Source organism: Podarcis erhardii (genome assembly GCF_964252035.2).
Source record: "Podarcis erhardii genome assembly, chromosome: 2".
Classification (NCBI taxonomy): Eukaryota; Metazoa; Chordata; class Lepidosauria; order Squamata; family Lacertidae; genus Podarcis; species Podarcis erhardii.
Genome location: NC_138498.1, coordinates 52,409,620 through 52,674,945, shown reverse-complemented (window position 1 = coordinate 52,674,945; position 265,326 = coordinate 52,409,620). Strand labels below are relative to the sequence as shown.

General features: G+C 42.6%; 2 protein-coding genes across 4 annotated transcripts; both read left to right on the top strand.

The window, feature by feature from the left end:
- The first annotated feature begins 38,468 nt into the window (after positions 1 to 38,468).
- On the top strand, positions 38,469 to 41,823 carry DUSP1 (dual specificity phosphatase 1). The gene is made up of 4 exons (XM_081850607.1): positions 38,469 to 39,184; positions 39,508 to 39,656; positions 39,940 to 40,159; positions 40,715 to 41,823. The coding sequence occupies exons 1-4, from the start codon at positions 38,815 to 38,817 to the stop codon at positions 41,083 to 41,085; spliced, it is 1,110 nt and encodes a 369-aa protein (XP_081706733.1). The 5' UTR covers positions 38,469 to 38,814; the 3' UTR covers positions 41,086 to 41,823.
- Positions 41,824 to 76,728: 34,905 nt separating this feature from the next.
- NEURL1B (neuralized E3 ubiquitin protein ligase 1B) lies at positions 76,729 to 261,780 on the top strand. Of its 3 annotated transcripts, XM_081852120.1 has the most exons (6): positions 208,101 to 208,509; positions 242,770 to 242,808; positions 252,729 to 253,289; positions 256,958 to 257,665; positions 259,276 to 259,401; positions 261,530 to 261,780. In XM_081852120.1, exons 1-6 carry the CDS (start codon positions 208,479 to 208,481, stop codon positions 261,772 to 261,774), a joined length of 1,710 nt encoding a protein of 569 aa, XP_081708246.1. In that variant the 5' UTR covers positions 208,101 to 208,478; the 3' UTR covers positions 261,775 to 261,780. The 3 variants fall into 3 exon arrangements, with proteins under 3 accessions (XP_081708245.1, XP_081708246.1, XP_081708247.1); XM_081852119.1 differs by lacking the exons at positions 208,101 to 208,509; positions 242,770 to 242,808 and adding an exon at positions 76,729 to 76,833; XM_081852121.1 differs by lacking the exon at positions 242,770 to 242,808 and having other exon boundaries at positions 208,102 to 208,509.
- The last annotated feature ends 3,546 nt before the right edge of the window (positions 261,781 to 265,326 follow it).

Sequence of the window (265,326 nt, the reverse complement as noted above, 5' to 3'; positions counted from 1 at the left end):
CAAGAGTTTTTTATCTATCCTGTTGGCCGGATGGTTCACTTCCGCCACCAAATGAAGGTATTCAGACTCAGCTCTAGGGTGTGAAGCAGACTCCCACAGCATCCTCACTTCCTGGTTACTCCCATTCATTCAGATGCAATACCTGCACCACAGAACTTTCCAAGGCAACTGCGCTGAAGCCTGCGATACTTTCCAGATGAGAAATGAACCCTTTCTCTGAGTGCGCTGCCTCCTTTTATAGGTAAGAACAACCTTCCTACCTCTCATCAAGTCCTTGCTGGCAATTCTCCGGCAGCATAAAGTCGCTGCTGGTGGTAGTAAGAAGGAATGAATACACTAGATTCAGTGTTATGAAAAAATACTGTACTGTCCAGTATTACATATTCTGCCATATCAAGCCTGCTCAAAATATAAGACTGCAACAAGATACGTGAAAGCTTGCATGTTTAAATTTTTAAAAACGCTAGGAGAACTCTTCCCATCATTACTGTTGGACCCACTGTGTAATCATCACCCAAGTAGCCTAGGAAATATACCAAGTTCTCTATACGACATCGGTACCAGTGCAGACCAGGGCATAGTAGCATCAGGACTCCCAGGGAAAAGTATATCTGAATGTTGACATTTCCTTTCTTTGTATGATTGTTTCACAATCCAGCCCAACTTACTGCCAAGATGTGAGCCAATCAAAAAACTTTTTCTTTATTTCTCCAAAGCTCTGAAAGGTACATGGTGAAAACAAATTTTGAATGTATAGGCCAAAACAATAAATGTAGAATGTGTAAAACAAGACCAAACAGACTTATTACCCCATTCATAAAAATTATGTCTGCTTCTCTAGCACAGATTAGCTATTGTCTCAAAAACATATCTATTTCTGTCTCAAATAAAAATAAACTGAAATTACTGATCATAACAAGAGCAAGCAGCAAAACTATAATCACCTCATCCATGATCAGAAATTATAATTACAGGCTAACTGAAGGATATGTTTAATCATTCCTACCTATGTTCATCCCGAATCATAAACCTATCAAAAGCATGGTTTCACTAATATTTCTCAAGATAAAAAGGCATTTGCCATATCTGTATCATTTACCATACTACTTCTTCATAAATATTAATACATTGTAAACCAATAAGTCTTACTACTAATCAATAAATTTCTGCCATCTTACAAAAAAGTTCTATAGTCTCTTCCCTCTCAGTGTCTTAGAAAAATGATCAATTTAGCCATGACTGCCATTAATGTCAAAAAGCATTTTCATCAAAGTTCAAAACTACAAAAATTGTCATTTACCAATACTTCTAACACATGGATCTTTGGGATGTTTACTCAGGATTGCACTTGAATTCCTTTATCATTTTATATTGACAAACAGAAACATTTTCAAGGAAATATTGGAAACTAGGAAGAATTTGAGCCATTCATTGGAAGTACTTGGAAAAAGTTAAAATTTACTTCTTACTCAGATAACAGGTGGTATCTACCAGGCTTACTTTGGACATCAACCAACCTCTCTTGGTAGAAAAGACCAACATTTTTCAGTATATAGAAAGAATTGGTATCACCCAAGGTCAGTAGCTCTTGAGATTTAGCAGTAAATGTTGGAACTGACCATGTCTCTAGGCTTGAAACAAGAGAATAATGAAAGAATGAAATATCCAAGTACAACAGAGTGCTGAAATCATAGAGACCAGCAACCGGCACAAATGAGGACAACATTTAGAAACATTTAGAAGAGCTGTGTGGGAGGTGTGTAGGCAGCAATATGCAAGGAAGAAGGAAATGACAGCAACATGTGTAGCTACAAGCAACTTCAGGAACTGCCTTGGGGGTTATTTGTAATCAAATTTATGATTCTGAGGTAAACTAGAATTTTCATAAGAATGGGCAGCAGTTTGGATGACTTCCCAAAGTGGTCTGTTCTGAAAAGGGATGCTTGAGTAGACATGTTTGGCAGGGCTGCCATACATCTGGGATCTCCCAGACATTACTGGGATTTCAAAGGCAGAAGTGATGACCAGGGGAAATTCCGGAAGGCGGTGGTTTGTTCTGGCTCTTTGTCAGGTGAGATCCAGACAAACTTTGGGGTTTGTCTAAAAAAACACCTCAACAACTTTCGGGTAAAAATTGGTACAGATTTTTGAAATATGGCAACCCTAATTTATGGTCCTTGGGTACACTAGAATGTTCATTCTAATTTATGTCAGAACCACAACAAGGCAGCACAAGAGGATATTAAAGTCAAAGGCATTAGCTGATTACACCTTCCCCAAATACACCTTGTCATTTTATTGGGGATGTACTAAACTGGTTTGAGCTAGTTTACAAAAGGTCAAAGTTGAGTTTCCTGGGACAGCTATTTGACACATGATGCAATAGTTCAGACCTCTTGATAAGGTTGACCTCTTTGACAGCAAAATCATGAGCTATCCAGACGAGGCTGAAGCCATCTATCTACTATTAGGGAATTAGGAGCGTTCCATAATGTGCCTTTTCTCAGGCCCTGCTACTCCTGTGCTTAGTACCTGCATTTCAGAGCCCTAGTGAAACAGGAAGAAATGAAACAGTTCCTGTAAGAGCAAGGATGGACAAAAGAACATAGTGCCAATCAATTTTTTTACCTGTGCCTGCAAAGGACTATAGCTGTGGATCAGTAGAAGGTAGATCTCTAGGTGATTTGCAGTAGATTGGCAAGACTTTCTGACTCTCCAATATCTAATAACAACAAGTATAAAGCTCCCCCCAAAGGATATGTATATGCCCTTTGGCATCCTTAGTTCTTAGCTTATGGCCACCCTCCTGAATCACCATTTTCAGGAGCATACCTAGGGGTTGGCTAAGTTTCCCCCACCCAGGGTGCAGGCCCAGGGGAGTGCAAAAATTGCACCTCTGCACTCTGCCTCAGAGTGTCTATAAGCCTGCCTGCCTTTGCACTGGTAGAAGTGTTCACTGGTAGAATGCGAAAGGTGACAAAAAGCTCTCTGTCTTTTTAGTTTCTGGTCCATGTGGGGCACACTGATACATCTTCTTGCAAGGGTCCAAGGGCCAGGGGTGGGGGGCACTGAGAAAGCTCCTTGACAAGGATGCAAGGGAGCCTAGGTACGCCTCTGACCACATTCACCTGTCTCTGGTTGATGGGCCTCAGGGTTCATGTAACTGAATTAAGTAGATCCCACAAGCTTCCAGTCTGTCCACTCCTGATTTAGCCAATGCAGAACCAGGATAGTGTGGTCCTCCTGGTAAGAGACATACTGCTTTGTTCTTTAGCAGCTGGTGTCACAGCAGTGATATAAAACTGTGGTTCCCAGCAGTGGATACAGAACTGTCTGCTCACGTGCCACTTCCCATAACATTTGAAGAAAGTTAATTGTGTGGGTGGGGCTGTGGGGCTGGGCCAGCAATATGGTTACTTCCCATGCTGACACCACCCTGTTCCCTTAAAATAAACTTAGCTTTAAGCATCTTTGGAAATGAAACCGTGCAGTAACGGTCATGATGACTACAACAGTCAGACAGGCTATTTCTTCTTGTTTCCATCCTAAGGAAATTTATTCTTCAGTGCTTGTTAATTTCCCTAATCCGGCCACCAACTGGGGTCATGTGGGTGTCATGAAAGCACCTGTAGCACACGATGTACCTGCCACATGGCAGCTTTCCATGGCAGCAAGCTAAATGTACATAAAACGAAAGGACAGGGCAGAAGATGAGAAAAAAATGCTGTCACTTCCCATTTTCTCTCATTGCCTTGATCTCGGCTCAGTTGCACTGTGTTGCACTATTCTGCTTTCTTATCCAAAATGGTAACAACTCTTGGTTGTTAGCAGCACAGCTATACACAAGGGACTGTGCAGACACACAGTGGAGTGGCACGGGCCTCTGACAATGTATCCCTTGTGGCACCTTGAATGAATTACACTAATCTGTTAGCTGACGCTTGCTAGATTGTCTTGCGTGCGGTTAGACTGCAAAATTCATTACGACGCATGCACTTGAGCAAAGACGTTTAACTGGGGTTATGAAAAGGAGAAGTTGTGGATTGCGGCAGGTTGTATACCGGGAACCAATTGCTCTGGGGTCATTTAAAAGGCTTGTCAAGATCTTCCAGCCCCTTGAACTGCTATAAAGAAGTTCAGCTGAAGAATGGCCCTGCATTACGTGCCACCTTGTAATGACCCCAGCACAAGCAGAGGACCCGGGGCAGCAGTGATGCTGATGAGAAATGAATGCAGCCAAATCCTGGGAGGAATTCACCATGTGTCATCATCAAAAGATACGATTCTAGGCAGAAGCCCCAAATCTTACTTTATCCCAGTACAGGCGAAACTGATCACTCATTCAGGTCTCTGGAGTTACACTAGCATGGCGTGGAAGAGACAAATCACGCTCCAAGACTTTGACCCTTCTAGCTGTCCTTGTTTCTTATATGCATCATCCCAGTGACTCATGTTCCATGCATCTCGCCAGCAGATACAGGGGAGCAGCTAAAACTCTTGTGGCTGACTGAACTTTATAGAACCAAATGGTACGATAAATTCTTGGAAAACTGGGACATATTTAGAATAAATTGCAGAATTAGGGAAGTGGTATGTCAAAAATGCAATTCTGTGGAAGCTTCTTTATCAGTGCAAAGTCTGGTGCCTCTCCACTCCAAACCCCCTTCACTTAGAAGTCGGATTGTTGGATCGTGTTTGTTTTGTTTTGTTTTATGTCTTGAAACTCAATGCACAATACCATAAAACATTTAAAAATACAGTGTGACTTCAGGATACGATAATAAATCTGATCCAGTATCCTAACAGCAGGGAGAGGGAATGCTATAGAATTTGGGGCAACAGCTAATAAAAACCTGTACCTGACCTCACCTGAGGACCCCACTTTCAAGTAAGAGGTCTGTACCAGGGGCTCTCCAACTGATTTTGAATGTATAGGAGGGCTCAGGCAGTTCTTAAGTTTATTTGGACCTAGGCTGTTTAGTGTCTTTGCACTTGGGGCAAAGATAAGCTCATCATGCTGCTAATATGCCCATTCAATTTAAAAATGCTTCCAAAGTAGACTCAGGCTCCTTACAAACTTTGATGTCTTACCTGAGTTATTTAATGTCTTTCAGATGTAAGCTTATTGGGAAGAGTGTGGATACTGAGGTACACTATCAGTTAGGAAAGAAAGTGTTTCTGTGCAGTGGGATAGAAGAGCACCAAATAATGTATAGATCATCATATATCGTGAGTATGTATGTAGGCATGTATAGTATTGTGTACAGTGGTACCTCAGATTACATATGCTTCAGAAGAAGAAGAAGAAGAAGAGTTTGGATTTGATATCCCACTTTATCACTACCCAAAGGAGTCTCAAAGCGGCTAACATTCTCCTTTCCCTTCCTCCCCCACAACAAACACTCTGTGAGTTGAGTGAGGCTGAGAGACTTCAGAGAAGTGTGACTGGCCCAAGGTCACCCAGCAGCTGCATGTGGAGGAGTGGAGACGCGAACCCGGTTCCCCAGATTATGAGTCTATCACTCCTAACCACTACACCACACTGGCTCTCAGGTTACATAAGCTTCAGGTTACAGACTCCACTAACCCAGAAATAGTGCTTCAGGTTAAGAACTTTGCTTCAGGATGAGAACAGAAATCATGCTCCGGTGGCGCGGTGGCAGCAGGAGGCCCCATTAGCTAAAGTGGTGCTTCAGGTTAAGAACAGTTTCAGGTTAAGAATAGACCTCCAGAACAAATTAAGTACTTAACCCGAGGTACCACTGTATTTGCAGACATTAGGAAGTAATGATTGGCAACAGATTCCAGTCCCTGAATACTGTGAATGCCACATATGCAATGCAGCAAAATAAATGTGCAAATGAATCGCCACATGTGATCATGACATCATAAGGCAGAGGGCCTTCTCACTAGTGGCACCCTCCCTGTGGAACGCCCTCCCTTCACATGTCAAGGAAATAAACAACTATCTGACTTTTATAAGATATCTGAAGGCAGCCCTGTTTAGGGACGTTTTTAAGGACTGATGTTTTTATTATGTTTTTAGATATGTTGTAAGCCGCCCAGAGTGGCTGGAGAAACCCAGCCAGATGGGAGGGGTGTAAATATTATTATTATTATTATTATTATTATTATTATTATTATTATTATTATTATTTTGTTATACATATAATATTCTCATCCCACCCACACCCCACAAAATCAGTCTTGGCTGCACCAGACTCCCAAAGGGAGGTCAATTGTGTGATAATCTTACATCAGTATGATATAAAATTGCATCATACTGCAGAGGTGCAGTGATATGACATATTTTCTATGTCATTACATAAAGCAGATGGAGTGTGCAAACCATGATTCTCAGTGCAATTTTGTTCTCAGTGCCTGCTGATGACCTTGTGCCCTCTGCACCACTTCCTGAATACCTCAGAGAAACTTCCAAAATATCTCTTGCTGTAAATCAGAGTTGAATGTCAACATATTGCTGTTGAGTTTCACATGTGCAATCACACACACAAGTATGTAAGTCTACCGGAATCATAACCCAATAAAAACTGTCTGAAACTAAACTGGTCTGGCAGAGTATGGTTATGGGTTTGTGGGGGGCCAGATTCCCCTAAATTGCTGGGTGCCACACCCTCCCCATAATTCCTGGATTTAGCAAAAGTTAGAATTAATCCAGGTTTGATTAAACTTTGCCAACCACAGAAACCCCCAGGATTTAGTTATACTAAGAAGCCAAGCCAGCTCCAGAAAGCCAGCTGGATGGGCCATTAGCAGGGGACAAAAGCCAGTGATGGCCCATCAATGAAATCAATGGACCACCCTGAGACCTGCGGGTATAGAGTGGTATATAAATTTAATTAATAGTAATCATCATCATCGGGTAAGACTGCCAGGCAAGGGGGGAGTGGGGTACCTTTTTTTGCTGGGTGCTGGTGGACAGAGGCAAAGGCCAGGTTTAGGGTTTCAACTTGGAATGACATAGGCTGGGGGCATTGCTATTTTTCTGGGGGTACTCAAGGGTAGACAGTACTGGCACCTTTTTCCCCCCCTAGAAGGAAAGCACTGGTTAAAAATGTGGCATTTACTGTAACAATTTCACACTGAGTACTGGCACCTCTTTCTAGAAGAAAAGCTCTGGCTGTCAGGAGGCCATTGGGGTCGGTTAGCAGCAAGAAGGAGAAGGAGGAGCAGGACTTCTACCAGGCAGCTTCACATTTGTGGTTATTGTAAAGGGCAAGAATACTGAATTCTTTCCCATAAACAGCCTTTTACCCTGTATAAGGTACCAACAAATAACTTTGAGGGTCAAAGTTTGTGAGACTGAAATTGGTACCTTCTTCTGCTACAAGACAAGTGTCTCATTTGCATATACACCGCACATTTAAAACACATTTCAAGCCCATTTCCCCACCAAGGAATCCTGGGAACTGTAGTTTGGTAAGGGTGCTGGGAACTATAGCTCTGTGAGGGGTAAATTACATTTCCCAAAATTACTTGAGGGGTGTGTGTGCTTTAAATGTGTTGTGTGTACACAGCCTTAGTTGACTTCAAGGTGATTAAAAGCACAGATAAGCTATTATTATAGACTCTATGGGCCTCAGCTTGCTGACGAGTGACTTTGTGTCACGTAACGCATGAGTGGCGAAGGGAAGAAAAGTTCAAAGTTAAATGCAAATTGTTTTGTTCAGATAAGAGCTGCCTGGCTCTCTTTGTTCTGAGTAGAACAAACAAAAGCTGGTATTTGTTCTGTATGATCCAAAGTCTACTCATACTACCAGTTTCAAATTCAGCTCCATTGTCCAGTCACCTGAGATCGTCTTATTTCAAATGACTAGCACAAAAGAGAAGGAACCTTTTGATCAAGCTGTGGTTGGGTAACAAATGTGTACACAGCAAAACGTTGGCATGATGCACCTATGAGGCACGCTAGGCATGATGGGAGAGTTCTGTGGGCCGGCCCCACCATGAGGCGAACTGAGACATTTTTCTCAGGTGGAAGAATGGGAGGGATGGCAAAAAGCCTGCACGCCCATCACTGCTGCCACCTGCCTCCTGTCACCCACCTACCCATTCCTTGGCCTCCCACCCCCTGCGAAGTAGAAAGCTGGGTGTGCTTCCTGGGCACGGCGGAGGAAAAGCCCCTGGCCTAATGCCATTTCACCACGACCACAGAAAAGCTGTTTGCAGTTTTAATAGCATGTTGTCAAACTTTAAAGAGCATTTGCTGCCACAGGAAAGCAGCTGCTCCTGTCAAGCTCTGTCAAGCCTTCTCACCCAGTTAAGCCCATGCCTCACTCAGATGAAGGAAGCTGCAACCCAACACAGGCTCCTTCCTCAGAACAAAGGATTGTGGGGTAAGATGGCCACAGAAAGCCTACAGCAGTGCCCATGCTGCTGCTTTGCTGTGGCAACAAGAACTGTCTAAAGTCCAACAGTTTGCTGTTAAACTTTAAACAATATTTGCCAGTGCAGCAAAGCAGCTGGCAAACACCTTTCCAAAACCCTCTGCCCTGGAAGAAAGGCTGCTATGTCTCAATGTAGGGTACTTTCTCAGGCTGGCACTGCCATCACCCTGCCAGAATGGTAAAAACTATACTTAACAGCTTATTTAATAGGTTTTGCTGCAATAGCAAAGCAGAAGTGGTGTGGGCACCTCTGAAGATCTGAGGCCGCCTTGGCTTATCACATTGCCTCACACTCTTTCTTCTAAGGAAGGATGCTGTGGTGGGGACAGTGGGCGGGGAGAGCAGAAAGCGGCAGGTGCACCATGTGCGGGAGAGGAGGAAGCAGAAGTGGAAGAGGAGGAGGAGGAGGAGGGGAAGTGGGTAGCTGGTGATTTGGACTCCCAGTGACTTTTTTATTTTACAAGACACAGCCGGCGAGTCCTGAAAATCCCCCTCCTCCACAAAATGTCTATTTGGCCCAACTGCAAAAAGGCCCTAGCTCACTATGTTGTGACTTATACCACAGTCCTGAACACTGAACTTTAATGGCAACTCCCTTGCTTTCAGTGGAGCATACGTATTTGCACTTAATGCATTTAGAACTCAAATGCCAGGCACATTTGAAAAGAGGGAAAGGGGAGGGGTAATCCCTAAATCATCCTGTGTGTTTCTTGCCATCTGCTGTTTTCTGATATATATTATCCTCCCTCCCCACCCCAATTTATTTTGGCAGATCAAATATGATGTCTTTTCTTTGGAAGAAACCATACAATAAAAACAACTAAAATAGATTTAAAAGAAATACAAAACACACATACACAAAAATAAAGTTAGGAGTGAAAACAGATACAAATAATACAAATAAACACCCAGTGCGGAGACATACAAAAACCTCAGACCCCATGTAGTTGGAAAATCTTATCATCTTCAGTTGTTTCCAGAAAGTACAATCCGCAACTATTGTATCACATCTGAGATGCTGTTTGCATGCAGCTTATTCCCCACTTAAAAAAAGAAAAGAAATAGGATTATTATTTGTTTTTTATTATTTACCGCATGTTTGAAGAATATATCCAAACTACAGCTGTCATGAGTGTCAGTGATGGAATTAATAAAGTGCATTATTAAATATAAAATAAACTGGTGTTATTTTTGTTTTAAAAATACAGCTTTTGTAGTCTCTGAGTATATGTATTTTCATGATGATTATTCAAGGGAAACAAGGACTGAGCCTAGAAAGGGAAATACAGGCAAGCAAGAGGTGATTTCACATTCCTTCCCATCACAAAACTGTGCTGCAAAGTTCTCTCTGCAAGAAACTGTAATGCAGGCATTTGGGCATTCACATGACAATCTATCTCCTGCTCAAGTCTTGCAACTCTAGTGTACAAGCAATGCTGCTCATTTCCTTGCCTTGATGTTCCATAGGCCTAATTAGTAGAGCAGGGCTGGTGGAAAGTCCTCTGTAAATTCCTCCGCTTTGCTATCTCAGCTGTTATGCAAGCCCTAAGGTGAGCTCATGGAGAATACTGCAATATGCTATGTGGAAAGGAAGGGAGAGAAAATACTTCCTCCCAGGCAGCTGCTGCAAGTCACAATCATTTTTTAAGGAGAAAGTATCTCACATTCCTGAGGCTCTTGAAAGACAGTAAGGAATGCAGAGAAGCAAATGTACTTTGTGTACTGAAGTAGTTGCATTGCAAGAGCAACTTCCCCCAGCGCAATGACTAAGAGCAGATTATAGGACGCAATTTGCATGTTTCTCCAACTCTTTCACAAGGGGTTGTACATTTGGTTCTTGTACTTGCACCCACCAGGAAAGGTTGTCTGTTAACAGAACTATGTACATCTAGGCATATTGAAGGGGAGGTGATTTATGTGGTTTCACAGAGGAAAGCATCTTTGGGTGGGTGGGGGTTTTTATTCTGATTTACTGCTCATTGGAGAAGCACACAGCACCTGAAATTTAGGTTAGCACTACTAGAGTGGATGGTAAAGGTAAAGGGCCCCTGGATGTTAAGTCCAGTCAAAGGCGACTACTGTATGGGGTTGTCATCTTGCTTTCAGGCCGAGGGAGCCGGCGTTTGTCCACAGACAACTTTCCAGATCATGTGGTCAGCATGACTAAACCGCTTCTGGCGCAATGGAACACCATGACAGAAACCAGATCGCACGGAAACACCGTTTACCTTTCTGCCATAGCAGTACCTATTTCTCTTCATGCACTGGTGTGCTTTCGAACTGCTAGGTTGGCAGGAGCTGGGACAGAGCAATGGGAGCTCACGCCGTCATGGGGATTTGAACTGCCAACCTTTTGATCAGCAAGCCCAAGAGGCTCAGTGGTTTAGACCACAGCGCCACCCGCGTCCCTGGAGTGGATGCAAGTACTCTGTTACAACAAATCCACTTCTTTTTAAAAAAATGACTTTTCCAGCTAGGAAAGTGATGGGGAAAGTTATTGAAAAGTGTAGGGTGAATGGATAATTAATGTGAAGACATATAAATCATTGTAAAGCACGTCAAAAACTTTTTTTAAACACTCAAGTGGTGTATAATTGCATGAACTAAATAAATAATAAAAGCTGCGTAAGCAAATTGGAATAAATGTTCATTGTTGTCTAACATCCCTGCAAGCAAACCCCAATGAATGCTTGAAAAGGGTCAGACATACCATAGTTTAATCTCCATGTAAACTTTGTGCAAATTAGGATGAATGCTCAATGAACAGGTATATCTGTAGAGGAACTGACATACACAGTCTCCAGTGCAAAAATATGAGATCCAGAATACACACAATGCTAACACTTGCCCTTTATTGCTACTGGATCTTAAATACAGTCACTATTTGGGAAGCAGAAGGAAATTGGTATACTGTATGGATTTTGATGATGATCTAGATTGTGACTGTTTATAGTGTTGTGAGTTTGGGGGATTCAATTGTTGAAGTAGCCAGGCCAGCTTCCTGGTGATTTAATGGGCTCAAGCATGGTTGTACTGTATAACAAATGCAGTGGCTTTGTGCCAGAGGGCAAATGGGTGGGCTCCCCTCCCTTACCTGGTTCGTAGTAGGAAGGACAATGGCCTGAGAGGTGTGTTTGAGGTGGGCTAGAAACAGGAAGAAGCCAGAGAGACAGAGCCATACATGATTTCTGCAGGAATCCAAGGTTGTGACTATAGAAGCAAGATCTTCTGGGACATTAATGCTGTGAGCCCCTCCATTGTAGGCTCAGGTTGTATATATGTGCAAATAAACCATATATTGTAAAGACAGCACAATCTCTGCTGCCCCTTATTCCAAGGAAACTGAACCCTGGGTAGGTGCCTGAAATCCCTGGAATCGCTTGCCACTCTGAGATTGGGGTGGTGTGCAACAATATTTTGAGTAAAAAACATAAAGTGAAAATAATAACTGGGCTTAAAACTGAACTGGCTTGAAATGGGATATTTTCCCACTTCAATTCACGACATTTCACAAATGTCCACAAAGATATCCTGAAAATAAGAAATAGAGCCAAATATCCACAAGGGAAAGCTGTCATTTATTATCATCATCACCCCTTATTTCTTCCAAATTGCTTGTGTTCAGAAAAAAACTGACTTTAAAATGAAATCTTTATGTTAGCACAACATTAAATAGACCAGCTCTATAATATGAAATAACACGGAGGAAATCCCATGCTCTTCTGTGTTTAATAGCAACACAAGGTGTGAAAATGAAGAGGTGACCTTTGATTCCATTCACCTGGTAATGTTTGCAGTGTGAAAGGCATAGCTACAGAGTATAGCTGAAAAGCTGGCAACTCTGTTAGAGCATTGAAAGGAAATGATGGGACGAAGTGACAATTTGAACCATGAAGGTGAAGGATTGTCACTGAACACTTTGCCACATGTGGTAGGTTTTGGCCCTGCTTCCCTGGCTTGTGGTCAATTTTACATCACCAAAAAAGAAGATAAAAGTGGGTAGACATGTGCATAAATTTTGCATAATTTATGTGTAAACATTATTTTTTATGTATAGACACAAATTTAGAAAAAAATACTATACTATAAAAAGAAATAAAATGCATCTCACCAAAGTGGAGAATATACCAAGTTATGACTCATGCGCCCGCTCAGTCTGCTGACCAGATGCTGCTAACTGCTCATTCCTTATCCTTAAACCAGACTTGGACTGAACATCCTTCAAGTACAGGCCACTGTCCTGTGACGGCCCTTGAAAACAGAGGACTGTGTTTTGCAAAATCAGACAAATAGGCACCCTAGGCTGTGCTTTCCTCACCTTGAACACAGAAAGGGCTTTTGGGTGTTTACAGGTTTCAGCCAAAGTAGCTCTGCTCTGCACTTTCCTTCACTTCAGGCATCACGTTTCCTGCTTATAATTTTGCCTTAAACATGGAACAGAGCCTCAATTGATGGTCATGGGTGGCAGCCTGAGCAATGCAAGGCCTGAGGAGGAAATGAAAATATTTTTCTCCAGACTGAGATTTCTCAGAGGGATGAGATTTCCCCACTCCTCAATAATTCTGCTTTTCATGTCAGTGATGTCATCCCCAAATATATTGCCATGTGGGCTGCAGACTCATTTTAATTATTTCCTACCAGAAATTAGAACCTCCCTGAAAATTATGTACACTGCAGAGGCTGTAGCGGATGGGTGAGAAGTTTCAAGGTCAGGGGTTGGAGCTGTAACCAGGGATTTCAGCTCCATCCCTCAATCTGGAAGCCTCATATCCTTCTGCGTAGGCCTGTTGCGGCCTGCTGTTGGAACTCCCCTTGCAGAAAAGGTCAAAAAGTGGAAGAAAATAAAACTAACCAACGTTGTTTCCTTTCGTCATGGGAGGGTGACCTATTAGATAATTTTTAACACATTTAAAGTGTTCAGTCCCATTAGGGATGAAAAGAATGAATGCCAACATTAATTTGGTTACATACTCCTGTGCCCCTGTAAAAATAAATCAAAGGTCAGCCTGCAAATACTCTTATGAATAATCTCTGAGGGCTGAGAGGCTAAAACAGAAAAGTGCGTTAGCTGAGCTATCATTCTCCTTACTTAGCAGAATGCTGGATATAAACTGTACACACAACAAACATCTCGGGCTAGGCAACCGCTTTGTAAGTGGCTATCATTAGACATAGAAGGAGAGGCCCATTCCCAGTACCAGGGTGAGGGTGGGGAAAGGGCTGGCAAGAACAGAGGTGCTTTAAAGGTGGAGAGTGAGGTGCACCTTCCTGATACACCTTGACCAGGCAATTGTTAGGACGCTATCGTGATTGGCATTCCCTTTTTTGATGCTAGGATATACTGACCTATTGGGAAATGGGGAGAGGTTTCCCTTGGAAATTTTTAAAGGTAAAGGTACCCCTGCCCGTACGGGCCAGTCGTGTCCGACTCTAGGGTTGTGCGCCCATCTCACTTAAGAGGCTGGGGGCCAGCGCTGTCCGGAGACACTTCCGGGTCACGTGGCCAGCGTGACGAAGCTGCTCTGGCGAGCCAGCACCAGCGCAGCACACGGAAACGCCGTTACCTTCCTGCTATAAAGCGGTACCTATTTATCTACTTGCACTTAGGGGTGCTTTCAAACTGCTAGGTGGGCAGGAGCTGGGACTGAAAGACGGGAGCTCACGCCGCCGCAGGGATTCGAACCACCGACCATGTGATCGGCAAGTCCTAGGCACTGTGGTTTTACCCACAGCGCTACCCGCGTCCCGTTTGGAAATTTTTACTTGAATGCTAAATAAAAGTATCATCATTATCATTATCATCATTATTATCCTGATCTTCACCCTAAGGTCCCAGAGTGTGTTACAACAGTTTAAACACAATGTTAAAGGTGCCAAAACTCACCCTAGAGCTGAAGTTTTCTGGAGTTGCCTGCCATCCTGCAAATTTTTAAGAACACACAGACCTGTCTACAGAGCTACTTCCCATTTGATGATTAATATTTACTTCCAGCTCTATTTTAAATAATCTTCTGGCATGAAATAAGCCTCCTGTATAAGGCAGCCATGCAACGGATGTCTTCCTGGTTTTGTAGGTGTCTCTGGGGCATCATCCACTTACTTGCAGTCTTTTTGGCCAGTTTTTGAGGTCATAGCTCATGATCCAATACAATCATACAGACATGGAATGAAAGTTTCATTTCACATATTCTTGTACAGCTATGTACAGCTATGCTATCAATTACAACAACATCCTGAAATTACGAGGAAGAGAAGGGCTCTTCCCACCATGTTGTGGTCCTGATGATGTGTAGGCTGAAATCCAGACAATTTTCTAGACATGCTAAACAAATGGCATTTAGAAGTTAGAAAATGCTGTTAAGCAGATCTTTTTTAAAAAAAAGAAGAAGCAAAACAAAAAACTTGTCCAGTTCTTTTTAAAAATACAGCTGAAATATTTTTAGCTTTGGTGGTCTTCAGACCACAAATAGGAACCTTATGCATTTTGGGAAGGGCGGACATTCTTGGTAAATGACATTACTGCAGTGTGTTCCAGCAGTTTTTTCTTGAGAAGTGTGTCTCTTCCCCCCTTCTCAGCCTTTCTTACCCACATCTGCATCAGTAATATCTTTTTGTCAGAAATATTTCTATTCTTTCATTTCCCATAATGAAAGACTGCAAATGTTTTTGATTAGCTTAATATGGAAGCTCTACATTCCACAGCTGTCAAATTAAGCCGGCCAAGTTTCCTGAAGAGAATTGGGCCCACTAATTCCAGTGAAATACACATGGCATCTCAATCCTAAACATTTGTATTCCACCTTTCTCCTCTACATTCTCTTGCTTTTACCTGTTTTTTATTAGTTGCTGGTGTAGCAACTAAAAAATTACCGTATTTTTCGCCCTATAGGACGCACTTTTTCCCCTCCAAAAATGAAAGGGAAATGTGTGTGCGTCCTATGAGGCGAATGCAGGCTTTCACTGAAGCCTGGAGAGTGAGAGGGGTCGGTGTGACTTCGCGCAGCTCTCTCACGGCTTGTGGAGAGCTGCCTGTTCTGTAGGCTGGGGTCGGGGGAAGCTCGGGCTTCCCCCACCCCAGCCCCACACCTGGGGGGGGGGATTTTTTTTCTTTATTTCCCCCAAAAAACTAGGTGCGCCCTATGGGTTGGTGCGCCCTATGGGCCGAAAAATACGGTACCTCATCAATCAGAAACATGCTCACCTTTACTGGTGCACAGGGTTTACTATATTATAGGGTATTTTTGTATTGACAGCTATTGTGATTGTTACTGGCAGGTCTAGCTCCAGGGTTTTTTGGGGGGGGGGAAGGTGCTGAGCAAATTGCCTGTGGTGAGTAGGCCATGGTGCTGATTGGGGGTCATCCAACAAGCCCAGCGTCAGGCCACTTCCACTCTTTAGCTCAGAGTGGTGCAACACACAGTGGCGTAGCAAGGTCAGATGGTACCCAGTGCGAAAAATTTCTTGTCACCCCCCCACACACATTGAAATTATTAAAAGAAGCAAAAAGAAGATCCTTACAGACAGCCCAAGGGTCCTACAGTTCTCTCACCTCTTTCCCAAAGCCTAGTTTGCACTTTCCCAGCTTTGGATTGGAGGTGGGAGGGCTCTAGGATGTGGTTACCAGATGTCCCCGTTTCCCGGGGACAGTCCCCAGATTTACAAATCTGTCCCTGGACAAAATACGTCACTGGAATATCCCCGGATTTCATTTAATGTCCCCGGATTTATATTTTATGTTTTCTAGATTTATTAGTAGGGAATGAATGTTGTGTGATTGGTTCAACCGCACAAGACACATCATACGGGGACTTCTGGTGAGGCATAATGGTGGGCTCCATGGCAGTGAGCAGCTCCTGAAGCCAGCCAGTGCCTACTGCGCTACCAGGCTGCCTCTGGGCTGCTGAGACTGCCGCCACCACCACCAGTGCCAAGGGGGAACCGGGGACGCCCGGCACGTCAACTGGCGGAACCGCTGACACACACACACACACCATGACCCATATCGAGCCAGGAGTGAGAGCGCCCAGCCACCCAGCCGACTGCCCAGTGACACTCTGGAGCCAGGAAAACCCCAGAGCTGATGCAGGGAGAAGGAAGAGAGGAAAAGGAAGAGAGAGAAAGAGGAAGGAGAAAAAAGAGGGGAGCCCCGACCTTGCCGAGCTGCTGCCACCGCTGAGGAGGACATGTAGGAGAGCATTGAGAGGACAAGGACACGTGGCCAAGCCCAGGCCCGACCTGAGCCTACTCCACAGTGGCTAGCACTCCAAGAGAGCAGGCCAGGTCCCAGACGAAGACCATGCGACAAAAGAGACCACAGAAGAGAAGATATTAGTTCTTATTTTATTTCCCCTGATTCTTTGAAAAAAATATGGTAACCTTACTCAAGGACCCTGCCAGAGCCCTGCACCTTCCTGCCAAAGTCCAGCATCTTACTTTCCCAGCTTTGGGAAGGCAATGCAAGGGCTGGGAGGAGGTGTGTGTGTCAAATTTTGGCCTCATTCCCCACCCCCATGCAATAAGGCAGGTTCCATGTCAAAGTACTCTTGTATGAAAAGTTGGGCCACCCTGCTCTAGCTAGATAGGCTGCCATGGAAGTGAAGAGTAGCCAGGAGCTAGCTGGGAAATCTAATGATTGTGTAATGTCGATATAGCACACGAACTATCAAACTACGCCTGGCTGGTAGCTGTGTTTCAAGCATAGGTGTAAACAATGCAGAATATTGGAAATAATGAATTTTCTTTCCAACCAAACTCACAATGTTGGAGGAAAGAATGGATGTGGGGGAGCAATGGGTTGTTGTTTTTTTAAGTCAACAAATATCAGCAGGAGGATAGAAGCAGCAAATATGACTCACCCACTTGGTCCCTCCAAGCAGAGTTAATAACTGGTAGGCTGGAAATGCAGCATAAACTGCTTGGACACAGCTGCTGTTCCTCTTGCGAGCTGGGAAGAGCAAGAAAACTTCCACCCATTTATGACCCTCCCTGATTCATTCTTTAGTCAGACTTCTCCTTTCTTTTACCCTTTTCTCCGCAATCATGGGATAGAAGGGTCCTGATCCAGAGAAATGTAATCATGCTATGATGTGTTAGTAACAGCTAACCTCAACGCCTTTTAATTTCCATGGGATGAACAAACTTTTCTATGGTTTGAGACCAAGAAATACACCTAGATCTGGTTTACCCAATCAAGTTTCTGGGCTGTAATTTCAGAGGCCAATATTATGCTAGGAATATTATCCAGTAGAGAGATTCTCTGATTTTCAGAGCCTCTTTTCTCTATTCTTAAAGCAGTTACTGAACAAAGGGAAAACTGGTTTTTAGCTGCTTAACCTGTGGTATTAATCATAATACAGTTAATTATGCATTACTTATTTTTAAAGATGAATTTTTCCGATGAAAATGAATATTCTATATTTTCAATATATTTATTATTATTTATTGGATTTAGATTTATTAGAAATGAACAAACACAGAAAGGTAACAACGTAAAGTATGCCTTCATACTTTAGGATGGTCACAGTAAAAAGGTAAAGGTAAAGGACCCCTGGATGACTAAATCCAGTCAAAGGCGACAGTGGGGTGTGACGCTCATCTCACTTTTCAGTCCAAGGGAGCCGGCATTTGTCCACAGACAGCTTTCCAGGTCATGTGGCCAGCATGACTAAACCGCTTCTGGCGCAACGGAACACCGTGATGGAAGCCAGAGAGCACAGAAACACCATTTACCTTCCTGCCACAGAAGTACCTATTTATCTACTTGCACTGGTGTGCTTTGGAACTACTACATTGGCAGGAGCGGGGACAGAGCAACAGGAGCTCACCCCATCACGGCCTGATCGTCAAGCCCAAGAGGCTCTGTGCTTTAGACCACAGCTCCACCCACGTCCCCAGTAAAGGTAAAGGTAAAGGGACCCCTGACCATTGTCCAGTTGCGGACGCCTCTGGGGTTGCAGCACTCATCTCGCTTATTGGCCGAGGGAGCCGGCATTTGTCCACAGACATCTTCCTCTTTGTGTGGCCAGCATGACTAAGCTGCTTCTGGCAAACCAGAGCAGCGCACGGAAACACCGTTTACCTTCCCGCCGGAGCGGTACCTATTTATCTACTTGCACTTTGATGTGCTTTCATCCCCAGTATGTTCTCATAAATAACAATTTAAATATAGAGATGTAGAAATCTCTTTATACTATAAACTGTAAGACTAAAATTATGTTCATTTTCCACACACCATATTATATTACTACACACTCCTTTGTTTCCATCTGGTACATGTGCTAATCAGTTTGTACATAATGTTTTAGAACGTGGTCACACCTTCCACCAGGTTCATTTCATAACAAGCAGCATTTTCTTAGCATGGGACTTTTTGGTGTTTGATGCTGGTAATGTGATTGTGATACTCTGATGATTCATACTAAGTTCAGAAAGCTCATGCAATTGGATAGAACAAAGCTTTTGTCTCGTAAACTGCTATCTTTTTTGCCCTTACTCGTCATTTCTAGACAAGGATGACTCATGCACCTCATTTATTTACAGTTTCAGAATCTACTCGGCCCTTTCGTAAATGTTCACTTCTTCCTCTTTATATGTGTGTATGTGTGTATTTTAAAAAATCAACCCAGTGGAAAAGAATTGTCACAAGGCCTGAGATAAGATGATAATAGCAACAAGACAAAAGCAGAATGAGCCACTCAAAATCAAGGGAGAATCCTTTGGAGCACTTCTGAGAACTTTTATACACGTGAGGCTTAAGCCACCTTTGAGTCACTCTCTTGTTCTTTATATGAAGATCAGATTGTTGTTCATATGGGAGAGAATGCAAAAGAGAGGCATGGGGGGGTGGAGGATGAGCATTCTGACTATACACAAATTGATTCAAGCAGAAGCCAAGAAATGCCTTGTGTATGAAAATGGCCAGATATTAGCATCCAGGGTTTTGTGATAAGCATTGTGTGAAAAAGTTGATCCAATATGAGAAATCTATTTAAAATAGTAAGGAGTAAAGGCCTACATGGCTATTGAGATAAAAAAATTTCCCCGAAAATCAGTCTTTTTCTGAGCAGTATTCCTTCATATTTCTGGGAGACAATGCACATTTTTCAGATTAAGAGTAAGGATTTTTACAACCATTATCCTTATGTATAGCTACATGGGATGCATGCGCAATTAATAAGTTGTTGTTCAAGATAACCAGTTTGAACAGTAAGACTTTTGCTTTAGGACAAGAACAGCCAATGTGATACCCTTCAAATGTTGTTGTACCATAACTCATACATACCTGTCTGAGTTGCCCACTGTTTACATTGCCAGGTACAAAGTCAACCTCATTTTGTGTTATTGCATTAAACAGGTGCCAGCTACATCCTGAAAACACTCTGATAATTCAAATATCATTTATTTTAATGAAGCATTTTACACGTGGATCACTATGAGAGTTTGCCTGTAGGATTCTAGTTCTCAATGTGCTATGCCCTGAGGTCTTTTTCCTTAAGGTAAAATACTGGGGTAAAAAGTTTGTTCTAATACTACTAATGATGATGGTAAAGATAATAATAATAACAATAATACAATGCCAGGTGTTGTATCAAGCTCTTTATGTATTTTACTTTTAATAAGCCAAAGTCATGCTCAAAACTCTGGACAGTTGTGAGATCCTGTATAGTTCAAGCCCAGTTATAGGTTCCCTCTTCTCTATACAAAGGGACGGTTTGCATAACTACCTCAAGATTTTTGGGAGAGTAAGATCAATGTGCTGCTGGAAAACAAACTCCTATTCTATTCTTCATTCTGAGATATATAGCCGTATCTTGAACAGATTTTTGGGCATCCTGGACATGCTCAATATCCATAAACATCAGAATCTGGCCCACATTGTCACTGAAATCTGAAGAGAGTCCTCTCAGGCTTCGATCTTGGAATCTCAGGCTTCAATTTTGCTCTCTGGCTTTGTACATCCTCTTGTCTATGCCTGGATAAATTGCTTTGATAGCTTCTCTTAAGAAATCAGGATTTCAATCTACCTTAAAGAAATCAGCCTTCTTTGGAACCTTTTTGCCACAAGTTCATTTTCCAAATGTTCATCTCCTCTGTGTTTCACTTGCGCTTTGACAAACCATTTCCCAATGGGAATGAGTAAGTGATGAAATCACAAGAAAGATCTGGCTGAAAATAATTTGATCAAAGATTGCTCTTTTCTAGAAGGGCTTGGCCAGACACATATTCCAAAATGTACATGGATCCTGGAATAAGCTCCAAACATTGTTTCATCTCCTTCATTATAGGACATGTCAAGTCCAGTTTAGACAGAGGCCAGGTAGCAGGAGAAAGCCTGATTCCAATATGTATTGTCGGGCTTTTATAAAATCAAGGGAGGGCTTATTCACAGATTTCTTTTGGAAGAGAGGTGCCAGGGATATAATAGGAAGCTGCTTTACACCGAGTCAGGCCATTGGCCTATCTAGTTCAATATTGTCTACACTTATTGGCAGTGGTCCTCCAGGGTTTCAAAAGGGGTCTCTCTCAGCCCTACCTGGAGATGCTTTAAAACCAATGGATTTATTGTGCAATAAGTTTTCATGGCCCAGAGTCCAGTTCATTAGATGCATCAGACATTTTCTTCATACATATGCGTGTCAGGGATAGGTAGGGAGAAGAAAAGTCTGGCGTAAAATGTCATGAAATGCAAAAAGCACAGCCTGTGACCACTGAATTGAAATTTAAATGCATGCAAAATAAACACAGTGACCATTCAAATCAGCAGTGTTTGGGGGTAATCAAGTTGGCTATGTTATCACCAAATACTGTTGATGTGACTGGTCACTGTGCTTGTTTTGCATACACTTGAATGTCAGCTGAATGGTCACAGAATGTACTTTTTGTACTTCCTGCTATAACTCAACTAAGGAGAATACTTCTTGTGTCTGATGAACTTTAGTCCATGAGGGCATCTGTCACAATGAACCTGTTTGTCTTTAGGCCAATTTACTTACTTACTTACTTACTTACTAACAGGTTTTTATCCTGCTGACCAATACAGGGTCAGGGTGCTATACAAATATATAATACATTAATTTAAAAATACAGTATCATCACCATATGGAATTAATAAAAATAAGTACAACTGAAAATGGGCAGGAATTAAACAGATCATATATGGGAACTAATTTAGTTTATTCTCTTTCTATATTGTTTCACACATCCCAAGGTATCCCACAGTGATTTACAGTAATAAAATACAAAATACATTTTAAAGTTTAGTAAAACAATACAAACATAACATACTAAAAGAGTTTCAGAAAGAAAGAAGGAAAGAAGGAAAGAACCAGCAAAGGCCTAAGTGGGGACAGAGAGATATTTTGAGGAGGTGCCAAAACATTGAGAGTGCCTGCCTCAATTCAGTAGGAAAATGGTTCCACGTGAGGGGCACCACAATAGAAAATGTCTCTCTTTCTTCATGGCTGTTTAATATGGTAGCGTGAGAAGGGCTTATCCATATGAATGTAACGATTGTGTAGGACAGCAAGGATGAAGGCACTCCGGTAAGTAACCTGGTACAGATAGTTTAAGTTTGCTACTGTTCAAATGTACTGTGTAAAGGTAAAGGTAAAGGTACCCCTGCCCGTACGGGCCAGTCGTGTCCGACTGTAGGGTTGCGCGCTCATCTCGCTCAAGAGGCCATGAGCCGGCGCCGTCCGAAGAAACTTGCGGGTCACGTGGCCAGCGTGACGAAGCTGCAGCTGGCGAGCCAGCACCAGCGCAGCACACGGAAACGCCGTTTACCTTCCCGCTAAAAAGCGGTACCTATTTATCTACTTGCACTTAAGGGTGCTTTCGAACTGCTAGGTGGGCAGGAGCTGAGACCGAACGGTAGGAGCTCACCCCGCTGCGGGGATTCGAACCACCGACCATACGATCAGCAAGTCCTAGGCACTGAGGTTTTACCCACAGCGCCACCCGCGTCCCTGTAAACAGCACCAAATATACTGTGTAAACAGCACCAAAATGATCTGACTGGTAGCATTAAAAATACACAGGGACAGGAGAAGAAAATATTGCTGGTATATCACATGAGCAAAGAGCAATTTCAAAACACATACTTTATGGGAAGGCACTACATTGTTCCAATACAGAGCGCACCCCACTGAATGAGTCAGTCCGTCCATATACGCTGTGATGTACTTCTGGAACTGACACAGTGGGACAAGGTTTGATTTTCCACAGCCTGAGGACTTTCAGATTTAGAACAGTCAAGTATTCTTCCCTTTTTATGACTAATGCTACATTTTTGCTTGCCTCTCATTACGAAACGCAAACATGACCTCACATAGTCATACGAAGGAGTCATGTAGTCTTGCAAACATGTTAACGTACTTTACTTAAAATGAATAAGCACATTTATGTTTAGTGATACTGGGGTATCTTTGCAAATAGACAATGAGAAGGTACTTCCATAGAAATGTGGGTTCCAGAATCTATGGAAAAGTAGATTACATTTCAGTACACAAGTGTTGTTCATAGTTTCTTTGAGGGCATTTCCATAAACAAGTTTAAATCAGATAAAATGTCAAATCTATGTACATAGGCTAGAAGATACTGTATTTCTTTTCCAAATTTTCCTCTCCTGTAAACAGCTTTGAGACATGATACACAAAGCCAGAGACAGGCTCAAATGTGCTTTTTAAGACTAATATTTAAAAGTTCATTTTCTCTGTCAGATGTGCTTAGATCACTAAAAAATAAAATAAAAACAATGGGCGGAATTCAACATAGCACTAAGGAAATCATTCTGTCAGTGCAAGAATTTCTGCCTGAACAAAGGAATAATCTCCTCTTTCCTCCCCTCACACATTGTGAGGTAAACACCTGGAACCCCTGGAATCTCGCATTGCTTGGAGATTTGGGTGGCATGCAACAATATATTCATATTCATAAAGGGGACAATGAGATACAATATATAACAAAGAATTGCATTCAAAAAGAAAAGAAAAACCTTGCTGTATTTCAGGGTTTACTCAGGTTGACCTAAAGTTTTGTGCAAGATGGACAGGAGTTGATAAGGCGTCTAGTCTCAAGGCTAAACTAAATGATAAGAGATCCATTATCAGATCTCCCTATGTATTTTTCTTTAGTTAAAAGTAACCACTGGGGTGGGGGGAGATTGATTTGGATGAGAGCCACAACACTCGACGAAGAAGAAGAAGAAGAAGAAGGAGAAGAGTTTGGATTTGATATCCTGCCTTTCACTCCCTTTAAGGAGTCTCAAAGCGGCTAACATTCTCCTTTCCCTTCCTCCCCCACAACAAACACTCTGTGAGGTGAGTGGGGCTGAGAGACTTCAGAGAAGCGTGACTGGCCCAAGGTCACCCAGCAGCTGCATGTGGAGGAGCGGAAACGCGAACCCGGTTCCCCAGATTACGAGACTACCGCTCAACCACTACACCACACTGGCTCTCGACAAGGAAGTTTAACCCTTTTCCTAACTTTAATCATGTTCCAAAGCTGCGATTAGCTGCCAGTTGTTTAGTCGTGTCCGACTCTTCGTGACCCCATGGACCAGAGCATGCCAGGCCCTCCTGTCTTCCACTGCCTCCTGCAGTTTGGTCAAACTCATGCTGGTAGCTTCGAGAACACTGTCCAACAATCTCATCCTCTGTTGTCCCCTTCTCCTTGTGCCCTCCATCTTTCACAACATCAGGGTCTTTTCCAGGGAGTCTTCTCTTCTCATGAGGTGGCCAAAGTATTGGAGCCTTAGCTTCAGGATTAAAAATGAGTAAACTCTGGATAGCTTTTTCCCCCTCCCCTCACCTTGGGAAAGGAGCAGTGACTGAAGTTGGGGAAAAGCTTATTCTCCATCCTCCAGCATTGTGGTGCTGATCCAGATCACCTCTGCTGCTGGCTTTAAACACATACAGAGAAAAAGAGATTAGGAAACATGTGCACAGATGTTTCACATCTGATTTACCTTGACCCTTGGAAAACCAAACTTCCACCTCAATTTAAATAAAAGTGACATTTCCCTTTTGCCACATGCTCTTGCAGAGAACAGCAATACAAAGGCCATTCTGACATTGTGGTTCCCTGGTCTGTTCTGCTTGCCCCAATTCCTCCTTTCCCCCAAGTGAAGAAGCAGGGTGTGTACACACACACACACACACACACACAGAGAGAGAGAGAGAGAGAGAGAGAGAGAGAGAGTGGTACCTTGGGTTACAAACACCTAAGGTTACAAACACTTTGGGTTACAGACTCCACTAACCCAGAAGTAGTACTTCGGGTTAAGAACTTTACCTCAGGATGAGAACAGAAATCACGTGGCAATGGCATGGCAGCAGCAGGAGGCCCCATTAGCTAAAGTGGTACCTCAGGTTAAGAACGATTTCAGGTTAAGAACGGACATATGAACTTAATTCGTTCCGGAGGTCCGTTCTTAACCTGAAATCGTTCTTAACCTGAGGTACCACTTTAGCTAATGGGGCCTCCTGCTGCTGCCGGTGCGCGATTTCTGTTCCCATCCTGAGGTAAAGTTCTTAACCCTAAGTACTACTTCCAGGTTAGCGGAGTCTGTAACCCAAAGTGTTTGTAACCCAAGGTGTTTGTAACCCGAGGTACCACATTAACAGAGCACATGAGGTAACGTTCAGCAACTGTGCAGTTCATAAACAAGTGTACACAGCAATTAAGCTGTACCAATCAAAATGGATATGGTCTTTCACAGAAACACTTGTGCACGTGTAGAGACAGATTGTATGTGTGTTCAGTGTATTGTGTGTGAACAAGACTATATATACATAATCTGAGCTGATTAACTGCAGTGACATAATATGGAGCATTGATGCTTCCAAACTAATTAATGCAGAATACAAGGGTTCAATTTTGTAGAAGTGGCATTAGAATTAAACACATGTCTAAATTTCATGCTCATATGGAACATTACTTTGGGAAACATATCATGCAATACAGTGGTAAATACGCTACATATTTTATTTTATTTTATTTTATTATTTTGAAAGGAAGTAATGTCCTCTCTGCTTCCATCAAAGTCAAACTCAAACCCAACATTTTGGACCACTCTGGACAGCTGTAGCTACAAGTGTCAAAATAAAATGATAGTTATAAAAAGGAGACTGTTCTAAAAGCCTCTCTCCCACATCTTCATCCTTTCATATCATTAAGGTAGCTTTCACAGCAAATATTATTTTTTTCACTTTACATAAGAGCTGCACCCATGGGGCGTTGTTCAGATGACTCCTGCACCATGGACTTCATCTCATATTTCTGCATGATGTAGACACAACTCTCACGCTACCTGGTTTCAAAGAACCTTACTCATTTTCTATTCAAATTTCCTTCCCATCGGCAAACACCCAACCTTACCACATGGCTTGGGATAGTGGTGTCAAGTAACTGCTACGCAGGAATGCATTATGGTATTTGGCTAGAGACAATGCATACGTGCAGGCTTCAGTAAATAATGGAGCAATAATGAAAGATTCTGGCCTGAGGAAAAGTAAACTGTAAACACCAGGTCTATTGACAGTTTTTGCTGCACAGTGAAATCTCAGAACAGAATCTGGCACCTGTCTTTGAATGGAGACACAACAGGCTTGTATAATAGCTTAAGGGCTGTGTATTATTATTATTATTATTATTATTATTATTATTATTATTATTAAAGCTTTGTGAGCAAATGCCTAAAAACCTCCCGTAACCATATAAAAGCAGATCTTTTGGCACAAGGAAATACCCCAGATTTTAGGCAAGATGGTGAAAATGAGTAGATTCTAAAGACTTCATGATGGCACTGCATGGATAAGGCACAAAAATGGGAGGAGCTTGACAGGGAGCGCCCAAAAATCTATGTTCACTTGGAAATGGCAGCCGGTGCATTTCAATTCTGAATACAAGATTGTACAAATAACATATAAAGCCCTGAACGACTTGGGATTTAAATACTTGAGGGAGCATCTATCTCTGCGTGTTTCTGCCCAGGAACTGAGATCTTGGCAGAAACATGTGGATGGGCCTTTTCTGTGGTGGCACCCTGGCTTTGGAATGTCCCCCTCCCCAAAACATTTCATTGGCACCTACACTACAAGAATCCAGACACCAACACCAAGTAAAAACCTGACTGTTCAGGTCTTGTGGCACTCACATTGCAGTTATCTGATGTTGTTGATATGTGGTTTTATTGTACTTTCCCCTGGAATATGTGTTTAAACTAAGACTTTGTTGCTTTATTTATTTTATTATGCCCCACCCAAGGATCCTAGGATGTAGCCTAAATCAACCTACATAAAGAAAGAAGGAAATGAGATAGTAAGGATCTAGGGTAAGGCATCCAGCATGGAACGAGAGCACCTATATGGTGGCACCGTTTCTGAAAAGCCCATTCCCTGCCCCTGAAGAGCACCTACTCACTGGAACGATCCACTGCTTACAGCTCCTGTTTATGACTCATTATTACCACCCTCATCTTTCTCTAGTCTCCCCAGAGTCACTCACTATGCACAGAAGGAAGGATGTTCCCCACCCCCAGTACAGATCACAAGCAAGCCTTATAATAGCAGCAGTCAGTGAGCTGTGTGAAGTCATCTATTCTGTTGTGAGACAAGCCACCTTTTTGTTCCAATGTGGCCCCTGTGCCTTTCTAAAGATACAGTAAAGTAACATGTTCAGCTGTAAGCTGCGTGGATCAGTGCCACTATGTTGCTTTCTCAAGCACATGAATATCATACTTGGCTACCCAGGCCGAAGAACCTGTGATGCTGTCCGTATTCCACAAATGATGCTGTTCAATAAAGTCATTTTGACTGTTTCAACCCTGCTTCTGCTCTAATGAAGGCTACCTAGTAGGGCTCCTTTTTCAACCTGTTTGTTTTTTAACCCTGTTGTTATCAGAATACGGCAGGATCCCAGGAATCTCATATATCTAATCTGGGACTGGGAAAAATGAAAACCATCGCACAGGCCAGGGGAAGTAGGTGGCTACTTGAGTACATTGGTCCTGCTAACATTCACTGTGATTGGCTATTGCAGTAAACTTCCTCAAGCACAGGTGCGTCTGTCAGTGCTTTCCCCCAGAAGCCCAAGGACGGGATTGAACTTGGGACTTTTTGCCGGCAAAGTCTGCTGAGTTGCAGCTACACTTTGGGACTGAATTGTAAATGTGGAGTCTGAAACCTCTGGAGACCACATCTGCTATCTCTGGCTGTGTTCACACTCCACCTTTAAACCACACTAGAAGCACATTCCAACCCCCTCTTCAAGGAATTCTGGCCACTGTGGTTTGTTAAGGGCTGCTGGGGACTGGTAACTCTGAGGGGTAAACTATAGTGCCCAAAATTCTTTGAGGGAAAGAATGTGCTTTGAATGTGCTTTAAAGGTGAAGTGTGTACACAGCCTCTTAAAGAGGCAAGAAGAGAGGTTCGCCATCAGCTAGTCCTGCCTGGCAGGGGGTTGGACTCGATGGCCCTTGTGGTCTCTTCCAACTCTATGATTCTATGATTCTATGATTCTATTCTAGTCTCCTGGCAAACAATGACAGTCCCATCATCGGTTTTTCTTACGTTTCCTCTTGTGTCTGTGTTCCTGCTGTGTTTTCCTCTGAGAACGTGTGGCTCATCCCGTTCACTGCCTGAGGTGAAATGGGAAGGTGCCACCTCCATGACCCCACTGCTGCCTCCCACCACTACTTTGTTTACCAGGGTTGCATGGCTGCAGCTGTGACTTCCGGCTATGCAATCCTGGCTGTTTCAGTCCGCCTCATGGATGGGCCATCCCTGCCACTGAGCTACTACAAAACTGTTTCCTCTGAGTTTGTTGTTGTAACTTCTATTCAATGTCCAAGTGGCCTTCTTCCCTCTCCCTTTCAAAACACTTGTTCCCCACACAGAGACATTTGGTGCTCAGTCTAATGCACATGGGGAAGATCCTTGACCCTGCAGTGTATGGAGCCCAAATCTTTCTCCAGGCAACCTGTCAATTATGGCTTATGTAAACGGGCTTCCTCTGAGCTACAGGACTATGCTACTAGCTGACATCTGTGATTGGAGTGGTCACTATTCTTTCCATGTGATCCCTGGCTACTTCCCTTGGAAATAGGTGGTTCCTTTGCTATTTGGGCTGCTCCAGATCTGCACACCTGAAGCCCTGAATCTTACGGTTCCTCCAAAACACTTAACATTAGCTATTATGAGGTCATGCTGTAGGCTTTTCATGGCGGACTCCTTGTGCATTGAATTGGGAATTGGGACTGGGGGGGGGGAATGTTGAATGAATTAGGTGACATCATGATGGCAGCATGTGCTGTTGACTGCTGTGTTCAATTCATGGCTGACATGAGACATTGTCTGAAGCAACATTATGACTGATTGGTGACCACTGAGGATTGGCCACAATTGTTGCTATGCTGCCAGAGAGTTGTTGCTCCCCCCCCCCCCCCCCCGCTTGTACTATGCTTTTGATTTAGCTGCTAGGATAGCACAGGAACCCAGCAGCTCACCCTGATATCAATTCCAAAGTAATGGAATTATCCTGTTAAGGAGGGCAATAGCCCTGACAAAACAACAAATTTGAGAGAGAGAGAGAGAGAGAGAGAGAGAGAGAGAGAGAGAGAGAGCTGAAAATATTCCTGTCATTTAACACTATTCCCCTGCCCTGCACCACTAAAAGGGGGGGGGGGCTATAAATTGCCTAAAACAAAAGTGGCATCCATAGCACTGATACCTCAGTTGTTTTCCACATCACACTGTACTCAGCTATCCTTAGACAATGTCTATATATTGGCTATGCATTCCAAAATATTTGTCCAGTATTCATTCCAAAATACTGTAGTTATTTTTCCTGAATTTGGATGGTCACAAGTTGGCAACTCTGATTTTTGGAAAGGAATTTAAAGGAATCTTAACTGAGCTATAAATGATCCAAAGGGGTCTGCAATATACAGTACAATATCCATTTGTTTGTTGGTTGATCGTCACCCTTTCTCTCAATACCACACCCTGTATGCTCTCAGGTACTTGTGGCCTCTCCAAGGATTGCAGAAATATTCCAAAACAAGCAAGTTGAAAGGGACCCCCACCCCCCAAAACCAACCTAGTAAGGACTGAGCATGCTCATTACACCACTGGGAAAAAGGAGTGCTTGTATGTGATGTTCTGCTGGAGGAGGGAATGCCTGACTGGCACTGTCCTATTAGGACATCCGGCCATGTTGCAATATTTGATGCAAGCCCCATTTCTGTAACTAATGTTTAACGTCAAGGCTCTGAACAAAAATAGATTCTGGGCATGTACAGTGGTACCTCGGGTTAAGAACTTAATTCGTTCTGGAGGGCCATTCTTAACCTGAAACTGTTCTTAACCTGAGGTACCACTTTAGCTAATGGGGCCTCCCGCTGCCGCTGTGCGTTTTCTGTTCTCACCCTGAAGCAAAGTTCTTAACCTGAGGTACTATTTCTGGGTTAGCGGAGTCTGTAACCTGAAGCGTTTGTAACCTGAAGTGTCTGTAACCTGAGGTAAAAAGGTAAAGGTAAAGGGACCCCTGACCATTAGGTCCAGTTGTGACCGACTCTGGGGTTGCGCACTCATCTCGCTCTATAGGCCAAGGGTGCCGGCGTTTGTCCACAAACAGCTTCTGGGTCATGTGGCCAGCATGACTAAGCCGCTGGCGAACCAGAGCAGCACACGGAAACACCGTTTACCTTCCTGCTGGAGTGGTACCTATTTATCTACTCGCACTTTGACGGGCTTTCAAACTGCTAGGTTGGCAGGAGCAGGGACCGAACAACGGGAGCTCACCCCGTCGCGGGGATTCGAACCGCCAACCTTCTAATTGGCAAGTCCTAGGCTCTGTGGTTTAACCCACGTCCCGTAACCTGAGGTACCACTGTAATATGTTTTTTTAAAACTTCTCCCCCGCCCCCCATAAAGTAACCTACATTTTCTTCCAGCTTTCCATTTCCTTTCCATTGCAGACTTAGGATGCATGGGGACAGAGGTTACAAGCGGTTACTTCAGATAAATATTCACCTAGGGAAGGTGTAAAGTCCACATAAGTAAGGAGAAGTCAGGCCAGAGGTTATCTGCAAACGTCACTGGTTTGCTAAGCAAATAACTATTGTTGTTGGCCACTGTTCTTTATCAGTTAATGATTATACACGCCTATAAATGACACGATAGCCTTTGAAACCTCTTCCTCCTCTTGAAATAATTATTTAAAAAAATAGTAGAACCTTTCCTCCTCCACTTCCAATCTTCACATTTAAAAAAAGGCCAGACATGTAAGAGAGGCACAGTAAATGCAGCTATGAAATCATCATGAGGTGGTTGGGAAATGAGTCTCCCTCCTGATGAGGAATTACCCTCATGTGGTTCTAATGTCACCATGAACTTGTTAAAAATACACTGCGACAAGAATCATGAAGCCATGGCTTTCCGTCAATATGAAACTCCAAAGACTGTAAGAGTGTGTGTACATATGAACATAATTTGAGCTGTGAACCCACTGAGGAAATGCACACACTCTTTGTGTTATGTTTAGACTTTACAATATTTCCTCCTATATCAGGTTCAGGGGGAAACAGGTTTTTTGTATGTTTACACTGGGTTCCACTAACTGGAACACACACAAACACACACACACACACACACACACACACGTACATAAACATACTGAATTATCATATTATTTACTGGCCAATATGCCTGTCAAATGTATAACAAAGGTGGGGGAAGCAAGACTCAAAATGAAGCGCGCGCGCACACACACACACACACATGATTCTTGATTTATATATATGCCTGTACTTATGCTCTAAAAAAGTATCCACTACTATGCCTCCCACATTGTTCCACTACGTGTGTGTGTGTTAAAAAAAGACTGATTCTTTGAATTACAACAAGTTAACTTTGGATTTCCTGGCTTTTGTAAAGCCAGGAAGGAAGTCCAACCCAAGTGTAAGTTCACTGGAGTTATTTCAATGTGACTTTAACCTTGCAACCCATAGCTTTTTCATACCTTGCCTTCTTTCAGCTTTTTTTTTTTTTTAAAAAAAAAGATCTTTACAAAATGAATCAATATGTAAAGGGTAGTTCCAGACAGAGTTTTATTCTGGCATTGCAAGTTTTTCACACTGTATGCAAGTTTTTCACACTGTCTACACGATATAATTGTCATCAAAATGCCTCTACTTTGCAATGTGTGCATGCTTATTAGCACTTTTGGGGGATGGAGAGTTCATCCTGAGCATAGTTATCAGTTTGTCATGTACCCCCTCTTCTGTCTGCTCCTCACCTGAGCACAACCTGGCCGTTTTCTTTCCAGGAGTGGTCCTAAAGATATGAGTGTGTCTATTTCCCCTGATTGCCGCATGCTAAAGGCACATCAGAAACTCCGGTTTGGATGAGCTCTTCTCTCAATAGCTCAGCATATGTCAGAGATTTTTTTAAAAAATAATAATAATAATACAGAGGTTTTGCACAATACCTAATTATCATAATTTTGGAATGGAGACGTATCAGTCTTGCACGTTAAAAAAACAAACACCCTTGGAGACAACTGCTGTTTCCCTCCCCACCCCCCAAAAAGCACAACCCTCCTTTTTTACCCATTTTGAACCATGATAATGAAGGGCTGGCAACAATTGTTCTTGTCCATTTCTGAATTTGTTTAAAAGGTGTGTATAGGTTAAGAAATACCTATGTACATCTCTAGAACAGGAAAAGGTAGTGGGGGAGCGGGGGGTGGAGAGCAGGGACCAGAAAACTGGGTGAAATTCAACGTTTAGCTAAATGGGGTATGCAATGTAAGTCAGGAAAGAGAGCTATTTGCACAACAGGACTTCTCCCCTTCTCCTCTCCCTGAACCCCCTGCATGCCCCCAAACCAATTCTTGGTGTGTCCCCCAACCCTTCAGAGCCAGTTTAGGGGGTGGGGGTGCATGACGAAGGGGGAAAGCATTCCATTACACAAGTGAATATTTCATGTATTCAACAACTTAGCTGAATCCTGCCCACTGCATGGAAATACTGTGTCGAGGACTGTCCACTGGTGTGGATGGGAAACCACATAATACCAATGAAGAAACTAAGACTAAAAACAGAATGTGTGGATGCTCATGGGTTGTACACACTGAAAAATCAGATCTGAGCAACCTGTTGTCAACATGAGCCAACATATGGGTAACTCCCAAAGTGAATAAATATTATGAGACTGGCTCAACCTTTCTCACATACTTCTCCCTAAACCCATGATGGTGTGATAAATTAGAACAAAAACTCTCTTTTTACCGTATTGGTTTAGTAGAGCCAGCATGAACTCCCCATTTTTTGTGTTATTAGCTTATGTGTTCAATAACACAGAAACAAGGAGTGGTACTACAGTAACCCCACCGCTTATAGTAGCATGTGTGAAAACTTTCCCAGCATCCATAACTCATCAAAAATACATTATTTTAGGGGAAATTGCTTCTCCAAAATGCATATATTAGGCAAAACTGCATATCATTGTTTTATTATACTGTAGATCTATTCAAAGCAACCCATAAACATTAACACTGGAAAAATGAGAAGCTGAGTGAAACCAAAATTAACAGATTTGCCCATCCCTGTGGAGGACAGACAACTGGAGAAAGACACCATGTTTCAAGGGATGATAACTACCATTTGGCCCAAGCTCTGTTTAAGCTCTCATTTCTCTGGTCACAACAGAAGGATGTTGTCTTTCTGCTCTTTCCTGGACAGAGGCACTTCAGAATGCAGGTGGGGATATCACATACTTCAGTGTTCCTCTAAACCAAACACTACATATGAAATACATTTTAAAAAAACAGATACCAGTTGTCTCTCCTGACCTTGACCCTCTCACATGCTGGCATTTTCATTGGGAAGGGCTGCCCCCCATAACAGAATGCTACAACATTTCTGCAGTCTGAAGTGGTAAGGTCCAAGACCAGTTTTGCTACCTCAGCCCTTGTTTATGTAGGCCATTTAGGTGGGCTGAAGAGTGGGTTTCAGTTTGTGCTTATGACAGATCACTCAGGGATCTGCTTTGCCCTGGCTATGCTTCAGTCTGAGCTGTCGCTCTGAATCAAAAATAAGCTGGCAATGTTCCTAAGGGTTATATAAACTGGCCTCCTTTGAGAGATGGCAAGTGGGAGGTTTTCCACAGTGAAGACAATCAGCTATGTGTAGCAACCTCAGGATTTATGCCCACTGTTTCAAATTGGTTTTGGAGTAAATCCTTCATTAGCTGAAGGTTAATAATCCTTGGGATTGGGAACAGTTTTCTCAAAGAGCTCTGTGTAGGCAGAATTAATATGGAGGAACTGCAGAAGCCCATGCTTCCAACAGCCTTCTTGATTAAAAAGCCATTTGTGATACGTGGGAAAGTCAGAGTGTGTCACCCGCTTGAGTTCATAATGAGCAGTTTTGCAAGGACCGTGGTTAATGAGCATGAATTGCCCTCTGAAAATGATTGAATTCTCAGAAATGTCTTCCCTAAAGGTTTGGTCAAACACCCAGTATCATTAGAGTGGTTTAAATCAGGGGTGGGGAACCTTAGGTCCAAATGCAGCCCTCCAAACTTTTCTATCTGGCCCCGGGACTCTTCATAGGCCACACCTCTTCTCTCCAAATCACACCCCTCACTGGCCTGGCTTCACATCTTTCTTGAGTATTTTTGCATGGCTAGAATGTGTCCTTAAACTATGGTAATGCCTCTCACTCGTCTAGATGGAAGACATAAGGGGTGTGTGTGTGTGTGTGTGTGTGTGTGTGTGTGTGTTGAAACTAGCCTACTGTGCAAAAGTAAAATTTAAATTCATTTTTCCACCTGTGTTTGTCTCTAGCCCCACCTACCGCTACCATGCAGCCTCTGGAAGATTGTCCAGAAGGCAATGTGGCCCTCAGACTGGAAAGAGGTTCCTAACACCAAATTTAAACACACAAAATATCTATGCAAGTGAAAGTGACAGGGTTACTGATCAGTTAGGATAATCCTACAGGTATGTTTTCAGTCTTTGTCCTGAATCCCATGATTCCTGGTGTTGTTATAAGAACAACAATAATTAACATATACCGTAAATAGAAATGAAAAAGTGTTAGCCTGCCCATGTTTATTTCTGAGAAAACAAAATCTGGATTGGCATTGAGTCTAGAGTTTTGGCACTGAAACTGCTGAATGAAGACAATTACACAATCAGTTCTAGCAGCCTGCCAATTTGCATGCTTACCAGAGGAGTAAGTTTGCTTGATCTATTCCAAACCATCTGAAGTTTTACAAATAAATTCATAAAACTATCAGCACTGTTGAAATCAGAAAGTGTATTTTTAGTCCTCACATTCTCAACACACATATTTGTGACCAAAGTGTGGCTAAAAGCCCAAAAGTCAAAAGGAAAACTAAAACGGAAAATTATCAACTGCATAGAAGATTCTGGAAGTGTATAGAGATTGGAAAGCAGACATATTGCTGCCTGCTTATATCAGTAATGGTGTGATGAAAATGTTTTCAGTCAAGAGAGAGCAGTCTATTTTTTGTGGTCAGCATGGGTGCGTGGGGGAAGATTCCTCTGTCTGAAGGAGCATTCAGAAGTTGATAAAAGTTCTGGAACATTCTAGAAAAGTGTGGCAATGACACAAGAATCCAAAGCAATTTTTTGAGCATTCTCACAAATTTGGGGGAAAGGCATTGGAACAGAAAGCAATACCTCTAGAGATTAAAAGAAAGAAAGAAAGAAAAGAAACTAAAAGTTGTAAAAGGTGATAATTATATTGTGAAAGAAAACAAAAAGTGAGGAAGCAGAGGAAAGGCAAAAAGAGAGCAAGACTGAGAGAGCTGTGAGAATTCCTTTTATTGAAATTTGCTTGTGATGCAATATAAACAGAATCTTCAGAAATTCTTGAGTGAAGACATAGTCCAATTGGTTAGGACAAGGTGCTCTGTTGAAAGGGCACAAAGGGGGATTTGAAGCACTCCATTGCCAGTTACTTAGCATTCAAGGCTTGTGGGTTTGTGAAAAAAGCAGGGCTATTGTTACTTCCCATTACATTCTGGGAAACACTAATTAGTGAATAAGCATTCCTCACTAGATATGGTTCCTCATTTGAAAGCCCTGAACTGAGTCTAAATTGCATGAATAATCTGGTGGGTATATACCGGTACATATAAGGTAAACTGTTAACCACAGTATTATTAAGTCAGTGTTGGTGCAGATATTGCTCAAAATTATAATTGTTCTTCTGTAAAATATAAAAAATCTGTTCTTGCCAAAAGCCACCAAAAAGCTTTTGTGTCATTTTTACACCAGTTTTGATGCAATTGGCCATTTTAAAAAAAACAGATGCATGAAGCTCCTTCTCATTAGAGCGCTTTTGAAAATATTCAGGTCCACACAGAGAGTGGTACATTGGGGCAATCCAAGAATTCTCCTAAATTATTACATTGGGTATGGATGAAATGGTTGTAATCCTCCTAAGGAAGTAAGCCCCACTGAACACAGCAGAGTATACTTCCAAGTAAACATGGGTAGGATCAAACTCTAGAGCTCATTGAACTGAAGGTGCTTCTAGGTGACCTGCTTATTGAACTTTCATCCTAATTTGTTTAAGAAGTGACCTATCCATCTTGCTTGGAGTTCATGTTTTCTCCACTTTTTCATGGGTGAGGGGACACATTTTGTCTAGATTAACATCCTGTTATGTTATAAGAAACCATCTGTTTTCTATTAGATTTTCATCTTTTGGTGATTTATAAAGCTGCACGCTGTGCCGTAATGCATGGAATCTTGGAGCAAAAGAAATAGAAAGGTTTGGGGCATATAGTATAGACTAGACGACTCCCAAAAAGGAAATAACATATCTCTTCAATTTGGGGTTTTATCGGACTGGATTAATACATTTTTAACTTCATTGTCATTTGTGTGCTGGAAATTTTTATATAGACATTTTGCCTGAAATTTGTTAAGGCCAATGGCTTGCAGAATAAGCCTGATAAAGAGCATGGTAACTAGCCAGTAGGCAGCATAACTCAGTGGTTGCTGAAGGACTGTGTGCATGTGTTTGTTTGTTTGTTGTGTGCACGCAATAGTAGAATTGGGAATAGGAGCACAGCTATTCCAGTCTAACTATATTTCAGCGCTTTGTTTCAGTGTTCATATCCAACATGTTACATAGTGCTTTAAAAAATGCAGAGCTTTCATCAAGATTTCTACTGTATTATATAAGCAATCTCGTTATAAGTGTGCAGCCTTTTTAGAAGGGGTGTGACTCCATGAGGAAGAACCAAGGAAACATTGTGTCCCCATTCCAGACAAATTTAGACTGCAATCCTGTACCTGGGAGTAAGCCTCATTGAACTCAATGGAACTGACTTTTGACTAGACATATATAGAGATTGCATAGTTAGTTGGGCCTAGGTTTCATTTAAATTCATGGGTCACCAGTTAGTCACAATTGACTTGACCCATATATTGCAATGGCTCACCAGCATGGCTTTCTCTGGATCGGAACCCCTGAGAACAATCACAAAATTAGACAGTGACTTTGAGAAGCATTGATTTGGGTTTATACTCTATCTACAGAAGTTGTTAAGAATAAACCCCAGAAGGGTGTAATGAATGAACTCCTCAACTCCTAGATATGCAGATTGGGATGCTGGGCGTGATCCTGCACTTCCTTTTTCCAGATTGCTCCCTTTGGCATTTTTCAAAAGCACTAAATTACTTGTTACGTGTACACATTATGTAATACGTATGTTTGTGTTCTCCAAAAGATGGGTCAGCCCTGTTGAAACAGAAAACAATCCTTTTATCAGCTCAAGCACCAAGCAAAATAGTGTTTATGTTGTCTTCAAAACATAAGCATTCCAAATGGTGTCACTTAGCCATCTGTGCTGTTTTGCTTCGCAGACAGAAACACCCTCCCCAAAGCAACTGCTAGACCAAACTCAGCTAAATGTGATTTTAAAATATGCATCTTTGCAGTTGATTTAAAAGAAGTGAAATGCTTATGGTACCTAATGGAAGTGCTTGATTGTGTTGATGTAGGTAAAACGTTGACATGTCTGCATCAGATCTTTCATAATCAGAGAATGCAGTCTCCTGTCCTTTTCCATAATAGATCAAACACCAAGCTTGCAGTCTTCCCTTTCCCTCATGAAGGACACTGCCAGACTGCCACACTTTTGTTTGACTCTCATCCTGTGCCCAACAAGGGTGCACCTTTATACCCCACCACGCACACACACACACAAATACAGGCACATTGCCGTAAAGAGCACTAGCTAAATTGCTCTCTAACAAATCCCAAAGCTTGTGCTGCTTTTTTTATTGTTCCAGAGGGATGTTTATTGTAGGATGGATGCGTGCTGCTCACGCAAGGGCACTGTGATATCTAAATGGCACCACGAAGCCAGTTTTAAATGGGAAGAAAACAGCAACGACTTGACGGTGGCGTCGTATAACCTCCGCTCAAACGAGGGCGATTGCTCGTCTGGAAGCGACGGGGGAACCTCCGCTGGCCATAACAGAGAAGCTCTGCTAGCGGCTGTGCCCTCTCTGGCAACTAAGAGAGATTTAATTCCTGCCAGCAGAGGGCAATGGCGGGGCCCAGAGAGGTCTATCGACACCCCACACTTCCCCCATATTCCAAGTCTAGATAGCAGCGAAGAATATGAATGAATCTGGAATGTGTCCTGAGCGCGCTTCTGGGTTTGTAAGCCGTTTCCTTTTCTTCCAGCACATCGTGTGCCCTTTCCTCACCGCTGCTGAAGGCCAGGCTCTGGCTGGCAGAAGCCCGGGAGGAGCGAGGCGGCAGCGCGCGCGGCGTTGCATCAGTCGGCTTCCTGCCGGAGCGGGGAGGGCTCTGGGCATGCGGACATTCAAAGTGACTTTGCCGTTCGGGCTGCTCGATGACGCGAGCGCTCGCGGGATGGGAGTGTCTGTCTGGCTCCCCGCCGAAGTGACGTCTTCCCAGGCACCGCGGGTCATGTGACCGGGGCCCATTCACAAAAAAAAGCCGAAGCAGCAAACTACGGCTGGCGCTATATAAGGCGAGGCTGTGCCGCTCGTCCAGCAAGGAAACTGCAACAGACAAGCAACGAGCAGCAGCTGCCCCGCAACGGAGGCTGCCAACACAAGAGAAAGAGCAAAGCCCAAGCGAGCGGCTCTGTCGTCTTTGCCATCTCCACGTTCAACGATCCAGACGTTTTTACTTTTTGGAACCGGGGTGGGAGTTACGGACCCCCGCGAACAAGGAACAAGAGAGGCAGCTTTTGTTTGGCAAAAAGCGCCGCCTCGGTTTGAGACGAGCTCGGCGGGACTAAACAAAGAGGCGCCCGGGGAACGGAGACAAAAGCGGCTGCCCAGCGCCCTTTCGCCCGCCGCGCTGCCTGCCCTGCCCCGAGCGATGGTCAACATGCAAGTGTGCGCCCTGGACTGCGAGACGCTCCGCGAGCTCCTCCAGGATCGCTGCGTGCAGTGCCTGGTGCTGGACTGCCGCTCCTTCTTCTCCTTCAACTCCTCGCACATCGGCGGCTCCTGCAACGTCCGCCTGAGCACCATCGTCCGGCGGAGAGCCAAGGGGGCCATGGGCCTCGAGCACATCCTGCCCAACGAGGAGGCGCGCGCCCGGCTCCAGAAGGGGCTCTACCACGCCGTCGTGCTCCTCGACGAGCGCAGCGCCGACCTGGAGGCGCCCAAGAGGGACAGCACCCTCCTGCTGGCCCTCAACACCCTCTGCCGGGAAGCCCGGGACACCCGCGTCTGCTTCCTCAGGGGTGAGTTAAAAGGCTGCACAGAGAGAGAGAGGGAGGTCGCCTTCCCCAAGGCGCCCTCTACCCTGCCAGTCCACCTCCCCTAGGCTTCAAAAGTCCGTAAGCCAAAGGCCCACCGGGTAAACGGAATTAAGAGCAATAGGTAGTAATAATAACGGATATTGACAAATAGCCTAGGGCAGTTGCATTGTTTTAACAGAGGGGCTTATAGGAGTGGCCACTGGACTGTCAATGGAGTTTTACCTCTCCTTCCTACCCCACCCCCAGCTGCTTAGAGTTTGTTCCTCGGACAGTATTAACCTCTTTTCTTCTTTATTTTCTTCTAGGAGGATACGATGCCTTCTCGTCTGCCTGCCCTGAGTTGTGCACCAAACCATCTGCTCCCAAGGGCCTGACTCTGCCGCTCAGCGCAAACAATGTGCCTGGCAGCGCCGATTCAAACTGCAGCTCCTGTGGGACTCCTCTCTATGATCAGGTCAGTTGGGGAGCATTCATGAATCAAAATTACACATGTTTTTTAAAAAAAATTACACTTGATTTTTAAATTATTTTATTTTAATTACCAGTTGGACTTTTTAAAAAAATGCCTGGAATGGAAAGACACAAATATGTGTATAAAAATATTCCATTTGGAAATACAAGGCATTTAAGGCAAAACGAATGTTTCATTATAACACAACAACTGTATCAAAGTGCAGAGGGAGCCTATTTTTGCCGTGGGATTAACAGACTGTGTTTCTTTGTCTCCTTTATTTTAGGGTGGTCCAGTGGAGATCCTACCGTTCCTGTATCTAGGCAGCGCCTATCATGCTTCCAGGAAAGATATGTTGGATGCTTTGGGGATCACAGCCTTGATCAACGTTTCTGCCAATTGCCCAAACCATTTTGAGGGACACTATCAGTACAAAAGCATCCCTGTGGAGGACAACCACAAAGCTGACATCAGCTGCTGGTTTAATGAAGCAATTGACTTCATAGGTAAATGAGCCCTCTCTCTCTTTCTCTCTCTTCCCCCGCTCCCTACATGCTGAGTTTATAGTATCCCTTGGGTGCCAGCACCTTAGCAGACACTTCCAGCATCTTTTAAATTTGAGATGCAGGGTATTTCCTTGGGGATCAAAATAGCAACTGGCTGAAATAAATCTGTAGCTACGATGGTGCTTGTGCTTCTTTTAGAAGATAGCATTGTGAAATCCCAAAAAGCATACTAGACTTTATAAAGAGTCATTGGATCCACTAGCATGGGTGTTGGAAGGATCAGCTGGTAATCTGAACCAGTCTCATGCTGACAGAATTTTCTAGCAAGCTTTAGTGGCCACAATTGGAATAGGTGATTATAATCAAGTTGAAACAGAACATCCATATTGGTTTATTTGCACACCTTCATTTGTGCATCCAACTCCATTCCCAGCTGTTGACGTATTGCTATAGCTGGTTAGGCAAGATGGCCCCTCAAGCACAGAGAGTGAAAAGCAGCTTTGAAGCTTTGCAGGAAAACTCTTGCTAATGTTGATGTTTTGCTTGCTCCTTCAGACTCTGTTAAAAACGAAGGTGGGCGAGTATTTGTTCACTGTCAGGCTGGCATCTCCCGCTCAGCGACCATCTGCCTTGCTTACCTTATGAGGACCAACCGAGTCAAACTGGATGAAGCTTTTGAGTTTGTGAAGCAGAGGAGAAGCATCATCTCCCCCAACTTCAGCTTCATGGGGCAACTGCTGCAATTTGAGTCCCAGGTCCTTGCTCCAAATTGCTCGGCAGAGGCTGGGAGCCCGGCAATGTCTGCACTGGACAGAGGAACATCCACTACAACGGTCTTTAACTTCCCCGTCTCCATCCCTGTCCACTCTGCTTCCAGTGCACTAAGCTACCTTCAGAGCCCTATCACCACCTCTCCTAGCTGCTGAAAAGCAGGTGCAGGTGGGCCCTGTACACAAAGACTTGATGCCCTTTGCTGTTACCTGAAAAGTGCAATAACTTTGAGGGCAGGTCTGTTAGCTTGCACCAGACTCCTCTCATTGCAGTTACAGAGCAATACAAGATCTACCAGCTCAGAGCAGCATCTCTTGACTCCAGAAAGCCAGGTTCTTTCTGCTAGATCTTGCTGAGATGCATTTTTGACCAATGTTTGGATGCTGCCTACAAAGGAGAAAAAGCATGCAGGACATTTGCTTTCTACTCCTGAAATAATTCCTCTTTTACAGTTTTTCTGTTTGTCAGTCTGTTTCAGTAGCAAATCTGAAAGTGTTCTCATTCCTGGGTGTGCTAGGCTGCAGTCGAACTGTCCCCTTGTACAAGGATGTCCAGATATTTATTTATTTTTTACAGTGTAATTGCTTTGTGTGCGTTCTGCCTTTCAAGTCTGAAGTTTCATTTTCTTTTTGAAAGAAACAAACAAAATACCTCAGTATTTTTTGGGTACTGTAATCCTGTAAATAGATCTTAAGAACTGTATTCTGAAGCACTGACACTGAAAGCACAAAGGAGTGTTTGTGTTTTTGGGTTGCCAACAGTTACATGTTTTGCTGATTTATTTATGATGTGAAATAATATATTTCTTCTTATCAAAAGAAGAACATGGGTTTTGTTATGATTGTGCCTTTTTATACAAACCAAATAAATTATGACATTTCTATTGAAGAAAATATTAATTCTTTTATAGATCCTTCCCCCACTCCCTTTTCATAATATGCTGAAAAATTGCAATGGTAAGTATGTGAAGTCCAGAAAGCAGACATCTCCTCCTTTGTACTAGTCCTGTGCTCCATAGAACTTATTGCAGGGTCTCTAATGGTGCCGTAGAAGAATCCAAGCCCCAATAAAAAGTCATTTGCCAAAATCCAGTAAGCACCACATGTAGGATCTACCCTCTTGTGCTGTACAAATGGCTATTGCAGTCAAGAGAAACATACAAACCCAAGCTATTAGGGTGGGGGGGAATGTGAACCCCCAAACAGATTATTAGCATTCTTTACTATCTGGATCAGCTATTAATTGGCAGAGGAGGAAAGGGGGTATACTGATGATAGGTAAAGGTAAAGGGACCCCTGACCATTTAGGTCCAGTCGTGGCCGACTGGGGTTGCGGCGCTCATCTTGCTTTATTGGCCGAGGGAGCCGGTGTACAGCTTCCGGATCACGTGGCCAGCATGACTAAGCCGCTTCTGGTGAACCAGAGCAGCACATGGAAACGCCGTTTACCTTCCCGCCAGAGCGGTACCTATTTATCTTGCTTTTGAACTGCTAGGTTGGCAGGAGCTGGGACTGAGCAACGGGAGCTCACCCCGTCGTGGGGATTCGAACTGTCAACCTTCTGATCGGCAAGCCCTAGACTCTGTGGTTTAGCCCACAGCACCACCCGCGTCCCAATATTGATGATACCCAGTATCAAAAACAAAAAACCCACCACCATTAGACATGATCTGTGTTACTAACTATTCTAAAAATGATGAAAGTTGGGAAGGGGGCAGAGAGTGGGTAGCCTTGGGTGTTGCTGCTGCCTCGGGACAACTTTGGGTTCGAGCCTACAGCACAGTGTAAGAAAGCATCCAGGCACATCTATGAGGGCATCATAAATGTTAGTGAACTCTGAGCAAATAGCAATGCCATGTACAGTATAGGGAAAAGGGTCCAAAGCTGTTTTGTCCCATCTCTCCCCCCCCCCCCGGCTTTATCTTGAGTGTGTTAGGATAGGTTTGTCATTATCTACTTTCTTGGTCGTTGTTGTTGTTGTTTAGTCGTTTAGTCGTGTCCGACTCTTCGTGACCCCATGGACCAGAGCACGCCAGGCACTTCTGTCTTCCACTGCCTCCCGCAGTTTGGTCAAACTCATGCTGCTAGCTTCGAAAACACTATCCAACCATCTCATCCTCTGTCGTCCCCTTCTCCTTGTGCCCTCCATCTTTCCCAACATCAGGGTCTTTTCCAGGGAGTCTTCTCTTCTCATGAGGTGGCCAAAGTATTGGAGCCCCAGCTTCAGCTTCTTGGTCATTAAGGGTGACTAAACTTGCCAGTGATCAAGTTTAAGCAGTAAGTCCCAAAGATCTATGCAGTTTCCATTGTGAGTGATGCTTAAGGTTGGGCTGCATTGCCTAAGGCTGTGTTAGAGGGTTTTGCATTGAGCTTCATTTTCTCTCAAACTACCGGTAGTTCTAAGGAAAGAGGAAAGAGAAGGGGAAGCTATCATGCATGCTGGGCCATGGAAACGTGGGCCAAACTACTACTAAAACAAAAAATGCTTAAACCGGTTTATTTTATTTGGCCAGGATCAGGGATCTGCGCTGATACCCTGTTTAAATTGCCATGCCCCTAAGGGCACTGTTAACTGCAAACAGTTGCAGAGCTAATGGTATCTGTGCATCTTGCCTCTCTTCTGGGAGCATAGAGCCTGCTTACATGGTGGGGCAGGGAGGAATGTGTGGGGAAGGAGCAATAGGGGCATGAGTGAAAGGCATTGTCTCAGGTGTGGGGAACCTTTGGCCCTCCAGATGTTGCGGAACTACGACTCACATCAGCCCTAGCACGCACGGCCAGTTCAACAACACCTGGAGGACCAGAAGTTCCCAGTACCTGGTCTATCTGGTCTGCTCTTCTTTCCTCCCCAAAATCTCCCATCTCCATGTGAAATGTTCATAAGGTAAGTTAGCATTGTTGCTCCCATTTCACAGGTGAGATTATAAGTGACTGTGAATTATCTTAAGGGCACCAAAGAAGCTCTATAGCTGAGATTTAACAATCCCCATGCCTGCCCTTTCAATGCAAAGCAATGTCATTGAGTGACCAGTGCATACAGGATAATACAATGTGGACTCATACTGGGATCCAGGGCCAGCTCTATGATGAGAAAGAGGAAGGCAGCTGCCTCAGGCAGCAGATGCTGAGGGGTGGGGTGGAGAGAGAGCTGTGAGTGCCATGTGGTTTGCTGCCCTCAAGTACTTTTCACCACTATTGGAGTAAGCTTCAACTACCAATCCAATTGGTTTCTGCATGCACCTGGGGGAAGGGCACCATCTTGTCCTCCGCCTCAGGCAGCAAAATTTCTTGAGCTGGCCCTGCTGGGATCTTCCTAATGCCAGTGGGCAGACAGCAGAAAACACTTTCCTTAGGAATTTGGTATGTAGAACAGTGTGCAGGATTGTAGCCAACATGTCCTTTTCTGGAATAATTATTCACCATGCACCCAAAGAATCCTCTTATGCTGAGTATTTTATAGTCTTGATTGCTTAACTTCAGTTATCCGTCTGTAAAATGGGAGTAAAACTAGTTTTATTGAGACCTATAGCCAATCTGGGATTTGTTCCCATCCACCTTTAAATTCAAGGCTAGCACCCTAGTCTCTGGATGAAATTATCTCTTGCATGCTATCCCTCCTAGGCCTCTGACAAGGTCTGTCATGTGAGACCCACCTTTTCCTCCCTCTTTAGTGCTGTGCTATAAAAGACAGAAAGAAGCATGATCACCCATTTTAGCCCTATGGCTCAAATTCTGCTTTCCTCTGCCTTGCGGGTCATTTGGAGACATGCTTGGACAGGTGCAGCCAGGAGGAGTTTATGTTCCAATGACTTCATCTGACAGCTCGTAATCACTAAATCAAGGTGGTGTATGACCACTGGTTAAATCTTTACTTAGCTACTGTCAGCCTGCTCACCATGCATATCACCCAGACATCTCATTGTGATGTGTGCTAATAGTTCTCTGAATAAATTTCATTTCTTGGAAGATTATGTTGCACATTAGGAAGCTTTGTATGTGAAGCTTTGTATGTAAAGCTTTCCATATGCAGTATTCTGATTTGCTTCATTATTGATTATCCTGCTACAAAACAGCCAAGGAGCAGCAGAATAAACAGGAACCCTTAGCATTCAACATGTGCATAAAGATTTTAATATAAAATTTACAACTTACCTTTTCTAAACCCTCAGATTTAAGATTTGCATTGAAGGCTCTGTTCTCTGGCTTGTTCTGATTGGTGGACAGTTGCCGCAGGGCCTTCTCACTGGTGGTGCCACAGTTCTGGAATTCTTGCTTTATGAAAGCCTGACAAGCTCCCTTCCCATTTTTGAACAGCACTTGAAAACAATGTTATCTTGGAACACATTTTTATGGCTGACTAGACCGTTTTTATTGTATTCTTCTGGTTTTTAATGCTGCTGTGCAGTGCTTTTTTCTATGAAAATAGGTGCCGGTACTCACCATGAAGTTGTTACAGTGTCACACTTTTTAAAGCTCTGTTCTCTAACCACAGCTGCTGAGAAGGCAAATCCTGCTGATTTCAATGGGGCTCACTCCCAGGTAAGAGGGGTTGGAACTGCAGCCTTTATGTGATTTTTAAAAATTGTGTTTTATCGTACGTTTCTTTTAATAGAATCCCCTTTGAAAAACTTGTTTTGAAAATTGTTGTATAAATAAGGAAAAAGAGACGTCCATGTTAGGCTTTACGGTATTGTTCCTTTCGCTGCTCCACCCTTGCCCCTCCTTCCATGTTTCTTATGTAACCACTCTTTTGGCCTGTGGTGCGGGCAGTGCAATGAGATTTCAGCTTTAAACCAAACTCGCTTAGTGGAAAAATACAGCCTTTGGCAAGTGATCCCATCAGTCTGATTTTTAAAAAGAAAAAGAAAAGAAAAGAAAAGAAAAAAGGAAGGGGGAGAAATTCCACCTGTTTATTTGAATTTCCAATGGAATTTCATTCCCCTATGAGCAGCAAGCGTTTGTTTTATGTACTTCACAGACAAATAAGAACTCATTACCTGGCAGCCGGTCAACTTTACAATCTAAGCAGGCACCTGAACGGGGGCAAGCAGTTTAATGTTCTCGAACAAACCCATCCCAGCTAGTTGCAGCTTGTGCTCTGGAGGCAGAAGGCCACGCTGTAATTTTTACAAAGTTCACAGTCATTTGTGATTTATTATAGAGGAAGAAGCCAAGGTTATTTTGAGCAATGTTCTTCCCCTCACCTCATCCTGGCTCTAGATTATGTATCTCTTAGAAACGGTATACAGTGTATACATGCAGGCAAATGCATACCAGTTTGTATATATGTGCATGTGTACACACACACACACACGCACACACACACACACACACACACACAGAGAGAGAGAGAGAGAGAGAGAGAGAGAGAGAGAAGCTTGCTATTACTTCAGTAATTGAACACCCTGTTTTACTTCACTGCATTGGTATCCAGCCTGCTCTCTCTCTAACACACACTTTTTTTTATCAGGGGGCTCAACAACCTCCCAGAGTGAGTGTTCTTAGTGAATGAAACACAAAAGCTTGTGTATATGGGTGTGTGTTGTAACTTTAAAATTATATAAGTCTGTAATTGCAGAGTTGCCTATATCTCCATGGTAACCGCTAGGAGTTTCCCTTTTGTGAGGAAGGCAGCAACATCACTTCCTGTAGCTGATAGAACAGTTTGTCATGAAATGGTAAAAGAAAAAGAAAAAAGAGGCTCATTTAGCTTTGGCAGGAACTTGCTTCAGGATTAGCTGGTTGCTCTGCAAGGCTACAAATATATGCTCACTTAGCAATAAGTGCTGGTGTCATAGAGAGGAGGAGGAGCTAGAAAAGTGCAATTCCAGCATAAATTTGCAAGCAACGGTTGAAGTACACACAAACACATGATAAAGAACACATTATTATTACGCAGGAGTTACAGGACACAAATAGGCACCAATATATAGCACACACAGGATTCACACAGGACTCCCAACTTTGTAAATAAGTGAGGCAATGCTTTTATTTAGCACACTGCATTTTTTAAGAGAACTCTGCGTGTGCATGTTACGTCAGGAGCTGCAACGTACAAATCATCTCTTGGAATCCACCCAGTAAAGTGGCTAAGGTTACCTTACACTGCAGGTAATGGCCGGAAAACAAGATAGCATCCACAGTTGAATTGTTGGCAAGATAGGCTCATTTAGTTAGTAGCTGTTATTGCTTTGGTAGGGTGTAAGTGCCACAGGGCAAGGGGACAAGCAAGCCTCATCAGTGTTTACCTGAGTCTGGGAGTCATTAAGCACAGCTCAAGCTAAGCCAGTCATTCTGGAATGAGACGGACTCCATCGTCTCTCTGTTGGATGTGATAAAAAGGTAAAAGGTAAAGGTACCCCTGTCCGTTCGGGCCAGTCTTGCCAGACTCTAGGGTTGTGCGCTCATCTCACTCTAGAGGCCAGGAGCCAGCGCTGTCCGTAGACACTTCCGGGTCACATGGCCAGCATGACGAAGCTGCATCTGGCGAGCCAGCGCAGCACACAGAACGCTGTTTACCTTCCCACTGGTAAGCGGTCCCTATTTATCTACTTGTACCCGGGGGTGCTTTCGAACTGCTAGGTTGGCAGGCGCTGGGACCGAATGACGGGAGCGCACCCCGCCGCGGGGATTCGAACCGCCGACCATGCGATCAGCAAGTCCTAGGCGCTGAGGGCTGAGGTTTTACCCACAGCGCCACCCGCGTCCCTTGTTGGATGTGATACCAGTGGGCAAATGATCAGTTCTAAGTTTGCAAGAGGCCAGAGCCAATTTAAAGCACACTCACTGCTAAAATGTGACCTATGCCAGCACTTGTGCATTTTGTTCACACATCACTCCTTAGCCTGAGGGGCCAGAGTTCATTGGTAAAGGAAAATGCAGAAGAAGGTCTCAGTTTCAGTCCCTGGCATCTCCACAGTTAAAAGGATCAAGTACAGATCACGGGAAAGCCCTCTGCCAGGCCTAGAGAACCAGCGTCAGTAAGCGTAGACAGGGTTAAGCGGATCAATGGGCTGAGTATGCTTCCAGAAGAGCATTTATTGTGAGGTCAGTGTGGCCCATGCTTGCAAGTATTTGTTTGCACCACCCTCACGCTGTCACTGGCATCTGTCTTGCTTTGTGGTGCATCATGGTTCAGGCTGCACTACAGGGAAGGCAGAGCTCTGGTGAGACGAAGCCCTATAGGGTAGCAGCAGCATCCCAAATGTTAGCTCTGCCTGTACTGAATGTCACTTTTTCAGTCAGAGACTCCCGCAGCAAGGGAATGGGAGAGCCGCTGGTCTCACTGGGGCTTCTGCAGTGGAGTCCTTTGAGTGCAAGGATGGCAGTGTCACCTGAGGAGCACTGGCCCCCGCAGGCTCATCTGGTGGAAATGCTTCTGGATCTGGCCCTGTTTGCCTTTCTCCTTCTGAATTCTCAATCTCATTACTTAAGCTGTTTTATTAGAAAAAGAAAAACAATCCTGTTGCCAAGATCTCATATGAGATATCTGACTGACCTGTTTGCAATATTAATTCCCTGTTAGAAAGCACCCAGATGCGATATAAGGCAGCTTTACATGTCCATACAAAGACTAAGCACCCTGGAAATTTGTTTGAAGAATGGCGTTGATAGAAATTCCCATAAGAAATTAAATGAATAGCGAACTGACTTCCTAATGGGACTTCCCTGATGACGTATCAAGCCTTTAGGCTTGTGTCTATTTCCTGGCAAAGAGGGAACTAAAGTGCTGGGCTTCCCCTCTTGAAAGGCTGCTAGAACTTGTAATCATGGGTACTAATAACCAGATCCCAACAGAGTGCACATACATTTTAGGCCAATTTAAGCTCTGTTGACTAGATTAGGCAATCTTTAGTGTGGCATCCATGGGCACTACAGTACCCACAGAGGCCTCCTGTGTTGCCTGAGAGGCTCTCCATTCCCTGCCCATTCTGAGACCTTTTCAATAATATTTTTCACCAGATGGCTGGGCTCATGGCACTCTCAAGTATCAGCCAAGACTCCAGCCACCTGTTAACTTCATTTGCCCACAGTACCTTTGGGCCACCTTGAGGCCCAGGAGTGTTTGGGGGAAATGTAGGTGGTGGGCAGCTGAAGTCTTGACTGGCACTGCCCTTCACTTTGTGCCCAGCAAAAAAGAAAAAGAAAAGAAAATGACGCTGCTACTTCCTGGTAAGCTGGGCTGAGAGAGAGGTATTAATATTCAGGCTAGAGGTTTGGCTCTTTAGTTCTTCAGAAGGAGACAGAGCCTGGGGCAGAAGTTCAAAATGCCTCAATTTACTACCAAACCATGTTGGAACAAGTTGCTCACTAGAAGCATCCCATGAGGCTCTTACAATCAGCCTGCTGTGCCCAGTGGGCCCCTCCATGGAAACAGAACAGGCCACAGCAGCCATTTTGTGACAGCCCCTGCCCCAGTGGCAGCCATTTTATGGTGGTTCCCATTAAACTTATTCAAAATTCCAAATGTGCCTATGCGCCCAGAAAGCTGGGACCTGGATTTAGTAATGCATTATACTGAGGCAGACCCTTGGTTCTTCTAGCAACTGATGATAATTTAACAGATTTGATGTGATCAGTGCTTTTTATTTTTCCTTTTTAGAAGAAAAGCTGCCAGTAATCACATGAAGTTGTTACAGCAAGTGCCACAGTTTAAACTTTTTTTTGGGGGGGTGCCGATACTGCGTACCCATGAGTACCCCCAGAAAAAAGCACTGGATGTGATGCATGTACAGAAGCTATTGATGAGATGATGCATGTACATAAGCACAGATGGCAATCACTTTAACTATACTGTAAATAGAAAAGTTGTTAATGAACTCATGGCAAACTGTGTTGCATAGTAGCCAGAGGGTTAGGCTAGGGCCTGGGAGATCAGAGACCAAACCCCCATTCAGCTGGCCTACCTCACCGGGTTGTTGTGGTGATAAAAGGGGTTGAGGGAGAAAAGTACTTGGTGTGAGTTCTCCAGCTTTTGGCCTTTGATGGTATGGGTGGTAGTCAACTAAGTTTTAGTCAGGGTAGATCAACTGAAATGAATGTGCATGACTAATTTAGGTTCATGAATTCCAGTTGTTCTACTCTGAGTAAAACCTAGTTGACCACCACTCTATAATTGTATGTCATACCAAATCAGAGAACAAATAGAGCTCCCAGCTGGAAGCACCCTGAGAAATTAGCCTTTTATATTAAAAAACAACCCAAGCAGCTATGAACTGTGGAAGAGAGTTTTGGGAAGTGCATTTGCCGATCTGTGACTTTGAGTAACCAACCAATATACTGATGAAAACAGTGCAGGTGCCATATTGCCTATCCATTCTACCCTCTAATTCCCTTCCTATAGTTTGTGCATTATGGGTAGTGAGCTTTGAGTCAATCAGAATTCAAAGGGCTTGGAAGATTTTCGCAACTGTTGAGCATTTCTCTCTCTCTCTCTCTCTCTCTCTCTCTCTCTGTGTGTGTGTGTGTGTGAGAGAGAGAGAGAGAGAGAGAGAGAGAGAGAGAGAGAGAGACTGGCTTCCTTACTTCCCGAAATACCAATCTACCAGTAGCAGAGGTCCAGTAGTAAAGATGCAGATAGCTACTGCCTGGGAAAAGAATCTCTGAAATATTAGAGACAAGCTGGAATTGTTCTCTGCAGCGAGCTTCTGCAAATCTCCAGCATACAAATGCAGTTCTCTGAATCCTGAGATCGATGACTCATAGTTCTTCCCTAGAAAACAGATGGGAAGCAGATAGTGACGATGTTCATACAATAGTTCATGCACCATCTTACCAATTAGCAAGGGACTAGAGGTGCTTCCTGTCAGGGCTTAATTTGCAAATAGGTCATTGAGATATCACAGAAGGGTAATGGAACACATTTTTAATTTTTTTAACTTTGTCAAATTTTGACTGGAAAAGAGAATTCTAGATTCAATGGGGCGGCAGGCGGGGATATGAGCTGATATTTTGATGCTAACTGCATCATTTGGACACTGCAATAAAATAAAATTAAATTAAACCTTGCATGCTTGAGGAGCTCCAATCCCATAACAAACACTCCTCTAGAAGCACCCTAGGAAGGGAGGAGCAAAGTCTGGAGGTGGGAATAGCTTTTCTGCATTGCTTCCAAGCCTTTTCTACGCCTTTCCGGAGACCACTGGCCACCTCAGCAAAGAAATAAATCCGGTCTCTTCCATCACCTTTTGTGCCTGTGCGTGTCTAATATGTGTCCATGGAGGCCAAAGCAGATGGTCTTTATAACTTCCTTTCATCCCTCTGTTTATAGCTTCTCTTCCAAACTCCAGGGATGGTTGACGTCAGGATTATACATCTGAGTTTGTTGTACTTTCATCCGGGACTAATGCATTCCATAAGCTCTTGGAATGTAAAATGCAATGTGAGCCTTTTTTGTGTGGAGGGTGGTGGCGTGAATAAGGAAGGGCAGGGACGTTTAAGGGAAAGGGAAATAGGTGGTTAGCTGGCAACAGTTAAAGATCCCTACCTCTTTGTCCATGCACTATTGGCCAATTGGAGCAACAGGGAGCATTCTGGTCATTTATGGCATTGTGTGTGTGATGGACCCACTCATTGGGGGACTGTTCCATCCATCTGTTAGAGACATCAGAGCGGATACATGGCACTGTGGGTTACACACTGAGCTATTTTGAGTTGGTCCGGGCTGTATCCCAATTACAGTTTGCTCTATTCCTGGTATGAAATGATCTTCCTGGAGGCTGTGGAAATGTTTTCATGCAGAAGGCAAAGCTTTTTTGTTTCAAGCAGTCTAGAGAGGAAAAGCACCGCAGCAAGATAAGGCTGGAGAAGAGGCACAATAACAGGGGTGGGTGGGGTCCTAATGGGTGTTTAGGGAATTGGCTCATACTTGAAATAGTTTATGCCCTCTGCTTCCTTTAGATCAGGGCCAGGGAATTGGTGGGCCTTCAGAAGGTGTTGGATTCCAACTCCCACCATCCCCAAGCAGCATGGCTTATGGTCAGGGATGGAGATGGAGTTTAACAACATTTGGAGGGCCACAGGTTCCCCACTCCTGAGTTAGGAGAATGCTTACAAGTGAGGAAATGTTGTGTTAGCGTTTGTATTCAGACGTTCCTCTAAAAACAGAAGCTGTTCTATTCAAAGATACCACTTTACCAGTTTTGTACCCTGTGGAGCCTCCTGAGCCATACATTTACTGAAATCTGAGATGGTACAGCTGTACGTATCATCAGGGATTTTACCCTCTCATTTTTAACATGGAGAGTCGTTTGACTAAAAAGACCTCCCTTTAAAAACTTGTAAATTACCAGGCTGGACAAAAGCTTCAGCATTATTTTTGAGGTCATTTACCACCACAGAATCTAAGGGTGCATCCAGACCAGGCATACTGAAAATCTGGGGTTGCAGAGTAATTTTCCCCAGCAGAAAGAGCCTGCTTCTGTTACATTATGAATGCAAAAGCCATGCTAGTTAGATTCAAATGCAGGTTCATTGGACTGAACCTCATCCCTCTTGCCGTGCTTTGAGCATAGGGTCTACTTTTTTAAAAAAGTAAAGTGCTGAAAGTACATTTAATGCATTAAATACACATGTTTTAACTTTTAAAAAAGCATTTTTAAAGTAGCTGAAAAACCACACTGGGGAAGAAAATATGGCCTGACATCACTGGTTCCATCCCCCCATCACAGTGCATAGCTGGGATCTGCTGCAAAGAAACAGAACTATTTTCCCTTGAGCTTAGCCGAGAAGGGATGATGGTATCTATCTGTATGCACCCAACGTACAGTAGGTTGGAAAGTGAGCATGAGTCAGATGAACAACAAGCTCCTGAGAGGAAATTTCACTGGAAGTTCTTATTTTAATAGTGCTTATGACTGCAGTTTAGCAATAATATAGCATTTTTTATATGCAAAGCAGCACTATAATTTTTTCTTGTGTAAATACTTGAAAAAGGGTGCTGCTGTGTGAGTGATTTTCCATTCCACAGGCCTCCACATAGCCTAGGTCAGACATAGGCAAACTCAGCCCTCCAGATGTTTTGGGACTACAATACCCATCATCCCTGACCACTGGTCCTGTTAGCTAGGGATCATGGGAGTGGAACCCCTGAAATCCATGTTCATAGATTCACTTGCTGCTAGGGGAGACAAGATTGTGCTTTTAGGGGGCCCTCGGGCAAGTTCTCAGTAGGGCCTCCCTGCTCCCTGGCAGTGTTACCACTACCCATCCACTTCCCCCTTTTCTTCTGGGCTCAATCCACAGGGCTGCCCAGTGGGATGGGGTGAGATAAGCAGAGGCTGCTACTTTCCCCTCCTCACTCCTGTCTCTTCATTCACCTAGGACCTAACCAGATGTTTGCTAGATATGCAGCATGCAGAAACATATCAATCCCCCCCCTACTTAATTACAGGCACAAAATCCTTATTGGGAAGGCAGCTCATGGGAAGTGGAGACTTATCTCTTTCCTCCCCAGTGTGATCAGAATCACACACACACAAACACTGGCTGCCATAGGCACAGGGGATGTGTGTTCATTCTGATCATGCTTGGGAGGGAGAGATAAGCCTCCCCTTCCCAATTGCTGCCTTCCTGATAAGGAGCGCAATGCCTGTATGTAGTTAAGAAAAAATAAACCTAAGTATGCAGCTTCGTGTGAGTGTCTGGCTTCTCCCTCAGACAGGGCAGGTGAACAGGCAGTGGGGGCAAGGAGAAGGGGTGGCAGGAACAGGGACTCTTGGGGTTACCAACTCTAACATTAGACTGACATGGGGTGGTGGTGGTGAAAGACTGACCTTTGAGCAAGCACAGGATTGCAGTCAAGACCTGCTTGCAGCCCACCACATCCATTCCATTGTTACCTCTTGCGCCATAAGCGCCATGTAAGTACTGTATTGTGGTGGCACGTAATTATAATGCTCACGCAGCAGTATTGCTACACCAGTGCGAAATGGCCATGTGGAGCTGGCGCAATACATGTAGGACAAATGGCAAGATGCCACCTCCAAAATTCCACACACAGAACCCCACCAGGCTGGCGGTTGAATCTTCCTGGCAATGGGACACTGTCCACCACCCCTTGAGGGCAATAGGCTTGGCCCTTAGGCAGAAGAAGCTGGCCAGCTTAGAGGAATCGGGAGAAATAGGGAGCTGCTGCCACTCCCAGCACCTGCTGCCTGAGGCTGCTGCCTTGCTTTGCCTAATAGTAGGGCCAGAGCTGCCACCACACCAGGGTGCTGTTGTATTCCACTGGTGCAAGAGGATTTAGTAGCAATCGTGTCCTCATAGCTCAAGAACAGGATCCCACTATTAAACAATTAATGAAGGGAAACAATGCAGCACAATTCAAATTGTTAGGGCACTTCAAAGACTGATTTATAATTTAAAATGTTTGGGGGGATGGCACCCTTGTTTTAAATTCAACGTATCCCTGAAATAACTTTTAAAAAATGAAAATGAGGAAGTATCTGTGCAGTGGAAATATTTGATTTTTCTAAAGACTTCCGGTCGGCGCCAGCGTCTTAATGGCGGTCTTTGCCTCGAGCTCCGAGGCAGGACTGCTTCACGAGTTCGGGTCTGACCCGCTACGGCGAGCGGGGGACCCCTAAAATCACAGGCGCAGAAGCCTGTGAACAAGGAGATTCGGTGGGCACCTTTGCACCCCCCGGTATCGCAAAGGAGTCTTTTTAAAGGCTGCGGAGCGGCATCGGGAGTGAGTGCGGTGCTGAGGATCGCAACCCAGCTCGTGGAGCGAAGCCGCGTCGCCATTGACGGAGAGCGCCGATTCCTTCCTGAAATTACCGATTGGCAACAAACCTGTGAGTAGGAATTACAAAATATTGAAAACGGACTATTTTTAAGAAGATTTGGCCGAAAACGGGAAAGGCAAAAATTAAGGAAGTCAGCCTCCCGGAACTGCACGATTAACGCAGCAATGAAAAGAACTTGCTGTATTTAAAAGAAACGTCTTGTTTGAACTTTGCTAAACCCCGACATTGAAAGGACCTTCCCCCCACGAAGCGGGAGTAGGGGGGAAGGAAAAATTGGCTCAATTTAAACCGCTAGAAGAAGTAAATTGTGAATGGAAACTCTCCGCTGCCGATACCTTTGATCAGGCTGCCTGAACGGAGAGCGCTTGAAACGAACTGTCAAAAAGAGAGGACTGTGGATACAAAGTAAGAATATATCTGGAACATAATAACGGGACCTTACTTAGTAGATCCAGATTTTTAAATTGCAACAAAGTAAGACTTTGGGTTGGATTTTATCTTCTTTGGGACATTGTATGGCTACTTGCTTCACTGTTTCTTTGTTATTCCTGCTTGGATACAATTTCCCCCTCTAGAGGATTAAAAGAGAGACTGCAGTATTGAAGTAAAGAACTGGGATTTTCCACTTGTAACTTTCCTGTGAGAACGACCTTGAGTTATGAGCACGCCACTCGATGAAATATCAACAAGAAGTAAAACAAAGCAAGCTCAAAAGCAGGCTCAGAAAAGAACCTCTATATCAGGAGCAGTAGCTGGACAAGAGAGAGTAACAACAGCATCAATGGATTCTATGACACAGGCACTGCTCAAAATAAATCAATCTTTGGAAGTACTCACTAAGCAATCTACAGAGAACTCCAAGAAATTGACAGAATTAACAACAAGACTCGACTTGAACACAACGACTATATCGTCTAACACAGAGTCTATAAATCGTTTGATACAAGAAAGCACCGAAACAAGGAAAATAGCTGAATCTGCTAAAATTACTGCCGAGGAAGTCAAGGGAAAATATGTACCTATTGCAAAGAAGGTACATGAACATGATGCAACCTTAGCTCTTATGGAACTGGAGAGGAAAGGTAAAAATCTGAAATTGAGATTGGTACCAGAGGAGGAAGAGGGCAACCTTGGGGAATTTCTCACAGATAAACTTCAGGAATTTTGGACTGATGAACTAGAAGGAGAAGAAGATGAATTTGTAATAACTACAGCCTTCCGGATTGGCAGAAAGCAAGGCAAGAAACCAAGGGATTGCCTAATCACCTTAAGATCCAAGGAAGAAAGAGATAAAATATTGAACCTACATTTCCAGAAGGCACTGATTATTAAGAATTCTCAAATACAGATTTATAAAGATATCCCTAAATATTTTTTGGAGGTGAGGACTCAATTTAAAGATTTAGTGGATTTGCTGAAAAAAAACAATACTCCATTCAGATGGGAGTTCCCACAAGGGTTGTCCTTTAACTTCAAAGGGAAGAAAATTAAAATAAAAACAATTCAAGATAAGGAACACTTTTTGGAGAGAAATTTTGAGGATTTTCAAAAAGGAACTGTGACTGAGGGAGAAATACCAGATATTGCAAATCTATCATTTGGACTGAACCCAGCACCGACCGATCAGGAACAAGAACTTGGAGCGGTTGGTGGAAAAGACACCCAGTAACAAAAATGTCTCTGCAACTCCTGAGTTGGAACTGCAACGGCCTTAACCATCCCCGAAAAAGGACCCAAGTCTTTCATATACTAAAGAAAGAGCAACTAGACATAATATGTTTGCAAGAAACTCATATTGCCAGAATACATAGAAAACTCCTGACAAATAAAAGATTAGGACTAGAATTCATTTCCTCAGATAAAGTTAAGAAAAGAGGAGTCGTGATCTATGTTAAGGAAAAATGGGAACCAAAAATGATCTTTAAAGATGAACAAGGAAGGTTTCTGGCAGTGGAAATTCAAATACAAGGAGAAAAAATCTTGATTGTAGGAATTTATGCACCTAATGAGGGGAAGGCTGAATTCTTCAAGAAGTTGCACGAGACATTAACGGATTTTATGGACCATAAAATAATAATGATGGGCGATATGAATGGAGTCGTCTCCACAAATATGGACAAAGCTCAAAGACAAGTAATCTCTAAGGATGGGAGACTACCAAAGACCTTTTTTGAACTGACTGACACAATGGACTTGATCGACATTTGGAGAACAAGGAACCCTCTGGAAAGAGAGGGGACCTTCTTCTCTGAAGCAAAAATGACATGGACCAGGATTGACCAAATATGGATTTCTAGCAATCTGGCACCAAGGGTTAAAAATACAGAAATCTGCCCAAAAACCTGCTCTGATCATAATGCAGTAAAGATGGAAATGAAATTGACAACAGCTGGAACTTTCAGATGGAGAATGAATGACACCCTTTTTAGAGATGAAGAAATTTTTAAAAAGGCCCAAAAAACCCTGAAAGATTACTTTGAAATAAACCTTGGAACAGATCTGGAAAGAAGAATAATATGGGACGCAAGTAAGGCTGTCATGCGTGGTTTTCTAATTCAACAAAATTCGATAAAAAGGAAACAACAAAATGAGAAGAAAGAAAAAATCTGGAATCAGATGAAAGAAGGAGAGAAGAAACTGAGGTCAAAACCAAAATCCCAGGAGATTTTAAGAGAAATAAAATACTACCAGACCCAATACATGGAATTGATGAACCAAGAAATAGAATGGAAAATAAAACAAATGAGGCAAAAAACTTTTGAATCAGCAGACAAATGTGGGAAATTGCTGTCATGGCAATTGAAAAAGAGGCAAAAGTTGAATACTGTGACGTCCCTTGAAGTAGAGGGGAAATTTATAAATAAACCAAATGAAATCAGTAATTGCTTCCAAAGTTTCTTTAAGAAATTATACGCACAAGGGCCGAAAGATGAACAAGAGATAGAAGAATTTATTAAAAAATATGGACTATCAAAGATCTCGGAAAAAAATAAAAGGACTTTAAATGAAAAAATTACGAACCAGGAAATTGAGGGTGCCATCCAGAATATGCAATTGGGAAAATCACCAGGGCCAGATGGACTGACGGCGAGATACTACAAAGCAATGAAGGAATGGTTAATACAACCATTGAAAGAAGTGTGTAACCAAATTTTGGAGGGGAAAAAGGCTCCCGAATCGTGGAAAGAAGCATTCATCTCACTTATACCGAAGACAGAAACTGAGAAACATCAAGTTAAGAACTACCGCCCTATATCACTCTTAAATGTGGATTATAAAATTTTTGCAGACATTTTAGCAAAAAGATTTAAAAAAGTGTTGGTAGAGGAGATTCAGAAAGATCAAACAGGCTTTCTCCCAGGGAGACATATGTCAGATAATGTAAGGAATATCATAGACATTTTGGAACTATTGGAGACTGATATAAATAGAAAAGCAGTACTGATTTTTGTGGACGCGGAGAAAGCCTTTGACAATATTTCTTGGAGTTTTATGAAGAGGAATCTCCATGGGATGGGGGTAGGCCAAAACTTTGAAAACGGTATAGGTGCAATATATTCAGAGCAAAAAGCTAAATTAATTGTGAATGGTGTAGTTATGGATGAAATCCCAATAGAAAAAGGGACACGACAGGGTTGCCCAATATCCCCTCTATTATTTATATCGGTCCTGGAGGTGTTGTTGAATATGATTAGAAGGGATCAGCTGGTTGAAGGAATACACCTCGGAGCTAAACAATATAAGTTAAGAGCATTTGCAGATGACCTAGTTTTGACATTACAACAGCCAGAAGTCAGTACAAAAAGAGTTGTAGAATTAATTGAAATATTTGGTCAAGTGGCTGGCTTTAAACTAAATAAACAAAAGACAAAGGTACTGGAAAAAAATCTAACGATGGGGGAAAAAGATAGTTTTCAAAGGGAAACTGGTTTGGAGATAACAAAAAAGGTGAAATATCTGGGGGTGAATCTAACATCCAAAAATATGAATCTGTTTAAAGACAATTATGAGAAATGCTGGTTAGAAGTGAAGAAAGATCTTGACACATGGTCTAGATTGAGATTATCCTTGTTAGGCCGAATTGCTGTTATTAAGATGAATGTATTGCCGAGATTGCTGTTTCTGTTTCAGACATTGCAAATTATAGACAAGATGGATTGTTTCAAGAAGTGGCAGAAAGATATATCTAAATTTGTCTGGCAGGGCAAAAAACCCAGAATAAAATTTAAGATTTTAACTGATGCAAAAGAAAGGGGGGGTTTTGCGCTGCCGGACTTAAGACTTTATTATGAAGCAGCAGCTTTTTGCTGGTTGAAGCAATGGCTACTTCTTGAAGACACAGATATTCTAGACTTGGAAGGGTATGATAACAATTTTGGCTGGCATGCATATTTATGGTATGACAAGGTAAAGATCTACAAAGGCTTTAAAAATCATATTGTCAGGAAAGCTTTATATAATGTTTGGAATCGATATAAGGATTTGTTGGAAAATAAAACACCCAGATGGTTGTCACCAATGGAAGCTAGAGCGGTAAAAAAACTTAACATGGATTCTAATTGGCCAAAATATAGTGAAATTATAGAATATGACGGTGAAAAAGTTAAATTACAGAGCTTCGAGAAATTAAAATCCAAAGTTCGAGACTGGTTACATTACTATCAGATAAATGAGACTTTTAAGCAGGACAAGAAACTAGGATTTCAGAAAGAGAGGTCAAAATTGGAAACAGAACTGTTAGAGACCAATACTAAGAATTTGTCTAAAATGTATAACTTGTTGCTGAAATGGAATACACAGGATGAAACAGTTAAATCAGCTATGATTAAATGGGCACAAGACTTAGGTCATGATATTATGTTTGCTGACTGGGAACAGTTATGGACCACAGGCCTTAAATTTACGGCATGTAGTGCCTTGAAAGAAAACATAATGAAAATGATCTATAGATGGTACATGACTCCAGTCAAGCTTGCAAAGATATATCATTTGCCCAGTAACAAATGCTGGAAATGTAATGAATGTGAAGGAACTTTCTATCATCTTTGGTGGACCTGCCCAAGGGTTAAAGCCTACTGGGAAATGATCTATAATGAAATTAAGAAAGTCCTTAAGTGGACATTTGTAAAAAAACCGGGGGCTTTTCTCTTGGGCATGGTCGGCCAATTGGTACCAAAAAAAGATAAGATCTTTTTTATGTATGCAACTACAGCAGCAAGAATACTTCTAGCAAAGTATTGGAAGATGCAAGAATTACCTACTCTGGAAGAATGGCAGACGAAGGTGACTGAATTTATGGGACTGGCAGAGATGACCGGCAGAATCCGTGATCAGAGGAAGGAGACAGTGGAAGAGGACTGGAAAAAATTTAAATTATATCTTAAGAACTGTTGCAAAATTTTGGACTGATAAAATGTCAAGGGTTAAGAAATAGAGAATTATAGTTGGAAATATTTAAGTTAAGAAAATTATGAAGGAAATCAAATTTTGAAAAGGAATGAAGGATTGCTAAAAATTTTGGATACAGGGGTGCAGTGAAGGGGAGGCATGGGGAAGTCATGTATTGTTTGTTAGTTTGTTTAATTTTGTGCTTTTTGTTTTATGAAAATCAATAAAAATTATTTTTAAAAAAATAATAAAAAAAAGATTTTTCTAAAGAATGATTGATAGACGATTTACGTCGCATTCTTACATGTGTTTGGGAAAGAATTAGGTCTTGTGAAACTGCAAGAATTTTTCCATTGGAAGAATTATCAGGGGTTCATTTAGTAATGACGGGCATTAGTTAGCTTTTGCTGGATACAAAATACTTATTTTCCAACCTAATCCTAATCACCTAAGAAATTAATGGATGAGGAGGTTTAGAAGAAGGATTAATCTGGCTCCATGTAGCATTATGGTCTTGTGCTGTTGGGTTTTTTAATTGTTATATAGAATCATAGAAGTGGAGAGTTAGAAGGGACCCTGAGGGTCATCTAGTGTAACCTTTGTTAAGATTTAAAGCAGGCCTGTGGGATTAATTAGGCATAGCACAGGTCCCATTTTAACCTACAAGGCAGTTTCACACAAACCACACCCACCTCCTCCACACCTGACATCATAGGTGACATCAGGAATGGAACAGGTATAGAACTGGAAGCTTAAAAGGAGCTCTTGATTGTTCCTTTGCAAAAAGCATCCCTGACAATACTGATCAGTAGATGGTCGTAGTTGTATCAGCTGGGCTACAGTTACATTGTCTCTGTAAGGGCAGAAACAGTGTCCAAATAGGTGCAATTTATTTTTAAGGTATTGCTTACAAAGCTACTTGGAGATGTGTGAACTGAAAGTGTCATTTTTACTCAATATTATAACATGTATATAGGCTGGTATACAGAGTATCCTACTAATACATCAAAGTCCACAGCTTTCCCATTTATTCTTGGCCCTCCATTACCTCCATGCTTTTCTTGGGTCTACACATGTAAATTCAACACAAAATTATGGCTCTTGCACCTTTAAATGCAGGACAGAGTTGAGAGTTTTTATAGGTGCACCTTCTCATGTTCTAAGGCTATAGTGCTAAGAGAAACTGCCAAAAGCCACACCCACCAAAGGCTCCTTTTGCAATAAACACTTAAAATATATGCCTTGCCCACTATTGGAGCTGTCAGTCCTGCAGACCTGTCATTGCTAAAAGTGATTTACTTGCCTCTGTTGGGACAGAAATTCCCAATAAGTCTTTGCACGCTTAGAACTGCTAAGTGCCGGCTGCTACCAGCAACACAAAACCTTCTGTGACCTTTCACCAAACATCAGTCTAAATTTTGCAGTCACATCTATGCAGAGTTAACGCTCCCCCACTAAGAGACTCCTATATGTGATGATCAGACTTAACCTTTCTTAACTCTCCAGAAATGCCCACTGCAATAGACTTCTCACTTTGTCCTGTTAGCATTCACCCCCCTATGAGAATTAAAGTACAATTCCTGCAGAACCCACACACTGCAAGCTGGGTGGAACCTCTTGAATTCCATTCTCTCCCGACACCCCATACACTTTTTATGGCTCTGCTAACCAGCCAAAGAGATTTGCACACAAAGGGACATCTCCAATTGTTCTGGTATCTATACAGAGGAGTGTATATTTTGAAATTTGATGTTTTTTAATACTTTTGTGGAGCTGGGTCAGAGGTTGGTTTGTTCAAAGCAGCAATCTAAGGGAGAAAAACTAAGTTCAGAGACAATGAAAGGAGGACTAACATGGATCTCTGGGCAAAAAGCAGCAACCTGGACGCCTCTCTGCTCCACATTCAGAAGAAGGACCACTGCCAAGTGTACAGTCACTTGTCAGGAATGAGGAGGCCATGGTTTGTTTACAGCTGCGCTCTGTTGCTTGCCCTGTTGCCTGGTAGAAGCAGTGGTATTTTTGTCCCCTTCTCCAACTGTGTGAACCACTCACGCAGAGTTCAAGCAGGGTCTGGGACACAGGGGGCCCTTTGCTTTCCTCATGTCTAGGGCTCACTCGTTCTCTATAAAAAGCCGCAGCTGTGCTCTTCGCCCAGAGTGGTAGATCGCTAGCAGGGGCTCTCCACGTGGCAGGAACATGTCCAGGGAAGAAAGCCATGCTAGAAAAGCAGCTGCCCATGGAGGGGTCGGAATGTGTGCGTGGAGAGAAGGAATGATGACATAGGATTACTTCGTCCTCATGTGGAAGAAACATCCGGAGCAGTGGCTGCATTAGTCTGTTGCAGCAGAAGCAACAAAAGTGTTTTGTAGCACCTGGCCCTCTGTGGGAAGCTTGTAGTCCTTCAAATGTTATTGTATTCCCACCTCCTTCATCCCCAGCCAGCATAGTCAGTGGTCAGAGGGATGATGGGAGGTGGTCCTCAGCTACATCTGGAAGGCCATAGGTTTCTTACCTCTTGTTCTGTGGCATAAACTTCCATGGACTCTAGTGACTACAGTCTAGCCCATGAAAGCTTATGTGATAATTGATGTATTAGTCTTTAAGGTATCATAGGATGCTTTGTTGCATCTTGCAGATGGACCCTGACTGGAAGCATCTGTAGGAAAGCATGACTGCCACTAAGCTGAAGGGTGTTTACCCCAGGGGTACACCACCACAGTAGACTCAGAAGGGTCAGTAGGATGCATACGTAAGGATCTCAGTGTTTCCATCTGTGGGAACCATTATATAATGCTGCAAGGTTAGGAAACTAAATCTCTTTAGTCAATAATCGGCCTACACTGGCCAACCAGCTACCATTGTTCCATTCATTTCCCTTACCTCCTGCTTATGAAAGGAGGGATTGTTTATATCAGGTCAAAAAAACACGACCCACTCAGATCAAGGGTAAAGGAGGGTGGGAACCTGAAGGGCGGCTTGAGCTTTCCTGCTTGGCCTTCTTGCTTGGAGATGGTGACGTTAGTATCACAGGAAGGAACACAGTGTTCCTGAAAGGAGCTACAGACATTCCACTCATAACTGAACGGAGATCTGGCACATTGCCCCCCCTTCTCATCATTTGAGCCAGTCTCCAGGAGAGTCCCACAGGGAGTTTGGGCTATTATTGAAGCCCCTTCCCACAGCAGAGCTCCAGATCTATATTTCTTTTCACATGGGATGGCAAAAACAAACCCCTCCCGACTGCAGCAGTCTGGTGATCTCATGCACTTGTTGTATTTTTCCAGGGAGCTTCGGCACCAGCGGTGCAGGAATGGCATTGCTGAGCACATGAGCAAACAAAACACTTGGCTGGAGTAAGAACAGTGAAGAACCCCATGTTTCCCCCTTTCTCCCTATGCTGAGGTAGATGAGAACCTAGGAAACTGCCTTATACCAAATCAAATAATTGGTCCACCTAGCTCAATATCTCTGACTGGCAGTGGCTCTTCAGAGTTTCAGACATATGTTTTCGCAGCCCTACCTTGAGACAACTGGGATCTTTTTCCTGCACAGCATGCACTGAGCTACAACCCTCCATCTCTGAATTAACGAAGACACAGACTTGTGAATTAAGGATATAGTTCAGCTTGTACCCTTTGACCCATATGTATTACTTGACTACATGGTTGATGTAGACCAATGGCATAATCAATTCATCGCACAAGCCCCACTGAACCTGCTTCAGTCAATCGGCCACACATTTTCCAGACTCTGCCACTGACTCACTCAATAGCTTCAGGCAAGTCACTTCACCACAGTTATCTTTTAAACAAACAATATATATGCTGTCATTTCCAAGGCCACAGTGAAAGAGACAACGGGCAGAGGCCTCCCATTCATTTCATTCCACATCCACACTCTGAATTGTGGAAGATCTTAAAAACCAACAGGAGCTCATTTGCACAAGGGTAAGCTAACTGAAGCCTGTCATTCATAAAACAAATCCTAGATTCTTTAGAGAAATGCAACACGTATATGTTGGAAAGAAACTGAAAGTGTGGTGAAAATTATTTGCCCCGAGTATCATAGCAACATTGGCAAAAACACACTTCAGACCCAATAATGCTTGCATGAGGGTAAAACAGAAGTGGGTGAAGGAACCTGTATGTCTCCCTTTCAGAGATGCTCTGGGGGTGGGGGAAGATAAGGGAGGGGGGAAAGCTCTCATATTTTTATTACATATCTGATGTCACATATGGTGTCAGTTGTGGAGCAGGTGGGTGTGGTTTGTAGGAAACGGCCTTGTGGGCTGAAATGGAACCTGTGCGGGATCTGATTAGGCTCACAGACCAGAGGTTAGTGAGACCGTATTTGGCCCCAGGTTAGTCAGTGAGCTCTGTGGCTGAGTGGGGTTTTGAACCTCGCCCTCTTCGGTCCCAGGCTAGGAATCTTAGGCAAGCAGCCCATACAGGTCCACCCACAGTGGTGGTGACTGAGGTGAATAGCCAAACAAAACAAAACAAACAATAAAAAACAAACACGCTTCCAGACTGTTAAGACCTTATTATTCCTCCAGTCTTTTAGCACATTTGACTCTTGCCAACTGTGGATCCTTTTATCTAGTTTAATTGTGGCTTTTTAATGTTCTCCAGTTTTAATTATAATGAGATTTTAAGTGCTGTAAAATAAGTTGGGGGCCTTTTTTAGGACTGAAGGGTGATAATGTTTTTCTAAATGCATCATATCCATGTACACACACACACACACACACACACACACACAGAGCCACAGAGAGGCATGGTGTTCCTAAGTACCAGAAGGTAGAAATAAAGGCTTGTTTATTTCCCCAGATTTCTCCAACCTCTGAATTGGGTTGCTGAAGCTGAACCCCATATTCCATCCTTCTGACTTGCGCTATAATATTATAATGCTGCGGGTACCAATAGTTTTATACTGTTATTTTTATATATTGAGCTTTGCATGCTTCTTTGATATCTTTCTTTAATATTTAGTGGGTTAATTTTAAGTGGACAAAAGCCAGGTAGAAATCCTAGAGCGATGAAAGAGTTTCCCCTTCCTCCCCAATGTGTGCCCTTTAAATGTTTTCTGGGAATTTCCCCACCATCTGAAAAAGATTTGGGATGGTGCAGGGCACACACACAGCCAGAGGGGAGAATCCTGTTGTGCTAGCTCAACTATTTCATTGAATACTGCTGCCCTATGTTGAGAAATAAATAAATTGGAAAGAGACAAATAGTGATGCCTGGGATTGCCTAATGCGAGCTCTGAGCCCATATGGTGATATGTGTCTGAGAAATGTGCATCCTCTTCCGATAAGTAGAGCTCCCACATCCTCAGTCTGTTGTTCCACAATCTCCTCCTAAATAACTGCTGGGCTGAACTCCGTGTCTAGATGAAAACACACAGAAAAAATAAGAAGATAGATCTGATCCAGATAGGACAAATTTTGGGGCGCTTTCTCTGTTTCAGAAGAGGCTGAAACTACAAAGCCAGACTAGTTACTCCACCAGATCAGAATCTCTTTTGAGCCTGAATGAGCTACTGTACTTTCCAGTGCTGTGCTCATCGTTGTATTGCTAGGCAGGCAGTTCTTCATATAATAATAGATTGAGGCACACACACAGCTCATTGGCCCAAGTAGGAACCCTGGAATGCTGTGGCCTAATGTAACCACTTCCAGATTTGCACAGCACACGTCAGTGCTTGAAACAAGAAGTGGGTCTCACTTAGTCACCGCCAAACATAGCAACGGCGTTGGCACAGCAGGGTTTTGTGGCAGCGCAAGAACTGGCTTTTCTAGATGTCCCAGGCTTCCTGGTTCGGTAAGGGCAACTGGGAACTGGGAACTTGCCCATGGGAATGGCACGGCAGCTCTGACAAGGAGATTCAAAGTTGCCGGTGGCTGTTTATCGTGGATCTGGGGTGCTCTGCTTGTCTATCCAGATTATTGTGAATGAGCAGAGCAAGGTAAACATGAAGGAGTCTTTGCACCATCCTTGCTGTATCTGACAAACATGCCTATGCTACCACCCAGATTCAGCATAAGATAGAGGTGCCAAAACTCTTGATTTTCAGCCAGGGGGCAGGGGCTGCTGTGTTTTCTAGAAAGCGGTCCAGGGAGCAGGTGTATATTTTCCCACACAACCTGACATCCCTACATATGTTCAGGCCGCGCAATAAAGTTGGCATCAAATATCAGTTTGAGCTTCCACAAGACAGCAACATGTGCTTGGACAAGCATGGGCCTTTACATGCAAAAGCCCAGCAGAGATGTAATATTTGTGTTTGGATTCTCTCTCTTTCAGTCTCAAAGTCACATCATTTGAAAGCAATGCTCTTTTTCTTCAGAGCCAAACTGAAGGGATTTTAAAGGTGGTGTTTTTTTAAAAAAATCACATCTTAGTTATAATTTGGTTATAATTTACGAGGGCTGCCAAAATTGTTTTCTGGGATGGTTCAGGCCCTTGGCCAAGCCTGGTATAGGAGATAGGCTTTATATTTCTGTATTCAAAGTTTCTGTCTGCATACGCTATCTTCTACTAATGCAAGAGTAGGGAATCTGTGGCCCTTCAGATGTTGCTGGACATCCCAACATCCTTAACTGTTGGCTATGCTGGGGCTGATGGAAGTTGGAGTACAACAAAAAACTGGAGGACTGCTGGTTCCCTACCTCTGCTCTAAAAGAAGGGGATGCAGAAAATTTTGGAAAGCATGTAAGACTGCTTTATAAAATAACCCATTTGTAGCTCAAAAAACGTAGGTTTTTCTCAATCTGGAATTGTTAATGTTCCTCCTCAGCATGCTGCTTTCAATCTGGATTGATTCTAGAACCTGCCACCCACAGGAATTGGTGTGATTACTTGATTAACAGCTGAAAATCTTCCACTTGATCAGGTTATTCACACCTTTTCCTCCCTGCAGATGATGCTGGGATAGCTCAGTTGGTAGGGCATGAGACTCTTATTCTCATGGTTGTGGGTTCAAGTTCCACTTTGGGCAAAAGATTCCTGCATTGCAAAAGGTTGGACTAGATGACCCTCAGGACCTTCCAACTCTACAATTCTAAGACCTAGACGAATGAAGAAGGAAGTGATAATTGTGATATGTATACAACTCTCATTGCTCGGGCAACCTATGTCTGTTTTCAAATGTACGCACTGTGAGGACAATTAACTTTTATTTTCATAATGAAACCATTTTCTCAAGGAGCACTTTTCAGGGTCAAAAAATGTGGACTATGTAGGGGAAAAAATGTGGTCTATTGATTCTAGAATAAAATGTATGTGTATGCAACCTAGTTCTCTCCCTGTTCAAAATTTCTACTACTTCATTCTGAGCATTCTGTGGCTTTAAGCCTTAAATTTAGAGTCATGCCAACCATTTGCAAACGTTGCTGGACCCATATTTACAGTCTCCATATTTGTAATAAGTCACTTCCTTGGATCAGAGTTTCCTGAGCTGAAACAGTTTAAATCATCAGGATGGGTTTAGTTTGACCATTACGAGATAAAATTGCTACAGGCTGGGTTCCTTCCGCCTTGAGAGGGAAGTATCTTAGTCTTATAATGATGTATGGTTCCAAGCCTTTATCTGTTCAGCTCTGTTTGCTGTTTTAACTTGGACAGTGGAGCTGAGTTGAAAAAAAGGATCCTATACTGTTCATTGAGCTCTGTTGACAGAAGGGATCGATATATGTTTTTATATCCCTGCACTTATTTCTGTCCCTGGTGCTTCCTTTGATGCATCCCTTTCTCAGACTAATACGTCAGTGATTTTTGTCCTATATCTTCATGTTATCATTATTATATAACCACATAGTGTGTGGCTGGACACTGGACACCTTTGTGGACTACACCAAGCCCTAAACTATTATCCACTGTGTCTTACGTAATTTCAGGGTGCAATGGAAATTGCAGGACAGGCTAGTTCTAGTTAGGTTCAGTTTGGGGCACCCACACAATGAGCCCCACCCTGCTAGGTATAACAAGCAGGTGCCTCCAGGGTGCCAGGAAATAAGTTTGGCAACAAACACATTTGATTCCCATTCAAATTATCATATGAAGGAACAGAGAGCAGAGGAGGCAACTGCATTTCTTCTTGTCAGGGGCTGGAGACCATGCATGGGGCAACACTGTTTAGCTGAAAAAGCTTTTGCCATGCTGCTGTATGATCTTAGAGAAGACAGTGGAGTCTAATGGGCCAGCCTCCCTTTTTAACAATTCACCTACAACAGCTGTAAAGCCTTCTTAAGAAGAGGGTAAGTCCAATAAAATAGCCAAGTGCTTCTGAAATTAATAATAGTAATAATAATAAATTATTTATACCCCACCCATCTAGCTGGTTTCCCCAGCCACTCTGGGCGGCTTACAGCACATAAAATATTGTAAAACATTAGATATAAAAAAATTCCTGATACAGGGTTGCCTTCAAATGTCTTCTAAAAGTCAGATAGTTGTTTATTTCCTTGACATCTGATGGGAGGGCGTTCCACAGGGCAGGTGCCACTACTGAGAAGGCCTTCTGCCTGGTTCCCTGTAATCTCATTTCTCGCAGTGAGAGAACTGACAGAAGGCCTTCGAAGCTGGACCTCAGTGTCCGGGCTGAACAATGGGGGTGGAGACGCTTCTTCAGAACACTGGGCTGAGGCCATTTAGGGCTTTAAAGGTCAGCATCGACACTTTGAATTGTGCTTGGAAACATACTGGGAACAAATGTAGGTCTTTCAGGACTGGTGTTATATGGTCCTGGCAGCCACTCCCCATCACCAGTCTAACTGCTGTATTCTGGATTAGTTGTGGTTTTTGAGTCACCTTCAAAGGTAGCCCCATGTAGAGAGCATTGCAATAGTCCAAGTGGGAGATAACCTGAGCATGCACCAATCTGGCGAGACAGTTTGTGGGCAGGTAGAATCTCAGCCTGTTGAATCAATCCATTAACCTCTGATAGGTGATTTAGAAGGATTGGGTCCAGCATCACTTTTGCTGCACATGAATGCCAGTATCCATACTCAGCAGAGTTACATCTCAACGCAGCTCCTTCCTTGGGGTTGAAGATACACACAGTAGGCAATAAACACTCATGGATGCCATAAAGATTCAGTCAAGTGTAGAGGCTTACTTGACAGGCATAAAAGCATATTAGTAGCAAATATATACTCTACAGACACTCACCACTGCTATGTTCAAGGCATGCATAGAGCCCAACAAGAGTCCAGGATGCTCTTTCTGCTTCTCTCACTGCAAGGTGCAAGCAAGAGACTCACAACAAAGTTACACAGAAGTGTTATCAGTACTTCCTGTCACACTGTGCATGTCCAAAGAACAGTTCCCACTGAAAATATCCTTGTACAGTCATACTTCATGTTATGTTTGCTTCATTATATGTTTTTTCAGGTTGCATCCTGCGGTGACCCGGAAGTACCAGAAAGGGTTACTTCCGGGTTTTACTGCTCACGCATGCACAGAAGTGCTAAATCGTGCTTCGCACATGCGCACGAGACCAAATTGCGCCGTGCACCTGTGCAGATACAGCGCTTCAGGTTGCGGGCTTTTCATGTTGCGAACGGGCCTCCGGAATGGATCCCGTTCGCAACCAGAGGTACCACTGTATAGACAAAACTATCTCAGACTTCTGTTGCTTCTTGAAACCTCTTCTCTGTTCTTCTCTGTTTCTGGAACAAATGATTCTCTCTCACAGAGAGAGAATATCCATCACCGCCTCTCAATTTTACAGAAACAGTAAGAACAATAATTGGTTTTATTCCCTAGTAAGGAGGCGCACAATCACATCTGGGTTGGTCTTTTTCTGCTTCAAAGGCCTTTTATTTATCTCTACCCCTACCCCGCTCACTTCCTATGGGGAGCTCACTCCTGTTAAAATCCACACATAGACCACGTGAACACTCATCTGTGATGAACATAATGTGTTTGCTCCTCTACAGGTACACACCAGTAAACTGTGATTGGTTTCTGCTTCCTAACGCATGCAGGCTATGGGCAGACACCCCAAATATCACACGGGGATTTCTCGCACAAATGTGATACCTGTGGTGGAAATAACTGTGTTTGAAGTGTCCACTGGACGTTTCATACAGCAGCACCTCATATAAGAAATACAGTGGTGGTGGTGGTGGTGGGGAGAGTCAAGCAGTAAATAAGTTGGATACAAGTGTCTCATGCTGCCATCGTCTGGACAAAGTGAGAAACTGCAATCCATGCTGTAGGATGTAGCAGGTTGACAGATGACGATGATCCTGAATCATTGTGTTCCTCCAGATGACCTGTTTATTGAGCACTTATTATGATTTGCACAGAACTTACATGGTGGTTAGATGATGTCCAGCCTTTACTGAACATTCTGATCTGATAGTGGGGAGGTTATAAGATGATGTGCTTTTCACTGCATTTTGCTTTTCTTACCACAAAAAGTCCATTTTTCTTTTTAAAGTGGATTTGCTGTGATAGGTTGACAGAGCCCTTTAATCCACTTTAATTGTGCAAACCAAAATTTCTGGTATGTGTTTGGATCATTTGCATGTATTTAGTGATTCTGTGCAAGAAAAGATGGATCACAGTGACCATTTTATGTGATACAAACTGTGCTCTTCCTCTCTAAGTCACCAGTACGTGTTGTGGTTAGAGTGTCAGACTAGAATATGGGAGCCATGGGTTCAAATCCCCGCTCAGCCATGTAGCTCACTGGGTGACCTTCAGACAAACACTGCTTTGCAGCCTAATTTACTCCTCAGGTTTGTTGTAAGGATAAAAATGGAGAGGGGAGAACTATTTTACATCACACTGGGCTGCTTAGAAAAAAGGTGGGATGTAAATGTAATAAATAAAAGTTTTAAGTATTTTGGTATGGAAACCTAGAAACAAAACTTCAAGTGTGGAGGGTAGAGATGCAGTACAAAATTTGCCACTGGTATCTTTAAAATACTTGGGAGGGGAGACTCAATATTTCCCACTAACCACTTTTCAGAATTCTAAAGGACATGCACTTAATTTTACATATATGTGCAGTTCAGATTTGATGAGAGACCATTGTAATTCCTGAGTTCAAAACAGGAAAAAACCCAGAATTTTCACCAGAGTTAGCTTCTGACGAACAGTAGTTTTCATAATGGAGATCCATAGTTTCTTAAATGGTGAATTGAATTGAGACTAAAAGGGGCAGTAAAAAGCACTTCTCATGCTTTGACTCCCTTGCTATCCTGTTGCTTGAAACTTTTAACCATAAAGACTACTACCCTACTACGTAGTTTGTCTCTAGGCCACCACAAGCCCTTGGAAAATGAGTAATAATGGTGTAGACTGTAGATCAAGGATGGGTAACCTCAGGCCCAGGGGCCAAATGTATCTTAATCTGGCCCTTAGGCTCTCCTAAGACTGCACACCCTCTCTAAGCCACACCCCTCACCCTGTCCCCTCTTCAAGTGCTTCCGTGTGAATGGAAAGTGTCCTTGTAAAAATACCTCTTGCTTGCCTGGAGAGAGAGGTGTGCAGAAGCCTACGACTTTTGTGTGGGTCGAATGCACACCATTGTCACACCCACTCTGCCCACTTTTGTCTCTGGCCCCAACCACCATTGCCATGTGGCCCTGGAAATTTGCCCACAAAGGAATGCACCCCAAAGGCTGAAAAACGTTCCCCACTTCTGCTGTCAAGACGAATCCTGCATGTTGGGAACTGACCTTTGTATAAACAAACTTGTGTGAATATGTGAAACCAACACGCAGAGGCAGTTAAGTGATCTCTGAGTGATTTCCAGCCACATTATGAAAAGTAGGCCCAAAGGTCACATTTGAAATAGTTTTTGGGATCCATTCAACCGAGGTATTCAGAGCTAACTTCCTAGTGTTTTTTAACCCACAGAGAGTCCCTCTTGGATCACTCTTATAGCCAGTTTAATTAAACATTTTGATTGGTGACCTAGCAAAGGAGATGAAGAAGAGTGCTGATGAAACCTGGACGATAACAACCAGCTATGAGGTATTGTTAATGCAGAGAAGAATCAGGAAATTATGTGGGTTGAATTAAATGACCTCATGAGCTGGAGCAATTGAAATGGAATGAAACGCTATAGTACCAAAGCATAAGGTCATCAGGCATTTTAGAACAAACAATAAGCATGTTTGTTCTCTGGCAGGGGCTCATCATTTGGAAGTAAATGAGCAGGAAAGAGATTTTAGGCTATTGGTTGATTGCAATATGGCTATGAGCTGTCAGTGTGGTGCAGCTACACAAATTGTGTAACAAATCCAGATCTTATATGGGTACCCCTAGTACAAGCCATGTGTTTGGGTGCCCAGAATTCTTTGCTGAGGGGGGTATTCTTCAAATATGCTTCAAAAGTATAGTGTGTGATCAGCCAGTGTTTGGTCTTTTTATTTTCAAAGAGATGGCTGAGAAAGATTAGTTTCCTACAAATATATAAAATATATATTGAGGTGTAAGGCAGCTGTTGGTTCCATAACTAAGGGATACAAACTGGACCTTCATAACCTTAGGTTAGAAATGGGAAGGTTTTTAACTATCAAGAGTCATGAAATTCTGGCATGGTCTCCCTGGAACTGCTAGAATGAAGAAGCTTGCTTGATTCAAAACATTTTCTGAAGGACTTGGTATTGGTTCTGCACCCACTGAGATCTCAGCTGATACTGAGATGAGGATGGATTCCTGCCACTCAACCTCTTGGCTTTTCCCTTTCCCTGCCTGCTCCACCCACCCTCTGCTTGGGACAGGATGGTGAGTCGTGCACATAGGATGCTGCTAATGGCATTTCCCCTTGGGAAGATTGGCTCCAGTGCAGCTTCTTACTGAGTACTGTACTGTATTTGGAACCAGGAAGGCACTTAGTTCACAGCAGGTTGATATTAACTCAGGGCAGGGGATAAGAGAATTATCTTCCCTGGGCTTGGCTTGCTTCCATGAATCAACTTTCTATAAGCACCTTTCCATGATGGCGCCCATGCTCTCTGCTAGAGGCATGCTGAATGGAAAGTTGTACCTTGCATTAGAGAGTTGGACTAGATGGCCTTTTAACTCATCCTTCTAAAAAGATCAGTGTTAATGCCATGCCCTTACATACCAGTAAGCCAAGAACCTTGGATCAATAAACCATACTGTGAATGCAGCCTGATCGGTCCTGCTTGGACTTTTAGGAAAATCCCAGCTGACAGCAGGGCTTGATGCAGGGATAAACTGCACTTGGGAGCTCCTCCTGATCAGGAAGTCCCTAAAGCTGCTGATCCCAGTGGGGCTTGATGTCAGTGCTGAATAGTTCATTGGCGCTGACAGCAAACCCTGCACTTGGCCATGATGGGGTGCAATAGGGAGTTCCTGAGTGGGAAGTCCCTAGCACAGCTAATCCCAGAGGGACTTGCCAAGCAACAACCAGGAACACACTTTAAGGCTCCTAATGGTCCTTTTGCAGCTGCATCTCCATACCCGACTTCAGTTGTGGGCATGGCCCATGGAAAATAGCTTAGCAGGTAAATTATGACCTCTGCCTGTCCTAACTTAGCCCATAGGAGGTTCTTCATGCCTATTGTAAAGCAGAGGTGTCTAACCTGTGTTCCTCTAGATGTCACTGGGCTACAACGTCCACCATCTCTGACCATCGGCTATGTTGGTTGGGGCTGATGGGAGTCGAAGGGCCACATGCTTCCCCTACATAACTTGCAATATGCAGTTTTGCTGGCCTCATTCCTCCTTCAAAGTCTGTGGTGAGCTATAGATCTCACTTTGTATCAGGGGTGGGGAATTTTTTTTCAGCCTGAGGGCTATATATTAGCCTTCTGCGGCTATAGTTCATGAGAAAGTATTTCTGGGCAAGTGGAGGCATCAAATTAGTGTGTCACGCATAGTTATTTCCATCACTATGTTTATCCTCTGCAGACAACGTTGGGCCTCTTTTATGAAATCAGGGCCAAGATTGCTTCCCATGTGTCAGTGACTATCGCAGTGTGGGCAGTCGGATGCATGCTCAGGGTTTTCACTGCTTGGTCTGGCTCTTGTTCTCCCTCCCCTTGGGAACAGAAAGGCAGATACTCAGGCAGCTGTGAGAGAACACACTGAGGGTGTGTGATGGTGCTCTTATCTCATTCAGATTCCTTGGTGGTGCTCCAGGAGTTCTGTCTTCAGCCAAGCCTTTGACAACTGCAGGACTGTTGCTGTTTTTTGGGGTGCAAAATTTATGAAGGAAGACTTCTTCTAGTAGCCTCTAATAGCTGCCTTGACTCATTAACCACACTGGCATCCTCTTGGCCCCGGTGTTACCTTTTTCTGACCTGAAGTATAGATTCCTGCTGAGCTTCTATTATTGTTGTTTTGAACAACCCCAAAACGTTCCAGAGACATCTGACCCTCTTCACTTTCACTTTAATATTCATTTTGCAAAGAAACATCAACGTCAGCAGCATTCACAACAAATGGATCAACTGCCTAGGCTGGAAAATCCATGTCCAGCAGATCACGGAAACGAACTTTCATATCATATCATAAAGCTGCTTCAAATGATTCACATACAGAGTTATTTCATCATCTTTCAATTAATCACTAACTGCTGCCAAAGAGGAAAACTGTGTTTTCTCAACATCCTATATTGGTGGCCTACAGCTTGACTTTTCCAAGAAACCCTGTGATAATCTCCTTTGCCTCTGAAAAAATATAACTTTTTTTCTGTTTTCTTTTCTTAGTCACTTCTATGTTTTCTTCACTTCTTACTTTCGTTTGCGGCCCCCTAGTCTCGTGCTGTGGCTCCCTATTTATGCAATTTTCACCTGTGGCCCCCTTGGAATATCCTGGGGGGGTCCAGGGGGCTATAGGGCCCCTGGTTAAGAAACACAGGCTTAAACCCCAGTTGGAGCCTAGGTCTGTCCAGGATTACAGCCATTAAATTTTCCTAGTGTACCAGAAATAAATATAACATTAGTTCCTAATGGAGAAGATAAGAAATACATTAGTAGACAGATAAGTAGCAACCAGATGTCACAATCATGCCATTGCTTTATCAGGCTATTAGTAAGATTCATTTAAATGCTACATACGCTACAGTATCATTTGAGAAGAGGATGAGAGATACATTCTTTTAGCAAACTTTATTTCCCCCTCCTGCGAAAACACATTGTAACCAGTATCCTAGTAAATTAGACAACACTTGGAGTTTCAAAAGCAGTAACATAAATGGCAATGGTTGGAACCTGTTTCCTTGAGTCTAGGCAATGAATTGCTTCCTGGTCATTTTCTCTGCCTATAATGATTGTAAATGTAAGACGCACACATCCATCCCACCCCGCATTACACTGCCAGCACAAAAGAGAGAGACGACCACAGGACGTGTTATATTTATTTTCGAAGGAGAGCGAGAAGAAATGGGGATCCTCTTGCACGGTGGGATTGCTATAGCAGCCACATGTTAATTAATAAAGAAAAGACCATAAATCAGAATGCTCCGATTGCCATTGATAGAAACAAAAGTGACATGACTACAATGTGATAATTCACACGGCCAAAGTAAGACAATATTCGTAGAGAAATTCAATAAATAGGCATTTGTCCGCAAGCATCTGTAGTTTCCTTCATGGATTCCTCATACGAACAGGGTCTGCATGTAAGGGGAGTCTGGTCCGGCCCCTGCAATATTCTTGTGGTGACTGTAGACATATTATTTTGGGAAACCTAGACGTGTAACTTCACACCTAACACACGGACGTCAGGGGTGGAGCCAAGGGGAGCTCCGCGACCTTGTTGCCAACTGAACGGAAGGGAGGGAGAGGGGCCCGACCTTGCGTTTTAAGCTGGTCACGTGCACGCAGCCCCACACCTTAAAGGGCCAAGGCACGCTGAGTTTCGCAGCTTGAGTCTGCCTGCAAGGGGTGGGTCCCACCTGCAAGAACACAGTAGCAGTTTGCAGGAGGCTTCTCCTCCCTCTTTTCGCCCGTGTTGCTAGGAGTCTGGGGCGCTGCTCTTCACCCCATTCCGGCCCGCTGCGGAGGGAGCCCCCCCCGCAGTCAGCCCCAGGGTGCCTTGCAGAAGAGCGCGTGCCTTCGCCCCCACGTCTCCCCCGGGACCAGAGTCGTTCTCCACACGGACCCGGACACTTCTCTGGGAAAGAGCCAGAGGGCGCGCGCGCCAAAGAGGCAGCAAAGAAGCCCGGAGCCCCGTCCCTCGCTGCGTCCCAGTCCTTGCTTTACGTTTTGGTAACGGCGGGGCTCGTGGGCTGAAGAACGAGTACTGTCTATGGCACTGGCCCTTTAAGACTTCGTGTGTGTGTGGGGGGGGGGGAGTGTTTTTTTCTTTTTTCAAAATGAAGGCCCAGGTGTGACGCCAGAGGCCAGTTCCTAGCCCCATTCCTTTTGCCGCCCTGCAACGCTCCAATGGCGAGGCCGGCGCACCGACGAAGCCCGATCCTCCGCCCTCGGCAGAGGCGTCCCTCCGGAGCGCCGTCCGCCAGGCGCCGGGCCCCGGGCCCGCCCATTTGGCAGGTGCTCCGCGCCGCCACCTATTGGCTGGCCCCCTCGCCCACGTGCCGGGTTTGAACGCGCGCTCCGGCGGGAGAAGTTGCAACTGCTGAAGAGCCAAGTCCCGAGGAGCCGCCGGCCAGCCCGCTTGCAGGAGACCCCCAGCCCACCGCTGCCCGCGCCTTCTCCTTTCTTGCACCGCCATGGGCAATACAGAGTCTGTCCCGCTAGAGGTGGCGATGCGCATCTGCCTCAGCAGCAGCAGCAGCAGCAGCAGCAGCTGGATCTCGGGCGCCCCTCCCCTGGGTAAGGGAAGCGAGAGCCAGTCTCGCGCTCAACTTCGTTGTGGCACCGCAAAAACTCGCGCAGTTATTGAAGCTTTTGTGGGTCGCCTATAGAAGCGTGCTATTCCGTGGAGAGGCGTGTGAATGAAACGTTTAGGCAGTTGGCCCGCGTGGCCATGGGGTGCAAGAGAGGGTGCAATCTGTGACAAGCCTGGGCAAAGTTTAAATGTATACCAGGGAAGCGCAGTGGCCATTCACAAAAGCCGTGGGCGGCAATGAGATCGTCAACCAGGCTTGGCTGTGCCAGGTAAAACCAGTAGAGGGCACTATGAATGCAGCGTGCCTTTCCCTTGGGAAGGATAAGGTTAATCCTGTTCCGATGTTAACGTTTGCCTACTAACAAAAGTGGCTTAGATTCAGCAAAGTGGTGAAATCAATGGAACTTACTTCCAAGTAAACATGCTTGTGTTTGGTGTGCGGGAATATTGTGGCTGTATCCTTGCCAATGTGGTTGTAACCTTAGGGTTTCTCTGCTGCTATAGCTATTCATCAGTATGAATATTTAACTTCAAATCTCTATTAGCATGCCACGTTTTCCATGCAGTCATTTTAGCCTGCGTTTTCGCAGAACAACACAACTTGCAAAAAACCATAAGATTCTGGGCATGTTATGTAGATGGCATTTAGTCCTTAGATGGGCCTTATCAGGGTGAGTTTTGTTTCTAAAACCTGCTTTACGATCAAGCTTATTCTCTCAAATATTTAACCCAATGTCCAAAGTGCAATGAGATCAGCACTTCTCCATTCTCACCACCTTCATTGCCATGTATAGAGCTGCATGTTCCAGGTGTTTTGCATACATTATCTTAGTAAAGTGTAGCTTGTTTTCCTTTTTTAAAAAGCAAGGTGAAAATAATACCCCATGGCAGTTATAATTTGCTTGAGCTTTAATAAATAAAAGCCTAAAAGTTGGTTCATAAAACCTGATATCCTGTACTGATTATCTTGTCTAGCACTGCAGTTTTAAACACACTTACTTGTGAGAAAGGTCACTGAGCACAAGGGGCTTCTAATGAATAGCATTATGCTCCAAGTCTGTTATATGAATGCAAGAGAAACACTTTATATGGAAACTTATTGCATGAGTTAGTTAAATAACTCAAGTCCCAGTCTTTCATTCAATTCTTTATGCCTCCTATAGAAAGCTCAAAATACAGCACCTTGACTGTTGGAGACAATTATATGTTGGCTGCCATGAATTTCTGTCTGATAGTTAATAGGAAAGTTAAGACTTACAAAAGTTGTGGGTTCATGCACCTGGCTCATAGTTTCTGCCAGGTCAGACTTACTGGTAGATTGCAGTATAATTCAATAAGACAATTTAGTCAATACCTTTGCAGGTTTTGGTTAATAGTCAGTTTCCGGCACGATGATCCTTTAGTCTCACTGTACTAGTGGGTATTATGCCAGTGAAATGTAATGGTAAGCTTTAGCTAAACCTGTAGCAGAATCAACGACTTTAGAAACAAAAGCTGACATAGCAACAATGACAGACACACCTACACTGTCTTAGGCAACTCCTCCAGTTCCTACCAATATTGTTCATACAGTCACATTCCAACATCAGCCCTGCATGGAAGGTGCTGATCATAGAATCATAGAGCTGGAAGGGAGCCCCCCCCCTCCGGGTCATCTTGATGATAGCCAAGCAAACTCATGACATCACCAAACTCAGTACCCCCACAATTTGTATGCCCAGTGCCCAGTTAGGTAGCCGCAGAGAGACCACAGTACCTTCTAGTGCACAAGCTGTGGTGGTGGTACATGGAGGAGGCCTGTGGGAAAGGGCAATGCAGTGGGAGGAAACTGATGAAGGTCTGAGTCCTACCATGGGGTGATGCACATTCATCCCCCAGAAGGCAAATTCCACATTCTGGATGTTCCGATGGGAATGATTTTGGATGAGAAAGGGATTAATGCAGCAATACAAAGGCCTACTGTTATAGAAAGTAGCAAACCCATAGGCAGGCTATGACTCACTCTCTCTTAAAAAAAACAACAACCAAGAACACTTTTCGTGTTTTTCTAAAGAAGCTCTATCTCATGCCCATTCAGCTAGAATGCCAGTTACCTTTTAAGTTACAGTAGTACTTCGGGTTAACGTTCCGGAGGTCCATTCTTAACCTGAAACTGTTCTTAACCTGAAGCACCACTTTAGCTAATGGGGCCTCGCACCGCCACCGCACGATTTCTGTTCTCATCCTGAAGCAAAGTTCTTAACCCGAAGTACTATTTCTGGGTTAGCGGAGTCTGTAACCTGAAACGTCTGTAACCTGAAGCGTATGTAACCCAAGGTACCACTGTATTTGAAATTTTGACAATTTTCCTGGGTGTCCAATAGAAGCTTAGGCAATGCATAGCCACTCCAGCTGAACAGCTTATCCTTCTCTTAAGAGTTCTTAAAGGCTTATTTCGGATACTTCAGATTTTCTGTGTTAGGGATGGGGAGCTCACGGCTGCATGGGGATTATGGAAATTGCTGTCCAACAACATCTGGAGAAGCACAGGTTCCCCATCCCTCCCCTGGGCCTTTCTTTTGTACAGGGTGAGTCCTTTAAAAGAGGTCCCATGGATACATAGTACACATGTTCCATGGGGCCTCTTAAAAGACTCACCCTGTACAATAGGGCAGGCAGTTCCTGGCCACTGGGCCAGGGTTCCTAAGCCTCTGTGATATTTACCTTCTGTCTCTATAACTTCCCTCTCCACCATTTCTCTCCTGGTCTTGTTTGCCACCTGCACTCCATTTTGAGCTGGTACATCATAAGGAAAGCCATTAGCCAGGACAGGATGGCCGCTGGTATTGGCAGATGCATGGAATTGGTAATTTACTCAAGGCAATATGCCAGCAGAGCATGCTTGACTGCATGATATTGTAATAGACCATTATGTATCTGTGCCTTCCAGGCATCAGCCATTCTGCACAGATGAAAACCCTGTCCATGCCAGTTACATGGTTTGTGCCCATCCATACTGTCTACATTCCTGCTGAAGCGGCTAGACTAGTCATGACCTAGAAAGAGCTCTCCTCTGCATGCCAGCAGGGGGCAGCATCTACTGCAATCTGTTGTGTGCTCTTCCTTCGCCTGCCCCAAGAAACCAACCATTTTCTCATGCACTTTCATTTGCATTCCAAGTTTTTGCAGTGCAGTGGGGAGCCAAGAGTGGCTGTATTTCTATCATTCTTGAGGAACGAAAAGCTTTTGCTTTTGAGCCACCTTATGTTAATTAAACCCCGCTATCCAGCAATGGTAGGTGTCCACCACTAGAGGGCAGCCTGCATTCATAAGTTTAATTGCCTCAACATCTAGCTGTACTGTATTAATTGGTGATTTATTAAGAGCTAGCTGTACAGATTAGCTTTCAAATCTCTCTCCCACCCACAAAATGAAGAAAATGCAACCTAAGCTGCAAAACAACATTCTTGTGATAATGCATTACAGATAGATCACCCAAGTTTATGCACAGCGGCACTGAATAAAAAGCTAACAATGTGATGTGATGTAGCACTGTGGGCCTTCACAAGTAAGTATTTTGATGAGCAGTTGTCTTCATTTTGTAAATGTCAATATGCAACCTGATCCTGTGTTTACTCAGAAGTAAGAGCCCCTCAAAGCTCAGTGAGCTTAATCTAAAGTGAGCGAGCATGGGACTAAAATTGTTTTGGGTGACCCCTATAGCGGATGGCTGCTATGCTGGTGCTAAAATGTTAGCATAACATCGGTGCAGTCCTGTGCTCAAGCACCCAAATATCATCGGAATCAAATATCACAGTGGCATTAGCATCCAGATGAGATGGGCAAACCTTTTGCAAATGAGAGAGCTATGTGGAAAGCACAACAAGAAACTCAGAAGGTTCAGCCCTAGGACCTTCCTGGTGGTTCCATGAGAGAGGGCAGTGTGGCTGGAAAAAGGAGGTCTGGGTCTGAAGGGGGCCATGGGAGCCTGAACTCTCTGAGCACCTTAGGGTGCCTCTGGTAAGAGAGGGGATGGTGTGTAGATGTCCAGTTTTGAGGTGTGGGCTCTCCCCTCCACCTCACTAATGTTTGCCTGTCTTTACCACCTTCATTGCAGCAATGGAATTGACAGTCCTGGTTGGTTTTTTATATCTGGAGTCCTGAGGCAGAGTGTTTGTGTGTATTCTCAGGAGAGAAGGGTCAGCAATACGTATGCCCTTCTCACTTTAGTTGTGAGTCTTTGCTGTTTGTGCAAGGTGCTGTAAGGCTTCCACTGTGGTAGCATCTTACCAATGCAAGGATGCTGCTGCAGTTCTTTAATTTTTTAAATTTTATTTTGCAAAAAATATATTTACTGCCAACCTAAAGGGAAAATATCATGGTGATGAACAGCATAAAGCCAGCAACAAAATTACATTCACGATGCAGACAGAAAATATTTCCCATTGGCCTAGTGGTGTGTTCTGCTGGCCTAGGTGAGCTTACAATCCTTTCCCGCCAGGTGGCCATAAGGCAATGTTAGGATCATGCTGTTAGCTACCTATTTGCCTTTTATTATTTGTTTTTATTTTATTGTTTTGGGTCTGCTGTAAATGTTTTGAAAAAGAAAAGCTAGAACTGCTCTGAAGAAGTTGGAGGTGGGGGAGCTGTTTAGTTGTATGTGCAGAGTCGAATTATATTGACAGTATGGAGACTGGAAGTGCTACACTGCTAAGTTAAGGTTCTGCTTTGAACTCCCAAGTCAGCAGCAAACTCATAGCACTGTATAAAATGTGTACTAGTTACCAAACACATAATATTTCCTGGCTTAGCTGAGCAATTATTTAGAGGTCTAGAAAAAAAGAGATGCTGGCTTTTTGTAGAAGCTGGCAGTAATTAGTGATGCTGATGTCAGTGCTGCCATCACTGTTATGAATGAATGAAAAGGTATTTAACATGCCATGTCTCTCAAAACTCCTTCCCTAATGCTAATTTAATTATCCTTAGTAGAGGAGAAATGTGGGCCAGAGAGGATGGCATTAATAAGAAAACTCTCTTGTGCTAGAGCCACCATGTATTCACTGCCCAGAAAGTTGGAAGGACACCATACAAGTGGGAAACAGTTCTGATCTAGATGAGACCTCTAAGTTACTTTGGGCACTGAAATGGGAGCTCTCATCCTCTTCAAGGACAGTATTACACTGGGCCAGAGAATGGTCTGAAGTCATCTAATACAATTCCACTGCTGAAGCAGAGTGTCTCTGGCCAGTGGTGTAGCATGGGGTGGGGCACAGGGGCACTTGCCCCAGGCGCAAAATTGTTAGGGGTGCAAAATTTCAACACCTGGTGCTGCCTCAATACAGCTGTGCGCTTCCATCACTGGGCTCCACTGAAAATGGCTTCTCTGTGCGAACCAGGAAGTGACCTCTCCAGACAATGGATTGACTCTTTTTTTAATTATCTCTATGACTGAAATCTCCTGGGTGGTGTGGACACCATTAGCCAGTTGGATGTGCATGTGTGTTCTTCCTGTTTCCCTCCCACCCCCCTGGGTGCTGGCAACCCACACTCTGCCACTATCTGTGGCCCTGAGGATTAGCCACGATAGGAGATGACTTGGGAATCATAAGCTACTTGATGAATTATTTAGGACAGAGCTTTTGTTGTGGGACTTACAGCACCCAGTCAGGAGTGTGCGGAGCTGCTGTGTGTGGTGACAGAATTCGTTTGCACTACTTTCCCCTGAAGGCAAGATATATGCCTAAGCTGCAGGCAGATCGCCTTTTGACTTGTGGCATGTGGTGGAGTGGGAGTGAATTTCTCCTGCCAGCATGTTTGCTTTTGGAACGTGTTCCCTTCCTCGGCTCAGCGCAGAAGTTCAGGAAGAGAAATGGGTGTTTGTGTCTACCGTCTATGGTGCTGTCTTACTTTGATGAGAGTCAGAGTGTTCTCTTCAGATTCCTGAGTGGAATGTGTAGGAGGCAGTCTTTGTGAGTCTTTTTTAATAGTTATTCATCTTTTCAAAACTTGAGATTTGCTACACTGAACAGGAAGAAGGAGAAAAAAGTAGAGACTCATATACAGCATAACCTCAAGGGTTTTTTAAAAATCTCTTTGGCTTTAAATAATTTCTCTAAGCAGCCAGAATAATTCAGCACCTTGTTTGCTTTTGTCAGTGGATGTTAAGCACAATACATTCTGCATAAGAAAAGCCCACCTGCTGGGAGTTGCTTGCAGAGAAGTGAGGTTTTTTAAGTCTGGAGCCAGTGTGATCCAGGTAGCGTTAGTCCTAGGAGAAGTCCAAAGGTGTGAAGAATGTCTTCAGTTTTCCCATCAACATCTTTACAGGGTTATTTTGAGGATGAGGTATCAAGGACCAGTTGTTAATCCACACTGATCTTTAGACCTATTTGCAGCACACTGATGGCTTGAAATAAAATGTGCACTTAAATAACATCAAGCTTCTCTTCTGCTTTACAAATGCTTCCACGCTTGCTCTCTGGTAGGCAATTCTTATATGCTGTATGCAAGATGAAAGCAAATGCACAGGGTGGGGAGATGTTGTTGGACTTACATCAGCCCCAGCCAGCAATGGTCAATGGTCAACGGTCAGGGATGATGGGAGTTGTAGTCCAGCAGCTTCTAGAGAGCCACAGTTTTCCCACTCCTTCCATAGAGGATGAATCTAGCAGTAGTTATTGGCTGCTCTACCAAAATGGAAATTCTGTGTTCATATGCAATGTAGTTTTATAGGAATTGAAGGGGCTCAGTTTGAATTATATCTGTGGGTCTTTTCCAGGCCTGGGATGTAATCTCTGTGAGGTTTAGAATATTGTAGAAGAAGCTGCTAAAAAGGTCAGATCAGTTCCTTTGCTCGGCTACTTAGCTGCTCATCAAATCACCCTGTTTTAGCATGGCTCAGAGAGTGGGCCATGTTGCCATAGTGACATCTAAGTGATGGTGCTCTCATAGAAGTGGGTAGCCATTTTCCCACCTAGCCCTCACCTAGCTTGGATGCCTTGTCATCCAAGGAAGGAAAACAGTTGGCTAGGGAGGCTAGCTTTGTGGGTGAGTTTGGGCTGGTACTGGGAGCTGAAAGCCGACAGGGAGGTTTGACTTTCTCTGTGGGCTGAATCCCAAAACTATGGCTTTGTGGGTGGGGAAACTTCCCTGGAAACCTAATGGGGAAACAAATTCTGTTGAAGCCATGGGCGGAGCCAAGGAGGGGTGGGGGAGCTGCACCCACAAATCAATAAAAACCAATACAAATCTGAGGTTCTGGTCCCACTAACAAAAGCCTGTCCCCTAACAAAAATCCTGGCTATGCCCTTGGTTGAAGCATTAATGTTGTGAGCCTTTCCATCATATCCTCAAGTTGTAGATATATGTAGATAAAGCCATTTATCCTAAAGACACCACAGTCTTTATTGGCATTCATGCCAAGGGAACGAAACCCTGATAAGCAACTGAACTCTGAGCATTGGTCTCTCACTGCCTGGATAGTGAGGTGTGTGTACAACAATACATTTCAAGAGCTAAACAGATGGGACACTGAAGATCTGTGAACAGCTTATTTCTGTTGTACTTCAAAGCAGCCATGGGAGGTTCCATTTTCAATCAGAGTAATGTGAATGTTTTAAATGTTCAACCCCACCCCCCTGCTTTCCTGATCTAAATGCTATTGCTGGTAGGGAAGCATTTAGAAAAAACGATTGAGAGTGGGAAGGGAGTTATTATGAGGGAATGAAGGCCTGGAGGGTACTTGATGAAAAGTCGGTGTGTGCGAAATTTAGCAAATAACTTACGTAGGGTATAAAAGCCCACACAATGTTTTTTTCCCCAGGTGGTCAAGAATTATATCTCACTGTTGTCTTTTGACAATCTTGTCAGCTGGAGGAGGCGACAGACCTGGCTGAAGTTCATTGGAAGGAACCTTGACACCAACAACTTAAGGCTATTATATTTGGGGGATATTGCAGTGTGTCAGCAATTACAACATCTGTTTGGTGCTCCAGCAGTTTCATAAAGGGTGACATCCCAGTTGAAACTGTTAACATGTTGAAAAGACATGGGGGCAGGATGGGGTGGAATGTTTTGGCCCTGTGTTGTGCCCAGAATTTGATTTGTTCTGTTCTCCTTTTGCGGGTAGGCTAGGTTTATAAAGCCCATAGGAATTTGCAGTTTCTCAAAATGTCAGCCTCTTTTTTGGGGGGGGGTTTCCCCCTTTTAAATTTAAAAATACGCATGAGATTAGTGACTCCAAATCTCTGTGTGCACTTTGATATTCATATTGCTGTACATAATGCCTCTGTCTAGTGTAGCATGCAGGAACAGGAAACCGTGGGAGGAAGATATTGCTAAGGAAACGGTGCTGGCTTTAAGTGACAGAACAACTGCTAAATATGTTGGGACTATGTAGTATTCCATCACCACCACCACCACCACCCTGGCTCCTAAGTAATTAGTTCCAGGGACAGCAGTGTTTGGGATATACTGAGACGGAGAGCCAGGCATTTTAATAGCATCTACAAAAGTATTACTCATCAAACTGTCTGCAGATCAATTCCATGTTTTTGGTGGGAATAGATGGGTCTTACTCCAAGCCCACCCCTAAATTCATCGTGTGCTATTTGTATTCCAAAAAGCCTTTTCTACTCTTGGTGCGCTCATGTAATTCCGGCGCCTTCCTCTTTTCTTCTTGCAAGCTTTCCCAGTTTGAATGCCACTGTGCTTGATAGTGCTTTCCCGGTGGACACACAGGGCCTATTAAAGTAGTTTGGTAGGAGTTCAATGTTCTTCTTGGGTTGATGGTTATGCCACTCAGTCTAGGATCCAGGAAAGGGAGTTTAGGTTGGCTATTTATAACCAGATGGTGATAACAAATCTGAGGGGGGGGGGTTATTTCCTTGCCCCCCAATATTTATCTGAAAAGTGTGAAGACATGGTGTACTCATGCCATATTAGAGCCAAACACGACACAATGACTGAATCTCCCAGGGTTTTAAAAATTAACCTTAAGCTAGGCACATAAGGGCTCTGGATTTGATTTGGCAGGAGCACTGGCCACACTACTCCACCCCTGTTTTCTTGAGCAAACCACTTCACTTCAAAGCAGCTATTGGACATGTAGTGACACCAGACTCCAACACCACCTGCCCACGTGTTCACCCTGCTTCCACCCTTCTTCTGAAAGCCTAATTACAGTTTGTGCCTAAATGAGGGAAATGCCAGCGAAGAAAAGGTTAGCGCTCTACAACCAGAGGCGTAGCTAGGGCCTGCAGGGCACCGGAATGGAACGGGCCCGGGCCCTGGGATTCTGCCCTACCCCACTCTGCTGGCGCCCTGCCCTGCCCTCTGTGTGCCGCTGTCTACACCTCCAGTGTTGCTGTTCTGGTCAAATCTGGAGCCTGCTCCATCTTCTTTAATATAAACGAGAAAATCCAAAAGTCAAGATCACACATCTCCTACATTCACATATAGTTTGACCATACAGTAGTACCTCGGGTTAAGGACTTAATTTGTTCCGGAGGTCCGTTCTTAACCTGAAACTGTTCTTAACCTGAAGCACCACTTTAGCTAATGGGGCCTCCAGCTGCCGCCGTGCCGCTGGAGCACAATTTCTGTTCTCATCCTGAAGCAAAGTTCTTAACCTGAGGTACTATTTCTGGGTTATTTCCGGAGTCTGTAACCTGAAGCGTATGTAACCCGAGGTACTTCAGGTTACAGACACTTCAGGTTACAGACTCAGCTAACCCAGAAATAGTGCTTCAGGTTAAGAACTTTGCTTCAGGATGAGAACAGAAATCGTGCAGCAACAGCAGGAGGAGGCTCCATTAGCTAAAGTGGTGCTTCAGGTTAAGAACAGTTTCAGGTTAAGAATGGACCTCTGGAACGAATTAGGTCCTTAACCCGAGGTACCACTGTATAGTGTTTTCTTGTTGTAGTTATAAGATATGATGCAAGGTTTTGTTTTGTTTTATTGTAAAAAAAGGAAAAAGCCAGGGGAGGAGCCCCTGAGTGTTAACCTTTTGGCCCTCCTGTGGTTTTGATTGGGCCCTGCCCTCCTTGCGCGTGCTTTTCACAATGGTAGGAACCTTTGGCTTGTCTCAACCTTAAAGTGGCCTGGTATCCTGTAAAAAGGAAAAGAAAGAAAAAGACACCTAGCCTGAGTGTAGAATTGCTACCTTTGAAGCAAGCAAGATAGGTCCAGCTCCTGCGTGTTTCACTAAGAAAATAAGCAGGTGAAGCATTTCCTGGCATAGAGATCAGTGGTGGAGGAAATAAAAAGCTTCACCTGTCCATTTACTTAATGTTGGGCTGCTGTTAAAGGCACAGAAACAGGGCCAATAAAAAGCGAAGGGGCAATCCTAATTAATGGTGAATTGTGATTTAACTGGCTATATGTTCTCAGCAGGCTGTGTGTGCATACCATTGTTGGTGTTCTGCATTATCACTCAAGCATATGGTATTCCCTCCAACCTCCCCCCTGCTATGTGCATTCTCCCAAGCCACAAGGCTCAAATTATTCTGTAAGGCATTTAATTCTTGCATGCTGTGTGTGTGTCACACATGGATTAACACTGGTTAGATTTGTCCTGACCTCCCTTGATTAGGCCCTAGGGGTTTTAGTCAATTGTGATTTAAATAAACTAGCTCTGTTAGTGTTAAGCATGATTAATCCAGCCACTCTTAGAGAGAGCCGTTTTTGAGCATGCATGCTAATTTCTGAAGGTACTTTTTCTTAGAAATTTGTCAGTACTGTATTTCATTCTGTTTACTGTACTTCATATCAATTCAGTTTATAATTTTACTGATAATAATTGAAAACTTACAAAACTCTTGGTGGAAAAGGACATGATATGGGCCACTACTGATATAGAAGAGATTCTGAAGTTTGACTTAAATCAGTCTCTTGTCAAGGCTTGCTGCCTTTGCTTTGGAACTATGGCACCTTCAGATGTAAACTGACGGATGCAACATATAGTACAGGGCCGCCTTTCTCAACCTTGGGTCCCCAGTTGTTATTGGCTTACAGCTCCCATCATCCCTGACCACTGGTTCTGCTAGTTAGGGATGATGGAAATTGTATTCCAACATCTGGGGATCCAAAGTTGAGAGAGGCTGTTATAGGGTGACCGCATGCAAATGAGGAAGTGGCTCTGTATCTTTAATATTTATCCCAAAGGTGAAACTTTGGCAGGTGCCGCTTGCCATGTAGAACCAACAGCAACTGATTTTTTTTCTCTTTATTTTTTAATATTTCATTAGAATGCTAATAATACCAATAAATTCCTTCTTCAAGTGCCTTGGTGTCCTTTGCATTTGGTCATCCTTCACTAATTCCTACTGTTGGCTGTCATGCCTAAAGCTCTAAGCCCTGCTTAAGAAGGCCTGTTTGCTGCTTCTGTCAATTGTGTCGTCTTGCCCCCATATTCTCAGGGACTTACTTTGATCTGAGAACTCTCTCACAGTAACCCCCATCCCCAAACCCACTTTGAAATTCATAATTCCCTCTCCTCTTTCCTATATCTCCATTTGGAACCCATTTATCGTGTCCCTTCTGATTTACCTTTTCCTCCCTTGGGACTGGCTCTGCCATTATGCAGAGTGAGGTGATGGCCTCAGGTGGTCGATGCTAATGGAGCAGTAGCCTCCCTCCTTGGTCGTGCCCCTGTCTTCCTGTGACAGCAGTTGTTGCTCAGCTGCATGTCACTTTCTCTATGTCTTCTCTCATTGCCGCTGTTGAATTTAATCCTCTGCTGGCCCAGCTGACTACAGTACACAGAATTGGGGTAGGGAGGTGGCACCAATTTGTTCTTTGCCTCAGGCAGCAAAATGATTTGGGCTGGCCCTGCACCCCTTCTTTTCTTCCCTGCTGTGTGGAGAGGAGCCCTTGTGCTGCATAGCGTGCTCAAAATACAGTAGTTAGGCTGCTGTTCGGAGCAACCTACTCATGCTCATGCCGTGCTGCCAGACAAAGTTTAAGGTTTCATGTTGACTTATAAAAGCCTTAACAACTTGGCACCTGGATATCTTAAGGAACGTCTTTGCCCATGTCAACTTCCCCAGCTCATAAAATCTTGGGATGAGGCTCTTCTGGTTGTGCTGCTGCCTGCTGGAGAAGAACACCTGACAGTAAGCAGAGAGACTTTTATCTTGCAGTGCCTAGTCTGTGGAACCATTCGCCTCCCCAAAATAAGAAAGGTGCCCACTCTTGAGTTTTTGGTCCTGCCTGAGATTGTATTTAATTTCCCCATGGTTTTTATGGGCTACTGATTAGATTTTCTTAACAGATTGGCCAGTTAGCTGTTACTGTTTCAGATAGTTTATTTATTGTTATGTCTGTTACGTATCTTGTTTTGTTTTCTTAAGTTGCGCTTTGCTGTTGTAAACCACCTTGGGATTTGCACGAAAGGTGGCATAGAAATGTTTCAAACATTTTATTTGGAATGAATGCATAAATAAAGGTGGTCTCGTTCTGAGAAATACTTCCATTTCCAGGAGTTCTTTTGGGGAGAGGTGGGGGCAATATCTTCTCTGTGCCCCATCCTTCTTCCAGAGCACAATTTCCTCTTCAGCACTTCCCATTCACTTTCCTCTCCTTCTGGGCTCAATTGGCACCATTTCTTGGAGTGAGTTAGAGAAGACAACACATACAGAAGTTAACTCCTGTCTCTCCTCCCTGCTTTCTTGCTTATAACAGCAAAGAGGAGGGGGCAGAAGGCCTTGCCAAGGACCCAGTGATGTCAACCCTTGATGCTGGCCCTGCCTTAGGGTTAGACAGTTGGCACTATACCACACATGTTTGGAATTCATATACTTCATGCTTTCCTAAGATGTGCGGTTTTTAGGTTTATTACTTGTGCACTGTTTTGAGAAGTAAAGTGCTTTGTATAAGGAATTGCTTTTACACCGAGTAAATCCTGTGAACATTTTGCCCTACGCTGGTCTATTTTGATCAGCAGAAACTATTCTGGTCCTCACTAAGAACTGCTTGCAACAAAAGCAAGACAACAACACAGCTACCTTTCTGGAAATGGTTTCCAAAACTCTTCTCTTTCCCCTTCCACTTATTTCAATAAACATCCTCTTGCAAATAGGATCTGGAAGTCTTGGCAGGAGGGGCATCTCTCTCTCTTATCCTAGTTTCCGTTAAATGTCTAGATCTTCAATGACCCACATATTTCAGCCATGGGAACAGAACATTGAGCCAAGGAGCATGGGGTGGGGGTGGAATCCGCTGGGTTATGTCTTTGGGGAAAGATGTTCTCAGGCCTGAAAGTATGTAGCTTCAGAGAGTGCCATTGGCTTTTATGTGAAAATTTACTTGCTAGCCAGAATTTTGGTCCCATGGGCATGAGAGGGGGTGGACAGAGGAAGGACTTGAAGCAACAGAAACACTGAAACTGCCAATTTCCATGTTTTTTGCTTCCCTATTCCCTATTCAGAATAATTGCTTTGTTTGCTTGTGATAAGGAAGACCTTCTTGTTATACCCTACAGACTAGTTCTGTGAATTTGGTTGACATTTTTCAGATAAAACGTGCAAACATTTTCTGTGTCCCATGACAGCTTTGATAAGGCTAAGGATCCAGATGCAGCACAGTAATCACATTTTTTCTTTCTTTCTTAACCCTTTGGAACTTTATGAATAAAGCAACTCACAGTTTTTATTGTGGGGAAAGAAAATCAAAGTGTCAGAGCTGTAATCCGGGTGAGTGGAAACCCAGGGTGCCCTTTTCCTCCCTCTATTCACAAATCCCCTAGAGCACTTGTTAATTTGACTTTACCCATCAAAGGGAGTTAGAATGACATGGCTGGCTAGCTTTTTGGCCAAAACATGTGTTTAAAAATAAATACATCAATAATGAAGCTTTTGTCTAAATCATGTGCATTGGAATATTTAACATGACTTTCTTCCATCCCCCCTGGATTTTAAACATGTAAGAAATTTCACTTCCTACCAGATGTATTTGCTGAGTTATGCTGGATAATTTAAGAATTATGATTTGAAATGGACAAAGCTAAATGGACTCTTCAGCTGTTCAGATGTAATAAAATGCAAGCTATATATGAAAGCCACTTTGGGTAGTCAGTACATTGGATTTTTTCAAGCATCCTTGGTATGTTATTAATACCAATGGTATGTTAACAATACCATAAATAACATCATGGGAGAAGAACAATTTCCTTGTCCTTTTCTTAGCAATATAGGCTTTTAGGTTAAATACAGTGGTACCTTGGGTTAAGCACTTAATTCGTTCCGGAGGTCCGTTCTTAACCTGAAACTGTTCTTAACCTGAAGCACCACTTTAGCTAATGGGGCCTCCTCCTGCTGCTGCTGCACGATTTCTGTTCTCATCCTGAAGCAAAGTTCTTAACCTGAGGTACTCTTTCTGGGTTAGCGGAGTCTGTAACCTGAAGTGTCTGTAACCTGAAGCGTCTGTAACCCGAGGTACCACTGTATTTCAATGCAAATTCTCTTTTCTTTCTGTTGGAGAAATACAGTGTAATCCAAAGGCTAGTTGACTTTAATGGAGCAAAGCAAGTTTATCTCTGTTCTGAAAAAGATTACTCACAGTGCTATACAGCACAATTTAACAGTTTAGTGACCCCAGCTGCTTTGTATTTACATATTTAAGTGTACACAAAGAATGCTCCTATTGTGCTGTTTCTGATAAATACCACTAGTAGTACTTATTTATATATAAAACCAACATCTGCAAGCAGACTTAGAAATATGTTTCACTGAGACTGATAACAAAATTATTGAAATCATCAAATCACAGACTCAGAGTTGGAAGGGACCAAGGGGTTCATCTTGTTCAACCCCCTGCAATGCAGGTGTTTTATTTTGTTTTTTTAAAAAGCAGAGCTCTACAACAAAACTAAACTTATGGTTTCTCCTATCACGTCTTCTTTCCTTCTGAAAGTAACATTTTCCCATTCATGAGTCCTTTTTTGAAAAGAGCACACGCACAAACACACATACAGCAAAAAGAGTTCATTTTGGTTTTGAAAGGGTACATCCCAACATCAATTGATAATGAATGGTTTTCTTTGCTTCACTTGCAGATGTTTGTTACTTTTGTATATGTAACCGTGTTCTATGTGAGTGATTTCTAATTATAAGTTTATCATTTGTGCATTGAACTGTTGAAATGCTGGGCTGAATATCATTTTCTGATTAACTAGGGAGCTATTTTTGAAACCACAAGCCTTGTTTCCCCAGATTGTTAAGTAAAATCATACTCTTTCATCCAGTCAGATGTGGTATCCCAAGACCTATAGATATTTTCCCCTTTTGGTGTACCTTTAGTTGGCTCTGAAATGTCCAGGACCCACAAAAAATCAGGGCTTCATTCAGAACTAACATTGTCGCTCCTGGGCAGATCACCCTCTCCCCTCTCAGCCTAACTTCACTCACAGAGTTGTGATGATAAAATGAGATCCTCATTCCTTTAGAATTCTGAATTCTTCATTATGGAATAATTTGCAGTGTTGAACATAAGAGTGGAGGATTTGACAGTAAAGTTAAAAAGGGGTCAGGGTGTCAGCATCTGCACAGCTAGCTCAGTACAGATCCTGCAGAGAAGATAAATTTATCTTAATCCCCATCCTTTACAATTATAGCACTGAGTCGGTTTATGAAATACAGCACAAACCATGCCCATTGTAACTATAGCATAAGCTTAGAGACATAATTTATGGTTAGTGTAGGAAACTTAGATTCCAAAACTATGCACACATAGGGCAGATCCACACCATACATTTAAAGAACATGCATTTTTTAAAGGATATGACCTTCCCTAAAGAATCATGGGAACTGTAGTTTCTGCCTCACAGACCTACAGTTTCCAGCATCCTTAACAAGTTACAGTTTCCAGGATACTTAGGGAGAAGTCATGTGGTTCAAACGTGCATTAGATGTTCTTTAAATGTATGGTGTGGGCCAGCCTTTACTTTGCAGTATCATTGCTTGGAAATAACTGTGTAGAACCGTATTCCTAATGTTCTCATTGTTCTGTTTTACTGAGTTAAACTGTAGTTGTCCTGCATTCTACATAATGTTCTTGATCATGAGCGCAAATTTGCTTGAATGCTTCAAGGCATAATACTTTTTACAAAAATATTTTTTTTAATTGTTTTTTAAAAAAACCTTTAGAGAAGTAAATTAAATTCTAGTCGTAACAAAATGCTTCTTTTGGCAGAAACACCCCTTTTCATTTTCCTTTGCTTCCTCAAACCTCTTATTTGGGGGCCCTTTCTAAATAGTGCCACTTAATTTCAGCTCCAAAGAAAACAGGAGTTTGGAAAGGATGACATTGTGTTGAAGGAAGGGTGCTCTTTTCCAGCTGTCTCGGAAGGAATCTTAAACAATAGAGAGAGGTTTGTAGTCCAAGCTGGAACATTGTCTTCAGTAATCAACTTTTTCACTAATCTCCCACAGCCATCCGGCCTCATGATCTTCCTCTTCTCCCAACCAGACTCATCATTTCCTATTTGTGTAGTGGGTTCATGTGTTTAGTTGTGTCCTCCCCAGCATCTTTCATTGACATGAAATGCCACCAGTAAGCAAATGTTAATTTGTTCCTTCAGCTTTATTTCTTACTCCAGCTTTATACTGGCATCCATTGAATGGCTTGAATAAGACCCCTTGACTTTTGTTAGTTCAGCTCATTTATCTTTAAATTAATCAATTGGGTTAAATTATGATAATTCCTAGACTGGCAGGACCAAAAGTCAGCAGTGTACCTGATTTGCCACACTGTGGGAGGAAACAAACCAGAAACTGGTTGCATTGCTAATCAGTGATCATGGTTTATTTCCTCCAAACCATCAATGATTGAGTAAGACAAGGATGAACTTTGGTTTCCACTCATAGTTTGTTTGGAGATAAACAAACCAAGAGTTGTGGTTTGTCTTCTTTGGCGATCACTTGTAGCTAAGTAAGATTGTCTTCCATAAACACGGTTTCAACAGTGAGTCCGTAAGTGACTGTGGAGGCCAATTCTGGATCCATGTGTCCTTCTACAGTGAGGACATAGGTTTCCGGGCAGGAGTTGATCAAGGTTTGTATACATGTGTAAGCCAGCCTCTGGTTTGTTTCCTTCCAATGTGGCAGAAACTGTAGAGGAGGGAGGGAGGAGTAAAGTGGGCACTAATGACCAGCACACACTAGTACAGTACAGTGGTACCTCTGGTTGCGAACTTAATTCATTCCGGAGGTCCATTCTTAAGCTGAAACTGTTCTTTTCCTGAGGTGCGAGATTTCCTTTTGCTTCCTGGGGCAAAGTTCGCAACCAGGAGTAGCTCCTTCCGGGTTAGCGGAGCTCATAACTTGAAGCATTCGTAACCAGAGGTACCACTGTATGCTGATCATTCACATGAATCCGTGGTTTATTTTTAACATTGCTTTATGTGCAAACACTGTGGTGTTCACATATGTCCCAGAGAAGATGAACTGTGCCTTTTCACTCTTTTTATTTTATTCTGGAGATTAGCAATACTAGACAGGGTGCTGTAGTCGCAGAGCCTTTCTCTGGAGCAGCTCTGTGCATTTTAGATATTTACATGGGCCAATTTAAATAATTTTTTAACCCCTCTGTTTTGTCAGAGGGTTTCAAAGTGTGCTTCACAAGTAATTCCTTTCAGTGTAGTTCCCAGCTCCATAAGATCTCATATAGCTATATTCTTGCCTTTGTCTTTTCTAGCTGATGGAGAGAGAAAATGTTATAAAAGCCTAGTTCTCTCCTTCCCCAATCCCATCCCCACTGGTGGTACATTGAATAATGGTGAGATCAGCCACATTCCTAACCTGTCACATTATAGTCACCCCTTCTTAGATCACAGGAAACAAAATGACAGCACCCCCATGGCAATGGCTTCTGCAGCATTAGTTATGCTCATCCAATATGTGCTGATGATGCTTTTAACTATGTGTTATTTTGGATATACTGTTTATTCCTGGTGTGACATTGCCTCCCTCTTTCTTTAGTGACTAGACAGTGGTGTGCAACACACACCTTTTTTAAAAAAAAAATCGAGTGCATTTATATGGGATGTGTCCATGCTCTAATTTTGAGGCTTGGTAGGTACTAATCCAGAAGTACAGAAAACATCCAGAAAAACTATTGGATAATGAGGCATAGGAGGAATTGTGCACTTGCAATACCCTGGATGGCGCAAACAATACTGGCCTCACCAGTGTGCCTGTCTGCAGTGCACTTGTCTATATGGCTGGGGGAAATCAATGGAGGCTAAGCATGTGGGGGTGCGGGGAGGTCAGGGTTCTAGAAAGAGCTTGTCAGGTCCCCTGAGAAGTTGTGAATGAACTTGTCAGGTTCTTGCAGACACATCTGCCAAGCAGAAATAAAAATAGCATTCTTTGGCAATTATAAAATGTGCCAAATGATTATTATTTTTTTGTCTAGTGAATGCAATTCCCTGCCACTAACTCTAGCAATATAGCTGGATCACACTGTCCTTGTTTGGCAGAGCTAGATGTCTGCAAGCGTCCCACTTTCCTCTTTCAGAGAAAGAGATCAGTTTTGCTTATTTGAATTTTGATGTATTTAAATGCATGCAAAATATTTAAGACCATATTTGAGGTTATTTGGCCTGGTTCAGACACAATGAACTCAAGCCAGTTAAGCCAAAGCTTATTGGCTGGAGAGTAAGCATGTGTCCTCTCCTAACCCCACTTGTGCTCCCAACTTTGGCTATCATAATCCTGCCTTGTCAAAACACTGTTTCCTAATTCTGACATCACAGGACACTTTTTAAAAGCCAGGATATAAGCACCAAAAGCTGGGCATATGAGGGGAGGAGGGAGAATGTGGGCACATAGTTTGTTCTCAGGACAATAAACCACGGTTTATTTGGCCTGAGATCATCACATCCGAACTGGACTTGTGCTAAGGATGCTCAAGGATTATGTTCAGCCTGCATTTTTAAGTAATCCAACCTGATTTGCAATTTCTGGAGTAATATACATACCAGAATGCAAATACTCCACAGTTTTTGTACTTTTCTGAATCTTGAACTATAGTGATCACCTTTTTCAAAAAAGCCAAAATGTTTCTTTTTGGGTTAAATGTATACAAAATGTGTACTTTAGGATAAGAAGCGTGTAAAATGTATATTTTGCTGATTTCATCTGCTCTGTAGCAGCATGCTTAAGTTTCTTTCAGAAGTTTCCATACCAGAATGCACTGGATGTGGCACTTTCAGAAAGATTATCTTTAATATTTTGATGAGGTCAACACAATATGAGATTTTCTTATTAGTCCACAATCCAAACTGCAGAGTAACATAAGGGATATGTTATCATACAAAACCGCTTCACTTTTGTATGAAAAATGCAAGGAATATCTGACCTTGCTGAAAACAACTTTTTATTTCTCTATTAAAAAAACCACATTTATTTTAAATGCCTTTCCTTAGTGTGTTTTTAGATTTTAAATGCCGCTGTCTGAAATCTCTCCCTCTCTTAGGGAAATTGGTGGAATAGTAAACATGTTTCGGAGCAACTTTGTTTCGTGCTGTAATATTGAATGAAACAAAAGTGACTGCCATTGTATAGGGATAAATTACCGTATTTTTCGCTCTATAACACGCACCTGACCATAACACGCACATCGTTTTTAGAGGAAGAAAACAAGGGAAAAAACATTCTGAATGAAACAGTGGATGTTTCATTTTTGTGCTTCATGCTGTGGCCACAGACATGTGATCTGATGGTGAATTTGGGGTGACCCAATGCAAAAATCCTGAGAATCCCTGTGGATCCATGCTTTGTAACCACGTTTTTGGACCATTGCAGCCCCAGGCAACAGTGGGTGCATGATTTTTGTGTGTAGGCTGTAGCCATGGACATGCTATGTGATCTGATGGTGAATTTGGGGTGACCTGATGCAAAGATCCTGAGGATCCATGTGGATCCATGCTTTGTAACCACATTTTAAGTGGGGAGGGAAGGAAAAACACAGAAGGGACAAGGAGCACGAGAGGGGTATGCAGAGAAGCAGCTGGCTAAGAATGCAGGAGAGGGATATAACGGGAGGGAGGAAAGGAAGGCAAAAGTTTTCCCCCACCCACCCACCCACCCACCCACCCAAGCCAGCCAGCTCACTCTCTCTCTCTCCCCCACCTGCATGTTTTCCGGCTGGAGCACGGAGAGGAATTAGAAGGAAGGACTTAGAAGGAAGGATGCTCTGCTTTCCTTCCCCTCTGCTTGCCTGGAGGGGAGGGGCTTTCCCTGCTCTTTGTTCAGTTTGGGCAAACACAGCAACGAAACAGAGGAGAGTGGGCAGTAAGACCCTGAGGCAGAATGCAGGAAAGCAGTCGCTTCCTGTTTTCAGGTTTCCCTTCTCCAAGACGCGATTTAATTTTTGCCTGATTTTTGCCTCCACTCGTGCCAGTCGGCTCCAGGGACCACACATTCGCTCAATAACACGCACAGACATTTCCCCTTCCTTTTTAGGAGAAAAAATCTGCATGTTATAGAGAGAAAAATACGGTATAAGGTTCCATGTGGAACTTTCGTCTCTGACAAGGCCCAGTTTAGTAGAACATTCCTGTGTTATGTGCAAGCCTTACCTGCTAAAGAATGTAACTATTGTCATTTAATTAGTATTTCCCTCTTCCTTGGCTTCATGTTGGAAGAAATAGCCACATTTACAAGCTTATGTAGCTGTCCTCCCTCTTGCTTGCACTGTTACATAGAGGAAATATTTTGGTGAATGTTTATTGCTGAATGTATATCAGAATGAACTTGTGTGGAATTAAGAAACTATTTGAAATAATCTTTTGGCAGTAATAAATATGCACTGTCTTTGGCTGGCCTGGTGCTAGACAATATAATCCAAGCAAGCTAGGACAGTATTTACAACTTGCAAGCCTTGCATATTCAGCCAAAATTTCTTGAGGAGCTGGAGACTTGCCATGTTGGGACTAAATGGCTGTATATATAATAAATTTCTCTGCATTCCAAGTTGTGTCTTCAGGAGGGGCACATGATAGGCATTGCCTATGCACTGTACTTTGTCAACCTTATAATATAATGCTAATATTATACTGGTGCTAACTGTTTTCCACACAATGTACTAGGTGCACTGGTAGATCTATAAAATCTCTCCTGCTGCTCATAAGGTTGTATCAGTCTGGTATGGGAGAGCAGTTAGAGTGAAGAAAGGCTACAGTCTGTTTAGCTGAAGTGTGGTTTGCTTGAGCTTGTGATCACCAATCATGTTGTGAAACAATGGTTTGTTGTTGGCTTATGAACCATGGCTTCTGTTCTTAACTATTGTTTGGTAATATGTCTGAATCCAGCAGCCTTGCTTGACCATGGCCTGTTTTGCCACTTCATTCCAGATGCTTGCTAAGCTACATAGACACAAGGAGAGAGAAGCTGGAAAACTAACAAAGCTTTGGAGAAACAAGGCATCATTCATTTGTATGCCTGTAATTCATAGTTTGCTGAACAAAATATGGTTAAAATGAACCATGACTTAGTGTTGTTTGAGAACTCAGCTTTTGTATGTAGCTAGCACAGTTAGTGTGTAACTTGTTCCTATGCATTTATTTGTTTTGCCATTTTATTGTAGAAGTTAGGAAGCATGAAACTGCTGCTTTATTACTGTTCCTTCCTCATTAGTGAAGTATAGATGTGTCTCTACATCATGGGTACCATAACCAGCATTGGCAATAGGGACTTCTGGCTTTCCTGGCCTATAGCTTTGTGTATGGCATATAATCAGGCCTACACTTTCCCTGTGATTCACTGTTACCTATTATCTGGCTCAGTAGGCTAGAAGGAACAAAGCACATTATTTAATACTTGGCACTTTGCGTGTGACAAATCTAAAAATGTTGGTTGCAGTTATTTGCCGTCATTCTGTTTAGTGCTTCGTTAATTAATTGCACCCTAGAATGTTGGTGGTTGACCCCATTAGTTTTCATGTAGACTAAAGAGTCTGTTTCCATCATACTTCAAATCACAGAAGGCAGAATAAGCAGAGTTGAAAAAATTTCTCAGCACTTTGGAAAAGCATGTGTCAAACAGCAACAGGGCAATAGTTCAGAGTCCTAGATCCAGTCTTGCATCTTGAACTACAAACCACTGTAGGAAACTCTGCCCTCCCTTGCATGTGGCAGTCTAGAGTTCTGACTAAGTAGGTCACCAGTGAAAACCGCTAGGAACTGTTTAAACACTTCCAAACCAGGAACAACTTTGGCCGGGATATGAGGATCTGCTGTTTCACAAACATTTACTGCAAGTGACCGGATACATTTTTGCAGGCTTAGATCATCTGTCTTACATTCACCATGATTTAAGCAAAACTACAAGGGGTGGATGGGGGTGCTTAATCATTGCTTGTTCTTCAGCCATTTCAGTAGCCCTTGGTTTGCTCTCCATCTTGCTTCCAAATGCATAGAGAAACTATCCATTGGATAAACTGGGTTGGATATTACTGCATCTGCCATTGTCCATTGTAGGATGTGGAAAGGTGGTTTGTTTTGCAGAAGGAAAAAAGAATATAGTTGAATAAAAAATGGATAGAGCAGACCTTCTTACTCCTTTTTTAAAAAAGGTTTTTCTTTCTTTCTAAGCTGCCTTTTCAAATTACATATCTTCAGTGTTTTTCTTTGAAGGTTGCTGTCCTAAGCACGCTTTCTGGTAAGCAGGTTTCACAGAACTCTGTGGGAAGTGCTTCCAAGTAAGGCTGCCTAAGGCGGCTGAAAATTTTGAGGCTGCTATTCCATGCTCAGCTATGTGTGCTTATGGGCAACCCATGTAATTACAGGATTGTTGCTTGTACTGCTGCTAGAACAGTTTGGCTTGAACACATAATTTCTTTTGCTGGTGAAACTCTAGCCACAAGGGCAATGTTTATTTGTATATTTTTGACATTCATACCCCTCATTCCTGGGAGAAAATCTAAGTCAAGATAGCTTACAAATTAAAATACACATCACAATAGTAATGCACATGGGTGTTCATATGTCACTGCTGAGAATGGAGAGGTAGAGCCACTTGATCTGCTTGGAGTAATATGGCCATCTAATAACCTTTCTGTCTCATTGTCTGTGGCCATTGGCATATCCCACTCATCCCTGGCCTTTATAAAGTTATGTCTGGGGTGAAGGACCTTGGAGAGCAGCCTAGGAGAGGTCAGTCTGTACCACTTGCCAAACATATGTGTGTGCTTTTTTTTTTTTTTTAAATAATATTTATTAAGATTTTCAGAAATACAGAAAGAAAAGATTAAAATACATTCAAAGCCTTATTTTCATACACCCACTTTCCGGGACTCCCTCTTTCCCCCACCCCTACCATATTCCCCTATCATATTGTTGGCTCCACAAGCTCTCAATTCTAATTAAAACTTAGTTTGTTTAAACCATTAATCGAATTTAAATTTAAATTTGTACAATCCTCATCAATACCCTTACTAACAAAACAAAAGTTCTTTCCCCAGGGCCCACCCCCTTTCCATTCCGCAATTTCCCTTTTTTTTATGATCAAAAACACCCCACACAATAGAAATATAAGAAAATAAGAAGTAAAAAGTGTAGTAAGTAAAAGAAACCCATTTCAGAAGATAGTTGACAAGCCTTTGGATTCTATTTCTCCCCCCCCTCCCGTCCCCGGTTTAGTTTCCCCCTGACCACCAATCCATGTTGTCTGCCTGGAATTTTTAAAGTCCATAAATCACATTTTTCCCCCAACTCCTTGCTGGCTTTTTCTTTTTATAATTATTTTTATAATTATTTTTAAACCATTTAGCATCAAATCTATAATAACGCTCCCCCTATTGTTCTTTCCAAATTGTAGTCCATTTTCCTCTTGTTCCGCTACTAAAACGTTCTAGTTCAGAAATTTAGTAAGTCTGCAGGGGTTATTGTTGTTCAGGAACAAAAACTTGTGTTCAGTCCCTTCCTTTCTTCAATAGAAAATTCTATTGTCTCCTTTAGCTGAACACCCTGTAGACACAATATTGTTTCCGTTTTGCAGCTTTCCCAGAAGATAACCAGTCCTGTGAAATTCCGATGGTATTTTTCCACTTACGACCTTCTTTGTAATGTCCCGAAGCTCCTCTAGGGGGATTATAGTAACTTTGTTTTCTCTAGTCCAAAAGTCCGATTGTTATCCATGTTTTCGCCATTTTGTATCCAAATTTTAACGGGTTATAACAAATTATAACAAAATTTAACCAGCAAAGTCCTCGTATTAAAGTCCTCTTTGAATTTCCGACTTTGACAGCTACTTTGACAGCTGTCAAAGTCTCCTTCGCTTTTCGCCAGGCTCTCTCCTCGATCACCCCGGTTCCCGGGGGGGAGGGTTACGTTTTCCTTCTCCCTCAATTCTTCCTCCAGCACAGTTCTTGTAGTTTCCCATCGTGGAATTCTTAATTTTTATCAGCAATACAATTCTTTTTGGACCTTGGTTTCCCAGTCCTTGTTTTGGAAGGTTTACAATAGGGAGGGGGACTGACTTCCTTTTTGGATCCCCCCCGCTCGTATCAAATCCGAAAAAAAATTCTTGTTTTTCCTTTTAAACCCGGTTTCCAAATTACTCACGGGTTGTTGTTGAAAGTCCGAATTCTCAATGGAAGAAGTCAGCGCTCTCCGCCGGATGGCATGCGGCTTCGCTCGGCAGGGATAGCAGAGGACTCAAAGCACCACGCTTCTCCCCGGCACCCGATCCGTAGCCTTTAAAAAGGCTCCTTCACGAGTCGGGAGGGCGCTAGCGGTGCCAGCCGAGTCTCCATGTCCACGGCCTCCGTGGCCGTGGTTTTTAAGGGTCCCCGCATCGCCGGTGCGGTAGGACCCAGCCCCTGCCGAGCTGGCTCCCTCCGGAGCTCGGAGGGAGTCCGCCATTCGGCGATGGCGCCAACCCGGAAGTCCCATATGTGTGTGCTTTTAGGGTAGCTTGTTCCAATTGAACTAAACAGTGCCTCAAGATGGCATTCTCCAATTATTATTTGTTTAACACACACACACACACACACACACACACACCCCTTCTTGAATTGAATATATTTAACTTATAAAATACATGGGAAGTTGTTGTGCTTTTTTTAAGTTCCAGGGACCTTTGCGTTTGAACTAGAATCCTTGTGGTTCAAGGCTGGAACTTAGCAGGCACTGTATCCCATTAGACTATCAGTTCTGCTTAGAACCTTCTTCATGTCTAGAATGGAAGAGAGGTGTGCAACATTCAGCTTCTGGAAAGCAATATGAATTATCTGCATTGGTTTGACCAGGTTTAAAAACTATGAGTTAGGTCCTCGCTTGGTCAACAGAACCTCCTGCTTACAGCATCCAGCCTTTCCAGGCCCCAGCTCAAGCCTCCAGCTCTAATCATTGGCCTGAAGGACCTTGAATTGAAAATCTTGTCTTTCAAGTCTAGATTCAGGTATAGCCTGGCTCTGACATGAATAAACTTTTTGAAATGCCTTTCTGTGTGACTCTTTGGGGAATAGTTCAAATAGTGCACAAATCTTTGACCTTGGATACAGTGCACAAACCTTTGACCTTGGATACACTCATTGCATGTGTACTCTGGAACAAATGGTTTGTTGTTAGTAGCCTACAGGCCAGTTCCTTTAAATGATTTTATGTACCTTTTCTTTTGGGGGCTTATGGCTCTATGTCCTCTTGGATGAGAGAGATAGTAGCAGTCCCATGATATGGCAGTGGAGGGGAACAGGGTGGAATAGTCATTATTTTATTTGATAATGAATGCTGGAAGTAGTGAGTTGAGTTTATATTTCACTTCACCCTGCTCGGCCAAAGCAGACTCCACTAAGCTAGACTCCAAGAGACAATATTTCCAAATATGCTCTGTTGGTAGGCCACATGTCCATAGCTTAAACCTAGGAGGGATGTTCTAGCTAATATGAACTACGATCATTTACTTTCACTGGCGGATTTCTTCATCAAGTATATGATGTTTCATTTCCTTGCACCAAACATACTGGAAAATCAACCTCCCCAGATCTCAAGCTCCACGCCAGGCTTCCTCAACCTCGGCCCCCCAGATTTTTTTGGCCTACAACTCCCATGATCCCTAGCTAGCAGGTCCAGTGGTCAGGGATGATGAGAATGGTAGTCTCAAAACATCTGGAGGGCCGAGGTTGAGGAAGCCTCTCCACGCTGTCCTCCAGCACCACCTTCTTTTTTTAAAAAATAATTTTTTATTAATTTCCCAAAATTTACTCAATATTACCACAGTTTTGCCAATTATACAGATTCCAATTAATCTCAGTTGCTCATCTGGGAAAAGGGGATCTAAAACATCAATCCCAGGAGCCGTATGCTGATAGAATCAGAATTAGTGCTACAGGTGGTTTCTTTCCATTCAGTGTATGGGTAGATGGTTGTGCATCAGACAGAAAGGCTTTTGATCTGAGTTGGAAGAAGTCTCAAATTAACAGCTGGAAGTAGAGACCTTTAGTAACACGACACAGCTTGCGAACCTTTCTCCCAGGCTGCTGGTATCCTTTTAAGCTGGAAGGCTGCTTGCTGCATAGCTTCATGACATTTGCAGCTATTCAAGCTCTGCTAGGTTTTCATCTGATGAATGTCACATTTAGCAGTGGCTCTTCATGATTCAGGAAGCTCAAGAATTAAAGAGGCAGTTTCTCAGTGCTTTATGCTAAAATGTAATGCTCCCTACCTATTCCAAACATTATTAATTGCATATTGAACATTTTGTTAAAATGTGTTGAACTTTCATTTAAAATGATTAAATGTTTTGTGGTCCTTTATATTAGTCATCTTCCTGGGAGCATTTCCCCAGTTATTGTAACCGGTAAAGAATTGATGTTGAGACAATGACTTGCGCATGGTGCTTCCAAATAATAATGAATAAAGAAGGCATGACAAATGGCCTGAATGATCAGCCTCTTTGCATGAGTCTATACCTCCTGATTTATAGATCCTCCCCTTTTCAGGCTGCTAACTGCATTCCAGTCTCAGACCTGTGTGCATTCTTTTAACACCCTCCTTGTAGCTAAATGGGGGGAATGCAAACAGCAATCCAAAGCCTCACTGAAAAGAGAGTTGGTGGGATGGGCATACTACTACTGCTTATCATTTAACAAAGTTATCTTGATTTACAGCCCAATCTGCAATGCGGTCAGCTACGTCAGGGTGCTTTTATTATAGCATTTCTAGATGAGGACTTGCACATTAAACCAGGAACATGGGACTTCCTGGATTTCATTACTGGTTCCCTAGAACCAAAGCAAAGGAGCCTTCATTGTAAAAAAGGAACTGTTCATAATAATTGCGCCTGCCTGCCTACATAGAACCTAAATGACCTTCAGCCCTATTTTCTGCATTTAGATCTGAAGCCTAAAAATGGCCTAAGAAGAAATTGCATCATTTCCTTTGTGATCTTAACTGTTGCATTTGGGGAATATATGACCTGCCTTGTAATTTAAAATTCTGAAGCAAAACAGTTAACAAATAGTTTGGAATGCTATGTTCTTTTTCTTTCTTTCAATTTTTTTTATTGATTTTCCAAATTTATAACAAACATAAACAAACAAACAAACATAAATCCTAACTGTAATAATTCCACTTTTGTTAACATTATTAAGTGACTTCCTCGAATCCTCCTGGCTGAGTTTCAATGTATATCATTGTAACAGTTTTCCAAAACTTGGAATGAAGTTATATGGCTTTAGCGGAAATATTATAAAGGATTAAGTAAAAATAGATTGTTAATGGATGAAAGGAGGAAAGGTAAAGTTACATTATATTAAGATAAATTATAGGATAAAAATTGGGAAAGATGGAAAGGATTTGCTGAAATAGCTAACCGAACTAGAATACAAAAAAAAGGGAAGTGCGAGGAGGTCAAGGAAACAAGTAAATGAAAGATAAGTTATGGGAAGGTTCGTTGTGTTTTTTAATTGTTTCTATTTTTCTGTTTTTCTGTTTTTTTCCCCTATTCTCTTCTTTTTTTACTGTGATGTGTCGTTATGTTTTTGTTTAACTTGGAATTATTTATTTCTTTTTTTGTAACATTTAAAACTTTAATAAATATTATTATTATTTTTAAAAGTAACAGTTTTCCAAAACTAATTTCTCATCAAATTTACTTAGTCAAGTAACATCTTTCTTTCTTTTCATATTAACTTTAAACATATTATTCTATAACATCACATATTTAAATCCTAAGCCAATCTGGTATTGCAAGTATTTCTATTTAAGTTATCTTAGCATACTTAGCTAAATAGTCTTTGAACTTCATCCATTCCTCCTGGTACTCCTCCTCCTTCTGGTCACGGACTCTTCCGGTCAGGTTGGCTAGCTCCCAAATGTCCATCATCTTCACCTGCCAAGGAATGCTATGTACAGTTCTGGTTGCCTCACCTCAAAAAGGGTTTTGTTGAGCTAGAAAATACTTAGAAAATGGCAGCCAAAATTATCAAGTGGGTGGAGAAACTGCCTTGTGAGTAAAGTTTGTAGCATTTGGGGCTTTAGAGGAGCGGCAAGTAAGAATTATATTTATACATGGCATGAAGAAAGCAGATAGAGAGAAAAAATATATTCTGCTCTCATAACACTAGAACACTTAGACATTGAATGAAGATGAAGTTGGAAGATTTAGGGTGGACAAAATAAAGTGTTACTTCGCACAATGCTTAGTCAAACTATGGCATTTGCTCCCACAAGAAGCAGTGGTAGCCACCAACTTGGATGGCTTTAAAAAAAGGATGAGATAAATTCATAGAACATAAAACTATCAATGGCTGCTAGACATGATGGCTTGGCTATAAGTCCACAGTTGGATGCAGTAATGGTTCTGAATATCAGTTGCTGAAAACCACTGGAGGGCAGGGGAGTGCTGTTGCACTCAGGCCCTGCTTGCAGATTCCCTACAGGTATCTGGTTGGCCAATGTAGGGAACAGGATGCTGGGCTAGATAGGCCTGTGGTCAGATCCAGCTGGGCTGTTGCATTCTTATGAAACTGACAGGCTCTGAAGTTGCTTCACATGGCAGAACGAAAGAGAGAATGGCATTAAACTGGATTCTTCAACTTGACTAAGTTAAATCTTAGGCTGGTAGGATCTTTCTAAAAGGGAGCCTATTTCCCCTCATCTTCCCCTTGTTTGCCAGCCAATATACTAGACTAGGAAGTCCTGAAAAATGAGGAACTCAATCTGATTTGCCTAAGGTCATGCAGTGAAGATCACTGTCATAAGTCAGCAAGGCTGCCCTTGTCTGTTTTCTGGCAGCTTCTGGCCTACAGCCTATGTTGATGCTACAACAAATCTGTGTTTGTATTTAATGGAAATTTACTGGGTTCATGGCTGGGTGACCTCTTGCTTAAGATGAAAGTCTTTCATGGGATGCTGCCTGGAAGTATTTGAAGTTTGGGGTAGGATGTGATCTTCAAAATTTGCTAGCCTTTTAAAAAAACCTTCTACCCTTTGGAATCCTGTTCGTTGCTCCTTTGTTTTCTGAGTCCTTGTGTACAGCCATTCCTGTAAGCCTGGTTCTGTAATCATGAGGAAGTTATTTTATTCTATTTATTCTATTTTTTAATGCTGAAACCCAGAGAGGTTGAGGAGAACCAGTATAAATGTCAAGGAGATCCCTCTTCCTGCAGAAAGGCACCCCTAGCTTTCCCTTCACGAATCTGCCATTTGGTTCCACTTCTCATTCTGCAGTGCAGGCTTCTTTGACTTTGTTGTGTTGCCAGGTTCCTCTACCCTCATTATACCTTAAAGCTTATATGGTGTGATTTTCCTTATGCAATCACCCCACATGCTGAATTTGGAAGGGAAGGAATACACTTCTTAAGAAAGAGGTACATGGCTTGCACCTTTCACTGCTTGGGGTTGGTGCTGACATATTGTTTGTGCAGCTTTTGTCAGCCCCTGCATTTTCTGCCTCCTTAAAATGCCCCCCTTCAAGACAGTTTGAATAAACTAGAGCGCATTTGGACCTGAGCTTTGAAAAGCTCCCACACCGTAGTTAATGGCTCTTGATTGTAGAGAGAGCATGTGGGTGAGAGTAAGGAAAATTAAAACCTTTCCACAATGCCTTTTTGCTTTTGCAGCCACCTACGTTCTAATCCAAAAAGAAACAGCTTTGAACAGAAATCATAATGCTAATGGGTTGCCCTAGGCTGGATGGGACATGGAACAAGTTCTATAATTAGCCAAATGACAAATGAATAATTATGGGAGGTGGAACGAAGGGGAAACATTGCAATATGGTTACAAAGAGATGCTATCCTAATTTAAATTAAGGTATGAACCAGAGGCACTTCTGCATTTCTGAAAGGAGACGTATGCTGCCTTGTAGGCTGACCAGGTCCCAGTGTTGTTGTAGGAATTGTTTTTCCTTGCAAGAGCCTTCTCAGGGTACAGTTCCTTTCACTCCTTAATGCTTCAAGGCTCCTTTGCCTGTCTACTACCTTCCACCTAAGAAGTTACAGTTCTTCTTGTCTCTAGATCAGTGTTTCCCAAACTTGAGTCTCCACCTGGGCTTATCAACTAGACCTGGCCCCCTCTACATGTCTGCACTGCAAATGGATATGATTGCAGAAGAGTGAAATCTTCTAAGATGGCAATGGTGGTTGCTCGTGAGTAACCAGTCAGGACTCCGACCTGTCTTTTACAGGTTTTATTTTGGTGCAAAACTATTTACAGTGCAGTACCACAAGTTCATGTCTGCCTCAATCGCTAGCAGAATCCAGGAGTGGTCGTTTTCGGGTCCTCCCCCAACATAATAGCTTAGTCACCCCCAGCCTTTTCCCTCCTTCTTTGTGTTTTACACCTCTGCGCAGGATGGGTAATGGAAGAGGCGTGCTTCCCTCCTGGCCGGCTTGACCAGGAGCGGTGCTGAGGCTCCCAGCAGCATCCTCTGGTCCTTTCCCCTTTTCCCCACTGGAGGTGTGGCTTTCCCCACCACAGGAAAAGGAACTGCTTTGCAAAATTTTCGGAGGTTCCCTGTAACCCAGCTGCCCCTCAGCTTCCCTTCCCTGTTCCGATGGCAGCCCCTGACACTGACAGAGGATTCTTCTGCCTTGGATTGTACCTAAGGACACTTCCAATTTAGCATCACAATGCTTGCTGGCAGTGTGGGAAATGAGCAGTGTCGAAGCACTCTTTTTCTCTTGTAATAGAGAAATAAAAATGCATAGATGGTGTTGTGTTTGAGATAGAGCTGTGACATTTTTAACCTTAAGTCAGCCGTTAGCTCTTACATCGAAGGGCACTGGGAAGTTTAGGCATCTATGAAAAAGACTCAGTCCATAAAGGGATGGGAAATGTTGCTGTTTTGTTTTAGAAAAAGTCCTGGGTGACCTATTCTGACCCTAGACGAATGTAGAGTGGATTTCCTATGGGAAAGTAAAGACTTGTTCCATTTTTAACCCTTGCTAATTGAAGCCAGGGTGAAATTTGACCCAGGGTTACATAGTTCTAATACTTTTGCTCTGTGTTGGTCTGGGGATGGAGAGATTTCAGGGAAGGCGAGGAGGAGAGAGAAATATGAAATGGTGAGCAACAATAGTTTGATGTTTTTGGCTTTGCTTAGGGGAAATTAGTTGGGGTTTTTTGTTTTGTTTTAATAGCATCTGTAAGTTAGGAGGCTGGAAATGAAGATCCCCGGTGCTGAAGTTGCAGTCTTTGGATAGGCAGACAGATCTTGGAAACTGCATGGTCCATGCATGGCTTGGGTGATACCTTTTAAGACAACACTTTTGAAAAGAAAATGACACATGCATCAATGGAAATATATCTACATTCCACTCAGGGAATATTTAGCATACTAACTAGAAGGGACACATGCCAAACCTCCTAAGCTGGTATTCATGCACACTCCTTGCCCCCCCCCCCAATCTTGGGGGCAACTTGATGCTTTAAGCTATCATTTCAATATCTTCCTCAGATATGATATTATTGAAAAATCCAGACAGTACTACAATGGAATCCTTTGGAAGCTCATGATCCAAAATGTTTCTTATTTACACTGGAACAGGTTCCCTAGAATCTTAATTGTTGGACAGTACAGGTCTAAAACAGTTTGGGTTGAGGAAAAAGGATTTGAGCTTTTGATGTGGCTATAACCATTTAGGTTTTTATGTCAGCAGCAACATTCCATCCATAAAGCCCCCCTGTTTTCTCCCATGGGTGGGAAAGCAATAAATCACCCATTCATTCCCCCTATTGTCATTCAATTTTAACTCCCCCACCCACTGTATTTTCCTTAAAAGCCCAACATGCCAAGAGCTGTAGCAGCCTCCACATCTTTGGGAAGAATTGCAGGGCTGCTGTCCAGAAGCCAGAATTGCTGTAGCATATCTGGAGAGTGCTGGGGCAGGACCGTGGTAAAGTTGGGGTTGCCAAGCCTGTGCACCCATGAGTATTGTGTTCTGGTCTGATGCTGGATCCCATGGAGAAGGAGGCAGGACTCAAGGCAAGACAGATGTTGCAGGACCACGGATAGCTCCAACTGAGCACCTTGCTCCAACAGAGGTTGGGAGCAGACTGAGGCTGTTGAAACCTCTGTCTCCAGACAGCCTCCTCTAGTCTCCTCCTTTTCTATAACCCCTTTCTTCGTGTGCTCCTTGTGCTGCTGGACTGGTGAAGTGTAGTGGAGGCATCTGGTTCATTAGGCTCAAGAGAAAGCACCCATGAGGTTATGAGGTCTGCCCCTACAGGCCCTGGATGTATCGGCAGTTCTTCTGGCGACACCGGTTCAAACCCTCAGGTACAGTGGTCTCTTGGGGCAGGATGCAACTAGCTTGCTGCAGACATGGAATGATGTTGGCTTGCACAGCAGGAGTTTTCCTCATCTCTTCTGTCCCACGTACTCTGCTCCCCACATCTGCTCTGGGGGTTGGGAAAAACCTAGAAAAGGTGGAAAGTCCCATTGTGTGAGAGGCCTTATTCCACATATGCACACCCCACTTAACACTATGTTGAATTCCAGCACTGGTTGCCAACAGCCAGCTCACAGCCTTGAACTTGATCTGACTCGTTTAACTGAGGCCTCCAAAAATGTGTCTGGGTTGCTGCTGGATTGAGGGGTCCTGACAGCGAGCCCTGACTGTGGCACTGTCCCTCTACAGTCCTGTCCTGATAAGCTGCAACAGCCAGTGTCAGGAAGGCAGCTCCATGGTTCCACCCCTGCACACTTGGCAACCAAGAGATTGGACTACACTACTGGGCTATTCATGCTATTGTCTATGAGATTCCTCATCCCTGACAAGCATTATATATTGGGCTATTGTGTAGGCCTGGTTTTAGCCATGTTCTCCCAAACACACAAGTCCCTCTCCAACAACATGGATATACGGTACTACTGGATTTCATTTGCATTTGCATGGTCAGGGTAGGCGTTAAGTTTACAAACCTGGGAGATAATAGATATATGTTGCATAAGATTAAACCCATGCCAAAAGGGCATGAACAGGAGCCACCCATCTTTATTACCCCAAGGAAACAGAGAAACACCACTGTCCACTCAGAAGCAGGAAATACTAAAACAAACAGGCTTCAGAATAAGCTAGGAAATCCCTTTCTAGATACTGCGCAGCTTTATTTATTTTTATTTAAAAAGACTTTACTGCCATTAAATGTCAATCAAAGCTGTGACTTCACTCATTGGCTAGAAATAATGAATAACAGGAGTGTGTTTGCTTCTCAAAGGAATTGGTTAGAATGATTCGTGCACAGTTTTCTTTGTATCTCTTGTTTTACAAGGGCTAGAGACTTGTGCCTTTTTGGTTTTAGGTGACATCTCTGAGCCTGGAGTTCCTGCTGGCTCCAGGTCAAGTACAGAAGGTTCACCTGTACCCCCCTGTTAACAGCAGCCTGTCTATCATCTCCAGGTAGGGCTGGGAGAGCTGCTGCAAATCAATGTAGACAATGCTGAGTAAGTTGAACCATTAATCTGTCTCTGTACTAGGCAGCTCCATATGTACCCGGTGGATCTTGCCCTTGGATGGACTATGCTTTGTTCAGTCGACTTTAAATAACTAAATGATATTAAACAACACTACCTGCGATGCAGGATTGCATTCTATATTTCAGACGCTTTGCGATCCTCCTGTGTTTTAGGATTGTTGATGTGAAGCAATTATCTACATTCATAACCTTGAGAACACCTGGATTTATGAGAGCGGTTAACTGAAAAATAGGTGCAATTTTGTTTTTTAAAAAACAAGACCAACATATGCAAACTAGTAACAGTCTGTTGGAAAGGGCAAGGAGATATTAATCTAGGTCAGCATCCTTGTGTCAGCAAGCCCTGACAAGTTAACTTTTACCAAAGAGATTATTGTAAACAAGCAGAGCAGCACTGCAGGGGAGTCACAGCATAGAGATATTTCAAAGCATTTCTTCAAGGGTGGGAGATGGGTTTTTTTGGTTGAGGGCCCCATTCATGAAGTGGTCCATCATTTGTAGGTGGCTGGGAGGTGAATAATGTGTAAAAAGGAGACTGTCATTAACTTTCTTTTATGGTAGATAGAAGCAATAATGTTACTGGCTGAGATTCAGAATGGAACGTCTTTAGACCTTGAACTGAAAAATGTGTGCGTGGTTTTGAATACTTTGTTGCTTACTAGTGAAGTAATAAACAGGAGGCTCTCAATCAGCCATTCTGTCACCTTTTCCGTTTCTTGGAAGCCTGGTAAACAAACACTTACTGCTTAAGCAAAACATTTAGGGGACATTTCTTGCCACGTGTGCTACCCTGCCAGCCCTTTGATTATTAATCTTGGATGCAGGAACTAGTAATTAGCTTTGGGTTTCAGATTTTTAGCAAGTCACTAGGGACTGAACTTGAACATCTTGTTGCACATAAAACAGCTGGAAAATCTGGGCAGGAAAAAGCCAGCCACACAACTTCCAAAGGTTTTAAGGAAGAGGGAGGCATAGTGGGCAATGAGGCAGTGAGGAAATTTGTACACAATTAAAACACAGCCTAGACTTTCCCTGTCTGCATATGGAATTTCATGCTTGGCACTAAGTGCATTTGTTTGTTCTGCTTGCTTCCTCCCACATGCCCCCTCATCCCCTCATTGGAAATGGCTTTTAAGTATGTGGTAACAAGGCATACTATGGAGAATGGTGATGATCCTATGTTCTTGATTCAATTTGATACACACCCATGAATGTCTATGGCATCCTTCTCCAGCATGGTGCCCTGTAGCTGTTTTGGACTTCAGCTCCCATCATTCCTGCCCATGGGCCATGCTGGCTGGTAGGATTTGTAGTCCAATTTGTATCTGGTGGACACCAAATTGGGAGAAGGCTGGTATGGGATGGATTCAGACTAGGCTTGGGGAAGACTGGTTTGTAACTTAATTCAATAATAAGTCTATACATAATGATTTATCTTTCTTTTTATATCTATTTCAAAGGTCCCATCATTGTTTCCAAACACCCAGTAATGTATCTCTGTTCCACCCACTGCTGCCTTTCTTGTTGTGTCATGCTGCTCCAGTGTGATCACTACCATAATCTGTCATCCCCACCTCTGGGAAATTGCTCTGCTCTCTGTACTCAAATGTCATCCACACTGTAGTAGGCAAATCACTTATCTTTGGGGTACTTTTATACCTGGGCTATGTCTTTATCTGAGTGAGAACTTTTCATATTTGAAAGGTGCTTGGTATGCAACTTGAAGTAATGATGGCATTATCCCTTGCCAAGTCCAGCCATATTGCGGCATTATTGTTCAGTGCTAAGTTACAAGATTTGAGCCATGCATTTGGCAATTGTGTAAATTACCTGTAAATCTTCAGGGTTGGAGGATGTATCGTGCCCATTTTTCAGATTGGGAAACCAAGGTACTGAAGGGATTGGATGTTTTATTGGTGCCCATGTGAAATAAGCTATGTTCTATTCATTGCTCTTTTTTTGCAATCTATTGTTACAGTCACTTTTCTGCTGTGTGATGACTCTTGTTTTTAATAGTCCAAGAGAAACTGGAAAAACACCAAAGGCCAGTGGAACCAGTGGGAGAAATTCTTTCCTGTCCCCAAATGTGGATTCTGATCAAATTGCTGTTTCCTGTATGAGTTAGAATAGCCATGATTAAATGTGATTGATTCCACTGCTTATGGCTTTAACTTGGTAATAAACCAAGTCATTGGGAGGTGCCCAGAAGGTTAATGACAGCCAGTCACAAAAGTATTATCATAATGCTTTTTCTACTAAATACTTCTATTGATGGTTGTGGTTTCATGCCTTTTAAGAGGTACCACATAAACATTTCACTGAAGACTTTCATCTCTATGTCACTGTATTCTCTGATGACCAAAAGCATTCACTGGGTTTGGAAAATAAGAAATGGATGAACATTGAGCAGGAGACGGTTCCACACCAGGGGTGAATTATTGGAAAATAATGCAGACTTCAAATGTTGTTGCTAAGCATCAGACTGCCAAAAACTAGGAATGAACAGCAGAGTATGGACCATTCCTTTGTTTCTCAATGTCTTGAACACATTTTTTCCCTGTGATGCCCCAGCTGGTGTGGTGGTGTATTGGATTTGAACTGAGATGACTAGCATTTACTCATAAATGAAGTTCTCTGGGAAACCTTGGGTCAGTTTCATTCTTTCAGCCCATTCTATCTTGCAGAACTGTTGTTAGAATAACAACTAACTCCCATGTATACTGCTTTTAAGATCCTTGGGGAAAGGGTGAAGGATAAATAACTTACATTAAGCGGCCCAAGAGGAGTGCTCAGCAAGACGATAAAAACAACAACAACAACCCTAAATGGTACACAACATTTATGAAAGAATCCTAACATATTTTGAGTTTCAGCTCTTCCTCTGGGGACTTGAGGGATACTGAGGGGAAAGGGCCATAGCCCAGCAGGTATAGGTCTGAAAAAGGATACATGCATATGGTTGTATTCACCAAAACATAACAAATGCAGAACTGAACAACTTTTGGAAGCAAAGCTCCAAACCAAGGACTATTCTACATGGTTACCTAGACAATGTGTCCCCCCACCCCGTCATTAAAGCATCATAGCAAAATAGTTAAGATGTGTGGTTCTTAGCCCCCAGGGTCACTCACATAAGCAATAATAGATGTTTTGCAGCAGTAAGAGAATGGCCACAAAGGCAAGCAAACAAGCCCCCCAAACGGCTGCTTTTTATTTGCGAAAATTTAAACGATTGCTTTCTGGAGCTCAAGCTCACTCCAGTTATATTTTTAAGTACAATTGGATTAGATAGGACTTGGTGCCTCCAAAAGATGTTCTGAACGACTGGGTGTCTCCAGGCAGCAGTCTGGTATAAGGAATGATATAATTTCAAAACTAATTTGGGAAGAGTGACAGGGCAGCACTCCAACTGAACAGGAAATCTGCTTCCTTGTATTTTCTTTGTTTCTTTCTAGCGACTTTTGCAAGCTCCTTATTTTAATATGTTTTTAAAGAAAGATGTCTCTTCTAGTTGAGATCAGACATAATGTTTCCTTCATTATAAGTGAGTTATTTTTAAGTGTCTTAAAAATAATCCCAAAGTCCTGATGAAATTGCTTTCAAAGAGATGCAAGTATTCTGCATTCCCTACAGGAAATAATAGAGACTCTTAAAGGGGCAGAAAATGTAAAGGGAGAGGAGAGAATAGGAGAATAGTCCATCCCTATGCATGTCTAATCAGAAGAAAGACCTATTAAGATCAGTGGGCATATATAGGATTACTGCCTAAAATGAAAGGTGCTAGAACTCAAGCTTTGGACCATAATTCCCGATTTAAGGTGCTGGAAAGGAGCTTGGGGTGGGGGTGGTGGAATTCACAATTAAAATGTGCTCTCCTTTCCAGAAAATAGGTGGGAGAGGCAAAGTGATTCCAGAGGTAAAGCAATTCTAGATAGCCTGTCACAGCAAGCCTCAACTTTAAAATTAGCCCTCCGACATTATTTCCTCATGAAAGTGGGTTGATCTCATGTAGCTATCATTTTATATGGTGCCCTCCAGATGTTGGACTGAAACTCCCATTATCGCTGACAATTGGCCATGCTGGCTGTGGCTGATGGGAGCTGTAGTCCAACAACAAAGGGCCTCCAGAAGCAGTTTGTGGAAAACGTAGCTTCAAAGGTTGGGACATTAACATCCTAATTCACATCTTCCTACAATGAAAACAAGACTGTGTGACTCATGCCTGGAGAATATAGTTGTAATGAAGTACCCTGATCTCTTTGTATCCAGTTCTCAGAGAGGGAGTAGTTTGTGTGTGTGTCCTCTATCTCCTCTCCTTGGATTCCCAGAAATCACTTCCTTCTGAAGGTACTGTAGAGGGAGGGTGCTGAGGGAGTGTGGTGGCAGCCTACTTGGCCTTTGGGCACAACTAGCCTACCTTGAGAGGCAAGCCATTGAACCTACAGGTAAATAACTATGTCAACTACGCTCTCTTTTTCTGGACCTCACTTTCGTAGGAAAAAATATTTGTCTTTCTATCTAGATAAATACATTTGCTTTGAAAAATATGGCACTGTGTAGGAAAAGTGCACTTATATGAGGTCAGGGAAGCAAAAAATGGACTGCTTATATTAATCATAGAATTGTAGAGTTGGGACCACAGGTGTGATCTAGTCCAACCCCCTGCAATGCAGGAATCTTTAGTCCAATGTGGGGCTCGAACCTACAGCCATAAGATTAAGTCTCATGCTTTACTACTGAGCTTTGACCTCATAATTAGCAACTGAAAGGAGAGGCATTGCTTTACAGAAGACAGTTTTCTCCTTGAAGCACTGTCCAGTGAAAGCATCCTGTATTACAAGGGCTGTCTGGACCAACTCTAGTTTAAAGATAAGAATCATAATGTATATGTTTAAGTTGTTGTTGTTTAGTCATTTAGTCGTGTCTGACTCTTTGTGACTCCATGGACCAGAGCACACCAGACACTCCTGTCTTCCACTGCCTCCTGCAGTTTGTTAGGATTGGTTATTTTTTTGTTTAAGTTAATTTAGGATTTTGTTTGTTTTTGTTTAAGTTAGGATATTTTTGTTTAAGTTAGGATTGATTATTTTTTTGCTAGTGTGAGCCGATGCTGTTCTTTCCCCCCCTTTTATTAAATTTGCATTTAAAAAGGACAATAAAATGATAAAATGATTATGATTAGCATGTTGTCTGAACCTAAAACTGTGGTTAAACACACTAACCTGCAATTAAAGAAGAATGGAAGCAGAAGCTTTGAATCTTCTCATACCCGTACCTGAAGGAGCGTCTCCACCCCCATCACTCAGCCCAGACACTGAGGTACTCCTCTGAGGGTCTTCTGCTGATTCCCTTACTGTGAAAAGTGAAGTTACAGGGAACCAGGTGGAGGGCCTTCTTGGTAGTGGCGCCCTCCCTGTGGAACACCCTCTCTTCAGATGTCAAAGAGATAAAGAACTACACAACTTTTAGAAGACACTTGAAGACAGCACTGTATCAGGAAGTTTTTAATGCTTGATGTTTTACTTTGTTTTTATATATGCTGTAAGCCGCCCAGAGTGGCTGGGGAAATGCAGCCAGATGGGTGGGATATAAATATTATTATTACTAGGGGAGTAGAGAGAATGAAGGAGTGTGTGACACCAAGGGAAAGTAGGTTTATAGGCTAAACCATACTTATCATTGCTTCCATATGCATCCATGTTCAATGGGCTAAGAAGTTTTAGCTATCCATATTCTCATAAGAGAGCGGAGAAGCTACCACATGGAACTCTGGCCATGGTACCATACATGGATAGGAGAGAGTTTTCTTCAGTGACTCACTTAAGTTCTTTGTGACTCCATTTCTATTCTTACTCTTGCCTGTGTACTTCACAAGTAAGGGTGCTCACTGAACAATAATGACTCCTCCACACTGCCCCGTCATCAGAGCAAAGCAAATTTGGCTTTGGGGCTTTGACTTTAAAATGAGAGGCATTAAGATGCTTTCCCCCATTCTTAAATAAAAGACTGAGATTTTTGTAAATGGTCGTCTCAACCTACCCAAAACTTTTGGCCATGTGAGCAAGAAAATCTAGAGGTCAATGGTCATATTTGCTTGCCAGCACTTTGTCTTGGGGTAATGAATATTCATCCTTCAATGGATTTTTGCCAGGCCAATCTTTTCCTTAAATAGTATTTCCCATACTCTATGTTGTCTTATAATAAAAGACACAGGCACAACAGCTACAGTACATTCCTGTTTATCTGATTATCTACATCTGCTAACGGAGCAGGGCATATTGTGGAGGGAGAGAAGACTAACGGCCTCAAAGGTAATGAGGTCTAAGATTTATTAAAGTCAACTCCTAAACTGCTATATTAGTCCAGATATTGCTTTAATATTGGCCTCAGTTTGAGACGTATTCTCTACACCGATCATCCCAAGAAGAATTTCCCCACAAGCATACAATAACTGTCACAACTGCTGCTTATATTAATGACTTTCAGGGCAATCCTATACATCAGGGGTAGCCAATGTGGCACCTTCCAGATGTTTGGGGCCAAAGCTCCCATCATCCCTAACCAACATGGCCAATGGTAGAGGATGGTGGAAGTTGTGGTCCGAAACATATGAAGTGCACAGCATTGGATATCCCTGCTATACATGTCTACTCAGTTCAATGGATAAGCGAATAGAGGTTTGCAACCTTAAAATTGCACATGCAGTCACCAACCTTTCACCACTATGCCATGATAGCCTACCTTAAAGGTAAAGGTAAAGGGACCCCTGACCATTAGGTCCATTTGCGGACAACTCTGGGGTTGCAACACTCATCTTACTTTACTGGCTGAGGAAGCCAGCGTACAGCTTCTGGGTCATGTGGCCAACATGACTAAGCCGCATCTGGCAAACCAGAGCAGTGCATGGAAACACCATTTACCTTCCTGCCAGAGTGGTACCTATTTATCTACTTGCACTTTGATGTGCTTTCGAACTGCTAGATTGACAGGAGCAGGGACCGAGGAATGGGAGCTCACCCCGTTGTGGGGATTCGAACCGCTGACCTTCTGATTGGCAAGCCCTAGGCTCTGTGGTTTAGACCACAGTGCCACCTGTGTCCCTATCTTAGGGTTGGCTAAACCCCAGTGGACCCCCAGTGGTCCTACTAAATTTTAGTTCTTAAGCATGGTAAAATATTTTTCTTAATTTTTAAGGAAAATACTAATTGAAAATACTGTGGATTTCATAAAACTTGTATCGCTATTTCCTGTACTTTTTGGAACAGCAAAGGGTCGCAGCAAATCTACCTCCTGATATTTTTTGCCCAGGAAGTGTATTTGATTACCCTGCCCTGCAGATATGAACACTCTAAAAATTTGAAATCTGAGGAAAGGTCTACACAGATCTTTGTATATATCTATGATTCTGAGAATTCTAGAAATTAACATTTAAAAACTTATTCTGCACCATGCCAATCAATGCCATATATAAGGCCATGTTTTGTTTCAAAGAATGAATATATGTCTTTTCACATGGTCTGCCCAACTCCACCTTTCCAGCAAATAAATGTGGTCTTGTTTTCATATTGCATGTGACTGATTTAGAGTGTAGAGCAGACATGAGGAACTTGTGGCCCTCCAAATGTTGTTCAACTACAGCTCCCTCCATCCCTGATAATTGGTCTTGTTGGCTGGGTCTGATGGGTGTTGAAGTCTACAAATATCTGCCCAAGGTTCCCATCCCTGGAATAAAGTGTGATGGTGATTTTGTTATATAACTGTCCCACTGTATCCAGAGGACAAGCTATACTACTGTTTTGCGGCAAAAACTATGAATAATACCATGGCACCTTAAAGACTGTAAAGTTTATACCATACTAAATTTGTTAAAAGTGTCACAAGACTCTTGGTTTTTATTCCAGGATGCTGCCTTCACCCTGCCATTTACTCTGAGAATGGAAAATACTGTAATATTGCTTATCTAACCCAACAGTCTTTTTTAAAAGCATAATTGCTTGAGAGGCATGAGTGGAGGGTGCTAAGAAGAGCATCAGATAGCTGTGCAATGGCTCCATTAGGATCAGACTGGCTATTAAAGGCAAAGTGTTACATACCATCAACTGAACATCTCTTAGTATCTCCAGGAAGGTGGTGATAGGGAGCCTCTATACATTTTCCTTATCAGGTTGAGTTCCTTTTGGTATCAGCAGTACCAGTGACAAGTGGTGTTGGTGAGTCCCTAGCCTTAATGGCGCTTGCTGCACCTTTGTTGATGGCACAATGCTGGCTTGAATTCTACTGAGGCCAATTTGGAAGAGCAGGAGTTTGCATGGCTTTTATTAACCTGAATGTTCTAGCCAGACACACTTCAGAGTGCTGCAACACTAACACTGCTTTGGATGAAAATATTTGTCCGCCAATGGAGACCTTTGCTCCTTTCTGTGGGGAAGCAGTTTTATACTGAATGTGCAGCGTTCTATGTATGTGTGTTTCATCTACTAAAATGCAGGCACTTTAGGTGTAAATGGAAAAAAACAACAACCAGGTTTTTTTACTGCTTTGGTGTCATTTTTATTTTTATGGTTGTTGTAATTTTCTTTATGTAGTGTTTTAATACTGTAAACTGCCCTGGGACCTTAGGGGGAAGGGTGCGTAATAAATAGATGTACAAGTGTGCACAGTGGGCCTGTCCACACCCATGTTTAGTGTGGATTAGAATCCTCTTTGTGTCCTCATTTCTGTAGCATATTCCATATACTCTTAGCTCAAATCTCGCTGGTTTTTTATCTGCAAGTTTGTTTTTTCCAGATTCGAAGATAATCCAGAAAGGGGAGAGGATGCATGAGTGTTGGCCACAGATGCCTTGCATCCATTTTCCCTCCCTCTGGGATGATATGGCTTCTCCTTACCAACTCCCCTTTTTACCCCTCCTGTTTTCTATCTCTCTTTTTTGCAGCAATTGCATATACTTCCAGAAATGACACACAGCCTCGGGAATACCTATATATCTATATATACTTACTGTTAAACTTAGTGTTCAGAATCGGAAATCTGCAGAACTCAGTGGGGTTTATTGTTGAGTAGACATGCAAACAATTGCAATGTTAGCATGTGTATATAGTGCTTTTTGGATGTTGGAAGTGCTTTACATTTGTTAATGTAATAATACTTTTGACAACTGAAAGAGCATTGTTATTAAGCTCATGTTATAGATGCAAGGCTGACTGATCATTGCTTTCTAATCTTGCTCACCCCCATTGGATGGGACAGAGTCCCTTTGCAGGGCATGTAAATTTAAGTGAGCCCTATAGTTCTAATTCCCTTGACTATGTTTGTGTCAACAGCAGTGACCATTGCATGCCTTCTCCAAGTGGGGAAAGCATGTATAGGGATGGATCAAAGAGGCTGGGGGCAAGAATATGAGTAATCTACCTTTTTCCTGTTCTGGTACTGTGTAGCAGCTTGCTCCCTTTGATGCACTGTAGACTTTATCTGTTGCACCTACCAGTAACTGTTTGCTTTTCCAGCATTGAAATCTTCCCACACAGTCTCCTACAGAAAAATCAATCATTGTACTACACATTTTTTGGGGAAAAGATAGCTCTTGTTAACACTTCCCAAGTCACCTCATCTAGATGTAAAATCCAACTCTGTAGGTATGCAGCAGAAATGTGGACTTCCTTGCTGGCCTCAATATCTTATCTGAAGGTGACAAATTCTGTTTGCCCTTTCAGTAGGTACAGCATGGGTGGTGGTAGCTCAAGGCATTCATAGCTACTGTGTAATGCAGTAAATTTGCCAATTGCTGCTTCTCAAGTGGACCTCTTATCAAGTACTCACTTCTGTCTAAGGAGCTGGCTGATAGGGAGCTGTGGCGCCTCACATCTGAGGGCAGAAGATGTTAATTGTATAATTTGTGACCTTGGTATTAGTCTAAAGATATAGCTGCAGTGATGGAGTGGCAGCAAAATATTCCTGTGAAACTTGTCTTCTTCTGCCATAATTACTTTGCAAGGTCAGGAATTCATGGAAGAGATTCTTCCAAGCAGAGTTTCCATTCTATTTACATTGATTTCAAACCATTTGATTTCAGTAGAGTCATTCCCAGACTTTGGCTCCTAAGGACCAAAGTTCATGGTACACACAAATGGTATGTAGCTAACAGATAGCCTTTTTGAAGAGAAAGAAACCTTTTCTGGAGTGATCCAAAGCAAAAACGCAGTCTGTGGTGAGCTTAATCCTTTCCTTGCATGCTGTTTTCCTACCAAACCCTCCCCCCTTCCCAATTCAGTTTTGCAAGTGAAACTTACTGTTTTAACATGCACAATATCTTTTGTATTTGTTGCACTCCATGTTGCATTTTGAGAAAATGCTGGGTTATTGCTAAATATTGATATTCTGTTCTCCACCATCTAACTCCAATAGGTTGAAAGAAAATGAAAAATACATGGGGTGTTTCAACTGGCATTATCCAATGAATGTTTGCATTATTAACAACCGCCTCCTGGTGTGATAACATGTCTGCAGTCATCAGACCTGTTGCAAGTAATGTAATGAATACATGGTCTCCCCGTGCCGCTGTAACTGATAGTCTGTGTCCCATATGGTAGATGAGTCCCATTTCTCTAGTTTAGTAATTAGAAACCACTCTTGCTCTTGGACTGAATTGGATTTCCCCAAGGGAAGCTCCAGTACCTCTTATGAGGAACTCTCCAAGAATGTTGCTGGGTTTATAGGCTGGTAGAAGGCATTATTCTGGTAGCTCTGTACTGTTTTGTATACACTTCTAGTATGAGCAGACTTAGTGGCAAGATGGAAGGGCATGTTAAATGGCTTGGTTGCCCAGGGGCATGCTCAGACAATTGTGAATCAATGTCATTGAGGGATGAAGTAAAGAATGGAAACTGCAGCCATTCTAAAGGTAAGAAATATCCCCCAACCCTGACCAGGGTTCTGCATCAAATGAGAGATTTAATCCACTGTGGAGGTTTCTGGGAGGCCATTCATCTCCATTCATTGTTATAGGAACCAGGATAACCAATCTAGGAAACAGTAAGTAAAGTGAGTCCATTTCTGGAGAAAAGGCTGTTGTCTCCAGTTTTCTAGTCACACTGCTGCTATGTCCCTTCTACAAACCAGCGCTATACCTTCAGTTGTATTTTTGTATTGTCACCTTATTGGTTTATACAAAATAAAAAAATTCCTTCCAGTAGCACCTTAAAGACCAACTGAGTTAGTTCTAGGTATGAGCTTTCGTGTGCATGCACACTTCTTCAGATACACACACGAAAGAAGTGTGTATCTTCTGAAGAAGATACACACTTCTTCAGATACATGCACACGAAAGCTCATACCTAGAACTAACTCAGTTGGTCTTTAAGGTGCTACTGGAAGGAATTTTTTTATTTTGTTTTGACCATGGCAGACCAACACGGCTACCTATCTGTTATTGGTTTATGTTCTTGTTTGTATGCTGTGTAATAACTGGCGGCATACATTGTACTTTCGCTGCTAGGTAAAAAGAAAGAAAGGGGAAAAAATTGGGAAACTGTCTAAAATCATAGAGGGCATAGAGATGATGTAAGAGGTTGAGATCCCAATATTTTCAATCATATAACTACTAATGAATGGGTATTGGGGAAGAAACTGTGTGGGAGTGTGTCTGTATTATATAATATAGATTAGATAGATGCTTGTGCTGAAGAGATGGGAAAAGAGATGGATATGTTGAATTCAACAGAAACAAGCTGACATAAATGAGGGGGATCTGGGTACAAATAGGAATGATTGAATAAAATTTTTAAAACCCAGTTCTCTCTGTCTGAGCTGAATATGAAGCAGAAACTGTGTTAATATATAACTTTGGGTTTGTTCAGTTTCAGAGGAACCAGAGGAACCAGTTTCATTAGCAGCATGCAGAGAAAGTCTAGGATTTGTTTTAGCTCTACATTTTTGAGGGGAGATCAGAGCATCCAGGAAGTGCACAGCTGAAGCTTGCTTCACTTCACCCCCTCTAGTTTGGAACTGGGAAGAAAGGAGGCAGAAGTGTGTCAGTGTGGCTCTGACTTGATCACAAAATGCATACCCATGTGGTGGAGCTGCCTTCTCAACCATGGTGAATGTGGCGGGGCTGGGGGCTCAGCAGGATGGTGGTGAGATTGGGGCTGTGTAAGTGTGCTTGCTCCACCCCATCCCACAGGCTGAAACTGCATGTACAAAACATGCATTTTATTGTTGATTGTAGGTTTTCAAATGCCACACTGATGGGCAGGATATAGGTAGTAGAATATTGAAAGCTATTCTGTGTAATCTAAGAAAACATTACAGCAATAATCATGAGATGAAAAGTATATGACCATGTATTTGAGAAATAGGCTTTGCTGCCAGTTTGGATCCAGGATCCTTTGGCTGACACCAGACATGATTCAAACAATAGCTAGGTAACCAAAAAGTAGCTGAATTTATCTTTCCCTGATCTAGAACCGTGTGTGTGTGTGTGTGAGAGAGAGAGAGAGAGAGAGAGAGAGAGAGAGAAGGCTCTGTCTAAATTCTGTTCCAAGTTGAAGTAGAATGAAATATCTCATTTCATATAAAATATATCTAATGTCAGCATTCAGAGGTTAATGTGAATTTTTTGTATGCCTCTGCAAGTGCCAAACAGATGCTGATCTGGGTGCTGTGTTACACAGTTGGGTTTAGGCTGCCTGACTGGGGTCTTGATGCAGGCAGGACCTCTGAATCACTGCCTGAACAGCAGACTATTAAAATGTAGTTCAGAGGCTCTTTGGTGCCAATCCTTCCAGCTCTCATAATTTGAGGCACAACACGCTTGCTGCTATGACATTAAATGAATCTCTTTTGGCACCATTTTGTGGAGGCTCCTGAAAGGCTGCAATAAAACAAAAGGCTTTTCAAATCCAGGAAAGACAGACTATATTAACAGTACTGGGCCTCTGATAAAACACAGCTGCTGTCATTTTCTGCTAACAGCTAGAGCTGTGCCCCCAGAATTGGTATTGACGAGCCCTGGAGATTTCAGCCTTGTTGCTTTTGACAAAGTGAAGTGAGGTGATGTGGTCTCCATTAAGACACCTTGCGTATTTTCTCCTGAAAGAAAGTCAAATCAGGCACGGCATCTGTGGTGCCTGAGAGGGGCAGCTTGATGGTGCTTCCAGCAATAATAGTACATTATTTATTTGTTCACGTTTATATGCTACTCTTCCTCCAAGGCTATCAGAGTGACGGTGAATCTCATAACTCTGGGAGAGAAAAAACAAAATAAAAAAATTCCTTCCAGTAGCACCTTAAAGACCAACTAAGTTAGTTCTTGGTATGAGCTTTTGTGTGCATGCACACTTCTTCAGATACACTGAAACAGAAGTCACCAGACCCTTCTATATAGTGAGAAGGTGGGGAGGGGTATTACTCAGAAGGGTGGTGGGATTGGGTGATTGGCAGATAGCTGTGATGAGCCTGTTGATGACTCTTAACAACTGCAATAGGTCTTACAGGAAAAAGCAAGGGGTGAGAAGGTGAAAAATGGCTTTGTCATGTATAATGAGATAAGAATCCAATGTCTTTGTTCAGACCAGGTCTCTCCATTTTTCACTATGTCACAGCAGGCACCGTGAGGGTGCCCACCACTCAAGGTTTGGGTAAATTCTTGAACTGAAAATAATTAAGAATTTTCATAAAATCTGTTGCCCAATTAATTGGGGGCATCATTTATACAACCTTTTAAATTCATTAACTGATGAATCAATTAAATATTGTAACCCACATTTGAAATAACATTAACTATTATGGGAGAGTTTCAGTCCTTTTTTAGTGATAATAAGATCTTCATACTATTTTGCCCTTCTTCTGAAGCAACTTGTACATTATATAGGAACAAATAGGTGATTGAGGTGTCCAGATGAGGTGTCCCATGAACTTTGGTCCCATAGAGTTAGAGCCTTCTGCTCTGCTCTGTCCTGCCAGACTCAATCAATGTACTTTCTCAAATTAATGAACACTCATGGAAATGAGAAAGTACCTGCTTGACATTCTACAAGAGAGGCAATGATTCCTTTTCCATCCTGGGATCTGTGTTGAAGAGAAAGGTGCATGCTGCCAAGCCCTGCTTGGGGTGTTTTCGGGTAAATTTGTGTTGGAAATAAGTGAAAAGATACATCATCTGTAGACTGGTAATTCTTGTCTTCTTAACAAAACTTTCCATTTGTCCTCTCTTGCTTCATGTACATTTTGCAATAGCATACAGCTACAGTACCAGTTTAATAATATCCCTCACCTATCTCATACTATATTAACTTTTTTCTAGCCCATAAATCACTTTAAGTCAAATATTTCCCGATGGGTCTTCATTTAGAACTTTAGCTTTAGTATTGAGGTTCTCACTGGGTTTCTGCACCACTTCCAACTTTTGTGAATGTCTGAAATACTTCTGGCCATATGCATTAGCCTGTGTTGTTGATTATAATCAACACTTGGAATGTAGCCTGTCATAATCTATGCCCCCAAACGCCTAGCCTTGAGGTATATAGAAGACACCTGGGCTCCCCAACATTGCTGTCTTGAGAACCCCCTTCATACCCACCAAAGCCCCCTGACCTCCCTAATTTCGCTGTAGGTGTTTTGTCTCTTGTGGTTATTTTGCACATTCATAGAAGCGTAGAGCTATACAGTACAGTGGTGTTCTGAGCACTGAGGTTTTTATTCCATGAAATGAATATTATATGGTGCCCATTATATTTTCTTAACTTAGGTTTCTAAATGTGACCTTGGGCCCGCATAGTTGGGGACCCTTGGAATATGTTATTGTTCCTTTTTAATCTACTACCATGTAAGTACTGTGGGTGGTATTCAACTAAATTTTACCCAGAGTAGACTTACGTGTTGAAATTAATGAACTAGTCTTCTTCATTAGTTTCTATGGATCTACTCTAAGTAAAGCTTGGTTGAATGCAAACAGGGTGGTATCTATTAAGATGCATAGAACATATTATAATGTCTATTTATGATTCCTGCACCTTTATATTCAAGGCCCCTTATGGCTGCTTGATCTAGACACGGAACTATCATTTATCAATATAAATGTTTCTGTATGCAACTAACTTCATTTTGGCTCCATTTTTATTCAGGAAATGTCTTGGCTCTTCTTTGGATCCCTCTTTCAAATATGGGTCCATCAGAACTCTCTGTCAACATCCCAAGAGTAAAAGAAGAGCCTCTGTGTCCAGGAATGCTAGGCATGGAAACTGAACTCCAGATGCTGGTTGGGCATTCTTCCATCACATGAATAATTGTCTTCTGTGGTGCTGCACCATAATCATAGCATGAGGCCAAGCAAACCCCACAATCTATTCACACAGCAACTCTGTTCAAAACCAGAAAATGCAGGCTGTTGTGCTTGATCTACAGTTGAGCCTGAGCTGGTTTCCAAGACCCAATTAACAACAAAGAGGAAAATGGCTTCCAAGGCTGATACTGTGCAGGAACCTGTGACTTCTTTGTAAGATGTTTTTAAAAACAGTTTTAGAATTATATAGCTCTACCCTGTGTTTTGTTAACTTTCTGTTATGGGGCAGCCGATAAAGAAAGTTATCTATGCAGTTCACAAAATAAAAAGCAGCATGTTAAAAATATGCCTCAACTCAATAAAAATACAATATGACAAAATGCAGCACGAAAGCAAAATCAGGTAAGATTAAGAACAAAACAGCAGAGAATAAAAATCAGAAAATATAAAACACAGTTCAAAGTTACAAGAAGATTTTAAAGGCCTGGGAAAGTAGAAAGAGCATTAGGGTAGGCATCAGGCAGAACCACCTGGGATGGGTATTCCAAGTCCCAGGTGTCACTACTAAAAAGGCCCTTTTACTCATAGCCTCTCGCCTTATTTCCCTTGGCAGAGGCTTTTGAGGTCTCAGATGAAAATCTCAATGTCTGGGAAAATACATATGGGAAGAGGCATTCTTATATGTAGCCAGGTCTCAAGCTGTGAAGATCAACACAAGGTAGAAAATGGTCCTGCTTGCTACTTAATCTTCTGTTAATTTGCAGCTGCTAGAATTTAGGGAGAAAGGCACATTGAGAAGCCAGCTTGGCCACCATAGAACTGCAATAATGTTTCCGCACACTTTTTCATTTACTTTTTACATTTATCTGTTAACATCTAGCCCTATTCAATGTCATGCAACTTGATACATGCAATTATAATGTCCGGCAACCCTTTCTCAGATTTCCCTGTTGTTTTCAGTAGAGTAGTTGATTAAATCACCTGTTAGTTGGCATTAACCCTAGTAAATTCATAATGCAGGGAAACTCTTTATTTGTGTCAACCTGTCTCTTACAACCATCTTCTGGGTTTCCCCTGTTATGTAAAGAAAACAAGAAAGATTAAAAGGGAAAGGAGATTAGTAGAACTTAGCATTTGTACCTTTAGGTCCTCACAGTTTTTCATCTGGGCTTGACTTTTTTACTCTCTGGTTGCCTGATTATCCAGAGGATTTATCTGAGAAATATATGCATTTTACTCACAAAGCAGGCTAATCTGTCATATATACACACACTAGTCTCAAAAGGAACATTCCTTTGATAAAGCCTTAGTATTTGTCTCCTCATTATGTCAGGCTTGCCTTCTGAGACTTTGCACTGGGACTTTTCTTCCCTCCCAGTTATGCTTATTGTTCTTGGCTTCTGATCATCTTTGGTGAAGCCTACTTTTGCATTATGAAGGCGCCTCATGTGGGAGACGCTTGTGTAACACACCTGATCAAGTTGCTAAACCCATGTAGATAGATAAAGGTAAGCATCAATTTTCCCATTGTAAGGGTTCCCGACAGGAGGTGGCTCCTAGTATATAGCCACTTAACAGGCATGTTTTCCAGGCATTAGTACCCCGCTTATTTTGAACCAAGTTATGCTACTTGAGTTCCACAAACACTGACTGTCCCTTGACAGCATTTAGCTTTTCAGCCCTGTTCAGGTGCTAAAGTACGGTACCTGCATGGGGAGGGAGGAAAGCACTTTGGATGAGCAAAATAGCTTGGCCCGCTCCATTATCATTTCTTCCCCCTTCCAACTAGGAGAAGGTAAAAGTCAAGATAAAGGACCCATGGGCGGTTAAGTCCATTCAAATCCAGCAGTGCCCATCTCCACTTTCAGGCCAAGAGAGCTGGAGTGACAGTCTGAAGCAGAGGCCTTTTATATCCTGCTGCATTTTACAAATTATTCAGGATTCCGAATTGTATGAGGAACCATCATGGATACAAAAGGCTTCAGACTTATCACTTTCCATGAGTAGGAAAGTGAGAGAAATGGTGATAAACATTGGGCGGTGGGGGGTGCATGGAGTCAGTGTGCTTGTCCACACTGCCCTCCCTCTCATGTTTACTTTAACATCAAAGATAGTTCTTGTCTTGTGCTTTTTATTTTTATTTTTTTAGTTAAGACATTGCACAGCCAATGGTAGAAGGTGAACATAGGGGAGCAGAGCTCCAGGACTTTTTTTCGGGGGGGTGGGGGGAAATAATGACATCATGCAACTGTGGGATCCTCTCTGCCTGGCAGGTGAATGAGGTGGTAAAGAGGTTTTCCTATTGTTAATGACAGATTAGCATAGAGGAAATCGGAGAATGAGGAAGATAATCAAGCAGATGCTGGGTGCTTTTCTTTTTCTTTTTCCTTTTCTATCCCATTCTTCCTTCCAAAGGAGCCCAAGGCAGCAGACAACAAGGTAGTAAAAACAATGAAATTAAAAATAACTTGGGACATCTAGAAGTATTGAAAATAATTTAAGAACAGTCACACACCCTCTTAGTTAATAATTTCAAGGTTGCAGGGAACAATCACTGTCAGCCATCAAATACCTGGGTGCACAGGAATGTTTTAAAATCCCTCATGAGAGTCAGTAGAGAGGGAGACTGATGTACTTCATCAGGGAGGGCATTCCATAAGTGGAGAACTGGTGCAGGTCAGCACCCTGTGGTGGCATCACCAGCTGGGCCTTGTGTGTTGATAGTAGGGCCTGAGATAGTACTAAAGGTAAAGGTAAAGGACCTCTGACAGTTAAGTCCAGTCGCAGACAACTCTGGGGTTGCGGTGCTCATCTCGCTTTACAGGCTGAGGGAGCTGGTGTTTGTCCGCAGTTTATCCGGGTCACGTGGGCAGCATGTCTAAGCCACTTCTGGCGCAACGGAACACCGAAATCAGAGCAGTGTACAGAAACGCTGTTTACCTTCCCGCTGGAGCAGTACCTATTTATCTACTTGCACTTTTGGGGGGGGGGTGCTTTCAAACTGCTAGGTTGGCAGGAGCTGGGACTGAGCAATGGGAGCTCACCCCGTCGCGGTGATTTGAACCACCGATCTTCTGATCAGCAAGCCCAAGAGGCTCAGTGGTTTAGACCACAGAGCTACCCTAAATATCAGCTAACACATTGAATTTTGCCCAGTAGCTCACTGGCACCTAGTGCAGTGTTTTCAAGATCAGTGGTGCATGATGATCCCATTGGACTGCCACACATCAACCTAGCAGCTGCATTCTGAACTAGTTCTGGATCATCTTCAAGGGCAGCCCCCCCCCCCACAATGTGCATGGCAATAGGCCATGCACAAGCCACCATGGGTTTTCAACTTCAAGCTATCAGTTCCGGCAAAAGATCTTTGCAAGGCTGTTGCATTTCTAATTAAAAGCTAATGGCTGCGTTTCAGGTGGCTGGAGATCTTTCTGTTAGATCAGTAGTTACAAATTGTATTTATTCCATAAAAATCTATTTTATGATGGTCGGCTGATCTAATAAATTGGACATTATGCTATGTACTGCTGCTTTTTGGGGTGGAGGGCATTGTGCGTATGTATGGATTAACACCATCGCCTGCATCTCTCCCTGGGTTGTGTGGCTAGGATGAACTCCTGCATTTCAAAATTTACCATTATCCAACAGATTATAATTATTGATATATTAGAAATGACTGGTAGTGTGTTTTTTTAAGAAGAATTTGCCTACTTGTTTATCCTCCAGGCCTTGTAACAACACGCAATAAGGAAAGACTATATTTCCCCACTTTGTAGAAGGTAAAATCTCTTGGCAAACTTGCCAACCATAACAGAAAGCCAGACTATCCTGTCTCTGTTTACTAAAACGTGTTAGTTCTCTCCCCATTACACATTACATTTTAAAATTGCAGCCTCCTTGCAAGGAGCTTATTGTGGCATGCATGTCCCCCTCCACACTCCAAGAGAGAAAAGCTGGCCCAGTATCATATACTGAGCTTCAAGACTGAAATGGAGTTCTTTTAAAATCTGGGGTTTAAACTTTATATAGTGCATAGGCCGGGGTCAAAACTCTCAATCTTCAGCCTCTGATATCAACTGGTGTCTTGAGCAAGTGACTGTTGCTCCTGGTACATTTGGACAATAACTATTGGGCTCTATTAGAAGCATGAGTCTCACCCTGGTTTTTTGAAGCTAGTTTCACTATTTGGTATTTGGCACTCATCCTTATCAACTTTGTTGTTTAATTTCATAGCAGACAATTCAACTGCTTCTGCTTTTTCGAAATCTTCCTCAAAATTTTTAATGGTGGTTGGTCCTCTTTTATGAAAATATTTTGTTTACCCTGTTCATATCCTGAGTGGCTGTTGTCAACAACCAGTTGTATGCTTTCAGTTATCTCTTTTGTAAGCTGATTTCCTATGGGGAAGTGTGGTATAGAGCACCTGCTTTGCATACAAAGGGTCTCAGGTTCAATCACTGGCATTTTCAGGTAGGTCTGGGGAATACCTCCTTGCCAGAAACCCCAGAGAGCCACTGCAAGTCTTTGTAGGCAATACTGAGTTAGATGGACTAACAGACTGATTCTTTATAAGGCAGCTTTCAAGATGGGGCGATTAGAATTCAGCATCATAGGTTTGATAGGAGGTGCCATGCTTTTTGAAGAACATGTTTTACATTTTAAACACCCCAAATTAACTTCCATTGCTTCTTGAAGGCAGCTGTCAGCCTGAATCAATAGGGCAACTTTCAAAGATAGGTACTTCCTGCGCTGCTTCTTGTATTATATTTGCTGTAAATGTGAGGATGCTTGACTACTGTGCAAGCAAACTTCTCCCTCTTTCCTGTGAGGCTCATGAAGAACCTTCCACAAGTGGGAGGTAGATACTTTGCCTTCAGTTCAAGACCACTTGAAAATGTGTTGTTGTTGTTGAATTTATATACTGTCTCATACCTGGAGGTCTCAGGGTGGTTCACCGAACAAAATGTACACATGAGTATACTTCCTAGAGAAAATGTATGGTACCTAATGCTGAAAATGAGTATAAAGAAGCCCTTGCTGCTTATAATACATTTCAAGGTCTTTCAAGAGGGGCGGTTCTTGGCCAAGGGTGACTTCCTCCCCCTCTTTCTCTCCCATTACAGAGTGGCATTTAGTCCTTATCTTGTGAAAATACAGATATGTTTCCATAAAGACTACATTTCCAAAAGGCAAACATCCTGTTCTGCCTGCTTCAAAACACTCTCTTGTCACTGCTGGATTTATGTGGCTATTAAATAGAAGTTGGATGGGAGAAAGTGGCATTCTAAGGGCTTCATCTAACCCTCAGAGGGCTGGGGGAATTCAAAGTAATGGCTCCTCTAGATCTCTCTGAGCTGTGAAAGTCTTTGGCTGTTAGGTCACTCAAAATTACTCTGACATAGCAAAGAGGGTTGTTGTTACACATTTTGTGCTATTTAGCTATTTTTATTATTTTTTATTCCGAGGTGGTTGTCATGTATTTCCATGTTAGACTAGGGAGCAGGTACTCAGTAGTAAAGATTTGCCTTGCCATTAGTGAATTACAGTGCAATCCGCTCTAGGGAGAGCATTCCACAAGCGTGGATCCATCAGGGAAAAGGTCTGTTCTTGTGTTGCTGCCCACTCTGGACCTCTTGTGGAGGCGGCACACGAAGAAGGGCCTCAGATGATGATTGCAGGGTCCACGTTGGTTCGTAGGGGGAGAGGCTATCCTTGAGGTTCTCTTTTATTTCTCTTTATTTACTTAGATCAGTAAATATGGTTCTGATATCCTTCTGTTTATTTGGATATGTTTGCATCCATGTCTGTAGGTCACATTGTACAAGTGCCGCAGCTCATTGGGGTTTTTATAGGGTTCCCTGCGTTTTCTTGGAGTCCCTTGCAGACTATCTGGAAAAATGCAAATTACAAGTTTCCTTGGACTGGGGAGAGGGGTGGGGGAAAGAAAGCAGTGATGTAGATTTCTTAAAGTCTGTGTTGGATCAGCCAAAAAGCTGAGAGAGTCCAGATGGTAGGACGCATTTCCTGGCTGTAAAGATAAGTTGCTGAAGGAAATATTGGATCTACCTTCATTGGAGAAAAACACTAATTTAGCGTTCGCGCGCACACAAACTCCACATTGTGGGTGAGAGGGTGAATTTATCTCTTTCTGAAATTCTTGCTGAAAGGGAATGGCTTAAGTGCTGTGCAGATTGTCATTTAGGTACAAATTGCTGTCATAGGACCAGGATCATGCTTGTTGGCCCTGCCCCAGCCCTTGTGCATTCAAGGTCCTATTTCCGCAGATGACTGCACTCTTCAAAAGCTAAGACTACAGATTATGCATAGCGAGTCTGTGTGCAGGACATCTGCAAAAAAGAATTAGCTGTATGGAATGTGGGGCCTGGTGAGCATGATCCAGATTCTCCCCACACATGGAAACTCTTTGAGCATTTGATGACCTACTGCACAGGATTGTTTTGAATTGTTAGAATGCAAGTAATTATTAGTCACTGTGCTTATAGTGGGGGAAAGCATTGTAGATGTCCAGACTGTTAATTCACAATATGTAAGCTTCATGTTGGAATTGCAAGCTGTTGGAACGTGTGTGAAAATGCTCTACAATGGCATTTCAAGAGAATGTTTATTTGCCCTATTTTACTTAGTGGCACCCCCCTCTACCTTTAGAAGCAAGAAGAGCACTTCTCTGCTGAGCATGGGGATACCTGTTGCCACCCATTTCCCCTGCTTCCTGCGATTGATGAAGGCAGGCCTAGTGTATAGGCCAAGATGCATTCTGGGGTAATGAATATGGTAGCTGCTGCAGCTGCTTCACATAGGATGCCTCATTAGTGTAGGTCATTAAAAATGAAAAATTAAAAAGGGATGGCATCAACCTTGGTGGACACTCCAGGTGGAGATGGCTGCTGAAAGGCCTCTCCTAGGAGGGGGAAGGCCAAACAGCTGTTGATCGTAGCTGGGCAAAAAGAAGAGGCCTCAGTATCTTTCTTCCCCTTCAGATGGAGCCAGGTACCACAGTAAGCAAGTTGAACATTTTACCAAAGTGTGTACAATGGTGGCCATATTGTTGCACCACAGGGGATTCGGTCATAACTAGGGCCGTAGTGGCACTTGAAGTCCCACTTTGGTAGGGTCTGGATAGTAGAAACTGTTGGTTCTTGAATAATAAGGGGATTGACTTTGGCCAGTGGATTGTAACATAGCCTCAGACTTTGCCATCTGCTTTACGTACTATTATGGTAGATGTGTTTTCTGGGGCTTGGCAATGAGATGGTATATTGTAGAGCAACATAATGCTTTGTTTTAGGTTTTTTTTTTTAAAAAAAAAAATCATGCCAGGCCAACTGCAGTGCCAAGGGAGTTCATATAACTCTGTGGTGTTCATTGGTGGAGCTGTATTTGTGGCTTAGAGGGCTTGGCATGAGCTAATGTCAATTGGCGTATCTCCATTCAGCTCTTATGATTTGATCCAGATGGTGCCTGTGAGTTCCCCGGCTGGCATCAGATGTTCTGCCTCTTAGCTGAGGGCTTTGTTGCAGTTTCTTACAATGCAACCATTCACAAAGTCCTCTGCCACACCCTGTGAGGCACAGCTTGATTATAGAAGCACTAACTGAAATTATCTGCTGGATTGTGCCTTGCAAAACAATTTCTCTCTTCTGTCACCTTTTATTGCAATATACAGCTCTAAATGTAGGTCATGTAGCTGATAATAGAACAAGACAGGTGTTATGCACAATGAAATTTACACCTTGAATAGGCCAGGTTGAGATGAAGGGTTGGGAAAATTAGTTAGCGAGGGGTGACAGGGTGGGTGGGAGGAAGGATACAGGCAACAACTTCTTAAAGCTATGCCGTTGTCAGTTTGAATCCCCCCCCCAGTCATTTCTTAATACTTGTAAGGAAGGGCTGACATGTGGTGTTCTATGAAAGAAGAACGCTTTTAAGCAGTCACAAAAGAGAAGATGGATAGGATACAGTTTGAAAAAGAGCTTCTTGAATAGTCACCTGATTGGATGATGCAGACAAGTGAACTCAAGAGAAAGGAAGCAAATCAGGCCAAGCCAGTGTGATAAGTCCTGTGTGACATGAATAACACACACGTGTATATTAGCATTTATTTATTTGCATAAAAGACTAATACCCCCTACAACATTCACCATTCTGTGGTGACACAATGAAGAAAAAAACCCTGGTACATATATAAAATAAAGAATAATAATATATGCAATTGTTTTAACTGTTTTGTTATATAAAATGTTGCATGTATGTTTTTATTGTATTGTAAAATCGCTTTGAGATGCTTCAGTGGAAGCAATTCATAAATATAATAAAATAAATGCTATAACTAAATTGCTCAACAGTGTAATCCTGCCCCTGATTTATGCCCACTGGGAAGCAATAAGATTGATCCCAAGTTCCAATGTGCTGGCAGGAGGAGAGGCTGTGGTGACACACTGAATTTACTTTGGGAATTTTGAAAGGAAAGGAGCATTTTGCATAAAGTGATTACTTTGTACAAATGGCAAACAGCCAAGACCAACAACACAGCAGAAAGGTCAGATTATGATATGTTTTCTTATGACTCTTAGCAGATAGCTTGCCTCAGAACTCCAGACACAAACACCCATCAGGACCCTCAACTCCATTGTGACAGCAGCTGGAAAGCCAAAGCTCACACCCAGGTCAGCAAAGGGCGATGACACCTGGACAACCCCCATGTCTTCTCTTGGCCCCCAAAGTGTGCAGAAGAATCAAACACATAGGGGCATATCACGTCTTTGTCTCCGTTCCTCAATGTGGTGAAATTTTGTAGTAGCAAAACAACCTTTCATTTTACAGTAGCAGTATTTCCTATGTTGGGTATTTATTTTTGTTTACATTTATTATACCACCTTTTCCCAAAGGAGCTCAAGGTTGCATACATGGTTTCCCCCTTCTCCATGTTATCCTCCATCTTATCTTCACAACAACAACCTTGAGAGATAGGTTAGGATGAGAGATGGTGACTGACCCAAGGTCACCCAGTTAGCATCATGGACGAGTAGGGATATGAACCCTGGTCTCCCAGATCCTAGTCCAGCACTCTAACCAGTACACTGGCATGGTATGTGCATTTCTGGTCTACACCCTGGCTCCTATCTTCTGGGTTATGAAGTAAGGAGGTTGCTGTAGCTGGACAAGCTTCCTCATCCCCTGTCTGGTCTTGACTCTCCTTCTGTTCCGATAAAATGGATGTTCACAGGCTCTTGGTGATGTGTTCAGGCTGCTAGGGGATTTAATCCACTGTCTGCAGGGAATCTTGCAGCATGTTGTTGCTCATATTAGTTGCTGTCCTCCTAAGCTGTGGGCCAAGGGAGGCTCTAATGGAGGAAGCGCTGTGGGTTCTTCCTGGGAGTGTGTATGTACATTGTGTATGAGAGCAGGTGTGAACTGGATTCTGTATTGTCAGCACACCTGATGCCTGGAAGCCACATAGGAGTTGTGCTGATCGGTGCTAGCCCAGGCAGTGCACTAGTTTGATTACCAAGGAAAGTAGAAAAACATGTGTATTATAACTAGTCAACAAAATACTCAGCAGTGTTGACGCTGAAGCTGGTAAGCCCATTAAGGAGTTATGTCTGGGCTTATTAAGCTAATAAGCCCAGACATTTCAAAGTGAGTCTCCTCTACATATTACATATCACACTTAGGCTTGCATTGCTTCCAAAGAAGAGCATAAATGAGCCCTGTTGGTCAAACCAAAGGTCCATCTGATCCACCATCATGCTTCCTACAATGGCCAACTAGATGCCTCTGGGAAGCACATAAGCAGGACATAAGCAAAATAGCCCTTTCTCTGCTCATGATCTCCAGAAACTGGTATTCAGAGGAATATAGCCTCTGATACTGTGGGTAACAGCCATCAAGACTGGTTACCACTGACAGCCTTATCCTTCACAAATTTGCCTAATCTCCTTTTAAAACTGTCCAAGTTGGTGTCCATCATTACTTTTTGTGTTGGTGGCTTCCATAGTTGGGTTTGGGAACATTTGGACCAGGGTCCATAACCTTGTTGGTGACTGTACATCTACTCTTGGGTTTTCATTTCTTTCTGCAGCAGTTTTTTTTACAGAAAAGTTTTCCTGCGTCTTTTTCTTCTTTGCAGCAGCAGCAGCAGCAGCATTCCAGCTATCTCTAAGTGAAATTCCCATCACAGGAATAAACACCATTTGGTTCTCTTTCTCAGAGTCTTTATTATTTACAAAACTTTACACTAGTCATTAATAAAGGGGAAAAAACAAATAAAGAAACATAATCTTTTTCTCTTTTTAGTCATCTGGCTGGAGACCTAATGCTGACTCATTCACATCACTGACCCAGACTTAGTTGATTGCATGCCCTGATAAGAACACCTGTTGCTGAGGAAGTTTTCCGTTGCCTAGCAACTTGTTCAATGTCATTTACAAGTTTCTTCTAGAATATTCCAACACTCTGTGCTATGTGAAGTACCTCCTTTTGTCCATCTAGAACCTTCTAATATTCATTCTACTTACAGCATCTTCCATTTCTTCTGTTTATAAGAAAAACTTGTTGTTAGCAGAAGATGTAGATTCTAGCTCAGTGGTTTTAGTTAAGATCTTCTAACTGAGGAGTAGTCAGCTGGATTTTCAGTCCCCAAGTTTGTGCCAAGCATACCAAAATTCAAGGAAAGTCCATCCAATCTGGGTAAACAGAAGCAAGGCTGTCAGAGAATAAAACCAAGCTACATGTTTCTTAGAAACTTGAAGCCATTTTTTTGTGCTGAGGTTTGGGGTTTTGTGTTTCTTTCTCTAAAGTCCCAAAAATCCAGTCTGCATTTACTGATTGTGAACCCTCACATTCCAGATTGCTAAAGGCAACTTGTAAGGGAAACAGAATGAGACATTTTTGCTTTAAAAAGAAACAAATTTGTAAAAGCCTGAGCAAACGAGTATAAGTAATTGGTGTTTTACTTTAATGACTGGGGAAACTTCAGAGTCCTTTTAGCAATTTGTTCAACTTGGGTATTAGTGCTGTTTAGCAACAACAGCCCTCTATCTGTATTTCCTAGGTTGCTGTGGGGAACAACTCCTCCTTTTGTTTTCCCAGTCTCTCCCAGTGGCAGGAGAGTAAAGCTGTGAACCTGAAGATCAAGTAGCCTACCACTTCCCAGTAAGGCAGGATCTTATATACGGTACCTCATATCCTATAATGCTGTACAATCCATGCATTTATCTGTATTGCCATCTGACTCTTCCACATAAACTGGGCTACACAGTTAGAAATCAAAGGGCCAGATTCAACTAAATAATTGTGCTAGCAAGAACCAGTGCAACAAGTCCCACTGCAGACCAAGGCCCCATGACCTGGTCACTCCCTCTATAATGATGAAAGAACCATACAAGACAGAAGAATATAGGTTTGGGGTTCAAATAGGCCACAACTTTACAGTGGTACCTCAGGTTAAGTACTTAATTCGTTCTGGAGGTCCGTTCTTAACCTGAAACTGTTCTTAACCTGAAGCACCACTTTAGCTAATGGGGCCTCCTGCTGCTGCTGTGCCGCTGGAGCACGATTTCTGTTCTCATCCTGAAGCAAAGTTCTTAACCTGAAGCACTATTTCTGGGTTAGCAGAGTCTGTAACCTGAAGCGTATGTAACCTGAAGCGTATGTAACCCAAGGTACCACTGTATTAGAAACAGATGTGAATGGTTTGGCATAGGCATTGGATGAAGCCATTTAATTAACTCCAGTCTGTCTGCTGGGAGTGTATCTAAGGGTAAACCACAACATGGGGGGCCCTATGACTTGCATCAAATAGGGCTACCCCCAAGGGGTCTCTGCTGGAGGAGTTCTATGGCCCTAGCCTCCGCCTGGGCTTCGGACAGAAGCAACTCCTCATGGATCACTCGTTGCTTTCACTGACACCAGTTTTTAATGTGGGGGCACACTCCAAAAATCCAATTATCCCAAGCTTTTCGATGTTGAGCAGGCCTTTCCCTCAATGCCTGAATCCACTTTGAACTGAGAGCAATTGGGCTGGGGGAAGCAGTGTGTTGTCCATTTTTTGTGCTGTTAATATTTTATTGAATTTTTTTTTAAAAAAGTTTATACACAAACAGTTCTCAGTTTCTGGTGTTGTGCAGAAATGCAGTAGGTAAAGAGCAGCTCCAGTCTAGTCTTCATCCCTCATCCCACCTGCTTTACAAGATTCCCCCCATGCCATGCTCTGTCCCAGAGATGAGAAACCTGTGTTCCTCCAGATGTTGCTCTTATCATTCCTTACTATTGGATGATGGGGTTCTGGAGTTCATCAACATCTGGAGGGCCACAGGTTCCCCACCAGGGAACAGATAAAATCCTGGATTTTTACTATTAAATTGAAAATCCCCCCCAAGTGCCAATTTAGCCCCCCCACCCCCCCAGACATAGCCAGATTTTTCTGGTTTATATGGCGACCCTATATAAAGGACATAAATTAGTTGCCTTCTTACATGTTTCCTACACACAGAAACAGACACTGACTCTTGGATTAACTGGGAAGCATTTTTAGGTCAGAGATACAGATGGGCCTGATTTTACTCCTAACACTGGCGGGTCATGAGCTGTGTGAACCTGTTGTGCATCATAACATCCACAATCAAGACTGTGATGTTCTCTTTGGCTCTCCGCAAGGAATTCCCTTGGGTATGGTCTCTGCAGAGATCAGAGAGCACATATGCATATTGGGTAATATAGGCTAGCGTAGTGAGTGGGGTTGCAGTGCCAGGAATTCTTGGGTCAGCTCTACTACAGCACACGAGCAGCTTCTCTTGCCTACGTATGTGTTTTATCTTGTCAGATCCGTACGGTATGTACTCTTGTATCAGCAGCCTCTCACACAAACCCATTCTTGACAGCTGACTTGAGCTTTGGGTATTTTATGCTTATTCTTAACAATCTGCCCAGGTTTACCTTGCTGACAGATTGTATAATATCTCCTTTAAATGGAAGGCCATTTTTTTTGCAGATAGTATCCTCTGTTTTGTGCATACAAATAAGGCTTTGACTGCACCAGCTGGTCTTTCTCATGACCTGCTGAGTATATTTGCAGGAGTGGTGGGTGGAGGGCAAGTCTGCACTGCATCTTGTGGTCTGTCACTGTTTTGTGCAATATTTAGTGGTTTTATCGTGCTAAGGTTACCTATGACTGGTGCAGACCAGAATCTTGAGTGGTACTTTCCTGGCCATTGTCCTTCTGCTCTCTGTTGCTATTGGAGCTTTGTTTTTATTTTATATTTTTTTTGTTTCATGCAGTTGCATCATTTAGCTAGATGCCTTACAAATTATGTTTGCTAGCAAGTCTATGAAGCTATGTGAGGCTGAAAGATGGCTGCTTTGCAAGCTCTGAATTTGTTTTCAAAGATGATACACCACAGCTGGCCAGAATTTCAGTACTCTGCTTCAGTAACTCTTGTGTAAGCAAATGTACTTAGGTAAGATAATTATTCCAGAATGGTTTTATTTAATCATTGACATATACAGTGCAGTGGTTAGAAGGTTAGACTAAGACCTGGGAGACCAGGGTTCAAATCCCCACTCAGCCATGAAGCTCACTAGGTGACCTTGGGCCAGTCACTGCCTCTCAGCCTAACCTACCTCACAGGGTTGTTGTGGAGATTAAACAACAAAGGGGAGGACCATGTACATCACCTAGAGCTCCTTGGATGAAAAGGTGGGATATCAATGCAATTAATAGATAAATCACTTTGTTATTCATCCAAACTTCCAAAATAGCACACAATAAAAATACCAACACAAAATGCACACAACATAAATACACAAATTTACAGCAATTGTTGATGAAAAAAGCTAACTAAATAAGTGAACTCTAAATAGTTATAGTTCCATATATTATTTTGTTATTTCATTTATAATAAATGCTATAGACTGAAATTAATCTACTGAATGAAAAAAGCTTTTTTTAAAGTTGGGATTAGAATGAGAAATGTAGAGCTTAGCCTGCTTACAATGTTTTCAATGTTGTAGTTTTTGTAAAGTTCTGTGTTCTCCTGCTAGTTAACAGTAAGGCTTCTTCCCCCCCCCCCCAACTACCATGGGAGTACAAAGAAGGCAGTAAGTAATGCTAAGTGTACTGATGCTTTGGATAAGGTGGCAGGACATAACAGCCTGGAGGTGATAAATTTCAGATTAGAAGAGTGCTATGACAGGGACTACTATATATAGACTTATTGAAACAACTGGGAAAGTCGTTATCAAATGCATCCTTGAGCAACCCAATAGCACCTTCAATAAACAGTACACAGCATGCCGTGCTCCTCAGTAGAGGCTATGAGATCAAAGGAGTCATTTACCATACACAAGTTCACCACAGCCTTCTGCTATATACTCTTTTATGCGTAAACAAAACACATTTAAAGCACACGACTCCAAAGAATTCTGGGAATTGTACTTTACCTTGCACAGAGCTACAATTTCCAGCACCCTTAACAAACTACAGTACCCAGGAATTGTTAGGGGAAGTCATGTGCTCTTGATGTGCTTTATGATGCATAGAGTACAGAATCAGAAAGCCTTCAAACTAAAATGAAATTTCTTACTTAGTAGGACATCAAGGTCTTATAATGAATGATCTGCGGGTGGCGTTGGGTCTGGGACATATAATATATCATTAACATAACTTAAATATTTACCAGATTTCATATAGCGTTTCGGGTTTTGAATAACCTCTAACAACTTACTTGCGGTGAGTAAGCTTGTACATCAATAAATGATTCCAAAGCTTCCAAAATGAAGTCTTGACAGACAGCTGTCACAAAAATATATTCAATATTATCACAGTTGAAAAGACATCCAACAAATCCATTATACAAAAGAAAATGGGAATGGGACCTCTCAAAATTTAATCTCACCATTCTACAAGGAGAATGAGATTGGATGTTTGAAAACAATGCATCATTAACTATAAGTGCAAATCTTGAAGAAAACTATTTCAAAGTTATATTTCAATAATACTTACCTCCACACAGATCAAGCAGAATTTACAACACAAACATGTACTGCTGTAGATGTAAAAGAATGAAAGCAGATTCCATACATATATTCTGGAATTATAGCAAAGTAAAAAGTTTCTGTCTGTAATATCGAACACAATACAGGAAGTTATGGGATACACTTTACCCCAAACCCTAAAACAATCCTTCTTGGCATGCTGATTTGAGGTTATAAATGTGGATCTTCAGCTAATACACACTCAGAGGTCCAAAACTATGACTTTTTGCACTGTCACATTGAGTATGTGCTTGAGAACCCAGTGGTGCTGGTAATTTGGGGTAATTCCATCCCACACATGCCAGAGGGCAAGGAATTGATGATATTGTTCTGTGCTATTCTCTAACCCACAGGGTAATGCATCTTTAAACATGATTTATGAGCGAGGTCTATTTCGCTCTAGTGGAGCTGGAAGGAGGTCATGATTTCCCCCTGCTAATAGCTCCATTAGACCTACCCAGTTAGGGCGGCCATTCTAAAGATGAGAAGCAACAGCAAAAGCCAGATGAAGCCAAAGATGTGAAACGGCTGCTGGCAGATCAGTATCCCATCCTCCCATCAGAGCAAATGTGACAATAATCCAAGGGAGGTCAGGCTCTTTGGCTGCAGCACACTGCCTTGTCAAAGCCTTAGAAAAAGGTACACCCCGTTCTCCTGGAACAAAAGTTTCTACTCTAGGACATTTCTTTCTGCTTCTTGGCTTGCTCTCGAGAGCATCTTTGCTTTTTCTGGACAGCCCAGATGGTCAGCATCAGAAGTATTTGCCCTTAATGAGGTGGCAAAGTTATTTGTCTCAGTCAAGGATGAGTTGTTTTGTCACCTGTGAGAGCAGATAAGTGGGTGCTCATCTAGTGGTATTTTAGTTGGCAATTCAGTTGATCAGAATAATATATAACCTCATTGCAAGCACAGAAAAGGAAAGAGGTTTTTTAAAAAGATGATAGCCCAAATGATTTCTACACTCCCCCCCCCCCAGTAAATGGAATGATTATAGGATATTACCAGAGAAGTGCTTTGGCTCTGGAGAGGCAAATGGCAGACGTACTGTATCGCATGTATCCCACCATACCTTGCAACCATACTTGAAGAAACTTTTTTTAACGCTTTATCTTTTAATCAACTTTTGATCTTGCCTTTTGGTATAAAACAAAGTGCATAGCAATAAAAACAACTAATTAATCATTTTAGAGCAAAAAATAAAATACAGATTCACAGCAGGCAAAACTCCTAGGCAACGTACTAATAAAAGAGCAATAATAAAACAGTGATTGAAAGAAAAACAAAACACATCATCCATTAAAAGCTCAAGAAAATAAATTTGTCTGGTGCCTAAAAGATAATAGCGTAGGCACCATTTGAGTGTCTATGGTGGTCTACTTGACAGGGTGCCGCCATAACAGGGCTGAATCTCTGCTTCCACATTCATAACCCCTGCACCCAGTGGCTGCATTTGGAGTAAGGCATCTGGACAAAGATATCAAGAAACAGGCAGGTTCATATGAACAGAGGTGGCCATTCAGATATCCCTGATTTCAAACTATATGCATAGTACTTTGCTCATGAAGGTGGTGCTGAATAAGAGCAGTGGAGGGATTGTGTCTAAATGCGAGGCAGCTTTTTATAGCCATATGTCACCTCTTAACCTTCTTTGGGTTTAGCAGTCGCTGAGTTGTGTTTTAAGTGCAGTGTGTGCTCTTCCTACCATTATGCTCCCTGAAATCGTTAACTAGACACTTTCCCTTCCATGTGCCATCTAATGCTATTTAACCTCTGCAATGGGAATCACTAATTAGCTAGCAAACTAAAGGGGAAATATAGCCCAAGGTCTACAAAGCTCTTCAGAAAAAAATCAGTGGATTAATTATAGCATTGTGCACTGCAGGGAAGTCTTTTAGGTTCTAACCCAGGATATCCAGGGATTAAGCTAAGTAGGACACCCAATTACCTGGGTTGGGAAAGGTCACTGACGAAAGGAAGATCACTTGCTCAGCTGGCTGTGCTTCTGCTTCTTTCAGGACTTACGATCAAAGTCTTGTAAGGCTGTTACACATTTGGCACAGTCTTGTCAACAAGGCTGTAAGCTCATTTTCCCTGTGGTCAGCCTGGAAAGGCCTCCTGTTAACCTGTTGTGCAAATAAGTTTCATTTTTCCTTTTCCTTTTACTTGTTTGCATGTTTTTCAGGGTTGCCTGTATGGATGAGGAGAGAGGCAGTAAATAGTAACTGTAATAGTTATTGTAAACAAATCTTTGCCATGGGCAATGCTAGTAGGAATAGGGCTTTTTCCCCCAGCCGGAACTTGCTGAAACTCAGTTCGGCACCTCTCAGGTGGGCGCCATTGCACCTGAGTGCAGCTTACTCCCAAGTACACATACATAGAATTACAGCCATAGTCCAACTATACTCAGTGGGATTTAATTGTGAGTAAGTATAGCTAGGATTGCAGAATGGTTGCCAATGCATGTTGGAATAACTTGAGAAATTGGTGTTTCAGATATTTGCTTCTTGCGTATGGTCACCTAATTCATCCACACAAGGCTGTGACTCAAACGTACACAAGTTGTATGTGTACTGTATACCTTTCTTAAGATGTCTCATTTCTCAGTCCATTTTGGATGTTATCATAAGGTCCTCTCCTTTTATGATCCCAATGCATTATAAAGAGGAAAGGAAAATGCTGAAAATAATCTGGTTCTCAAACATACATTGTCATTTGTGAATCACGGTGCAACATACTTCAGCAGCATTGTGAGATGAGAAGTATCCTTTTAATCCATCTAATATAAGGTTCAGGCTTATGATGAGTCATTAAACTGTGCACTTCTGCAATGACTCAGTCTATGTGTGTGCAAAACAGACGCCAGAGAAGGGGACTGTACAGCCCTGTATTTGAATGTCAAAATGAAAGGACTGTAGACACTTGATCATCTCAATGTTAATTTTGTAGCATTAGCCTTGTGGGGGGGGGGCGGGGGATAGTTTCTTTTTAAATTAAATATCAAGCTTTATTTTTAAAGATTTGACCCTTGAGCTCCAATCAAAGCTACTTTGGAAACACTGAGCTGCTGTCAATAATGGGAGCCCCTGTGTTAAGTTCTTTCTATTGTTCTGCAATGAGTAGTATCACTTGCCCCGTGCTGTGACATGATGATGTTAATGTGTTCCCAATAATATGAAGATCATGATGGCCATTCTTCTTATGAAGGAGGAGAATTCAGATGAGGACTACTATTTAGGGGGCAGGGTGGGGTGGGTGGCAGCCCTGTGTTTAATCATAATGTCTAGTTCTTCCCTTAGAGGGTTTACAAAATATTGCCTTCATCAACCTGCTTGAAATAATGCACAAATTGGCTTTTGCAGGATGTGAGCTCCCACCTTACCCATCAACGTTTTCATCTTAAGAAATGCCTGAAGCTCCACCAAACATTTTGCTGGAAAAGATTTCATTCTTTGTGCAAAATCTTTCTGGTAATTAATTCACTTTTATTTTTTAATTAGGAAAGCATTCTATCACCTCAGGGAGGAGTGAAAGTCACAGAGGCGAAGGAAGTTCCAATGACACATAGGCCTGAATGCTTCAAATTGTGCACTGCAGGTAACAGAAGTGACTCCTTTGATGCAGATCAGAGGGGGGCACAGGCGAACACAGGAAGTTGTCATATGCCAGGTCAGACTATCCATCTGGGCCAATACTGTCTACTCTGGTTGGCAGTGGCTTTCCAAGGTCTTCAGCAGTGGCCCTTCACATGTTGTCTGAGGTCCTTTTATCTCAGATTGGCAGGGCCATCTGCATGCAAGGCAAATGCTATCTTACTAAGCTATCGTCCCTCCCCAACTGTACAGCAGATATGGAGCGGTTTTATGACTTAGCTCAGTCAATGACATAACTCAGTATCACTTACAGACAGCAGTTCATGTGTTTAGCCAATTTGAGGACTTGGGTCAGGAGATTTTCTGATTTGCAGGGATCTTTTAATTAGTGTGATACGAGGGCCCAAACAGGAAAGCCTTATTTGTTTATGCAGCATGTACCACTATCCTACATCTTCTCCCTTTTCATCTGCCTTCTTGCCTTTAGGAGCTTTGTGGTTAGGTCCTGGCTGGCATGTGAACATGTGTTTCAACATCCGTGGACCTCACAGAGAGTATTTTCTTAATTGGCAGGCAACACCCTAGGAGGGGCTACCATATTCCAAAGATAGTGCCTTACACCCTTACATTTTCCACTAAAAAGCAGAAGGTACCTAGGCTCAGTTGGTTTGGGACAGCAGTAATGGTGTATCCTTTGGGTAAATATTGCAGTGCTAAGAGTCAGTCCTCCAACCTATTCTGTACCTAGCTAGATTTCACCCTCATCCAGCCCAAGAGTTGTGCACTTTCTAGATTAGTTTCAGTCTTCCAGTAGATCAGAGAGGGAAAGCATGTGTTCTTCTACATGTTAGACTCCTAGAATTGTAGAATCGCAGAATTGGAAGGGATCATGAAGGTCCTCTAGTCCAACTCCCTGCAATGCAGGAATCTATTGTGCAATGGTGTGGCTTGAACTCACGACCTTGATGTTGTTGGACTCCAACTCCCATCAGCCCTAAACAGTATAGCCAGTGGTCAGGGATGAAGGGAATTAAAATCCTATGTCATCATGAAAGCCAACGTTTCCTCATTCCTGCAACAGTTGCTGCTAGCTCTACTTACTGTAGCACCATGGCTCTGCCTTCTTGTAGCTGGGATCATCGTCTTCCCAGCTTGACGGCTGCTGTGGAAATGATCCTGGTAAAGCTCCTGTTGAGACCCACTACTCAGAAGACTCTTTTTAGGCTAAAAGTTTGCTGAAAACGACCCTGGTATCTAGACTTCAAACCTTTAGCAGCAGGCACAGGTTACTGAATGTGTCATAATTGCTCATGTGTCCCAAGCCTTAAGCCATTTTGCTGTTCTTGAAGATTTCCATTGGCTCAGTATGAAAAGACGATAAATGCAAAATAGGACAAAATTTTCCTCATCTGTTGTTGTCACTTTCTGGCTCTATATTGTGTGCTGACTCAGCTTAAAGGCAGGGGAAACTATCAATATAATGTAGCACCTTGTGTCCAAATGCATCAATGAACAAACACATAGAATTATAGAATTGTAGAGGTAGAAGGGGTCACGAGGGTCATTTAGTCCAACTCCCTGCAATGCAGGAGTCTTTCACCCAACATGGTGCTTGAACCCACAACCCTGGGATAAAGAGCCTCATGCTCTACTGACTGATGCTTCTGCATCCCATGTAGATTGGGAGCAACATCATGGGACTCAGTTAGTGCTTCTAGCAGGGAACACCTAAAATGCTTGTATCTAACCTACATGAAGGTTCCATCAGTAGAAGGCTTTTTGGAACAGAATGCTCTCCCCCGCCCCCAAATCTGTCCTGGGGGTTCCCTCAACTCCCTGGAGCAGATTTAGGGCAATGGGGGGGTATGCTTGGTGGGGAGGAGAGTGGGAACGTTTTGTTGTGCTAGTGTACATCCTTGGGCTAACAGAACAAATGATTTGGACAGTGCCCCTTCTTTGCAACACTCTGTTGCTTTTTAAAATGTACAGTCGTCTTGAAAGATCCTGAATTATAACACCTTGTGAGACTTTTAATTTCTTTTTGTAATGTGAGGCATATAATCACATTCAGAAAAGCAGATATTATTAGATTTTTTTTTAAGCGTTGTGCGAAATAAAAAACTGGCAGGTGTGAAAGGTTCCATATGGTGGTAACAGCAGCACCACCAGCTCTAGTGAACTGCATTCAATCAAGGGTGTTGCAGGTTGTTACAATTCTCATTTCTCTCAGGTCTGAAAATAGCTCCTAAATAAAGGTTTTTGTATTAATGTAATGCTGTGCTCAGGGACGGGTGGAGTGACGGTGAAAATCAGTCATAGCACCAGCTTGATGTCTGAGCAGGGAAGGCTACCTGTGCCTTTTTTAAACCCGAAGACTTTTTTTTTTGCTTGTGGAGTCTAGAATAATGTGCTGAAGGACAATTCTGTGAGCAGAAATTATATTTTTTTGTGGCTTGTAATTAATTATGCAACAATACCCGAATTTATTTCAGTTTGTTTGAGCATTCTTTGTGCCAGTGAAGGTAATTTTTCGTTTAATGAAGGAGCTTATTTTTATTTATTATAGTCTATTTGTGAGTCACCTAATTAACAACAACAATAACAACAAAAATTCTCTGGGCAACACAGTAAAATAGAAAAAAAATGGAAACAAGTCATATAACAATTCAATAAAAACATAAATCGATTAAATCATCCCAACAAGAACATAAAATTCAACCATAATACCCAACATAGACACACATCATAATCCCAGCAACTCAGTCCAGCTACAAAAGAATAAAACTAGCCAAACTGCCATTATTTTACAGAGGCTAAAATAAATGTGTTTAAAGAATATTAATAGAAGTTGAAAGACCTGGGAGAACAAAAAGTCTTTGCCTGCTGCCAAAAATATATTAAAGTAGATGAGTGAGTTGGGACATAAAGGCTGTATACAGTAAGGTCTGGGAGTTACCCAAACAGGCTGGGCTTTTCTGTGAGATTTGGGGATGTGGAAAAGGCTGTCTTCCATGTTCTGATGATCAACTATCTGGGATTCTGAGGACACCCATCGTATTATGCCCTAAAGGCCAGGTTCTCTTTTTTCTGTTCAAAGAACAAATAGAGATTTCTAAGTAACCCAGATTACAGATTGTGTACACATTTAACAGGATTTGTGGCACATGGCCAAACAATTAGGCCTCTCTCTCTCTCTCTCTCTCTCTCTCTCTCTCTCTCATCTTGTAGTGTTTTGCAAGTGGCTTTGCCCAATAACACTAATGGGTGATGAACACAGAAATCTTTTGGCTAGCTGTGCACGTCCTGCACATAGATGTGTATAAGACAGCACATGGTGTAGAAAAGTGGATAGATACAACTTTTTTCTCCCTCCTTCCCAATGCTAGAACCTGGGGCCATCTAATCAAACTGAGTATTGGAAGATTCAGGACAGGGCATTTAAAAGGTGCTTAGAGGGTGCTCCCCAGTTTATGCGATTTTACCTACGCATACCCTTGTAAGTGGGGAATTGCCTGTACTAAACTCTTGAGGGAGGCACCAAGGCACCAAGAACATGCAGGCTGAATATATAATTGGTATAAACTCAAGGATGCTGAACAGCTGAGATGTCTCAGTACTATTAGCTATTAGAAATGAAAACTTGTGTGCAATTTTCCTTTTTCCTTTTTTATGGTGGTGGAAACCCAGAAGAAATTGATGGCAGTTATGCTGTAGCAAACATCTCTACTGTGTGCCGCTGAAGAGACAAAACAGAACATGCTCTGCTTGCCAAAGGTGATGCGCCCAAGCAGGCTTTCCATTGTAACGATTTCCAGAGGGGTTGCCACATTTGTCTGTTGCAACAAAAACAGCAGTGACTTTGCGGGACCTAAAGACCTCGGGGGGGGTTTCTTTTTCAAGGTGTTCCAAGACTAGTTGTTTTTTAATATAGGGCTTTATGCATTCAGTAGCACAAACAGCCAGGGATGCTGTTTACTTGTGGTTCTTCCAGTCTCCATTTCATGTATGGCAAACTGCTGTCCTTCAGAGGGGTATCCCTCTTCATTATGGACCTAGGCTGATTTCTACTATGTTTGGTTATGCATGTTTGAAACAGATGGGTGAATGAAGAAGGTTATGGGCATTAGTTCTTGCATTTTTAAATATTTTCATTAGGATGACCACACCAGCGGAAGAGTAACTGGATGGCTCATGTGATAAGGTCAGGTGGTCTCCTTTTTGGCTGCAGCAGCAGGTAAGCTGATAATGAGCTAAATCCCACTTTCCACCGGCAGCCTCCTTTGTCCTGTGCAATTGTGATAGTCTTGTTTGGCACAGATGGTCTTTCAGTAGGAGTCATTTGGCTCTTGTTTAGAAACAAATGCAAGCACACTGCACTGGGACTAAGGTTTCATATGCAGTTTATTTTATTTTACTTTGTTTTAATACTGAAAGGTTGATGCAGACACACATCCTGATGTACGGTCCGACCGTTTCTTCTTTGGTCTTGGACTGTACAATTCCATTCCTAAAGAAATGTTACAAAGGATCCTCTCTCTCTCTCTCTCCATGTACAAAATGCACAGCCACTGACAAGGAATAATTTGACTTTTATTTTATAATTTGGCTTTTATTGAAATGTTTTCAATTAATGCATGTACATGTACGTGCACACACATACATACTGTTGACATCATTCAAAAATGGAAAAACGGGGTGGGGAGGAGGAATTTATCCTTCCTCTTCCGAACTCATGATGGGCTTGCTAATGTTAAAACATGATGATTTCTAAAAATAATCCTCGGGTTTCTATAGTAACCTGCACTGTTGCTATGTGTGAATCTGGAGAGGATATTACCCCCTTGATACCTGCTATTCCAGTCCTTTCAGCAACAGTGTTGTGCACACCCCTGGGAGGGCTTTGACAACAGACAGATCAAACTGCTGCTTCTCCTTTAAATAGACTCAGTGAATTGACTACCTTTGTTCTATTGTATGAGGCATAAAAAGGCTGCTGAGCTGAGCCCATCTCAGTGCACAGAGCCACAGCATCTTCCTTTTCTTATTGCAGCTTGCGTGTCTCTTTTAGTACTTGTCACTTTTTGCTCCAGCTCCATCCTCTTTGTCTGTGCAGCTTCTCTGCCTGCCATGAACTTTTGAAGAGTTTTTTTTTAAAAAGAAAAAAGTTGTACAGCATCTAATTTATGTGACCTTTTCCATTAAAAAAAAGTGGTGGTGGAGATTGCACAAATAAGGTGTGTGCTTACAAATGTATGTGAAGAAGAAGAAGAAGTAGAGTTTTGATTTGATATCCCGCTTTATCACTACCCTAAGGAGTCTCAAAGCAGCTAACAATCCCCTTTTCCCTTCCTCCCCCACAACAAACACTCTGTGAGATGAGTGAGGCTGAGAGACTTCAGAGAAGTGTGACTAGCCCAAGGTCACCCAGCAGCTGCATGTGGAGGAGCGGAGATGCGAACCCGGTTCCCCAGATTACGAGTCTACCGCTCTTAACCACTACACCACACTGGCTCCCCATATTGTCCACAGTGCATGTGCCGACCTGTTGCCCCAGTGCATGCATAGGACTCCCAGTTGGAATGAATGGGTGAATCATATAATCCCAAACCCTATAGATCATATTAGAAGATAAATTCTCACAGCAAAGATACACATTCAGTAATCCTCCAGGGATTGGACCACTTGAGAAAGTAGGAGTTGGATCACATATTTGTAAAATATTCCTTACACCTGGAAAAATGCCACATTAGGGGAAGGCTTGGCTATACCAGCTTTCTGCGAAAGGAGAGAGTATTTGACATGGAAAAGCATTCAAATAGGCATCCCCGCATCTATATCCTGAAGTGCTTCAGTCCCAGGAGGGATCTTCAGCTTGATGGTAACATGTATCTTGTTGCTAGGGTGGCAGATTAATATATGACCTGAAAATAATTGGTGAAATTGTACAACTATGCACAACACATGCAGTCCCAACGGATTTCTCTCTTTACCTATTCCAGGCAGTATGTGCTACTGTGTGCACATGAGGTATGCCCCGGCATACTAAGCTGATTCTGATGACGTGACTTGTATACAATAAGGAAGTTCCAGCTTGGTGGTAGTTGTTGGTAGAAGAACAAGTATTAAGGAGCCAATGACTAGATTAATCCCATCATGCCTAATTTCTTGGCCACCCACCCTCTCCCCCAACAGTCCAGTGCTTGTCATCCCAGGACTCTGACATTAGAAGGAATATAATGATTAAAAGCTTCCAAGTGGAGACCTTCATTCCAACTAGCTAGGGTGAGTTTTATTCATGTAGCTGCTCATGCTGATACTTCCCAGAGTCTTTGCATGTATGGGGGAAGGAAAGGGATGGAGATATCTGGTACAAGCCATTATTAGAGGGGTGAGGAACCTCAGGGAACATCTGGAAGGCCACAGGTTCCCCACCTCTTCTTTAATGGAATCTAGATGTTTAGAGCCTCTCTGGAAATCAAGTTTGTGTAACAGGTCCTAACTTGCATGAAAAGCTTCGATCAGATCACGAGCCAGTCAACATAAGGAATTGTGGTGGACATGCTACAACAGCAGCAAGAATACTTATTGCAAAGTACTGGAAGACACAAGATCTACCCACCCGGGAAGAATGGCAGATGAAGGTGATGGACTACATGGAACTGGCGGAAATGACTGGCAGAATCCGAGACCAGGGAGAAGAGTCGGTGGAGGAAGATTGGAAGAAATTTAAAGACTACTTACAGAAACATTGTAAAATTAATGAATGTTAGAAGGATGTTGGAATGAAGTTATGTGGTTTTAGCAGAAATGTTATAAGGGTTTAGGAAAAAATAGACTGTTAATTGGTGAAAGGAGGGAAAGTAAAGTTACATCATATTGAGATAAATTACAGAACAAAAATTGGAAAAGATGGAAAGGATTTGCTGAAATAGTTAACCGAATTAGAATACAAAAAAGGGAGGTGTGAGGAGGTCAAGGAAACAAGCAAATGAAAGATAAGTTATGGGAAGATTAGTTGTGTTTTTTTCCTTTTTTTCTTTTCTACTTCTTTCCTTATTGTGATGTGTTGTTTTGTTTTTGTTTAATATGGTGTTATTACTTTTACTTTTGCTTTTTGAAACCCTTAAATTTTTTAATAAATATTATTTTTTTCAAAAAAGGAATTGTGGTGGACAATCATGCCACCATGGACCCTGAAACAACAGAGCATTCTCAGAAGCATCACACTACTGATTCAACTCTCCATACCAGGCTTCTAGGAACATAGGAGACATAGGGAGCTGCCTTCATACTGAGTAAGACCATTGGTTCATCTAGCACAGTAATGTCTGCACCAGGAGTGGGACACCTTCAGCCTGTGGATCAATCTTGGTCTGCTAGGGTATCTTGTTTGGCCCATGAGGCCATTTACAGCTAACCATGCTTAGCTGTCAACAACACTCATCACCGACATCTGTTGATGGGCAGGACGGCAGAGTTCATTTCGGCCTTGGTTTCAGCCCATCTGTTCCCAGCAGTAGTTCCCAGTAGGGAATAGGCATTCACAGCCAGAACAGAATTTAAACCCCTGTTCATTAGCTGATAAGTGAGGAGTTAAATACTGCTCAGTTTGGCTCCTGGAAAGAGGCATGTTTAGCTAAGCGGCTCTGGTTTGTTTGTTTGTTGGTTGGTTGGTTGGTTGGTTGGTTGGTTTTGCAGACTCTACACTGGCTGGCAGTACTTATCCCAGGGTTATGGACAGGGATCTGTCTCAGCCCTACCTAGAAATGCCATAGATTGAACCATACAAACAGAATGGCTGGTACTGCAAGTTACGTCTGGAGTAGCCAACATAGTAACTTCCAGATGTTGTTGGATTCTAGCTTTAACTAGCCCCAGCCAACATGGTCAGTGGTCAGGAATAATGGGAAATGTAGTCCGGTAATATCTGAAGGGTACCACATTGGTTTCTCCTGTGTTATGACCATGGCAGGATTAAGACATTATCCATAGTAATTTCTAGCAGCCTTTGCAAAGTGATTTATGTTCTGGTTAAAACAAAGGTTATAGGAACCGTGTGCTCTTTGTAAACATTGCTAAAGAGCAAAAAACCCAATCAATCAATCAATAATCAAACAAGCAAGCAAGCAAGCAATAAAATCTAATTGTGAAACTGTTGACAGCTGGCAGCAGAAGAAAAAGCCAAGAAACACTTTTAAGAATCTGACAAATTCATAGCTTTCTCACTGGCTATTTCTAGCTAAGACATCTAAATAGAGAAGAAGTATCAGCAGAAGCTAGTGGCCTCATGGAGGCATTACCAATGCAGGCTATATGACAATTAGGGATGTGTAGCATGGTCTTGCCTGTACGTGTGAGCTTCCGAGAAGAACCTTAGTAGAATGGACCTTTTTTTCATTTTCAATTTTTATTAACTTTTCAAATTTTACATTTCAAATTAAACATCTTCTATTCATACATTCATTAACTTTCCTCCCTCCCCTTCCAAGGTTCATTTAATGTATCCATCATTCCTGCATATTTTAATAATTCTATTTTCCTATCTTACATCACTTCAACATATGTTATACTGTTGAATTTTACTTTAATACTGCCCACCTTTTCAACTGTACACAATTATTTTCAACATATTCAACAACAAAATTCCCTTCCTCTTTAAATGCCTGTTCTTCTTGCTCTCTTACTCTATTTGTTAGACCTGCCAAATCCAAATATTCTATCATCTTCAGTTGCCAGTCTTCCTTACTAGGGACCTCACTCACTTTCCATTTTGGGGCTAGCAAAATCTGAGCTGTTGTTGTTGCATACATAATATTTTTTCTGACCCTTGGGAACCTCTGTTTTAACAATTCCTAACAGAAATGCCTCTGGTTTTTTTGGGGTGGGGAAGCTGTTTTAAACATTATTTTTATCTCATTATATATAATTTCCCAATATTCTTTAACTTTTCTGCATACCCACCACATATGGAAAAAGTTCCTTCCACCTCTTTACATTTCCAACACAAATCTGATTTCACATTCATCTTGGCCAACCTGCTTGGAGTTAAATACCATCTGCGGATCATTTTCATATAATTCTCTTCCAGTGTGTAGCGTGCAGTGAATTTCAAATCATTTTTCCAGAATTTCTCCCAGAGGCCTATCTCTATATTATACCCTATGTCCATTGTCCAGTGGGTCATTGGTGCTTTAACTGTCTCATCCTTTGTTTCCCTTTCCAATAAAGGTTTATACATTTTAGACAATAATTTTTCCTTATTCGACAAAAGCTCTCTTTCAGATTGTAAGCTTTGGTCCAAAAAACAATTTTTCTTATCCAATTTAAACATATCATGTATTTGATGGTACTGAAGCCAGTCAGTAACTTGGTTCCTTCTTCCATTGGTTTCAATCTAGGTTCACTCCCTGAAAAGTCCAACAATTCTCTATAAGTCACCCACCATCTGTCCATATTCATTCTTTTGTTTGTAATTGCTTCAGTTGCTGATAGTCATAAGGGTGTTTTCTTTCCAGCAAGTTTTTATACTTCTCCCAAACTCTAAACAAATTTCTCCTAATGACATGGTTCATAAAACTTTATAGTCACCATTAAGTAAATAAATTTGTCTATAGTTCTTAGTCCCTGTTAAATCATAGTCTTGTTTTGGTATCAGGGTGATGTATGCATTTTTCTACAATGCAGGAACCTCTCCTGTCACCAGAATTCTGTACATAGTGTCCTCGAGAGATTCAATCAATGCATTTTGATTTTTTAAATAATAAATTGCAGTAAGTCCATCTGATGCTTTGCCTGTCTTCAATCGGTTTATCGCCAGCTGCAGTTCCGACTTTGATATGGGCGTAGTTAGGTTCCTCAAATCCTCCTTTGCAACTTTGCATATATTACAATTATTCAGATAAGATTCCATTTTCTCGGGTTCTTCCTTCTCAGGTCAATATGAAGCTGAATATAATGGACTTTTGGTCTGCCCCACCTGGGGAGATTTTCCAGTTTTTGTTTCACTCTTGTGTGCTCTGCGGTGATTCCAACCCAGGGTTATATATCAGTCTAATTTCATGGAAACACTGATGCAGATAATGATCGTAAGAAGGATCAGGCAAGTCCTAGACATGCATTCTGTTTTTCCATAGTGGCCAGCTAGATGCCTCTGGAAAGTTCATGAAGATGATCACGGCAATAGCCTTCTCCCATTATTGTTCCCTGATGACTGGTATTCAGAGGCATGGCCTTATGTTTCCCCAAGGCCCTCTTGCCTCAACATTTGTTTACCATTAGCAATCTGATTAGAGATGGCTGTAAATGACCTTCAAGCCAAATACTCAACAGAGTGCTCCTGTTTCCAGTGTCCCAGCTATTGATTGGGATCATTGAGAATATTCATACTGCTATTAATAACAGAGTGCAGCTTTTTGGATTGATTTTCAACATTTTGCCTCACTTGTGTTGCCCTTAAGTCCATTTTGGAGCTGTCCTACTTCTGCAAGAAGCACAAGGCTTGGCATTGGTGTCTGTCCAGGAATGCATCCTAAAAGGAAAGCATGAATAATGGGTAGGAATAGGGCAGAAGTTTAAAAATGAGCTGATACTGAAAAAGGTTCAGTGTCCTGCAAGGGCATGTAGTGTGCCAGTCACAGAGATAATGATCAATGGTCTGATTCTGAAAATCACCAAGTGGCCTTTGATGAGCAGGATGAGGAATTCACTGTCATTCTTGGGACCTTTCCACTGGACCACTGGGTCACATGATGGAAGAGGCACAGGGTTCTTTTACAGTGGTACCTCGGGTTAAGAACTTAATTCGTTCTGGAGGTCGATCCTTAACCTGAAACTGTTCTTAACCTGAGGTACCACTTTAGCTAATGGGTACTATTTCTGGGTTAGCAGAGTCTGTAACCTGAAGCGTCTGTAACCTGAAGCATCTGTAACCCGATGTACCATTGTGGTTTATAGAAAGTTTCAGGCATCACCAGTGAGGACTTTGTGATGGTGGCTAGTGTGGTGGGGCTGGCAGCATTCTGTCTCATCCCAAATAGGTGTCCCCATCACAAATGTTTGTTTTGAGTGTGCAGTCTCTCCCAGCCCAAATGTTAAAAATATTGATGCAATGAATTTTAAAACCTCCAGTATCCCAAGGCTTGCATTTCCTTGTGATTTTTCTTTCTTTTTGTGGGACCGTGTAGTTTTTGTCTCTTAATTGCCAAAGGCAGCAGTGGTCTGTAGAGCTGGTCTGAAAGCTTTTCCTTAGTGATATGGGAAAGGCTTTTAGTCTTGGAAACAGAAGCACTGGGTTCTGCATTCTGTACAGATTTGGTTCACAGATGGAATAGCAGAGCAACAGGTTGCCGCCCATCTATTCCAGACAGCGTGGCAAAACATGTTGCATGATTGGCAGATATTTGTCTTTTGTTCTGTTATTGGCAGAAGGCATTTTATTGGGGAACTTATCTGAAATAGCTGTGAGGTTTTCTTTAACCAAAATTGTGTGCCTTGTCCTGACATACCGTATTTTTCCATCTATAAGACACCCCCATGTATAAGACCCCCCCCCCATTTTGGGGGACCCTGATTTAAAAATGGGGGAAGATCTATCCATGTATAAGATGCCCCCACATTTTGGACATTATTTTTTAGGGGGAAACCTAGACCTATACACGGAAAAATATGGTAATAGCTCTTAGCCTATTAAAAGTTGTGCAATGTAACTGTTTACAGAATAGAACAGATGATAGGCAAAGTTAACTATTGTGAGTCTACTAACTGGGCCACTTATTTCTCAGCTTTATTATTATTATTATTATTATTATTATTAAATGTGAAACAGGCATATTTAATGCATTGCCTTAGTTTGGGGAAGTGGCTTGAAATATGCGGATGAAAATTGGTATGTAAGTGCTCTTAACAGTTTCTTCTCAGTGATAAGCATTTATGGCAATTTTAAACAATGTCTGTGATGACAAGTGGATCAAATACAAAAGATGATTAAATAATCAAAGCAAACCAGAGGGAAACCATGGGTCAAGGTGAGGAACCAGCCCAGAAAAGGCAGACGTGCACCATTCTGTATGACAGTCACTCTATATGCTCAGAAATTATTCTCAAAACAACCACTGGTATTTGGAAGATGGGATGTAATAGAGTTTGGCGTATTCTTTGTTCTGTCATCTAATTAAATGCAGTCACTGACAGCCACACATTAGCACCAGACAATGAGGGTGCTAAATATAGAGACAAAATGTCAGCGTCATCTTCTGACTGTGGACTATGTGAACATTCCCTCCCTCCCCCTGGAATTGAACTAACCCATACCCGAGAATTTATTATTTTGAGCTGGAAGTGTATGTGATATATTTCGCTTGGTAGACTTTTCATTCCTGCAGCTCCCCTAGTTTAGTTGGACATCCCCTTCTCTTCTCATGGTTTTCTGGACACAGTATATCTAGGTATCTGAAGCACCAGGAGCTCCTTCTCAGGACACCATCTTTGCTTTCTGGTACCTCTCTGGCTCCCTTTGAAGACATGCACTGTGGCAGAAGTATTGCTGGAGTCCTTTCCTAGGGTGCATTTACTTGTAAGCAAGCAAGCAAGTCTCCTAGTAGAAGGAATTATTGGAAGCCTCAAGATAAGAGAAAAGGACCTCTAGCAGTTCTCTCACAAACTATTGTGCAATTCTATAGTTTCTTCAGAATTACTGAATCTGACTTGATACTTCTCTGCTGTAGCTCCTGCCTCTGCCCTTCCCATCAAAGCTGTCTAGCTATCATGAGACAGCTTGATTGCAGCTTTGGGAGGTAGAATTCATTAGGATTGCAAGGGCTACCCTTGTCCAGTGCATCTGTGAATTTTTGGATCCCAGTTTTACACCTCAGTGGGGTGTTGTGGAGGAGACCATGTCAAGCAAACCCCTGTTGCAATAATGTAATCCTCAGCTCAGCTGTAGGTTAAGCTGCCTGTGGTTTTTCCAAGTACTGAGTTTTGGAAAGCAAAGAGATGGCCTTTAAATATAAGCATAATATGTAGAGTGCATGAATCTTTTTCTTTCTTTCTTTCGACTGCAGGGTTCGGATTACTTGCTTAAAGGGGTCTTCCTTACAACTTGGGAGTTTCTTTTGGGGGGTGGGTGGGTGGGGAGATGGAGTTTGCATGAAACAATCAAATCCATGTGTGTTTGGAGAGTTTGCATGCTTACAATAACAAGTGCCAAAATAAAAGCTTTGCAGGAGGCTTTAATGTGGGGAGAAATGTGAGGGGGAAGGAGCCCACAGCATGAAACAGAGTTGCATATTGTATCAGGCAAAGAGCCCAGATGATAAATTTCCCACAATTAACACTTGGGAATAGCTTGATTTTTATAGGGAAAACATATTGTTCATACCAGTCTGGTTTCTTTACAGATGCCCTGGTAGTATTTTTCCAACAGTGCTGTTCAGAGGTGTACTTGTCTGTGGCAATTTGGTTGCCAAGTGGGTTAAATGTCACTAATAGCCTCCGGTCAGGTCTTACTTAGTTAAGAAATTGCACATTTCTCTCCCTCCTCTCCTGTCACAGTGGAGATTCCAGGTCAGAGTCATCCTCATTAAAGAACCTGGAGCCCAACTAAAGACAAATTCGATACACTGCTCCAGAAGGAACTAGTGGAAGAGCAGTAGACTGAGCCTATTGATGGGGTGGGGACAGTGGCGTAGCGTGGGGGGTGCAGGGGGGGCCGGCCGCACCGGCCGCAACATCTGGGGGGGCGCGCAAGCAACTCGCAGCTCTCTAGTGGAAGAGACTCGAGTAATAAAATCCACGGGTTAGGGGGCGCAAATTACTTGCCTTGCCCCGGGTGCTGACAACCCACGCTACGCCACTGGGTGGGAAGGCATGTATCAGATTCAGAAGACTTTGAGTGTAGTAACAACAACAACAACAACAACAACAACAATTTATTTATACCCCGCCCATCTGGCTGGGTTTCCTCAGCCACTCTGGGCGGCTTCCAACAAAATATGTCATGGAAACTGAAAGATGCCATTAAATGATTATTATTTTCTAGAATCATTTCAATTGGGGTTTAGGCCTGGTTTTGGCACAGAAACTTCTTTGGTCGCCCTGTATTATGACCTCTGTCAGAAGAGAGACAGGGGAAATGTGTCCCTGTTAATTCTCCACAACCTCTCTGCAGTTTTGAATACCACCAACCATGGTATCCTTCTGGAGTGGCTGTGTCAGGCGGTGGCGCTTTGTGATCGTCCTACTTGGATGGTTGTTTTCAGAGGGAGATGCCTGGGGAGGGCTCTTCAGCCCCATGGAGCCTTCATTGTAGGTTTCCTCAGGTTTCAGTTTTATCCCCCATGCTGTTTAACATCTACATGAAACAAATGAGTGTGATTATTCAGAGTTCTGGAGTATGTTGTCAGCAATATGCTACTGACACACCCTTTGCTGTTGCTTGAGGCTCAGGTGACTTCGGTGGCATGGAGTGGCCTTTTCTGCAGTGGCGCCCCATTTGTGGAATTCTCTCCCCAGGGAGACTCGCCTGGCACTTTTCATTGCATATCTTTGGGTTCTTGGTAAAAATGTTTCTCCATAACCAGGCCTTTGGCTGATTAACATTCTATGGCCTGTTAAATGTGTTTGTGGGAGGGGGGGTTAATGGCTTTTTAAAATGTGTGAATGCACATGCACTGTCTGGGTTTTTCCAACTTTGCAAATAGCCATTCATCTGTGATTTGTTGTTTTCAGGCAGGTTAGAATTGCCCTCAGAAATGTTTGGGTCCCAGCCACTTTTACAGACTAGGGAAAGTGTTGTGAGCACCACATGTGTGCCACATCTCTCCCCCCCCCTTGCTACAGTTAGACTTGGAAAAAGCCCTCTGTTGATACCACATTAGAGACTCGTGAGTTAAGACCTACTCTTGACTCTGAGGAACGTGGTTGTCCTAAGGAAGGCCAACTAAGTGAATGAGAGTTGTAATATAGATTGATGTAGCTCTGGAAGAACCTCCAAAACCATCAATAAGAGGGTAGTTTGTTTTTACTGGCTTTGCATCAGTGCTCTAAGCTGCATGAACTGCTTTTCCACTGGCACTGAAGATAGCATAAGCAACAACTAAATAATGAGGGAATTGTGATTTGCAGAATTGGATTTTGCAATGAGCAATAAAAGAAGACTGCAGTTTGGTCAGGTTTGAATAATAGTCCTTAGGCTCCGGGATTTGGGTGAGTGTGAGTCAGCGGATGGTGCTCCTCTTGGCCTTCCCTTTAGCTTTTGTCTTTTGGAGTTCTTGACAGTAAGGAGGCTCCTTCCTCGTCTCTCCCTTTTCCTGGAAAGGGGAAGGAAAAAACCCAGCTCACAGCCTTCGGAACACAACCCTGTGTTTTAAACGTGGTCTGCATTTTTGAGGTTGATCTCTGGAGTTGTTTTTCCCTTCCAGTCATAGGGCTTATGGTGCCTAAGAGGCTGGAAGAAAGAGCAAACATTTGTGCAAAGCTCCAGAACACAGTTGGAATGCATCTAGTGACCTTTTAAGGCTTGAAAGGTGACTCACCTGAATTCCTGGGGGGCAAATCTTACTTGTCTAAAAGCAACTCCTACTCCTCCTACTCACAGGTGAATGACGACTCAAGTCGCAAGCCTGATCTGTTACCAAGAAGAGATGCCAAATTGTACTAGAGGGCATCTGATGCTATTCGTCTGTTTAAGGAAATGATACCTGAGATTTACTGTGGCTCTGAATGCTTACTATAAATCCCATGGTTATGGGACTATCAGAAAAAGAGATCACATGGTTTGCAGCTGTTGCTTCCCATGAGGAGAAATACTGCCTTAATTCAAAGTCCCAAAGAAGTACAGGGGATATCTCCTAAGTAATGGTATGAGGGTTGAAGCTGCCTAAAATTATTTATAAATATTATCAGATTGCCACTACCATTACCTTCAATCTGAATATTAAATCCATCTACTCATGCTATTTTTATAGAAAAAGAGGTGCTAGAATGCCTAATTATTACTATTTTTTATTATTATATAGACTAGCAGTTCATCATGTTGAGCGCAAGAGATGTTGCCACCCCCAAAACAAACCCTTCCTCAGCATTGGAGGGCTCAGGCAAAGAGAGGAAAGCAGGCTTCCCTTTGCACATCTTCCTTTCCAACTTGTGGAGAGTAGCAGTGCCAGGTGACAGAGATACAACAGGAGGGGTGGAGCCAGCCAGCATGGTACCCCACTCTCACCTCGTGTGATTACAGAGAAGGGCTTTACCTTCTGAATAAAGGTAAAGGTAAAGGGACTCCTGACCATTAGGTCCAGTCGTGACCGACTCTGGGGTTGTGGTGCTCATTTCGCTTTATTGGCCGAAGGAGCCGGCGTACAGCTTCCGGGACATGTGGCCAGCATGACTAAGCTGCTTCTGGAGAACCAGAGCAGTGCACGGAAACGCCGTGTACCTTCCCGCCAGAGCGGTTCCTATTTCTCTACTTGCACTTTGACATGCTTTCGAACTGCTAGGTTGGCAGAAGCTGGGACCGAGCAACGGGAGCTCACCCCCTCACAGGGATTTGAACCGCCGACCTTCTGATCGGCAAGTCCTAGGCTCTGTGGTTTAACCCACAGTGCCATCCGCCTCCCTACCAACTTCTGAATAGGGCTACTGAAATCTCTGTGAAATGAATCCCCGTGTTAAAGGCATGGCTTTGAGCAGGCTTGTTCTCCTTGAGGTACCATACTGAGGAAACATGCTGCATTCTGAAACAAGCCTGGAGGTTAAGGTTTTTGAACTGGAAAGGAAAAAGTGTTTCTCCTAAATTAATAACACTAACCACAATTTCCTCAATGGCATGGAGGGCATGGTGATTGCATAGGTTGGCTCCAGGCCTTTCTGGCCAAGTTAAGTGTATCTGAATGAGCTCACTTCAGTTTTTAAGGCCAAGGCAACTCCTTAAACAAGATGCTGGGTTGTTTCCAACTAGGGTAATTACTCTTTTTTTTCACTTACTGCTGTTGATGTGCTGAAGACTCCTCCTGGAAGGTACTGAAAACGTTCCCTGTTAGTAAGGAGGCTGTTTAGATGCTATCTGTCCTTCGGGTGGGAATTGCTTTTCTGCATTCTCCTACTAAGGACAGTTGCGCAGAACTGGACATCCAACTTTCTGTTCTGCCAATTCTGCTGCCTGAGGTTACAGGAACTAAATAACACCCTAATTGCCTCCATTACATGTTAATGGTGCTTGGATTTGCAGCCCAGGGTTCCTTGCCACAAACCTGCCTTTGACAAACAGGCATAAAATCCAGATTCTGAGCATTCAAGTAAAACTTAACATCCCAACTTTTCTCTGATCATCCTTCTAGTATGTGGCTTTTGGTCACGCTCCTTTCCTTGAGTCAGAGTATCACCAAGCCAGATCAATGATATTTTTCTAAATAATTAAAAAAAGGAAAAAACAAAGAAGCCTGTATTTCAAAGTGGAAATTACTCCCCCCCACACACACACTTCTTGTATTTTATGGCTGTCTGCTTTCATTAATTTTTCAGTTGTGGTTTATTTTGGACAAATCCCTCCACCAAAATTGTCACATGAGGGCTTGACTACTATGAAAATAAAGCAGTCTCTCTTCTATTTTCAAAAAAGAGTCTGAAAATCCCTGCCATAATCTAGATGGTTCTACAGTATACTGAATTTATTCTGGATGTGTCAGTGCAAGCTTATTTTGCTCAGTATAATGATGATAAAAGCAAACAACATTTAATCCTGCCTTCTAAGGAAAGTGATTACTAGATTTAACTGTTATAAGCAGCTGTATGTGAGAAATAGGATTGGGCTAAGTGGAGTGCGTTATAACTTGCTCTCTGTGCAAACTCTGTTTATTGTTATTTCGTTAAGTTTATTCACTGAATGAGGCAGATTGCCAATTACCTTTGCAACAGTGAACTGAAATACAAAACATCTGAAGGCACAGTATCATTCTGTACATGCCTACTCAAGAGTTCAGTAGGACTTACTCCCAAGCAAATGTGCATTGGGCTGCAGCCTGAACATTCCTCTAGAGCAACCTTTCCCAACCTGGTGACCTCCATTTGTAGTGGAACTCAAGTTCCCATCAGCCCCAGCCAGCATGGCCAATGGTCAGGGGTGATGGGAACTGTAATCCCACAACATCTGGAGACCACCACATTGGAGAAGGCTCCTCTAGAATATGGTACTGCTGCAAATTGTAACAAAAATAGAGAAAAGCCCAGTTTGTTAGGTGTGTAATTGTATGCAAGCAGATGTAACAGTTGTGCCATGTGAGATATAGCCGTATATCAAATGTTAGAACCTGTTGGTAACGTTAAAACACAAACAAAAGTGGCGTTAGAATCTAGTCCTCCTGGTTTCACCAAGAGAAAAATGAAAGTTGTTCTCTTTTAAAGTGCAAGTTTTTATGCCACTGTTGGGAATGATTTAATGTCTTTGTCCAGCCTGCTGTCCATTCTGATCCATCTTGTAGGATCCTTCAAACAAGAGTGGTGTGGTGCTTCGCCTTATAGGGTGAGCTCTGGTCCCCAGACCACCACCTTAATTCCTTCAGCGAAACACATGCAACCTCTAGACCCACTGCTGTCTCTCCCATCACCCAGGGGTCCTGAGTCCTATATGTTACTTTTGTTTTTCAAGCACATGTCATGTATATATGCTTCAGATGTCTTTTTAATACTTCAAAACTGCTTTGACAATTGAGGGGGGCTCAAGATCTAGCCAAGCTGTGCAGCATTAGGCTGGCTTCCACCGAAAAGCCAAAGAACAGGTTCTCCTCGATCCTGAGAGTGAAGGTTGCATGCATGCCTAGAATGTGGTGAGGGTGGTTCTGCAGCATATACACCACCCAAATTATGAACATCTGACTGTGCATGGTTTCTGTTGGGAAAGGAGATCCAAATTGCATTTGGCATTACGTGTCTCTTTCATCAAAGCAAAGTCTTGCTGCAGCATAAAGATCCTTGCCATTTCCCTCCCACACTAAAGGGAGGTTTTATAGAGGCAACCTATCTCCATGGGCGTAGCCAGGATTTTTGTTGTGGGGGGCAGAAGCAATGTGATTGGTCAGTTAGTTAAGTATTTCTATTGTTTTACTTGATCTAGAGGGGCAGCTGCCCTCTTGCCACCCCTTGACTATGCCCATGCCTATCTTGATGGTGAGATCTGGATCCATGAGGATCTCTGTCTAGAAAGGACTGCCCATTTTGCTATGACTGAGGAACTCAATATGAGCTTGCAGGTTTTATTCTATAATAAGGATTCCATGATCCTCTTGGTTCTTGTCAGATTCATTGAAAAACCATCTGTTCATAATGAAAAATAATTTAAAAAATCAGTTACAAATCCTTCTAGTGTAGGGTTAGCCAAGAGAGACATTGGTCACTACTAGTAAGCCAAAGTAAAAGAACAGAGATGGATAGTCCTAAAACAGGGTGCTGGATTTCAGACTCATTTCTCTGAACTGGCTTGTTTTGTTATGGAATTCTGAGCACAATTACAATCAAACCCACCCATTATTATAAAAGAGTTTTTGCTCAATCTCAGCTATATAAAGAACAATGAATCTGGCCCCTGTGATTAACAGCCTTTGCTTGGGAGTGACTAAGATAATCACTTAGGAAAAATACAAGGGCTAGCCCAAGTTTTCAAGGTTGTTCATAATACTCATGCACACAGATGAGTCAGGGCAACTGTCAAAATCAACTAAAAGAAAAAAAGAGAGGTGTCTCTGGCTTACATTAGCAGCTCCATGATGGGTTTCAGATCCCTGCCTTTTGGAGAAGTGATGAGGAGTTTGGTACAGTGACTCAAGTCTTTGGATCGAGTCCTTAAAGAGGCATGTAAACTGATGCCGAGAAGCAAGCTGCTCTCTGCTACCTGGCAAGCTCATGGCTGAGATGGGGGTTTAATCGAGGTCCAAGGCAAAATATACATTTTGCAAATGAAAAGGAAGTATAATTTGGTGGTGTTTTTTTTTAAAATGCCATTGCTGGACCAGATGTGGTTGACAGGGTTTCCATATGATTTCATGTGTACTGCAATAAAGAATAGGAAGATTTTGGAAGCGCCAAGTATAGGGGACATAGCTCAGTGATAAAGAAAGCCTTGAAATGATCCACCCTGACTGGGATGTTTTATTTCTTCTGCCAGTCAGTGCAGCAATGATATGATTCAGTATATGGCAGTTTCATATGGAAAAGAATCACCTTTCCTTTCTCCTCCTCCTAGATGAATCACAGGACAAAACACCTTTGCTCTTTCAAATCATCGTCTTCCTAGAAGTATAAAATATATTTTCATGACTTCATAGTGTTAGCCATACATGGGATGGGATGGGGAAAGCTATAAATAAACTAAGAGAGTAATGTTATATGTACTCACAAGAACGTAACCAGTGTCGCAAGCAAGGAGTTTGCTGTTGCACTCAGGTCTTGTTGTGGGAGAGGCATCTGAGACCAGGATGCTGGGCTAGATGGGTCATGGGCCTGATCCAGTAGGCTCTTCTTGTGTGCTAATGACCAACCAACCAGCTTCCTCACTGCCTTGCAGGTGGGTGGGGAGGCTGTGTGTATGTATTACACACCCTTCCCCTCCTCTCCAGCCTCTGAATTCAGACTGCTCTCTGCCCCAGCTTCTTCCTGCTCACTAAACCTTGTTGCCTCTTCGGTTCTGACACCCCCTTCCTCCAGTGTGCTCCCTCTTCTTCCTCTGACCTCTCCTTGGTGTCCTACCACCAATCCCCTGGCTCTGAACCTTCTTCCCCTAGGGGTTCCCTTGGGGGGTTACCCAGCTGGTGCCTCCCACCACTCTTCTACATCCAGCCAGTCCTTGTGACAATCAGTAGGAAGGACTCTTCCCATTGTAGTGCCCAGTTTGTGAAACCACCTCCCCTCCAACATATGCAGGAACTGACTGATAAGTTTCTGATGCATGCTAAAGGCCTTTTTATTCATCCAGGCATTTGCTAATTCCAATGCTGAGCATTTAGTAGAACTGGTTGGCTTTGCTGTCCTTGTTTCCCCCACCCCCCATTTTCTGTATTTTAATGTGCTGATCTTTTGCTGTGAACCTCCCTGGAATCACTGCTAAGGGAGTGATATATAAATGTTTTAAACAAGTAACCAAATACAATAATGCGCCTCTACTGAAGAGGGTACTAAAAGCAGGACCTGTGCAACAATCTTAAAGCATTAATATGGAAAGTGGCATCAGGGTCCCATGTGATTTAGGCTTTATAAGACTTGGTATGAAAAATGTCTGAGGTGTGTAGCATAGTCTAGATTAGAAAATGTCAAAACTGTTAAGTAAAATGATGGCATTGTTCTCACAGGCACATGTTCCCGTGTTGTTTCCTACTATCCTGAAAGAAGTTGAAAAAATTGTCCTGGAAGCAGGATAAGGAGCTGCACTCAGGAGACAGGGAGCCCAAAGTGGATTCCCATTTTCTAACCACCATGAGCAGAAACAGCTTAATCCTATGGGTGACAGTGAGTGGCAGAAAGTCTAAAACTCCAGCAAGTACTGCCATGAATAGACTGTCTTGCAGAGGCAAATCCCATCTGGTCTCACCGAGCAGACGGGCCGACAAGCCATTCCGTTTGTGTCTGTGACCCTGTAATGTTTTCCTTCAGCTCTTGTTGAGCCAGCCAGCAGAGGGTGTCAGAGCTAATTAAGAAATCATGCTTCCAGAGCTGCGGAGAACTAATTGGTGATGTAAGAAAACAAATAGAGCAGAGTATTTTCACTGGTTATCATAAGGGCAGGAAGCAAGAGGATCCTGCATGTTTCCAGATTACAGAAAACAAATCTGACAAGAGAAGAGGGGGAAGCATTTCATTTCTAAACTCTGTTTTAAAAAGCTATAAAAATAGAACTCCATTAATATACAGTAATGGAGAAGTGAAATGGCTTTATTGTTTCTTCAGCCTTGAATCTTTTGAGGGGGGGGGGATTATGTATGTATGAGACCATGCTAGACATCTTAATTTAGACAATGGGGGTGGGGGTGGTGATAATGGAGGAGGGTATTGGGGCTTTTAGCTTTGCTTGTGCAGAGCTTCTGAGCTCCCCTAGGGAAATGGTTTCTGTGTTTGTGTGTGTATGCTTAAGCCTGTCAGCCTGTTACCTGCCGTGTGCCATTTCAAAGACCATTCAGTAAGACCACTGCATGATTCCAGTCTCTTCCACTAGTTTTCTCTTTACCTCAAAGCTTCTGACAGCAAACAAACCCTGGAGCTGGTCAGATAAATAGCTGCATCATATCCCTGCTTCCCAACTCTGTGTGGCTGCTACCACACCTCACTGAAAAATATCTAGCTGGAATCCAAACTTTGGGATATTACCAAATTGTTTTATGGGGAGAAGAAGGATTGAGGGGCCCTAGACTCTTCCTGTGGGTCCTATTGGAGAGTGTGTTTAATTTGGGTATGGGAGACCCAGGTTCACATCCTTGCTCCAAACCAAAGTACTATAGATGAAATGCTGCAGTGGTGAGGGAGGAAGAATTGGATTAGAGCAACTGTTACAAGGAAAGGCAGGCTTAACACTCCCCCATTCTGCTTCCCCCAGCTAAATTCCTGGGCCCAATGGATGTTTGTTAAATATAGTTTTCCAAGCAGGACAAATAATTACTTCAGGGAGTGAAGCATATGCAGAAAAGTGTAAATCTTCCCCTTCCTCCGCCAGTGATGCAGCCCAATTTCTACCCTTGAGATGCTTTTTTTAAAAAAGTAAACCACCACCACCTTAATGTCTGTCGTTGATTTTCCTGCTTAAAATGATGAACAGTCCCAATAATTTCCATGAGAAAATTATGGGCATAAAAAACAACACCAGGAACATAAACAGAAAGCACTTTTCTGGGACCACTTTGTCTGGATTTGGCTCTCTCCTCTGCAACCAGTGTTATGATATTGTTATGGTTTGGGGGCTTCAGTCTGGAGGCTACCCTGGCTTCCTTCCAGTTCTTGTAATCCTGTATCTGTGAGGCTGGAATGTGTAAGAGAGAACTTGGTGAACAGGTCAGACTAGACCCCTTTATCAAGGTAATGACTTTGGCTGGCTAGTTAAATGTTCATCAGCATCTCGAAAAATGAGCCAGGCAATAGTGCTCTTCCATACTCCCCCAGGAGAACAATAGCCAGAGCGGTTGTGTGAGAGAGCTGGATCCTGATGGTGAAAGCTGGAGGACACAGGGGCATGTCTTGTTCTGTGCTATACTTTGGGAGCTCCCCTGGAAACCTAAAAGGGAAGCAGGATCTATTGGGTTGTTAATGCTGTGAGCCTACCCAGATTGTATATGTGTGTAAATAAGACCATATATCCTAAAGATCTCACAGTCTCTATTGACCTTCATTCCAAGGAAACAGAACCCCTGGGTCAGCACACAACCTCTGGAGTCCCTCACCACTTAGAGACAGAGGTGGTATGGGAGTACCAGAGCATGTGTGGAGTGCTTTACACCCATTGTGCTCAACATGTTTTATCCCAAAGTCCATAGATGCAATTTTCCAGGCACACCCTGAGCAATGTGTGTCAGCTGGAGTACTGACATGTCAGCTGTAGCAATCTATCCTAAGGCTGGGACTGAGCAGCAAGCCATGTGCCTATTCAATGGTACAGATGGAGCCGCAGTGCTGATAACCTGATCAATTCGGCTATTTCTAGCTCCTGATATGGGAGTGGAAGTGCAGGAGGCTGCATCAGTTGGGAGGTGGCCAGAATTCAGCCGGGAAGGGGTTTATTCAGGGCACATATTGAACCCACCCCCAGCTTGTGCATATTCTGATGTAAAATAAATCCAGTCCCTGAACTTGTAGCCTTTCCATCCCAGGCAGATGTGCCAGTAGTTTTCCTCCCCAGTTTTCATGCATGCCAGCTAAGAAACTGTTATTCCACAGCATCTTGCCACCATGCAAAGGCAGTGGAGTTCCAAATGGAACTTTGTGAAATGACAATGCATTGCTGTGGTTGGGATATGATTTTAATTTGTGGTCCCTTGTAAGCTTACATTCATTCATTCATTCATTCATTCATTCACAGCTACTGCAGAGAGTGGAGCTTAGCTGAGGGAGGTCAAGGCAGAAATGCTGCATAACCTCTGCTGGGTATAGTGGGCAGGGTTGGAAGCTCTGCCCCTTGGTGTAGTTCAGCCTTTACCAATGTGGTACCTTCCAAATATTTTGGACTACAACTTCCACAAGCTCCAGCCAGCATAGAGGGCCTATCTGGAGAGCACCAGGCTGGTGAAGCTGGGGATAATTTAGTATTCAAGCCACATTATGAAAAATACCTGTTGATAATGTGGCAATTTTGTATGCCATAAAACCACACTGCCTTTTATATTTTATATTTGTATCCCAGGTGCATGTGCAATCAGAATCCAATAACAACATTATTAACTGGGGGGAGGGAAGTATTTATTAAGAGTACTTGCTGAACTATTGACCATTCATAAATACCTCGTTTTGGGGAAGATTGTGGTGGGGCAATGCTAGAACTTGTGGACATCCAATGAAGCTGAATGTTGGAAGATTCAGGACACATAAAAGGAAGTACTTCTTTATGTTGCGCTTAGTTAATCTGTGGAACACCTTCCCACAGGAGGCAGTGATGATGGCAACCAACTTGGATAGCCTTTAAAAGAGGATTAGACAAATTCACGGAAAAGATGGCTATGCTAATCCTCCACAGTTGGAGACAGCACTGCTTCTGAATACTTTCTACCAGTTTTCCCCAGGATTTTAAAATTACCGTTATTAATATTAATCGCAAGATGGAGATCTGTACTAAGGTATAGGCCTCTTTGCCTGTCTATGTAGTACTGTAGCTGGTTTAAGCTTAGATTGTGTTGCAGTAAATTAGGTCTAAATTCCAAATAAAGTTCACTCATGCAATTTTGCTTCAGCCTGTATAATCTTATGTAGCCTCTTGTAAAAAGTTCATATATTGAGATCAGTATGGGTTTGGTCAGTGCTTTTTTTCTGGGAGGATGCAGGGGTACACATACCCCTAAACATTTTGTGAATCTTTGTACTTTTGTCCATTTACTGTATTTATTTTCCCCAATTTGAACTATAAAATGGTAATTTTCTTGAGTCAAAATGAGAGTACCCCTAAACATTTTTTTTTAGAAAAAAGCACTGGGTTTGGTGACTGTAAGCATCTGCAGGCCATGGGAGAAGTACCAAGTGCAAGGCACAGAGTGAGTCCACCAGGCAAAGTGAGGCGGTTGCTTCAGGCGGTAGCTGCTGGTGGGTGTGTCAATAGCAGCAGCCCCCATAATTCCCCCGGGTGCTTCTTAAACATGGATAGGATTGAACCTCACAAGTAATTCCTCATGCAGAAAAGCAGCCAAACATGGAGCAAAGCATGCATAAGCTCATAGAATATGCTGAGGCTCATGGTAATACCCAGACCTGGCCCTGGCTTGGTTCTTTGTGCTTTGGGGCCTTAAACCTTTGGGGAAAGCAGGCAGGCAGCACAGTCACATATTTTACATTTGTTCTGTCTTATGTTCTGAAGCACTTCTATAAAGCCAGTTCTGTTCAGGGATACTGTGTACCTTGAGAGTGTGTGTGTGCTTACACACACATATGCACAAACGCACAAACTATTTGCTGCTCCGCCTAATGAAGCAGAATGCCTTGGGCTAGCCCTGAGGAGAGTTATATTAACCCAAAACAATATTGGTGCAATATGATGCCCAGGTGTGTAACAACTCAGTCTGGGCGTAAGTCACTCTTCCAGTATAGCCCATTTAAACTGGACCACCAAATTCACTTCCATATAGAAGTCATAAATGCAGGTTTAATTTCTGTTAAATTAGCTATATGCTAAATGGATTGCCCCTGCATGAGTCGGGGAAAGTATCTGGTTGTCATGGGGAGTAGGAAACCAAAGTTAAGTGATTACATAGCACAAATAATAATTGTTTGGCTAAGAAAGTAATAAATGGCAAAACCTCCTGTTGTTATTGGCCTGGGATTTTTATTTACTTATTAAATCTTCCAAATTATTGCATCACTCCAAATGTATGTATCATTCTTTTTACATGTTTTCTTCTTCCCATCCCTCCTTCCCTGATTTTTTTAAATTCTCCCTTAATAGCTGCATTAAAACAGATCTACATTCATTTTCTAAGCCCCCCAAATCCATTCTCTAAATTCTTCTTTTGCTCATATCTCAAATCCTGCATGTAATTTTATATAAGAATGAAAATTGGACAAGTAGAACATTGGCCTGGGATTCTGTCCTGACCTCTGAAACTATGTGGTAATCACAGAAGCCTTGTCATCCAGTGCTTGACTAGCAATGAAAAGTAGAGGACTAGATAGGTGTGTGGCAGGGGGAAGGGGTCTTAGAGTTTTCTGTTCTCATCATCAACAATATATTTCTTACAAATGGCTACCATGTCTAATTTGGCCCTTTCTCAAAATGCTTTTCATCATTTCATCTCTCACAAATATAACCTTAGACTCTTAACACTCACTTTCTCCTCTCCCGATATCTTGAAATTTCCTAGCTTAAGATGTTCACTCCTCCCCACCTTTCCTGAGCTACCTTGTGAGAGTTTCTTTCATCTTCATTTACAAATAAGCATCAGCTCACAAGGTTTTTTCATGCATCTGGAAGAGGGAGCAGTAATAAGAAGCAGAAGGAGAAAGCATACAGACGCTGCTTCTTTAATTAGCTAGCGTGGCAGATGCATGACTGATCAGAAGTCCAAGAGCATAAGGTATCTTGCAGCCTCGGACACTGATAGCCACTGAGTGAGATCATCTGCAATAATTCTTTCCCAGAGTGAAGGTTAAGGAGTCCTCCACCCAGCTCCCAAAATAGATTTTCTGTTGAAAACCCAGCTAGTTACACTATTTCAGTATCACACAGCCACTTCTTGCTATTATGAGATGAGAATTAGCGACTAGTTGGATCATCTTATCTGGGTACTTTGGGGTCCCCATAGGGAATCTGATGTGACTATGAACTGGGATTTTGTTTTGTTTTTTGCTAATTGTCGAAATATAAGCCTTAGCCCACGCCTCTCCACTCAGTGGACTGTGCTAACAGGATATCCAAACGAGTGAGTTTTTCATAAGGCACGTTACCTTTTTTTATAGCTGCAAAAGTAGAATATAAAGTACAGTGGTACCTTGGGTTAAGAACTTAATTCGTTCCGGAGGCCTGTTCTTAACCTGAAACTATTCTTAAGCTGAGGTAACACTTTAGCTAATGGGGCCTCCTGCTGCCGCCACCACGTGATTTCTGTTTTCATCCTGAAGCAAAGTTCTTAACCTGAGGTACTATTTCTGGGTTAGCGGAGTCTGTTACCTGAAGCGCCTGTAACCCAAGGTACCACTGTAAAAGCCACCTTGGAGTCATTGGTCCTGCCTTTTTTTATGCCACTGAAGAGGTGATTTGTTAACTTTATTGGCAGGCGATGAAAGATGGGAACATAGTTCCCATGGGTGTGAACTACTCACACAACAATGTGCTGATGCTTTTATTTTTAAAAACAAAAAACTGTGGCTGACTTGTAGTTTCAAGGAGTGAAGGCTGAAGGTGGAACTCCATTACCAGCTTGTTTTCCAGACATCAGACAAGCTGGATGGTAGGGACCTGCCTTTCCTGACCAGATTCTTTAACACTAGAGAAGCATATTTTTTGCCATACATTTTCAAATAATTAATATACTTTATGTAGCAATAAACGTTCTGAGCTGTTGCCTTAGTACAATCTCTTTAGTAAAGGGTGGCAATTCCAAGGTCGTTATAGTGGTGGCATAAGCATGAACTGTATTTGGGAATCGGTGGCATGCTTTTGAAAAAGAAACCCTTCAAGTGAGCTCACACACTCTGGTGGACTTTGGTTCCTCAGTGGAGGGAGCAAGTGTGTGAGTGTCATGGAAGTCTTAGAGGACCAGACAGGAAGCTAGACAATAACTTTATATTCTGTCTTCAACAAAAACAGCAATGGGAAGTTCCTGGTTTCACCCAGATACAACTAAGCCCAATGCCATCTAGTGACTCATCTATATAATTATCCTATCCACCATGTATGTACATTAGCACTTTGTGAGCCAGGACCTCTTTATGTAGGTGCCTGTGCTGGGAGACCTGATTTATGCAACCCTTTCTAGCCCACACAATGCCTTAGAAGCGGGGGAGAGGATCATTCACCACAGAATAATGATGGAATGAAATGACCCGTTCCTTTGTACATCCTAACTTTGCCACACAGGTGGCCCAGAACAATCTGTTCAGTTGTCATGTACTTGTACTTGAGGGAACTAAAGGACAAACGTAATTCTCTGCCACATGCTACAAGCAATCGTGGTAATGCATGCAATAAGCTAGTCTTAAAAATTAATCTTGCTGCACGAAGCACTATATTTGGGAAAGACTTTTCAGCAGTCTCCACATGGGAACTGTAATATTTAGATCTGTGCTAAGGCTGCCAAGTAATGGGAACAGGAAGTTGCAATTTTTACTGAATAATTCCTGCTTCTAGGTATTAAGTACCGTATAGACTTTCTGAAAAGGGAAGAAAGTGTCATTTCATTGATAATTTCCATGTATAATTAGTTGGTTAAACAAACAACCAAAAACCTTATTTGCCAAATATGAAGTTAACCGAAGAGGGCCTTAAATTTTTCATTAACTATGAGATAGAATTCCTAAGAACCTTCTCAAATGATGAGAATTTAGTAGTACAATAAACACATAGTTTATATACATTTGTTGCCCACAGTCTACACATCTCCCTATGAGGTTCTTCTGCTTCTCTTGCAGGATTATGAGGGTTGTATTTTGTGCCTGGAAAAACATGATTCTTTCCTACTAGACATTTATTGTGATTGCTGACTGGAATGCAACTGAGTGTGCCATAGACACCTATTGGAGTTTTTCTTTGATGTGAATGGTGACAAGTGTTTTTATTACTAAAGAGGAAAAACAACACAACTGAGTTAACTTAAAAATTGGTAAATGCATGTTATGCCGAAAGAATAGCATTATGTTGTCATCCCATATGTAATAAAAACAACAACTATAACTCTCTTTCCCAGAGTTCTTCCATACAAATCACTGTAAGTTTTTTCATTGTCACTTACTGTCTCCCAAGATTTCAGAAGCCACTTTTGGTATTCCTGATGATTTGCTGTACCTCTCCCAGGCAATTGTTGCAGCTCTTTAAAAAAATTGTCTCAAGTATTGTGTATTTGACTGGCATATGCCTTTCAGATACCACATCTGGATCACTCATTTCATATATAGTCAGGATAATTTTGAAGAGGTAATTTTTAGTCTCCTCCAGCAGAGGAGACTCTTGCTGGAGGAGACTCTTGAGAATCCCATGGACTGCAAGAAGATCAAACCTATCCATCCTTAAGGAAATCAGCCCTGAGTGCTCACTGGAAGGACAGATCCTGAAGCTAAGGCTTCAATACTTTGGCCACCTCATGAGAAGAGAAGACTCCCTGGAAAAGACCCTGATGTTGGGAAAGATGGAGGGCACAAGGAGAAGGGGACGACAGAGGATGAGATGGTTGGACAGTGTTCTCGAAGCTATGAACATGAGTTTGACCATGTCATGAGGCAGTGGAAGACAGGAGTGCCTGGCGTGTTCTCGTCCATGGGGTCACGAAGAGTCGGACACGACTAAACGACTAAACAACAACAATTTTTAGTCTCAAAAGACATGGGGGTATACTAAAGCAAGAAAACATTGTTAATCTACATAATTCTATGTGTGTCTACTCAGCAGTAAGATCCATTGATTTTGATGGGATTTACTCCAAGGTAAGTGTGCATAGGATTGGAGCTCTGTGTATCTCTTAAATTCTGGCAGGAGCCGAATGCCAGCAGTATATCATTTTATGCCCTCTGACTGCCTCTTAGTGCAGACTGAGATCATTGAGCTTGAGTTTCTACATCCCCTGCCTACCATTGGCAGGATTAGTAGCAACAGCATCAGATATGTTCTATGCTTATGGCAATATTGTATTAGTAATGCTTTCTTTTGAAATCTTTAAGAGAATATTGTAGTTTCCTGTTAAAGATGTTGCTTTTAATGTATACTTTATATTTGGTTTTCTTCTGGACTGTTTTATTTCATGTTTTAATGTGCTGTAATGTGCTTTGAGTTTTTTTCTTAAAAATTTAAAGTGGTGTAGAAATGAAATGAATAATAATTCTATCTGCATTCATAGGCATCCTTAATAATATGTTTATAATTTTTCAGCTTCCCTTTGAATTTGATGTCTGATTCTAAAAAATCCTCAAAATGAAGTTGCTGGCCTAATAAGGAATTAAACTATGAGTTTGGTTAAACACCTTGTTACATAGGTATTTCTTCTGACTGTAGACTTTTACCTGCTAAGATCACTTCCACATATATTGGGCATTCATCCTGATTTGTTTGCACAAAGTTTGCAAGAAGGTTATACAACATTGCATCAAGCAGTTGTTATCCCACACTTACATGTGCATTTCTCCATCATTTTCTTCATCACAAAAGGTCAGGTCCCCCCCCCCCAACCTGGAAGTGCATTTGTTCCATAAGAGCTCCAAATCCACTTTTATTGCACACCTGAATTTGCTGCTATGCCATTGGTTCCTACCTGCAAAAAAGCAGCAGTCTGGAGGTGCCCCCCCCAATAAATTTAGCTAGCAGCTGTTGCCATTTTTTCAAGTTTATATATGATTCTTCACATTTGTTTCTAAGCTGGTTATAATATGCACCTTGCACTTTGCATTGTGCATATTAAAGAAGCTGAGCTGAAAGAAGCCCAAGCTAGCTAGACTGACAGAGAGGTCTTTTAACTAACTGAAGCTCTTTCTTATCCTGGGAGGAAACAAGTGGCGCAGCGGGGCCCGCCTCATAATTAAAGGCCTCAAGGAATGTGTGCTCATGTAACAAGAACATTGTTAATTATCAGTTTGGTGTTTAGGTGTTGCTATTTGCCACCAGAAGAGAAAATGAAACAAGTGTACAAACAAGCCTATCAAATAGAATGTCAAATGATGTGAGGGGGAACTAAGCAATTTTAGGGGGGTGCTCCTTATCAAAAGGTGATTCCCAAAAAAATGTATTTGCAGAAGACATGCAGAGTGGAAAGTCCTATGTTATGCAAAGAAATGAGGTAAAATAGCTTGACATCAAGGCTCTCTTGTCACTAAAAATCCATGAAGGACAACCCCCTGAGTGAATACAGGTGAACATTTTCTGGATAATTGTCTGCATATGACCACTTGCTTAGGAAGCCAATTGTGAGTGCCCATGCCCAAACTGAGCTTTCTTTCCCTCAGAATAACTAGGCCATTTGTAGGAACATAAGAAGCCCCTGTGGATCAGATCAATGGCCCATCTAGTCCAACATCCTGTCCCCATGGTGACCAACCAGCTGCCTCTGGGAAACCTACAAGCAGGACAAGAGCACAAGAACGCTTTCCCATCCCATGGTTTCCAGTGTTGGGGGGGGGGACAAGATAACCAGTGGTATCCGACATCTCTGACTGATCAGGAAAGACCAGCATAGTTTCACTCCCTCTGCCTCTTTCTCCTGATAAAGGTGATCATACTGGGCAGATATGAAAATACTGAAACTTATTAAAATTCACAAACATCACTTCTAAAGCTTCTGGGTAGGCTTGTCTGAACAAGGATGTTTTTAGCAGGCGCCAAAAGGAGTATTGTGAAGGTGCCTGCTTAATATCAATAGGCAGGGAGTTGCAGAGCATAGGTGCTGCCACACTAAGTGATTGAGTAGATCAGGAGTTATCAACCCGGTCCCTACCGCCCACTAGTGGGCGTTTCAGGATTCTAGGTGGGCAGTAGGGGGTCCTACGGCACAAGCTGAATCCTCCTTCCATCGAGCACTGGTGGGCGGTAAGGAAATTTTACCAACAAGAAAGATGCATTAGTGGGTGGTAGGTCTGACTACCCCTGGAGTAGATGGACCTTTGCCTAATCTGGTAGGGCTCTTATGAGGTTCTTATGTTTAAGTGCCGAACCATATGAAAAAGCAGCTGCCATGACAGGGCTATAATGTACGCAAGGCAACTTTTTCATCCTTCTAAGTAGATGAGTGATAATTTTGTCATCTGTCCCTACCTACTGTGTTTCTGTTTTTTGAGATCTCTTCATGTAGCAAAAGCATAAAGGGAGATCTGTGTCTTTCTTCTTCCCCTGGGCAGTTAAACTGGTTCATGCTTTGTGAAGTTAAAATATGTTTATCCCACTCCAGTTTCCTTTTTCTTTACCATTTGAGACTTTGATGATCTTGGGAGCAGAAGTGAACTATTCTTGGATATCATCTCCGTCCTAGAAATCATAAGCCTGGCAGCATATGAGAGCCTCCCCCTGCCCCCCTTTGACCTCATCTCTATCTCAAATGCTTACCACATATCAAAGCAGCCTGTGTGTTCTTTGTGGAGTCTGCTGTCTGTTAAAGATGCTAGTATGCTGTCTTAACACATTTTGTTTCTTCCTGCTGCTGCTTTCTGTAGATCTGCATAGGCTTCTCTTGCTGCCTCTGTCACCATCATCCCTTGAGCCCAGTGCTTGCCCGAGCAGGGGCCTTTAAAAGGAAAAACTTAACAAACCATGTCATGCCAGAATAAATCATAGGTAGCAACAGGGATACGTGAATAATACATAATGGAACAGATGGGCTACAGAGTCAGTAAAGACATGGATGACCTTTTGAGCCTCTATGCTGCTTAAGACTCTGCTAAATTAAAAATTAAAAATCTGCATTGTTAAGGAACTGTAGCCGCAATCCAACACACAGTAAAGCTGCAATTGTGCACCCATTTTCCTGGGAGCAAGCTCTGCTGAACTTAGTGTGTCTTACTTCTGAGTAGGCAGGTATAGATTTGCACTCACACATCCTTGAACTTATTGAAATAAATGGCCTTAAGTGCAGTTAAGTGCCTAATCCGTGTTAGATTGGGGACAAATGTCTCTGTGTTATCATACTTCCATATTTTTTTGTCTTTTAGCCAGTACTTGTGCTCAGTCAGTAGAGCATGAGACTCTTAATCTCAGGTTCATTGGTTTGAAAGATTCCTGCATGTCAGGGGGTTGACTAAATGACCCTCATGGTCCCTTCCAGCTCTGTAATTCAATGAATCTTAAGTTTTTCAAGTCTATACATCAGTTCAGACTAATGTTCAAGTTGCTGCTCCACCCCCCACCCACACCCTCGCAGTGGATTTTGGCATATAGGAGCAGTCTTGTGATATGAATGCTTTGTTTTGCCATGTATTCAGATAATTAACATCCTTAATATCCACTAAGCATATGATTTTTGGGGTGAGTATAGTATTCAGGCTAGCCTGTGGCATGGTGGATCACAACCTGAATTTGCTAACCAATTCACAAGACTGATTCCAACACTAAAATACATGGGGGCTGCCCATAGAGAAAATGATTCCATTAATTTGCTCTAGCATAGTAAGGCTATATTCTCTTTTCAGCCTGGACTGAATGTATAATTATTCAACCTTGCAGCCTGAAATTCTTGTGGTCTGCAGCATAGGGGATTTCATGGGTGAGGGGAGTTATTTGGAGGGTGCTTACTGTGATGGCAAGTGGCCATGGTTTCCTAAGAACATGTAGAGTTGATTAATAGCAGAAGATGTCACATAATCAGGAGAATCTCAGTATACTTTATGGTCCAGTTTGGAAGTTTCCTGTGGTGGTTTTTAAAAAGTAAATGTGACCATGGCTCTAGTGAACCAGCTGTTTTTCCAACACTGGCTGAGTATTTATTTGGGCTAATAAAGTCAGTGAGAGGCCTAAGAATGGGGCAGACTGAATTTTCTTTTCGTTCCTAAAAGGTGGACTATTTGTAATGAAAAGCCCATGGAATAACTGTTATACAACTGAATTTCACAGAGTGTGCTGTCAGTATGGAATCTTTCTCCAGTATGAGCACCACAGATGAAGGCTTAAATTATTTTTTAAAGAAAGAATTCTGTTCAGAGGCTGCATTTTATACCAAAGGTGTTTGACAGGCTTTAGTGCACCAGGAAGCCACAGTACAATACATTCACAGCAAGCTGGTGAGTCATTCTAGGTAGGAGAGCTAGCAAAATGCACCTTAATAGCCCCCATCACTGCTGAGATAGTGTAATTACAACTCTTATACTGTGCATGCATTATCTATCTGATAAAGGGGGGGGGGGAGAGGTAATTTTATTTACAAGAAACCATGGCACTATTGTAATTCTCTCACTGGCAGCCCATAGCAGTTCATACACCACACACACCTGGCAAAAATGGGATTGGAAGTACTGAGTCCTTACTTTTAGTAGCTGTCAGAATGAATAGATAATGTGAACATTGCCCCTAGAGCCAACGATGCCACTGAATCAAAATCAAACCCTTTGTGTATCCTCAAGCTACGTATGCTTTGCATTGCAGAATACTGTGGTAATTTGGTAACATGCCGTGGTTTGCTTTGTTTATAGCTTGTTTGCTTCGTATCCTCATCTCATTTTTGTCCTCGCACACTTGTTGGATTGTTGTGTTGTTGTAATGATGATGATGATGGGATGCAAGGCAAGATTGGTTTGTTTGCTGTCTAGCTCCTTTTGTTAAAATACGGTAAGCTCTTCCAGCACACTTGTATATTAATGGATGCTCAGAAAGGACTATCAGGAGGAATGTGCCAGAGCAGTGAAAGGAATACTTAGTGTTCATATCTTACCATTTTATAATCTTCAAGCACAATTTTAGTCCTCTCCAGTCTTTAACGGTCTAATGTTGAATAACTTGAACCGTGGAAATATTGCCACACGTGTATAATGCCACAAGTAAGGTGTCCATTAATTTAAATCCAAATGATGAATATAATGCCTTGCAAGATGGCAAGGCAAACACATTATCAATCTCTAGAAAGTGGGCCTGGTAAACCGATTATAAGTACCTCAGAATAATTTTACAGCGCAGCTTAAAATGAATGCTAACATCATTGCCCAGTACAGCAACTTGAGTATTAATCCTGCTTAGCCACTGTGAGAACCTAGGGGAAGACTATTGTGCATTGCTCTAAATTAAATCCTTTATCTTATCCCTCAGCAAAAATTATTTCTGTGAGGTATATCAGATTCCACAATCCACCCTCTCTTTTCCTGCTAGCTCACAAACAGATTCATTTATACATATCGTACCTTCAAGAGTAATTGTACAAGAGCCAAACCACATGGACTATTTAAAACCCAGCTTGTATGCTTATCCCACAAGAGACATCCAGTTTGTCAGGTTTGTGCACATTCACAGCAACCATGTACCCTTTTATACTGTCCTGCCTTGCTGTAATATCCTAGGGCATTTCTCATCAAAGTTCAAGCGAGGAAGTAAAAGCAACAACAACAACAACCCACCATAGCTCTTCCTTTTTGTAGGTTATGAAAATGTTATTTTGGGGGGGGGGGTGTAGGCCAATATAAACCAACCTCAATGTGGTTTTAGAAGCTAAGAGGGGCGTGCTAGACAGACAAGGAGACCTGCATCAATTAGCCAGGCATTGTAAGACAGGTGGATAAAATTATATATTAAGCAGGAACTTCATACAGAAGGTGGAACTGCAGTTAGGTAAACTTTTTGGAGGGGTGGTTTCCCACATTATGTATTCCTTCTGTGTGAATTGGGAAAGATTTCTTCCCTTGCAGCTCAGGTGAGGCAGATGATTGCAAGGTCCCTTTGTGCACAAATAGTTGCAGAGCCACGTGCTGCTTTTCTTGGGGTTCCCCCTGTTACTATCTATAATTATAAATAACAACAACAACAACAAAACAATAACAACAACAATAAAAACAACAACAACAACAACAATTTATTTATACCCCACCCTTCCGGCTGGGTTTACCCTATCTCCTCTTGCAATGAAATTGTGCCAATTTCTGTCATTGCAAAGAACATTTCCTAAGAGGGGAGAGAAACAAAACTGGTTACAAGGGAATGGCCAAGGCTCTTTGCAGTAATAATCACCTCTCTTGATAGCTGAAAATACTTAATTTTAGTATGATAGGGTTTGGGGTTTTTTTTGCTTGTTTTAGAATTCTTCTTTGTTCCCACTGATCTGATAAGCAATCAGGACAGTCCATAGGGCGGAGCTCATATAATAACGAAAAAGCCAAATCAGTGATCTAAATAGGCACCCCATTTCCATGTTCCGCTTACATTCATCAGCATAATGTGAATGCAGCACATTTCAACCCAGAACTTCGCTGTGATAGGATTAAGTTGCTACCAGTTTTATGTGAGAATTCGGACTTCCGGGTTGGCGCCTCCGGCAATGGCGGAGCTCCTCCGTTCAGGAGGAACTTGCTCCGTGAAAAACAGGGTCTGACCGCCACGGCGAAGCCGGAGATCCTCAGAAATCACAGGTGGAGAAGCCTGTGAACTTGGGATTCGGCTGGCACCTTTTGCGCCCCCCCTACTCGTGGGGAGACCCGGTATTGGGAATCCGGAGCGACGTGGGGTGAGCGGCGCGGTGCTTTGAATCGACCGCTTCTTTCACGGAGTGAAGCCGCATTGCTGCTGTCGGAGAGCGCTGACTTTTTTCCTGTGGGTAATTGGATTTTAAACAACAACCCGTGAGTAGAACGGAAAATAGGACTTTTAAAATAATTTAATTTGGCACCGAACGGGGAAGGTTCAAACAGGAAGTCCACCTTCCCTTTCTGTAAACAGACTGAGGCAAAGTAGTCATTAACTAAGGTCTTGGAAAGTCTCACGTAAAGGATTAAAACTCCACTGATTGAAACTACTTAACCCCCTTGGAAGTAGGAGAAGAGGGGGAGAATTTTGACCAAGTGATTCTGCAGGAGAAAGTGAAAAATCAATAACTGAATCACCGCGTCTCTGAATCTGGGAATGGTTTGCAAAAAGTCCTTTGACGGTGAACAGGATAAATTTGACAGCTAGCCATAAAAGAAAGACATTGTTTCCATCATCAGCTTCTGCGCTTAAAAAGAAGAAAAGGTAACTGAAAACTGTTACTATTTTACTTTTGGAATTGTGCTGGAAAGGATTGATACAAATGGAGCCTGTCTTCCTCTAGAGGGAGTTTTGGGACATTGTTACAAAAGTGCAGCTGGAGAATTTGGCTTTAAGATAAAGATTGTGGGAAACCAGGTTTTGACCTTGAACATCTCAAGAATGTCGGCTAAGGAAGATGTAGTGTCTGTATTGAATAAGACAATTTATCTGTTGGGAAAGCTGCATAAACAGATAGATGTCATGGCTACTAATATTGATATCTTGGGAACAAAAGTGGGCATCAGCACAGAAGTTGATCTGGCACAGGAATCTATTCTAATTGAACAAATGGATGAATCGGAGAAGGAGAAAGTTGTTGTTGTTGAATATAAAGCAATACAAGGGGGAGCCTCAACCTTACAGATGCAAATGGAGGATTACAAGTTGAGGCCCTATATGACTGTAGCTAGAAAAAGCCAGATTATGAAGATGGGAGCCTGGCCTGATCTGGAAATGGAAAGTTGGAGAGACTCCCTTATTCAGGGATCAATTGACTTTTGGGATATGGACTTGGGCCAGGAGAAGATTGGAGCCTTTGGGGCCTTTGGATTTGGAGGAATTGCGAAACAAGATTTGGAATGCTTTATGGGCCCTAGTTTTAAACATGGAGACCTGGCCGACTTATTAAGAAGGAATAAAAGTATTGTTGGGTTGGAGCATCCCCGAGATCTGCTTGTTAGTATCAAAGATCATCAAGAAGACCGGCAGAAGGGACGTGAAGAAGAGTTAAGAGCCTCGGATATAAGATCTCCAGGTTGATGGACTGTTGGGGGTTGATGGAAGTGACGGCAGGGGCCGAGACCAGGGAGAGGAGACGGTGGAAGAAGACTGGGAATTTAAAATGTTTATAAGGAGACTTTAAGAACTTAATGAGGGATGGAAAAATCGTGGAATGAAATTTTATGACCCTAGGGGAAATGTTTTTAAGAGATCAAGCTCAAATATATTAATTTTAATGAGAAATAAGATTAAATAAAGTAAAAATGGTTTGTTAATTGGTGAAAGAAGAGAATGTAAAATTACAGTATATTAAGACAAATTATGGTGAAAGAAGAGAGTGTAAAATTACAGTATGCTAAGATAAATTATTGGGATAAAAACAAAGATGGAAAGGATTTGCTGAAATATCTAATTGAACTAGAATACAAAAAAGGGAGGTGTGAGGAGGTCAAGGAAATAAGCAAATGGAAAATAAGTTATGGGAAGGTTTGATTTGTTTTTGTTTTTTTCCTTTTCTTTTTCCTTTTTTTTCTTAATTGCTTGTATTTTTCTGGGTTATTTTTTATTTTTATTTTTGCTTGTCTGTATTCATGGTCTCGTTTCTTCTTGCTTAATCTAGTGTTTTCCTTTGTAATTTTTAAAACTGGAATAAATATTATATATATATATATATATATATATATATATATATATATATATATATAGTTTTATGTGAGAATTCATTACTGAAATAAAGGGTACCTTCAGTTATAATAAATTTTCTATATGTAATTATCACAGTTGGTCATCTTTATGCAGTTTACCTGTGCTCTCCCCTCCCCCAACGTCAATTCCTCCCAACAACAATTGGGGTGGGGAAACGAGGCCTCATCACTTGGCTATTGAACATTATTTGGATTTCAGAAGACTGGAAGCAGAGTTGCTATTCCAGATTAAAGCAGAACAGCATTCCCAGGATGCCACTAAATCATCCACGTCTGGATGCAGCCTTTGAGACACAGCCTTCAGTGTCTTAGGCAGATGACCATTGTGAATTTATTCCCCAGCTAATTCTTGACTGCAAGAGAGCTGTCCGTGTATTTTGCACATTCCCAATCATTCCTTTTGATGGTGCCAAGAACCTGAAATGAAGCAGACGCTGTGGCTCGGATGAGAAATGCTAACAAAGGTGCTGAAAACAGCCGTTCACTGGGAGAGTATAAAGCAGGGAGAGAGTGGTACCAGTTCAGTGATAAATAGATAAAGTGCATTCTGGGCCACAAAAGCTTATGCTGCTGTATTTTTTCTAATCTTTAGGATACCACACATCTCTTTGGGTTTCCTCCACTTACAACAGACACTTTAGAATACCACACATCTCTTTGGGTTTCCTCCACTTACCCAACTGGAGACACACAAACTTTGAAAGTGCAAAGCCATTTAAATTTCTAGGGACAACCTTAGGTGGGAGACTGCCTTAAATAATATGTACCATGGTCAAATATGAAGAGAAATTGATGTTGTTTCCTAATGGCAATTAAGGATCAAATAGCTTTATAGTCTAAAAATTACAGATTTCACAGTACAAATTTCCTTTTGTCTGTATGTATTTAACAGCCATGCACCAATTTATATACTCTAGGAACTGTTACGTGAAACAAAGTCACTGCATGAATGTTACCTATGCTATTCACCAGTACCTTGTGCATACTGGCCTAGTTTGTATATCATGGTAAACCATAGTAAAATGCTATTACAAGCCCATCCTTCTGGGCTGCTTGTTTCCTTCCCACTATCAAAAACTGTTCCAACAAACCATGGTCAGTAAACAACGAACAAACCATGTTGGGAGCAATCCCTGGTTCAGTCCTATCCCAAGAATTTTGGTTTGTTTCTTCCCAAAGGAGCAAAGTGGTCGAGAGATCTCATAGTGTACTGTTAACTATGATATGCTGCAATGTTTGAATAAGGTCACGGAAAGCTTATTTGTCATCTGTCCATGCTATAGTCAGCTCATTATCATCACTGAATCCATAGGTTCCATGGCATTTGGAAACTTCTGATGCTGTGATTAAGGTGGTGAAAAAGACTCCAAGCATCTTGGCTTTTAGCAGATGTCTTTATGTATCAGCGTTTCAGCTTTTCCATTATATAAAACACAAAGCAATTATGAAAGCTGTAAAAATTCTTCTACAGAAAGAATTTTTTTAAGTATTGCAAATATCACTAAGACTGTCAAATTTCCCCTCTGCAATTTTTCTTTATTGAGTTGAGACAAAACCCCCCCAAAAAATATAAATCTAAGCAAGTTAAAACATAGCATACAGCCATGTAACAATAGGCATTGCTCATTGTTGTTGCTTTTGTTTGTCAAATACCTAGACTGCTAAATCTTGAACAATCAGAACCCTGAATCCACATGCAAATTATCTCTATTCCTACAGATTATTCACTTGGCCCATTGGGACCCACACCACTGAACGTGTTCTACTCTCACCACCATGTGATGGCAGTACCAGGGATCTTCTCTCACATGAGAACTGGAGAGAAATGACTGGAATTTCCAAAAAGGTGGTGGTGGGCTTTATTTCCTTCCCTCCCTGGCTGGACCCAGTCTTGAATCCATTCCCCAGAAATGGTGCTTGCTGCTTATAAGATAGGATACTGCAAGATAATCAACTGGAGGATGTTTGCTCAGCCAAAAGGCCTTCTTTCTAGTTGCTTCTGAGACCTTTGCTCTCAATTATTCTCCATGCCAAAATGTCTCAACCTGTCCCTGCATCCTGTCCTTTGGGTCTGTCTTGGATTATGTGCACATCTGCTTCCTGTGACTTTCCACCCCTGGTTTCCAGTTTCCATCATTTCTATTTCCTTTGTCACCCCTTTCTCAGTTTCAAACAGACTCCTTTAAAAAAGGCTTATAACTTAGCATCTTCACCTTGCTCCTGGATGCCCTTTAGTACATTCTCTGCTTCAACTTAACCCCTGATTTCCCTTTGGACTAGTTTACTGTTTACATAATATCATGTGGATGTGTACTTACAGCCAGACGCAACCTTTGCATTCTACTATGGAGCTTTCACATGAAGCCGCTGAAGAAGAAAGGCTAGGATCTTTGCAAGCAGTGCCTTTTTTCAGGAGGTACTCTTTTTCTTGTGCCTAAAAAGTGTGGCACATACTCTCACAACTTCATGGTGAGTACTAGCACCAATTTTTCTAGAAAAAAAGCACTGTTTGCAAACCATGGTACAGCAGGCTTAGACCTCCTGAAGTCCAGATGGTCTGCTAATTTAGACTCGGTTGTGACGTTACCATTTTAGTTTGAGATGATTATTGACACATTAGAACAATCCTTTGTGTCTGTTTGAGGCAGAATCAAACAGCTGCTTTCAACAACTTCCTCATCGCTTGTTACTCAGTCTCTTTCATTTTGCAGCACCCACCAAGCTAGCAGCCCAGTGTCTACATAGGTACCAACAGCTCTGCTACTTTCACACACTCACCCAACACTGATACACCTTCTATAAGTGATTTGGCTCAAATATTCCAACCCAATGTTCGACCCTGAGACCTTCTGATGAAGGGAAGGTTAATCATCATCATCATCAGTCATATGTAACATTCCCCCCCCCCAGCATATTTTGAGGATTTTTCACCCACGCAGATGAAAGTGGAATTGTCTTTTATGTTTGTTTAATAGTTGCAAAAACAGTTTCTAGATGAGTGTTCATTACTTTTTTTGTATATACCCTCACTCTTACTACCACTGATTGTATGATGGTGGTAGCATACTAGCCTGCTGGTAGCATGCATGAAGGTGATTGTGTGTAGAGTACACACAAAATCTGGTACAGGTTTACCATTTTGCTCACTTCTGTAAGTAGGCTTTGCCCAGCACACTCTCCAAGGCATTGTGAAAATCAATGTACACTACATTCTGCATGTAGAGGTGGCCTGTATACCACCACCTCTGTACAGTTTGAAATAAGCAGAAATTTCATGCTAGGACATTGATAAAGTCAGCCTTTTCATGATTGCTGCTTTATCTGTTATGGTGGATGTGGTCTTGGTGCCATATTGATTAAATAGGGACTGACAGGAGTTAACCAAGCTGAATATTAGTTGGGGAGCTTTTGTGTCTCAATCCAAAGAGGTATTCTCTGTATTTCCCAAACTTTCAGGCATACTTTGGAAGGTTCATGTAAGTTAAGACTAAATTCCACAGCTGCAGGGCCCTTGTCTTCATCCCTAAGCTGCCGGTTCTTAAGTTTTGTTGTTATTGTTTAATATCCTGTCTTTATTTAGCAGCTGAGATAGCAGGTTTAGGCCTATACACCCTTGGGGAAGATTTTAACATTAGCAGCTATGAAAACACATTGGATTTGTTTGGAAACCATTTGAGATTTATGGAACATGGCAATCTATTGAATTTATAAACTTATTTCAACATAGCAGAGACTGCTATTATCATTGCTCCTTTTTCAAATTTACCAGTAAGGGTCATTGCATGCGAGTATGACCATTATTTATGAATTTTCTACTCCAGCGTGGGTTTTCCTCCCTCATCTTACTTGATGTCATAATTCAGGTCAAAGACAATGTTTATCTCTGGTGATACTCCAGTAAAACTAATACGAGTGTTTCGAAAGCTAGGATGACCTAGCAATGCAATTTTGACCTAGTAATGCAATTTTCCATAAAACTCAGTGCGTCTTTAACCCCAGTTGCAAAACTAATGAATGGACGTAATTCATGAAGAAAGAAAGAAAGAAAGAAAGAAAGAAAGAAAGAAATGCTTACCACTCTGAAAATCTTTTTCGTCTGCATTTAGGCCAGCAGATATTCTCCCTCAGTCTGTTTCCTGGCCTCACCCCACACTTTCCTTCCACTATCTAGTCCTGCCACCTCCCATCACGTAACAGTGGCCAGCTCTACATTAACAGCAGCTGAGGTGGGATATTTGTTCCTAGATGTACCACTAAAGAATTCAGATGGAGACATACAATTCTGTTCTGCTGAGATAAACACCCAGTAGATAGAAAACTAGTTGTCAGAGAGAAGGTTGCTAGCACAGCCTCTTCCATGGATGTACTAATTTTTATGTGTAGTATTTTTGCATATGCTGGAGGATTAAAACATACAACCAACCACATATATGTGGTCTGATGTAGTGCAGTCCAGGAAAGGTTTTGCCACATCACCAGCATTTTCTCTTACTTTTTAACTGTTCTACTTGATTGCTTAGATAGATCCAACCAAGGTGTACAGAACTGCATATAACATGCAGTTCCTGCATAATTTTAAATGAAACAATGACATGGGAGACGGGGAAAGGAAACTTCTTAACCATTTCCTATGTGCCACTTTCCCACTCAACATTGCTTCTGTCACTTGCTTTGCCCTTGCTGGGGAACAGATATGGCTACAAATCTCTTCCATTCTGGAGATGAATAGCAACTGGATTGTGGGAGGCTATTTTCAGCAGAAAAATAGTACTGGAGGAAGGGTTAGGATGCCATTTCCTCCTATGCTAATATCTGACCATTCCCTTTGAGCTGGTTCACATTTTTCACTGTACATAGGTTTAGGAGCTTGCCTTTCCAATGCTATAATATTGTACAGAAACAAGTGCCCATAACTACACTGACAACTTGTTCATAGTTCTCACATCCATTCTCACTGATGTATGGAGTTTTTCCTTTCAAATAATTATATGGATATTGACATGCAGTGAAATCAACAGCAAAATCATTTGTCAGTGTAAACTGGCCCTTTATAGTTTATGGAGTTTTATTAGGGCATCTTGTAGTCTCCACTGGTCTGTGGCACTTTAGGAACATTCAGCTATAGGTGGAAGTTTATTGCACAGCTGCTTTGGAGAGTTACAGTAGAGGGAGGGAAGAATGGAAAACTGGCTACAGCATAATGCTTCCTGCCTTCCTGATGGAGGATAAGTCTATCAGTGGCTACTCGCCACAATGGCTATGCAGTCCCAGAAGAGGATGCTGGACATGAAGGGCCTTTGACTTGATCCAGCAGAGTTCTTCTAATGTTCTTTTTTTTACAACCAAGAATTAAAACTGAGTTATGAGATATTGTCCTACCAAACACCCACTTAGCACATTTTTAAAATCTGTTTTCTTGGCCTTCAGGGGAAACAGAAGCAAGATCTAGTTTTGTTTTCCTCGCCTGCTAGAACTGGGCCTTGTTTCATGAAATTAAAAATGGGTAGGGAAGAAGCGGGTGGAATTCAACAAAGGAAACAGTATATACAGCAGCTTCTGCAACATTCCTACAATGTGAGGTCTTTCCTTGTTGGCTGTCAGTTGGGAGTGGATTGTCGGACCAGAAAATAGTATAGTTCAGAAATACTGCTTGAGCCGTGCCGTTGCTGGTTGTTTTGCTACAAGGATGAAAACACAGAATGCATTTGGTCGTAAACTTTGTCTTGCAAAATGTGCCCCTGAGAAGGACATTGTGGATTGGATCCTTTGTCACTTGTCCAGGGATAAAGGCAGCGACATGTCAGACACACCCAAGGATGCTGAATGCTGGTTGCCGAAATGCTAGAAGAACAGGCTTGGAAAGATATGGACTTAAGTTTAATTATATCAAATGCCCAAGTGGGTGCAAAGTGCTTGGCAAAGCAGGCAAAGACGTATTCTGTTCTCAGAATGGCCTTACAATTGGATGACTTCACTCTCCAAATCTTTACTCGTAGGAGGTCACAGGCAGCACTGAAGATAGTTTTTCATGTAATGACAAATGCGTAGGGAGAATTCTTGTTCTCCCGCCTGCCAATTTTTTTCTTTTTTCTGAGGACAGTAATGTGACACTTTGGGAAACTTGAGTATGATGATTTATTATTAAAAATATGCAGCCATTTGAGGGCCCCTACCTTGCCAAAATGGAGTGAGCTTTTTGCTCTTCAAAGAGCAAAAACACGCCACATGAGTAGGGCATTTAAGAGATTGTATCTCCAATGTTAAATTTAAAACTACAACAGCATCAAAATAAATCAAAGGGCTGAGCTGATATTCTCCATGTTCTGGGAGAGGGTGGCCAAAAAAGAATTAAGTCTCAGAATGTATTCTGAATATTTCTATACCTGTGGATGCTCCTTAGAACAATAGTGAGGGTCCAGCACGAGGGTGAATGGCTACCACTGTCTCCAAAGGTTCTTTTCCATCCTTCAGATAAAGTTGCTTTGTGCCTCGTCCTATTTTTGGTTGCAAGTAGATGGCATTACTGTTTCCATATTTGGGAATGTTTGGCTCCAGGGCTGTTCTATCTTGCACTGACATCGTGACCATGCAAGTTCATGAAAGGGTATGTTCAGACATCATGAATCTCTACCAAATTGGCTCCCTGTGCTAATTTTGTAAATGCATGTTTGCTGGGGGGAAATATTTCTGCACAGCTATATAGTCAGGAGTGAAGAATCGTTTCTGGAAAGGAGGAGGGAAACTTAGAAACTGAAATGTTATAATCTGAATACCCGTGTTTCTGCAATTGGCATATACTGTATGTCTTTTTCAGTCACAAGTTTACCGGTATTTCACCAAAAGGTGCTTTGGTGGGGGGGGGAGGTGGTTGAATCTCTGCGGCATCTTAAGTTGGGTGGAACCTGGACAAGCTATTCTCATACTGCACCCACATATCTCTATTGCACATCCATTTTTTTTTAAAAAAAAGTATTTCAGAGTGTGAATATCAGTTGATGTTAGTAATAGTTGCCAGCACTCCGTTGACTACCCTCAATCTAGCTCAACATTGTTTACAGCAGGAGTAAGTCAGATGTTTCTGGGAACCTTTACAAGCAGAGCATGAAAGCATCAGTTTCCATCATTGTTTGCCTTCAGTGTCTGATATTTGGAAATATATTGCCGTTTGGTGATAGACGTTAATAGCTGTCGATAGACCTATCTCCCATAATTTTTTTTCTAATTATTTTAAAATTAAGCATCTAAGTCAGCGCCAGCATATCTACTGGCTTTGAATTATATGGTAAATCATGTGTGGAAAAAGTTCTTCCTTTTGTACAGTGGTACCTCGAGTTACAAACGCTTCAGGTTACAAATTCCGCTAACCTGGAAGAGTTACCTTGAGTTGAGAACTTTGCCCCATGATGAGAACGGAAATCGTGTGCCAGCAGTGCAGCCCCAGCAAGAGGCCCCATTAGTGAAAGCACGCCGCTTTCAGGTTAAGAACGGACCTCCAGAGTGAATTAAGTTCGTAACTAGAGGTACCACTGTATTGGGTAGTCACAGATTTTGTCGCAGTAATGTAACAGCCTTTCTGTAGCTCATAGTTCTATCTTATCTCCACATTTGAAGTCTGCTTCATCACTCTACATTTGTAAAGCAGAGACCTTGTTTCCTTTTTTCTTACAGGTGGTTAAGTACATGCACATTAAAGCACAAGTGCTATGTGATTGAATCAGGCCATTATGCCATATAACATGACCAAATGATTTTCACTGGGATCAGGAAAGTAGGATGCTTCAGAGCAAGTATGCAAAGAATTCAGCAGTGATGGAGTGACCTATATGTAACAGGTGCTTAACAAATGAGGGTGCATTGCCCTTTCATTTGACCAATGCATGCTCATGCAGCTTTGTGGCATTATTTTTTCTAGGCACTGGATAGTAAAGAAAAAATGGGTCAGTGTGGAGAGAACTGTTTGTGCATCAGTGTCAAGGAGTCCTCAACCTGCTTTTTTCTAAGACACATTGCTTGCAAAATTTCTAGTGTTATACCACTTTGGCTGTCCGTAAGACCTCATGCTCCTTTCCTTATATATAAGATGCTTTCCTGGGCAAAAGGGGGACAATGTGAGGAATCTTGTGATGGGACAGCTGAGCTGGCTTCAAGTTGAACATTTCAAGGAACAGGAGTATAGATATATTTGTCATCGGAGGTCAACCTACCTCTGCTGTATCTTACAGGAGTTAGAAGGGAGATGGAGCCAATCATGCACCTAAAATAAATATCATAGAGCACTTCTCCTTCCACAAGCTGCCCAGTTAATAGGAATCTGATCATTTGTCCTGTCCCCCCCCCCCCGGTATTTGAATAAACAGTTTTGTGCCTCCCTCTTGCTGCTGTTCTGCTTGTATAGAGTTATGAGAATATGGAAACTCACTAAGACAGCCAAGGAGCCACTGCAGGGAGAAAGGACATCTGAAATGCAGGTGATACTGAAGGAACCATGTAGCTCTCAGCATTGAGAGATAAGTGTGGATGAACTCTAAGAAGTGTCTGCTTATCTATGGGAAAGAAAGCGTGACCAGGCAACTAATTGCATATGCTTTACTAAGCAGCCATCAGATGTTATCTGCTGAGGGACCCATAAAACCGTCTACTGATATGGAGATTATAGGTTTGTATCTCCTCTTCAATCTCCTAAACAAGTTAATCCTTGACTTCCAGTTGCCAATTCTGAATATTTAATCTATGTTTGTAATATTAATCAAGGAGTTACTAAATCCTTCTTGTTTGATTTGCAGCATTCTGCTTCTTTAAGAGCAGCATGCAGAATTTACCACTATGATCAGGGCCTCTCAGTTTTTTAGGCCCCTGACCGGGGCTTTTTTTCCGGGGGGGCTCACGGGAACTCAGTTCCAGCACCTCTCAGGTGGGCGCCATTGCCATTCTAAAAGAACAAGGGTTCATGGTGAGTTCTGGCACCTCTTTTTCTAGAAAAAATAGCACTGCCCCATTCCATATGAAAAATGAAAACTGATGTCCCAACAAATTAAATCTTGACTTTAAATCTAATCTAACCTTATTCTAATAACTACTATGGGGATATCTTCAGCCTCTAGAATGCCTCACCTAGAGCCTGCCTCTTGAGACCCTCTCCTCCCTAAATAGGCATGTGGCTCCTCTTGAAATATTTTCACAGCAGCACATCTATTGCAATCAGAGACAGAAGCAGAGCCAAGCTTTAGGGATTCAGAATGGGGGCCGGCAGCTAACTGGAGGACATGTGTTAGCTTTCAGAATGTGTGTCAGAGCTTTTTGGATGGCTAAGGACACTTTTACCAAATATGGATTTGTTTATTTTTAACAAAACATGGGGGAATAGATGGCTTAAGGGGATTGGTAATAGCATTTACAGATGTGCAGTTCAAGACTGCTGGGTTTTAGTCCACCTAACACTGCTGGGTTAAAAAGCTCTTCTATGATAGTAGCTGGTTTAAAGCGGATTCTTTAGTCTACTTTCCAGTAGGGAACATTCATGTGATTTCACCTATTCAGCCATATGACACTCTCTCTTGATCTATCTGTCCCAGTTAAGGCTGCCAGCTTTTAAAACTTCTGTGCTTTTAACCACAGCCTGATACACAGAAATGTAGCAGCTGAAGCTTTTCCTGGAGCATCTGCTTTGCATGCAGAAGGTTTTGTGTTCATTCTCTGGCATCTCCAGATAGGGCTGGGAGAGAACCTTGTCTTAAATCCTGGAGAGCTGCTGCCAGACAATGTAGGCACTACTGAGCTTGATGGACCAATGGTTTGACTCAAACAAGGTTTCCTAGGTTCCTACGGCAGAAAAAGCTTCACCTGCTAAATTTCTGGGTGTTGAACTGCTTGGCAGGCACAGGAGCAAGGCCAATAAAACCAGTGGCAACCCTAAGCACTATGCTGCCTACTGCCACTGGCAGTAATTCTCCAGGGCTTCAGACTGAAGACATTTATCCAGCTCTGCAACATGGGGTTCTCCCCTTCCTCCTGCCCTTCCTACTAGGTATGCTAGGGATTGAACCAGGTACTGTTGGCAGACAAATCATGCATTCTGCCATTGAGCAATTGCCTGTTATATAGTGCTGCTATTTTAATTTGTTTATTAATTAAATTTCTATACTGCTCTTCATCTGAGGATTACGGGGTGGTTTACAATATAAACACACAAAAATGCACTAATAAACAAAATCAGCAACCCTTCAACACGTTTAAAAGGCCATAGATTGTTTAATTAGTCAAAGACCTGGGAGAATAGGAATGTATTGCCTGGTGCCTAAAGATTTGTAATGAAGGCACCAGGCAGACCTCCCTGGGGAGATCATGCTACAAACAGGGAGCCACCGTAGCAAAGGCCTGTTATTGTGTTTCCGCTCTCTGGACCTATTGTGGAGGAGTCACACAAAGAAGGGTCTCAGATAATGATTGCAGGGGTCTGAGTAGTATTGTTGAAGATGGAATTTCGACAAGGGTAGCATGTATGAGAAGTTGTACCTGTTGAAATTCCCTGGTCTACATTACTGCTATTAAAGACCCTGCCCTCTTTTGTATCTGCCCACTCCGGCTGGGGTCTATTAGATTAGTAGTGGATGAATTAATGTATTTGAATTATGTATTGCCAGATTATAGAGAGGAGAAACCAACTGTGAAGTTTGAAATTATGCTATAACATTTACATGAGTAACTATGTATGTATTTTTAGCTATAGGCCTCCCCAGCAGAGTACATGCAGTATTCATATCTCACATGCCATGTTGCCTGGGCAACATGAAGCTTAATTGCTCCTGCACCATTCAGCAGCAATGCCTTCAGGGGTGGGTGAGAGGGAATCCAAAAGCATGCATTTTTCTTTTTCAATATTTCTGCAGTTGAACACGTCTGGGATGTTGAATTCCCATATATTCAGAAGGCAAGATCACACACACATTATGAATGCTGTTTAGGTTAGTTCTAGAAACTGCCTTGGATCACCTATGATGTTGCTAATAAAAGCAAATGTTTCCTAGGCTGTAACCCTTTCTAACAGCTCTTACTGGCAAAATAATAACAAAGAGCTGAGATGCCTCACACAGCTCCATGTGATGCATGCATTCTCTCTTTAGAAAAGGGGGGTCAACTCTGCAAGAGCCTCTTGCACCAACTCTCAACAGTAAAATTTGTTTGCTTATTGGACTAGTGATCTGGAAGGCCAAGTTTGCTTATAGATCCCTCTATGCCTTTAACAGCATCACGGCACATAGAAAATAAGCTGCTGAAGTTTACCCTCTCCCCCCCCCCCTTTCTTCGTGCCAGAAGAAGCATCACTTTCTAAATTTGGGTGTATCGGGCTACTATAAAAGCCAAAAGAGCAGACCTATATTGTCTTTTGCTGGGCTGTGTGTGTGTGTGGAGAATCAATGTTGCAGGCATTAACAAGCATGTCTTATTCTATTTTAGAGAACATTTTGCTTGCTGAAATTGTTGCCTTATAAATAAATATATAACCGAGCATCATTTTTGTATTTTAATGACACCACTTTGTGAGCTCCTGTTAAAAAGACACACATAAAGTTCATAAACAGTCAAAAAAAATACGTACTCTTCATTAGTGAGTGACTCTATCTCCATGTGAGTGGGGAGCCTGAGATTGTTGCTTGTTGTTAGGGAATTAAATGCCCACTATTTCTTTGTTGTGCTAGGAAAATAGCTGAATTTGACCTTTTTTTTGCTATGTTTAAATATTCCGAGCCTCAAGTTCTTTGTAGGTCATGACTATGGAAGCAATGCCCCATTTTCTGTGTTTTTCATGTTCTCCTTACAAAGACAGAGCAATTCTTACCCACCTCTAAAATAGGTATATGTACCTACCATAGTGTTATACAATACCACATCATACAGCTAAATTGTGGGTTGCAACTTACATAGCCCAGCAGGAAATGATATCTTATTGTTAGCATATGGTTCCCTTATTAGTAGACACCTGGAGGGTTGCCTCCTGTATACCGTGCTTGCCTTTAAAACACCCACCCTCCCACCCTTTTCCTTAAGTCCAGATTACTGTGTGTGTGTTGTGGGAAGATAATTCACTGTGCAAAGCCAAATTCTCAATTCTGGCAGGTGACTGCATCAGTCCAGGTGGGGTGGGGTGTTGGGATCCAAAAGCAACAGGCATTACTACCAGGTAAGGATGTACAGGATTGTTGCCTAACTGAAAATGTTAAACTTATGGTTTACAGTAAACAAAACTCAGTGATTTCCCCCCTGTTAAAATTTCTTCAGTGCGGTATCTGGTAAAGTATTGTTATGAGTTTGTGGGTGCTAGGCACCCCTAAACTCCTGGAGCCAGTAAGTGTTAGAATTTAATCAAGGCTCAGGGTGCTAAAACTGGATGCCAGTCCCCAAGTGTATTCAGTTATGTGCCAGATACTTCTATTCCCCTGGAATCAGTGAGCTAATTAAGCTAAACTAAGCCTCCTGTTTCCAGGAAATCTCTTGGAGTGATGGGCCATTAGGAGGACAAATGGAAGGTGATGAGCCATTAAGAAAGCCAAAGAGAAGGGACTCTGGACAAATAGGAGGGGCCCCTCCCTCAACTCAGGAGATAAAGCCAGAGCTTAAAGAGGTTAGAGTTAGGAGTTATATGACTGACACGCAAAGTAGCAAGCAGAGCACAATGTTGAATCTCTGCTAGGCTGCTCCTATGGAGTAAGCAAGACCCTCTTGGAGTGTTAATGCTGTGAACCCCGCCATCGTGAACTCAGGCTGCATATATTTGTAAATAAACCATATATCATAAAGACACCACAGTCTCCACTGTGCCTCATTTCCAAAAGGAAACATGAACCCTGGGTAAGAGTGGCTGGAACCCCTGGAATCTTGCACTGCTCAGAGATTGGGGTGCAAATCAGAGATTGTTTTGAACATTGATTCTGTGGCTTTCATTACTTTTTCTGCATATAAGCAGAAAGCTGCAAATTAATCCTTGCAGCCCCAGGCTTCTGTCAGAATGAGGAGGCTATTTTAAATTTTAGGAAAGAAGAAAACCCCTAGTCCTAATGATTATTGAGAAAAGCTTGCAGGAACATATATGTATTAGGCTCAAAAATTAGTGGACAAAAACTGTGATTTCCGGGTAGATTATAATTCAAAGCAGCAGTGTAATATTTTGCAATATAGAGATTCTTAGGGAGAACTCTTGTTGTGCATCCCACCTAAAAGGAATTATTTCCTGACGACTGATACACCCCACTCAAAACTGAAGGCAAGGGCTGTACAGAAGTGATTCAGGTCTACTTGTCATGCATGGCCTTCTCCCTGTCTAATTTGCATATCTTTAATGTAAATTGCATGTGCTTTAATATCCACATTATATGCAAACCTCCATCCAATTTATGGTACATTTCCCAAAGGCTAACACTTGCAAAGATGCCCACTGTTGTTTGGTCGGTTGAATGCCTAGTGCTGTAGATGCACCTGATGACCCATCCCTGCATTGCAGCAGCTCACAGATGTTTGCAATGCTCATTTTAGCCACTTGCCTGGGAAGTTTATCAAACACTGAGCAAGCCACCAGTGGCCTGAGGATTGTGAATTTATAGGCCATTTGAGGCTTCATACCACTTGGAGCTACATACCACTCTCAAAGCTACAAACATGAGTCTGAGCAAACTGCGGGAGGCAGTGGAAGACAGGAGTGCCTGGTGTGCTCTGGTCCATGGGGTCACGAAGAGTCGGACACGACTAAACAACTAAACAACAACACCACTTGGAGCAGTTATCTGTGTTTCTGAAGAATGTGGTTTGAGGATGGCAACTCCCCATGCCTCACCCTGACTTCTCTTGACACTTGGATAAACAAACAATGCCATAATTTAAGTCTCCTGGAGGCTCTGTAGAGACTTGAGGCAGGAAACACCTTCTGTTTCTTTGCGGCCAAGAACAGTTTGAGATGGTCTTTGGCGGGTGCAGGTTTTCCTTTGCTTGTGCTTGGAAGCTCCTGCTTCCCTTGACTCCCCCTCAACTTTCAAAAAAACTGTTCCTTTGCATGACCTGTTGAGACCCTGGGCATCCTGTGCTTGTGTTAGGAGGAGCAGGGGAAGGAAAACAATTGCTTTCAGCATTTAAGCCGTGTGGGTGGCATGATAGCTCTTTGCAAGAATTGAGGACACAGTGTACGTGAATCCTTCCTAAACAAACAGCTCTTGAATGTTCATTATGGGAATCAATCAATTAGGTCTGTTCTGGCTAGGGTGATTATTACTAATGTTCTCTGTCTATTGGCTTTGAGGCAACCAGATCACAAGGCAAGGGAAAACCAAAACGTCTCTGACCAAGGCATGATTTGCTCTCAGCTAGTCCTGTGATGCTTAAAACTAGATTAGTTTCCCTTTCTTAAATAGAGCCTTTCAGTTACTGGATGGTGGGAGGAAATAGTGTATAACTGGAACTGGTTAAAAAAGCATTGTGATAGAAATAGGAGTGATTCCCATTGCACTGCATGTAGTATTACCATTTCAGTATGTTTTATGTCATGTACCTAGTAGTCTATTTCTCAGATAACATCCTTCTTTTTCTGTTCACCCTCCCTTGAACACTCCATAGAGTGGGAAGAGAGTATAATATAATCATGTATATTCATATGCCGTGCAGTTATGAGAAGGGGTAGGATGAAAGGGGTGGGTGGAGAGGAGTCGTACCACAGTGCAGAGGACAGATTAGTGCAGTGCACTAATCAGCAGCACCTGTAAAGCCCTGTGCCAATCCCATTGCGAGTGCATAAAGAAAGGTAAAGGGACCCCTGACCATTAGGTCCAGTCGTGACCAACTCTGGGGTTGTGGCACTCATCTCGCTTTATTGGCCGAAGGAGCCGGCGTACAGCTTCCGGGTCATGTGGCCAGCATGACTAAGCCACTTCTGGCGAACCAGAGCAGCACCTATTTATCTACTTGCACTTTGACGTGCTTTCGAACTGCAGGAGCAGGGACCGAGCAACGGGAGCTTACCCCGTCATGGGGATTTGAACCGCCGACCTTCTGATCGGCAAGTCCTAGGCTCTGTGGTTTAACCCACAGCGCCACCTGCGTCCCATAGCAAGCCCCTAAGACCAGCTGACAATTATGGTAATTGGGTTTAGTTGAACTATGTGACTGTATTTCTAAGGGCACCTTCCTTTTAAGATTGAGGAAGTTAGGCCCCCATGTTTTTCAGTAGCAGGCCCAGAGGCATGAAGAGAAAGAACAATGGATCTTACCAATTCTTAATAAAGACCATTTTACTTTAGTCTGTTTGATGCCCCATCTCTCCCCTGGAGCAACCATTAAGCAACACTTTGTATCAGGAGTGCTTTAAGCTGTGGAATGCATAACTGCACTTTCAGGTCATTTCCCTTTAGTGTACAATCACACATGCAACCAAATCCTATTACCCTAACAGTAGGCATGAAAAGAAACAAGGAGGATGGGACATAAGGTCATAGAAAGGTGGCTTATAAAGACTTCACTGGGAGCTTTTGAAAGCTAACACAGAGAAATTGGAAATAGATTTCAAGATAGCTTGGAAGCTACCGTAGCCATCCAAGTTTCAAAGTGCCAGAGGCATAGGATGACAGTGATGTGGAATCCCTGCTGTTTAGAAAGATGCCAAATGAAAGTGTAATTAAGGATTTATTATGCCAGCCTCCTGTTGATGCAACAATTTTATTTGTTTGCTTCAATTCGTGCTCTGCCTTATCCGGAGCTCAAGTTCACTACAATTTTTTTTATTATTATTTTTATTAAAGTTTTCTTGGTTTACAAAGGTATGTGCTATGTCTCTTTTTTCAAGTTACATTTCCCATAGGTCAGTTTCGTTTGTTGAGACATTAGGGTTACATTAGGAAGAAAAGGGGGGAAAGAGATGGAGGGGGGAAAGAAGAGTGGGGGTGGGGTCGGGAGGCGATGTTTCTAATTTGCTTAATGTGTGTGTGGGGGGTTGTGTCAGCGTCGTTTGTGCGGGTTCTTTTTGCTATTCGCTTGTGTTCCTTAGGTGGTGAGAGAAATTGGAGTTGGCCTAGGGTGTGGTTGCTTTTTTGTGATTGGCTGTGGTGAACTTTGTTTTCATTTTTGAGTGGGGTGGATGGGTGTTTTTGAATCAGGTTAGCCATATTGATTTGTATGCTCTTGGTGGATTCTTGTCATTGTCTTGTTGGGCTGTGTATGTGATAAAGGGGAGCCATACCGGGGTGAAGGTATCTTCTTCTATTTGTCCCCGTGTCAGTTTCAGTTTGTTGGTTAATTTTTCTAGTAGGGCTGTTTCCCATACTATTTGGTACCATTGGTCCATGCTTACTCCTGGCAGGTCTCTCCAGTGTCTGGCTATGATGTTTCTGGTTGCTGAGAGTAGGTGGGTTATGAGTTCTTTGTGATGTGAGTGGGCATTACAGTGGTACCTCGGGTTACATATGCTTCAGGTTACATACGCTTCAGGTTACATACGCTTCAGGTTACAGACTCCGCTAACCCAGAAATATTACCTCGGGTTAAGAACTTTGCTTCAGGATGAGAACAGAAATCGTGCTTTGGCGGCGCGGCGGCAGCAGGAGGCCCCATTAGCTAAAGTGGTGCTTCAGGTTAAGAACAGTTTCAGGTTAAGAACGGACCTCCAGAACGAATTAAGTACTTAACCTGAGGTACCACTGTATTGTCTTGGAATATGTTTAGTAGGGCCAGTTCTGGGGTGATTTCTAATACCTGCGTAGTTTTTTTTACATATTTCTTGTATGGCTGTTGTCCAAAATAGTTGGATTTTGGGGCATTCCCACCACATTTGTATGTATGTGTCTGTGGAGGTGTACTCTCTCCAGCATTTTGGTGAGGTTCCTGGGCGTATTAGTTTGGTGTTAAGTACCACCTGTAGATGAGTTTCAGAGTGAGTTCTCTCCTTCTTGTTGATATGGATTTAAGGGGGGGGGGGTTAGACCACATTCTGGTCCACTGAGTGGGGTTAATCTCATAGCCTATGTCATCTTCCCAATGTTTTTTTATTATGTCTAGGGGGTTTGTGGGGCTACAACATTTTTTTAAACTTAACCCTCCCCTCTGAAAGCTTCCAAACAAACTAAATATAAAACTCCATCATGTAACCATACAATTCAATCTAAACCCACATTAATTTTAATTGGGACTTCCACAGGGGGAGTATATCCCATGGGTTGTGTCTACTAGTCAGATCTCCTGCTCTGCAACTTTGATGACTCGCCCAATTCTGTCACAAGACAAGCCCCTCACCTTCTTTCATGGCATAGCTCTTGACTTTTCTCCTCCCCTCCAACCAGTTTCACATTTTCTTGTGCACTATGGGTGCAGCTGCTGCCTCATGGGACTGTCATTTGCAGCATATTGGAGTGCCCCACTGCTGCTGCTGCTTTATTTAGAATATTAGCCTGTCCAACCCCCACCCCCAACAGTATGTGTGGAACAGTACATTAAATTACCTGTTCATTAAACTATTTCTGTAATTTCATGTTGTTTTAAACTGTTCTAAATATTGTGTTTTAATATCAAACTTATGTTTTAAGTGTTGTAACCTGCCCTGGGACCTTAGGGTGAAGGGTGGGTAAACAACATCAACAACCCTTTGCTGTAAGCCTTGATTAAACCAAGAAGGCTCTAATGAGCTACAGTTTTCTGTTTTGTCAGAACTGGAGAACCTACGGTTGTTGTTTCATTCTGTTACTACTTGTTCATGCTGTTTTAGGTGGCGAGTTTGCTGTATTTTATATTTCTTTATTTTTATTTGAAATGTATTTGCTGCTTTTACTATTTTTTATTGCAAGTTGCCTTGAGACTACAGAGTTAGGCAATAAAGTAAACAAATAATTTGCCCACTTTGGAATAAGATAGAATCTTAAAATGTGGTTTGAAGTTGCTTTAAATTCCTGACTTGCTCTGAAGCTGCTATGTATATTTTCCCGGATATTTATTATTTTATCTGAACCAGCTTACAGGAGCCATTTTTGGGTAAGGGGCATGCTAAAAGTGAACTTGAAGAGGCATATTTGTGTTGTGGATGTGTTTGTTTTGTTTCTTTGTGACTAGTTAATATACAGTCCCATCCCTGGTTAACAGACACTTCCAGAAGGGGTATAGAACACCATTTATATAATGCAAATTAAACATGAGACTAGTTGATGTAATGTAAAAATCGTAAACCTAAACAGTTTTAAAGAGATATGACTTAACCAGAGTAAGCAATTATGAGTTGAAGCGTTGAAGCATTTCATTAGGCATAGGATATAGCAATTGGGAATTCATTACAGTTGTTGGAGGCCAGGGTTGTTTTTCTCAAAACGCAACTGGGAAAGTAGGCTACCTGTATTACGGAGCTTGTATCAATGTTCATCTTGCCAGCTGCTGAAAAGTGATTAGCCTGTATTTATGTAAAACCTCTCATTATGAAATGCAGGAATCTTGACTGGTAGCACCAACTATTTCGATTTACATATACAATTCCTCCCAGTGACGCTGAACCTCAAGGGAATTTTTGTATTTCCATAACTTTCCTTCCTTCTCTAGGCAGATCCCTTTCAATGTGATCCTAAGCTCTTTCAATGTGATCCTAAGCTCTTGAGAAGGAAGGTATGGTTGGTCGCCTGTCAGCAAAAAGGCAAAAGAAGGGCTGTGGAATTGCAGATTGATAAGCTTCTTGTGTCAAGAAGCTACTTTAGACAAACCTACAAAATAGTTTACTTTCCTATGATAGGTTGACCGTTTATGCTGCATACCGTCCATTGAGCCACACAGCAACACCCGTCATTCTCCAATTGAACATGGTTTTTACTCGTAAACCATTGAAGCCTTTTGGGTAGGTTCCTATGGTGACAGATTGAAGTGGTGGAAACGAGTGACACAAAAAGGCTAAAACATGGAATGGGTTGTCAGGAATTATATGAAAGCAGAAGGGGTGTTCAGATAAACATCCAACATGCATTGAGTTCTGGATTGTACCCTTCCAATATGCACATCCGGTAGTCTTGTGAAATGGCCCCACACCTGGTCTGAGGTATACAGAATTCTTCCACATGAGGATTCATTTGGAATCCCTCTTCACATGGGGGAGCTCTACACATGTACATCTGTATGTGCACAGGGCACAGAGCCCCCTTCACATGCCTGCTGAATGTGCATGACTTACGGCAGGAGGGCTTGGAGGACAGGTGCCTAGCGGCAGGGCTAAACACTGCAATCCCATGACATTACTCATTCATTATTTCAATAGATGAGGGATCAAGGGATCTCCATAGACCATAATTGCAGGTCTCAAACTGTCACTATACCTGGCTATCGGCCCTGCTGGCTGGGGCTAATGGGAGTCCAGCAACATCTGGAGGGCCACAGGTTCCCCATCCACTGCCATAAAAAGACATTCTAAAGTGTGGAGGGAACAGTTTAATAAGCATGAGTCAACACTCTTCAGGCATTAAGTGGCATATCACTTGAATGTATAATGGAACTGGATTTCTCGAACCATTAATTTTTAAGGGATCCTCCTTAGATAGTGTTTGGTGTTGATTACTGTAGTATTTCATTTCTTTGTACCTTTTGGTTGGCTTATGATTATACTCTTGGTTTTATATTAAAGTAATTCTTTTGTGAACAGGACACTGAAAATATTCACATGCACCCGAACAAATATATTTGATGCTGTTTCCAGCATCCACTTTCTTAATCTAATGTATTTTGGAACAGCAAAACCTGGCCCTTTGGTGCCCCTCCTTCCTCCAGGGTATGAAGAAGGTACATCACTTCAGTCTCCTGAAATCACTCTTGCCCCTAGGTTTGTCCTTCTCTTCCCAGAAAAGTAAGAGTAAGGCAGAGTAAGGTGGAGAACTGAATCCACTGCCCTCCTTCAGGCCAAAATTGACAGATGGGTGTCATGTGACCCATTTTGCCCATGCCAAGTACCAGTTGATCAAGAAGGGCTTCCAAGAAAGAGGAGGCGATGTCTTAATGCCTTCATGTGGTGGTGATACTGGAGAAGGAAAACTCACAAAAGACTTTAATCCCCAAAGAACCAATGTAGGATGTCTGAATGGTGGGAAGAGAGTCAGTGAAATTTATAGATGCCAGATTTCCATTCAAGGCTCAGGCCAAGGTAGAATTCTCCCACCTGCTCCATCAGGGGAACAAAAAGAGTGGAAGACAAACTGACAATCTGCTCTAGTACTAGGGTAAAATTAGACAACCTGAAAGGAACATTAGACACTCTCAATTTTCCGCCTTTGTGTCTGAATGTGTGGGAGAGAAAGCTGGACGGAGGTGTTGGCTGTCAAAATAATAGTCGCTCTGACAAAATAATGGGGCTGCACTTATTTTCCTCAAGAAAAGGCTTCGGGAAATACACTGCACTGATTGCCTTTGTTTCATGCTTGATGTATCCCGCATCATTATTATTTGGATTTTGCTCATTCCCCACCCAGGTCCTGCTGACAAAATATTAATCGCTTCAGGACATCATGCAAGCCTGTTCCCCAAAAATATGGAGATTAGCCTTCCTCTTCTTCCTTTTCTTTTTGGAAAACAATTGCATTCTGAGTGGTTGACTTTGCTGTATGAGACGTCAGCACGGTAACATGTCCTGAGACCTTCAGATATGGCAAGCATGATAAATCTAAATAAATACTCTTATAGGTAACATAAGGTCACTGCTGTAGTGCATGAAGGATGGATGAGGGAAGCATAACTCCTCCACTGATTTATGCCCCTAGATGAAAAATACAAAGTGGAAATGTAAGGTGTGTGGCACTTCCTTGAAAGCTTCATTGAAATAAATGGGACTTGTGTGGGAGCAAGTCTTTGTGCCACTGTTCCTTTGGAAAGCAAAAAAGCAAGCTGCTTTTTAGAACATGGTAATCCAGCTACACACGACCACAACCCTCCTGTACTCTAATGCCTTTTAAAGCCATATAATTATATCTGCCCCACTTCCCTCAGAAATGTGAATTAGAGGAAGGGGAATTTCTCTTCTGGAAAGCAGCCCCCTGCCTTTTGCTCTCTAACAAGGGGCATTTCCCCCTCTGTCTACCCTAATGTATGCACACACTTTCTTTCTCAAAAGGGCATGTTGTATTTCAGCAAGCTCATCCTTGATTATTATTTTTTTAAATTGGACAGGTTTAGCATTTGCCTTGGTGAGCAAATGGCCTACATGTGTCTAGATTGGTTAAAGTCTCTTTGTAATTAGTATAATTAGTTTCATAGTAGATCTTTTGGTTTTGTATCTCTGCTGAATACTATACTTGGTATGCCATCACCTTCCCCTGCATTTTCTGGAGGCTGTTGATCACCGTTGTGTCACTTGTAGGTCATATTCTTTCATTCTATTTTTCTTCCCTTGACAAAGTCCAATCTAAGGAACCAAGTTTGGCCACGTTCTTACAAATCACTGTTCTATCTCTTTTAAAAATTGTTCAACCTGTGTCAGGAAAAAAATAATCTACCAATCAGAATATGCCGTAATATATTGTACACTCATGGACATGTTAATGAGGTGCTTTTGCTGTGGCAGATTTTGCATACAGTGATGTAATTATTTAATAAGCCATCACCTGGACCAGTTAGATTAAATCACGTTATTTGGTACATGTGTTATTAGATAACATGGTTTGATGCAAATGTCCATGTATGACATTGTGTGGGATCAGTCAAAGATCAACGCCCCCAAAAGCATCTTGATTAGTACCTTGTTGGGCTAATTTTAGTGTGCACATGTTGTAGCATGTTATCTGGTATCTAATATCAGCTGATAACAACATAAAACAAGTATCTCCATCATCTTAAATGAATTCTGAAGCCACCCTAATTATAGATAATTATAGCAAGTGTGTCCTCAGATACAACAATAGACCAAGCCATAAGGAAAAGCAGAAGGCACTTTCTTTATACTGTGCAACAGTTGCAAAAAAGGCTTTACTTTTACAACAAACAGGAGTAATAATAATAATAATATTTTTTATTTATATGCTGCCCATCTGACTGGGTTGCCCCAGCCACTCTGGGCAGCTCTCAACAAGATATTAAAAACACAATAAAACATTTAAAACTTCTCTATACAGTGGTACCTCAGGTTAAGCACTTAATTCGTTCTGGAGGTCCGTTCTTAACCTTAAACTGTTCTTAAGGTACCACTTTAGCTGATGGGGGCCTCCCGATGCTGCCGCGCCGCCGCGGCGCGATTTCTGTTCTCATCCTGAAGCAAAGTTCTTAACCCGAGGTATTATTTCTGGGTTAGCGGAGTCTGTAACCTGAAGTGTCTGTAACCTGAGGTACAGGGCTGCATTCAGATCTCAGTTGAACAAAGTAGACTTAAGTTCCAAGGAAGCAAGCACAGAATTGTGCTACAAACCTGCAGACCTATGTACACACATCTTATAATAAGCCCTGCTGAATGAAGCAGGACTTCTGAGTAAACATACATAGGAAGCTGATGCACATTATACAACAGACCAAAGTAACAGGGTTGGGTTTATTTTCCCTAGGTAGTTTTCTCTCTCTCTCTTTTGAATGCCCATATGAATGGCTAGCTAAATAAACAGCCAAAAGATCCTTGGAGATGAGTCTGGAGGAGGTGCCCGTCCACATGACTATCACTGATGTGTATGCATAATACTGGGGTACCACCTAAGCTTATATTTTAATAAACCTATGGTGTTTAAGGGGTGGTGGTGGTTGTATAAAGAGAGCACAAAAGGCAACTTTCAGCCTGTGATCCTATACATCAAGGTTTTTGTCTATGAGAATAATATGCACAGAATAGCCCCATCTTGAGTGCAGTATAAATTCAGAAAAAAATATTGTACTTGTATTATAATTGTGTTGCAGTCAGCCTTATGGATGGGTCGCAGAGCTTGGAGCACATTAGGACAGCCTGAAACTAGGCATCAAACAGCTCCATGAAGTAAGAATGCTTGAAAATGGCAGCTAAGTGTGTGCTTATACAAAACAGGAGAATCATTTCACAATGAACTCCTAAGAAACTCACATTTCAGGAGTAAACATCCTTGAAATTGACCTTACTAGGAATGACTCAAGAGAATAATAGAGGGGCAAAATTACCCTTGACTGAATAAAGGAAGCAGCAGGCTCATAGAAACACATACGCCACTGTGGTGTTAACTATTGCAGTAAAAAAAAAAACAACCTGTAAGGTTTGGGAGACTCTACATATGCCTAGATATTTTGTCACATTTTTAGAAGAAGACTAAAGTAGTAAGTTCTGTTGTATAATCTGAGGCAGCTGAATAAAATGACTTCCCAGAGTATATTTTATTAGTCACAGTAGATACATTTGATTTTCTGGAATTAGAAGCCATTATTTTACCTAATGGTTGTGTAGCTTACATAATATTCAGCCTTTCAAAGAAGATTCCACCTAAACATTAGGAAGAACTTCCTGACAGTAAGAGCTGTTTGACAGTGGAATTTGCTGCCAAGGAGTGTGGTGGAGTCTCCTTCTTTGGAGGTCTTTAAGCAGAGGCTTGACAACCATATGTCAGGAGTGCTCTGATGGTGTTTCCTGCTTGGCAGGGAGTTGGACTCGGTGGCCCTTGTGGTCTCTTCCAACTCTATGATTCTATCACCCAGCTGCCTAACAGGGAGCAGGAAACTTCTATCAGCTTTCAGCCTTTCTTAAATTCTACCCCTTTTGTATTCTTCATACTTAGTTCCACTGAAGAAAACTGTTCTTGCTATGCTTGTATACTAATGGTTTTACAAAGGTAGCTGCATTGCAGGGGGTTAGACTAGATGACCCTGGGGGTTCCTTGCAACTCTACAATTCTATGATTCTATGCCTCCCATAGGCATCTGGTTGGCCACTGTGAGAATAGGATGCCAGACTAGGTGGATATAGGGCTGATCCAGCAGGACTAGTTATGTTCTTAAGGATTCCAATTCCTTAACATAATTTCAATTCCAATTCCAAACTGAGAGGATGAGCATTAACAAAGCAAATGGGTTTTGATATGCAAGTATTGTAAAGGGATGCACAATACCAGCCCCCCAAAAATACATTTTGGGGAAGGTCTGAGCTGGTGGCATTGACCAGGAAAGAGACCTTGGTGCTGTGGTGAGCTGTAGGTTGGTGGATATGCTGACACAGTGTGCAGCAGGAAAATTCCAAGTTGGGAATAATTAAGAAAGGGATCTGAAATCAAACTGCCAATATTGTAATGCCCTAATACAAAATCTGTGGTGCATCCACACCTGATGTAAGGTTGTGGTCAACGATGAAGCAAGTGGGATCCACCTGTCACCAACCATTCTGAGCTTCTGGCAACCACAGCCAGAATTGTGTTGCAGAATTGCAAAGCGGATTCTCTCCTGCAGACGTCGACGCGTTGTTTGTATATCGCCTGCAGTAGGGGGCGGGGGATCACAAGGTTAGCAAGGACCACGTGGGTAGCATTTAGCGGGGCGAAGGCTCAGGTGTGCTTAAAGAGCACACCTACGCTGGCGGGATGGAGGGTTGCAGCGCGTTGTAGAAGCGCCCTAAAGCTGGCGTCCTAGCCACGAGCTTCGGTAAGGAGGTGTAGTCGAAATGTACAAAGTGGGCTGTTGACGCTGATCCAGCCTCAGGGATGCGGCTGGGCTGGGTGACCTCTGAGCACATTCCAGCTCTCAGCCATTCTACCATTGCCTTTGGCTTCGAAGCCATTCACAGCGCACTGCCTCTCCCCCTCGACGCCTTCCACCTGCCTCCCACATACATATATCCGTAGTTTGGGGGGGGGTGCAATTCTCCTTTTCACTTGCTTTGAAGCGGGCTGCCCCTACCCGCAAGCAGGGCCCCAGCCCGCTTTAGAGGGCCACCCGTGGGCATGCCCCTCTGCCCGGACCCGCTCCCGTTGCAGCCGCGCGCATTGTGACGGCACAGGCGCCCCCGCTGCCTGCCTCCCTCCAGCGTCGCCGCCCCCGCCCTCCATCCCGCCTTACGTAGGCTGGGCAGGCCGGCCGGCTGGCTGGCTGCTGCCCACTTTCAAACAATGCGTGCATGGCGGGCTCCGCCCCGGCTGGGCGGAGACGAGGGCTGGGCTCCGAGCCCTCGGCCAACCCTCCGGAGGCGGCCCCGGCCGCGGGGAGCTGGGGGCGCTGCTGACTCGCCGGGGCTGCTTCAGTGCCTGGTTCGGGGTTAAGCGCAGGGGAGACTCGCCAGCCCCAGCCGAGCCAGCGGAGCTGGCGGCGGCCCCCCTCCCTCTCCGCCCCGGTCAATGGCCCCTCGGAGCGCCGCCGCGCAGCTCCGGGCTCCGAGAGCGCCTTGCCCCGCCGAGCAGCCCCTCCGCGTGGCGTGAGTGCATGAAGCAGTGATGGGCAACACGGTGCACAAGACCCTGGCAGGTAAGCGGGGCTGCCGGGGGGGGGGGGGCGGCGTCGAAGGGCGCTTGCCGCTGCCTCCGACAATCCCTGCCGAGGTCGCGGAGCCGGAGACGCGCGGGCGGGCTCCGGGTTTCCTCGCGCGTCTTCGGAGGAGAGCTTTCTCACGGAGCCGTTAGACAAGGATGACCTCCTCCTCCTCCGCTCGGGCGTCGGTGGGGACCTGCTCCCGCGTGTCTTCTGGGGAAAGGCGGGGGCGACCTCGCTGTCCCCCGGCACCTTCTTTTGCCTTGGGGGGGGGGGCGTGTGTGAGAGCGAGCGAGCGAGCAGGGAAACTGCCCCATCTCCTGGGAAGCAGCTTATCTGTGTGTGCCCTGGTCCCATTGCCCCGGCTGCTTTTGCAGCTCTCTTTTGTTAGTGCAAACAGCAATGGCAGTTTCTCTTTTTCTTTCTCTACCTCGCCCCCTCCCCTCCCTTCCTGCACGTGCTGCTTTCTGTCACTCCCTGTTTTCTGCTGCTGCTGCTGCTGCCGCCGCCGGAGGACAAGATACCTCTGACATACCGGTCCATCCTCCGCTCTGATTGCTGAATTAAGTATGGGAGGTTTTAACTGAAGATATGGGGGCTTAGGAGAGGAGAACTTGTTTCTGCGGATTCCCCATTTCCCTCTTGATTTCTCTTAAAAAGAATATCTGTTTTAGTAATGTTCCCCCTCAGCTCAAAATTCGAATCTTATTTCATGGTAAGGATTTGAGCCTAATGATTCATAGCGACATTTCGATTCTCTGCAGCTTATGGTTCTGGGGAGGAGGACCCTGTAATGAACGAAGGTGGGGCTATGAGGTGCTCAGAGGCAATCCCTTTTTGGTCAGACAAGGAAATGGCAAAAAAAAGAAAGAAAGAAATGCGTGTGCAGCCTGATGTATTATTGCACACTTACCTGGTGCTTAAAGTGGGCACAGGACAACAGCGTCAGAAAGGGGGAGTGGCCATAGCACAATAGTAGAGAAGCTCTTTGCATGCATGTGGCCTCTCTCTCTCTCCCATGTTCTGTCCCCACCATTTCCAGTTAAAACTTAGGGGTTTGTAGGGCAGGGAAAGATCCTTCTGCTGCTCACAATAGGCAGTGCAGGGTGAAAAAGGCACCCGTGGTCTGAACTGGTGTGTAAGATGAAGCTGCTCTTTCGGTGGAAAGAGCTGTGCATTTAAAATGTTGACATGAAACATCTGCGTCTGATTTGATGGGAATTAAAAATCTGTATCCCGTGAATTTATTCCACTTTGTGCACTGTGGTATGCAAATGTGTAGGAAACATAGGGTGCATGCATTTCAAGAGCTGTGATGCTGAATAAGTCTCAAGTGGGCAGTCAGTGGGATTTCCAAATGTAAAATGTTTGGAATTGAATGAGGAAGAACTTTGACAAGCTGAGGGCTGGGGATGCAAAGAAGAAGAGGACCTGTTGCCTTTTGAGTGGGCACGGTTGGCAGACCAGGCATGAGTGAGAGGAGACAGATGCAGGAACGGATGGCTTTTGTTCCATAGCCAAGTGGCATGCTGGCGGTAGAACCAGTCCGTTTCGAAGCAGACTGTTTTCTTACGAAGAATTGTTCTGCTCCCTCTTTTAACCCCTGTTTCTGTAGAAGGGAAAGAATATGCTTTTCAAAACTCAGGCCCTTTCAGGATCTGCTGTGCCCCCCTCCCCCAGAAATTGAAATAAAAACAATGAACTTGAGCAGCAGCTGGGATGTCTTTTGGTCCCCTGCAACTACAACAAAAGAAGGCAAAACTCTGTTTCTGGCTGAAAAAGCCATTTATGCGACTGAATTGAAGAGACGCCGCTGCCTCTCATTGTGAAATTTCCGAGTGTATTGGCCTTTATTTTTGCTTTTTGAAGACTTTGTATGTAGTTTCTTCTTTGTGACTCAAAAGGGGGGAAAATTGAAACCACATCTGAAACCTGTTTGGTGCATTCAATGACTTAATTTAAAATAAAGGTGCCCTCCCCAGCCAGCATTGTTCTGATATAATGAGAATGAAATCCACCACCCCTCTTTTTGCTTGCAAGTTTGTAATTGCGACTCCTCCCTTCAATCCTGTCAGTGGGCAATGAGAACAGTTGGTTGATGAAGAATTAACGGTATTGAATTACTGCTCAGAGCTCCTGTGAGCTTATGTCTTCAGCTGTCTCCCTTTTCTCTCTCTTGTTCTTCCTTATACCGTATGTCGTATTTAGTATACTTGGCTGCCTTATAAAGCCTGGGAGGCACGCTGCTGAACTGTGGCTGTCCTACAACACAATTATGAAGTTCCCTTTCTCTAATGAGGAGCATAAAAGCCCTAGTCTGAAATTCTCTTTGCAGCCCTACAAAACCTTTGAAAGTGGGCTTAATTTTGCTCATTGGAGTTAAAAAGTGATGCTTTATTTCTACTTTACAGTTTATTTCTATTCTTCTTTCATCTTAGGGACTTGATTAGACATCCAAATAAATTACTTATTTTATCAGTCAAGCACTTGATTTTACAAAGATGAAATTTCACCTGTATAGCAATTCATCTGTATAGTACAGTAGCTGCCCCACTGGAATATGTACCAGACCTCAGAACCCTGCATGAAATACTGGGACAAGAGAGAGAAGCTTTTGTCTGAAAACTGTAGCTGCAGCCATGCTTATATGCATCACAGAAATATATGCACCTTGGGCTAGTCACTGTCTCTCCGCCCAGCCTCCCTCACAGGGTCACTGAGGGGTTGAAGGTTGGAGGAGGCCCATGCATGTCACCCAAAACATCTGGAGAGAGGGCAAGATATAAATGTATATATATTTAAAACACATACCTGTATTTCTACTATCCAAAGGGTCAAATTCATTTTCACCTTGCTCTACATTATTTGCCTCAATTTGTAGAGTTTACAAAATAGCCAAAAAGCAAGATCACAATCCATTCTAGGTACAGACTTGATGGAAACTTCAAGTCCACCAACTGAAAGAGCTACAGACAACCTGATAGGCATCTCTGCAGCCATTGAAAACATAGGATCTGCAAACTGTTTGTCAGGTTGATCTAGACATGTTATTGTCATGTGGGAGGGAGGATGATTATACCCGTTAAATAAGAGAGACTCAGTAGGGTGATGGGCTCCGCATCTTCTGATGTGGAAAGCAACGAGAAGCAGCTTTGTGCCATGCAGAAAGGTTAAGAGGTTATTAAGGCTACTTCTGTCATTTTGCTAAGCTAAGCTGCTTAACTTTATCAAGCAAGCTTTCGACTAGAGCAACCTACACAAACATTAATGTTAATAGCTGGGAGTTTAACATCCTTGACTCATGAAGGACCTGTGCTCTTATCTAGCACAGAGTCTTCTTATGCTCCCACACTTTACAGAGTGCAATTGGAATTGCACAGAACCACTTTTGCAATTACAAAAGCTCATTACTTGTACACATTGGTATTTAATTGGATTCTGCTCTGAGTCTGAGTGTTTTGGTGTAACTTACACATCAGTTTTCTTCCTTGCCAATAGCCACTTAAAAGGTAAAGGGGCCCCTGACCATTAGGTCCCGTCGTGGCCGACTCTGGGGTTGCGGCGCTCATTTCGCTTTATTGACCGAGGGAGCCGGCGTACAGCTTCCGGGTCATGTGGCCAGCATGACTAAGCCACTTCTGGCAAACCAGAGCAGCGCACGGAAACACCATTTACCTTCCCGCCAGAGCGGTACCTATTTATCTACTTGTACTTTGACATGCTTTCGAACTGCTAGGTTGGCAGGAGCAGGGACCGAGCAACGGGAGCTCACCCCGTCGCAGGGATTCAAACCGCCAACCTTCTGATCGGCAAGTCCTAGGCTCTGTGGTTTAACCCACAGCGCTATGTGTGTGTGTGTTTTTTTACTAGAACTAACATGGTATATTAATAATGAGCAGGAAGTTACATAAAACTTTTATTTAGGTATGAGTAGTTCCTAGTAGTAAAAAATCTATTTTCCTCGCTTTGTCGTGGGGAAGTCGTAGAATTTATAAAATATAGAGTGAAAAATATGGTATGTTATTTTGTTATGGGTCTTTTAACGACATTTGGATCATTAAAGCTCCATTCAACTTGAAATTGCATTGTGCCAGGATTGCTGTTAAAAACATATTTTTCAAGCTATATATACTCTTAGGAGTAAGATATGGAGAAATAGAGAACATATTACTACATACAGTATTTAAAATTGTGGAGAAAGAGGTTGATTTACATTGAAATGATAGAATCTTTAAAGCTTGAAATGTGGCAATTATGTCGCACGTTCTGTGGATATGTAGGATTATGCCTATATTATATTTTGTTGCACAAGTGATGTCCCTCCATTCTGGAACATGGAATGTCTTAATATTCTTCCACAACAGTTGCTGGAGAACTAAAGATTCTTCTGTGCATATTTAAATTCTTGGGCTAATTCCCATTTGAAAATGCCAGGGGTGTTTAGGGTGATCATATAACTGTCCCAGTATCTTTAGGAATCTTTCATCTCCCCATCTACAGAAGCTTGAAGAGCTCTTCTTTATATTGTGTCAGCAGATGCTTTCTTGTTTAAGCAAAAGAAAATTCTTTTGCCCAGTCATCACAGTAGCAACAGTTTGTAGCAAAGCTGGGATAAACCAGACTAATATTCACCCAGCCCTTAAGTGAAATGTTTATTTGATGCATCAAAGCTCCTTGCTGACTTTACTTTCTGTTTGTTTTCTTGAATTCTACATTAGAACTTTTTTGAAGTTGCAGAAGAGAGAGTTTTATTCTGATCCCATGCAGAGAAAGTCCAGACAGACCATTCTCACTTACATCATGGAAAAAGCCCAAATAATCAACATTCCTCTGTATTCCTTAGATACTGTAGCTTTTAATGAGAAATATTGGGGGGGAATTGAAGTTCAATTTCTGCCTTTTAAGGCATTCTGCAGTGCAGTCTTACACATTGCTACTAAATATAAAGCTCAGTTTTCAGTGATGGCTTACTCCTAGGTAGGTGGGTATAGGATTTCAATCTTGGGTCTTAAACCACAGTCCTTTATCAATTTACTTGGGAGTAAGCCACCAATGAACTCACTGGGGTTTACTTATGGGTGGACAAGATTGCACTGTTAAGCCTTAAATTATAAAGCTATTATTCCCATTCTGCTCTTAACATTCAGAAAAGCTTTTAGGAAGCATCTTATTTTGTTATCATGGCTAGCATTTTGATAGTTAACACAGCAAAGATACAGACATTGAACATGTTAAGGACATTGCCACAGTACTGGAATGAGTAATACAGCAGGACTAATGAAATACCATTTTTATACATGTATTGAGAAATCACTATGAAAGGTTTGAATGCAAGAGTTAATGTGCTAATTAAACATTTTTTTTAACCCTCTGTAGTGGTAAAAATTGCTTTTATCTAAAAGCTTGCAGGTATAATCCTTTTCCACTTGCCAAAGAAACTTCTCGTATTATGCATCTCTTGAGCCACAGTCCTTACATAGCACACTAACAAATTGGGACTTGGCTAGGATAACTCACCCAAAGATTGAACTCTATATTAGATTATACTTTCTTTTGATCTCCAAAGAAGCTACTGCCATTCCTTAATCATCTATTTTTGTTCCTGTTTTATATTGACCTGTCATTCCACAGAGATCATCTGCAGAAGCTCTCTTCCAAATATCTTGCCATGTGAAGCAAAGTGGGTGGCAACCCGAGAGATGGTTGTGATGCCATAACTTTAGCATTCCCCCTGCAGAGAGGTTGGCTTGGTTGGTGCCTACATTGAACCAGCTCAGATATCCCAGTAGGCCATGATTTATTGTGATGGATGTGAGCCACAGGGAGCATTAGGTTCACATGCTCCCTCTCCTCCTCTGGCATGGCTGTGAGAAGGAGATTAAAAAAAAAAACCCTGTGGCTTTGGTTAACCACAGTTTAGCATTGTTTCTGAACATGAGAGTTCATTGTTGGTCTTAATTATGGTTTGTTCAGCTTCAAAGCCCAATGCTTGAAGTTGACTGATTTTAAGCAAACCATTGTTAATATTAGGGACAGTTTGTTGGGTCTGAATGAAACAACAAAGGGCAGGTAATAACAGATTAAAACAAAAACTTCTAATCACCTTCTCATGGCTGAGCTGGAGGAGAAGTGAGGCGGAGTACATGAGCCCAAAGCTTTATCCATTTGTTCCTATCACAATAAACTATACATTAGTTTAATATGACAGCTGATTCAGCTCACTGCTGTATGATTCCCGTTCCATCCTTTTGGAAAACCCATGGTCCTAGGATGTTTTCCCTAGTGGAGTGTGTGGGGGGGGGAGAGTGATGAAAAACCATTGTGGGATGACCATATTAATGCATTTTAATAGCTTTTTCACCTGGTAATAGATAAAATATGCTGCCATAGTTAAATTATAATAAAAATGGGTTTAAGCTTGCATTGTAAGGAAGTCTGCTGTATGTTTGGGCTCAGCCATTTCACTGTAATGACTTGCATATCGTTTACAGCATTGTACTTCCTACAGCTGATAAACTTGGTGTGCAACATTGCAATGAATGGGTAAGACTTGTTTTGACTTAAAAAGCTGGCTGAGAGTCAGAATTGACATTGCTGGATTATAAGCAACATCCCAGCCTATCATTTTGTGCTGTTTCAGTGGCTTTGTAGATAATGATACCCCTTTATGGTTTGGAGCTAATTTCCCCTTATCTAAATTAGCTGATTGCTTGCTCTTCATTGACAGGTGGATCTTGTCTCACTATGCTCTGAGATTCCCCTTTGACATTCATTTCACCTTTTCTTCCTTAAAGCTTTTTGGTCCCCCTCAATGAGCTATCTTAGTGCACGTTTAATTATCACCTTCTCTGCTTTGCCACTTAAATATGGTACTTATATTGTCTTTCATAACCAGACATCAGGATATCATCCTAAAGATGTTGTGTGTGTGTTAAATGTTCCTTGGGGATTGCTATTGCAACAAAAGAATCCAGACACTTCTTTCCGTGATTAGACTTCAAAGCAGCTATATTAGGTCATGTGCATAACATAACATTGGGCATCAAAACACAACTTCAGTACTTAAGATTTCTTCTCTTTTATTTATTGAATGTTTCAAAGAATTCCCAACTATTTCCTGCAATCCACCTAAAACTAAACAAGACCATACCGAATCATCTTGAGGATAATCCACAGAATATGTCTCTTCTGATTTCATGGCCAATATTATCTTTAGTTATTGCTCAATATTGCTCATAATTTATTAGCCATCTGTTCTTTGTGGCGCAAGTTCACACACCATCTACCAATCTGCTATCCTCCTCATCCCTCATCCATCGTCCTTTGTGGCAGCATCTATGGATGACAGTAGATAGCACTCATTTTCTGACTTGTTCATTCAGACTAATTGTTCCTCTCATCTCCTTATTAGGTAGCCTGAGAGAGAGTGTTCTGGATTTCCAGAAGGAGCTGAAATACTTGCCAGTTTGCATGGGGTGGGTTAGAGAAACGTTTGTTGAATAATCCCCTATACTGAACCTCATTCAAAAAGGAGGCCCATAATATATAGGCAGAGTGTATGTACTTGAGGTGCCCTGTTTTGGATAGCTTGAAAGTCAGTGGGATAGGTGGTACTGAACAGCTCTAGAGAATAAAGGGAAGGCATGCAGGTATAATCTGAGCAGCTGTCCCAAGCACAAACTGCAAAATGTACTAGTTGACCTCTCAGCTAATGTTTGGACTTCGAGATTTGTTTTATGGTATAAGATACGTACTGGTATAAATCAGGGAAGAGTGCTGCAAACTATTGGAGACAGGAGCATACACAATTCCTTTAATTTGTTTGGATAAAGTGGTTAACTTCAATCAGGAAAATGGAGGGGGCAGTGGTGGGGACTCAAGACGTCAGACTGAATCAACCGTACAGCTTTATGAGGAAATGTTTGGAACTGAACGTGTCACTGCATTTTGAAAAGAACACCAATAAATTACACACATGTGAATCCACCTTAGTTGATTCTGGAATGTAGCATGTGTGGTTTTTTTTTTTAATATGGTAAGGGTACCTGATTACAAAATGTGTGAGAAGATGCCATGAGTTGGCTAATACCTTGAATACATGGTTTTCTTTCTAATGTACGTAGTTGTTTAGTCTTCAGTCTGTTTTGTAGCTTGTGTGCCTATTACCAGCTAAAAACATAGCTTCTCAATTTGGATTGAAGCTGGTTTGGAGCAAAATGCAATGTTTCTTAAGAAACAACACAATAAATAACCACCCATGGCAGTGCGCTGGATGCAGAGTAAACAGGAGTGTGTACACAGCCTTGCTCACTGGTTGGATGTTCCCTTTTTACACCCAAGTTCTCGCAGCATGCAAATTCTAGCCCATTGATTATTCATACATTTAAAAATGTTTTCTGAAATTAACATTGTAATGTTGATATCAAGAGTCCTCAAATACTTAGATAATGTTAGGTCTCTGCATTATTTTTTTGTGTTTGAAAATGTAAACCCTAATGTGACTCGTGATGATTCATTTGGAAGATTATATAACATCCCTGTTCGTATTCTAAAAATCTGCCTGCAAATCAGTTCCAATCAAAGTTTCCAATCAAAGATGGAAATGAACATTTTGCTATTTGGCAGCACTCATGAATTAAACTAGTTCTGTGTCAGCAGGGCCTGTTGCATCATTGCCATAAAGGCGAGGGGCTCTCCGCTCCATACTTCCCATTGTGTCTCTGTTTGATGTTTTAGTTGCCTGAGTCCAGATTCATAATTAGAATAAGAGGCTGGTATGATTGGGAGCACAAGGTGGCAAGGTATGTGATGGGTGTGAGTCACGATGAAAAAAAAGCTGCCCCAATATTCATTATCATTTATTATCCAATAGGACAGGGCAAAAAGGAGAGGGGGCACTATTCATGGAACACTTGTGAGTTTGCAGCCTTTATATTTTTAGATGATTACCCACACTGTATTTTGCCACTGCCAGTTTCCCTCCCCCCCAAATGCCTTCCTTAATTTTCAGAGAATTTTGACCTTGAGGGGACACACATCTTTGGGGCGAACCAGATGCAGAGGAGGGCAGTGACCTGTGACCTTTCATGGCTGTGTAGAAGACGCCTTTTTATCAGCATCTGTTTTCTCAGCAAGTCACACCTGTTGAAGTCTGTCTTACAATCATGAAAGACTGAAGGAGCCCAGTCTTCTTTTGCATGTGGTTTCCCTGAAAGAGGCATGTAAGTCAACGTCAAAAGTCTCTGAAAAGAAGGAGTGTGGGATTGGGTTTAGCAGATAAGGATTAAAGTCACTTACTGAAATTGACTTGTTGTCATCCTTCTTTTCACCTTGGAGGAGAGGGGTGGAGAATCTATTAAGTACGTATATGAATCTGTTCCTCACATTAAAAATTTCAATCTATCCTTACAGCTCGCCCCCCTGCCCCCTAGCCTTTTGCTTCCTATTTGTTCTCTGAATGAGCAGATTACTTCCTCCTCTTTTTGGGACTCCTAAATGCAATCTGATTGTGTCAATACCTTTTTCCTAGACTGTTTGAATATAGGTTACAGCCACCCAGGAGAAATCCCCACCCCAATAACATGATAATTTAGCAGATTACAGTTGCAGGAAGCTTTTTTTGCAGGATTGTGTGAGATCAGGTTCATATACTGGATAAAACTATACCTTACTGTAGAAAGGTCATTCAGAAAGCTTCCATTTTAGTGTTGTCTAAAGCATCAGCTTCTTTAGTTTCATAATTGGATTTATCTATTTACTGCTTTTGTTCTGCTTTCTGCCAGGATTACGTAGTTGTGGTTTTATTTTATTTCTGCAAGCGCCAGTCTGCTGAGCAGTTGTCCTCTTGCTGCAGTGTTGCAATCTCTGTCGGGGAATGTTCTGCAAGAAGCCAGCCTTCCACTCACAAGCTGTTCATTGTGCACTTGTTGCATCTCATGAAGCCTCGTGCCACAATCCATTTGCCAGCCCTTAAGGTGGTCTTCAAGGACTCTTATGTTGGTATTTGTAACAAAAGGAACCGCACAAAAACCTTATATTCTCCCATTTCTCATTTTATTCTTAACCTGAAAACGAAGACCTAATTTCAAAGCAATGTGTATTGCTAATGAGATCACAATTGGTTTCGTCACAAAATCTAAAACAATAGCATAGGCCCAAAGAAGTGAATTACTCTCAAGAAATGCAGATGCTGTAACAGTGGATGTAATCCTACTATAATCTCCAGGCAGAATAATTTCCATTGTGTCTCAGCTTTTTGGAAAATATAAATTGCTTTACTTCTGCCTCTGAGTACCTGTTGAATGTGAGTTTGACAAGCCAAAGATTAATGAAAAAAATACCCAAGGTTTTAAACTGGAAAGAAGGGCACAATGAAGTAATTCTATCCATGTTTATCTTCCTTGCCTGACATTTAAACAGTGTGGTTACAAGGCCATTTTTTAACGTTTATGTGATTTATGTCTGTTTTGTATGCAAGGCCCTGACTCTAATCTTAATCAATTACTCAATTTGCAGGGGACGAACATAAAGTTACCCTTGATCTTTCAATAAAAGGGGCACTACTGAAGGAGTGAGGACCAGGGGTCCACCTGGGTCCACTTTGGAGAGCCAGGCTGGAGCCATTTTATAAGCTGAAAGCCATCTTAGAAAGCAAACTAAAAGGCTAAAAGCTATCTCTCTTCTGTTTGCAAAAGCATTCTTTGCAAATGCAGCAAATGTGGTCTGAGCACTTCACACCTGCTCTAGCTGCTGACCCAATTCCAGTAAACAGACCGAGAATAGAGCGAACAACAGGAAAGATGTAGCCCACCACAAATGAGCAACAGGAGAAGGTAGCTCGCCACAAGTCTAACAGATGGTCAATGCGGCTTTACTAGGAAGGGTATGTAGGTCAAGAGGTTTATAAGCTTACAGCACCACCTTGCGGATAATGCAGCCTGGAACCGAAGGGCCACCATCAATTCTTTAATTGGTTGAGCAGGAATGTGTAAGGGGTGGGTCAAGGGCTGAACTGTGCTTTTGCCAAAAGGTATAAAAGTTGTCTGCCCCTGGTGTTCGGGGGCATTCTCTCATTTTTCCTGAATGTACCCACTTTGCTTTGCTTGTCTGACAAATAAACCAAAGTCAATAAAAATATTGCTGCCTGGATTTTTCCATTCTGGTCTAGATTCTGAATTTACAGAATCTGAAGTCTCTAACATTTCTGGTGCCACAGGTGACTCGGATCAAGGACCTTAAGTCCTCAAAAAGACCAGAAGGCAGCTCCCTTGTCCTTTTCTAGGCAGGACGCAGGGGAAGGGCCAATAGGCCGCTTACTCCTGGCGCCACCGAGGTTTTTCTTCGGAGGAGGGCGAAGCCAATTTGACCCTTCTGCTGGATCCTGTGAGAGGAGACAACGGATTGAAGGACCGAGGTTGGGAGAACAGGGCAGAGACCAGCCGGCTGGGGTGAGTACATGGGCAAAGGGCCCTGAGGACATAGGAAACCTCCTTGGATAAGGAGAAGGGACAGACTGATCACCTGTCCAGCGTACTTGGTGGCAGTAAGGGTAGAGTTGGCCCCTGAAAACCACCCACGCTTAAGGATTTAAAGGTATAAGGAAGGCAGAAAGGAAAAAGGGGGGGAACCGGGAGGCTAGTGTATGGTACAGCGTCCAGTGAAAGAGGCACTTGGTGCGTGTGTGTGTGCAACCCCAGGGTATTCCCCTGGGGTAGAACCAATAAGTACTTTGTTTCCCAGCAACGCGAGCTCGACTGGGCAAGGAAAATTGGGAACTGCATGTGTGTGTGTTTGGTGTTTGGGGACGCTGCACAAGGACCATATTAAATATGGGAGGGGGTGGCTCGAAAGGTCCAATAACTCCCCTGCAATGCATGCTGAACAATTTCAAGAAAGGATTCAGCGGAGACTATGGCATTGTGATGACGCCAGAACGCTTGCGCACTCTGTGTGAACTGGGAAGAAACATAGAGGCTCTAGCTGGGACAGGGCAACAAGGAGTATCTCTTTGAGGCTGAGTATCTACTTAGGGAAGAGTTTCAGACTCAGATGTAACTCTGGGAGCGATGGAGGGGATCGCTCCAGAGATCCCTTAGGGTATCCAAGTTAGTATATAGAACTAGAGTGCATACAAAGCTTTCAGATCTCTGGACCTCAATGAAGGCAAGAGTTCAGCCAGGCAGAGCTGGAGAATTCTCTGCTGAGCTGTGGCTTTGGTAGTAAGGCAAGCCTCCTAGTTTCTCCAAAGCCCATTACTGAACTGGGAAGCACATGAGCCTTGCAGACCTCCAATAGTTTTGATCCCTATAGTAACTACAGTTTGACCAGGGAGGCCAACCTAAATCCCAGAACTTAGTTAGGGAAGAGCTGGGTACCTCTGTGACCAGCGGCAACTTGGAACACATCAGGGGAAACCACCAGTAGCCCCCTAGTTTCTCTGATGACTAGTGAGAGGTGGTCTATGGCTAGGAAATACGAAATGCTTTCAGACCTATAGCAGTTACAGTTGAGACAGGGAGGACAATTTAATTGGTGTTCTTAATCAGGCACCAGCTGGATGGCTCAGAGCTCAGGTGTGTCTCAGAGAACACTGTAACAGACCCCTGGTTTGAGGCTTAGGCAGAGGAGCCTCAAGAGAAGACCTGCATCTTTGTGGCCACCACAGTTGACAAGTTAGTTGCCACAGAAAAAGGATGAGGGAACAGATGAAGAAGCAAGCCGGACACCTGAAGCTGACCACAGGGTGTGAGCAGCCAAGGTCAGGTGTCTGCTGGCAGAGCTACTAGAAGTTAAAAAAAAAAAAAAAAAAAACTGCATAAAACTAAAAAAAAAGAGGAAGAACTTTCTCCATTTAACTTGGATGAGTTTGTGAACATGGATGAAGTTCTAGAGGTTTACGTGATAATAGAGAACCCCCCCCCACCCCCCTGGCTGAAGAAATATAAGACTGATCAATGAAATTAAAGGAGCACAGGCAGGAAAACGCCTCAAGAAGCCCATTTACCAGGGATCCGAGGCAAAAGTGCCGTGGTGGCCCCTTGGGAGGACAGGGACAGCCCCATATCCTCAAAGCTCCACCGCTGCCCCGATATGCGGCCCCAGGAGCCGAAGCAGGAAAGGGGGGGGCTGCCAGCCAGCCCAGAAGTACACAAGGCAGAGCCCAGTGACCAGGTCCTGGATGAATTATACCCCAGTCTTACAGAATTGAGGAAAAAGATGAGCAAATACAGAAGTTCGACCACTATGTATCGAGATGCTGCAGACGCTTATCACAGGGGTCGAGAAAAAGCCTTTTGAAAGTACCTAAAACAGTGCAGATCCAATCAGCCCACGTCCAGTGTAGAGGCAGGGACAGCAGTCCTGACCCCCCTTCGCGTGGTTTTTGACAATCCACCACCTCCACCCCCTGCACCTCCGGCAGGGCAAGACGGTGCTCACAATGTCTCTGCCCCACCTGCCCCGCCACCGCAGCCTAGGACATTCACCCTTCAATATGTCCCCCTCACCACCATTGATTTGATGAATTGGAAGACCCACAGTCCTGCGTTTGCTGAGAAGCCCCAGGCAATGGTGGACTTGCTATCCTCTATATTTGCAGCACATGAGCCTACCTGGACAGACTGTCAGCAATTGCTGAACACTCTCTTTACTTCAGAGGAAAGGAGGAGAATATACAGGCTTTAGAACACCTAAAAGAACAGCAGGTTCAGGAGGCAGAGTGGCCTCAACGATATCCCTTAACCAACCCACAGTGGGACCCAAATAATGTGGACAATCGCAATGCTCTAAGTACCTATCATAGGACAATGTGCAAAGGACATTAGAACCAAAATCCAAAACAGCCTGGGTTCCAGGACATGTCCAGATCTCAGCTCATGGCCATCGCCCAGAAGGTGTTTAAACAAAGAGGAGAGACTGAGAAGAGGGAGAAAAAAGCAGTGGAGGAAAGAAAAGGCAGCAGTGTTAGGCACGGCAATGGCTCACAGCCCAGGGACCTGAGGGGTCCGCCGTAGCCATTCAGAGACCCGCAGCCAAGGGGGAGGAAGATGCCTGCTCAGCAACAGCAAGGCCATAAGAATTACCCCTGTAAAAGGCTGCATGGAGCCAATTGGGAAGTCTGGTCAAAATGCATGTATTACTGACTGGCAGAAAAGCAGCTATGGGAAAGTACACAGGCTGAAACAGGCTTTGCCCAGCCCATTAAGAAGTTTACAGGCGCAGTGGAGGCTTGTGAAGCAGACGTGGTTGATGCTCTTGAGCAGCCGTGGGTTGTGTGGCAAGCAGTGAAGACGGCATGTCAGGCTGCAGTAGAAGCCAGACCAGAGGGACCTGGAAGCCCAGAAGGGTCTGTGGGACGCCCAGAAAGCCCAGAGGGACCTAGAGGATGCCCAGAAAGAGTACCAAGCCCAGAGGGGGCTGAGGCTGTTTTGGGAAGTTGTTTCTACGGTTCAATGCATCTGTGTGATGGACTGTGTGTTGGAGAAAGGCTGAAAAGGCAGTGGCAAGCTGTTCCTCAGGCAATAGAGCACCCAAAAGTGGGGGTGCAGGCCAGGCAAGCCATTCCAAGAGTTCTGAGGAGGCCAAAGTCTCCAAGAGTTATTTGTCCTTTGAGGTGAAGTCCAACAGCGAAAGGCATTGCCATGCAATTGGCAGCTGGATGCAAGGCTAACATCTATACTGATTCTAAATATGCCTTCTTAACCCTGCATGCGCATGGCGCCCTATGGAAAGAGCCGGGAAAGCTCTGAAATACGGTCCAGAAGTTGAGACGTTACTAGAAGCTGTATGGGCCCCCAAAGAGATTGATGTGATGCACTGCAAAGGCCATAGCAGAGGTCGGGACATGGTCACCACCGCCCTCAACCCAGCTACCCTGTTGCCGGTAGGAGAAGGTGAGGAGCAGACACACGATTGCATTGAGATTATGGACACAAGACTGGACCAGGAGAAGTGGCCAAGGGAAATCGATTGGCAGACAGAGTGGCCAAGGAAGCAGCCCGGTAACCAGCCCCAGCCTCAGTTATTGGAGCAGTGGTCCCAGAAGCGATCTTAAGCACTGCTAACAAACCAGATACTATGAGTCCACCCACATGAGGCCAGATGCCACAACCAAGCAGCTGGAGAAGTATGTCTATATAGCCAACCTTTATCAACTGGCAGCCCAGATTTCCAGGAAATGCCTGCTATGCCAAAAGAATAATCCCAGAACTCACTCCAGATGATGTGGAACCGCGTTACACCCTTGATGAACGGCAGTGGGCCAGCCAAGAAGGAGCAACGCTCCAGGAAGGACCAGACAGCTGTGTTTTTGGTGCCCCAGCATCTGGCCAGCGTGATTGTGAAGAATTACCACGAATCCACCCATTTGGGAAGCCCAGCTGCTAAAGCACACCTTGGAAGAATACTCTACATCACCAACCTATCTCAACTAACTGCTGCTACAACTAACTGTTGCTATAACTAACTGCTGCTACATCCCAAAACTGTGTCCTGTGCACCAACCAAGAGACTGAGATCACCCTTTCGTCCGAGACATCCCCGCCAGTTTGGGGCAGATGAAAAAATCACATCACCCAAGGACAAGTGCAATCCCTTTGTTTGTCGTGTGTGTGTTTGCTTCCTTTCCAGGTATTCCCTCGAGCGTACACCGTGCAGTCCCGCGGCAGCCTTGTTGAGCCGGTTCACCAGTTCCTCTGGGTGACAGCGTCTGGCGACCCCCTCATCCCCAACTGCAGTGAAAGTAGCCGAGGTGATCCCCTGGGTACATCACACGCGTCTGAAATCCTGCTGACCCTCTGAAGCTGATCATCACCTTGTGTTTGACGCTACCGGGAATGCGTTGAGCCACGGGCAACGAGATCCTGCGACTACTCATCACAAGGACAGTCACAAAGACTTTATCTTTTCTCTCTTATTTTCTGTATTGATTTGCTCTATGTCTTATTGCCCTGACCCTACCGAGCCATACCAACCCTATTGGCCTGCTGACCTCTGCTATGACTGGTTCGTCTTGCCGGTGGTAAGGGACGGCATACGCGTTGGCTCTTGGGAACGAGGGTTCAATAGGGCGGCCGCAGTACAGCATCCCACTCTCCCACTGTGGCTCTTTATTCACTGCATTGCCCAGCGCACTTGGATGTGGCTCCTCCGGAGAGCTGCAGGATCGGTAGAAATCTATCGAGTTCTAGACTGCTCTTGTGGTTGTGGGAGAATAGCCCGCTGGTTACATGGTAAAGCGATATATCAACCCCATTTGACAAACCAGGCCAAAATCTTACTCCAGGTGTTGCATGGGAGGGTGTCTGAATCAGGTGCACATTAAAATTGCTGAACAGGTGCCTGTAAATTCTGCAGTCCCACCTCTGATTATTGTGGTGGCTCGAGTCTCCCAAAATCCCAGAATACTGCCTGAACTATTGGGCCTGGTAACTCCACACCTAATACCCTTGAATGTGGCAGGGTATTTTTGTGGCTGCATAAGGGTTGCCACCCAATAGACAGGGCACCTAGTTCCAGAAGAATTGGATGGGAGGGGTGCCCGAGGGCAGCATCCCCAGGGTAGAGACTTGCTCTCCAGCAAATTTAGAGGCACCACTAGGACTTTTGGTATTGGGACCAGAACCCCTTGATATAGTCACCCCGTGTGTCAGGCCATTGCAGGGGTGGATATATTCTTGTGGGTGCAACATCATTTACGTGGAAGAAGAAGCCCCTTTTGGATATAGTACTCTCCCAGGAGACCACAGGGGTCTCCACCCACCGGGAATAGTTGGGAAGTTGATCCAAGTGGTGGGAGCTTCCGAAATAAGGTGGAAGATGACCCCAGAGGCCCAAGTGTTTATAGAATACGAATATCAGTGGGCCCTTCAGCAGTAAAAGAATATTAGGAATGACCCCGAGTATTGGTGGGAGGAACTATGGAAATATTGAGGTTGGTGGGTAGGAGTGGTATGTACTGCCCTATTTCTTTGGATGTTCATGTATTTTTGCTGGCATTGGCCAAAGCGGGAAAGAGTCCCCTGGCCTCCCATGCCAACTTTTCCCATCTGGCTCTCTATGATGTGGTACCTATTGATCCATCAAAACGAAAATGATGAACCGGAATTGGTCAGCATTTTCGTGATGGAAAGGGGGGAATGAAGGAGTGAGGACCAGGGGTCCACCTGGGTCCACTTTGGAGAGCCAGGCTGGAGCCATTTTATAAGCTGAAAGCCATCTTAGAAAGCAAACTAAAAGGCTAAAAGCTATCTCTCTTCTGTTTGCAAAAGCATTCTTTGCAAATGCAGCAAATGTGGTCTGAGCACTTCACACCTGCTCTAGCTGCTGACCCAATTCCAGTAAACAGACCGAGAATAGAGCGAACAACAGGAAAGATGTAGCCCACCACAAATGAGCAACAGGAGAAGGTAGCTCGCCACAAGTCTAACAGATGGTCAATGCGGCTTTACTAGGAAGGGTATGTAGGTCAAGAGGTTTATAAGCTTACAGCACCACCTTGCGGATAATGCAGCCTGGAACCGAAGGGCCACCATCAATTCTTTAATTGGTTGAGCAGGAATGTGTAAGGGGTGGGTCAAGGGCTGAACTGTGCTTTTGCCAAAAGGTATAAAAGTTGTCTGCCCCTGGTGTTCGGGGGCATTCTCTCATTTTTCCTGAATGTACCCACTTTGCTTTGCTTGTCTGACAAATAAACCAAAGTCAATAAAAATATTGCTGCCTGGATTTTTCCATTCTGGTCTAGATTCTGAATTTACAGAATCTGAAGTCTCTAACACTACCACACTTCAAAAAGTTGGCTCCATATTAGTAAGGACAGAGAGGCTTGAACTTGGTGAAGTGGTGTAGTGGAGAATGGGGGACACTAAGATAAACAAATACACAGTTCAGTAGTTGGCATGGACAAGGGGAACTACTTTAAGTTTTCCTGTGCAAACTTTTAAGGAGTTACTATTTCACCCTTGCTGGCATACAGAAACAAACAAATGGGTTGGGGGACAGGACATCACACTTGCGGAACACATGTCTCATGGCATCCCATTCTCATTTTGCTATAAAGTGAAAGGCTGCAGAGCAGCTTTGCCAGATATAATCTCAACCGTATTCTCACTTGTTGTCTTTGCCAATACCACATATCACATCTCAGCCAATAAATTTATGTATAAAGCATTACTATGCTTCTTGAGGACCAGTCCCTGAGACTGCCCCTGCTCCTCAACCTTATATGTAAACCCTTCTACCCTATAGCCCCACTGATGAACTAGCAACTGGGGAGTTGCTCATGAGGACTCCTTTATTGTTTGGCTTTGGTGTGAGAGGAAAGCAGGAGCTAAATTGTGAGCGGGTATAAGACTAGAATGTTTGTGTGTGTGTTTGCTGGGAGCTGGAATTACCTTTAACCTATTGCTCAGCAGTCTGAATGGCTGAGGTGGTTTTGGGGAAAACTAGGGCAGTTGTATTGAATGATTTTCAGCATCTACTCTGAGAGACTCCCATTCCCGTTGACTTAGCTGGCTTGGGACTTTTTGGCTGCTATTGCAATCATGGGGTTGTCTTGGCATATCACTGGCCAAATAATCCATGAGGAAGGACATATGCTTAAACTCGTCTTTCCCAGCAGGTGGCTGGTTGATGGTTTGGTGGTGTTTAATTACCTTGTTATCATGGACTGTTCATTTCCTGGTGAGGTTTAACATTTGTGGTGCTTGGTGCTCATTGCTCCCTGCAGGGGTGGAGGACCAGTTAGGATCATCCTCTCCTGGAAGGGTTTTGTTTTGTTTTGTTTTAATTAGGAAGATTCCTGAACGCTTTGGGGAATTGTGCAGTTGGCATGGCTGGCACCCCTATCAAAGCCCTGGTGTCACTGTGGAATAGTGAGATGAAAAGGGCCAGTGGCACAGGTATTCACGAGTGCTCTCTCCAGCATTGTGGATCCTGGATGGCTCTGTGGTCCTCAGGAAAGCTCTGAGCGATGGAGTAAGCCAAGTGACTGCTGGAGTACAGGTGGCACAAGTATTACAGTGAAAACAGCTGAACACATAATCATGCCACCTGTGGGGCAGTGAAGAAAGTTTTCTTAACTATTACTTGAGTAGCTTTCTAGCACAGCTTTGTGGGCTTGTGGGAATGTGGGACCTTCCCCTAAGGGGAGTAGCATAGAATGCACAAAAGCCTGCTGTGACTAATTTGCAAGGCACCTTGAAAAGTCCCTCATGTTCTGCTGGAGCTTAATGCCACAGATATTGTGGATCAGCTGGAGATGTAAGTCTGGTTGTTTGGGATCAGTTTCAGTAGCTAAAGCCAGATAACTGTGGACAAGGTGTTTGAATTTTTTTGGCCTACCACATGCAATCCTGACCTTCCTGTCATATAAGGGTTGGGTTTGGGGTTGCCTGGGTTGGGCCCAGGAGCTGTAAATGCCATTTTTGTGAGAAACAACTGTAATTTGCCTTTAAAGGAAATGGTGGTGTGTCCCCTTTTCAAGACACCTTCCCTGGATCCAGAAGCAAGTGACAACTACTGCCAGTTGCAAACATTTCCTTTTGGGGAATGGTTATTATCAAGAGAGTGGTGTCTGTGCAGCGTCAGGAGTCTTTGGAGGAAGCCGATTATCTAGATCCATTTCAGTCTGGCTCCAGTCCAGATTTTGGCATTGAAATGACTTTGGTGGCCTGTATCAGGGAGGACAAAGAGAGTTTGAGCTTGCTTAATTCTCCTTGAGTTCATGGTAGCTTTTGATACCATCAATTATAACATCCTCCTGAACCATCTCAGTGGGTGGGAGTAGGGAGCACACTGTTATAGTTGTTCCATTTCTACCTGCAGGACTGGTACCAGAAAGTGGTAATAGGTGACTTTAGCTTAGCCCCATGGCAGTTGTGCTGCCTGTCCCCCCATGCCGATTAAACTCTTATTCTTTAGTTATTAGATTTCTAGTCTAACTTTCTTCTCTAAGGAACTGTTGAGAACATTTGTTAAGGGGTTTGGAATGAAGTTTCACCATTATGCAGATGACACCTAGCTCTGTTTTCCCTTGTCATCTGAACGGGGGGAAGCTGTGCAGTTGCTTGGTCAGTGTTTGGCCTCTTGTCGTGGTGTTTACTTCTGTTCTAAAGAAGGCCTCATTAGTTCAGTAGGCCCTAACTGTTTAACTAAGGTAACCCCCTTATTGAGTTGTGACTCATTGGGTCTTCCGCCTCTTGACTTGGAAATGTCTTGATTCAACACATGTGGACATCTATACCCCGGGCACTTTTTCATGTTATCTTCCCTTCCCTTACACTGATTCATCCTTCTGACCCAACTTTGGAAGTAACTTTTTAAGGGTTCTGAGAGTGATTTATGTCTTTGTTCAGTTGGCCATACGAACAAAGAATGACAGCTGCAAAGTAGGCAGTTTTTAAGTAAACAAGTGCATATTAATTTTCATGAACTTCTGAGAAGATCTCTCTCTGTGTAGAGCTATCATAATTGAGGATAATTGTCCTCACACTGCGTTGCACTTCTGGTATTTTGTGTTATTGCACAATGTGACAAGACTTGTAGTGGTGGTAATGAGGGGAGGTTTCAACTAATGTACAAAACCTCTAGAAAAATGTAATTTCCTTAGCATACCTGTGCATAGATGTAGATTCTGGGTGTTCTGGCTCAATAAGGAATAGTATAAGCATCTCTGCATTTGAAGAAGAAGAAAAAAAGCTAATCAAGAGCTCACTTTTAAAGATTTTGTCCTTTGAATAAAGCATGTACCAAATTACTATGCTCTCCGTTGGGTTCCTTGCACAATCTCTCCTCCTCCCCGCCCCCATCACTGCCTCATGAATTATGGGATCAGTCTATGCCTTCTGGAACTGGAGCTAGGAGGTTTTTGTATGCCTCTTGTTTGAGATTCCTATTTCACATGCTTGCTTAGGTGCATGTTTATACAGTGCAAAGCAACAGGCACCAAAGCTATTGCTTGTATACTGTTTTATATTTGGGTCAGCTAAGTGTGGGGAAAGTATATATTTTCTAAGAAAGGTGAATTTAGCCTATGAAGCGTCCCCTATATTGAGTCAGAGGCCATTAATCCCTCTAGCTCACTTTTGTCTATTTATTTGATGCCTGTAAAATATCTAAAAGAGATTTCCCAGTAAGAACATCAGGAATGAAACAATTTAAAACAATTTCATATGCAAAAAACAAGCTCATATGTAAAAACGATTAAAAACCATTCCATGCATAAAACAATTTAATATGTAAAACCATTTTCAAACCCACTACAGATTTAACCTGGGAGAAAGATCTCCATGTAAAAGGCTTGTTGAAAACCCCGGAAGCACAATAGCAACAGTACCTGTCTGATGTGTAATGGGAAGGAGTTCTAAGGGGCAGCTGCCACCACAAGCCCAGTTCTCCTATCCAAAAGAATGCAACTACTGATAGGATGGTATCTGCAGGAGGCCTCTCCTGCAGAGTGCAGCAGTTGTTGTTTTTTATGAAAAATACCCGTTCTTCCACTGAGAAGAGCACATGAATGTTCACACGCTCATGCTGCAGAGAAGGTGAAAGAGAAGACAGATCAGTTTTATGGAAGGCAAAGGAGCCTCTGAGACCTGCATTCTGTAGTAGTGGTCAATACACTGGGGAACATTCTATCCTTACACTGCCTCCCTGCTGTAGGCACACAACTAAGTCCTCCCAGTGGTGTGGAGCCAGTGGGACCAATTGTTCCTTAGCTCTGGTATTTTAAGCCTTGTATACATTTGACTGTAAGCTGTGCATTCCTTAATAAGAGAATTTTTTGCTGAGGATATTAGCAGCATTTGGGGGATGACGTAAGTGAAGTATGTTACTAGAACATTTCTTAGCCTCTGAAGTATATTCTGTTCCTTATGTTTTCCTGTGCCTCTTGCAGAGCCTGCCAGGATCTCCCACTTATCTTCTGCTCGATGTATCATCTGTCCTTGTAAATGCTTATCGGAGCTTTTGATCTTTCAAGGACACTTTGATTAGGTTTTTGTGTACAGATAACTCAGGCCATAATTTTCCAAATGAAAGTTTTCACTCCCTTTTAAGTGATGACAGAGATGTTATTTCCTGATGGGCAGGTGATGGTTTTGTGAACTCTGAACTTCTCCACCTCCAGCTAATGATGGTGTGGTGTAGCCAGTCATAAAGATAGGTATTAGATGAGAGGATAAGGTGGCTGATGCTCTCACTCTGCTTGGCCTGAGGACAGACAAGCAGTTCTTAACAGTGCAATCCTGCAAATGTTTGTTCAGAAGTAAATCCTGTTGTTTTCATGAGTGCTGGATTAAACCCTGTGGAGGACCGACCCTAGGCAGTTCAAATCTCGGGGGGGGGGGGGGCTCGCAAATTATCTCAAAGCTTCTACTTGGCTACTTGCGAATATTCTACTAGGATCTGGAGTTGGCGGGAACTCGCGACACACACAGAAAGCTTTGTATCTGGAAGTTTCTCATGCGTGTGCTCTAGTTGGATAACATTGAACTAAGAAAGTTTGATTGTAATTTTCTTTCAAGATCAAATCAATATTATTTTGATCCGTTGTTGCAGTGCCTCTAGAAAGGCATGGGGCTGGTGCCTACTCTGCCTTTTTGGTAATCCAGCACTGGTTTTCATTGAGGCTTACCCTCAGGTAAACTGCTTTAGGATTGTAACCTCTATTCTTTTTCTAAAATTGAAGTAGCCACCCACCTGATGTCATTGTGATGCCAGGTTACATATTTTCTCCTGCCTGCACACATCCTACCTGACGTTGCATACAGGGAAGATGGGCGTAGGGAATTAGGACCCCTGGAAGGATGAATTAAGGCTGTGGGCTGGAGGTTCCCCATTGCTGTTCTAAACTAATCCCCCTCAAATATTACAACATTTCCTCATAGGAAAGTTTTTCCAGCCCCCTGATAATTTTGGTTGTCCTTTTCCAGTTCCGCAGTGTCTTCTTTGAGGTGCAGCAACCAGAATAAACTAAAAGCACAATAAACCAAGTGGGATTACACCATAGATTTGTATGAAGAGTGGTTTTGTTTTCAGTTCCTTTCCTAATGATCCCTGGTATGAAAACTGTTCTTTGTCACTGGGAACTTGCAACCAGAATCCTCTATAGAAACTAAAGCCAGACAAAGTAAACCAGAAGCGAAACTTTTAAAGAAAGAGTGGAAATGGCTCTTGGTGTGACACAGGGATACTGTAGTTTCTTTTACAGCAGAAAGATTTCCTTAGTGTGGTAAACATTTGGACACACAAATATAGCCACGTTTACATCCTTCCATACTTAAGAGAGGTGGGTTGAAAAACCCCCAAAAAACCTTTTCAAACCTTTACTTCCTGCTTCTGTGTGTGGTTAGAAATGGTTTGTGGAAGCCTTTCAAGTTTCTGCATATATATTTTTCTTAATACAAATCAGCAACTTAACTTAATGTTCTTTCAAACTCTCAGTTGCTAGTGATCTGCATCTCAGACACTTTTTCTCGAATTGTTCCCCAAGCTTAATTCTTGATATATTAAAGACTGAAACCCCCTTCATTCCTGATCATCTTGTACTGTTGTACTGTCGTGTGTGATTCATTTTTATTGTCTGCTCTTTAAACTTTATTTCTGCAGTTACTGAGCATTTGGGGTGTTTTGTTTTTGTGTGTGTGGTGCTTACCAAAAAGTCTTGTCATACAGTTTGTGTATGTGTGTTTTTCAAAGGTAGAGAGATGCCATTTTCTGCATGACTGTCAGGACTCATTAGACTCTGCTCATCTGCCTAATAGGCTTCTGAGAAGCAAGTTAGCACGTGGGTTGAATGTGGCAAAAAAATTAGCTTTGGTTTGTTTCCTAAATGTGAAGCATTTTGTTCTAAATTTGAATAATTTTCTGTACATAGACCAGCTTACGGTAAGTAATTCAATCTCTAAAACTATTAGTAATGTAGAAGTCTTGTTTCTCCATAAAGTTCCCTATATAGCTAACTTTTATTTATATTAAATGGCAAATCACTCTGCTTATGTTTTAATAGTTTGATGTGGCGTTTTGAGTTGCAAGATGAATAGATGATTAAAAAGAACTAAAATTAAGCAAATAAAAGCAGTTTATATATTGGTTGTGCTAATTTAGACTACATAGTATGCTGTTTATGAACAGATGCACTCTGTTGGCTGCAGAGGAATAATAAATTTGTACATCGTTTAGAAGAACTGGTGCAGTGCTGAGAGGAAAAACAGGCTGGTGGAGTAGAAAAAGTTCATACAATAGTTCCATCTCCTCCAGTTTCTTGAGGACTACTGTAGACATTATGCCTACTGCATGTTTGAGGGTACCAGAGATAGCCTCTTTGTGACTGGAACAACTCATTATGTGACTTTCCTTAATTGTGTGGAGTGTTTTACCACACCAGCAGCCCCTAGGAATAGACAGTGTTGGCGTGAGAGCTCTCCACACATTGGGGAGACTCATGGCATTAGTGGTTCCAAACATTACAGATGCACAATGGGAACCGGCAATCTTAAACACCTGATTCAATCTTCCCGTGCTCTCTGTATGGGTAAGTTTTTATGTGTCTCTAGCTTGGCCCTTTGTCCTTTCAATGACAGGGAGACTTCTGACAGGATTAACTTGTATTTGTTGTATTTGTGTCCTGCCTTTCTTCCAGCAAAGTCAAAGAAGCACTCTAGTTTGAAAACAACCTTGGGCGTGAGAGTAATTTTGCCAAAGCCACACACCCAGTGAGCTTCATAGAAGAGCAAGCAAAGATTTGAGTTTCTGACATCCTTACCCAGCCCTCTTTATTTGCCCCAGCTCTCCCTCCCATGCAGCTACCCGCCCTGGGAACCTATGGTGGTAAGAAGTCTTATAAATGAATGAATCTGATGAAGCATGCCTCTAAAACTTGCTGGGCTGTTAAAATACAGGCACAGTCCTCAAGGCCAGTTCTCGGAAAGAGGCTTAGTAACATCAGTGGGATTGCCAGGGAAAGTGCTCTGAATGCACAGGATGTGACATAAGCAATGCTGAAAAGCCTGTGTGGGTGCATTTAAACAACTTGATCCCACTGATGTCAAAGGCATAAATACATTAGGTGTGTAAATAAAAGCCTTGTTGAAGATGATGGCAATGGCCTCCACTGCTTGTTGAAGATAGGGTGATTTGTAAGTGCTATACAGAACAAGCTTCAAAATCAATGCCTTGGTTTGTCAGCGTCACACTGAGAAACCAGAACCAGGGTTACTGACCTCAAGAAGGAACAACATCTCCTATTGATCATTCATGACATTTTATCCAGCCCGTTAAGGTAAACTGCTAGGACTCTTACGTTACACCCCCTCTCTGCACTGACTGTCTCTCTCCCTTGAGACAGGAAGATTGAACCTGAGACCTTCTGCTCTACCACTGAGCCATGACCTTTCCCCATAGTCTACACTGGCATTTTAAAATGAGTGGGACAATTAAAATAAATATCCACCACTGTGTCCTGGTAGCAGCATAGCAATACCATACTCGGTAGGTAATACATTGGAAAATTCCACTCCCAGGGAAGGAATTAAACAAACCTTTTAGTATTCAAGGGGTACAGCTTGGCTAGCAGAGTATATTTTCTAAGAGAAGAAAATATATAGCAATCTGCATAATACGGACAGGTCTCAGAGGTTTGCAGCAGTAGAAGCAGAGATCGGGGTTTCTGTACCTAAAAGTTAGACACAAACAATCACATTCCCAAGCTCCTCTAAATGGTTACCTCTGGTTCTGTTGCGCTGTGACTCTTCCCTTACTGAGATCAGCAGAGGCACTTCATTTTCCTTTAGAGGCCCTGATGCATTTTGTCTGAACAGTATAAATGTTTGTCAGTAGTTCATGGTTTGTTTTATTAATTCTAAGAGGGAACAGCTGAACTCTCACGTCCCAGAGGTGCAACAGCTGTGTGTTATTGCCTAATAACCTTCATCTCAAAATTGGCAGTTTTCTCAAGAAACGCCTTTCCTTTGGGCACTTATCTTTAGACTCATTAATGCATGAATATGTTTCAGAAGCAGTCTTATTGTATTAAGTGTACTAAAACTGACTAAAATCTAAAACAACCACCCCATGTGTGGTTCTCTGTCTTTTGACTGTTAGCCTTGCACTTGCCTGTTCATGAATGTGGAGCTAGAACAAAACATGGCATGGTTCTACTTAGCTATGCAGACCAGCTGTAGAAACATGAACAATCCCCTCTAAAGTTAATCAGACTTCCAGCATGCCACAGTCTGACGCAAGCAAAAGTAATGGGGGTTGCCATACCTAAATGACACTATATGAGGTTGGGCCAAATTGACCCAAAGGTCTTTACATCTGTTGGCTTTTTCTCCCATTGTGGCGTCAGTAGTTTGGTCATGTTCACTTGGAAATAAGTCCTGTTAACTCATTGGGACTAAGAAACAGAGGTTTACATCCTGAGTTGCTCTGATGGAAGAGGGTTGGCAGAAGATGACTTAACCATCCCTCCTATCTTCTGCAGGCCCCTGCAAAACTGCTTATAGAAGGTTCCTTCACCTGATTTTTAATTGTCTCCCCCTTTCCATTACCACCTCACATGCCACAGACCACTCCATTCAGGAAGACCCTTAAATCCTCAAAAGAGGCTTTTCAGTGGGAGGAATTGATGGAAAATCCCCATCTTATGCCAACCTCCAATCCAGGCTATAAATCAGTAGGTATTGGCAATATTTAATAGGAATATGACAGGAAAATGCACCCAGCCAAGAAATGAAAATTAGAACTCATTGAGCATCATTTAAATTGCTTAGATTTTTAAACTTCATTTGTCATTAAAAATAACATTTGAGTGGAAGTCATATAATGTTTCCCAGAAAGATTATTAATCAGTAAAGAGGAAATATGGCAGCATGCTAATTTCACACGAGAACTTCATAGTTGAACTGAGATTTTAACCACGGGCTTCAGGTTTAGAGCATATGAATCTTCAACCTCTATAATATTTCATATGTAGCAGAAATATGTCAAAGATTTTACCGTTCCGTTGGGGATACTGAAATGATAGACAAGGGTTTTTTGTTTTTGTTTTTAAGAAGCAAGACATTGTGACACATAAGCGGATCAGTGGTAACCAGCAGAGCCAAAGATGGGGTGTAGAGCTGTGTTCACATTTCTTGCCCACTGACCACCGAAAGCTGAATCTGAATAAGATAAGTTAAGTCTGATTCTTGCCCTTTCAATGGGGCTTCTCCAGGTGACATTTGTGACACAATGGGGGTGTATTTCTATAACCTCTAAACGTCCTTCGGGGGGGGGGGGGAGGGAGGAATAGGCACTGCTTGCATCCACCCACAGAACTCTAGCCTGCCCTCTTCCCCCTGTTGCTCCTTTCAATTAAGCTTTAATGAGGCCAGGGTTCTAGTGTAAGATGAGCCACCTTTTTTCCCTTTGGCAAAGTAGGCATTCCTAATAGGAGTTTTGTAAGAGAGCCATTTCAGCGAATTGCTTTCTTTAGCAAAGGCGCAACTTGTGCTTGAAACTTCAGCAGCTTTTGTATTTTTTTGTTTGCTTGCTTTTTCTGGTGACAAAGGATGATTGTTTTTACGTCAAAAGGACGGCTGTCTGTCCCTGTACTCTGGAATAACGTTAGTTAATTTTGAGTTTGATTAAAGTGAAGTAATTCCCCCCCACCGTCTCCTATAAGAACACACAAAAACCCCTGCTGGATTTGAGGCCTAACTAATTTGGCATGCTGTTCCCACAGTAGCCAGTCAGATGCCTCTGGGAAGCCCAAAATGGGACTTGAGCACAGTAGCCCTGTCCTGCTGTTTGCCCCCCAGCTGCTGGTATTCAGCTTCTTCTCTTCTTCTTTGGTGACCACTTGTAGCAGAGTAAGATTGTCTTCCATGAACATGGTCTTAACAGTGAGTCTGTAAGTGACTGTGGAGGCCAATTCTGGACCCACATGTCCTTCCACAGTGTGGACATAGGTTTCTGGGTGGGAGTTGATCATGGTGAGGGTTTGCCAAACGTGCCTTCCTCTTAGCACGCATACTGTGGTATAGTGATCATGATCAGTAGCCACTGATAGCATTATCCTCCAGAAATCTTTTTCCATTTTGTACAAATAGAGGTCTGAAAAGGAGTTACTTTTGCATCATGCCCTGAAGACTGAAAAGCTGAGCTTGTTTAGATGCAAGATAAAGGATTCTAAAACTGCAATCCTTTTGCACCCTTACGTGAAAGAAAGCTCCATTCAACACAGTGGGACTTACGTCCAAACAAATATGTATAGGATTTTGCTGCAAAAGAACTATTGCACCCAACAAGTCTATTTATAGTGGGAGGAATTCCACTTTGCATTATGCCAAACATTCCAACAACACAAATATTTCAGCTTGCTGGATGGAATGACCCCCCCTCCTGCTGTGTGTTGTTCTGCAGGGGGTTATCCTGACCCACCCCCAGCTAATTTTGGGGGGTGCAGGGGAGGAGAGAAGGGAAATCCCTTTTGTGCAGGGCTTAAGAATTAAGAAGAATTGCTTAAGATTATTCCACATTTTGAACTATTCCCATGTATGCTACTAGCAAATTCAAGAGCAATAAATTCAACAGAAGAAGCTGTATCACTCTGTTGCAACAAATCCCAAAGAGTCTCAGTATAGTAAGAGAAATTATGGGTGAATTTGAGTTATAAGCTTTTGTGAACTACTAGAGCCCACTTGTATTTATTTGCCTTTGAAGTGTCACAAGATTTTGTTGTTGGGGAGGAGAGGCTGTAGTTTTGTGTGTGTTTTGCTCCATATACTTGGCAGAGCTGAGGCTGCACACATTTAATCCTTGTCCTAGATCCAGCTTTCCAAATTGCATTTCAGTAGTTCTGGTTTGTATGTCTACAAAGACACCACTATTCCATTCTTGAATAATGTATGCACATTATAATTTGCCATATGGTGAGATGCAAGACAGCCTGGAGAAGGAGCACTTTTGGTCCATTTGACAGGGCAAGGATAGCTGTGTTACAAGTCTGTTGCAGCAAAATTCTTGTGGTACTGACAAAGCTTATGGCATAAGCTTTCATCTGAAGCATCTGGTGAAGTGGGCTCTAGTCCATGAAAGCTTATGGCACAATACAATTTGTTAGCCTTCAAGGTGCAACAAGACTTTATGTTCTTGTTCTCAATGCATCCTCTTTTGCTGTTTCTTGCAGCATGTGTAACCATATGGTACTATTTCTTAATTCTTCACGTGGGTGCCATAAATGGACATAGTGACTTGGCCTAAATAACAATACTTATTTCTTCTTCTTAGCTTTTGCAGAGAGGCCCAGCTGAATTGTGTACTGAATTGCATTTTCTAAACTCCATTTTATCTCTGCCTGAAATCCTATGATCCATGGATGTTTTCTAGGGAAAGAATCCTCTTCTGAACTATAGATATGACAAATATGATATGTTGTTGAGATATTAATCTTTTGCTGTATTTTATTGTTTGAATTTTGGGATTGCCTTTGTTAGTTCTTGTGAGAGCCTTTTGGGACAAAAGGTGGCACAGAAATAAACTAACATAACAAGTAGGAAGGTTATGTATCTCCCCTCCCCCTCGCCAAATTAACTATAAACAGTCACTGTTCTACTCCCCCCCCCCTTTCTCTTCTGCTCTGGATTTCATGGATTTCATCTTTGAGAAGTGCAGTTGAATTATATACAGTCCTGATAGCTGTTAAAAAGAAAATAATTGAAGAGCAGTCCACTCATTATTTACCTTTCTCACTCAATGCATTCCTTTCAAAGCATTTTTCTCCTTTATGCCAGAGCCTTGTTTAAACCGTGTGTAAATAAAAAGTGAAGCACCAGATTGCAATCCAGCAGCATACTGGGAGCAGGGATGTTGAAAGCAGCTGCTTCCTAGAAGCCACAGTTTCTTGCTTGCTCTGAGATTTGTGGCTGTCTCGGAAAAGACCAGAAGCCCTGAATGCATGGCCCTTGTTAAGTCTGCTGCTAACTGGGTTGCCATCTTGCTTACGTGAATTGAAACATCCCTGTGATTTCTCATTCCCCACCCCAATTTTTCTGTAGCACAGTGGTGGTTAATAAACACTATTTCGTAGTACAATCCTATCAGGGCTGCCTTGGGCAGCGGATGTTGGGGCCATTCTCCTGGCACAGCCCATCCTACCACAAATTAGCCCCCAACCCAAGTGTTGTGGAGGTTGCTATCCCTTTACTAGGGTGATTCAGCTGTCAGTCCGGTTGTCTTCCATAAGTAGAAGGGGGAAGGAGTTTCATCTTGCCCTTGAACTCAAGCAGCAAAATGACTTAGGCCTGAACTCCATGCATTCTTACTCTGAAGTAATTCTCGCTATGTTCAGAGGTAAAGGTCCATAGGATTTGCAGCCTTAACATCTCATTTACTTTGTGGTCTTTAACTTTGTCCTTGCAGAATTTTCATGAAGTAGCTATTGCCCACCAAGGAGGAACTGACCTATTGACCTGCCTTTCATGACTCTGTGGGCTCCTGGAAAGGAACGTGCAGCTTCTTTTACTCCTCTTTTTTTTAAAAAAAAAACACCACACACACACACCTGTGCTATGTTAACCAAAGGTTTTGCTTACTGTGTTGCCTATGAGCCCCGAGCTTGCGATTAAGCTCTCTTCTCGCTAATCATGACCTTAAGCATGAGTTCCAGTTCAGATGACATGCTAAGCAAAATCATGACTTAGTTCAGCACAGTGCATCAGAAAGAAAAACAGACTGGGGAGAAGCAAAAGTGGCTGTGAGCAAACTTCAGGAGCTCCTACAGTCAACGCTGGTTTCCTCAGCCAAAATTCAGCACATGTTATGGGAGCCAGCTCTTCAAAAAGGAGGCACGTTAACACAAAAACCCCTGAAAAGCCTTATGGCCGTGGCAGCTTCTTCCCAGTATACTTTGAGAAATGTACCCTTGTTAGGGTGCTTGGAGTGGTCTGTTAGTATTAGGAAGCCGGCAAGCAGGAAGCTAATAAATTCCCTGCAGGAATTTGTTGCATTTACACAACATTGTCATTGTTAATCACAGTACCCGAAGCACTTTGTATAAATGGTAAATATTAACCCATTTAACTGGTTGGAGACTAAGGGTGAGAGACAGTGACTTCACCAGATCTACTTGGAGAATCCATAACCGCAGTAGAATTTAAACCCATCTCTTTCAGTTATTCGACATGGTGTTCAATGGCCATTTTGAATGTCAGACAAAACTGCCACCCATGCTGAGCTGCAGTTGCTTTGTTTTAAAGCCTTTCATTTTCCTTTTCTTTTTTTGTAATTATTTAGCAATTAGTCTTCTGGTGTAACGCGGTGACCCTTTGTGACTATAGGGGATGGGATGGATTTCCTGCCTCCCACAGACAACGATTCCACCCCTCACCTTGTTCCTGCTTATGTAGAAAACAACCAGCATGTGAATAGTGTTCAAGTTAGCACACCTTTCCATGACCCCAATACATCTGGGTGATGGGACAGAGTGAAACATGTTGTTACCCAATATTTTTTATGAGTGCAGTGTGGGGGCAGGGGAGAAAAGATAATTGCATCTAATTTAAAACCAGATATTCCGTAGATGTTACTGCAAGCTTAGTGACATAAAATGTTACTGCTAATTATTACACTATACTGTTGTTTTGGTATTTGCACATGCAAAAGCACAAGTCTATCTGCTCATCTACCTTATAATTTTGTAGTGTTACTATGGCCTTCTGAAAATTAATATTCTGGGAAATGGAGGCTAGGTGGAATTATATTTCTGTATAATTTTAGTTAGTTTTTATAATAGAAATGTAATGTAGAACTTGGGTATGATGCTAGCTGGTAAGAGAGAACTGGGGAGGAATCCTATAGTTTTAGTCATTCTGCAAGAAAGGAAAAATTGATAAGATAGGTTTATGTAAGGCAACAGGATTGTAGCATCAGCAATTTGAGCTGAGGTCTGTTTTTTATTATGTGTTGTGCAATATATTGACATAATTTTTAGATGCTAATACAACTATCATATTTAGCACTTAATATAATATCTTTGGACATACTTCTGTTGTGGAATACTGAAAACTGATACTAGAGCCAGTTTTTAGAAGATTGACAGTTTTCGGAATTTTTTCCTTGAACTTTTGAGTTCAGACTATGGCAGGCTCTTGGGAAAAGCACAACATAACAGTGGCTAATGAACTGGGCGTCTCTTGTTTTGGAACACTTCTCATATGAAAAACTAGCAACCCACTCCTGCGTGCGCTTACTCAGAAGTCCCACCACGTTCAGTGGGGCTCACTCCCAAATAAGCCTTCATAGGCTTGCAGGCTAAATGTCAAATGGATAGTTTAGTGTCCAAGCCAAAACCCCACCTTGGAATAAAATCAGATTAAAATTGGGGGTGGTCAGGAAAATTGTGTGCTTCAAATTTATTCATTGTGGGTCACACCAGCCTCCATTAGTTGATTCTAGTGGTCCACTGTGCTGCAACATGTTTGCAGCGCATATTAATGAGTATAGTCTAGAAACTGACAGGCAGATTTAAATGTAGTGAGATTAATTGCCTGGCTTGGTGACAGCACATTTTTCTTTGGCTATGGCTTGAAGGTGTGACCCAGTGCTACCTCCTTTATTTTCATACTTCTGATTCCTTGCACATGGACGATATTTCAAAAAGCTTTACTGTTGAAGTAAATATAAGGGCAAAGGAACTTGGGTGTCAAATGACTATGATCAATTGCAGCAATCTGAACAGCTTCCAAGGCTTCCATCTATCTATCAGGCAGTAGCTTTTATACTATTTTGGGAGGAAGAGGGAATTGTAGCAGACTAAATGTGACTTAGACACTATGCCTTCTCCATCCATCTTTTAACTCTCACCTACCAGATTCTAAAAACATGGTATTAAAGATGGAGGCCTCTTGACCCAAACTGAAGGCCACTTGATGCTCTCTTTTTTCAAAAACAAAAACAAAGCAAAACACCTGACCTTAAAAAGATTCATTAAAAAAAAACCCAGAACCTAAACATAACCAATGGTATGTGATGCTCCCAAACTGTTTGGATGTTACACAAAATGGCAGTTGAGGGTGCACAGCCCCTTCTTCCATCCATCCTATGTTGTTCCCAAAGCCATCTTAAAATTCTCTGGTGAGCTACTGCAAGCCATAGGAGGCTGAGATGGAAATTGGCCTGATTCATTGCAAAATACCTTCTTATAGCTGTACAGGAAATACTTGTCAGCGGTTCTGGTTTAAATGCTGTTTAACTTGCAGATGAGAGAAGCAAAACCTTCAGTTAAATTAAAGAGCTACCTCCCAAGAGAACTTGAATCGTAGTACATATTGCTGAGGAAAAATGAAGCACAGGCTAGAAAGCTGTATACTATAAACTCTCCTGTTAACTGTATCGCTGATAGTTATAGTGTACCGTTACAATATTATTTTGTCACTGACTAGCTTTGACGGCCAGTGAAAGTACGTAATCTAAAACCAAATATCAGCTGATAGTCGCATAAAAGTGGAATGTCATAATCACTATTGCTAGCTACACTTTACTTGTTAGTTTGGGGTAGCTTGTGAGGTGGAAGTGAGAGAGCTGGGAAGAGACGTGGGGAAAGAATAGGAACCAACAAATGCTGACGGACAAGCAGTTTTTTATTCAAATTATTTATAAAAAAGTATTACTTGCTTAAGTGAGTGGCAGATGAGCCAGCGTTTCTAATATTCTGTTCATCAGAAGTTAGAGCTATTCTCTACTGCAGTGTCAATTTTGTTTGATAGACTCCAAAAGCTTTGTAGAACAGGGGGTGACAACTTCTTTGAATTCGTGCCCACATCTGATAATTTGTGGGGGAAAGCAGCACAAAACCTCTTGTAGGCGCCACCACAAAATGGCTGCTGTGGGATCATGGTTAATAATGAAGGACAAGTAACTTGCCCAGGTAACTGATTACAAGGCAGAGCTGGCGACCGAGCCCCTGAATTCATTATTTTGATAAGTGGTGCAGAAAGGAACCTCCTAGTGCTCATGAACGCTGTGTTGGTGACCCATGTCTTAGAGCTGCATCTCACCCCCACATTCTTTTTCTCTGATATGGGCAATGGGCGGGGAGGAATTGTTACTGTCCCTTATCAAGAATTATGTCACAGACTGATGGAACTTGTAGTCTAAAACATCTAGAGGTCCCCAGGTTGGGAGAGGCTGGTTTAAGGTTTAAATTAATTATAATTCATGGTTAAAAACAGAAATTATTCTATTTAATTTTAAAACAGAAATTATGAAATATCATTGCAGCTGCACCAGAGGAGCAGAAGGAAAGGAGAAATATACCAGGTTAAGTCTTGCTTTTGTTTTTTCATGTAGCGGTAAACTCTGGTATAGCATTATGCCTGAAACAGCCCTATGTAAGCCCTTGAGAATGGACACTGCCAAGACTGTATCTTAGACATCTGAAAATACTCATTTTATTATAAATAATCTGCATTACTCAATGTGGGTGGGGAGCAGAAATGATTATCATGGAATATTTTATGTCTACCATTGCCTCTAATTTAGTGAGGATTTTTATCACTCATTGTTGAAAGAAGGCTTGCCTCATTATGAATTTTTGTTAGCAGACATGAGGGGCCTTTGAGACTAGCTCAATGAATCGGCTTTTCATTCTTTTTTGTGGTTTGTCTTGTGACACTATCATGGCTAAAGGATGCTCAGTTAACCAGGATGACATGGCCTTGCGGTTATTTTCCCTTTCAAGGTAACAGTTCTATTGTGTGTAGCTTTTTAATGATGTGGCTGAACTCTGGCTTTGTAGAAGCGCTCACATTTCAGAGAATGTAGTCATTTTATTTTTAGAGAAACTGCCCTGCTCAAAGATCCATTGCACTAAGGATATGTCATGGGATAGATGATTAAGTTGCTTTTCGGGGTGGGGGTGGGGATCAAGTCACAAGCTGAAGTCATGAAATTTTCTCTGGAAACAACACAGTTTACTGTTTCAGCTATTCTAAAGTAGCTGTGAGATGAATCTACAAGAAGGAAATGGGCTCCTTTGTCTTTCCATGCCAGATTGATAATGATTTAGTAACAATATTAGTCCTAATTACATGTTTTCAAGTGACAACAACGAGTTGTTGTAGGTTGGGAATAGCAGAAAGATTGTGTGTAATAGGAATTTTGGTGCAGTTTCTGTGAACTTTATGCTGTTTGTAAAGTTTCATTTCCTTACACCCCCCCCCCCACTTCGTTCCTTGGCCTAGATTCTATGGAATTCACTTTCTCTGGGAATGTACGGTAGTTCATACTCATTTGGTAATGAAACTATGCTTTTTCTTCTAGGGATCCTTCCTTCCAGACAGTTGGCTATGAGTAAAATACAGTGGCTTGTCTGATTAAAGACATCCCTTGCCCCCTCAAAACAACTAAACCATACATTTCACATATTGCAATACTGTATAGATCAGGGTTCAAAATGCAAAAACAAAACTGTTCCCTGTTTGCTATATTGGACAGTTGAAGTCTCTCTCTTTTAGAAGCAGCAGCAGCACACACAGAGGAAATGCTTGCATTTGAATTTGTGGCTGTTCTAACACTGCCTAGTCTATTTCCTATTCAGAAGTCCTTTTGAAGTGTTTTAGAGCTTTCTAGATAGGGAGGAGGTCAGTCAAAAATTCAGCCACCACCCAGCTCTCACAATGGATTCACATCATTTGAACAATAGGATCTCAGAATAAAATGGTTACTTATAGGATGCATTCATTGAAAGGTCTCTCTCTCTCTCTCTCTCTCTCTCTCTCTCTCTCTCTCTCTCCCCCCCCCCCCCGGTTTCAGTAACATCCATACAGTTGAGTGTACATAAAATAATGACAGGTTCTATCCCTTGTTTCCCAGATAAGAATTAAGTAAGTAAAACATATTTGTTGTTGTTCTGCATTTTTAATGACATTTTTAAATTTGGATGATTTAAGGAACTATTATTCCACCTTAGAAAAAGTTTCAGCTAAGTTTGTGTGTTCATTCTCTCTGAATATTTAGAGCATACAAGCTCCACCCTTGGAAGTCTGTCTTCATAGCTATGGGCTAAAAACTGGCCTTTTAAAAGTGTGAAAGCTGAAGCTTTTGTAATGCATCCAGTATCAAGATCTCTTCCTTTTCTTTGCGTCTTCGCAACTGGGACATGTACACCTACTGATGTATTGTGACTAGACAGGGCTGAAGTGCAGCGTCTAAAACATCTCCCTGAACACAATAGGAGAAGGAATAAACATTTTTCTTGCAATAATGTATCATTCCCTTTAGGCCCATCTTAAATGCCTTGAACGCCATCTTTTCAACAACCCAATTTGTTCCCCTTTATCTTTAGTCCTCCATTGTTTTGATGTCTGCTAGATTCCAGCAACCCAGAGTTGGGACAAATTCTGATTCGTCATCAGGTATCTTGGGTTTCATCCTATAAAAGGGCTGTGCTTTCAGAGGCAAGGGATGTGCTGCTCCAAGCTGTGAGCTACTAACTTATTTTGCTCTGAATAATCATAGCATAGCATTTCCTGTGTCTGGAATTTTGCTACATTGCCCTTTTCCACAGTTGCATCTTTGTTGTGGGATAAGAATGAACAATTAGGAGCAGCTTTGTAACACATTTTAAGTAGTGCTTATCTACACATATACTGTTTGCCCTAACACTGTCTCCAATGTTAAGAGGGTTTTTGTTTGTTTTTGTTTTACCTTTCTGTGTTTCTGATACTAAATCATTAAGGGCTTATCTTCACAGGTTTGCGTTTCTGAGTTTAAACTAGAGCAGTTGCTTGCTACCAAAAGTGGGAGCCTTCAGTTCTCAATTCTTCTTGTTTAGATTGGCCAAAAACTCTCACCTGCACTTCAAAGGTTCATGCAGGTGCATCGTGCATGGGACAAAATACTAATGTGGTGATGTTTGTGTCACAGGGAAGAGGGGACCATTGCAGGAGATACTGTTGACAACACTGTTTTTCAGAATGGCTCTGTAATGATAACCTTACTCATTAAAACTTCTCACTCTCATATATTCTGACTTTATTAAAACCTTCACAGCATATTCACAAAGGAACTATGGGTTTCCTCTTGAAACACAATTTTTAAATGCCCAGGAGAGGACAAAGTTGAATGAAAAAGCATTAAGCAATAATTGATTTGTGAGAGCAAGCTCTGAGACTTGTTGCTATGGCTCTCTGGCGTACTTGTCTCATGTCCTTTAGAGATTTTAGTACAATTGCTCCTGCTTTCCATCTGTGCAAATGAAACCAGGTGGCCTGCCTCAGGGCTTTAAGTGGCCATTAGCTGATTAGGATTTAGGTTATGGCTTTGTTGGCTTAGGGAAAGTATTACTGTGGCCTTGGACAAAGCTATAACTTTAAAAAAAGCATGGTTTGATTTTTAATTGTGTTTTAAGATTGTTTAATCTGGTGCCTCTATTCTTGTGGACTCATTGTGGCGAGAGAAAAAATATTTTCTACATCCAATATAGTTGGGTTCTCCCCCACCCCCATTTCTTTGGAGGTACCAAGTCCTCCTACATCTTGAAAGAGGTTGGATGTAGTGTCCCTGTTTAAAATGACTTTTGGGAAGAGTCTGTGGAAGGTTTTCTTCTTGGCTTAGGCCTCACATAATGTCATATTTGAATTTGGGAAGTTTTCTCCTAGATTAAAAGTCTGTTTCTCTCAGATAGTGGTACTGAAAACCACCACCACCACATTTTCCTGTAGTGTGTGGTTCTTTTATTGTCTGGTACTATCTGTTCTGTGGGCATTTTGAGCGGTTCTCCTCTCTGCTGCCCTTGGCTTGTGAGATGTTATAGTCTGCATTATGTAGGTCAATTCAAGATGAGTTGTTAGGTAGCAGTACTGCCTTGATGTAAGTCACTGGGCTAGGTTATCTTCTGACCTTTTCAGCCATATGAGTCATTGAAGCCAAATAGTCTTTCGTTCTTCCAGTGCACGTTTTAGGAGAAGTGTGTCCTGTATAAACATGTTTTTTAATTTCAGCATTTCCTCCAGTTTGGATCATTGCCATTACCCTCAAGAGACACCAAATAATTTAAGCCGCCAGAGTGTTCAAGAGATGAACATTGTGTGGTTGTAATGCTGATACGTGTGGCTGAGAAGAAAGACACAGAATATATAATGCTTTGTACAAGATGATGCAAACTGTAATGTGTTTGTGTGTGTCTTGGGGAATCTTTGTTGGTTTAAGTATTGTTCACAATAAGAGTTTTGTTCTAAAATGGAATTTTAAAGGCTTCAGTGAGGTTAATACAATGTACATTAAAGAAAAGGGTTTGTGTGGCCTTCCATTTACAAAGCCAAACAATACCGGAAATAACTGGTGGTGGGGTTTTTTTATTTAAAAAAATGCATGTTGAAAAGAATACCAAACCCATGATTTAAGGATGTATTATAGTTGTGTCAAAACAAAACAAATTCCTTCCAGTAGCACCTTAAAGACCAACTAAGTCAGTTCTTGGTATGAGCTTTCGTGTGCATGCACACTTCTTCAGATACACACAGTGTGCATGCACACGAAAGCTCATACCAAGAACTGACTTAGTTGGTCTTTAAGGTGCTACTGGAAGGAATTTGTTTTGTTTTGACTATGGCAGACCAACACGGCTACCTATCTGTAACTGGAATTATAGTTGTGTGTTTTTTTAAATCAACTGAAATCCCCATGAGATTGGCAGTTAAGAGCTTTTCTAAAACTAGCAGTGAGGGATACACTGTGGGCCCCAATTCCATTCCAGTCAGGTTTCTCCAAATCCTCATGTGTCTGGATTAAATCACTAAATTTAATTAAAAGATATATAAATAAGTGTGATTTAAATTGTGTGAGGGGCTGAAGTATCAGTGGGGAATGATTTGGATTGTTTGCAAGCTAGTCTTTTGAAAAAAGCTAAAAATATAATCACTGCAACAGATGTGTTGCTGGTTACCAATACAGCTACCCCTGCCACCACTTTCTCAAACCTCAGGATGGTGAGATTATGTGAGCTGAGACATCTCGTATTCCATTTTGAATAGTCCATATTCTCCTTTCATTTCCCACGAGCTGCTTCTTCAATCTCACATTCTCTATTTCTATCAGCCGCACCACAGATTGACCAATCAACGTAAAATAGTTGAGGTAGTTACAGCCAATAACATGCTCACTTATCATATGGCAATTTATGACAATATTTTACCACAGTCATTTTGGGGTGTACATGTACGCCATTGGTCCACCACTCACAGATTGACAAGGCTGGTTATTGAAATGCTATAGATATTTCCCCATACACTGTCCAAAACACTTTCATGATCAGAAGTATCTGGAAATAGGATATGATTACTTATGTACCAATTGAAGCTATCCTTTGCTGTGGACTTCAGAATGGTAGAGAATGAGGCACCCACTGGAATGAAAATATGTTGTCAGACTAGGTTGATGTCTGTGCATGGAAAATGCTTTTGCTACTCTTTCCTCTGCATCTCTTGTGGAAGATGCTGGTTTTACGCTTGCAAAATATCTTGTCAAAAATGATGCTCGCTATAGGGCAACTATATTTACAGTGCTCTTTCATTGTCCCAATCCCGCTAAAGAAAAAGTGCTGTATGTTTTAAAAGGGTAACTGACAGGTGTCCGTTCTAGTAAAGGATAACATGACCCATTCATTTCCTTCAGGATAATTCCCTATTGTATAATCGCAACATGCTTTCCTGTTTGTTTTGTTTTTTAAATAACCTCTGGCCTAAACTTCCTGTTCATCAGCTTGGAATGATGGTAGCATTTTGGCTATACAACTGCTTTTCCATCTTTTGACATTACTCATCGACCTCTTAAAATTCTCTGGATTTATCCAATGCATAATAAAATTCCTATCATCCATCTATCTATCTATCTATCCATCTATCTATCTATCTATCTATCTATCTATCTATCTATCTATCTATCTATCTAATTTCTTGGCTTGATATTCTTCTCTGCTTGTACATTCAAGGAATGGGATAGGCATTATACAAAATGTAGATGCCTGTGTGTCTATGTGTGTGTGTACATGTACACACACACACACACACACACACACACACACACTTTTTATACCTTAAGATCATAAACTATGTGAAGGTGTGCTGAAGAATGTGTTTGAAGATAATGAAACAGTATGTTGCTGTACAACAGGATGTACAGTAAGCAGGCAGCTTATGCAGGGGTTATGTTCCGGCGGATTTTGCCTAAAGCCAAATTATGCATAGTCAAAATCTATTGAGCTCAATAGTAAGTGGGATTGCCAAAGTCATTTCCCCCAGAACCTCACACCCTTTCTCCACCCTTTTAATTTTTATTTATTTATTTTGTCCGCACGTAAAGCTGAATGTGCAAAAGTTAAATGCACATACGTTGTGGGTTTGCTGTATTTATTGAAATATTCCTCTCTCCACCACTCCTTATGGCAGCCATTCCTGGACAAGGCAGTTGAGTTATGCTCTGACTGTGGCCGTTGCCATCTATATACTTAGTCAACTAAGATGAATGAAACAATGACTATTTTAGAGGAAGGGACACCCATTAAAAACTCAATAAGCAGATACTAAGAATGGTTTTCTTGGCAGTCAGTGCCAATATATCTAGATCAGATTGTGCAGAAACTGCGCTGTTGTACTGAATATAACTAGATGGAGAGTTTTCCCGTCCACAAGGCAAGTTGTACAGTGTAGTGTATAGGCTAATAGTGATAAGTGGGAGCAGTTTGCCGCTTAATCACATAAGTGTATGTGTCACAGGCCTTAATGCATTTGTGCCTGGCGGTCTTTGATTCTATTCTCTGGCCTTATCATGCTCTTATTGAAGGTGGCGATAAAGCTTCCGCTATTGCTGTAAACAACGCTGCCCTGAATGCCTGAGAACGTTTACCCCGTTGGGTCTATCTATAACTCGCTATTCATTATGTGTACCACTATTATGTGCCTCTCCATTCTTTCCCGTATCTCTCCATTCTTAAGATAAGTGTAATGAAAAGAAATATCTTAAAGAGTTCAGTTTCTGTTTCTAGTTCTCATATAAAGATAAACTTGTTTGCATGTGCTCTTCCATGTAACTCCTGAAACACCTTATGTTTCCCACCTCTTCATGGCTGCCACGTACTTAGGTGTTACTGTAACAGAAGTGATGCTCCCAGGACTCTCTGGCCAGAAACACTATATTTTCACCTTCAGCGAGTTGCTAGTCTCTCAGTTCTTCCAGCTGAATCTCTTGCACCAGAGAGTGGTTCGTGGCCCATGTGGTTCACTTGGGAAGTGCAAGTACTTCCCTCCCAGTTATTTATTTAGATTTGCTAGTCATCTTGGTTCTCTCCTTTTGGAAAATTTTTCTTAAAACATATCTGTCATCCTTTGGCAGGATGTTTACATTACAAACATGCTTGTATAACCTCCTGAGAGGCACTGCTGCTGCTAAGGATTTGGCCTGCTAAAGATATCATTCAAGAGGTATTGTTGCCAGCTTTGTTCCTTTATCATTATTATTATACAGGCACGTTTTCTAAACCCTTTGCAAGCTTGTACTGCAGACATTGGGAGGTGAGAATGCTTAGCTCCATACCATAAAAACCTCCATCTGCTGATTTCTGCAGATAAAAAGCAGGGCAGTCTGTTTTTTTCTGGTCAGGCAGTCCTAAGGGGGAGGTAAAAAAAAAATATCACCAAAACTGACAGGATGCCTGTCTTGCTGCCCTGTCCTGTGCATGTTTACTTGTACATAAACACCACTTAACACAGTGGGATGTATTTGCAGACTGGAATGGGTTGGATTGCATTCTTGAGCTGCTTCCACAGAAAGGTCTGTAGAGACTGAGAGACCCTGTGAAATGCTTTCAGAATCTGCAACTATTAGGCTGCATTCATACCACACATTTAAAGCACTATGATACACTTCAAACAGCCTTGGCTTCCCAAGAATTCTGGGAGCTGTAGTTTGTTAGGAGACCCCTCTTCCCCACAGAGAGCTACATTTCCTAGAGTTCATGTGAAGAGGGATTGATTGTTTAACCACTCTGGAAAATGGCAGCTCTGTGAATTCTCAGGATTATTTGGAGGAAGCCATGACTGTTTAAAGCAGTATCATGCTTTAAATGTATGGTGTGAATGTGGCTTAGGAGTCCAACACCTGACTGGGCTTTTTCTGAATTCACTTTTATGCAATCAAAAGAGCCTGTCTGGGTGTTGGGAGGGAAATAATGGGAGAGAATTGGCAGGAATCAATTCTGAAGTAGAGTTCTTCTGGGCTGTTTAGTGTGTGGCTGCTGAGGTCAGCTAATACTTTTTGGTATGCATTTTAATTACTGTTAAGTAAAAGAAGTAAGTCACAAATGTTAGGAATGTGTTGTTTAAGGAGAGGTGTTGCCATTATTTGAAACAATTGTCACTTGCACAGTATCAATTCAAAAATATTGAAGCTCCTGCTGTGAAAGTATTTTAAAATATATTTAAACAAATCCCTATTCCTCCCAAGTGTAAAGTGCCAAGCAGGACCTTAGTGCAGTTTTGTTTTCCAGCTATGTTAATATTTCGGCATGTGGCTACTTGTAATTACAATAAAACTGTTTTGACTTTTGTGTTTGGGGTTTATTAGGCTGGGAGCTTTAATCTTGTCTCACTGAGCTATTTTGTGTGTGTGTCGTTCATTAAAAATAAGGGAAATGATTACTGAATATTTGCCATGACACTGTTCCTGCCATAAGGGGAAGTCATAGGACAGACTTACAAAAACAGTTTCATTAGGAGCCAATTTCCCCCACCTCCGCCCTAGGGCTGCTTCATTTAGCTTTGGGGGTTTCTGATGGCCCTATTTTATCTTGTAGTTCAGTGTAATAAAGATTGGATAAGGGAAAATGCATGCTGTTTATGCTAAAACACAATTATGATGCCCCAAATGGATTTTCAGAATTTAAGCCATCAGCAGCTAACATTTGAAGCAACATACAATTGAAAACTAGTTCTTAGAGCTACAAAGCATGTTGTGGATACTAAGCAGGCCAAAGATAGCACTTAGAGCTCAGAACCAGGGGCCTTTTAGGGATGGTTAAATGCTTGGTTGCCTGGGGTGGTCCAACAGTTGCTTGCAGATTAGTTACTAACTTGGTGACTCACTTTTTCTTTTTAAATGATGGGCAGGTCATCTTGGAGGTATTCAGTGCCACTAAGATAAATCTGCCACCTCCTTTTGTTGATATGCGGTCATTGTTCCAAACATACAATCTACCTGTCTGCTTCAGAGTTCATGGGTAGAGGAGGGCACTGTTGCTTCAAGTCACTTCCAACAGGACATGCATTGGGGACCACGAAGAGGCAGAAGGGTGGCAGCAAGTAATATTACCACATATTGGCAGCTTCTCTTTATGTCACTCTTCCTCTCTGCTCTCACGTAGCACACATAGGCTGCCTGGGGTACAGGGCTCCAGACTGGCTGCTTTCTCTGTCTTCTGGGATGCCTACTTAACAATTGCCCCAAGTTTTAGATCAGGGGTCAGCAAACTTTTTCAGGAGGGGGCCAGCCCACTGTCTCACAGACCTGGTGGGGAGCTGGACTATATTTTGAAAAAAATAATAATGAATGAATTCCTACGCCCCACAAATAACTCAGAGATGCATTTTAGATAAAAGGACACAATCTATCATGTAAAAACAGGCTGAATCCCAGACCGTCCATGGGCCGGATTTAGAAGGCGATTGGGCCGGTTCTGGCTCCCGGACCTTAGTTTGCCTACCCATGTTTTAGATTGTAGAAGCAGTTGTTGAGCAAATCTGTTTATGTCAGCAATGAAATTGTCTAGTCAGTTCCTCTTTTGGCCTCAAACAGTAGCAGTGTGACTACTGCAGTTTGGATCTCCCCACCTCAACCTAGTGCGCTAAGGTTTTTTTTTGTTTGTGTATCTGTTGAGGTGTCAGTTGTATCTAGCAATGTATTCATTTAAAAACTGGTTCCAGCTGAACACTGGCTGAGAGACAGAATTTTTCTCCACTGGAAAAATGTCATTCTTACTAGGATTACAAGAACAGGGAGCAGAGGAACTTTGTCCAAATAAGGAGTGTGTTTGTATCTGATTAGTCTGTTAAAATCTAGCCTAGAATCTGCACATATCAGTAGCTGGGGCAGGGGCAGGGGAGCAGTTTTCTTAGCATTGCAACCTAAATTAGCAAATTCCTAACAATGCCTCTTCTTCCTGTTTTTTTTTTAATTATTATTTGCAGACACCAGTCAACAGGCTCGCTCTGTATCCCACAGGCCTTATTACACTCTGCCTAACAGTAGCCATGAGAGGCGGTCTGTCCTCACCATTGCTGAACCTCCACGATTCCATTTCCAGGCCAAAGGAAAAAACATACGCCTGGATGCCCATTCCCGCAAAGCCACTCGGAGGAACAGTTTCTGCAACGGCGTCACTTTCACCAACCGGCCCATCCACCTCTACGAGAAAGTGCGTCTCAAGCTGGTGTCTGTGCACCATGGGTGGAGCGGGGCCCTGCGCTTTGGCTTCACCACTCACGATCCATCGCAGATGAGCGCAGACGACATACCAAAATACGCCTGCCCAGACCTGGTGACACGGCCAGGCTTCTGGGCCAAAGCCCTGCCAGAGAGGTTTGCACTAAGAGACAACATCTTGGCGTTCTGGGTCGACCGCCATGGGAGAGTTTTCTATAGCGTTAATGATGAAGAGCCAATTCTGTTTCACTGTGGCGTCAAAGTCTCCGGGCCTCTCTGGGCACTGATAGATGTCTATGGAATCACACATGAAGTGCAAATACTAGGTAGGTGTATATGGTCTGTTAAAAAAAATCTCCTTCTGTATAGACCCTTTTGTCATGTCTCCCTTCTCTCAGAACAAGCTGTGTGAGGTTGGTAGCGGTGCTTATGTTGTAAAGTGTAAATACTAAGCTTGCATTTTCATTTTCATCCAGTCACTGTTACTGGGACTCGGGTTCAAATCCCTACCTAGGTATGAAGCTCACGGTCTCTCTGCCAAGCCTACCTCACAGGCTTGCTGTGAGGGTAATAACTGAGGACGACAGAACCAGGTGTGCCACCATGAGCTCTTGGAGGAAAGATGGAATGTAAATGTAATAAATAAATGAAATAAGCAATGGTGAAAATGTGAAATCTTCAGGCGGACGTTCTGCTCCATCGTGGTTAAATTGGATTGCACCATGGGGCAGATAAGCTGGCAACAGATATTTTTTCTCCAATTACAGTTGCCTAAATTAATACGCCAACACTTCAGAAATTTAAAACCAACGCCAGAAACTGCCCATAGTATTTATATTGGTAGCCTGTTCCTATTACATAAGCTCGCTTGATAAAACTGCAGGTGTGTTTGTTGCACTGGTGCCCTTGGTGTGAGATAGCTTTTAACTTTTGGATCTGTGAGCCCCACAACCAAGGAGACCAATCCAATGACATGAGGCCTCTTCCCCTTGCATTGGCTCCACAAATTGCCAGCTGTGTGTACCATGCAGTGCCATGACTCATCCTCCCCCTCCAGCTCAGGCTTTATAACCATTATCTCCTGTGACGGCCACTTAGAGCCTCTCATGTGGCATTCCTGCCCTATCGGGGTTTTTTAGAAAGCACAGCACCTTGACACAAGAGAAACGCCAGCTTCTCTGCTTATCAGAGGACTCCAGTGAGGGCAGCAATGTCGTAATTCTCTTTCCAAGAGTTTGGAAGCTTTTCCAAAGCATTGGGTTTTTCCTCTTCTTGAATCTACTCCCTCCAGGCAAGAGATTCTTCGCTCTTGATTTATCACCTTGTTCTGTAGAGTTCAGGTGATAGCTTGGCTTCAGTTGGCGTACCTAGAAGTACAGCTCAATGAGCCATGATTGTGAACTTATTTTTGTCCTTATAGACAAGCCTGATAGTATGTGTTTACAAAGCACTAGGGATCTTGGATGCTGCCTGTGATGTAATCTGCTGCTTCCAGTATTCTCAGAACATGAGCACTAATACATGTGTCTGGTGTACTCCGGGGTTATCTGAATAAAGCTGTCACAACCCCCTCCCCCCTTTCTGGTATTGGTTTACTGCACATATCTCCAGCTCTACAGCTGACTTCAAAGGACAGATTTGGCATTCCTGTCATCTTAATTGTGGACATGATTGTTAAAGATAACGTAGCTTCAGCAATAATGACATAATGAATGCATTAATGGAAAATAGCTCAAATCATACTTAAGTAGGCACGGTTTAAATTGGGGTGCTTAAAATTTTGAAAACCACGACCACAACCTCTCCCCACCTCCCCAAATTCTTAAGCACCCTTTCCATGTCCTTCTGCACCCCAAACAAGGGACACTTTTCCAGCTTAAAATTAAACACTCACCCAGGAATAGTTAAGTGCCTTGCCAAAAGGCTATTGAAATTTATTCTGTGCCTTGTGGGTATTTATGCCTTACCAAGACCTAGCATGATTCTGAAAATTGTCTTTACATTTTCACTGTGCCCTACTAAGCCTTGTCAGAAAGCTATGGTCTGTGGTGTGTTAGATCCTGCATTATGACCCTGGGTAGAGTTGAAGGGGCACAGCTCCTATGAAGTGAATTATACAATGGCTAGCTTGTCAGTGGAGGCAGCAGGTAGAAACCAGGCCATTTCTCTCTCCCCCTGTAGTCTGTAGAACTATAGTTTACAATGTGCTATAGCACTTGTTGGCCACAGTCAATTAATTTGGACTGTGTGCCAAAAGCCCATTAAAATAAATGAGCATAACAGCACTTAACTCTTGCTGAATTTTGATCAGAGCCTTCAAAAGTGCTTGGCCGCCTCTTTCCCTTCAGAGCATCCATATGAAATATATCACTATTATTACCATTTTACAGTTCACTATTATTACCATTTTACAGGTAGAAATGTAAGAGAAAGTGAGGGCCAAGTTGGATCACTTTTGTAGCGTCAGTAATTGGGGAGTGGCTGGAAGACGGGAACAGAGGGTGTCCCAAATATAGAACTGTAGATGCTTCACAAAGCAGGATGCACTATGTACAAATTCATTATATCAACTCTTAACATTGTAGATGTGAAGCTTTTATGACTTAAGCACTTAGAGAAAGCCACTCCTTTGAAATATTGAACTGGCTACTTGGGATCCTGAGGAGGAAGACAGGCTTTACTTTAACACCCCCTCCCAGATTCCTTCTGTCAAGAAAAGCTATGTGGCTAATCAAAATTGAAAGCTGTTTTATACGTTTGATTTTTCCATATATTGCATTGATAGTCAACTTTAAGCCCTTCAGATAAATTTTCAATACATTTCCACTTTTAAGGAGGCTAAAATGCATGCAAATGCAGCAGAGTTATGTGTAACTTAAAATCAAGTTTAACAGTGTAAACCTGTGTACGTTTTCCCAGAAGTAAATCCCACTTAATTCAGTGTGTTTTTTTCCTAAGTAAGCACGCACAGTACTGCAGCCTTAAGCTGCCATCCACAAGTCATGCCATGATTTCAGCATGAATTACCGTCCAGGTAGTGGCCCCCAGATTATAGATCTAAGACTTTGGGAAAATAATCTTAGGATGATTCTTCCTTTTAGAAATCTGAATGTCCTAAATCAAAATTTGCCAAAGTATCTTGCCCTTTGCTTTCCTCATATGCATTCTTTTTCTCATTATCAACTCTCAATAACTATACAGGGGAATGGTCCATATGGAGTGATGTGTTTCTAGTTTTATGCTTTGGGGCTAGAAATGTTTGTGGGTTTTTTGTTTTTTTGTTTTGTTTACATTGGGCACTATCAGATGGGATGTTGTGCTGGGAGAGAGTTTGTCGCTCGTTCACGTAGCCTGTCAGTAACAAATAGTCTGTAGTGTGCTTTGAAACATTTTTTTAAAGGTCACTACTGCTATTTTAGCATGCAAGTACATTACACACAATTTATTATTAATGGTCTAAAGTGATTAAATGCATTCTCTTTCCAGTCTCTCTTACATGAATTAAATTGGCAAGGACGGGGTGGGGGTGCGGAGGTATGAGAGAGATGAGACGAGGAAGGAATATTTATTCTCTCAAGTAGGTAGTGTAGTTTGCAGAATCTGCTTTTCTGCAATTGAGTGAGGCAGTGAACAGAAACAGGTCTCTTTTTGTGAGCACCAAATACAAGTCTGAAAGGAATAGAGGCCCCTGCATCGGGCAACCCGCTTGTAGTATGGTGTTCCATTGGACAGTGCTCCCGTAGAATAGCAAATACTGGTGGAGATTTGTTTGACGGAAGAATTCCTAACTGCCTTGAAAATTCTGTGTTTCCAGATATTTTTCTTTATGTTCCTTTTGCCCACTTTAATTGGAAACACAATTGGACTAGGAAAAGTATCATATTCGATGTTTTAAGTATGATGAAGGAGTGGCCAAAAAGCAACGATCAAGCCAGGGTAGGCTGCCATTTTCAGCTTGCCTCTAATACAGCTTTTCCTTGTCATTGCCCCACAGACAGCATGTTTGCCGAGACGATGACCTCCACCCGCCTCAGCAACGCACGACTCAGCACTTGCCTTCCACAGAGCAGCCACGACTCAGCTAACTTCAACAACAACGAACTGGAGAACAACCAGGTGGTGGCCAAAATTGCTAATCTGAACTTGAGCCGTATGCCTGCGCTGCCGACAGATAATCACACCATCCCTTGCTGTCCAAGCAGGCGGCAGCTTGCCCAAGTGGTGCCTGCCTTTCTCGATACAGATCTGCGTTTCCACCCTACTCGTGGGCCCGACATTAACTTTTCTCAGGACCGCATGTCTGCCTGCACCAACTGGCAAGAGAGCAATAGGACTTTGGTGTTTTCCGACCGGCCTTTGCACATTGGCGAAAGCCTCTTTGTGGAAGTTGGACACCTGGGGCTGCCGTACTATGGAGCCCTCACGTTTGGCATCACTTCTTGTGATCCTGGTACTTTACGAACAAATGAGCTCCCAGCGGATCCAGACTTCCTTCTGGATCGCAAGGAATACTGGGTGGTTTGCCGAGGTTTCCCAGTCCTCAACAATGGGGACATCCTCAGCTTTGTGGTCTTGCCAAATGGAGAAGTGCACCATGGAATAAACGGGATCAACCGTGGGATGCTGATGTGCGTTGATACCTCGCAGTCACTGTGGGTATTTTTCACAATCCATGGTGTAATCAATCAACTCAAAATATTAGGTAAGTGCAGCTCAAAAATATGGGTGTAGTGTAGTGTAACGCTGAGATTTCTTTACAGCTTTGGAGCGGCATTACATTCTCCCTGGCTTCAGCGGGCTGTTGCCTCTCTCTGTGGCATTTTATAGGCCAACTAAACCCTTGTTGCCACCAGCTGTGCCTTGCATTGGCATTGCTGAAGCATGATCTTATATTTGGGGAGATGGTCAAAACCAGATGTCTCTGCCGCTTGTCTGGCAACTTGCATGTACTTTTTCATAAAGCTAGTAAATGTGCATACTATTCTACAGTGGTACCTCGAGTTACAAACACCTCAGGTTACAAATGCTTCAGGTTACAAACTCCGCTAACCTGCAAGAGTTACCTTGAGTTGAGAACTTTGCCCCAGGATGAGAATGGAAATTGTGTGCCAGCGGCAGCAAGAGGCCCCATTAGCGAAAGCACGCCTCTAGTTAAGAACAGTTTCAGGTTAAGAACGGACCTGCGGAATGAATTAAGTTCGTAACTAGATGTACCACTGTATACTGTTTCTACAAGCCTATGTGATCCATGCGATGGAGCAGAGAGGGATCTCGATCACATCTGACTAGAACACTCAGGTAGGCCCTGGTGTATTGATCAATGTTACGCCAGTGCTGTAAGCAGCTTCAGTGGCCCTAGCACAGTTGCAAAGATGCAGACTGCCCTCTTGTACCACCACCAGGCCCCCTTTTGGTCACATACCAGTTTATGGGCCGTTTTGCCAATATAGAGGTCTGATCACTACTTGAGTTTTATATTCCTGGCTGAAAACTAGCATTGCTTTGAAACAGGGCTGATTGTAGTTCCATAATTCAGAACATCAGAATTGCCTTGCACAATCAGCCCAAGATTCCTCTGCTCCAGCATTCTCTTGCCAAAAAGCAGCCAAGCAGGGCATGAGGATTATGGCTACATTCCACTCTCACTTTGTTCTCAGCTTCTGGTCTGGATACATGTACCACTTCCGAGCAGGGAAGTTCCATTTAGCTATCCTGACTTCACAGGCATCACTCTCAGTTGGCTGCACCCTTTTGGCTAGGTGGGGGTAGGCTGTATTTTAGTAACTTGACATCTTTCTTGGGATCCTAATTTCCTGCTTGCAAGGTCCTTTGTAAGTGGAATTCACAGGACCCTCTTTTTCCTTTTCTTCAGACTGGTAATGCCTGCAAACCCTGCTTTGGGCCAAACCACATACCCCACATGTATGATGCCAGGTGGAGGGGCAGGTGGGTGTGGCTTAGTCAAAACAGCCTCATGGGCCCATGTTCTAGACATTCTCCACCACTGGTCTTCAACCTCCTGGTTGGATCTTGCCAGTCAGATTTTTGCCCCTATCTGAATTGGGTGGGAATAGAGTGAGCTTTAACGAGGCAGTTAAGGCAAGCTTGGAACCAGAGGAAGCTCATTTTCTTTAAACAAATCAACCTGCTAATAAGTATTACAAAATACCAAGTTCCCAATTACACAGGAAGTCTATTGTGAAGATGAAATGGATGGTGTTGTCCCAGGGTAGACTCAGTTCCGCATAGCATGCCTGAGAGATTCCTGCCCCACCCCTCAAGCTGATGGAACCTGTTATTTTGTATTTTCAGGCACTGTGCAGTCCAGCCCTGTGACAGTCTCTCCCTCAGGATCCCCTGGAGGCTCCCAATATGACAGTGACTCAGATATGGCTTTCAGCGTGAACAGGTCTTCTTCCGCTTCTGAGTCATCCCTAGGTAAGGGACCCTTTCACTTTGTGCCTCCTGCACTCTTGTTGTTTGAATACACACATTTCACTCTGCCCAAAACTTATGAGCCAGACCTTACAAGTTGAGTCTTGCTTTGCCTGACTGAGGCGTGTCGTAACTTGCGCAGTGTGTGCCGAACTTCCTCTTTCTTCCTGTGACAGAGGAGCGTCCAGATTTCCTAAAGCTGCTGTTGGGGTTGTGTTAGACTTTAATGCAAGCAGATGGAAACCCTGAGAGTAACAAATGAGGTGACACCTGTTGCTGTCTGTAGGAAATATCTGTTATATCTTCCTCCCTGAGGGATGGCTCAGTTGGTAGAGCATGGGACTATTAAACTCAGGGTTGTGTGTTTGAGCCCCACATAGGGCAAAATATTCCAGCACTGCAGGGGGTTGGACTAGATGATGCTCATGGTCCCTTCTAACTCTACAATTCTGTGAAGCCTAGAGAAACTAAAGCTACTTTACAAACCTGTTGCACCCAGAACTCCATGGCATGATAAGTAAGAGGAGGAGTTTGGACTTGATATCCCGCCTTTCACTCCTCTTAATCTCCTTTTCCCTTCCGTGAGGTGAGTGAGGCTGAGATACTTCAGATAAGTGTGACTAGCCCCAGGTCACCCAGCGGCTGCATGTGGAGGAGCGGGGAAGCGAACCCAGTTCACCAGATTATGAGTCCACTGCTCTTAACCACTACAAGAGTAGAAGAGTAGATGCCCCATTTTACCTGAACAGGAAAACCATTGCAGGCAGCCTGTTCTAGGGGAAGGGGAGCAAGGTGCTGCCCCAGTGCTCCCACAGAGCCATTGTTTGTCTATCTCAAAGGTGGGGAATCTTTGGTGGATGCTAATTCTCATCAGCCCCAGCAGGCATGGCCAGTGGGTGGGAATGATGGAAATGGTCATGAGTCCAACATCAGGAGGGCCGCAGGTTCCTCAGCCCTGGTCTATTCCTACAGTGGTTTCATGAACTGCTCCAGAAGGGGCTCCTTTGGTTGGGGTCATATGGTCCCCATGTGACATTTGTAACAAGAAATGACCTTGTGTATGAAGAGCTGTCCTATGCTATGGCTGTAACATGTGGTTTTTGCAGAACCAGGGTAGATAGAACATGACATGCAATACAAAATCATTTGTATTAAAAAACAACCACCCAAAATTCAACTGTCACTCCACATGGTGCTACTGAAATCCTGCAAGGATTAACGTTCCTATTGATGAGTGAAATATGGACTTCACAACCACTGAACCACAGCTGGATGAAAGCCAATACTGCTTAATCTATCATCATGAGCTACTCTGCTCCAGAAATATTAAGAGCTGGTAAAACATCCTTTGCTGGTTCAAAGCTCATGCTATAGGATTCTATTAATGGAGCTTTAGAATACAAAGTATATGATTGAAAACATTTTCTTAGTACTTTTATTTATTGAATTTATTATTAAATCTCCGACCATACAAATATTAACGCCAGGTAGCTACGAACAGCCCCAAATCCCATTCATTAAATGCAGAGCTGCTGTACCAGTTACTATAAATAATTTTTAAAGAAGCCAGCTTGTTTCTGTGATAAGTTTTAATATAAAATTCACCTGAATATTCTCCTATGCACTTTAGAAATGGACTTTTAAAGAAAGTACCCCACCCCTTGCCATATACCATATTTGGAAAGTTGCTGCAGCCGGCGGGACTGCCAGGCAGCGAAACAGAATGGATAAGTGGTTCCTGCAACAGCCACAGCAGGGACAAATCATGATAGACAAAGTCTATCTAGCAGCACCCCATGCAAGTCATACTGCATGTCTTTGATCTTTAAAAACTTCCTAAATGACAACTGTTTGAAACTGTAGTTTTTATGAATGTGGAAACAGGCTTGATAGAGGTTTTACTTCCCACAAAGGGTATATATGCAAACATTTCTTGAGTTCTGCTGCTCCCTCTCTGTGTCAAAGTGTTGCTGGTTTTAAAACACCCCCCAAACCTTTTTGTTCATAGCACTTTTGTCTAAAGGAAGCAACCCTTTGCATTCCCCATTTTTCTTAGCAGCCTGACATAAGAGGCTCAGATTAAAGGGAAGTGGTTCTGACTCGAGGTTTCTCTGTTCCCCATTCCTTGCAGTGACTGCTCCAAGTTCACCTCTGAGCCCTCCAGTGTCTCCCGTGTTCCCACCTCCGGAGCCGTCAAGCAGCAAGAATGGCGAGTGCACCGTTTGCTTTGACAACGAGGTGGACGTGGTGATCTACACCTGTGGACACATGTGCCTCTGCAACACCTGTGGTCTTAAGCTGAAGAAACAACTCAATGCCTGCTGCCCAATCTGCCGACGGGTCATCAAAGACATTATTAAAATCTACCGCCCTTAAACCCCATTTCCAGCCGTCCTGAGGGTGTGTGTGGAGGGGGCGAGGGGGCAGGAGGAAGAATGTTGTTACTCATTGCCATAACTTACTGTCACCGCTTATGGGTTATTGTGCTGGTTACAGAGTGGCTCTTTTGTCTATATTTCCATATTTTGACCAGTAGGAACCAATCAGGGATAATTAAGTGATCTGGGAAACACTCTGGTCCTTGTAGATGCCGAAGGTACAGCTGCTGAGTGGGAAGAGCTTCATCAAGATGCTGCTCTGCAGGGTTAAGGTAGCGGTGGGAGTCTCTCCCCACCCAGCAAAAGAAAATAACATAAAATAGACAGTGAAACCCACTTGGGCAGAAAGTACTGGAGAAAACAATTGTTTGAATTAATAATAATAATAATTCTGGGCACCTCCCCCCACCATAATCATGGGATATTTACTGAATTAGGCAGTTTAATTACTGAAACAGCACTCAGGCAATTTCAAACAGGGAGGAATATATGGGGAAGATTTAACAGAGACACTGTGGAGTGAAATGACTCCTGTCATCTTGTAAAAATTCTGGGGAATAGGCAATGGATGACATTTGCTTCCTTCAAGGCACTTTTTCTCATTTATGGTTCAACAGGGGAAGCAGGTATGAGGAATAGTGAAGAAAAAGCTATCGATGTCCTTGGAACACAGCAAGTAAACAATCCCACTTTCCTCCTTTTTAAGTCACAGATTGAAGCTTCCTGTTGCACTGAGCAACTGTGAAGCACTTCTGTAGCTGGAGAGTGTTAACATATTGGTAGGAGTAAGCCACTGCATGCACAAGAGAAGCAGCAGCTTGCATGGCGGTTCTGAATCGTCACAGCAAGTAACCATGCTTAGAACCAAGCTACAAAGAAAGAAAGCTGGTGGGGACTGTTAGGTTTCAAATGTCCAGAGTTCCCTCTCTTGAAATTTGTGCAAACAGCTGATGGATGTTTTCCTCTATTACTCCCCAGAGATTTTGTCAGTAAAGTATGCAGCCATGTGGAATCTCTCATTTCTTCCTCTTCCTCTCCAGGAAGTTGTCATCTACTCCACAATAGAGGCATCTTACTGAAATTTAAAAGCCCTTTTCTTGGCATTGTTTGTTGGAAAAAGAATTTGCAAGCTATTATTAGATGCTCTGGCTTTTAAGATAAATGCATTTTGATTGTGGTTATAGGAACCTCTGAACTCTACACTAGCCTGAATGGGATGTGAAATGTCTTGGGGCTTTAGGGGAGAGGTGCCATGCAAGCAATAAAGCAACTTTGCTTGACCTATCCGCCGATTCTCTTTCCTTGCTCAGTCTTTGTGTGGCAGCATCCTACTACAGTGCACACAACTGTAGTTGCCCATAGGCAACCTGTCCCATTGCCATCTAAAAGCAGTAGAATTTATTCAGAGCAGGCTTTTTGCTGCTTCCACCTCAATAGAGGCATTCCATTCCATTGTGCAACAGATGCTCTAAAGCTGTGATCCTGATGTTTTATCTGATTTATGATGAGATCCTAGGATCTACTGTGGTGGAGCAGCTTGTAGGTCTTTCCAGGGCAGAAGTGCTTACTTGGGAGCCTGCTAGGAGCCATTCTCAGCCCCAATATATGGCTGCATTCTTTTCCATAAAACAGCTATTCTGAGCCTATGGGGCCCTTCTAGCAGGAAGAAGGCAGTTTTCCTTTTCAACAGCATACTTTGATATGCTGTGCTGCCAATAAGGGAAATGTAAGCCAGTGCAAATTTTGGCCATAAATGACAAGGCATGTGGATCCCTTAGTGGGGAAAATAATACATAGTTTAATGTGGAAGACAGCAATGGCTTTAGAGGGACAAATTATGTTTAGGGAATACGGAGTGCTTTGTAGACAAAAATGTGTGGACTAAGCTTCTCATAGTCCTTTGAGCAACATGGTAGCTGTACCTCATTGGGTAGCTGAGCCTCTCTTCTCTGTCTTTAGTTTAAATGCTTTTCTAACCTTTAGCTCCTGGCAAAGTTGCTGTACTAGCATCGTTTGTGGGCTGCACTGGAAGCCAATGAATGCCAATGACACAATCCTAGCAGTCTTAAATTGCCACTGGCTACAGTTACACATTGCATAAGGAAAGGCATCAAACAAGACAGATGAGTTTCCGTTTTCTTTAAGGTGCAGATAATATCTTTGTCAACAGGAAAGCCTGTTTCTTTTCCATTTTAGAGTGGTTTGGGACAACACTGTGGTGCATGATGACTTCCAGTAACTTTACAATAGTTTTGAGTATCCTAATTACCATACGGAAATGTGAAGGGCAGCGAGGTTAGTTTAAAAATGCCATCAGTTACTCTATAAACAACTTTTGCCTACATGGAATGCAACTGCTTTGTGATGAGATAAGTAACTGAGGCCTCCTAAAACCAAACAGGAGTCCTAGTCAGTGATTAAGAATCTCCATGAGCATTTACATTTAATTTTTGCACCGTCAGCTGTAGTCTATAACCATGGAGGAGACAATTAATAATGCAGATAATGCTATAACTGCACAACATGGGAGGCATTATGCAAGCAGCATTGTTAAAGCAAGTAACACTGCCCATCACAAGATGATTCCAGGTTGTTGCATCCACCTTAAAGAGCGGATCTTTGCATTTCTTGACCTCCACAATCAGCTTTTGCTGGTGTCAGCTTCTGACCCTGTTGTGCATGTTAATGATGGACAGCTGAAAAGTTTAGCGGGCAAAGGAGATGTGATGCTTGAATTGAGAAAGGGAGCAGATTTAACTTGGGCTACTAGTTGCACAATAATATGTTAAAAAGCAGAGAGAAAGGGCAAAGCCACTCAGCTGATTGCAATTATTTAATCACCTGCTAAGTTAATTGCCATTGTTGGCACTGCTGTCAAGCTCTGTGCACGAAAGGCAGATCCTCCAAAAGTTATTTTTCACCATGCAGCTGTCTATTTGCTGTTAATACTTCATAGAGATACTTGTGTAAAGCAAAACTTCTTACCTTCTTTTTATGAAGCTGAGTCAAGCCAGCAACATGGAAGGGGCTGCCCACTTACTGACATGTGTTCCAAGGGGGTCTTTCCGCTCACTCTATTTCAGGTGCTGCTAGTTGCGCATGACCACAGTGCCAGATGTTTGCCGGGGACAAGGCATGAATATATTCCTTGCATCTCAATTCCATCCTCAATTCCATCCTGCTTACCTAAGATGCCACTGAGCGACATAACTATGAATGAGAGTTAATTTGAATGAAATTTATTTGTCATAGCTGCCATCACTGCAGCTAGAGTTAAGCTCTGGAGAAGCTTACCAGAAAGAAGTCAACAAATTTACATTTTTGCAGAGATGCAATTCTAAGGAAGGGTGACCATTTTTGTAGTCAGTGGGTTTGCTGATCAGTACTGATCACTACCTTCCATTCTACTCCCAACTCCCTGGGTAACTTGGGGTTGGATTGTTCCCATCCCCTTTTTGGTGTCATAGCAAAGCACCCCCTGGGCATTGCCCTTAAGATACCTTTGGGCTAGAACTAGTTTCCAAACAGAAGCCTATACACCACATACACC

Excerpts from the sequence above, each read along its gene's own strand:
- NEURL1B (XM_081852119.1), top strand. The coding sequence starts at position 76,731 with ATGGGCAATACAGAGTCTGTCCCGCTAGAGGTGGCGATGCGCATCTGC. Across the intron at positions 257,666-259,275 it reads CAATCAACTCAAAATATTAG|GCACTGTGCAGTCCAGCCCT; the intron begins GTAAGTGCAGCT and ends TTGTATTTTCAG. Across the intron at positions 259,402-261,529 it reads CGCTTCTGAGTCATCCCTAG|TGACTGCTCCAAGTTCACCT; the intron begins GTAAGGGACCCT and ends CATTCCTTGCAG.
- DUSP1 (XM_081850607.1), top strand. The coding sequence starts at position 38,815 with ATGGTCAACATGCAAGTGTGCGCCCTGGACTGCGAGACGCTCCGCGAG. Across the intron at positions 39,185-39,507 it reads CCGCGTCTGCTTCCTCAGGG|GAGGATACGATGCCTTCTCG; the intron begins GTGAGTTAAAAG and ends ATTTTCTTCTAG. Across the intron at positions 39,657-39,939 it reads GGACTCCTCTCTATGATCAG|GGTGGTCCAGTGGAGATCCT; the intron begins GTCAGTTGGGGA and ends CCTTTATTTTAG.